We start from the raw sequence: 273,270 nt of genomic DNA, 5'->3' as shown, positions 1-273,270 counted from the left end.
CATTCATTCATCCACCCATCCACTCATCTTGTTTCTCCTGTCTCTCTGACACTCACGTCCGCCCCAATAGAGCAGGGACTTAGTTCATGTCTGTGTCCCCAGGGCCCAGTGCTGGGTGCTCAATGTGTGTATAATTTATTAATTAATACATGCCATAAATATTTGCTAATTAATTTATTCTTTCGTTCAGTGACAAGAACTATGAGTTACACTCTCAGCAGGAAAAACGTAGCTGCCTTTTTTTTTTTTTTGGTGGGCCAAGTGGGGTCTTAGTTCCCTGACCAGGAATCGAACCCATTCCCCCTGCAGTGGAAGCACAGAGGTTTAACCACTGGGCCGCCAGGGAATTCCCCAAGTAGTTTTTTTTGTTTGTTTTTTTGTTTTTTTCCCAAGTAGTTTTTATTGTTATTCCTAATGTTATTCTTTCAAAACTTTTTTTAAACTTTAAAATTTTTATACAGTTTCTAAAGGTCACACTCCCTGGTTGCTCAGACGGTAAAGAATCTGCCTGCAGTGTGTGAGACCTGGGTTCAATCCCTGAGTCGGGAAGATCCGCTGGAGAAGGGAGTGACAACCCACTCCAGTATCTTGCCTGGAGGATCCCATGGACAGGGGAACCTGGTGGGCTACAGTCCATAGGGTCACAAAGAGTCAGACAGGACTGAGCAACTAACACTTTCACTCCATTTACAGTTATTGCAAAATATTGGCTATATTTCCTGTGTTGTACAATACATCCTTGTGACTTATGTTACACCTAATGGTGGCTCCCCTTTCACCCTATGTTGCCCCTTTTCTCCCCACTGGTAACCACTAGTTTGTTCTCTATATCTGTGAGTCTGCTTCTTTTTTTGTTGTACTCATTAGTTTGTTGTATTTTTCAGATTATACATATAAGTGATATTATACAGTATTTGTCTTTCTCTGTCTGACTTCTTTCACTTAGCATAATGCCCTTCAAGTCCATACATGTTGCTGCAAATGGCAACATTTCATTCTTTTTTTTACTGCTAAATAGTATTCCATTTTGTATATATCACATCGTCTGTATTCATTCATCTGTTGATGGACACTCTAATATTATCTTTTTTTAATATTTGTTTTTATTTATTTCTTTGACTGTGTTGGGTCTTAGTTGCAGCATGTGGGATCTACTTCCCTGACCAGGGATCAAACCCCGGGCCCCCTGCATTGGGAACATGGAGCTTTAGCCACTGGACCACCAGGGAAGTCCCTCTAATATTATTTTTTAAAAATTTTTATTTATTTATTTTGGCTGTGTTGCAAAGCATGTGGGATCTTAGTTCCCTAATCAAGGATTGAACTCTCAGCCCCTGCATTGGAAGTGCAGAGTCATAACCACTGGACTGCCAGGGAAGTCCCTAATGTTTTTCTTTCTAAAAATTTTTATTTTATTGAAATATAGTTGATTACAACTTTGTGTTAATTTCTGCTGTAGAGCAAAGTGATTCAGTTTTATATGTTATATATATATATTCAGACTATATATATTCTTTTTCATATACTTTCTATGATGGTTTATCATAGGATATTGAATATAGCCCTCTGTGCTACACAGTAGGAGCTTGTTTATCCATTCTAAATATAACAGTTCGCTTCTGGTAATCCCTAACTCCCATTACTTCCTCTCCCTCCCCTTCTTCCCCTTTGCAACCGCAACACCATTCTCTATGTGAGTCTGTTTCTGTTTCATGTTTATTTATGTCGTATTTTAGCTTCCACATATAAGTGATATCGTATGCCATTTGTCTTTCACTATCTGACTTACTTCATTTAATATGATAATCTCTAGGTCAATCCATGTTGCCGCAAATGGCATTATTTCATACTTTTTTATGGGTGAGTAGTATTCCATTGCGGAGAAGGCAATGGCACCCCGCTCCAGTACTCTTGCCTGGAAAATCCCATGGATGGAGGAGCCTGGTAGGCTGCAGTCCATGGGGTCGCGAAGAGTCGGACACGACTGAGCTACTTCACTTTCACTTTTCACTTTCATGCATTGGAGAAGGAAATAGCAACCCACTCCAGTATTCTTGCCTGGAGAATCCCAGAGACAGGGGAGCCTGGTGGGCTGCCGTCTATGGGGTCGCACAGAGTCGGACACGACTGAAGTGACTTAGCTGCAGCAGTATTCCATTTTACATATGGACCACATCTTTTCTATCCCCTATTGTTACTCTTATTCATTCCAAAATATTTATAAGCTCCTACTATGTGACATTAAGATACTGATAGCAAAAAAAAAAAAAAAAGATACTGATAGCATGCTGCAGTCCATAGGGTCACAAAGAGTCAGACTTGACTAAGTGCCTGTAACAACAGCAAAATGTTGAAAAGATAAATGGTCATTATTAGTATGACTATAATTGTTATATTATTCACTCAACCAACATTTATTGAGCACTTACTATGTGCTGGACTGGACATATGGAAGCTGCTTTCATTATGGTGATAATGGTTCACTCAGTGAGTGACTATTTATGGAGTGGAGAATTCCATGGACTGGCCATGGGCTGCAAAGAGTCAGACACAACTGAGCGACTTTCACTTCACCTGTGGCACTAGGTGAGCAGACAAAGCCTCTCCACTGCTCTCTATCTAGGAAAAGCAAGAGCTACACAACTTGAAAAAAAAAACAAAACAGGTGATCCCTGGGACTTCCCTGGTGGTTCACTGGTTAAGACTTTGTGCTTTATTGCCAAAGGCCTAGGTTTGATCCCTGGTCAGGGAACTAGGATCCCACAAGCTGCATGATGCAGCCAAAAAAAAGTGATTCCTGATGAGAATGGGTACCCTTAAAGTGAGGAGTTGGCATGTGTTTGTGTGTGTTGGAGAATGGATGGGGGGCTGTGTGGTGGGGAGATCAGAGAAGGAGCTGACGTTTGAGAAAGGTCTGAGGGTCTGAGGGTAAATGGTGACATGAAAAGATCACATTACTGGCAGCAACTATTTGCCGAGCAGTTAAGTGTGTTAAGGGTTTCATGGGCTCCCCATCCCTAAATTTCCAGAATGATCTTAAGAGCAGGGGGAACCCAAGAGGAAGTCCCATTGAAGAGCCTGGCACAAAGCTAGTGCTAATATTGTTTCTGTTGGTGGTGGTGCTGTGTGTGCATGTGAGGGCATGGGCTCTGGAGCCTGCCACTTGGGCTCTCCTGCTGGGTATGCAAGCAGCCAGCTGGGTGGCCTCAGGCACCTGGCTTCCCCTCCCTGGATCTCGGTTTACACGTCTGTGAAATGTGGTTAAAGCTGTACTTTCCACAGGAACCTACTGGATAACACAGGGAACTTTATTCAATATTTTGTAGTAATCGACAAGGGGAAAGAATCTGAAATTATATATATATATAAAATGACTGAATCACTGTGCTATACACCTGAAACTAACATGATATTGGAAATCAACTATACTTCTATCAACACACACACAAATACATAAAAAAAGAGAAAAAAATAGGGAGGGATAAATCAGGAACTTGGGATTAACATACACACACTACTATATATAAAATAGAAAACCAACAATCAGTTCTACTGATTAACACAGGAAACTTTACTCAATATTCTGTGATAACCTACATGAGAAATAAATCTGAAAAAAAAATTGAATATATATATATGAACAACTGAATCACTTCGTTGTATACCTGAAACTAACACAGTATTGTAAGTCAACTATACACCAATAAAATTTTTAAAAGTCTTGAAAAGAAGAGGACCAAAAGAAAAAATAAAACACAATGAAAAAACCACAGTAGAAAAAAAATGCTTTTTACTAATAAGATTAGAGTTAGCCTCGACTGAGTGATGGCATGCAATGTGATGCTTGGAACTGTGCCTAGGATACAGCCAACGCTCAATCATGTTATTATCATCTATTATTTGCTGTTATTACTGTTTACTGTATGGCAGGTAAGGGTACAGGGGCTGGGTTTGTATCCTGACTCTGCCGTTGGCTGTAAGGCATTGGGCTAGTAATGGCACCTCTTGTGTCTCAGTCTCCCCTTCTTTTAAACGGGTATAAAAGCCATAGTGCGGCTTCCTCAGGCGGCACAGGACGGAGTTTCAGGGCATAACTCCACGCCTGGCACACCACCTATGCTACCCCCGCTCATCAGCTATTGCAGACCCTGGGTTCCACCCCAAGATGGTTGGTAGGGAAGGTGAGGCTGGGGGTGAGGAGGAGAAGGAAAATAAATCTCAGGCTGGCTGGAGTGATCTTGCTCTACAGAGAGTCCCTTGGACAGCAAGGAGATCAAACCAGTCCATCCTAAAGGAAATCAACCTGAATATTCTTTGGAAGGACTGATCCTGAGGCTGAAGCTCCAATACTTTGGCCACCTGATGTGAAGAGCTGACTCATGAGAAAAACCCTGATGCTGGGAAAGATTGAGGGCAGGAGGAGAAGGGGGCGACAGATGATGAGGTGGTTGGATGGCATCACCGGCTCAACGGACATGAGACTGAGCAAACTCTGGGAGATAGAGAAGGACAGGGAAGCCTGGTGCGCTGCCGTCCAGGGGGTGGCAAAGAGTAGGACGCGGCTGAGCAGCTGAACCACCACAGAGGGAAGGAGAGTCCTGCAAGGCCACAAGGGGGCGACATTCAGCTCTCCCAGGCGTAATGCTTCCTTCGCCAAACCCAGCCCCTGGGCTTTGTGAGCCCCTGAGGGTGGGATGAGGGCCTTGAGGAAGGGAGGAGAGAGGACAGCCGCCGTCAGAGCCATCCACTGCTTCTGGCGTCATTCGCGGAGCACTGATCTTCATGTCCCCTCACAGAGAAAGAAGCAGAGGCACAGAGAGTTGAAGCCACTCGCCCAAGGCCACACACGAGTTGAGCCAGAATTTGAACCTGAGTTGTGGAGCTGGAGAGCTGAGTCCCAGTCCTCATCCAGTGGCTCTGTGATGTGTGACAGACACAAGCATTACTGTTACTAACAATAGCTAACCCCTATGTGGCGCTCACTTTACCCAGGGGCTGATTTCCTCTCTGACTCAGTCAGTAAAGAATCTGCCTGCAATGCAGGAGGCATGGGAGTGCAGGTTGATCCCTGGGTGGGGAAGATTTCCCTGGAGGAGGAAATAGCAACTCACTCCAGTATTCATGCCTGGGAGATCACAGGGACAGAGGAGCCTGGTGGGCTACAGCCCATGGGGTCGCAGAGAGTCCGACACACCTGAGAGGCTAAGCACACGGGCATGCACAGCCAGGGGCTCCCCTAAAAGTCTCCCGAGTGGGAGGTCATGTTTTGAGTTCAGGAACCTGGTGTCGCCATTTGACAGATAAGAAACCCGAGGCTCAGGAAGAGTGAATGATTTGTACAAAAGTCACCCCAGCAAGCAGAGACAGAACTGGAAGTTCTGCCCTTGCAAAGGCCCAAGGTTTTATGTCACCTCTGCTCAAAGGAAAGGTGTCCTTTCTGTACCTGATAGGGCCAGAGAAAAGAGACAAAGTGCATGCATGCTTTGTCACTCAATCTTCCCGACCTGGGGCTTGAACCAGCATCTCTTGAGTCTCCTACATTGGCGGGCAGGTTCTCTACCACCAGCACCACCTGGGAAGCCAAAGGGACAAAGTAGATGATTAAATAGTTAATCCCACTGGAGGATTATAAACAGAAAAATATGGGAGACTCCTGTAAATTAATGATTACTCAAAAAATCAGGTTTGCTTAACCACCAAGTCAAGTGGGCTTGCTTAGCGACAAAACCCGCTTATGCAACAGAAGGACGAGACATGTCCACAAACAATAAAACAATGGTGGCCTGAGCCCCACATCCTGCCCAGTGAGCTCAGTAAGTTAGTGATCCCTCAGACACGCTCTCTGCACAAATAAACAAAAATTTGTGGGCCTAGCTTGACCCTGTCTTTGTGTGCATGCTCAGTCATCAGTCATGTCCAACTCTTCGGGACCCATGGACTGTAGCCAGCCAGGATCCTCTGTCCATGGGATTCTCCAGTCAACAATACTGGGATGGGTAGCCATTCCTCCTCCAGGGGATCTTCCCAACCCAGAGATTGAACCTCTTATATCTCCTGCACTGGCAGGAGGATTCTTTACCACTGAGCCACCTGGGAAGCCCGACTTGACCGTGTAGGGACAAAAAAACCCCCAAGCTCAACCTGAAGGAGGAACTGATGATAGAAGCATGACATTTACTCAAGAAAGACAAAGAAATTCTTCTCCATGTCCCCACTTTTCCTTTGATTATAAAACGGTAGCCCAGTAAGTTCTCAGGGCATGGCACCCCCTCACCCACCTTGCTTGTAAACCTCACAAGTATCCTATTCTAATAAATCCCTAATCTATCACTTTGCCACTCGCTGAATTCTTTCTGTGCTGAGACATAAAGGACCATGGTACCAGAGCTCTTCGGAGTCCCCCCTACCCCAAAACGACACCAATCGGTTTCACTCCTACCAGCCCTTTGCTCCAGTGTTCTTGCCAGGGAAATCCCATGGACAGAGAAGCCTGGAGAGACACAGTCCATGGGGTCACAAAGAGTCGGACATGACTGAACCAACAGAGCACACAGCCCCTTGCTCAGAAGGTGACCTCGGTAGGTTGAGGACTTGTCAGGCCCTCACCCCAGCCCAGGCATCATTGAACCTTGCAGGGCCCTTCTCCTAGGGCCCTCAGATGTTTTCAAGCAATAAACAGAACCCGGAAGCCTGAGCCCAGTGCCCTGGAATCTGAAACTCAAGGTCTGTTTGGCTGAAAAATTCATGAGCCCAAAAGCCTCAGTGGAGTCAGAGAACAGAGCAGCTCTGTTTCCCGAACCAGCCTGCAGCAGCTGCAACCTCCGCTGTCCCCAGAGCCTGGGGCCCTGCCCCAGTTCCTTCTAAAAGCCTACAGGGATCCTGCCTCTTTGTTGTTCAGTCACTAATTTGTGTCTGACTCTTTGTGACCCCATGGATAGCAGCACGCTAGGCTCCTCTGTCCTCCACTATCTCCTGGAGTTTGCTCAGTCTCATGTCCATTGAGTCTGTGATGCCATCCATCCATCTCATCCTCTGTCACCCCCTTCTCCTGCCCTCAATCTTTCCCAGCATCAGGATCTTTCCAATGATCGGCTTTTCACATGAGGTGGCCAAAGTATTGGAGCTTCAGCTTCAGGATCACTCCTTCCAATGAATATTCAGGGTTGATTTCCTTTAGGATTGACTGGTTTAATCTCCTTGCTGTCCAAGGGACTCTCTAGAGTCTTCTCCAGCACCGCAGTTTAAAAGCATCAATTTTTCGGTGCTCAACTTTCTTTATGGTCCAACTCTCACATCCATAAATGACTACTGGAAAAACCATAGCTTTAGCTACGCGGATCTTTGTCAGCATAGTGACGTCTCTCATTTTTAGGTCTGTCGTAACATTATCCAGTCACCCCCTTAACTCCTTATCCACCGCACTAACGGGATCTCCCTGATACTCACAGCTTCTTTGGCCCTCCCTCACCCTCGCATCAGCCATGGCTCCCCATTGCCCTCAAGCTGGCCTGTGTGGCAAGATTTGACCCCTGTTGACCTCTCCCACAAAGCATGCTTGAACTCACAGTCTCAGACACACTGACGTCCTTAATTTCATTTCCCCTCTTTCTCTTCCTCTAGCCCATGACAGCTTAATGCATGATGCCTACCCATCTTGCTTTCTCCACTTGGTTCTCACTCAGCTCTTAGGTCTTCTCTTCAGAAGCCCTTCCTGACCTTCTCCCCCAACCCCATCTAGGTCAGGTTCCTCCCTTGCACTTTTCTAAGTCTCCCATGACTCTCCCAGCATAGCCGTGTCACACTGTATTCTTTTTTTTTTTTTAATTTTATTTTATTTATTTATTTTTTTCACACTGTATTCTTAAAAATCTGTTTAAAAACTTTTATTGTGGGGCGTCCCTGGTGGCTCGGTGGTAAAGAATCCACCTCCCAATGCAGGAGACGTGGGTTCCATCCCTGATTCAGGAAGACCTCACATGCGACGAGCAACTAAGCCAGCGTGCCAGGGCTATTGAGCCTGTTCTCCAGTGTCCAGAGCTGTAAGAACCCACACAATGAATGAGAAGCCCCATGTGCGAAACAAGAGCAAACCCCCGCTCACCACAAGCCCACACAGCCAAAATAAATAAGTAAATAAATGAAATTATAAAACAAAAAAAACTTCTATGGTGGTTTTATATATATATATCTCACATAAAATCTCATACCTTCTGATTCCACCTACAGGCTGTCCCAAGAGGAGTCAAATTCCTAGAGACAGAATGTAGAATGGTGAGTGCCAGGGATGGCTGAAGGGGGTGGGGAATTATTGCTTATGGGGTCAGGTGGGGCGGGGTAGAGTTTCCATTTCAAAAAAGGAAAAAAGTTCAGGAAATGGACGGCGGTGATGTTGTTGCAACAGGTGAATATACTTAATCCCACTGGACTGGACACTTCAAATGATAGATCAGGAAAAAATCCCTTTTGCCTCCTCCTTCCCATCCTGATCCTTCTGATAACCTCTATCTTGTTAAAATTTCTTTCTGTTATTACCTGCACGTGTATCTGTTTGAGGTATCTCTATTTCTTTCTCCACATACCATATAGCATACTAAAACTCACATACCATATTAAAATCCACATACCATACTAAAAACAACTTGGTATTTATGCTCTCTGATAGGACCTGAAACCCTCCCGAATACTCTGCAGGGTTACAGTTGAGGGGTGTGGAGTGTGTGGACTGAAATTCTTGTTCAGCTCAGGGCTCACTAACTTTGTGTCTGTGGGAAAATCACTTACCCTCTCTGTGTCATTTTCTGCAACTGGAAAATGATTGCAAGGAGTAACAAAACACTTCATAAACAGATTAACCTCTCTCTGTCACTTTCCCCTGTCACTTTTCCATCAGGCTTCCCTGATGGCTTAGATGGTAAGGCATCCACCTGCCACGCGGGAGACCCGGGTTTGACCCCTGAGTTGGGAAGATCCCCTGAAGAAGGAAATGGCAACCCACTCCAGTACTCTTACCTGTAAAATCCCATGGACAGAGGAGCCTGGTAGGTTACAGTCCATGGGATTGCAAAGAGTCAGACCTGACTGAACGACTTCACATGGTCACTTTCCCCAACTGGAAAAAGGTGATAAAGATTTCATGCAATACCATGCCTGATACTGACTAAGTGCCACTCTTGTACTAATCTGCAGGGCCACCTCCTTCTTTCTTAAACTGCTGAGATATTTTCCACTTTTAAAATGTGACATCTATTAAGAAAGGGCAAACGTCAAGTAACTGTGAAGAACTGAACCCACCTGGTAAACCGCAGTCCTGTTTCTGACTCCCCAGGAAGTCACCCTTTGACCCTTTCTGCCAGTCACTAACAACCACGAAGGCCACCTCTGGTCCATGTTCTGTAGCCATAGGTCGATTAGCTGTGCCTGTTCTAGGACTTCATAGCAAAGTCTCTGGCCTTTTTCACTGGGGCATAATAGTTTTATATATGTGTGTGCATGTATTATGTACACATACAATTTTATTCATCTATTTATTTTTGGTTGTTCCGGGTCTTCTTTGCTGTGCAGACTTTTCTCTAGTTGTGGCAAGCAGGAGCCACTCCCCAGTTGTGGTGCATGGGCTTCTCACTGTGGTGGCTTCTCTTGTTGTGGAACACAGGCTCTAGGGGCACAGGCTGCAGTAGTTGGGGCACATGGGCTCATGTGGCTCCCCAGCTCTAGAACACAGGCTCAGTAGTTGAGGCGCACAGGCTTTGTTGCTTCACAGCTTGTGGGATATTCCCTGGCCAGAGATTGAACCTGTGTCTCTTGCATTGGCAGGCAAATTCTTTACCACTGAGCCACCAGGAAAGCCCCTCTCCCCTGCCCTTTTTAAAAAATTTATCCTTGCTATTGCACTTTCCAATAATAATTCATTCCTTTTTCTTGCTGAGGAGTCTTCTGTGGTATGGACCATTGGGTTGCTTTAAGCTAGGGGCCATTATGAATAAAGCTGTTACAGAGCTGCGGTGAACATTTGCATACACAGTTTTGCAGGTCTAGTCTTTCTTATGTTAGTGGTTTCAGTTTTATTTTTCTTGGGTAAATACTTAGGAGTAGAATGTGTGGATCATACTGTAGGTGCTCATTTATAAGAAACCACCAGGTCTCTTCCCAAGTGGTTGTGCCATTTTATGCCCCCACCAGTAGTGTAGGAGAGCCACCATTTGCTTCAGATACTCACCAACACTTGGTACCTACCGTCTGTCTTTTGAGTTTTAGCTATTCTGGTGGGTGTGTAGTTGTGTATTATCAAGTTTTAATTTGCATTTCCCTGATGACCTCTTCCCTTTTTTTTTTTTTTTGCTGCTTTTTTTTTTTTTTTAGATCTGTTTATTTATTTTTGACTGTGCTGGTTAGTTGCTGCTGCATGCAGCCGTTCTCTAGTTGCCCCACACAGGCTTCACATGAGGTGGATTCTCTTGTTGCAGAGCATGGGCTCTAGATGCTCAGGCTTCAGCAGTTGCAGCGTGTGGGCTCAGTATAGTTGTGGTTCCAGGGCTCTAGAGCACTGGCTCAGTAGTTGTGCACGGGATTAGCTGCTCCACAACATGTGGGACCTTCCAGGACCAGGGATTGAACTGGGTGTCCCTTGCATTGCAAGGTGGATTCTTAACCACTTGAGCCACCAGGGAAGCCCAACTGCATTGTTTTTATCCGTTTAATGCTGTCCACTTCTGTGAGTGCACCATGGGGTTGCATGCTCTGCTCTACTGGTGGACATACACATTCTCCCCCATTTTATACAAGAACTTTCAAAGCTGCAGGTGATACCTTCTGGCATTAACTGCCTGTGCACATACATTCTATGGTTTGTCTAGGGTCAGTGACAGAGAGGAATTGTACAGGGTGAGCACAGTCGGGATTTAATCTTTTTGCTAGGGAACATTCAGACCCACAGCATCAGATCACCTTCCTTGATGTTGTCTCTCAGCCATGTCTGACTCTTTTCAACCCCATGGATGCCAGGCTTCCCTGTCCTTCACGATCCCTGGGAGCTTGCTCAAACTCATGTCCATTGAGTCTGTGAGATGCTTTCCAACCATCTTGTCCTCTTCTCCTCCTGCCCTCAATCTTTCCCAGCATCAGGGTCTTTTCCAACGAGTCGGCTCTTCGCATCAGGTGGCCAAAGTATTGGAGCTTCAGCTTCAGCATCAGTCCTTCCGATGAATAGTCAGTGTTGATTTCCTTTAGGATGGACTGGTTGGATCTCCTTGCAGTCCAAGGGACTCTCAAGAGTCTTCTCCAACACCACAGTTCAAAAGCATCAATTCTTTGGCTCTCGGCCTTCTTGATGGTCCAACTCTCAACATCCATACATGACTACTGGAAAAAGCATGGCTTTGACTATTCACTTGATGTTGTCAAACTCTAAAGTTCTTGCCAATCTGATGGATGAAAAACATGCATCTTTTCGTCTGTTCACTGGCACACAGCTGATGCTCGGTATCTATTTGGCGACTGAATGGTTGGATAGGTGATTGCATGAATGACATCTACCCCTGGCCCACTAAAGGGACCAAGAGGGTCTCGCAGGATCCCAGATGGAAAACAAAGGTTGGGGCCCCACCCCTTCTCGATCCCGCCCCCGCCCCGCCCCGGGTCCCGCCCCCTCCCGCTCGGTGCTCCCATTGGTGGGAGTGAGAGGGGCTGACCGACGGGAGGGGCGGGGCCGGGCCCGGGGCGGGGAGCTGCAGCCCGCGGAGCCTCCCGCCGGGCCGGGCTGGGGTCGCGCTGGCCCGGACACCCCTCCCCGCCCGCCGCGGCCATGGTGGACGAGCGGAAGGACGGATCCTATGGTAGGAGTTGCCTCTGGCCCGCGTCCGCTTCTGATGAGTTGGGGGGCCTTGGGAAAGGGACATCCGAGATCTTAAACACCCGCGCTGCAGCTAAGGGCCTCCTCCTGCTTCCCGGCCTTGCATGCAGCTCTGCGCCGAGCCCACACCCTCTGCTCCCGCCTGGTCGCCCCGCGTCCCCTCTCGGGAGCCCCTGCTACCCCTCCGGGTGATCGGCGGGGAGGCATGGCGCATGCTCCGTCCGGGGAGGTCCCGTTATCTGGGCGGCTCGGATGCAGGGCGGGGGAGGGGAGGCACGGCGATCGGGGCTCAGAAAATGACCAGGCCCCCAGCCTCCCCCCAGATCCTCCTCCTCTTCCAATTCCCTTCCTCCACTTCTTCCTCCGGCTCATACGCCCTTAGAAGTAGCCGTCTTGGGCTTTCGGTCAGATGGGGAAACTGAGGCAGGGCTCGGCGGACCCAATCCTGGGATGGGAACATATCGGGTCTCGCCCGCCGTCTGGGAAGGGCGGAAACAGGGGCGCCACCGGCGAAGGGGCAGGAAGGAAGCAGGAAACAATTGAGAAACTTTCCCCGCCCTGTGCCAGCGGCCGGGGGGGTCTTGCTTGCCTTTGGAGGGGGTCCCCGAGACAAGTACCCGCTCCCGTCAACCTCTGAGAGCGGCCTTAGCCTCTGGGTCCGTGGGATGGGGTAATGATGAGGCTTCCTCCCCACCTACGCCCTGTGGTGCTTCCCTTCCCCGGTTTCCCACGGAGGGGTGGGTAGTCCTCAGTTTCTCTTTTCTCTTCTCCATTTTTGGGTCCCCAGGGCCCAGCTGGTCACACGCCCCACGTGGCACTGCCCTGGGGTAAAGGGGCCCTGCCACCTCTCGTGTGACTGAAACTTCCTGGAAACTGTGAGACCCAAGGGCCTTGGGGAGGGGGCCGGAAACCACTCAAAAATAATCAAGAAAAACAAGCAGAATAGAGCTGTGCCTCCCTCCCCTCAGGGACTGTGGCCTCCAGAGGCTGCAAAGACAGACAGATAGAAGAGGCTCTCCCTGCCTAGCCCAGCCAAGAGCCTGGCAGCTGCCCAGCCCCTCCCTCCCCTGCTTGAAGCTGGCAGCCCCGACCTCCTGAGGGGCCCCCTCACTCTTGGTTTTGGCCCAAGCCCCAGACCCCATGGCTGCCCAGTGCTGTGCGTCCCTTGGGTGTGGCTGGCGTTTTCTGATCTGGAATTCTCCACCTGGGGTCCTGCCTGACTGTGGGCAGCACCTTTGGTATCTTTGGTCTCTGGGAGGCGAGCCTGGGGACAGAGGGGACAATAATGTGATTCACTCGGTATTTGGCCAAAGGGAGCCAGCCATAGACCTGCCAGGACCACACTGGAGACAGGGGACTTATGTGTCCAGCAGACCTTGTGCTGGGCATTAGAAGCACATTCCATTGACAAGTATGTATTGAGCATCCTTTTTTCAGGCAGTGTCTAGACACATAATACAGCAGTGAACAGAGTGGAAAAATTCTTGAATAAATAAGTAATTTTAGGTTGTTGTATGCGTTGTGAGGCAATGAACGGATATTGTGTGTGTGTGTCTATCTTGGTGTGTACGTCTGTGTGTGTGTGTCTGTGTGTATTGGGGGCAGAATCACCTGGGATTATTTTAGGTGACCAACGGCTGGAGATTGAGCCAGCCATGGGAAGATTTAAGCAAAGTGTGGTCCAGGCAGAGGGAACAGCAAACTAACCACACAGTTGCTTCATGATTTCTCTCTATGAGGTCCAGGAAAGTATGAGATGGAGACTTCAGAATGAGAGACAGGTCTTGCAGCCAGGCCTGCACCTCCTCCAGAGGGGCCACAGGGTTTGACTCCTTGAAGTGGCTGCGAAGGGTGGGGGTGATGATGGGGATATCTTGCTTAGTTTGTAAGTAGTTCATTCTCATCAGAACCAAAAATCTAGGGTCCTCGCACTGCCCTGTGAAGTCCCTGCCAGAAAACAGGGAGATTTATTTCCCTTGGGAAAGTGTGCTTTGGAAAGAGCGGGTCCCCTATACTTCCCTTGTACTCTGACGTCTTCCTATCAGTCACTGTGAATTTAGGGGGTGATGTCAGACCGACGGAGGCTCCAATCCTGGTTGGTTCTAATACATACAAGCTGTGGGGCTGTAGGTGAGTTGGTGACCTCTCTGAGACTAGGTATTTTCATCAGTAGGGCTGGGCAGACTGTACCGGCAGGTGAAAAGCGCTTTTCACAGTGGCTGGTTATCTGGAGAAACTCAGGAGGCCTCTGGGACTGGTGATCCTGAGGACGTGGATTTTCTACGAGCTGATGTGGAAGCAACCCTCTTTGTCAGGATATATACTTGGATAAGACTGGGCAGGACAGAAAACTTCCTCTCTATTACACATCATATCTAGAGGAAGGCAGCATCTCTGAGGAAGCCAGGAAATGGCTCCTGGCCCTGACGGATGTCAGCAAGGCTCACTGCCATCCTTTCCAACTCACTCTTGGCATGAGCAGCCTGGAAAAATATTCTAGAACCTAAAACAATAGACTCTGATGGGGGTGCGGGACTGAGAAAGAAGTCACAGGGCTTGTTTTTTTGTTTGTTTGTTTTGTTTGGCCACGCCGCAAGGCAGGTGGGATTTTAGTTCCCTGACCAAGGATTGAACCTATGCCCCCTGCATTAGAAGCACAGAATTTTGACCACTGAACTGCCAAGGAAGGCTGCCCATGGTATTTGTTTTAAAAGCAGATTCCAAGGCCCCATTCGCTAGAGAGTTCAACTCAGCCAGCAGCAGGGCTCTGGCATCTGAACTTTTAAAAATATTGTTGGGAGAGGTTATTGTTAATTACAACTTTTTTGGAGGAAGTGATAATACATTCACATGGTTCAAAAGACAAAAGATGCAAGCTTTATTAAGAAAAATATTCCTCTTCTCCATTCCCCCCATATCACACTTCCTTCATGCATCCGTGTTACAAAATCTTGTGTTTTCTTCCAGACAGAGTCTAGGCTTAGGACTTCACATGCGGTTATATACAAATTCTTTAATTAGTGTTTTTTTTAATCCCTTTTTACAGAAATGTCAGCTAGCTTCATGAGTCAGGAAGACATGTCTGTTTGATTTGAAAGTATCCACGGTGTCTGGCACATAGCACATACTAGGTGCTCAACAAATATTTGTTGAATGAAAGGTGTTTTACATTGTGTTCCTGTTCTACATTGTGTTCCTAGAAATCCTGCTTAATTGTTGTTGATGGTGGCAACAAGTTGTGTATTTGTGGGTGGACCCCTTATATTGAACAAATCAAGGGGATTATTTTAAACTCTTTTTTTTAAGATGAAATTTTATTTTTATTTATTTATATTTGGGCCATGTCTACAGCTTGCAGGATCTCAGTTCCCAGACCATGGACTGAACTCGGGCCGTGGCACTGTCAGCACTGAATCTTAACCACTAGGACATCAGGGCACTCCCTAAAATTTTATTGAGGTTGAAAATCCATACCTAATAGGGTACAGATCCTAAATGTATGAGGCTCCAGGAGTCTTCACAGGTAACCAGCACCCAGATCAGGTGAAAAATATGATCATCTCCCAGAATCTCCTCATGCCCAAGGAAGGCTTATCATCATTAATTTAAAAAAACTTTTTAGTAAAATACATAGCATGAAATTTACAATCAAAACCATTTTTAAGGGTTCAGCTCAGTAGTGTTAAGTATTGTTATTTATATTGTTGACTGTGACCTGTTTATGTAAAGCGAATGGACTAAGAGTGGTGGTGGTTTAGTCTCTAAGTCGTGTCCAGTGCTTGCAACCCCATAGACTATAGCCAGCCAGGCTCTTCTGTCCATGGGATTCTCCAGGCAAGAGTACTGGAGTGGGGACCTTCCTGGTGGTCCAGAGGCTCAGACTCCATGTTCCCAGTTTAGGAGGCCTGTGTTCAATCCCTGGTCAGGGAACTAGATCCCACATGCTGCAACTAAGAGTTCATAAGCCCCAACTAAAGATCTTGCCTGCTGCAATGAAGATCAAAGATCTTGCAACTAAGAGCCAGCACAACCAAATAAATAAATATTTAAAAAATAATAAAAGAATACTGGAGTGGATTGCCATTTCCTCCTCCAAGGTATCTTCCCAACCAGGAATCAAACCCTGCCTTGCTGGCAGATTCTTTACAAACTGAGCTACAAGGGAAGCCTAAGGACTAAGAATGGCTCTTACATTTTGAAATGGTTCTTCAAAGAAGAAGAATATGTTAGAGAGGTGATATACAAACCAAAAAGACTAAAATCTTTAAAACCTTGCCTTAGGAAAAAATGTGCAGATCTCTGATAAGAACCTTCTTTCAAAAAAAAAAAAAAGAAGAAGAACCTTTCCTGAGAAGGAAGTTTTCTCCTGCCCCTTCCCAGTCAGTCCCCAATGGGAGAATTTTCATTATTTTGACCACACCAGGTGGCCTGTGGGATCTTAGTTCCCTGACCAGGGAATAGAACCTAGGGCCCTGCAGTGAAAATGCCAAGTCCTAACCACTGGACTGCCAGGAAACTCCCAAGGAAGATTATTTAAAAATAGGATTTAAAAGTCATATAACAAAATTAATGTATTCTCTCTACTGGGGTGGGGAGGGCTGAAAATTTAAAATAAGCCCTTAACCACACAGAATATTTTAGGTTTCTAAGTGAAAGAACTCTTCATATCCTCTCAGCTCACTGTCCTTGCCCGGGAGGCAAGGCAGCCAGAAAGACTTTCCAGAGCTTAGACTGTTTATTTCTGTGTGTATGTGTGGCATCTGTATCTTTTTAAAGCTCCTCAGGCTGGTTTCATGAGAAAAGGCACCCTTCCTAGGATGGGCTACTATGTTGCCTGGTAAGATGAAGTAGGTCTAACCTTGCTGATGGGGTAACAATGTCTAAATATGTTAGGTTGTGAAACAGCAAAGTGGGGAAGGGGGTGTGTAAGGAAACAAGGGGAGTGAAGAATAAGGGATAAATATAGCTAGAAATCTGCTTGGGTATGTGGCCTGTGGACAGTGTCCAGAAGGGAAGCCAGTGAGAGGAACTGCCCTCTGTCCCCCCCAGAGAGGAAGTAATGGCTCTAGGCCAGGGATAAGAGGGAGAGTGGTTTTCCGTTTTTTTTTTTTTCCTTTTTTTTTTTTTTTAATGATTTATTTATTAAAAAAAAAATTGTGCTGGGTCTTTATCGCTGCACACTGGCTTTCTTGAGTTGTAGCAAATGGGCACTACTCTTCGTGGTGGTGCATGGCCTTCTCAGTGCGGCGGCTTCTCGTGCTACGGGGCTCAGGCTGTAGTGTAGAGGCTTCAGGAGTTGCAGCACGTGGGCTCGGTAGTCAGGCATGTGGGATCTTCCTGGACCAGGGATCGAACCTGTGTCTCCTGCATTGGGAGGCGGGTTCTAATCCACTGTACCACCCGGGAAGTCCAAGAGTGATTTTTCTTAGTCTAAAGGCTCCCTGAAGTTTTTTTTTTTAATCTTGATAAACATACAGGTTCGAAACTTCCTTCAGCAAACATGTATTGTGCAGGGACCGTGGGCCAGGTTTTGTCCTAGACTCTGGAGACCCAGCCCTTGTCCAGCTGACCTTGTCAAGGTACCCGCAGATACAACACTAAGACAATGGAGAAAATTCTCCATTCAGAGAAGGGCTCTGGAGAAAAGTTTATCAGGAAGGAGGGAGGGCAGTGATCTATTGGGCCTGGAGGCAGGGTTTAAAATTTCAAAAAGAAACAGGTCATTCTTCAGAGGTCACCAGAGGCATAAGAAAGGGAGCCCTGTAGAATTTCTCAGGCCATCTCAGGCCATAGGCAAGGCTTATGCAAAGGCCCTAGGGCTGGTCTCATGTGTCTAGAAGGAGCAATCAAGAGGGCCTGTGGCTGGAGTGAACAGATAAAAGGGTAGCATAGGAAAAGGTGAAGGAAGAGAGGGAGTGGGCCGAGTGTATAGGGCTTTGTGGACCATGGGGGGAGTTGGGCCTCTGTTTCCATTTGTTTGTATTTATTTATTTATTTTTGGCTGTGCTGGGTCTTTGTTGCTGTGCGGGCTTTTCTCTAGTTGCTGTCGTTGCAGGACAGGGGCTTCTCACTGCAAAGGCTTCTCTTGTTGCAGAACACGGGCTCTAGGGCTCAGATTTCAGTAGTTGTGGCGTACGGGCTCACTAGTTGCCGTTTCTGGGCTGTAAAGCACAGGCTCGGTAGTTGCGGCTCTGAGGCTCAGTTGCTCTGTGACATGTGGGATCCTCCTGGATCAGGGATTGAACCCAGCCGCCAGGGAAGCCCTGTTTGTTTCTGCTGTTACTGTTGTTTTTGGCTGCACGGCGTAGCTTGAGGGCTTCCCTGGTAGCTCAGTGGTAAAGAATCCACCTGCCAATGCAAAAAGACCTTCTTTCAAGGTCTTTCAGGTTCAATCCCTGGGTTGGGAAGATCCCCTGGAGAAGGAAATGGTAGCCCACCCCAGTATTCTTGCCTGGGAAATCCCATGGACAGAGGAGCCTGGCGGGCTACAGTCCACGGGGTCACAAAGAGTCAGACATGACTTAGCCGACTAAACCATATATGTACAACTGAATCACTCTTCTGTACACCTAAAAATAACACAGCATTGTAAATCAACTATATGCCAATATAAAATAAAAATTGAGGGAATTGCTTGGTACTATTGTTGTGAATGGAGCACAGGCTCTAAGCGCACAGGCTTCAGTAGTTACAGCACATAGGCTCAATAGTTAGGACTCCACATTTTCATTGCCAAGGGCCTGGTTTCCATTCCCTGGTCAGGGAACTAAGATCCCACCAGCCTCAAGGTGCGACAAAAAGAAAAAAAAAAATTGAAAAAGGTTTAAAGGAAAAGAAAGAAGAGCATGGTATCAGGAGCGGAGCTCAAAATTTCAGTTCTTGCTGGCTCTGTGTCCCTTGGACAAGTCAGGAAGCATCATTGTGTCTGCTTCATTGTACAGTATGCCCTCGGGTCAGGAAGATCCCCTGGAGGAAGGCACGGCAAACCTTTCCAGTAGTCTTGCCTGGAGAATCCCATGATCAGAGGAGCCTGACCGGCTACAGTCCATGGGATCGCAAAACAGAGACAATTGAGCAACTAAGACCAGCATTGCACATGCCCTCAGAGCCTTGCTATAAGGATTTCTTTTTTTTTTTTGACCACAAGGCATGTGGGATCCTAGTTTCCCTACCAGGAATCAAACCCACACCCCCTGCAGTGGAAGCACAGAGTCTCAACCAATGAGCCACCAGGAAAGTCCTTCATCATAAGGATTAAATGAGTTCCTAAGGCTTCGCTGCTGGCTCACTGGTAAAGAATTCACCTGTCAATGCAGGAGACACAGGTTCAATCCCTGATCCGGGAGGACCCCACGTACTGAGGACCAACTCAACCCATGTGTCACAACTGTTGAGCCTGTGCTCTCGTCCCCGGGAGCCACAACTATCGTGAAGCTTGTGCTCCACCAGAGAAGCCACTGCAATGAGAAGCCCATAGCACAGCAACTAGAGAGTAGCTCTCACTCACTGCAACTAGAGAAAAGCCCGTGCAGCAACGAAGACCCAGCATAGCTAAAAATAAATAAATAAAATATTAAAGTGAGTTCCTAGAAGGAAATTTCTGTTTTGATGCCTAGCACACAGTAGGTGCTCAGTCTTTTGCTCCTAGCATTGTGGTCAGTAGAATCACTTCTAGTTTTCCTACCCAGCTGCTGTCTTGAAATATTTGTCATGGGGACTTGTCTGGGCAGCTGGGATGTCCATTACCCAGGCGGAGGTTTCTGGGAAGGCAGGGGAGGGCTGGCCTGGCTGTGTGGGTGAGGCCTTGGGGACTTGGCTTGTCTCCAGAAGCTACAAGGGCTGGGTGGCACTTGATGTCCTGGCACTAGAATTGTGGCTGGGCAGTCTGTTCCCTTATCTCCTACACCCACTGAACTGGGTGGGTTGGCCCTTATGCCCAGCAAGGGAGGGACCCAACAGCCGCTTCTCCTCCCGGAGCCTGATCTAACGGTTTGACTTTCCCATGCCTTCTCCCCCACCACAGTCGCATTTTTAGCTCTGCCTCTCCCAGTACCTGCCCCCAAAAGGCCTGGGTTGGAGCCAGAGGAGCCTTGGTTTGATTCCGAGTCCTGTTCCTCATCAGCTATGCAGTCTGAGCACATGGCCTCTGTTTGCCCCCTCTGTCAAATAGTACCACGTTCCTGGTTAGCAACTTTTTGGGGGCCATGTGGCATGTGGGATCTTAGTTCCCTGACCAGAGATCGAATCTGTGCCCCCCTGCAGTGGAAGCTCAGAATCTTAACCACTGGGCCACCAGGCAAGTCCCTAGTTAGCATTTCTTTTCTTTTTTTTAATATGAATTTTTAAAGTTATTTTTGGCTGTCCTGGGTCCTCATTGCTGAGTGGGCCTTCTCTAGTTGCGGTGAGCGGGGGCCACTGTGCTGTGGTGCTGCGACTTCTTTTGCAGTGACTTTTCTTGCTGCAGAACACAGACCTGTAGGCAGGAGGACTTCAGTAGGTGCAGTGCACGGGCTTAGTTGCTCTGCAACATGTGGGATCCTCCTGGATCAGAGATCGAACCCGTGTCTCCTGCACTGGCAGGTAGATTCTTTACCACTGAGCCACCAGGGAAGCCCCTGCTAAGTGCTTTTTGACCATCATGCCCTGGCCACACCTACCAGCAAATGCACGTATGAGCCCCATTCTCTACACAGGAAAACAGCAGACTGCAAAGGGAAAGGGCTTGTCAATTTCCCCACCTGTATTGCCGGGGAATGAATGATGTGCCTTTACCACTGTCTACCATTATAAGCAGAGCACACACAACACATGTTGGACCTAGAGTTCAGGGGGCAGTGAACTTCTGTAAAGGTCCAGAGAGTGAATGTTTTCACATGCAGTCTATGACTGCTACTCTAGTCTGCCATAGATAGCAGACAACATGAAGGCAAGCAGCCACTGGCCATATGAAAATGAAAGAGAATGGCCGTGTGCCAAGCAAACTTGATTTGTAGTTGGTGACATTTTAATTTTTAAAAATTTTCTTTCTTTCTTTACTTTTGGTTGTGCTGGGTCCTTATAGCTGCCCTCGGGCTTTCTCTAATTGTGGCCACTGGGGGCTACTCTTCTGTGTGGTGTTTGGGCTTCTCATTGTGATAGCTCCTCTTGTTTTGGAGTCAGGGCTTTAGAGCTGGGGGCCTTCAGCAGTTGTGGCTCCCAGACTCTAGAGCACAGGCTCAGTAGTTATGGAGCTCAGGCTTAGGTGCTCTGAGGCATGTGAGATCTTCCCTGACCAGGGATTGCACTTGTGTCCCCTGCATTGGCAGATGGATTCTTCTCCACCGTACCACCAGGAAAATCTGCTGATTTTCAAATTTAATGTGACAAAGTAGTCTCCTTGTGATGTTTGTCAGCCACTTGAAAACAAAAAGACCATTCCTAGCCCTGAACCATAGGAAAACACGGTGAACTGATTTGCCCAATGAGGGACGGATGGTTTGACAATTCCTGCCCTAAACGGTTAAGACATGAGGACTTCCCTGGCAGTCCAGTGGTCAAGACTCCACGCTTCCACTACAGGGGGCTTGGGTTCCATCGCTGGTTGGGGAACGCAGATCCCGCATGCAGCATGTGTGACAAAAAGATAGTAAATATTATTCTTTTTAAAGTGTGAAAAAAATCGCTTCTCGGCCTTTTGGCTAAAAAATAAAGTGTGAAAAAAAAATAAAATAAAGTGTGAAAAAAATGGTTAAGATGCCATAGTAGACAGAATAATAGCTCCCCACTACCCCGAAGATGTCCATGGGCTTCCTAGGTGGCGCTAGTGGTAAAGAACCTGCCTGCCAATGCCAGAACCCTGAATCGACAAGATCCCTAGGTTGGGAAGATCCCCAGGTGGGGAAGATCCCCTGGAAAATGAAATGACAACCCTCTCTAGTATTCTTGCCTGGAGGATCCCATGAACAGTGGAGTCTGGTGGGCTATAGTCCATGGAGTCACAAAGGGTTGGATATGTCTGAAGCAACCTAGCACACATGCAAAGATGTCCATGTCCTAATTCCTGGAACCCTGTGGGCTTCCCTTGTGGCTCAGTGGTAAAGAATCTGCTTGCCAATGCAGGAGACTCGGGTTTGATCCCTGGGCCAGGAAGAACCCCCTTGAGAAGGGAATGGCAACCTGAAGAATCCCATGCCCAGAGCAGTCTGGGCAGGCTACAGTACGTAGGGTCACAAAGAATCTGACATGACTGAGCAGCTAAACAACATGAATGTGTTACCTTTCACAGCAAAAGGGACTTTGCAGATGGGATTAAGTTTAGGATCTTGAGATGGGGAGATTATTCTCAGTTATCCAAATGGGCCCAAGGACAACAGTCCTCATAAAGAAAAGATGGAGGCAGGGGAGTCAGGGGAGGAGCTGCAGCAATGGAAATAGATGTAGGCTTGATGGGAATGCTGGCTTTGAGGATGGAGGAGGAGGACATGAGCCAAAAAGCTGGAAAGAAGTGAGGAAACAGATTCTGAGGAACTGCAGAAGGAACATAGCCTGGCCAACACCCTGATTTTAGCTTAGTGAGATGCACTTTGAACATCTGATCTCTAGAACTGTGATAATAAATTTGTGTGTGTTTTGTTTCCAAAACAAATCAAACAAATGATCCAAATGATCCAAATAATGAAGAAACAAACAAATGATCCAAAAAATGTGGATCATTTTTAAAGTCTTTATTAAATTTGTTACAATATTGCTTCTGTTTTATGTTTTGGTTTTTTTGACTGTGAAGCCTGCCGGGTCCTAGCTCCCCAACCAGGGATCAAACCTGCACTCGCTGCTCTGGAAGGTGAAGTCTTAACCAATAGACCACCAGGAAAGTCCCATAAATTTGTGTCTTGAGCCACCAAGTTGGTGGTAATTGCTTACAGCATCCAAAGGAAACACTAACTCAGTAGCTGGGTGGCCCAGCTCTGTTGCTCATCGTTTTTGTGGCCACTGACATGTTGTTTTTCTCTGGGCCTCGGTTTCTGCATCTGTCAAATGGGAGTAGTGATGGAATCAACCTCACAGAATTGTTATAAGGGTGAACCGAGGTAAACCGTGTAACATTTTAGAAGACTGCCTGGCACACAGTAATATGGAGGCACTGGGGCATTCTACTGTTCTTATTATCTTGCATCATCCTTGCAAAGATTCAGCAAGTTTCTGTCCTGCAGTGTTTGAATCAGGCTCAATTATCAAACCATTAGTATTCGCCTTGCCCCTCCCTCCACCCCACTTGGCTAATGTTAAAACAAGAGCTAATGGAACAGATCAGACGACAATACCAATTGTGCGTGCTCAGTCGCTTAGTTATGTCTGACTCTTTGTGACCTCGTGGTCTGTGGCCCACCAGGCTCCTCTGTCCATGGAATTTTTCAGGCGAGAATACTGGAGTGGGTTGCCATTTCCTTCTCCAGAGGATCTTCCTGATCCAAGGACTGAACCCATGTCTCCTCCATTTCCTGCCTTGTAGGTGGCTTCTTTACTGCTGAGCCATTGGGGAAGCCCCACTGTACCCATGTTCCCTCTTTTATTTCCTGAGCTGCCCACAAGGCAAGGCCCTGAGCCAAGGCCAAACCAGGTGCCTCTCTCTGCATCTTTAATTCCATCTTGTGGAAGGATAACTCAAGTTGACACTGCAAGGCCATAGCCCACCTGTCCCATCCATGGCTACCGATTTCCCTGAGAGCTGAGACTTGCCCGCCTGTGCATGTTCCCCTCCCTAGCTTGGCCTCATAATGCTCCTGCTCAAACACCCTCAGTGGCTCCCACTCGCCCCTCAAAACTGGAGTAGGAACTGACCACCTGCTTCCCCTGCATAAAGTGGGTTATGGGTGGCACTAGTGGTAAAGAATCAACCTGTCAATGAAAGAGATGCAAGAAATGTGGGTTCCATCCCTAAGTCAGGAAGATCCCATGGAGTAGGAAATGGCAACCTGATCTAGTATTTTTGCTTGGAAAATTTTATGGACAGAGGAACCTGGCAGGCTACCGTCCATGGGGCCACAGACAGTCGGACATGACTGAGCGACTGAACAGCAACATATATATCTGTTGCTTCAGGTCTTAGTTGCAGCATGCAGGATCTTCTTTGTATCATGCTGGATATATTCCTTGTAACTCATGGACTCTCTGGTTGTGGCTCTCTGACTTAGTTGGTGTACATCATGTGGGATCTTAGTTCCCTGACCAGGGATGGAACCCACATCCTTTGCATTGCAAGGCAGATTCTTAGCCACTGGACCACCAGGGAAGTCATACATATATATATATATATTTTTTTTTTTTTTTTTTGGCTGTACCAGGTGGCTTGTGGGATCTTAGTTCCCTGACCAGGAATTGAACCTGTGCCCCCTGCAGTGGAAGTATGCAATCTTAGCCACTGGACTGCCAGGGAAGTCCCAGTACCAGCTGTTCTTATCTCACTGTTTCCACTCTGCCGATCAGGCTGCCATTTGGCTGACTTGAGAAAGCTCCAGTGCTCCTTTCTCTCTCCCCCACCCACCTTACCAGTTTCACCTGCTCTCAGATGGTAGAAATATGCTCTTTCATCTTCCCATCACACTTGTTGAAGTTTTGAGTTTTATATATTTGTATGCATGATTAATCTATGTGGAATTTGTTTTGCTGTGTGGTGGGAGTGGAATTTATTTTCTCCCTAACGCCTAGTCAAGGCAACTGACTGATTCATCCTTTCCCTGCCCATTGGATATTTATCATGTATTCAGTTCTATGTGTAAAATCAGTGAAAATTAATTTTTAAAAATGTATGCATCTGGAAAACTCTAAGCTGTATTTTTTATTCTCAGTCTTAGCTATATGTATGTGAATAATATATTGCGGTTATTCATTGAACAAATCCTGAGTGCGTGTTCCATGCCAGGTGCAATACTGAGTCCTGGGGACAGTGTTATGAAGAAAACAGAAATCCTTGCCCTTGTGCAGCCAGCAGACATGGAGAGAGACAGGACACTGTCAATGTGTAAATACGTGATGTGGCAGGCGGTAAGACACAAAATAAAATAGGGTAACAGGAGCGGGCGAAAGGATGCTGTCTTAGATAGGATCATCAGAGAAAGCCTCTCTAAGGAGGTGATGTTTGAGGTTGAAAGAGGTGGAGTAGGACTTTCCCTGTGGTCCAGTGGCTAAGACTCCACACTCCCAATGTGGGGGTCCTGGGTTTGAGCCCTGGTCAAGGAACTAGATCCCACATGCTGCAACTAAGAGTTCACATGCCTCAATCACGACCTGGCACAGCCAAGTAAATAAATATAAAAAAAAGAAATGTGGGGCCAAGTGGCTTTCTCAGGGAGGAGATCTCCAGGGAGAAGGAACAGCCTGTGCAAAGGCCCTGATGTAAGAACCATGCCCTGTGTTTATAATATAACAGGGGGACGAGGGCTCATGGTGGCCTGGTGTGGGCAAGTCCACCATCCTTGGCAGTAGATACCCAGGCCAACTTCCCTTGGTTTTTCTTGTTGTTGTTTTGCTGGAATATTTTGGGGGTTGAAATTCAAAAAGGAAACAAATATCTATACATGTCAATCTTTTCTCAAAAAATTTTAACTTTCCATATAAAAGCAATTGCTGTACTAGTGTCTGTTCCTATTTAGAAATAGACAGTTCAATAGCAAATAGAGTTTTGTGACATTTTATGAATCCCTCGTGGTCACAACCTTTGATAAAAGTGAAAAAGTTTTAAAAAAAAAGACAGTGTATATTATAGTGTCAGGCTTAGTTACTCAGTCACGTCCAACTTGCAGTCCTGTAGACTGTAGCCCACCAGCCTCCTCTGTTCATGGGATTTTCCAGAATATTGGAGTGGACTGCCATCTGCCATTTCCTCCTCCAGGGGATCTTCCTGACCCAGGAATCGAACCTGGGTCTCTGCATTGGCAGGCGGCTGAGCCACCTGGGATGCTGTAACCAGTGTAACCCACAGTATAACCAGGAGGCCAGTGAATGGAATGGAGAAGGAAAGGGGGGAGTGGGAGGGGCTGAGGGCAGGGAGGGGAGCGCAGAGTGGGCACAGCCTCGTGGGCCACGGGGAGGACTTGGGCTTTGGCTCAGAGTGAGGTGGGAGCCATAGAGGGTTCAGGGCAGAGGAGGGACATACCCTGAATCGGGTGATCACTGCCTCCACTGGGCCCTACCAGGGAATGGGGGCGGGGACAAGTGTGAGAGCTCAGAAACCAGGGTGGAGACACCTGCACTCTTCAGGCAGGAAATGACAGCCATGTGACAGGGTGGGGGGCCGAGGAGTGGGTGAGAAGCTTTTGGATCCTGGAAGCCAAGTGCGAGGTTTCCGGCCTGAGCACCAGGAGGGCAGGGCAGCCTGGGGGACCATGGTGGTTTGATATAGCTGTGCTCAATGGGAGGCACGCCATGAGGCCCCTGTGTGGGGTGCTGAGGGGGGCACGTGTCACAGGGCCGTGCCCACATTTGAGCATCATCAGGGTGGAGCTGGAGTCTGCAGGAGTGTCCCCAGGGGACCTAGCACATCTGAAAGAGAAGAAGCTTCAGCCTGGGCACCGCTTGCCCTGGGCAGGGTGGGACCAGTTTGCCTTTGATTTGGCAGGGACCACGGGAACCACAGGGCTCCTTTGAGAGGCCTGGTCACCCAAGGGCATGGCTTGGCGCCTTGGGCCTCGCCTGTTTGCTGAAGCTTGTGGGCCGGGGGGCAAGTCGGGCCTTGACAGCTAGAAGCCACTGGGGAGGAGGTGACATTTCTTTTTTGTTTGTTTGTTTATTTTTGGCTCCACTGGGTCTTTGTTACTGTGTAGGCTCTTCTCTAGTTGTGGCAGGCAGGGGCTACTCTCTGACTGCAGTGTGCCGGCTTCTCATTGTGGTGACTTCTCTTGTTCTAGAGCATGGGCTCTAGGGTGCACGGGCTTTGGTAGTTGTGGCTCCTGGGCTCTGGAGCACAGGTGCAGAAGTTGTGGTGCTCAGCTTACTTGCTTCGAGGGGTGATCTTCCCAGCCCAGGGATCGAACCTGCATCTCCCTCATTGGCAGGTGGATTATGTTTCTCTAGGGACAAGCTGAGTTGGTGACCAGACTCCCCCCAGGGGGTACCTGACTTGGAGCAACAATTATTGAACACCAATTGTATATGACCACATTGATAACCCCATGCTGACTGTGTGCCCCACACTGGATATCTCTTCCTGTTGCCTACACTCCCATACCAATTGTACCAGGCCATGTCACCTGTAGAGTTGATTGTAGTGTGACGTTTGCAACTGGCCTTAAGGGCTGTTGGGAGAAGCAGTGTGAACAGGAACATGATCAAAGGAGCATACTGCGGATGTGGGGGTGGATGGTTGGGGCAGGGGGGTGTACCCTACCAGCTTTACAACTCCACCCTGGCCCTATACCCCACAATGATTAGATACCCTGATTGTATAGCTCTTGATGGGCTATGTACTCCGTACCACCAGTACCCCATACCTACTGTATACCTCCACATCAGTTGGATACCCCTACACTGGCAATACAGTACATCTATGCCAACTGTATACTTGGTATCTATCCCATGCCTGGTCTTCGGCTGGTTTTTGTTTTATTTATTTATTTGGCTGTATAGAGTTTTAGTTTCAGCACTCAGAATCTTTCATCAGGGCACACAGACTCTCTAGCTGTGGCTCCAGAGTTCAGTAGTTGCAGCCAGTGGGCTTAGTTGCCCCGAGGCATGTGAGATCTTAGTTCTCTGACCAGGGATCAAACCCATGTCCCTTGCATTGCAAGGCAGATTCTTAACATCTGGACTACCAGGGAAGTCCCCATTGTGGCTGGTTTTGGTTTTATTAGTCCCATTTCACAGATGAGGAAGTTGAGGCTCAGAGAATGCAAGGCACTGACCTGAGTATCCTCTGGCTCAGATGGGGCAGGATCATTTGAGTCCAGGGTTACCCTGTATGTGTCAGCTCCCCAAGACTGGGTTACACAAATGCCACTGTACCCAGGAGGTGCTCAATAAATGCATGTTCTTCAAAGCAAATGCTTCAGGATTATCAGCTGTAAGAGGGTGCAGGGATCGCTGAGGTGTGTAGCCTTGGGGGCCACAAAGGAACCAGCAGGGAGCAGTACCAGACAGGGATGTGGCATGCAGAAGGCGAAGGGGCTGTCATTTCTAATTTGGGAGTTCTCAGAAGACATGGGTGTGGATTTCTATATGGACTGTCTCAATATTTAACTGTTGGCACTTACTCTTTAAAAAAATGCACCCACAGGTTGGAGAGCATTCAGCCCAAATACTCTATAATTGGTTGTTTGGATTCAGCCGTCTGCCTGTTTTAGGGTGCTTGGCCAGACACTGATGCCTCAGTTTCCGTATCTGCAGAATGGGACAATTATTAGGTGCCTTCCAGGGTTGAGAGATGTTTTAGGGCTGTGTCGCCTCGTTGGGGGGGGCGGAGGCTAGCCCAGGCTACTGGGTGAAGCCAGAGTTCCCTGGGGGGCGGGGGGTGGTGGTGGAGAGGGCTAAATCGGGCGGCGGTGAGTGGCAGGAGCAGCTGCCGCCCCGCCCCGCTCTCTCCTCCCTCTCTCCCTCCCTCCCTCCGTTTCTGGGTCCAGTCGGTCCGAGGCAGCCGCTCGGCTAGGGCCGGTCTGACCGGTTTGGGCCGTCCCGCCTGGCTCTTTGCTGGGAGGAGCCGCCGCCAGTCGGTCCCTCGGTGCCTCCCCTGGGGACGCCCGCGCGTCCGGACCGGAGGGCAGAGGGGGAGCGGCAGCGGGAGCAGGCGGGCGCCGTCGGGCCGGGCGCCCGCAGGGATGGGGAAGGAGCAGCAGCTTTATTACGGGAAGCACGGTAGGCAGCGCCCCCCTTGGAGGGGCAGCGGGAAGACCCAGGGTAGGGGGGATGAGGGGAGCGCGGAAGGGCAGATCTCAGCCTGTACCTGCCCCGCCTCCGCATCACCTGCCAGCACCCCTCACCCCCGAGGCCCACCCGGAGGTCCCTCCAAAACTCCCGCATCCCAGAGGTCTGTCCTCGTAGCCTCCTTCTCCAGATCCCATTTTTGGATCCTCCCCCTTCCACCGGACTCCCGGGCAGCCCCTTTTTAGCTCCCCTCCCAGTCCTCCCAGTGAGTGGTCGCCAGGTGATAAATCGGACAGTTCACGGAAAATCCACAGTTATCTCTGAATCTTACTCCTCCGTGGCTAGAGACATCTCTGAGGACATCTTGGGAAAGGGTGGTCTGCCAGCTTCATCTTGGACTACTCGGCTCAATCTTTCTGATTTTCAGGAACACCGCAGAAGTATGACCCCGCCTTCAGAGGACCCATTTACAACAGGTAAGGGGTCTGGGTTCCTGGGAGGGGAGGGGTGTCAGCTAACATTGTTTCCGCCCCTGTTTCTTTACACCCACACCCACGTCTGTTCTCCAACAAACTGGTGATAAGTACTTGCAACTTAGAGATAAAAGAGTGGTAAAAGAATGATAAAGGAATTTTCTTCACCTATAGAGAGTCTTTACAAATGCATTTTTTTCAATTCAGGCAAAAGACTGGAACAGACCATTTAATAGAACCAGAAACACCATAGACAGTGGAGTTATGGAGAAATGCTCAAACTCACTGGAAAGTAAAGGAATGTAATGTAAAACAGGAACCAAATAGAGTCCCCCCCCTCACAGGTTAGCAGAGGTTAAAAATAGACACACTAGGGTATGCACAAGTAGGAATATAATATTGTACACATGAAAATTACATAATGTTTTAAAGCAATGTTACTTCAATTAAAAAAAAAAGATTGACACATATTCTGCTCTGAAACTAATTGATACAGTCTTTTTTGGAGGGAATTAGGAAATATGACATTTAAAAAAAATGTACAGCTCTTCATTCCAGAAATTAAAATGATGTGAAAAAATTTCTCTCCGTAAACCTTGCCTATGCTATGCTGTGCTTAGTCGCTCAGTCGTGTCGGACTCTTTTCCACCCCATGGACTGTAGCCCGCCCGGCTCCTCTATCCATGGGGATTCTCCAGGCGGGAAGACTGGAGTGGGTTGCCATGCCCTCCTCCAGGGGATCTTTAGAACCCAGGGATCAAACCCAGGTCTTCCGAATTGCAGGCAGATTCTTTACCAGCTGAGCTACCAGGGAAGCCCAAACCTTACCTGTGTGTGTTAGTTGCTCAGTAGTGTCCGACTTTTTGCGACCCCTTGGACTGGGTCTCACCAGGCTCTTCTGTCCATGGGATTCTCCAGGTAAGAATCCTGGAGTGAGTTGCCATTTCCTTCTCCACAAACCTTGTCTAGATGGGCAAAAACCAGCAATCTGAGTTGCATCTCTGGGAACTAGTTAGATACATTACAGTGCATCCTTAGGTTATTTTATTATATAGCTGCTAAAATGTACAAGAGCCTTTCTGAGTCCTCACATGGATCCCTCTCAATATGATAGTGAAAAAAGCAAGACACAAACTGTGGGTGTATCATAATCATATCTGGGTTAAGCAAAAAAACTTTTTTTGGAAAACATTCGTACCAGTAAATAAAAAACTCACAAGAAATCATTAACAGAGGTTTCTCATGGAGAGGAGGATTATGTGGGAGGTAGTTCTTAATTAACTACATCCCTGTATGGTTTACATTTTATCATGTTCATATTTAATCTTATGATATTAAAAAATAGTTTAAGGTCTACTCTCAACAATTTTCATAATTTATCATGCGACATTATATTTACCATGTTGTACATTATATCACTAGTAGTTATTTATCTTACAAATGGAAGCTTGTACCTTTTGAATGCCTTCATCCAATGCCCCCTTCCACTTCCCAAACCCTACTTCTGGTAACCACATGTCTGATCTCTCTTTCTATGCATTAGTTTCTTTATTTTTGAAGTATAACTGACCTACATCACTTAATTAATTCTGGGTGCATAACATAGTGATTCAGTATTTCTGTAATTGCAAACTGATCACCACAAAATAGCTTAAACTTTAAAAAACATTAATCCATAATGCTGGTAAGGATGTAGCAAAATGGACACTTAATCAAAAGAGAGCTAAACAATGATGCAACCTGCTTTGAGGATAGTGTAGCATTAGGTATTAAAATTATTTTTTATTTTTTGTTTTTTAAAATTGAGTTATAATTAATAGATAATATTATATTAATTTCAGGTGAACAATGTAGTAATTTGATATTTTTATATGTTATGAAATGATCACTGCAATAAGACCAGTTACTATCCATTACCATACAGTGTTGTTAGAATGTTTTTTACTTCATTCCCTATGTGTATTACATTCCCATGACATTTATTTTGTAGTTGGAAGTTTGTACCTTTTCAGAAGTTTGTAACTTTTAATCCCCTTTACCTGTTTTGTCCATTTCCCCCACCCACCTCCACTCTCGAAAACCGCCGGTTTGTGCTCTGCATCTGTGAGTCTGTTTCTGTTTTGTTTTGTTTCTTCATTTGTTTTGTTTTGTAGATTTTACATATAAGTGAAAGCATACATTATTTGTTTTTCTCTGTCTGACTTATTTCACTTAGCAGAATATCCTCCAGGTCTGTTGCATGTTGTGCAAGTGGCAAGATTTCATTCTTTATGGAGGGCTGAGTAATATTCCAGGGCTACCAGATGGCTCAGCAGTAAAGAATGCACCTACAAAAATAACAGATATTAAAAAAAAGATAAGATTTTAAAGAAGAGAGAAAGTATCCACCTACAATGTAGGAGATGTGGGTTCAATCCCTGGGTTGGGAAGATCCCCTACAGAAGGGAATGGCAAGCCTCTCCAGTATTCTTGCCTGGAAAATTCCATGGGCAGAGGAGCCTGGCGGGCTACAATCCATAGGGTCTCCAAGTGTTAGACACAACTGAGCGACTGAATGAGCACACACACAGACATGCACACATGAGTAATAATCCATTGTATACGTATATGCCACATCTTTATCCACTCAGCTACAGATGGGCACTTAGGTTGCTTCCATATCTTGGCTATTGTCAATAGTGCTGCAATGAAAGGTGTTAATAGTTAAAATTCACAGCATTGGTACCACTCAGGAACATGTGTCCCAATAACACATGGATGTGGTACATTTACAAGGCAGGACAGGGCTTCCCAGGTGGCTCAGAGGTAAAGAATCCAGCTGCCAATGCAGGAGACTCGGGTTCAGTCCCTGGGTTGGGCAGATCCCCTGGAGGAAGAAACAGCAAACTATACCAGTATTTTTGCCTGAAAAATCCCATGGACAGAGGAGCCTGGCAGGCTACAGTCCGCAGGGTCCCAAGGGGTCGGACACGACTGATGCCTGAGCATGGACGCGGGCACAAGGCAGGCTGGGTCCATGATATCCAGGGCACCAGTACTCCCACGCTGATCGGTCTCTTCCTCCACAGAGGCTGCACAGATATCATTTGCTGTGTCTTCCTCTTCCTGGCTATTGTGGGTTATGTAGCTGTGGGCATCATAGGTAAGTGAAGGAGGCGATGGGATGGCGGTTCCCGGGTGGGCGGGCAGGCCACAGCCTCTGGGGCAGAAGTGCAGCTGGTGGTGGAGCCCCTTCACCTCAACATTCCTGGATCCCTCCACAGCTTGGACCCATGGAGACCCTCGAAAGGTGATCTACCCCACTGACAGCCGAGGCCAATTCTGCGGGCAGAAGGGCACGAAAAATGAGTGAGTGTGGCTCCTTGGGGGCCTACTGGGTCTGGAGAGAGCTTCCTCAGTACTGGGGAGAAGGTTCTAGGCTTCCCTCACCTCCATCCGTCCACCAGTCCAGTCAACAAGTATTTATAAAACTCCCGCCATCCCCAACCTCTGTTCTAGGCCTCGGGGACAGGGCTCTAATTGAGACATTCAAAGTCTTATCCTCTGGTGGCCCATATATTAGGGGGCAGACAGAAGAGACAGTCCTGGATCTGATGTCAGGTGAGGTAAATGGGCAGGTTCAAAATGAGCTGTGCCATTCCCTGGCTGTGTGACCTATGGCAAGTGTCTCAACCTCTCTGGGCCTCATCTCTGAAATGGGGATCCTGACAGTCCCACTCTCATGGGACTCTTCTGATGGTTAGATGAGCCAGTACATGTCCAGTGCTTATACAGCACCTGGCATGAAGTTATTATGGTTGTTGTTTCTATTTTCATTAAGATATTCTATATAGGCTGATGGAGAAGTCTTGACAGTTTCCGTCTCCCTTCCCCAACCCCAGGAACAAACCCTTCCTGTTTTATTTCAACATTGTGAAGTGTGCTAGCCCCCTGGTCCTGCTGGAATTCCAGTGTCCCACCCCCCAGGTAACTTCTCCCCTCCCCTCCTGTTTCCTGTCCCCCACTTACATCAATCAGGTCCTTTTTTCCTCCTCTAGTAGTAGCTTCTCTCCCAGCCCTTTTTCTCTTCTTGATGAATAAGGGGGAGGAGGGTGGGACCTCTGTCCTAAGAGGGCATCAGGTGTCTGTTCTGACCCCACCCAACCCCTGCCTCCTGTCCTTCCCAAGATTTGTGTGGAGAAATGTCCCAGCCGTTACCTCACCTACCTGAATGCTCATGCGTCTGAGGACTTTGAGTACTACAAGCAGTACTGTTTACCTGGCTTCCAGAAAAACAAGGTGAGTGGATAACTGCCCTGGGAGCCTGGGCAAGGATCCTGGCCTGCAGGATCGACCGCTTGCTCTCTCCTGGCAGGGTGTGGCTGAAGTCCTTCGAGATGGAGACTGCCCCGCTGTCCTCATTCCCAGCAAACCCTGTGAGTCTGGGGTCCCTTGAGCTCCGGAGGGGCCTGAGGAGGTTTCAGGGGTCCACCTGACTGATCCCATCTCCAACTCTGTATAGTTGCCCAGCGATGTTTCCCTGCTGTCCACGCCCACAAGGGGGTCCTCATGGTGGGCAACGAGACGACCTACGAGGATGGGCTTGGCTCTCGGAAAAATGTCACGGAGCTGGTGGAAGGCGCCAAGTGAGGACCTCAACCCACCACGCCAGCACTGTGCTTTCCTGGGGTGGGGTGGGGGTGGGGTAGGGAACAGGGCATCCCCTGGGGCTGGCCCAATCATGGATTGGGGTCCTACCTAAGCCTTGTCTGCCCTCCCCCAGGAAGGCCAATGGAGTCCTGGAGGCCCGGCAGCTGGCCATGAGGATATTTGAAGATTACACAGTCTCCTGGTACTGGATTGTCATGTAAGTTGAGAGGGAAGGTAGGCTACCCTGTCTGAGACTGGTGAGGGGATCAGGATCCACTATGTCCCCGTTTTCTCCCGCAGAGGCCTGATTATCGCCATGGTGTTGAGCCTCCTGTTCATCATCCTGCTCCGATTCTTGGCTGGCATTATGGTCTGGGTGATGATCGTCATGGTGATCCTGGTCCTAGGCTACGGTAAGTCACTCCTTCCCTGTGTCCTCCCCTCCCCACTGTCTGCAAAGTGCCTGTGCCCTTGGAGCTCTCATTGACCCATCAAAAATCTTCTCTTGGGACTTCCCTGGTGGTCCAGTGGTTAAGACCTTATGCATCCAATGCAGGGGGCGTGGGTTCAATCCCTGGTTGGGGAACTAAGATCCCACATGCAGTGCTCAGTTGCTTCTGTTGTGTCCAGCTCTTTGTGACCCTATGGACCATAGCCCACCAGGCTCCTCTGTCCATGGGATTCTCCAAGCAAGAATACTAGAGTGGGTTGCCGGGCCCTCCTTCAAGGGATCTTCCCGACCCAGGGATCGAACCCGCATCTCTTATGTCTCCTGCATTGGCAGGCAGGTTCTTTACCACTAGTGCTACTTGGGAAGCCCAAGATTCCACATATCCCACAGCCAAAAAAAAAAAGAGAATCTTCTCCTGAGGAAATTCCCTGGTGGTCCAGTGGCTAGGACTTGATGCTTTCACTGCTGAGCCCTGGGTTCAATCCCTGATCAGAGAACTAAGATTCTGAAGGCTGCAAGGCGTGACTGGAAAAAAAAAAAAATTCTCCTGAGCCATCAGACATTCTCTATGTCTTTCATTGGGAATATTTGTAAAGATGTTCATCTCGACATTGTTTATGAGAGCAGACACTTGGAAACAACCTCCGTGCTCATTTATGTCTGATGGATTAGATCATAATGTTCCCAAACAGGGCTGGATCTGTATTTTGTTGACAGCAAAGTCATCGTCAAGTAGACCATCTAGCACAGTGGTTAAGGCCACATGCTCTGGCACCAGAAAGCCCAGGGTCTGAATTCAGCCTCTTCCAGTTCCTTGCTCTATGACCTTGGGCAAGTGACTCAACCTCCCCATGCCTCAATGTCCTCCTCCATAAAATGGGGATAATTCGTATTTACCGGTTCAGAGATTTGCTGAGAAGAAGATAGGGTGTGAATGAGATGGGGAAGGGCCCTGTGACTCTGTGACCTGTGGAACTCAGAACACAGTGCTTCATGTTCTGTTTATTCATTTAAACTTTGCCGGATATGCAACCTAAACTGGGGACACAGATATTAAAATGTTCTTTTTTTTTTTTAAATTTTGGCTGCACCGCGCAGCATGCAAGATCTTAGTTCCCCAACCAGAGATCAAACCCATGCCCCCTGAAGTGGAAGCTCAAAGTCTTAACCACTGGGCTGCCAGGGAATTTCCAAAATATCCATGTTAATGAATGGTTTCTAGCTGGGTGCTGGCAGTTTAGGTGGCTAGCTTTTTGTTTTTTAAATAGTTATTTTTATTTCCTTTGTTACTTGGTGACTCCACGGTAAAGAATCCACCTGCAATGCAGGAGACCTGAATTCCATCCCTGGGTTGGGAAGATTCCCCTGGAGAAGGAAATGGCTACCCATTCCAGCATTCTTGTCTGCGAAATCCCATGGACGGAGGAGCCTGGTGGTTGCAAGAGTTGAACACAACTTAGTGACTAAATCACCACCATTACCATTTTGTTACTACCCTTGGCTGTGTTGGGTCTTAGTTGTGGCACAAGGGATGTTTTAGTTGTGGCATGTGGGATCTAGTTTTCCTGACCAGGAACTGAACTTGATCCCCCTGTACTCGGAGCTTGGAATCTTAACCATTGGACCACCAGGGAAATCCCTGGTGACGAGCTTTTTGTACGTTATCTGTACTTTATAATTTTCTTCTACAGAGAGCTAAAGAGAATGCTGAAAATCCCTAATGCTACCCCACTGGATGTTAGCACCCATGTCCTCCCTCCCCACCCATGAATCATCATTACAGGGTGACACAGGGGTCAGGCTGGGGAAGGAAATGGCAACCTACTCCAGTATTCTTGCCTGGAGAATCCCATGGATAGAGGAACCTCAGGGGCTCCAGTCCCTAGGGTCTCAAAGAACTGAAGCAACTGAGCATGCAGAGGGGTCAGGAGAGCTGCAGGTCACACAGCACCCTGATACCTGCTCGCTCATTCATTCATCCATCTTGTATTGAATGACTACGTCCTGGGCAGTCTTCTATGTCCTGGGCTTACAGCAATGAATACACCAGGACAAATCTTACTCTTGTGGAGCTTATATTCCAGGGGCGTATGGGCAAGACGGACAAGAAACAAACTAGATAACCTCTGAGATGTCAAAACAGTGAAGGTGGATAAGAATTTGGAGTGTAAGAGGGTATTATTCTAAAGAGGGGAAGGGATCCTAGAAGGTCGCACGAGAAGGTGACTTTAGAGCAGAGACTAGAGGATGTAAGGGATCCAGTTGGGGAGAGACTGAACCAGGCAGCAGTAACAGTCAGTGCAAAGGCCCTGAGGCAACAGCAGCCCCCTCTCAGCCTTGGTTTTTGTTTTCTGTTAAATGGGCATGATTGTACCTGCTTTGCGGCATTGGGGGAGCGGTGGTTGGGCTGAGGTCAGTGGTAGCACAGTGGTTCCCCCGTGCAGGAATACTGCATTGCTACATGGAATATGCTCGGCTGCGTGGTGAGGCTGGCTCTGACATCTCCCTGGTGGACCTTGGCTTCCAGACGGACTTCCGTGTGTACCTGCACTTGCGGCAGACCTGGGTGGCCTTCAGTGAGTCCCAGCTCCCCACTCGATGAGGCCTGGGTGGGAGTGGGAAGCCCAGGCAGGTGGCAGACTTGAATTCACCCTCTGCCCCCTGCAGTGATCATTCTGAGCATCATCGAGGTTATCATCATCTTGCTACTCATCTTTCTACGGAAGAGAATTCTCATCGCCATCGCGCTCATCAAAGAAGCCAGCAGGTGGGTGCTGGGGTGCCAGAGGGTCAGGCTGGGGCAGTTGCAGGGGCTGCTCGGGCTTTGATGTCTGTGTCTCTGCTCCTTCCAGGGCTGTGGGATACGTGATGTGCTCCTTGCTGTACCCACTGGTCACCTTCTTCCTGCTGTGCCTTTGCATCGCCTACTGGGCTAGCACTGCTATGTATCCACCGGCAGACCCTGGTCTCTGGCCCCGGGGATGGCTCAAAGTGCCCAACTTGCCTGGAGGTGACCCGCAGCCTGGGGGCAAGGCCAGAACCTGGTGTGGGAATGGATTCTTTTTCCATGTGCCCCTGTGGTCCCTAAACCCTGAACTTAGGTTCCTTAACAAGCTTCTAGCTTCCTGTCCACTTCCAACGAAGCTGTCTATAAGATCTTCAATGACACCAGCTGCCCAGTTGCTGGGAAAACCTGCAACCCTGAGGTGAGTGTCCCCAAATAGAGGGGTGTGGCTGTTTCTCTGATAGCCCACAGATGATCTGAAATCTCTTGTTCCCACTTGGGGACCATTGAGCAAACATTTGACGCCTGCTGTATGTCCTGTGCCAGATGCAGGGGGCATGGGGGGGAGGGTGGAGATCCAGCCTGCCCCTCACTCCCCCCTACTCCCTAAATGCTGATCCACTCAACTTCCCCCCACCCTTGACTTCGTCTCCTGCTACTACACCCCTCTCTTCACCCAGTGGTGGTCAGTTCTTGCTTCCAGAATCCTGTCCTTGGTTTTCACAAGCCCCTCACCTGCCCTCTGTGGTCTTCTTAATGATCTCTGCTGCTTGTGATCTGTCCACATGGCCACTCCATTGATCCTCATGATAGTTTCTCCTGTCTCCCTGATGTCCATTGAGACAACCATCTCTGAGCCTGCTTTTAGAACCCCTTTTGCAAGCCCTTCTTGTAAATTCCCAGTTTCTTGACTTAACTCAGTTCCTCATGACTCCTGTCCCACCCCATGGTCCACCTGACCTGGACCTGATGCCCAGAGCCCACTCTGAACCCCAAGGCCCTATGATATGACCAGGCTCTGCATCCCTCCCACAGACCTTCCCCTCCTCCAATGAATCCCGCCTGTGTCCTGGAGCCCACTGCCAGTTCGCCTTCTATGGTGGTGAATCGACCTACCACCGGGCCCTGCTGGGCCTGCAGATCTTCAACGTCTTCATGTTCTTCTGGCTGGCCAACTTCGTGCTGGCACTGGGCCAGGTCACACTAGCCGGGGCATTCGCCTCCTACTACTGGGCCATGAACAAGCCGGATGATCTGCCTGCCTTCCCGCTCTTCTCTGCCTTTGGCCGGGCGCTCAGGTGGGGACCCAGGTGGGCTGGGGGTGGGGGGTGAGATGGAGTGGAAGAAGTTTGACCCGGCTACTGACCACATCCTCGGCTCAAAGGTATCACACAGGCTCCCTGGCCTTTGGCTCCCTCATTCTGGCCATCGTGCAGGTCATCCGAGTGATGCTGGAGTACTTGGATCAGCGCTTGAAAGGTATGGCCCACAGGTGGTTGACATGATTCCCCGGGGGGGCGGGGCTAAGGGGGTAGATTGGGATTGATTCTTGGAGGGAGGTGGGGCTAAATTGCTGGGGCAGGGATTGGTTGCTGCCTGTGGGGCTTTCGTGATTCGTTCCTGTGATGAGGAATGACTGAAAGAGCCCATTGAAAGGAGTTCTTTCCATTGAAGGGGCGGGAACAAGAGGTGGAGCCAAGGAGGGCTCAAGGATTGGCTTCTGCCTGGGAGGCAGGGTCCGGGTAGCCGTGTGGGTTGTCGCTTATTCCTGTCTTAGAGGCTGGGCTGAATTCCTGTTTTGGGGGGACTGGGCTGAGAGTCACTGTTGGTTCCTACCAGCGTGCGGGGCAGGACCCCGAGGGTCCTGAATCAAGTCTCCCTCTCCTTGTCTATTCAAGAAGGGGGCTCTAAAAGTCCTGGACGCTGGCAAGTGTGTGAAAACAAGGAAGTAGGGGCTCCTACCAGGCTGGGTGGGGTTTCCTCTCACCTCTGCATCTCTCTCATCTACCAGCGGCAGAGAACAAGTTTGCCAAGTTCCTCATGAGCTGTCTCAAATGCTGCTTCTGGTGTCTGGAGAAGTTCATCAAATTCCTCAACAGAAATGCCTACATCATGGTGAGTAGGCCCGGGACCATGAACTAACCCACCAGCTGCTGCTAGCTGGAGGAGCCCTCATTCCCCGGCACGGTGGGGCTGATCCATCCCTCCCACCTCCCTCCAGATTGCCATCTACGGCACCAACTTCTGCACCTCAGCCAGAAATGCCTTCTTCCTGCTCATGAGAAACATCATCAGGTCAGGGAAAAACACCCTTCTCTGGCCACCTCCCTCCTCCCCCAGGCCCTGAGCCAGCATTCACGCCTGCTTCTTATGTCCCCTGTAGGGTGGCTGTCCTGGATAAAGTCACCGACTTCCTCTTCCTGTTGGGCAAACTTCTGATAGTCGGTAGCGTGGGTGAGTGCTGTTTGGCTGCAGAGAGACTGTCGGAGGCCCTTTGTGAGCTGCTGTCGGCCCCCCATGCCTTCTATGATAACTGTCTTCTCTGGGGTCTCCTTGGTGCGGGAGGGGGGGTGCATTTCCTTTATCCAGAACCCTCAACCATCTCCATTTCCTTCTGCTTTCCAGGGATCCTGGCTTTCTTCTTCTTCACTCACCGAATCAGGATCGTGCAGGACACAGCACCACCCCTCAATTATTACTGGGTCCCTATAGCGGTATGAACCTTCGGGGGGTGGGCAGGGGTTGGGGAGAAGGAGATGTCGGGACTCACCTGGCCTCCTCTGACTGGACAGAATGGAAGCAGAGTGGGGGAATGGTTGATTAACTCAGGCCACAAACGTTTATTAAGTCCCAGCCATGGTCCGGGGCTTCCCTGGTGACTCAGCAGTAAAGAATCCACCTGCTGCGCAGGAGTCAAAGGAGATGCAGTTTCGATACCTGGGTCAGGAAGATGCCCTGGTGGAAAGTGTTGGCCGCTCAGTCGTGCCCGACTCTGGGGTCCCATGGCCTACAGTCCACCAGGCTCCTCTGTCCATGGCATTTTCCAGGCAACAATACTGAAGTGGTTTGCCATTTCCTTCTCCAGGGGACCTTTCCAACACAGGGATCGAACTCAGGTCTCTTGCACTGCAGGCAGATTGTTTACCAACTGAGCCAGCATGGAGGCCCCACCCTGGAGGAGGGCATGGCAGCCCACTCCAGTCTTCTTGCCTGGAGAATCCCATGGACAGAGGAGTCTGGTGGGCTACAGTCCATGGGGTCACAAAAAGAGTCAGACATGACTGAAATGGCTTAGCACAACCATGTTCCAGGCATGACCTGGGAGGGCTTCCCTTCAAAGGCCTTACAGTTTAGGAGTAAACAGACATGGGACCTCCCTGGTGGCCCCGCGGAGTGGTTAAGACTCCATGCTACCAATGCAGGAGGCGTGGGTTCGATTCCTGCTCAGGGAAGTAAGATCCCACATATTCCACATGCCCATGATGATGCAAATTGGATGTATGCTTGCAAAGTTGTACGTGCCAGAAGAAGAATTACAGGGAACCAAGTTTCAGAGCTTGCATAGAGGATGTGGGCAGGTGTGGGAGTCTAGAGGGCTTCCCCATGGAAGTGATGTCATGTCTAAGATCTGAAAGAGATGCAGGCAATATTGTGGCAGAGGGGACAAACACCTGAGGCCCTGAGGCAGGTCTGTGCCAGAACAATGAGCAAATGAGTGTGGTTGGTGTGGAGGGAGTGAAGTGATGAGGAGGTGGAGATCGGGCAGGCAGACGATGGGCCGTGGTTAGGGATTTAGGTCAACGCCCTAAGAGCAGTACAGTATCTGAGTGTAGGACTTGGAGCCCAGTGACCTCGATTTTTATCTTAGTTCTTTGTTTGCTAGTTCTGAGTGACTCTGGGCAAGTTATTTAATCTGCTCACTTTAGTCAATCAGTGTTTATCAAGTACCTACCAAGGCCCTCTGAGTTTCCAGGTTGCTGGAGGATATAATGGGACAGACACAGTCTAGTAGGGGTGTGGGCATTAAAGCTGTCATGCACTAGGGACTTCCCTGGAGGTCCAGAGGTTAAGACTCTGTGCTTCCAATTTAGGGGGCATGAGTTCGATCCTTGCTCAGGAACTAAGATCCCACACCCCTTGTAGTGCGGCCAAAAAAATTAAAAAGAAAAAAGAATACTGGCAAAACCTATCATTCCCTAAAAAATGCATAAAATTGCAGCCAAAGGCCTTACGTGAGGGGCTAGCTTATCAGCAGGGAAATGGCATGCTGCTAGCTGGGAAGGGATGAGGTGGTGGGTAGAGGTTGCCCTGGGCAGAAGGGTGGAAACAGCTTGTCTGTCCTTTGCCCAGACGGTGGTCATCGGCTCCTACCTGATTGCCCATGGCTTCTTCAGTGTCTATGGCATGTGTGTGGACACACTTTTCCTCTGTTTCTGTGAGTAACCCCTCACCCCCGACCCTTGCTGGGCCCTGACTCCCTTCTCCCCTCTGGGCAGAACATCTCCCTGCGATGGGGCTACACATCTGCCCACCCGGTGCCCGCGGCCTCCCCAGAGCCTGGCTATCCCTAGGACCCCAGGCTACCCCACCTCCCACCCCCCACAGCTTCTCCCCAGCGTTCAGAGCTGCTGCACCCTCTTGTCCCTTGGTCAGGCTGCAGCTGGGACACTGTCCCTTAGGCCCTCGGCTTTAGAGTTTCTGGCTTTTTGGGGGACATCTGTGGCTGCCACTAACTCTGGTCTCTCCGTCTATTTTTTGGTTTTTTGTTTTCTCTTTTCTCTTCCTCTCCTCCATGCCTGCTGGCTTCCCTGAACCCCCCCGCCTCCCTCATCCCCTCCCTGCCTGACCACCCCGTTTTCCCCCTTGCTGGTTCCTGGGGGAGCCCAGGTGAGGACCTGGAAAGAAATGACGGCTCTCAGGAGCGACCCTACTTCATGTCGCCCGAGCTGAGAGACATCCTGTTGAAGGGGAGTGCGGAGGAGGGGAAGCGGGCGGAAGTCGAGGAGTAGAGAGGGAGGCTGGCTTGTAGATCAGGGCGGGTGCATGCGGGGCTTTCGGGCCTGGGAGTGGGGATCAGCGTGTGTGTGTCCCCCGCCCTGTTCCCACCCCGCTCCAGTCCCCCTCCCTCCAGTCCCAGCACCTCTTGCTTCTTAACCCTCTGAGGCTTCTCTGTGGCCCACCCCCTCCCCATCCACCCACCCAATCCCCCGGGGCCCCGCCCGGGGGCTCCCCTCATGCCGCCTGCCCTGGGGCCTCTCTCCGCAGTGGAGGACCTGGAGAGGAATGACGGGACGCCTGAGAGGCCTTACTTCATGTCTCTCACCCTCAAGAAGATCTTGAACAAGACGAACAAGAGGCAGGAGGAGGCCTAGAGTCCCCGCCCCCACCCTCCCTGGAAGTTTCGTGATGGGTGCTGGGCAGCTGGGTCAGAACCCCCAGCCCATCGGGCTGACCTGAAGTCCTGTCACTGCCGCCCCCTTCCTGCCCCACCCATCATCCAGTTACCACCAGGGAACCTGCAGGATTTGGGGCATCGCCTCCCTATGCCAAGGGCCAGTCGGGAGTTTTCTCGGCACCTCCCCCCTCACTACTTTGCACCCCACCAGCCGGGATGAGAGGCCAGGTGGGGCTTCTTAGTATCCGACATGTGAGGGGCCTCTGTGGGCTGCCTTGCGGTTCCTGTCCCCCTCTTATGACAGGACAGTATTTGTGTCTGCAACAGCGGTGGCTGCAACAAGGCCACTGTAACCTGCGTCTGCTCTGGCCAGGATGCCAGAACCCTTTCTCCAGGTTGAACAACTGGCTACTGGCCACTGCAGGCACTTTTTTTTTTTTTAAACCTGGACATGCATTAAAGGGTCTGTTAGCTTTTTCTCTGTCTTCACGGCTGAGATGGGGCCGCTAAAGAATGCTTTCTGATGTCCCCTCCTCAGGTGTTGCTATGTGTCCCCAAGTAGGGGTGTCTCCTGGCCAGGGAGGCAGTAGCTGGGGTGTTGATGGGGTGGAGAAGAGGGAGGTAGGTTGTGGGGGCAGGGAGGCTGGGGGTGGGCTGGTGGGGAGCAGGGAGGAGGTTGGTAATAGCGGCTTAATGGAAACTGGCTGGCTGGCTGAGTCGGGCTGAATTTCCCCTTTTCTCTGCCACTTATTGACACACCTCTCTTTGTAAGAGAGAAAAGAAACTGAATCCACTCAAGGGATGATTTCGAAGAAAGGGGGGATGGGGGGTAGATGCCTTGGGCAAATGGGCACCCCCCACCCCCAGTCTCCTCGCTTTGAGGATCCTTTTGCCAAATGTGTTGAATTCAGGGGAACTGGTGTGCCCGGTCTCCCTTTGCCATATCTCAAGGCCCCCCGATCCGGGATCTGGAGAAACCCCAGCCTGGGGTTTCTGTCTCCTGTGCCTGCCTGCCCCCTTCCCCCATTCTGTCCGCACACCCCTATGTGTAACTGCATTCCAACCACTAATAAAGTGCCTATTGTACAGCGCCTGGGCCTGGAGTGTTTGTGGGGGAGAGTGGGAGGCTGGTGGGGGGAAACCCCAGCTTCAGCCGCCCTGAGATCCTCTGAGCTGGGGCAACTCTCCAGGGGGAAGGAGGGAGGGCAGGAAGCCCGCTGTCTGCTGGCCTCTGACTGAATTCTACCATGTGGCCGTTCAGGTTTCTCCTGAACAAATACCCCTTACTAGGCTCTGACCCCCAGACGCCAGAAGGCGGCAGTGACCTGCCTAACTCCTCGGCACACTGCCCGGACACGTGCCCCCAGGCAGGCTTTGTCCTGGGCCCAGCACTTGGGCACCACCATCTAGTTTAAGTGGCTTCAGACCTGCCAAGCCGCCCCACCCTGCTTGCTGCTGCCCCCTGGTGCCAGCTGTTACTGTCACCTCTGGGCCAACTGCTCCACCTTGCTAATTTTCTCACCCCAGCGCTGCCTTTTTTGTAAATAGCTACCATTTTTGGAGTACTCCTTATCTGCACACATAGTCCCCACTCATTAAGGCAGGGAAGTTGGGCAACGTCTCTGAAGGTTGCCCAGCAGGAAAGGGGCTGAGAAGTTTGTCTCATTGCCTCAAAGCCCTCAGCTTCTATCCTGTACAGACACTCTCTAGGTTTGCTTGTTCACTTCAATCTTTTGGGTTTATTCCTTTCTTACCGCCATCTCGTTAACCCCGCCTCCAAAATAGCTCCTAAACCTGCTTGTGTGTTAACTTGCTTCAGTCATGTTTGATTGAGACCCCATGCCTGCCAGATTCCTCAGTCCATGGAATTCTCCAAGCAAGAATACTGGAGTGGATTGTCATGCCCTTCTCCAGGGGATCTTCCCAACCCAGGGATTGAACCTGAGTCTTATGTCTCCTGCATTGGCAGGCAGGTTCCTTACCACTAGTGCCACCTGGAAAGCCCAAACCACCTTACATCTCTCCATATTTTCAGTTCCCAGCCCTCATTATCAACTCATCTGCCCCCATTCCTTCAGTTTCCCCCACAGGCCCAGAAGGGCGCCTGCACACATCTGAGTTCACACCCTTTCTCTGCTCAAGAACCCTCCACGGATCCCTTTTACTGAGTGAAAGCCAAAGCAACCCACAGGGCCCTGCCGCATCTGCCCCCTTAATGCGCTCAGGCTGCCCTCATCCAGCCACCCTGGCCCCAGGGCTTACGCCAGAAACACACACCACCTGGCTCTTTTCACAGCTAGCTCCTTATCCTCCTGCTTTCAGCTTGGGGGTCGCCTCCAGGAAGTTTCCCTGCTCACTGAAAGCTGTCTTAGCAAACTTGCGGATACCAAGGAGGGAAGTGGGCTAGGATGAATTGGGAGATTGGGACTGACAGTGTTACACTTTATTCAGTTTAGTTCAGTCCAGTCCCTCTGTCGTGTTCGACTCTGCGACCCCAAGGTCTGCTACACACCGGGCTTCCTTGTCCATCACCAACTCCCAGAGCTTGCTCAAACTCATGCCCATCCAGTCGGTGATGCCATCCAACCATCTCATCCTCTGTCGTCCCTTTCTCCTGCCTTCAATCTTTCCCAGCATCAGGGTCTTTTCCAATGAGTCAGTTCTTTGCATCAGGTGGTCAAAGTATTGGAGCTTCAGTTTCAGTCCTTCCAATGAATATTCAGGATTTATTTCCTTTAGGATTGACTGGTTTGATCTTGCAGTCCAAGGGACTCTCAAGAGTCTTCTCCAACACCACAGTTCAAAAGCATCAATTCTTTGGCACTCAGCTTTCTGTATGGTCCAACTCTCACATCCATACATGACTACTGGAAAAACCATAGCTTTGACTATACAGACCTTTGTTGGCAAAGTGATGTCTCTGCTTTTTAATATGCTGTCTAGGTTGGTCATAGCTTTTCTTTCAAGGAGCAAGCATCTTTTAATTTCATGGTTGCAGTCACCATCTGCAGTGATTCTGGAGCCCAGAGAAATAAAGTCTGTCACTGTTTACATTTTTTCCCTATCTATGTGCCATGAAGTGATAGGACCGGATGCCATGATCTTAGTTTTCCGAATGCTGAGTTTAAAGCCAACTTTTTCACTCTCCCCTTTCACTTTCATCAAGAGGCTTTTTAGTTCTTCTTCACTTTCTGCCATAAGGGTGGTGTCATCTGCTTATGAGGTTATTGATATTTTTCCCAGCAATCTTGATTCCAGCTTGTGATTCATCCAGCACTGCATTTTGCATGATGTACTGTCCGTACAAGTTAAATAAGCAGGGTGACAATATACAGCCTTGACATACTCCTTTTCCAATTTGGAACCAGTCTGTTGTTCCATGTCTGGTTCTAACTGTTGGTTCTTGACCTGCATACAGATTCCTCAGGAGGCAGGTCAGGTGGCCTGGTATTTCCATCTCTTGAAGAATTTTCCAGTTTGTTGTGACCCACATAGCCAAAGGCTTTGGCGTAGTAAATAAAGCAGTAGATGTTTTTCTGGCACTCTCGTGCTTTTTTGATGATCCCTGTTTAGCACAGGGAACTCTGCTCTATGCTCTGTGGTGACTTAAATGGGAAGGAAATCTAAACAAGATATATATATATACTTATATACGTACATAACCTCAGATACACAGATAACACTACCCTAGTGGCAGAAATCAAGAGGAACTAAAGAGCCTCTTGATGAAGGTGAAAGAGGAGAGTGAAACAGCTGGCTTAAAACTCAACATTCAAAAAAAAAAAAAAACACTCAACATTCAAAAAACTAAGATCATGGCGTCTGGTCCCATTACTTGATGGCAAATGGTGGGAAAAAATGGAAACAGGTACAAACTTTATTTTCTTGGGCTCCAAAATCACTGCAGATGGTGACTTTAGCCATGAAATTAAAAGATGCTTGCTCCCTGGCAGAAAAGCTATGACAAACCCAGATATCCTATTAAAAAGCAGAGACATCACTTTGCCGACAAGGTCTATATAGTCAAAGCTATGGTTTTTCCAGTAGTCGTGTACCTGAGAGTTGGACCATAAAGGTTGAGTGCTCAAGAACTGATGCTCTCAAACTGTGGTTACAGAGATTCTTGAAAGCCACTTGGAATGCAAGATCAAACCAGTCAATGCTAAAGGAAACCAACCCTGAAGATTCATTGGAGGTATTGACGCTGAAGTTCCAATACTTTGACCACCTGATGCGAAGAACTGACTCATTGGAAAAGACCCTAACGCTGGGAAAGATTGAAGGCGGGAGAAAAGGACGACAGAGGATGAGATGGTTGGATGGCATCACCGACTCGATGGGCATGAGTTTGAGCAAGCTCTGGGAGACAGTGAAGGACAGGGAAGCCTGGTGTGATGCAGTTGATGGGGTTGCAAAGAGTCGGACACGACCAAGTGACTGAACAATACATATGTATGCACATATCACCCTACTGTACAGCAGAAAGTAACACAACACTGTAAAGCAACTGCCGCTGCTTAGTCTCTAAGTTGTGTCTGACTCCTCTGTCCACGGGATTTCCCAGGCAAGAATACTGGAGTGGGTTGCCATTTTCCTTCTCCAGATCTTCCCCACCCAGGTACCGAATCTAAGTCTCCTGCACTGACAGGTGGATTATTCACCACTGAGCCAGCAGGGAAGCCTAGTCATGATCTGATCTGCCCCTATATCAAAGAGATTTAATAGGGGCTGCTTTAGAAGAATGAGATACTCAAAAGCCAGTTTTTCAGAAATGTAATCTTGGGAATACCCTGCCTCGCATGAGTAGTTAGGATTCAGTGCTTTCATTGATGGGGGTCCGGGTTCGATCCCTAGTGAGGGAACTAAAACCCTGCAAGCTGAGTGACTTGGCCAAAAAAGAAAATGTAACCTAGGGATCCTTCCAAGAGAGGTCTAAGGACTTGAGAGTCAGAAAACTAGAACTCTTCCTCGTTCTGCCACTTGGTAGCGCTGTTAGCTTGGTCAAGTTGCCCTACTTCTCTGCATCTTCCCTCAAGTGTCATACAGACGCATAGCTGATCTCTAACTTCTGGCTAAAGCCAAGTTAACAGCTCTATTGTTATGGTGCTCAGGAACAATCTAAGCTTATTTTAGCTAATTATGTATGAACACATGCCCCATTAATTTAACCAAAGCTTTCTTCAACCTTAAGCTTTATTTAAAAAAGATCTCCAAGTTGGGGTGAGGTGGGGAAGGCAAAATGCTGAATGCCTATCGTTTATGTGAAAAACGCTAATAAAAATAAATAAAACATCTCTGTTAAATACACCAATAAACTTTAGTGGTTGCCAAGGAGTGTGTCAGGAAGAGGTAAACGACTCCGTTTTCTTACATTCTTTTGCACATTTGACATTTTGTATCATGTGAATTGGTTTAAGACCTAAGTGTAAATAACAATGAAAAGTAATGGGTACAGCATGCACTCATTCTGTAATCATATTTTTACACCTTACATTTTTAACAATAACTATCATTTTGGGGCATTTGTTCTGCGCAAATAATTGTACCAGGTGCTTCTAAGAAAAATCATCACCATTTTGAAGATAACCATACGAAGGTCCAGGGACGTGTACTATTCTTGGTCACACCCGGAGACTCGAACTTCGGGCTACCCTGGATCTTGCCTTCTGAATAAACTAGCTGCTCCATCCTTACGTTTTTGTAAGGACGATCCAAAATTAGGGCATTAAGTCTTAAACGACTTCTCGCCTTCTCCAGGAAATTTTTTGAACCACTCCTTGTTCCAAATATCAGCAGTGTCTGAAGCAGGGCCTCGCACAAATCAACCTCAATTAACTACGCCTGTTGAGCGCTAGATTGACCCCGACACTGAAGGGAAGCGGGGTTTAGCTTAGGTACATTGTACAACACGGATCTCACAAAGCGCTCGGGAGAAGTCAACGACACCAGGCTTGTAAAGAAAAGGCGCTGGGTCCCGGATAACTTTACTTATGAGGCCCAAGATGTGGTTGGCCGAGCAACCGTTGCAGCCCCTGCTCTCCCACTAAAGACCGGGAAGCCTCCAGTCCGGTCTTTTTCTGGACAGGGCGTCAGTTTGTCCATCTGCGAACAGGGGACTGGAAGATCCCGACCGACTCGGCTTTGCTCTTCGGAGGCTCGACAATCCGGCTGGGCGCTACATAGGATAAAGTTTTAACACCAAAGACCCGAGGTGTTCGCTGGGACCAGTCTAGGGACAGCAACGAGGAGGTCGGGCCGGCCGTTGCTCGCACACGCACCTCGAGTCTGCTCGGCCTCTCGTGAAGATGCGGACAGTGTGGAGAAAGTTTCGCCGGAACGCCTCGGTTGGAAACCATGAAACTGCTACCGAGACTCAGCCACTACGAGGATGCTGACGCGCCTGCCTCTAAGGGTCGTTTCCGCCAACGTACTTCGAGTGTAAGATGGCGTCCGCGCAGGCGCGTAAACTAGCAGCGGCAGGAGGCTCCGCCCCTCAACCTGCATCACCTGGTAATGGCTTATCAAAAACCGCCATTGAAAAAAGAGCGCCGATATTGTCACATGACTCAGGTCTACCAATAAGACCAGGGAAAGGACCAAAAGTTCTTGTCACGTGGCCAAGGAGAACTCAGAATTTGCCACTGTCACATGATCAACCAGAGGCGTGGAAAGGGACGGGGAACCGTTCCGGCTGCACGTAACAGCTACGTTTCTGACACGTGACTAGGGCCCGCCTCCATATCTCTCTTTGTCCCTCCTTCCCTTTCCGGCTGGGCCTGCGTCGAGCGGCAACGCAGCGGCGAAGGGGCGGGGCTCCGGCCGGTCACGTGCTCCCGCACCTCCCCGGCGCGCGCCCGCCCGCTCGCCCCCGGCCCCGGCTCCTCCTCCTCCTCTTCTCGCCATTGCAGTTGGACTCAGCAGCCCGGTGCGCACCGCGTGGCTTTTGGGGGGAGACCCCGGTGGGCTCTGGCAGGAGGGCGGCGGCCGCGGTCGGAGAACGGGACGCGGACGAGGTAAGCGTCAATGTGGCGGCGGCCGGGCCCGCTCCCGCCTCTCCTCCTACCCCCCGTCAGTCCTCTCACTCAGCGCGGGCTCCGCTAAGGAGTAGCCGTGGCATGGCCTGAGGCGCCCCGCACTCCCCGCCTCCGCCGGGTCCTTTCGTCCCGTTGCCTGGCTCATTCCTCCCTTGTCAGCCTCGCTCCCGCGTTCGGCCGTTACTCTCCCCCATTGTGCCGAGGAAACAAAATGGCGGCGGCGGCGGCGAGGGCCCGGTGCGCGCGCATCCGCCCCCCCTCGCGGCCCCTCGGCCGTCGGCGGCGCCTCTCGCGGGGGGTGCGCGCGCACCGGGCCCCCGGCCGCCGCCTCCCCCGGGCCGGGCTTTGTCTGTTGCGGCGCACGCGCGCACGTGCCTGGAGCACACACCCCCTCCGGCCCGGAGCATCCTGACCCGCGATGCAGGGACGACCCCCCTTCCACCTCTCCTTCTCTTTGTCCCAGTCCCGCCCCGAGTTCCAGGAGGGTCCCAGGTTCCCGAGGCGGGAAACATGTCCTCCTTTGTCCTTACGTGGGGCAGAGAGGCAAACCCCTTCCCTGGAACCCCATACTTAGGTGGATTGCAGGGAAAGCTGCTTGGGGTCCTCAAATCTCTGGCTAGCCAGCCCTCCCCTAGATTAGGAACCAAATCTAGCGGAGGATTTACGCTTTCTCTCTCCAGGCGATTCGTTGATGTTGGCCTTTTTTTTCCCAAACTGTTTAGGACGTGCATTCTCTCCCAAAACTGATCTGGTGCGAAATTTGAGTGTCCTGTGATCTGTAAAGTTGGGACCGAAGCATGAGAGCTTGAAACCCGTTTCTGTCTTATTTTCTGAAGTAGTTGAGGGACAGACTCCTGGGGTTGCTCTTGAGTTTCTGTCCTGTAATACTGCACTTGGGGGGGATTATTCGGGGTGTGCAGTCATCTGCATGCTCTCCCCCAGTTATTGTCTAAAAGAGTAAGCCATCTCTTAACATTTCCAGAACTGCTTGAAAGTTGCTTGGGATTCTGCCTAGGGGACTTGATTGATCAGCAAGGAAGCATCAATTAACTTTTAATGGACTCAGGTATTCCAGGGATTCTGACTCTTTTGTTATTGCTTAGGATTGTGATCTCTAAAATGAGTGGTTTGGTGGCATATTTGGAATCCGTGGGAGAACACAAGGTGCTACCTAAGTTGGTTCTCAAAATTTAGGACTTACTCTTTCCCTCAAGTATCTGTGGTTGGGAATCTCCTCAGGTTGCTCCCAGCAGCTGCCACTACGCTTTGTGTGTGGTCTCGTGGGATGTGGCTACAGCAGCCGCTCAGACTGTGAATGAACTGTGGGAACCAGCAGCTCATTCACAGCTGGAATAGCGGTGGAAAAGCCCCAGGGCACGGGCAAGTGCTTCTGTTCAGACAGTAGTCCTGAGTTGTTTCTTGGCCATGTGGACAGCTCTTGGTCCCTGGCTTTGTGAATAGAATCTCTGCAGACCTTAGCGCTGTCTGAGTTGATTGGAGGCTGGCAATTACTGCCAGAGGTGGCCTTGCCAACACTGAACACTGATTTATCAGAGGCTCCCTACCCTGCTGGAACTTGGGCCAGCCTGGGAATCGCCCTCTCTCTGGAGTGGAGTGGTACCTAACCCTTTGCAGTTTTTGTTTCCTTTTCCTGATTGGACTTGTCTAGTGCCTGTAGGGGAAAATTCCTTTATCTTCTTCCAGGGTACTTGAGGAGATGCCCATATTATTGGGAGTGAGAAATCTAAGACTGTCTTTTGTTTTTCTTAAATTTTTCTTATTAAAAAAACTAACATTGGCAAGAGTGGCTGGTAATATTAATATTTTGATGTCACAAATATGGTGTCATGCTCCCCTGGGTAAGTTCACCAGGTAGGGACAAGTGGGGTGAGTCACTGATGAAGAAAGAGCCGTCTCCAAGTCACATAAGCCTCTTCTCTTTGAGTAAATATAGGCAGCATCTTGTCTGTCTTTGGGCTTTAGCAGGATGTGAGAGTTGGAAATGTTCTTGCTTTTGAGAAAGGCTTTAGAAGTTTTCTTTGGGCAGAGGCAGCTCCTTCTTAACTTTTCTCATCTTTCTCCCCAGTTCCTCCAGATTTCACCTTTTACATCTTAGAAGAATGATTCTTTTCCCCCAGAAACTTGGGTTTTTATGTCCTTGGACTTGCCCACGTGCTACATTTTGTCATCAAGTTGCTTTTAACTGTGTGCAGTTCTGAAAGATGTGTAAAATGTCACCTATCTAGTATTAGCAGATGTGGCCCACAAAACGGTGATAATTTTATTTGAATATTGCTTTCATTGAATCTTCTGAAGAATTAGATTTTCTAAGCTTTGTATATTGGCATCTTTTTATTTTAGCAAAGACCTGGGCAAGAAAGATTTGATTTCTGCTTCCAACAGAAGGATTTAGAATTAAAGACAGTTGGTGATATGACGGAGTTTTACTGATGTCTCAGCAGTAAGAATCCACCTGCAGTGCAGGAGACGCGGGTCGGATCCCTGGGTGGGAAAGATACTCTGAAGGAGGAAATGGCAGCCCACTCTGGTGTTCTTGCCTGGAGAATCCCATGAATAGAGGAGCATGGCGGGTTACAGTCTATGGGGTACAAAGAGTCAGGACTTAGCAACTAAATAACAAGTGACTCTACAGGAGTCTGCACACTGTTGGTTAGTGAAATGGGCTCAGGGTCCTAAAAGAGACAAGGCTGGCTTTAGTGTCTTGCCCAGCATTTGACAGTTTTTGGCTGAAACAAGCAGCTCCCCTCTTTGTCACTTAGGGCAGTTTGGTGCTGCCTCCATAGTGCTAGCACCACAGAAATAATAGTGAATGCAGGGTGGCGTGTGTTTGTTGTGGAGCCTTGTGAGTGTGCTGACTTTTTAAAATGAGTTGGTTCTTGCCACCTTATGTTCTGCTAAATCCCTGTGAGATTTTTCCTGGACATCACTTGATAGGTGATCCTGTTACAAATTACAATGGGAAATTCAGCCAGACTTTTCATTAGCTGTTTTCAGATGTTTTGTGAAATAGTGTCTAGTTGAAATTTAATTTTTTTTCTTACCTCACTGAATGTCTGTAGTGAAGAAATTGAAAATGTAGCTACTAGTTTTAATGGGGAAATGAGTTTACTGACCAATGACTTTTTTTGTCTGTATATGATCACAAAGGATCATTTAGTTACAAAGTTGAATGTGTGTCCCTTAGTTGAGTGTGTAAATTTGCTCCAGATTTTTTTTTTTTTTAGTAATCTTAGATGATTCATGAGAAATGGTGTTATTGGCAGTTTGAGGGTCAGGGTAATTTTCCTTGAAAACAGCCATTCATATTATTTCCATTAGGATTGTAGTTCATGCTCAAGGATAAGGTCTTATTGGAATAATATTCCAGGCCACTTGGCTTTTTTGCTGCTTTCTTTTGAACTGATTTCTTCCTCTTATCAGAGTGTACATGAGGTATGTGTATGTCTAAAAGATGAATGTTGCAAGTTGGGCTTGCTTTTCCATGATACATGTAGAGTTTTTGCAGGTTAATAATCGTTACTATGTATTCATAATTCCAAAAGAAACTTTAAATTTCCCTAATAACGGAAATGGCCAGCCTGGCTCCATGGCTTATAGTGGCACTTAATGTTTATAATAACCAAGAATTGGAACCCACCCAGTTGCCCTTTTGTGGGTGAATGGTTCCTTATCATGGAATACTATGTGGCAGTAAAAAAGAACAAGCTGTCAGTACACACACAACTTGGATGAATCTTGAGGCAGTCATTGCATGAGATAAGTCCATCCTAAAAGGCCGTAAGCTCTACAATTCCATTTATATAACATTTTTGGAATGCCAAGATTACAGAAACCTTCAGTGGATTAGTGGTTGCTAGGGGTTAAGCATGGGTGGGGGGCGGTTGGCCATACACAGTGTGTTCACTGTTACACAGTGAGCGTGACTAAACATGGTCAACAGGAGTGGTCCTCGTGACAGCGGCAGTCTGTGACTTATGTCAGCATCAGTGTTACGATTGTGATAGTGCTCCAGCTCTGGCAAGATGCTGCCATCGGGGGAAACTGAGTGGAGAACATGGGAGATGGTTCTGTTCTTAGAGCTGCATAAGAAGCTACAAAATGAAAAGTTTTGTTTAAAAAAGAAACTCTTGGGACTTCCTTGATGGTCCAGTGGTTGGGACTGTGCTTCCACTGCAGGGGGCACAGATTCGATCCCTGTTCAGAGAACTAGCTCTCACATGCCACAGCTAAGACCCTGGGGCAGCCAAATAAAATATTTTAAAAAAGAAACCCTTACCCATTAAAATAATTCACAGTCTGCATGTTATGTTGATATTTAACATCCTTTGAGACGCAGTTATTTTTTTATTTTTCCTCTATTAGAAACTAGTTTTAAAAAATCTGAGACTTTCCCCATGGGGACACGTGGGAAAGTTGTCTCTGTTTTCCCCCTCAGATTTCTAACATGACTGACTTTGCTGCCTGAAGGGCATGTTGCAAAGAAAGTTTGATAATCCCCACTTAGAATCCTGTTAAACCTTTTTGCTGTGACATTATGTCTTCTCATAGGCAGATTTTAAAAAATATTTCTATTGGTTCATCCAAGAGTAGCTGAAATAACTCCTTCAGCATCTTGCATTTGTAGTTTTAGAGCTGAAGGGCTTCCCAGGTGGCACTGGTGGTAAAGAGTCCACCTGTCAACGCAGGAGAGAAGAGTTAGATCACTGGGTTGGAAAGATCCCCTGGAGGAGGAAATGGATACCCGCTACAGTCCATGGGGTGGCAGAGTCAGAATTGACTAAGCAACTGACGGAATTGACAACAACTGGTAGGGCATTTTCCCACCTAGCCTCCTGTAATCCTGTTGTTTGAGAATGGGAGGTGTAGGTGGTGTTTCAATCTCATTTTTGACCCAATTCTGAAAAGATAAAGGGATTTGTTGAAGATTCCACAGTGGCCAGATTGGAAAACCCAAGTGGGCACAAACCTGGGCTTGTGTTTTTAAGACCTTCGGGTGTTCCACAGTGTCACTGGGCCTGGAGGCCTAGGTCTTACAGACCAGTTAAGAGTTCCAGAAACATTTTGGGAAACAACCTGCATCTGCCAGTTAAAACCTTTTTTAATCACTTACGCATTGCCATCACCACCATTTTATAAGCAAAAGGGATGTTTTAACACTGAACATATAGAAAGAAAATAAGATTAAAGGACATGCCTTTAAATGGAAAATGTTTGTGAGATTTCTTTGCCAGTCTAGTGGTTAAGACTCCCAGTCCATTGCAAGGGGCATGGGTTCAGTCCCTGGTTGGGGAACTAAGATCCTGAATGCCATGTTACACTGCCAAAGAGAGAAAATGTTTGAGAAAAATATTTACTCCTGATTTCATACTCCCTCCTGCGCTGTGCTCAGTCATGGCCAACTCTGCGACCCCATGGACTGTAGCCTGCCTGCTAGGCTTCTCTGTCCATGGAATTTTCCAGGCAAGAATCCTGGAGTGGATTGTTATTTCCTACTCCATTATACCTCCCTGTGGACCAGCAAAAACACGTTGCAGACAGAGCTGGAACCATCGCACTGGATTCAAGGTTTGTGTTGAATTTAAAAATTCTCAGAGTGGCATCTGTAATCAGATTTTAGATTGGCCTCTTCTGGCCGGGTTGCTTTGTTCAATAAGTTATTTTCCGTATGTCCCTGTAATAGTTTTTTAAGGAGTCACTGAAAAGTTGCATGTGTATATTATTTCACTTCCAGTGTAGGATTATATCTCCAGAGGTCCGGGAACCAGCAGTTGAGTTGGGTCCTGTGTCTTTCAAAACCTAATTAGGTCTCTTTAAGAGGAGTATCTAGAGAAGGAAATGGCAACCCAATCCACTACTCTTGCCTGGAGAATTCCATGGACAGAGGAGCGGGACAGGCTGTAGTTCATGGAATCACAAAGAGTAGGACACAACTGTGCAACTAACTTAACTTTCAAGAGGAGTATCTAGTTCCAGACCACTCCCCAGAGTGACCAGGACTCTAGTTTTGTGAAATACCCTGGATGGCGGTGAGGGGGTGCGGTTTACTCTGCAAGATAGGTGGGGGCCATACCTGTTAGGGTGTTGTCACCACACCTGTTCATTCAGTTCTACAAATGTTTGTTGATTCACACATGCTGACTTGGGCACATTTCTTTCCCAACTGCCAGCATCATCATTGGGATATCCCAACTAGTGAGAGGTCAGAAAGATGGTCATCTCACTGCAGGTTGTGGTTTAAACCTCTATAACTCTGCATGCTGTTGGGTGGGCTGCTTTTGAGAACAAAAAAAAGAAACCTGATCGCTGTGTGTTAGAACATCCCAAACCACACAGGTAGTTTAAGATCCTGATTCTTCGCTCTTTGCTCATTCCTTTCCTGGATTTCTTTTCAGAGAACCTGGGGGCTGGTAAAAATCAGGCTTCACTTGGACCCGGTTTGAATTCTGACTGAAGTGGCAAGAGCAGTTCAAAGCCTGTCTTTAAATTTAGATTGTCAGGGGGCAGTGGAGTGTTGCTTATGGGTGGGTGTTGTGGTCTTCTTGACAGCACAATTTTGAAAAGGAGAGATGGATTCTCTGGTATTCAGGACCAGAGCAGCTGGCTTCCGATAGGCTGATTTGGATGACAGATCTGGGTTCACACAGAGACAAGTGAGGCCCGTTTTGTTGTTCAGCAAAAAAGCATTGACTCCAGTTTTTTTTTATTTCTATTTATTTAAATATTTTTGCCTACGCCTTGTGGTTTATGGGATCTTGGTTCCCCGACCAGGCCTTGAACCCAGGCCCTCAGTGGTAAAAGCACAGAGTCCTCATCACTGGACCACCAGGGAATTCCCGCCTCCAGTTTTTAAATGTAGTCCAGAATAGGTAGTCTTAGTCGCTTTGTCCCCCTGAATCAGGAGGTATTGCCACTAAGCTGTGGCCTAGAGGGGGAGGCCCGGGGATGAAAGGATCACAGATGGTCCAAGAGTGGCGATCACAGCTGGCCTCAACCCAGTGAGTCTCTTTATGGGTCCTTTCTTGGGCTTACCTCGCAAGGAACGCAGCTACTGGAGCAGAGGCACAGACATGCTCTGAGTTTGAGCGGTGAAGACAGTGGATGGAAACCTCCCTGCAGTATGTTTGCTGAATACAGGAGCATTCAGGGTTGGCCAGATGTCCTTGGGGGCTGATGTTCTACACAGTGACTGTCTTGTTCTCCAGTGGTCCAAGGGTGGTTTTCTCTCCGGGCTGTCTCGATTCATCAGGTAGCATTTTTCGAAGAGATCCCCTGAATCAACTCGGGTGAACCTTGGTCCCTTCGGATGAGGGAGTTGGGCTGTGGATGTCTCCAGTGGTGTCAAATAAGTATCATTGTGGACTCACGTGTACTGTTCCCATGCTGAATCTGTTTTAGTCATATACTTGTAACATTTTCTTAGAAGATTCAAACATACAGAAAAAGGTGACACTACTTTACAGTCAGCGCTTGCCTGTTTGTACGCCCGAGTTCTCCTTTGACTTCAGCTGTGTTTCACGCTTCTCTCCTTCTCTATTCTCGTCTTTCAGCCACTTTATTTTCATTGAAATAGAGCTGATGTGTGTGAGCACATTTGCTCAGTCCTGCCCAACTCTTTGTGACCCTGTGGACTATAGCCCGCCAGACTCCTCTGTCCGTGGGATTTCCAGGCAAAGATACTAGAGTGGGTTGCCATCAAGTGGGGATCTTCCCAACTGAGGGATCTTCCCAACTGAGGGATCAACTCTGTGTCTTCTGCATTGGCAGGTGGATGCTTTACTACTGCGCTACTTGGGAAGCCCTAGAGTTAACAGTATCTATTTTTATGATACTTTTCAAGGTAGCAGAAAGTTGTAGTCTTTCCTCTAGATATTAACTGGAGTCCAGTATTTATTTAGTTTTTTGGTTTTTTTTTCTTTTGAGGTAAATGCACAGATCTTGCATATACCATTCAGTGGATTTTGGTCAGTGCATATCCCCCACAATATTATCAAGGTGCAGACAGTGACCACCACCCCAGAAAGCTCCTGGCACCCTTTCCAGGTGTCCCTGCCACCATCCCATGGAGGCGATTGCAGATTAGTTTGGTTTTTCTGCTGCATTGGAGGACTTCATACAGGCCTTTTTTTGTTTTTGGTACTCGGTTGCCTCAAATATAGCTAGGGGGAGCCCTCACAAGTCAGCTCCTTTGTCCTTTGGACGTGCCAGCAGTAATCACTGAGCACTTCCTTCTCTTTATTTTCTTTTTTTTTCCCAACTCTTATTTTTTGACCATGCGACACAGCATGTGGGATGTTAGTTCCCCTACCAGGGATCAAACCTGCGCCTCCTGCTTTGAAAGCGCAGTCTTAACCACTGGACCACCAGGAAAGTCTCTTCCTGGCTTTCTGATACTGCATTTTGACCCAGGCTCACCCACCGTGGTTCTGCATCAGGTGCTGAATCAACTACTACTTCTGGGAGCTCCTTTTAGAAGATCTTAGACATATCAGTCCTACAAACCCCTTAATAAAAAGGTCTTTGGCCCCTGGACTCTTGGTTTAAACCCTCTGTTACTTTTAAGCCTCTGTATCTGATATCTCTGGTGGAGGAAGACTAAGATGAAGAAGTGGTAAGTATAGAGAGGTGATGCATTGGCTTCTGGCACCATGTTGGATTTGGAGGGAAGGCATTTGTCCTTTAGAGTGGCCAGGTCCACAGGAACGGGGGACTTGCCTACTGTGTTCATCACTGTCCCAGCCTCTGGCTCAGGGCCTGGTCCAGGGGAGGTGCACACAGAATTCTTCTGACTAAGTCAGTGCAGTTGTAAACATCATCCTTCTTTATCAAGTTGATGAAGTTTCAGTGTAGATTTGGCCAGGACTGGTGACTGTTTACTGTGGGCTCCTCATCAGTCAGCTGTCATTTCCGACGGCCTGCTTCTTGTTGGTTTATATTTTCTGAGATTTGGTTTACATTTTAGATTACCTGCCATGGCTGCACTTTTGTAAGAATTCTTCAGTTTGCTATGCACTTAAAAAAGAACTATTAAGGAAATTTTCAGACACGCACAGTGATCCCCATTTTGCCCATCTCCATCTTCAAAAGGTATTAATGTTTTCCAGTGTTGGTTTGTCCTGTTCCCTTCTCCACTCCCCACCTCACCCCTAAATTTTATTTTATTTTTTTTAATATTTATTTCTATTTGACTGCTCCGGGTCTCAGTTGCAGCGTGCGAACTCTTAGTTGTGGCATGTGGGATCTAGATCCCTGACCAGCGATTGAACCCAGGCCCCTTGCATTGGGAGTGCAGGGTTTTACCTCCTGGATCACCAGGGAAGTCCCTCACTGAAGTATTTTAAAACAAGCAAAAACCAGGCGTGTAGTTTAAGCCATAAATTTATCTTTAATGTGTATGTGAGGTAAAGAAGTTCTTTTCAGACACAGCCATAGTGTCATTCATTCCTTATGCAGGATGTGCTTTTGCATGTGCTTATTATTAGCCCCCACAACAACCTGATGAGGTACTTCTTGTCTGTAGTAGTAGTCAGTTCTTTTTTTTTTTTTTTTTTTTTTTGAGGGTTTGTGGGATTTGTGCTCCATGCTTTCCACAGGCCAACTCATCTAATTTTCACATTCCCCTTGAAGAGGTAGAGGGGTAGGTTCCATGTTGCAGGTTGAAGGAAGCTCCAAGAAACTTGAAGGCCACACAGGTAGTGGCAAAAGCTCCCCCTTGGTGACTACTGAGTGGCTTACCAAGGGCTCAGGCACAGCCAGGGCTGAGCCCAGGGACTTGTGGTCCTCTTCCTTCCCTCCCTCCCCTGTCAGGAAGCATTGGACCCCATATGTCCTTTTGCCTGACTCTGCAGGAGTATCACTTCTCATTCTACCTTTAGATTTTCAGGTTTTAGTTGGCAGCCCCTAAGTTTTCAATGACATAGTTAGCTAGTCCTAAAGCATTATGGGAAATTCTCTTTGGGGCTAGTCCTGTCAGAGTTTATCCTTGAAGTGAGTGCCTTTCTGAGATGAACCTGCTGCGCTGGCTGGTAACAACCGGTGTGGATGGAAGGGGCTAGCTGTTATGTGGTTGGAGGGAATGGGTGGAGTCAATCTGTTGCCTACTCTGCTGATGGGGCTTTTTGGGTTGTTTACTCATTTGGAAGATTTCAGTGTGGACCAGACTGTTTGCACAGAGTGGGAATTGAGTAGGTTGTAGTCAGCATGTTATTTAGAGTCGAAAATTGTAATTATAGCTACGTTTGTCTTGGAGACTTGTGTTGTCCTTTTCAGTTGTCTCAACCACTCCAGAGCTGCACGCTGGGGGTGGCCACGTCCCCCCTGGTGCTTCAGAAGGTTCTTGCCGCACCAGTTCACAGCAGCCATCTGGGGCCCTCTGTTTCCTGCTCTTGTTCCATGTCTTCATGACCCTCAAGGGTCAGAGCTCACTCCTTCCTTCCTTCTCTTTTCCTTCTCCAAACATCAAGATTTTGCTGAACATTTTAACCCATACCACTTGGGGGAGGCTTGGTAATAGGTTTATTTGTAAAACTTGGCATACTTCGTATGGAGAAATGTTGAAAGGAGATTTTTTAAAAAGTAAAAATCATCTTGAATGTGGGCCTGAAGTCAAACATGGCTTCTAGAAACCAGCTGTTTTCATTTTTGGGGAGTTTTATAATTAGTTGTTTGTACCTTGGGTTAGTGATTACTTGGAAATAGAGATGTGTCCTGCTGTGTTAACAGAGTCCTTCCTGAGGCAGCACCGCTTTCCACCTGCGAGATTATCTGACTGCTCAGACTCCTCCGCCGATGAAATACATGAAACTAAAAAAGATTTTCTGATCTTATAGATAGTTGAAGTATTGATAACACCAAGGAAATCTGTCACAATTTGAAAAGATAAGCAAAAATTTGATTTCCAGACACTACAGATAAAGAGAAGTAAAAATGGTAAGAAATTTATTTTGTTAATCATAGATACTGTTTCTTCATTCACTTACAAAAATATTTGTGGTGTTGCCCCAAAGCATTTGATTCTTTTTTTTTTCCTGAAGTATAGCTGACTTACAGTATATTAGTTTTAGGTGTACAAGAGTCATTTCATATTTGTGTATGTTATATTCCATATAAAGTTATCATAGAATATTGGCTACATTCCCTATTGTCCTTTTAATTTATTTTATATGTGGTAATTTGTACCTCTCAATCGCCTTCACCTGTCTTGCCTCCCCAAAGCATTTGGTTTTATAATCATTTTTCATTAGACTCTTTGAAGTAGTGTAACAGGTCTAGTAATAGAGAAATGTATAATGTGCCCCCTTCTTCCCGTGGCCTAGAGAAAGCACGACTGTTATGTTTGGTTCTCCTTCTCAGATCTTCAGGTGTGTTCATATAGTCTTCCTTTCATGTGCGTAATTGTGAGCTGTACAACTGAACAGATAAGTGTCAAGCTGCTTGGTCTCTTTACATAGTTTTTAACTAAGTTTTCACATTTCCAGCGTCCAGTGCGAATTTTTGTGAATGATGATCGCCATGTGATGGCAAAGCACTCTTCCGTTTACCCAACACAAGAGGAGCTGGAGGCAGTCCAGAACATGGTGTCCCACACAGAGCGGGCTCTCAAAGCTGTGTCGGACTGGATCGATGAGCAGGAGAAAGGCAGCAGCGATCATGCCGAGTCTGAGAATGTGGATGTGCCTGCGGAAGACGAGGGAAAAGAAGGGGCTGGGTAGGTTGGCTTTGTAGGGTTTTTTCTTATTTCTAGGGAGACTGGCCAGTGCAGGGTTGAGCCTCTCCTTTTTCTAAGAAACTCCAGCCTTTCCGGGGCCCCTGGGTTCTGGCCAGCCTGCACCTCACTGGGCCTGTGTTGCGCTGTTCTCAGGGAGCAGAAGACAGAGCACATGACCAGAACCCTGAGGGGAGTGATGCGTGTTGGCCTCGTGGCAAAGGGCCTTCTGCTCAAGGGGGACTTGGACTTGGAGCTGGTGCTGCTGTGTAAGGAGAAGCCCACAACCGCCCTCCTGGACAAGGTGGCTGACAACCTGGCCATCCAGCTCACTGTGAGTGTGCCCGCTTCCACTGGGGACGCAGGGTGGTCGGGGGCAGACATGGCCAACTGCACTGTGCGCCGGGAGGCGTGTGCACACCCGGCCTGGCCCCTGCTGTTCCCACGTTTCTGTAGCTGCCCGGCAGCCAGGCCAGGCTGGGGGCCCACTGTGTACCAGGTGGCATTGGGCATGACCGTCACATCCAGACTCCAGCAATGGATGGATGGGCGGGTGGCTGCAAAGGATATTCCTCCTTAATGCAAACCTGGACTTCAAAAAAGTTGTTTTTAGCCGATTTATTTACCTCACTACAGAAGTACTATATAGATAGTAACTTCTGGCATTTCTTGAGCATTGACTGAACCAGGCCCTAGGCCAAACAAGCTCTGCACACATATCATTTCATCATGACTGAGGTGGGGCTTGATCATCTTAAGTACTCTAGTAGATTTGACTGATGCGGGGAGCTCAGTAACTGACCCCATGTCCCTGGCTGGTGAGGTGTCTGGGCTTTGGAATGTCTGTGTGTCGCTGCCCCTCGGTGCCTCCTGGGGACACTACCCTGGATTCAGCCACAGGTTAAGAAAAGAAGAAAGTAGAAATTCTCATCCTGTAGATACACTGTTCATTTTCCCATGTAAATCTTGTTCTGTCACGTGTGACTGATCCCTCAGGATTCAGGACAGAGGTCAGAATTGAAATGAGCAGCTAATGCAGTGTGGAAAGGCTTCGGGGGACTGTTGAAAGGGAAGGCAGCCCTGAACTTTTGTTTTAGTGGTAATTTTTTAAGTTGGTTTCCATCTTTGTCTGTTAAAAAGTATATTAAGTGTAGGAAATTAAGTTGACGTAAATGTTTCTAAAGGAAAGACCATTTTCATAGAGTGTTTATAGAGAGATATAAAGAAAGGTGTTTGTTTTTTTTACCCCCGTTTTTCTCTTTTGGCCATACCACACGGCAGGCAGGATCTTAGTCCCCCTACCAAGGATCGAGCCTGTGCCCCCTGCATTGAAAGTGTGGAGTCTCTACTACCAGGGAAGTCCCAGGAAAGTATATTTTTATCATGTAGATGAGTGATTTTTGACTGGGGTACATTTTGAACCCCGGGGGACATGGAGTGAGTTTAGAGGTAGTTTAAGTTATCTTAGCAGAGTAGGTGTGGCGCTATTGGCATCTGTAGGTAGAGGCTGGAGAGGCTTTCCGAGGTCCTCCAGTGCACAGGACGGCCCCGCCACTGTGAGTGATCTGGCTGGCGCGTCTAATAATGCTGAGGTGGAGAAAAGTCAGCTTGGGTCCTCTACAATGCCTTTATTCTCCCCAAAACTTTTTATTTCTTTGACAAAAATCATAAATACTCAAGTTTTCTTGATCAGGGCGTATAGACTGGTATAAAGAAGAAAGCAGAAGTTACAGTCATGAATGTCGTTTTATAGACGCATGTAGCATGCATTTGCAGCAAGTACGTGCTTCCATAGTCGCCTCATGAAGCTGTTTCACCACGCAGTTTTCGTCCCGTGCCCTGTGACAGCGGCTCATCCGTGTGTGGAAGCGGCGGTGGCGGCTGCCCATGCTGTGCTGGGTCCTATGCTTTCCGTGCCGTGTCCTGTTCAGTTCCTTTGCTGCCTTGGGTGTCGGTCGTGTCCCTAAGTCCATTTTACAAATCAGAAATCATAATCTTGATGAAATAGAGTAATCTGTCGAAAGTCATGTGACTCCCGAGTGACACAGTGAGGATTTCACACCACCATCTCCTCCCAGACCCTAAACTCTTAATGTTGTATTACAAAACTTCCTCTCCCTGCTAAGTAGTCATCTCCTCCTCGGAGTACCTGGAAGATGGCCAAAGGCCTGTCCAGTAAGAGGGCGTTCTGACCCCTCGTGGAAGGCGCTGCTGTCAGTCACAACCCAAGAAGTTGGCCTGCAGTCGTAATCAGGAGCTCAAGAGAACTGTTGCTGGTCTTGGGAAGCACGTGTTTGACAGTTGCGTTTTCTTTTATAGGCGGTCACAGATGACAAGTATGAAATACTCCAGTCTGTTGATGACGCTGCGATTGTGATAAAAAACACAAAAGAGCCTCCATTGTCCCTGACCATCCACCTGACCTCCCCTGTTGTCAGAGAAGAAATGGAGAAAGTATTAGCTGGAGGTAGGGAGGCTGAGAAAGGCCAGCAGGGCGTTGGCACTGTGGTATCCCCTCACTGTTAAAATGTGCTATGAAGTTTTAGATTGCTCTGATAAAAGGCTAGCGGTATAGCTTTGACCACCTTTACTTGAGCTCACATCTCCCACTGGGTTTCGGTCCTGGGAGGTTGACAAAACAGTTGCACTAAAAGTGAGTAGTACTTTTCCGAGAGGATTGCACCATCTTTGTCTGTCTTAATCCTTGGATGTTCTCATCGGTATTAAAGGTGTTTTTTCAGTTGAGCCAGTCTCTGGCCTTGGAAAAGCGTGTCCCCAGTGACTGTAGGCTTTAAAGTATGGAAGACAACCAGATGGTTTCTGCATGAGTATCACATTGGACTTGGTGCAGACAGCTTGTGTTGCAGTAGAACCAGGGCCTCTTTGTTTGTCTTCGTCCACTGGCTGCTGTTACCTGTGGCCATGATCGAGAAGCAGAGAGCTGGGGCAGAGTTTTGGATAAAGTTTTTTTTAACAGTGGAGCGATTTTCAGACCAAATCCTGGAACCTCGGACAGTGCTAATGCTCTCACGATTCCGAGTCCGCCCAGGGCCCCTTGTGTATCTCTGGGTGGATGGTTTTCAGTCATGACTGAAAGTCAGGGTGACCGGCCTTATCCAAACCCCTGACGCACAGATGGTGGCAACGACAAACGCCCCGGTTTTGCTGCAGCACAGGCTTACGCACGCCCTTGTTGAGGTTCCTCGGTGCCCTTTGGTTCCGATACCTGGTTCACCACCAGAGCCCTTCTAGTTTATCAATTCAGGGACGCTGGACCTTTGACCAACAGGACTGACTCTGTCAAGGGCTGGGGCTGGGGCAGTCCCGCCTGGTGGGCGGAGGTGGTCCCCTTTGCCGTAGTTGCCTCAGGGGATGACCTGTGGGAGGCAGAGAGGGAGTGCATTTCTACTCCCCCCACCTTCTTTTTTTTTTTTTTTTTTTTCCGGTTTTGGTTTTTGTTTTTTCTTTTTGCTAATGAATTTTTTAGCATAGCTCATTTATTGGGAGATCCTGGGGAGAGGAAGCAAGGTAACCATCTACTAGAAGATAGGGTCCACCTATCTGTCCCCCTCCCCATGGGATTGTTCCTTTTAGAGTACCTTCCCACTTTGTTTTTGTTTTTCTTTTTGTTTTCTTTTTTTCTTTTTTTTTTTTGGAGGGGGCCTCTGATTTTTACAATCTCCTCTCGGGGCTGAGTTCAATGTGCTCGAGCATCTCCCTCCCTGGTCAAGGGTGGAGAGGACTTGAGATTCTGGGAGCCTCAGCTGCCCTTTAGGAAGCTGCCACATCCCCTTTCCACCTGACAGAAACCCCTTGGTCAAACTGTACCTTGTCTTCTTATTCCATCCATGAATAGAAACGCTATCAGTCAACGACCCCCCGGACGTTCTGGACAGGCAGAAATGCCTTGCTGCCTTGGCGTCCCTCCGACACGCCAAGTGGTTCCAGGTTTGCATTTTGTTCTTCTATTTGTCTTTCGGTAGAGAATTCCTAAGTTTTAACTTGGCTAACTTTCACCATAAAGTTGTGGTAACATTGAAGAGCGCCGTGCTGAACTTAGCACCTGCTGGCGTGCGGATGCTAAAGGAGCACGCATAGACAAATTTGACACCCCCCCCCCCCCCAAGGAGGTTTGTGACTGAGTAGGTGGGGAGCTGCTGCTTTGTGCCAAGAGTAATAACGTTATTACCATCCACTCGGTGGAATCGCTGCCGACTGCACACTTGGTGGTCATGCACGCTCACCTTCGTTTACCCTTGACAAAGCAGCGCCCTGAGACTTGTGTGTTTCATGTCTGCCTTGCGTGCAGGGAGCTGCCACGGTGTAAAGAGCCTGTGCTTTATTCCTCTAGGCCAGAGCCAACGGGCTGAAGTCATGTGTCATTGTCATCCGGGTCCTGAGGGACCTGTGCACCCGAGTGCCCACCTGGGGTCCCCTCAGAGGATGGGTAAGGCACCTTGGGTCATGTGTGCAGAGACTTCCCAGATCCCGGGACTGTGTTGCCAATCAGTGGGCTGGAGTGGCCCGTTGGGGTGTGGCCGATGCATCCCGTCACAGCTGCTTGTTGAGCTGCTGAGTGCCACACCCTGGGTGGGGCTAAGAGCCAGACCAGGAACCCAGAGGAGGGTGCACAGCTCAGCTCAGCCGAGGGGGGACCAGCGGCGCACTTACTGGGACAGCTTCTCTGTGTAGAAGCTTTTGTAGCTGCTCTGAGACAAGGGTCAGCAGACTGAGGCCCACAGGCTTGTTTTGGCCAGTTGCCTCTGTCTATAGTCTGTTGTGAAGAATGGCTTTTTTTTTTTTTAACTATTTTTTAACTGGAGGATACTTGCTTTACAGTGTTGCGTGAGCTTCTGCTGTACGCAGCATGAATCAGCTCTAAGTATACACATACCCCCTCCTGGTTTTTATCTTTCTAAATGCTTCACTTTAAGTACCTAAGCACACAGCTTCCGTTCTTGGCCCCTACAGCCTAAGAGGCCAGTCCCTGTCCAGAAAAGTTGGTGGAGCCCCATTCTCGGTGTGCTGTCTTTGGCTTGTGAACTTGGAGGGCCTTGACTCTGATACACACACACACAGGGTGACACTGCCTAGAGTCAGCCTGCTCCCTCCTGGACTTGGTGACTAACTGTCCCTCTTCCCTTTCAGCCCCTCGAGCTTCTCTGTGAGAAGTCCATCGGCACAGCCAACAGACCCATGGGTGCCGGCGAGGCCCTGCGGAGGGTGCTGGAGTGCCTGGCTTCGGGCATCGTCATGCCAGGTTGGGGCCTTGTGCTTTGCAGGTGGTAGGGAAAGGAAAGGACAGGGACTGAGGCCCCGAGGCCACTTCCCGGCGGGTCCCCTGAGTGGGTTAGGGTAGCAGCAGCCCGTGTCCCTCCAGGGGTGAAGCATGTGACTACCCTCTTGCACCATCATATCCAGCCCTGTGCCGGCTCCGCAGCTGTGACTCCGGGCGGATCCGGGGCAGTAGTGACCCACTCCCACGCGAGCTCCTTGCTCTGAGACACAAGTGGCTTATTTCTCTCACGGGCTGGTCGCCGAGTGGGTCACTGAGCCCGGCGTGTTTTCCAGAGCTGGGTGTGGATGGGGCGCGGGGGGTAATGCACTTGGTTCCCTCAGCCCAGCACCACGCTTCCGAGATGCTAAAAGATAATCCTCTGCATATCTTCCTTGTTTCCTGCCTTCAGATGGTTCTGGCATTTATGACCCTTGTGAAAAAGAAGCCACTGATGCTATTGGGCATCTAGACAGACAGCAACGGGAAGATATCACACAGAGTGCGCAGGTATAGTCGTCGCCATTGCCACGTGAGCCCTTACCCAGTCTGTAATCACTGGCTTCCAGTTCCGTTACTGGGTATTCTCAGGGTAGGCTCAGCTTGGGGCCCGAAGGTCAGGGGCTCGGGCCTGATACAGGGAGCCCCAACCTGGGCTGCTTCTTTCCCCTGGCGCCACGCGAGGTTGTCATCTGCCCCCCCCTTGGCCTGCTCGAGTGCCGTTTTCAGACACCCGAGTTCAGCGGGGAGATGTATTTGCTATGTGGACTGCTCAGGGGTCCTTCCCTTGCAGGCCCACCCCGTGGCTCCGTGTGGCAACCAGTCCCCAGGTTGGGGTCTCCTGTATTCTTTTGAGGGGGGTGGTCACAGGCTGGCCTTCCCCCACAGCAAGGCTGGGCCCTGGCAATCAGGCCGTCCCCTGGCTGGCGGAGGACCCCTTGCTGTCATAGGGGAGACCATTAGCAACCCCCTCAGCTCCCACCCCTTCCAGGAGGCATTAGTGAGCGCACACATGAGGGCTGGGAGTGCAGGGCGGCTCAGTCAGATTCCTCTTCCCCTTCTCCAGCACGCGCTGCGACTAGCTGCGTTCGGCCAGCTCCATAAAGTACTTGGTATGGACCCTCTGCCATCTAAGATGCCCAAGAAACCAAAGAATGAAAACCCAGTGGACTATACGGGTAAGGAGGCCGTGGGGCCTGGGCCCAGGCGGCGAAGTCATCATGGGCTCCCGGCAGAGGACAGGCTAGAGTCTCAGCTGCTGCCGTCCTCGTCTTGTTTCAGTTCAAATACCCCCCAGCACCACCTACGCCATTACGCCCATGAAACGCCCGATGGAGGAAGATGGAGAGGAAAAGTCTCCTAGCAAAAAGAAGAAGAAGATTCAGAAAAAAGGTACAAGCATTCACACATACTCCTTGTTTTAAGCCGCCATCTGGCTTCATTGAAGGTTTAGCCCACAGTGGTGACATACCTGCTTTTATTCTATTTTTCTTGGATGTGATGTGGAAGTGCTTTTAAGAATGATTGGTTATGGGGTTCTCACAGCAGGAATACTGGAGTGGTTTGCCAGTCTCTCCACCAGTGGAACACATTTTGTCAGAACTCCAGTATGACCCATCAATCTTGGGTGGCCCTGCATGGCATGGCTCATAGCTTCATTGAGCTATGCAAGCTCCTTCGCCACGACAAGGCTGTGATCCATGAAGGGGATTGATTAAACTTAGCATGGGCATGGAACACAATTAAGATGGATGCACCTCAGCTGGTGACCACAGTCAGGGTATGTGTCTGGATAGCAGGGCAGGCAGGCCCTCAGCACATGTGGCCACCTGGCCTCCTGCCCAGTCCACAACGTGGTGTGTTGCGGGCGGGCAGTCAGGAGAGTGTCCCTGTCGGGGTCAGAATTGACTGGCATTGTAGAGCAGCATTGCTGTGTTCTCTCTAGAGGAGAAGGCAGAGCCTCCACAAGCGATGAATGCCCTGATGAGACTGAACCAGCTCAAACCAGGGCTGCAGTACAAACTGATTTCCCAGACCGGTCCCGTGCACGCCCCCATTTTCACCATGTCAGTGGAGGTGGACGGCAGCTCCTTCGAGGCCTCTGGGCCCTCCAAAAAGACTGCCAAGCTGCACGTGGCTGTGAAGGTGAGTGTGGCCAGCGGTGTGGTGGAATGGTGACGTGCCTCCCTCAGCTTTGTGCCCATTAGGAGCCACTGCCCCCTGTTTAAGCACGAGGCTGAGGGAGGGAATGGGAACACTGAAACAGAGGCCTGACCAGTGGCCGAGTCACACATGGCCAGAATGCCGTCATTGATGGGTGCAGGGCCTCCAAATGTGGGTGGGCATTTGGTGGTCTTGGGAGCTTCAGAAAAGTGCCTCCAGTTGGCTGGATGCTCCCTAAGAGCTGCTGATTCAGGATGCTGGATGTGGGAGAGTGCTTGTCTGGGTGAGGCCTTCCTCACTGGGGACACGGGGTCTCCCCCGCTGCAGGTGTTACAGGACATGGGCTTGCCCACGGGTGCTGAAGGCAGAGACTCCAGCAAGGGGGAGGACTCAGCTGAGGAGGCAGAGGCGAAGCCCGCCGTGGTGGCCCCTCCACCTGTGGTGGAGGCCGTCTCCACCCCCAGTGCCGCCTTCCCCTCGGACCCCACCACCGAGGTGAGCACAGGGTGGGTGCTGTGAGGCCCTGCAGGAGTGACTCAGGGTCCCCTGAACAAGGACAGGCACTGGTCCTCGTTCTCTTCCTCCAGAAGCGTAACAGCCTTCCAGTCCAGGGCCCTGTGGAGGGAGTGGAAGTGTGCGCTGTCGAGGCCTGTGCTGGTGTTGACCCAACGTCGGGGGCGGCGCCTGGGAGGCCTGTAGTCGAGGCTAGGCTGTTTCCCTGAGAGAGACGGTGTGGGTGGAGGTGGTCCCATTGCTGGCAAGCCCACAGGTGATTTCCAGCGGGGCGGGCAGCAGAGAGTGGAGCGGAGGGCCTCAGACCGTTAACGCAGGGGCGGCTGCCGCCTGTGGGAAAGACCTCAGCTGAGTTTGTCGGTGCTCTTTTCTGTTTTCCCTGAGAACGTAAAACAGCAGGGGCCGATCCTGACCAAACATGGCAAGAACCCCGTCATGGAGCTCAACGAGAAGAGGCGCGGCCTCAAGTACGAGCTCATCTCAGAGACGGGCGGCAGCCACGACAAACGCTTCGTCATGGAGGCGAGTGGTCCCGGGCTGCTTCCCGTGGGGGCCTGGGGTCTTAGGAGACGCCCCCACCCCAAAGGCAGTGTTGGGTCACCCCTGACACACATCTGTTCTCCCCAGGTCGAGGTGGATGGGCAGAAGTTTCAGGGTGCTGGCTCAAACAAAAAGGTGGCCAAAGCATATGCCGCCTTGGCTGCACTAGAAAAGCTGTTCCCTGACGCCCCTCTCTCCCTGGAGGCCAACAAGAAGAAGAGAGCCCCTGTGCCTGTGAGAGGTGGCCCAAAGTTTGCTGCTAAGGTGAGTGTTCAGCCCTGAGCTCTCGGGTGCGCTCTCCTTGGTGGGTGCTCTCGGATCGTTTGAATGGGAGAGAAATGTAAGTGGTCTGTCTTCTCTCCCATCCAGCCACATAACCCTGGGTTCGGCATGGGGGGCCCCATGCACAATGAAGTGCCCCCACCCCCCAACCTCCGAGGACGGGGAAGAGGAGGGAACATCCGCGGTCGAGGGAGAGGGAGAGGATTCGGTGGTGCCAACCATGGAGGCTACATGAATGCTGGTGAGGACCCTGTCCTGCACTGTCCCCAGGGGCCTGGCCTGCTCCCTGCAGTGGGTGGGGACCCCCCACCCCCACCCCGCCCCAGGGACTCACTGAGATGCAGAAAGAGGCAGGGGTGGGGCAGACCCATTTCCTATCCTGGTGACCCTGTCCATTCCCTTCCAGGTGCCGGGTATGGCAGCTACGGGTATGGAGGCAACTCAGCGACTGCTGGCTACAGTAAGTGCGTGTTTCTCTTTGTCTGAGCTTGGGAAGAAGCTGCAGTTTAGCTCCCGTGCCCTGAGTTAGAGCAGGGTGGCCCAGCAGCATTAGCAGCAGCAGTCTCCCTGAGATTCATGGGCGGCTGGCACCTGTGTTTGGTGTTAGGGCAAGTGGTCCTCCAGCGCCCCCATGCTGCAGAAGCGTAATTTACTCTCTAAGTGTTAAGGCTCACATTTGTGTAACTGGCAAATTCGTTAAAAGTCAAAATTTTAAATTTCTCTGCTTTAAGCCATGCGAAGCACCAAACCTGTGAATACGCTTTTCCTGACAGTGCACAGCTCTTGTCTTGAGAAGGAGCCTTCATTGGGGGGTTACAGGAGCAGAGAAATCTAAAACATGAATTTCAAATGTGGCGCTCTGTGCCCTTTTTCAAAAGAATTCTAATTTTTTTTCTCTGCTCTGTCTCCCCCTTTTGTAGGTGACTTTTTCACAGACTGCTACGGCTATCATGATTTTGGGTCTTCCTAGAGCATCTAAAAGTATTGCACACAAAATCAACTTTTTACTCCAATTTTCTCGAACTCCAAAACCCAAAGTGTCCGTGCTGTGCCCTGTGCTTCACTGGGTTTCTCAACCGTGGCTTGTCACCGCAGCTTGTCTGAAACTCTTAGCCTGCAGAATTTAAGACAATGGCAGTTTTTATCGTGATTTGCCTTTGAACTTGGTCCTATTGAAGTTCACAATAAGTGGAAAACAATTTTTCAGAGAATGCGTTTTTGTGCAGAACTGCACAGAATTCTAGAGCCAGCGTTGGTCAGCATCAAGGCAAAAGCCCACCTTTGCTTTTTATGGAAAGCATTACTTTATTTAAGAGACAGATAATAATGCATTTTAATCTACCTTTGTCTTAATTTACAGCAGGTTTTGTATGAATTTTTAACCTTTTAACAAATCCCCAAATCTCTTTGATGCCTTTGACAGTAACAGTTTCACCACATCCGAATCCAGAGCAATCTGCTTTTTTTTCCATAAGCATGTGAAACATTGAGAACATTGGGGAATTGTACATTGTGCTAAGTTAACCTCTTCCATATTTTGTAACTGCTCTGGTGGGTTCTTGTTCCGGAGTGCGATATTCTGTGGCTGCTTTAGCTAGAGGTGAACTCTCAAAGGTATCAAAACTGTGCTTCCACTCTTAGTGCAAGAAACAGACAGGCTTTAAGGAAATGAGAACGTAGAATTTTGCAAGTCCTAATCATTGCTGCAAATGCATGGGATTCTTAAGGATTTTTCTTTTTTTCCCTTTTTCTTTTAAATGGGGCTTTAAAAATATCCAAGTAGAAAGAGCCTAATACATAGCGCCTAATTCTCCTGTGAGGAGCCAAGCCCCCAGCAGGCCCTGTGCTGCCAGCCTGCTCCCACGACAGGTTCCAGAAGGCCTGGAAAGCTACTGCCCTCTCCTCTGAAGCTGCAGTCTTGAGCTGGGGGCATCTCCCTGCAAGTAGAGGTGCACCGAGGCGTTCTGGCTCTTGAATGAGACCCTCGTTTCCTGGCGGGAGTCCTTCTTGGGAACCAGTGTAGTTTTGGCTCTGATCAACAGTTCTTGCAGCAAAGCCTGCCTCCACATTGACTTGCAAGATTTTGCGTTTATTCAGGCAAAAAACTGGTCAAAACGGTTACTCCATAGTTTGTTCCCAGGGGTTTGAAACATTCAGTGAAACTTTGATTGCATGATGTATTTTTTTTTTTAGAACGTTATTGTTTGAGAATAATGTCTTTTTATACCAGGAAATAGTTATCCTGAAATGACGTTGAAAACTTTCCCTCCCCTTTATTATTTTTTTTTTAATCAATACATGTTAAAGTAACAAGCCCTCAGTCCTTGGCGTCTTCATTCATCCCCACGCTGGCGGAGGGGTGAGGAGGCGCTCAGTGCAGACCGTGGGCAGCTGAGGTGGTGGGCTTCTGAGAGGAGGGGGGCGTCTCAAGGGGGTACCGCCCCTCCTCCAGGAACCTTCGCGTGTTTTCTCTCTTGCATCAGGGACACAGCCTTCTCCCTGGTGTTTCTGCCTTCTGGTGGGCTGAGTGGAGGGGTCTTAAGGAAATTAACTTACGTGGCAGATTAGCTCTATCCAAATTATTGTCCGAACCACCCAAGACACAGTGGTACGAGGTGTATATCTGCAGTGGGTGGAAGGTCCTTGAGAACTCCCAGATTCACCTCATTCAAAAGACTGGAGACCATTGCTGCTAAATACGGGAAGGAAGGACTGGGTGTGTGGGAACATTCCCTCCTCCGCCTCCCCTATCCCGGGCACACACAATGGCTGGCTGTGTCAGGGGCAGCAGCCAACCAGAAGTAGTGTGCCCGGGTCTGCCTGCCCCAGGGACTCCGCTGCCCCTGCATGAATGTCGGGGATTGCCCGGCTGGGTCGGGGAGCCACCCACATGACCTGACCTCCGCTTTCCATCCCCCATGGGTCCATCTGAGTGTTGGGGTCTGTTAACAAACCAGGGTCTATACCGAGCGACCAGCTTGGGGAGGCGGGTATCCATCGTGACATTCTCTGCTTCAGGGCTTGAGAATGTGGTGGCCTCGCTGCACACTTGTTAGTCCTGCCACTGGGTCCCGCCTGTGCCCGGCAGCTGTGCTGGGAATGAGGGGTGTGCCCTGTGGGAGGCCTCACCTGGGCGTCGGGAACCCAACTCTGGTGTTTCATTTCCCCTCGAGGCTGTGGAAGTCACACCCGGGAGACATCCCAGGTCATTGTTCAGACCAGCTAGTCTTCCATGAATGGCTTTGGCTTTAGGGGCGTCATTACAGAATATCTCCTGAGGTCACCCAGGGCTTGGACTGCAGAGCCTCTTCCCAGCACAGCGGGGAGTTGGGGGGCGAGGGGAGGAGGACAAGGTGGGAGCTGGCTGCTTCTGTGGGGCTTTGCTTTTCCTGTCACTGTTGGGGACATCTGGGTAGCAGCAAGCTAGTCGTGAATGTCATCCCGCGCTTGGAGCCCATCTCACTATAATGTTGACATCTGCCGCAAAAGCTGCTGTCGGCCTGCTGTCGTGCCGCTGCTTGGCAAAGATCCATTGTTGTCATCAGCTGATGGGTGAGTGGAGCTGAAGGCTGGGGCCAGCCCCAACCAGGCTGTCTGATGGACCGGAGCCACCACTCCTCGCTGTCCTGCCTCCGTCCCTCTGTCCCGGCCTGGGCCATGGGCTTGTGGGTCAGCCTTCAGGGCCCACAGCTGCGACCGCCCCCCTCCTGCCCTTCCCCGTCTCCCCCTCCTCCGCCTGACCTGCTGCCTTCCTGTTTAGGTCAGTTCTACAGCAACGGAGGGCACTCGGGGAATGCCGGTGGTGGCGGCGGCGGGGGCGGTGGTGGCTCTTCTGGCTACGGTTCCTACTACCAAGGTGACAACTACAGCTCCCCAGTGCCCCCAAAACACGCCGGGAAGAAGCAGCCGCACGGGGGCCAGCAGAAGCCCTCATATGGCTCAGGCTACCAGCCCCACCAAGGCCAGCAGCAGTCCTACAGCCAGAGCCAGTACAGCAACTACGGGCCCCCGCAGGGCAAGCAGAAAGGCTACAATCATGGACAAGGCAACTATTCCTCATACTCCAACTCGTACGGCTCCCCTGGAGGCGGAGGCGGATCCGACTACAGCTACGAGAGCAAATTCAGTGAGTTGGCTGGCAGAGCACATCCCCAGGCATGGTGGAGAGCTGAGCGATGCTGGCTACAGGGCAGGCATCAGGAAGACCCTGGAAACGAATCTCCCAGTCTGAGTCTTTGCTGTCCCCTCCCTGTTGCCTTCTCCACGGTTCCAGAGGCTGGGTCACCAGAATAGATAAAGCCTGTGAGGCCAGGCCAGCTGCTATGAGCTCGCCTCCAGGGCTAGGCTCTGGAGACAGCCCCCAGCAGATCCTCAGATGAAGAAGATTGCCCCCCTTCTTCATCTCCTGTGCAGACAGCACGACAAGACTCGGGGCATCCTTGGGCTGTCCATAAGGAAGCCGTGCTGTCTGTGAGTGGGCCTGGCAGGGGTCGCTGGGTGCCAAGTGGGAGAAGGGAGGAGGCGTGGAGCAGGCAGGATGGAATTGGGCTTCAGAATGTGGTGACATTTCAGAACTCCAGTGACCCCTGGCACTTCATTGTTGGACTGGTTGCCAGGTTTAAACAGTTAAGACAGGGATTCCTGAGAAGGCCTAGGTTCTCAACCAACGGTCTGCCACTGCCAGGGCCACAGCACAAAGAACCTAGAGTGCCCCAGCCACGTCGTGGCCACAGCCCCTTAACCACACTGTCTTCTCTCCCCCAGATTACAGTGGTAGTGGAGGCAGAAGCGGCGGGAACAGCTACGGCTCAGGCGGATCGTCCTACAACCCAGGGTCACATGGGGGCTACGGAGGCTCTGGGGGTGGCTCCTCATACCAAGGCAAACAAGGTGGGCCTGAGGAAGCAGGTGGTGCAGAGGGGCGAGGGGAGGCTTAAACTCAGAGCCAGCGGGGCCCATGGGGGCCCCATGAGGAGTGGCGTGGCCTGGCGTGTGCGGGGAGCAGCACACATGGGGCTGTGGTGGCAGGTGCCACGTGGCTTCCGTGTGGGGTGAAAACCAGGCATGGGGGTCACCGGCTCTCACACGGGGCTTCTGAGAACCTAGGCTTGGGCACACCTCAAGCATTGGCTTCCAGAGCCAGACAGTTTTGAGACCCAATTTTATTTTACTTCTTAAAACTTATTGGCCACATAGCATGTGGGATCTTAGCTCCCCTACCAGCGATGAAACCTGAGCCCCCTGCCCCCCTCTAGGGAAGTCCAGAAATTGCCCTACTTGTAAATGTTGGCACCAGCAGGGGAAAATGCTGAGAACAGTGAGGGCCAAACAGCCTGCTGTGTGAACTCTGGTTGGGGGTGGTGAGTTCAGCCTTGGCTCAGGCAGCCCCCCATTACAGCTCCCATGGCTAATGCATGTGTGACGGCAGATCCCTACCCCTTGTAAGCCCGGCTTGATGGCCCCACCTCTCAGGGCTCATGTGAGAACCAGACCCATTGACCCTGGAAAGACACTTAACAAAGTGGCGTTTCCAGGGCTTCTCTGCTGCTGTATCTCGTGGACAGACACAGCTCTGTCTAGTGTTGGCTGACGCCTGAGCACTGACCGTGGGGTGGGCCTTGTGCCCCTCACTTCTGACCCATTCCTCTCTCCCTTAGGAGGCTACTCATCACAGTCGAACTACAACTCCCCAGGGTCCGGCCAGAATTACAGCGGTCCTCCCAGCTCCTACCAGTCATCACAAGGGGGCTATGGCAGAAACGCAGACCACAGCATGAACTATCAATACAGATAAAGCCCCCAAGGGGGTGAAGATTTGTACCTTCTGCACTTACCCTCCCATTGTAAGATTCAGTTTTATGCATCACAGTTAACATGTCAGCCGGCCTTTCCAGGCCCCTCCGCCCTCCCCTGTCCACGTTGCCGTGTCGTGAGGTGCAGCTGGTCACCCCCGTGACCCGTCCTGTGACCCATATTTAGCCGTGTTTGGGACTCCGTGTCTTCAATGGTTTGTTAGTTGCCATTACAACTTTGTCTGAGTAGAGTTTTTTGAGTTCTTGCAGTTAAGTATCCCTCTGTCTATTTACGATTGGTGTTAGTGTTAACTCAGTTTGTCTTTAAATAGTCACGGAAGGGATACGTCATCTGTTAATGCTTTTGTGAAGTGAGTTAAACGAGCTTTCTGTATTTTAATGCTTTAGTGTTTCAGTTTTATAAGTGAAGATTTTATTTTAAAAACAAGTGGGAAAGAGTGGGGTTTCTTTTTTTTTTTTTTTGGTATGTCTGCATCATTCAGGCAGTACATCTGAATTGAGCTGAATGTAGACAAATAAAGAAAAAACAAAACTCTGCGCCCGTCGTAGCCCTGGGTGTCTGGCCCACCCGCAGCAGGATGGGCAGGGTGCCGCCACCCTCTTCCCAGCGCAGGAAGGCAGTGTGTGGGGGCAGGGCAGCTCCTGGTCACCAGAGAGGTCCAGGGCCAGTGACCCAGTGTCCTGGGAGCTTGGAGACCCGGTGCTGCAACGGCTCCGTAACCTCCGTTCTCCCGACGGCCTGCAGGGCAGCTTCCGGAGGCCCACACTGCTGTTTAGGTTTTGCTCACACATAATTGGGCAGGGTTTATTTTCTACTCCATGAATTCTAATAGAGTTTTTAAGTGCAATTTCAAATTCACCGTGGAGTAAGGTGATTCCCGTACTTTGGTACACATAGCTGACTTTGAAGAAGCCCAGCTGAATCTGGCTGAAGGTTCCCAAGATCTGGGGAATGCTGCCCCAGAACCATCCCTGCAAGCAGGGCACTTCGTGTCTCCAGCAGCCCCTGCCTGGGGTCTGTTCCACTGAGTACACTTTTGGGATGCCTTTCCATCTTGGGCATTTGCACGGTGTTTGGGAGACATTTGTCACCTAGGGGTTATCAATGTGCAGATGGAGGAGCGGCCACCCCCCTCCCCAAGCAGCCCTTCTCAACTCCGGCCCTGCCCCAGGGAGAGAGTGGTGGTACCTGCCTGTCTGGACGGAGCCCCTCGGTGAGGCCTGGGACTGCCTGTCTGCAGAAACCCATCTAGTCTTGCCTTTCCACTCTTAGACCGTGTACTGTGCAAGTTCTGAGCCCCAGGTGGCAGCCTGGCCTCCCACGCTTGGTTAACCTTGGCCATTGGAAGAAGTGTGAACCATTCTTGACGCAGAATCACTCAACTGAGGCAGAAACCATCCAGCATGCCTTCAGAGGATAAAGATTTGCCTCCTTGGGGAGGTGAAGGAAAGGTGATTGCACTAAATAAAAAAACATCATAAGAATTTTGTCAGCTGCCAGAGCAGAAGAGGCTCTGGATATCAAATGGTCCAGCTTGGGGAATGGGGCCTGAAGTGCCCTGGTATCCCTTCAGCACATGTGCTAGTGGAGATCGATTCAGGGGCTCCACCGAGAGAGACCCACACGAGACCCCTGGGATCCTGTGCTTGAGATGATAAAGATGTGGGCAGAAGCTGTGTCACTCAGAAGTCCGTGGCGAGGAACACTCCTGTACCGCCTGCCACATGACTTTAGCTCTGGACCTGCATTCTCCACACAGGTTTCACCGTGGGTTTCCCAACAGCATCCGCCGCCACCGTTCACGTTTCTGGATGCTGACACCACAAGGGACACCATCTCAAGATCAAAGAAGGCAGCGGAGGAAGATGTCCCTGTGGTGACACATCTTCAGGGACTTGGGACTTGCTGCCATGGCCCTCTCGGGGGAAGGCTGGGGCCCAGGTGGCTTATCTTTGATGGAGGCCTGACCGAGTCCCTCCCACAGTCAGGACAAGTTTATTGGGAAGAAGCAGGATTGCCGTCTTGCCGCCTCCAGCTCCTGGTTGCTCCAGGCATCCCTTGGCTTGTGACAGCATCATGCCAGTCTCCGCCTGTGTCTTCACATGAACTTTTCCTGTGAGTCTTTGCGTAAGGACACCAGTCACTGGATTTGGGCGCACCCTGGTCTAGGATGCATTCTTGCCATGATCCTTTTTGAAAAAAAACCTAAAAAGATGTGTTCCCAGGTAAAGTTAGGTTCACAGGTATTGGTGATTAGGAATTGGACAGACCTATTTGGGGAAACACTTCAACCCAGTACAAGGCTGGGTAAAGGTTCTACCCTCCATTGGTGCCACAGCCCTGGAAGCTCTTCAGCCACAGTTAGGATTACTGTAGTCAGGTGTGGGCAGCACAGAGCATCTTTTCAGCAAGGTGAGTACCTGTCTGAGGAGCCCACTTGTGATCACAGATCCCTCATCACCCTGACTCTGCTCAGGGACCTTGGTGGCGGTGATGCAGCTGACCATGGACAGTATCCCAGCCCTTGGGACCTACCACCGCAGGAAGCTGGATTCAGCAAGCTGTGGCTACACCTTAGCATGGAAAAGGCCTTGCTGCTCACACCTCACCTCTTCAGAGCTGATCCAGGCTTTCCCAGGCCTGTTGCCCTCTAAGCCTTGGAGGCCAGTGTGGAGGAGGTGGTCTCCAGCTCCTCCTCAGCCATGGCCATGGTGGGCAACAGCTGGCTTATGGAGAGACACATTGGCCCACGTCTCGCTGGAGGGTGGTGTCGTGTCCTTGAGCCACCAGCAGACAGCACCAGGAGCCTCAGCACAAGGACCGATCGGTGGCCCACACCCTTAGCGAGTTGATCAGGACAGGGTGCTTGGTGGATAGGCCATGGGGGTCAGTGACCTGGGACCGGACACCACCCTGAAGGGTGCTTTTGGAGGGAAGGTAGGAAGGGAGAAAGTATTATGACTTAGCGCCTCATGGTGGAAAGAGATGATGTCACAGGGAACGACAGGGCCTTGCCAGGAATTTGAACTGGTCACAGGGTGTAAGTACTGGGGACTAGTGACCTCTGACGAAAGAGGGCCTTTAGTAGCAATGGTGGAGACAAAAATCAGGGACATACACCTCTCTAGATTTGCAGTCACCGGGGCCCTGGATGTGCCTAGGTGCAGTCTGAGCTGCCCAACTACCCTCTACCCTAACAGGGAAACATTCATTTGTTCTGTCTGACCATTAGCCCGTTCTGGTGTAGTCAGCTGAGTTGTCCAGCCTCAGGATTCAGTGTCCAGGTGTGAGCCTTATGGGGCTCTTCCTTCTCTTCACAGGCCTATTCTAAAACCTCTGGACACAATTTTGGGCAGCAATGCAGCACGCATTTTTGGCTGAAATGCTCATTCTAACCCACTCCAGAATAAATGAAAATTTACTGTGCTCATTTGTTTCATTCACATAACGTATTTTTTGGGTATTGCGTATGTTTCAGCCGTGTACTCAGCGCTGGGAATATGGCAGTGAACCTGGTCCTAGCCCTCAAGGAGCTTCCAGGCACCAAGAGGGCCCCTCCCAGCTTGGGTGGAGTGTTAGGGGAAGGCATTCTATGTCTCGAGTGAGACAATATGGTTGAGTGGGACCAAAAGGTGTGTTGAGGATTAGCCAAGGGACTGACATGCTCAGAAAATTCTGGCAGGTGTGAATGTAATTCAAGGAGCTATACTCGGATGAGTGAGCATTGTGTTCATGAAAAGGGAGAAGTGTGACTTGATGTAAGCCTGGAGCCATCCAGTGCAGGGGCTTGACTGGCAAGCAGAGGAGTTCTCAACTTCATCCTGAGGACGACGGAGAGCCGTGGAAAGATTCTGAGCTAGAAAGAACGTGCTCCAGAGCAATTCTTTCGGATACTGGGCAAAGAACCTGTGGTAGAGGTGAAAACAGAGACTGAGAGACTGACAAAAAGGTCCGTTCTGCAACAACTGAGCTGAGGTTCTGTGGCAAAAGTCCGCTGGACTTTGCGAGGGACCACCTTCCAGACCCAAGAGGGGTTAAAACTGCATATCCTAAACAGCTGACTGGGACAAAGAGTGATGCATTATCTTGGGCCAAGATAAGGAGACGGGTCCAGGCTCACTATTCTGTTCTACTGTGGGGGAGACAGGCTGGAATGTTTAGGCAGTGGCCATAGAGGTCATTCCACACAGGTCAGAAGTCCTAGTCCATGGCCTTTCTGGTGTTTCCCAAAAAGCTGGCCTGGCACCCAGGCTGTGGGGGCTGAGACTAGTACACAAGGACTGCTCCCAACCCTGTCTGAATGAATCAGAGAAAACATCGTCCGGGCTCCTGGGACAATCAACCCGATCCCAAGGCTGCAAGGACTTCTATTACAACGTCAGAGGTACCCCTAACTCCGCTCCAGAGCAAACCCAACTCCTGCCGTTCTGCATCTGAGAACCGTAGTAGCTACCCCGTAAGGAGAACCCCCTACTTCCAGTTTTTGGGGCTCTTCTGCACAGTTGCGTCGACCCCATGGAGGGAAGGGTTGGGAGATTCACTGAGACTTTCAACCTGGGAAAGTACACTGGCTTCACTTGGGTGCAGAAACCATCCAAGGATCGGTTTTTCCAAATTACCCTTTCGAAAATGACCTCTTTCAAGCTCTTGAGCAATGACCGCCTCTTGAGCAAGTCCAACAGGGCCAATCAACAATCCCCGCTCCGCCTAGAGGCTTTCCACAGGCTCTGCCTCTCAACGTCGTTCGGTGCGTCATCGCTCCGACGCTCCCAATTGGACAGTTCCTCAAGCTCCTACCTATTGTGTGAGCCCTTTGTGCGCGGCGCGCGGCTTTTAATAGGCCGCTTCTTCAGGCTCCGCCCCCAGGTCTGCAGCTTCCCTGGCCTCCGGGGGTGGGGGGAGAGGGGGGGGGTGGGGGGAGGAGTGCGTGGCGCTGTCCAGAGTGCTGAAGTCGCGCACCCTGCGCCGGACGGCCTTGTGGCGCCCCCACCAGGCCTCCCTGCTGAACAGCGCTGAAATCTGAAAGCAGGTGCCACTGAGCCTCGGCTGCAACCTACCTCCAGCCCCCGATTTTACCTCTGGGGATAGGAAAACCTCTCTAAACGCTCCGTTAAGAAACCGCCACGCTCCTATCTAGCTCAGAGGAATCCCAAAGTCCCCGCTGCTAACCAGGGGTCTCGCGTGATCTCCACCTTCTGCGCCTTCCCTCACTCCCTGCAGCCACATTGCTCTCCCCGCTGCACCGCAAGTGATCCAGGTACATTCCTACCTCAGCAGAGAATTTGCTCTCATGGTTCCCACTGCCTAAAATGATCTCTCAGATCTCATTTGAGTTCCTCTTCATTTCCTTCAGGCCTTGACTCAAAGCTCACCTTATTGAGGAGGATCTAGACCACTCTACTTAAAATAGTCACCTCCCAACTCCTCTCCTGCCCTCATTATTCCCCCAACACTCTTCACTACCTGAGACTGATATGTTCTACAAATTTTTCTTGTTCATACTTCCAGGGCATGGATTTTTGTCTGCTTGTTTGCTGCTATGTTACCAGCAGTGAGAACAGTGCCTGACACAGAGTTGGTGCTCCCTAATATCCATTGCATGTATATTCACGTGTGTGATTTGGCATTTACTGTTTACCTTCATCATGATCCTCTGCCCCATTTTAAAGATGAAGAAACTGAGGTAGAGTGCCCATGATTTGACCAAAGTCACCTGGTTTCTGAGGGGCAGAGCCTGAATCCCCTTTTCTGGTTCTTCTGGCTGTAACCCTTTTGTCTCTGCCCTTTGCTAAAATCCCTAATACTGCCTTATTCAGGAAAAGAAGATGTATAAGAGGGTGGCTTCATGGGGCTCAGCCAGAGCTAGATTTCCTTCTTTTGAAAAAACTTTCCTTATTTGACTGTGCTGGGTCTTCACTGCTGCTTGGGGTTTTCTCTGGGGCTACTCTCTAGTTGTGGTGTTTGGGCTTTTCACTACAGTGGCTTCTATTGTTGCAGAGCTTGGACTCTCGGACACACAGCTTCAGTAGTTGCAGTTCCTGGGCTCTAGAGCACAGGCTCAGTAGTTGTGGCACATGGGCTTAGTTGCTCCGCAGCACGTGGGATCTTCCCAGATCAGGGATCAAACCCATGTCTCCCGTATTGGCAGGTGGATTCCTTGCCACCAGGGTAGCCCCAAAACTAGATTTCAATTCCTGTTCCTTGATTACTACTCATGTGACCAGGAGTGAGTTAGAAAATATCTCTGCCTCAGTGACTTTATTCATAAAATGGAGATAATAGTACCTGCCTTGTTATACTGTGAGAGTCAAATGAGGCAATGACAGCATATGGCTTAGCAGACACCTGACACACACTGGCACTTGCTCTGTTAGTGCTGGCAATGTTGGTTCTTAAACATCACCATCATATTATTATCTGGCAGAATTAAAAATAAATACTAAAAACTAGGAGATTGAGGCTAGAAAGTCTATAGGAAGACTGTTTCAAGAAGGTGGGAGTGAAGAATAGATGCCAAACCTCACTGGGAATAAGACAAATGCACATTAAAAATGGCACGGAGTTACCAGAGTTCTCCTTTTGATGAAGCAGGTGAGGAGAGAGGTTGGAGAGATTGTGCTTCTGTTCTGTCAGTATAGTTGCCACAAACCCAATAGAGGGCATTTGCTAGGATCTCATTATAGTCTTTGACCTAGTCATCCAGCTGCTAGAAAATTTTCCTGAAGATATACTTGTTGCCCTGTGAAATGGTTTAAGTACAAGATTATTCATTGCAGCCTTGTTTGTAGAAGCAAAAAATTTTACTCACAACCCAAGTGAAAAACAACCTGATAAGCAAGAGGTGGACTATCCATACTCTGGGATACTGGGCAACTTTTAAAAAAATGTAAGAATGGAAATTCCCAGTCAGTCCAATGGTTAGGACTCCGTGCTTTCACTCTGAGGGCCCGGGTTCAATCTCTGGCCAGGAAACTAACATCCCCTCCAAATTTTTGCTCAGTTCAGTTCAGTTGCTCAGTTGTGTCCAACTCTGTGACCCCCATGGACTGGAGCACGCCAGGTCTCCCTGTCCGTCACCAACTCCCGGAGTTTACTCAAACTCATGTCCATTGAGTCGGTGATGCCATCCAACCATCTCATCCTCTGTCATCCCCTTCTCCTCCTGCCTTCAGTCTTTCCCAGCATCAGGGTCTTTTCAAATGAGTCAGCTCTTCGCATCAGGTGGCCAAAGTATCGGAGTTTTTACCCCTTATACAGAGTGAAGTAAGCCAGAAAGATAAAGAACATTACAGCATACTAACACATATATATGGAATTTAGAAAGATGGTAACGATAACCCTATATGCAAAACAGAAAAAGAGACACAGAAATACAGAAAAGACTTTTGAACTCTGTGGGAGAAGGTGAGGGTGGGATGTTTTGAAAGAACAGCATGTATATTATCTACGGTGAAACAGATCACCAGCCCAGGTGGGATGCATGAGACAAGTGCTCCGGCCTGGTGCACTGGGAAGACCCAGAGGAATCGGGTGGAGAGGGAGATGGGAGGGGGGATCGGGATGGGGAATAAGTGTAAATCTATGGCTGATTCATATCAATGTATGACAAAACCCACTGAAATGTTGTGAAGCAATTAGCCTCCAACTAATAAAAAAATAAAAAGAAAAAAAAAAAAGAAAAAGGAGCTTCCCGGCTCCCTTCATACTCCATTTCATATTACTTCTCTAAGTGAGATAAAGAGATATGAGTCAGGTATGTGCTTAAGAGAACTAAAATAAAACATGCTTTAAAAAAAAAAAAAAAAGAACAAGGAGACTATGTACTGACATGAAATAGCCTCCAAGGTGTTCACAAAAAGTGAAGTGCACTCCCTACAGTAACTAGCAAGCCTGCTTTTGTGAACAAAGGGATATATGTAAATAAGTATGTAATAATATTTGTTTCTCTTTGCATGAAAAAAAAACCAAACACTAGAAGGACAAAATAATCTGATAAAACATGTTACTAGGAAAGGCTGAACTGGAAAGTGGGTGGATGTGTTGGAAAGTCTGTGGGGGATGAGGTGGGACTGAGTTTCTTCACCTTTTGTTTTTTGAGTTTTTTAATACACTTGGATATGTGGAATATTAAAAATGCAGAAGTATATAAAATACAAAAGTGCAGTTCAATGAATACTCTTGTATTTACAATCTCCAAAGATCACTATTTTGTATTTTTGTTCCATATGGAGATTTTATATATAAGTGCTCAGCTCAGCTGTGTTGAATCTGCTACCAAATTATCTGAGTAATGAAAGATGTCAAGACCAATACAGTATACTAATGCATATATATGGAATTTAGAAAGATGGTAACGATAACCCTATATGCAAAACAGAAAAAGAGACACAGATGTACAGAGCAGACTTTTGGACTCTGTGGGAGAAGGCGAGGGTGGGATGTTTTGAGAGAACAGCATCGAAACATGTATATTATCAAGGGTGAAACAGATCACCAGCCCAGGTTGGATGCATGAGACAAGTGCTCAGGGCTGGTGCACTGGGAAGACCCAGAGGGATGGGATGGGGAGGGAGGGGGGAGGGGGGATCGGGATGGGGAACACATGTAAATCCATGGCTGATTCATGTCAATGTAGGGCAAAAACCACTACAATATTGTAAAGTAATTAGCCTCCAACTAATAAAAATAAATGGAAAATAATAATAAAAAAAGAAAGATGTCAGTAAATGTCTTAAACATCTGAAAAGGCATTCAACCTCAGTAGCAATCATGGAATGTAAATAAAAGCCAATGGAGAGACCATTTCACAGGCACCTTATTGCAAAATTGAACAGTTCTATAAACATGGTTGGCAATTTGATCTCTGGTTCTTTGCCTTTTCTAAAACCATCTTGAACATCTGGAAGCTCACGGTTCATGTATTGTTGAAGCCTGGCTTGGAGAATTTTGAGCATTACTTTACTAGCATGTGAGATAAGTGCAATTGTGTGGTAGTTTGAGCATTCTTTGGCATGGCATTTCTTTGGGACTGGAATGAAAACTGACCTTTTCCGGTCCTGTGGCCGCTGCTGAATTTTCCAAATTTGCTGGAATATTGAGTGCAGCACTTTCACAGCATCATCTTTTATGATTTGAAATAGCCCAACTGGAATTCCATCACCTCCACTAGTTTTGTTCATAGTTATGCTTCCTAAGGCCCACCTGACTTCACATTCCAGGATGTCTGGCTCTAGATGAGTGATCAAACCATCGTGATTATCTGAGTCATGAAGATATTTTTTCTACAGTTCTTCTGTGTATTCTTGCCACCTCTTCTTAATATCTTCTGCTTCTGTCACGTCCAAACAATTTCTGTCCTTTATTGAGCCCATCTTTGCATGAAATATTCCCTTGGTATCTCTAGTTTTATTGAAGAGATCTCTAGTCTTTCCCATTCTATTGTTTTCCTCTATTTCTTTGCACTGATCACTGAGGAAGGCTTTCTTATCTCTCCTTGCTATTCTTTGGAACTCTGCATTCAAATGGGTATATCTTTCCTTTTCTCCTTTGCTTTTCACTTCTCTTCTTTTCACAGCTATTTGTAAAGCCTTCTCAGGCAGCCATTTTGCTATTTTGCATTTCTTTTTCTTAGGGATGGTCTTGATTCCTGTCTCCTGTACAATGTCATGAACCTCCGTCCATAGTTCATCAGGCATTCTATCAGATTTAGTCCCTTAAATCTATTTCTCACTTCCACTGTATAATTGTAAGGGATTTGAACTTCCAGATGTTCAAGCTGGTTTGAGAAAAAGCAGAGGAACCAGAGATCAAATTGCCAACATCTGCTGGATCATCGAAAAAGCAAGAGAGTTCCAGAAAAACATCTATTTCTGCTTTATTGACTACGCCAAAGCCTTCGACTGTGTGGATCACAATAAACTGTGGAAAATTCTGAAAAACATGGGAATAAACAGACCACCTAACCTGCCTCTTGAGAAACCTGTATGCAGGTCAGGAAGCAACAGTTAGAACTGGACATGGAACAACAGACTGGTTCTAAATAGGGAAAGGAGTACGTGAAGGCTGTATATTGTCACCCTGCTTATTTAACTTATATGCAGAGTACATCATGAGAAATGCTGGGCTGGATGAAGCACAAGCCGGAATCAAGATTGCCAGGAGAAATATCAATAACCTCAGATATGCAGATGACACCACCCTTATGGCAGAGAGTGAAGAGGAACTAAAGAGCCTCTTGACAAAAGTGAAAGAGGAGAGTGAAAAAGTTGGCTTAAAGCTCAACATTCAGAAAACTAAGATCATGGCATCTGGTCCCATCACTTCATGGCAAATAGATGGGGAAACACTGGCAGATTTTATTTTTTGGGGCTCCAAAATCACTGCAGATGGTGACTGCAGCCATGAAATTAAAAGACGCTTACTCCTTGGAAGGAAAGTTATGACCAACCTAGATAACATTGAAAAGCAGAGACATTACTTTGCCAACAAAGGTCCGTCTAGTCAAGGCTATGGTTTTTCCAGTGGTCATGTATGGATGTGAGAGTTGGACTATAAAGAAAGCTGAGTGCCGAAGAATTGATGCTTTTTGAACTGTGCTGTTGGAGAAGACTCTTGAAAGTCCCTTGGACTGCAAGGAGATCCAACTAGTCCATCCTAAAGGAGATCAGTCCTGGGCGTTCATTGGAAGGACTGATGCTGAAGCTGAAACTCCAATACTTTGGCCACCTGATGTGAAGAGCTGACTCATTTGAAAAGATCCTGATGCTGGGAAAGATTGAAGGCAGGAGGAGAAGGGGACAACAAATGTAGTATAATATGATTTTATTAGTAGAATAGACAGTAGAATTTCTCCCAGACCTCCTTGGTGCTACTGAGTTCTGGAAAAACTATTATGAAACTTATACTGGAGTGAGTTGTTAAGAGTTTTGAAATATTAGACAATTCCATGGGTCAGTGATCCATGACTAGTGGAAAAGGATAATTCAGAAACATCATCAGTCTAGTATGAAAGATTCCAGAAGATTAAAAAAAAATTATTAGTATACTGAGATGAAATCAACTCCAAACAAAACAACTGCAGAAATAAAGTACATATTTTATTTTATCATGCTGTAAAATATGTCTGTAAGTATACATAAGAATGAATACTAAACATCACTTAATATTAAGAGGTTAAAAAACATTAAGAGGTTAGCACTATTACATGGGACAGGCATGGGAAAGATAATTCACAGTATACATTTTATCCATATTTTTTGAATTATGTATTATCTATTTTAAACACTTAAATAAAAAAACTTAAATAAATCTACTTTAAATAAAATGGAATCATAAGTCAAGTTTATTAAATTCTCGGCTCATTGGAAAAGACCCTGATGCTGGGAAAGATTGAGAACAGGAGGAGAAGGGGAGAACAAAGGATGAGATGGTTGGATGGGGAAGGAAGTAGATTCCATGTAACACAACTAAGAATTTGTATGCCATAACTTAGGCTCCTGCATGCTGCAACAAAGACTGAAGACCCTGCATGCTGCAACTAAGTCGCAGTGTAGCGAAATAAATAGATCAATGTTTGAAAAAAAAAAAAGTGGGCATTGTCAATGTACTGCTGCTGCTGCTGCTAAGTCAAGTCAGTCGTGTCCGACTCTGTGCGACCCCATAGACGGCAGCCCACCAGGCTCCCCCATCCCTGGGATTCTCCAGGCAAGAACACTGGAGTGGGTTGCCATTTCCTTCTCCAATACATGAAAGGAAAAGAGAAAGTGAAGTCACTCAGTCGTGTCCGACTCTTAGCAATCCCACGGACTGCAGCCTACCAGGCTCCTCCATCCATGGGATTTTCCAGGCGAGAGTACTAGAGTGGGTTGCCTTTGGTACAGAAGTCTTTAAACGCATTATATGACTTACAGGCTATGTGATATACACTCATGGGTGATGGAAGGTTCTTTTTAAATTTTTTTTTTTGCTTATCTAGCTGTGGGTTCTTAGTAGCAGCAGGTGGGATCTTTTTAATTGAGGCTTGCTGGTTCTAGTTCCCTGACCAAGGATGGAACCCACGCCTCCTGCATTGGGAGTCTGGAAGTCTTAACCACTGGACCACCGCAGAAGTCCCTGGAAGGTTCTTAAGATTGGGGAAGTCATCCCTGGGGGCTCAGTGGTAAAGAATCTTCCTGTTAATGCAGGAGATACCGGTTTGATCCCTGATCCAGGAGGATCCCACATGCCACGGAGCAAAAAAGCCCATGGGCCACAACTATTGAACCTGTGCTCTAGAGCCCTAAAGCTGCAACTACTAAAGTTTGTGCACCCTAGAGCCTGTGCTCTGCAAGAGAAGCCACCCCCATGAGAAGCCAGCACACCACAACTAGAGAGTGGCCTGAGCAGCAGTGAAAACCCAGGGCAGCCATAAATAAATAAAATTATTTTTTAAAAAGATTGGGGGATTTCCCTGGTGGTACACTGGATAAGAACCTGCCAACGCAGGGGACACGGGCCCAATCCAAAGTCCAGGAAGATTCCACATGCCGCGGAACAACTATGCCCATGTGCCACAATTACTGAAGCCCAAGCACCTAGAGCCCCATGCTCTGCAACAAGAAAAGCCACCAAATGAGAAGCCTGAGCACCAGAATGAAGGGCAGCCCCTGCTTGTTGAAACTAGAGAAAGCCCGAGCACAGCAACGAAAACCCGGTGCAGCCACAAATAAAAATTAGAAAAGAAATTATTAAAAAAAGATTGGGAAGGTCAAGAGGAATGGGGCAGTGAGAATATAACCCAGTCATGGGTGTATCAGATGAATGTTGCTGACAATGGCGATAGCAAATGCAAAGGCCCTAAGGTGGGCTTTATTGGTGGATGTTTTCCAGACGTAGCCTAAGTGAGGACTCCACCACACTGCGAAACCCGAAGCATTAACCCAAGGCTTCTAGATCAGCGTCTTGCTGAGGTGAGTCCAGTTTAGGCCAGTGGTCCTGAAAGGAAGGCTTCTAGGGCAAACGCGCCCTCTGCTGGCAAGAATAGATATCAGCTCCATTTCCAATCCTAAGATTAATAAAATATATATGAGAGTTGGATAGGACTGAGCCACAAACACTTATTGGACTTCCCTGGCTCAGCCAGTAAACAATCTGCTTGCAACGCAGGAGACCCAGGTTTGATTCCTGGGTTGGGCAGATTCACTGGAAAAAGGAATGGCTACCCACTCCAGTATTCTTGCCTGGAGAATTCCATGGACAGAGGAACCTGGTGGGCCACAGTCCACGGGAGATCGCAGAGTTAGACAGCACTGAACGACTAACACTTTCACTTTCACATTGCTGTTATTATTAGTGAAACACAGCCAGTGCTTAATAAATTCGTGACCCATCCTCTCTCACCCATGTGCGACATGGAGGCTGGCACTAGTGGGGATGTATCTATAGATACAAGCTGAATGAATGGTCGAACAGTCTCCCCATCTGTAAATCTGTCTTCTTTCATTGCATAAACTGATGCTTATTGAGTATGTACTACGTGCTATGTCCTGTTCTAAGCCCTTGGAGCAAGGCAATAATCAAGATAGACAAAACAGAGAATCCCCTGGTTGTCCAGTGGTTAGGACTCTGACCAGGATTGAGTCCTGGTTGGGGAACTAGGATCCCGCAAACTGTGAGGCGCGACCAGAAAAAGACAAAAGACTACGTAAGGCACGGTGTAAAAATCTATAAACTTAGATCTTGTCATTCAACATTCAAGACATCCTTATGTCTAGGTAACAGAATTCGTGCCATTTGATGAAGGATACAATCAGACCGTAGAGAGGCTCTGACCGCGAGGAAGTGGCAGGAATGGGCCTCCAAGCCAAGAAAATTTTAACACTTTGCGGCAGTGCGCCGCCTGTGGGAACAAACTGGGTATCCAGCGGAGAGAAGCGGGACGGCGTCCGTTTCCATGGTTCATCTGACGCTGTCCCCAAGCTTCCGCCCTCATCGCGCGTCACGTGACCTCAGCCAACATGGCGCCGCCCAGGATGTTCCACTGCTCACGTGGTTAAGGCAGGCAAGATGGCGGCAGCCGCCAGCCAGACTTCCCTGGAGTCGGCCCCGCGGATCATGCGATTGGTGGCCGAGTGTAGCCGCTCCAGGGCCCGAGCCGGGGAGCTGCGGCTGCCACACGGACCGGTGGCTACTCCGGTGTTCATGCCAGTGGGCACGCAGGCCACTATGAAGGGCATCACGGCCGAGCAACTGGACGCGCTGGGCTGCCGCATCTGCCTGGGCAACACCTACCATCTGGGTCTGAGGCCGGTGGGTGGGCTACGCCCCAGCGGGGCGGCGGCGGCAGAGCGTGGAGGAGTCCAGGAGATTCCCTAGACCTGAGCACGCCTCCCAAAGTCTATCGACAAACGCGTATCGAGGGTCCCGGGTGGCCCAGGCCTTGTGCTGGGCGTGAGGGACCAGCGAGGATGGAAGCTGGCCAACCTTGTCGCCCCTAACATTTGAACCCAGGGTTGCACTCACCCCTAATCTGACCCTTTCTTCCGCCAAACCAGGGCCCAGAGCTGATCCAGAAGGCCCAAGGTCTCCACGGCTTTATGAATTGGCCCCACAATCTGCTGACGGTAAGGTGGGGTCGAGGCTGGGGTTCTACAGCATTCCTTGAGGGTAGATATTCCCCATCCAGTACCTGACAGCCCTGCGGTGGGATCTCCCTCAGGACAGCGGCGGCTTCCAGATGGTGTCCCTGGTGTCCCTGTCCGAAGTGACGGAGGAGGGCGTCCGCTTCCGTTCCCCTTATGACGGTGATGAGACCCTTCTGAGCCCAGAGAGGTCCGTGGAGATCCAGAACGCGCTAGGTGAGTGGATCCTGGGGAGTCTCTCCTTCCCCTGGTGGAGGTGAAATGGGCCTGCCCCTTTGGTGATGCTGGCTTTGGGCAAGTCGCTCACCCTCAGTTTAATCATCCTGAATGGGGATCGTTTACAAAGATAATGATGTAATTTCGGTAACTCTCTTACCACAGTGCCTGACTTATAGTAGCTTTTAGTGTTACCTTTATTGCTGTTGTTTCTCTTTGTTATTGTTGTTCACTTGCTCAGTCGTTTGCAACTGTGCAACCTCATGGACTGCAACACACCAGGCTTCCCTCTCCTTCACTATCTCCCAGAGTTTGCTCAAACCCAAGTCCACTGAGTTGATGCCATCCAACAGTCTCATCCTCTGTCACCCTCTCCTCCTCCTGCTTTCAATCTTTCCCAGCATAAGGGTTTTTTCCAGTGAGTCAACTGTTCCCATCAGGTGGCCAAAGTATTGGAGCTCCAGCTTCAGCATTGGTCCTTCCAGTGAACAACATCCAGGGTTGATTTCCTTTAGGATTGAGTGATTTGATCTCCTTGCAGTCTGAGGGACTCTCAAGAGTCTTCTCCAGCACCACAGTTTGAAGGCATCAATTCTTCGGCACTCAGCCTTCTTTATGATCCAACTCTCAATATCCATACTTGACTACTGGAAAAACCATAGCTTTGACTATGTGGGACTTTGTCGGTTGTTTCTCTCAGATAGTAAATTAGCTGGGCAAAGATATGTTGAAATAATGGGGGTGACAAGGAGTGTATCTGGGAGGCTTTAGACCCCTACCATTGCCATCAATAACCTACATTTTTTGATATAGACAATTAGCATTTCTCAATCTAAAGTGCTATGAAAACAGGTTCAAAACATTCCATCTTCCAAGCAGATTGATGCTTTTAGACCCCCCTCTATCCAGATATTCCATGGTTTCTGCTCATAGCTATGGGCCTGGGTTCTGGTACCATACTATCTATGGAACTTGCAGTCCAAAAAGGAGACAAGGAATGATGAAAATGTCTTTTTTTTTTTTAATGTCTTAATTAGAAAGACAGAGGGCCTTTCAATCTTTGTTTGGGCATATGCGATCTTTTTTTTTTTTTTTTTTCAGTTGTGACATCCGTAATATTTAGTTATGGCGGGTGAACTCTTAGTTGCAGCATGTGGGATCTAGTTCCCTGATCAGGGATGAAACTCTTGCCCCCTGTATTAGGAGCATGGTGTCCTAGCCACTGGGCCACCAAGGGAAGTCCCTCTTTCTTCATTTATTAGCCAGATTACTTCTGTAAAGAGAAAAGTTTCTCACCTACTCCTGGGAGACCACATATGAATAATTTCAGTCATGTAGGAAGAGTAGGATTCATTCTTTCCCCTCTTACTAGTTTTCATGGGTTGATTACTTAGCATCCTCTCTTGATGACAAACTAATGTTTAGTTTTTAAGGATTGCCCTGAACTCATGCTTTTAAATGTATTTGATACATCTCACTGCACTGCAGTTAAAATCCTTGTTGCTTCTCTCATCGCCCCATCTTTGGCTAGCATGGTTCACTGTGCTTTTTTCCTATAGTGACACATTGTAGCAGTATTTCTTTGAGCTTTTCTGATCTATAAATCCACAGTTTCTAATCTGAAATTCTTGGGGCCAGATAGGTATCAGAATTCCTACATTTTAGAGAGATAATAGAGGGTATATACCATTCATTACATAGTACCTCAGTGAGGCCTGGGGCAGTACCCTGTGGTACATTACACTTCATTTTTTTTTTCTAATTAAAAAATTGTAATAAAATGCACATAACATAAATTTACCATCTTTACCCTTCAGTGTCCAGTTCATTGGTGTTAAGTACATTCACCTTGTTGTCTAACCATCCCCACCATCCATCTTCAGAACTTTTTCATCTTCCCACAGTGAAACTCTTGTCCCCATGGAATACTCACTCCCCATTCTCCTTCCTCCAGTCCCTGGTACCTACCATTCCACTATATGAATTTGACTCCTCTAGGAGCCTTGTATAAATGGAAATATACAGTATTTGTCTTTTTGTGATTGGCTTATTTCACTTGGCATGATGTCCTCAAGGTTCATCCATATTACATCGTGTGGCAGAATTTCCCTTTTAGGGCTCCGTAATATTCCATGGGAGTGTCTCTGTGCCATTTTGTTCATCTGTTCAACTGTTGATGGACACTTGGGTTGCTTTCAGCCTTTAACTCGGGTGAATATTGCTATTGTGAACCTGGCTGTGCAAATATTTCTGAGACCCTGCTTTCAGTCCTTTTGGGTATATACCCAGGAGTGGAATTGCTTGATCATATGGTATATACGCTTTACATTTATTGCATTAACGCTTACGAATCTTCATGGTAAATTGGGTTGTTTAAAAGATGACAACTAAAAAAAAAAAAAATTACAAAAAAAAAAAGATGACAACTGTGTCAAGTTTTGCTACCACATGGGTATCCCATTAACACAAGAAAAATCCTTTGATTTTTGAGACGTTTCTGGGTTTTGGAATTGTGGGAAAGAACCTTAATTTGACCCCTATTGAAGGACGCTTAGACTCCCGACACACTAGGAGGAATTACTTGGTACACACATCGTTTTATTCTTTTTTTTTTTTTTCCTGTAATTTATTTTCTTTATTTTTGGCTATGTTGGGTCTTCGTTGCTGCAAAGGCTTTTCTCTAGTTATTGGGAGCAGAGGGCCCTCCCTAATTGCGGTTCACTAGCTTCTCATTGCAGTGGCTTCTTTTGTTGCGGACAGTGGCCTCCAGAGTGCAGGCTTCAGTAGTTGCAGCACATGGGAGCAGCAGTTGCGACTTTCTGGCTCTGAAAGCCAGAAGCACAGGCTCAGTAGTTGTGGTACATGGGCTTAGTTGCTCCCCAGCATGTAGAATCTTCCCAGACCAGGGATCGAACTTCTATCTCCTGCATTGGCAGGCGGATTCTTTACCCCTGAGCCACCTGGGAAGCTTCTTTTGTTTTTAAAGGATAAATTTGCAGAGGTGGGAATTTTTTTTTTTGTTTTTTGTTTTTGGCCACACCGTGGGGCTTGTGAGATCTAAATTCCCCGACTAGGAATCAAACCTGAGGCCATGGCAGTGAAAGCACGGAGTTCTAACCCTGGACCACCAGGGAATTCCCCAGTTGGGATTTTATTCTGTATCCAGGGCAGGGTTTTAGTTGACAGGTGGCAAAATCAGATGTGGATTTTGTTTTTAAAATTTTATTTATTTGGCTACGTCAAGTCTTAGTTTTAGCAGGCACAGTCTTTGTTGCATCATGTGGGACTTTGCATTGTGGTTCACTAAGTCTCTAGTTGTGGAGCATGGGCTTAGTTGCCCCAAGGCATATGGGATCTTAGTTCCCTGACCAGGGATCAAACCCTCATTCCCTGCTTTGCAAGGCCGATTCTTAACCACTGGACCACCAGGGAAGTTCCCAGGTGTGCATTTGTTTTTTTAACATTTTTGTTTATTTTATTTTTGGCTGCACTGGGTCTTCATCACTGGGCAGGTTTTTCATCTGTGAGCTGGCTTTTCACCGCGGTGGCTTCTCTTGTTGCGGAGCACAGGCTCTGGGGTTCTTAGGCTCCAGGGCAAGGGCTCAGCAGTTGTGACACATGGGCTTACTTGCTCCATGGCATGTGTGGTCTTCCCGGACCAGGGATTGAACCCATGTCTCCTGCATTGGCTTGGCAGGCGGATTCTTCATCACTGAGCCATCAAGGAAGCACCTCCCGTACCCCCCACCCCAGATGTGCATTTCTTTGGCTGCTATATAAACAGATTGGGGTGGTTAAGTGGGAGTCAGCAAGACCTGGAGAGGGACTTGTGGGGTCCTGCTCGTCCTCAGCGTGGGGGCTTTCCCAGTAACTGTGGTCCTATCTCTCCAGGCTCGGACATCATTATGCAGCTGGATGATGTGGTCAGCAGTACTGTGACGGGGCCCCGTGTGGAAGAGGCCATGTACAGGTATGTGTGTGTACAGGGGTGTGTATGTGGGTGTGTTTGGAGGGGGAGGGCCTCCTGGTCCTGCAGCCTATTCTCCCTGCCCCTCACCAGGTCTCTAGGGTTCACGACCAGGGTCCTCTTGCAGATCAATCCGCTGGCTGGACCGTTGCATAGCAGCCCACCGGCGTCCAGACAAGCAGAACCTCTTTGCCATCATCCAGGGGGGGCTGGACGCGGATCTCCGAGCCACTTGCCTTGAAGGTAAAGCCATGTGCCAACAGGACCAGGGCTTTCCTATCACAGAGAGCCCCACATGGGCCTGGCATGCTTAGAGAGTGTTGTTTTTGTTTTTGTTTTAATTTTGATTGCACCCCGGGACTTGTGGGATCTTAGTTCCCTGACCAGGGATCGAACCCTGGCCCTTGGCAGTGAGAGCTCAGAGTCCTAAGCACTGGACTGCCAGGAAATTCCCGAGAGTGGTTGTTACTAGGCGAAAGAGCGTTCTAGGTACAAGGAATGGCTGAAGCAAAGGCCTGAACATCATGTAATAGAGAGTGTTAGGAGAATAATAATCATTAAAAAAAAAAAAAATCATTTCAATAGCTATCAATCTCCCAGGTGGCACAGTGGTAAAGAACTCACCTGCTAATGCAGGAGACATGAGAGACACAGATTCAATCCCTGCATTGGGAGGATCCCCTGGAGGAGTCCATGGCAACCCACTCCAGTATTCTTTCCTGGAGAATCCCATGGACAGAGAAGCCTGGTGGGCTACAGTCCATAGGGTCGCACGGATTCAGACACGACTGAAGCGACTTAGCACACAGAACACATCAGTTTCCAGGTGTTCACCAGGCGTTCTGCCAAATGCTCTTCATGGATTGTTCGGTGGAGTTTTCATAAAGATCCTGTAATGTGGGAACTTGAAGATTCCCAAGGTTACAGAAGGAGAAACTGAGGCACAGAGCTGTTAGGTTCCCGTACTCTCAGCCACACAGCTTGGACGTTTCAGAGCTGGGGTTTGTGCCCAGACTTGGGGCTCTGCAACCTACAGCATTAACTCATACATTGTGCTGCTCCGGCCCTGGGCAGTAGGTCAGGGGCAAAGGGTTGGGCCCGAGGCACTGTGCTGACAGTAGGGGCCTGGGACACCACGCTGAGGTGCTGGGGAGCCGTGGAGGGCTGTTGAGTTGGGAGAAAAACCCCAGTGGGGTGGGAAGCATAAGGTCCAAGGGGAAGCTGGAGTAGTTGCCAGGGGGGCGGGGTGGGCGACAGAGGGCTTGACTAAGGCTGTGGCCATGGAGACGAAGGGGAGGCAGAGATGGGGGCCAGAGGCAGTGAGGTGTCATAGGCAGGACTCTACATTCCGGAGTCCACGGAACTGGATCCAACCCCTTGATCTGTTGCCTCATGACTATGTACCCTTGGGCTAGTGGCTTGACCTCTCTGAGCCTCACTTTCTTCCTCTGTAAAAATGGAAACCCATTCCCAATGGCAAGGGGTCAAAGTAAGGAATAAAGGGGAAATTTTGTTCAAGGTGTCCCGCCTGTACCTGGCATCACTGTGTACTCTTATGAAGATTGTATTTTTTTTTTTTTTAATTTAATTTTTTGGCTGCGCCATGTGGTATGTGGGATCTTAGTTCCCCAACCAGGGATCAAACCTGTGCTCCCTGCATAGGAAGCACAGAGTCTTAACCACTGGACCTCCAAGGAAGTCCCAGTTTGCCCACCTCTCATATCCAAAACCTGCAGGGATTTGCAATTCATTTGGTGGCAAGACCAGACCTCTTGACCCCAGTTATTAGGAGTCTGTACACATTTTGCTGTCGAAACATTACAGCATTCGATGAAAGGCAGTTATTCCTCATGTAGGATGTGCACGGTTGTAAAATCTGGAAAACTCTGAAACATATCTGGCTTCATCTTGGGTTTTGGCTGGGGCAGCGTGGGCCCTGGGCCTCTCCTGAGGAGAGACTGAGATGTCGCAGGCATTCTGTAGACAGTAGCTGACATCACCAGCAGCCCCAGGACACACAGACACATGCACACACCCCTACTCTTTCCTGGGGGTGAAGAGGAGGAGGCTGAGGCCTGATCACCCCTGCTTCTTTCTGCCTGATCACCCCTGCCCTTGCTCCTCCACCTCCAGAGATGACCAAGCGAGATGTGCCAGGCTTCGCCATCGGGGGCCTGAGCGGGGGTGAGAGCAAGGGCGAGTTCTGGAGGATGGTGGCGCTGAGCACGTCGCGGCTGCCTAAGGACAAGCCCCGCTACCTGATGGGCGTCGGGTACGTGGAGGAGAGGGGAGATGCCGCCCCCCGACCCGCCTGTGGGGAGTGAATTCCTGGGAACCCCTGCCCCTGGGTGTCGGGGACCGGGGAAGGACACAGCCCTGTCTGGGAGGGAACTTCGCCCTCTGCTGGGGGTGAGGGTGCCCATGTTGGCGGGGGGGGGGGGGGGTCCCTGGGTGTGTGATCAGGGCTTGAGGTTCTCTGCTACCCACCCCACCCCCCAGCTATGCCACCGATCTGGTGGTCTGCGTGGCTCTCGGATGCGATATGTTTGACTGTGTCTTCCCTACACGGACAGCGGTGAGGCCCTGGGCAGAAATGGGGAGGGATTCGGGGGCGGGGCGGAGGTAGAGGTGAGGCCAGGCAGAGGCAAACCTGATTGACCCCCCTCCCCCTCTCCCTCCCGCCCCTGCCCCCAGCGCTTCGGTTCTGCCCTAGTGCCCACGGGGAACCTGCAACTGAAGAAGAAGCAGTATGAGAAGGACTTCCGCCCCATAGACCCAGAGTGTGACTGTCCCACCTGCCAGAAGTAGGAGAGGATGGAGGATGGAGCCGGGGGAGGCGGGGGCGGGGGCAGGGGCAGGCGTGGGGGCGGGGCGGGGGCGGGGCAGGGGCAGGTGTGGGGGCGGGGCGGGGCGGGGGCAGGCGTGGGGGCGGGGCGGGGGTGGGTAGGACCTGGCCCCACTGAGCGCTCCCTGCCGGCCACCTCCTGTCCGCAGGCACAGCCGGGCCTTCCTGCACTCCCTGCTCCATAGTGACAACACCGCGGCCCTGCATCACCTCACTGTTCACAACATCGCCTATCAGGTGGGCCTGTGGCTGGGAGGAGCAAGACCAGGGGCATTGGGTCGGGGCGGGCGGTCTCCTGGTGGCTGGTGGCTGATGGCTGACCTGCCTCCCGCCTTGCTCCCACCCTGCAGCTGCGGCTGATGAGCGCCGTGCGAGCCAGCATTGTGGAGAAACGCTTTCCGGACTTCGTGAGGGACTTCATGAGCACTATGTATGGGGACCCCACCCTCTGTCCCACCTGGGCCACTGAAGCCCTGGCCTCTGTGGGGATCACACTGGGTTGACCCTGCTTGGGGGTAGGGAGGGGAAAGGAGGGGATGGAATATATTGAAGGACTTTTCCTTTTTTTTTTTTAAATTATAACATAGAATATGTCTGTGTCTTCTTGGGGAAGTGGCCTGTCTAAGTCTCCTTTCTGGTCTGAGTGTCACTGGGGCCCGTCAACTAAAAAAAAGATGCAAAAGGTGAGAGTTGCGAGTTAACCTTTCTTTGGGTCAAAATGAGGACTGCAGCCCAGGAGACAGAACCTCAGATAGCGCTGCGAGACTGCTCCAAAGAGGCAGTGTAGGGGGAGGTCAGTATATGTGATTTTGGTGAAGGAGGAGTTCAAGGCATTCAGGCACTGATTTTACGAAAGGTTTTCTGCAAAATGAGGAGCTGATGTCACCATGAAGGGATTTAGTGCTTTTCCAGATCTGAAGAGGTGCAAGGATTGGCATCATGAAATCAGTTCCTGAAAATATCTGACTAGCCAAAGACCTGTTCCGTGTTTCCCTGGAGCACAGAGTGCCTCATTCTCCGCCCTGAAGGGAGTTCAGGGCAGGTCAAAGGTCAGCAGCTGCAACAGCACAGGATCAGTCTCCACAGAGGCAGATGGCAGATGTCCTTGGCAAGTGACAGTTACAGGGCCCCATCATGGTAACAGATTCGACCATACTTGGGGAGGCACTTCATGACCATTTCGTCCCACACTACTAGGAATGCTCTCTGGAGAAGATTTTATTGATGAGCCACTCAGCATGCCATTACTGGACTAGGTCCTAATAGTCAAAGATCTCTGTATAGCTGTCTTCTAGTTATGGTCCAGGAACATATTCCTTCTTACTGCATCTTCCCATAACTAGAGTTACACTATTCTAATAGTTGATCGTGTACAGAACTGTATGTTTCATCAACTGCTGCAAGTCATCTAGTCGTCATTATTTTCATTGGAGGCTCAGTTACATATTTGATCATTGTAAGAAACAACAATTTTGTAAAACTGGCAGATACAAATAACAAAGCCGGCAGCATTGGGCTTCCCTGGTGGCTCAGTGGGTAAAGAATCCGCCTGCAATGTGGGAAACCTGGGTTTGATCCCTGGGTTGGGAAGATCCCCTTCTGGAGGGCATGGCAAGCCACTCCAATATTCTTGCTGGAGAATTCCATGGACAGAGGAGCCTGGCAGGCTGCAGTCCAGGGGGTCACAAAGAGTCACGACTGAGCTACTAAGCATAGCTAGCAGTATTATCAAAGTCATGAGAGAATTAAGGGCCTGACTTCCTGCACACCCTGAACTTCCATTAGGTGCAACCCAGTATATTCTTGGGCTTTTCCAATGGCTCAGCGGGTAAAGAATACACCTGCAGTGCAAGAGACAGAAGAGACCCAGGTTCGATCCCTAGGTCAGGAAGATCCGCTGGAGAAGGAAATGGCAAGCCACTCCAGTATTTCTGCCTGAAAAATCCCGCGGACAGAAGAGTCTGGTGGTTTATATCCATGGAGTCACAGAGTCAGACACAACTGAGCAACGAAGCACAGTATATTCTTAGGTCATTTTACTTAGTCTGTTCTGTACCCATCTTTATTATTTCTAGGTAAATGACATATTTGCACCGTCCTTAAGATTCTCGGCCCAATTTCCTAGTGTTGCTAGGCTGATTAGTCTGAATTTAAGAATATAATTTACTTGTTCCTAAGATAAAGGGAGACCTTAATACTTAAATGACCCCAGCCTGGTGTTAATGATATAGATCCATCCCATTATGGGAGTTTTCCTGTAAAGATGAGATGTTACAGTTTTTGATTGAGACTCAGGTTTTCATTCTGATAGAGTTTGAGTGTGCCTAAAAGAAAATTTAAATCTATGGCCAGAGCAAGCATTATTAATTGACCAGGTGAGAGGATCCCATCTAGTAGTAATACCATGAGTAGAAAGAACAGGACTGAACTCTCCTGAAATAAATTTCCTAAGGTCTATCTATTCAGAGGCTTGGAGGGGAGAAATCCACTAAGGTAATCCAGAAATACTAGACACAGGTAATTGGCCACAAACCCAACAATTCGATTGATTTTTAAAACTAGCACAGGATCCTATTCATGAGAAAAAACATTTGATTTATATGCAAAAGTCCAAGAAGTCAAGAAAACACTATAAATGAGCATACAAATCAGGTCTAGCATCTTGGGCAAGGTGTCTGCTTCTGATGTTGCCTTCTCATCCTGGTGGAGTGGACCAAAGGACCTTTTTATCCTCTGATAAAAGGTCCTTCCACTCACGTTGGAGACAGTCCCTTAAGTGATGTCTTTTTCCAGTCTTGGTTGCAGGTCATGAGGCATCTGATCTTCATCCAAAGATTACTGAAATCAGCTTCAGAAACAAACTTAGAGTGTCCTTTAATAATTCAATTATTTTACATTAATACAGCATAACACAAAGAACTATCCAGGAGATGAGTCTTAGTAGATACAGGCCTCCAGTAACAAAACTAGGATTTAACATTCATTGAACCATCTTTTTCTCCCTAAGAATACCCTCATTTTTACCAAATATAACCAAATTAAGACTAGTTTGTGAAAAAAGTCTGATTTCAATAAACTTTTCCTGATGATTTATATAAACATAATTAATGATAGACTTTTTTGTTTTTTCCTTGCTGAAACTTATAAAATGAGTCTTGGGCTGAACTTTATTTATTTATTTATTTTTTCAGTCTTGGGCTGAACTTTTAAAAAAACCTCTCAGGGCTAGGAAAGTCAAGCCAAAGGCTTGTCACAGATTTCACCTAACAGGTTTAGGGGATTTCCTCCCTTCTCAAAGTCTCCAAAATTCCTTGAGATTTCTATACTTGTTAGTGATGTAGCTATTCTAACTTACCTGATAAAGCTAACTGGAAACCTAAGAGTTTCCAATCTCTGGAGGGGTCAGATAGAAAGGTAAATGTTTCAATTTTGCTTACATAAGTCATAATTAGTTTGAGGGGGAGATTTTCCTTACACCTGGAAAACAGATTCAAACCAGTCATTTTTCAGATAGACACTATAAAAGTTACAAGCATATTCATGAGCTCATTCAGTCCTTTTGTTAATCTTTGTGAAGCCATCAGGTTTCCCATTAGAATCCTTTAATTTCTTACCCAGTTCAGCATTATGGTTTGAAAGTCAGAAACTTGTATTTATCCAAAGAGGATGCAGTTTTGCAAAAAACATCAGAATAAAACCGTAACTGTCAAAAAGAAAAAAAAAAAACCGTAACTGTCTATAATGGTGAAAGACTTAATAAGGCATGCTTAAAATCTACAATGAAGTTGACAAAGAAACTTGGTTATGGCTGTGACCAACACTTCAAGATAGTAACTAGAATCATGACTGATAACATTCTACCGGGACATATCAGAATTTTACGCACTCCATATAATTTATAAGTTATCTATAACAGTAGCATTTACCATACTATATAACCTGAGGAGATTGATTACTCAATTGATTACTTCCCATGCACTTCAACATACCAGATAAGCCTAATTAGTTTAATACCTCCCTTTGGAATGTTTCAGGGGGCTCTCTGAAGCATGCCAAAGTTACCTAGAAATTAAAATAATTTTAATTAAAATTTGATATATTTGGGAAGCTAGTCAAAAAGTTTTAAAACACTTGGTTAAATGTCACCATGAGACAATACTTATTCCTTAACCAAAGTAACCGGAGATCTCGAAAGCAAATAAAAATCACTTGAAGGCAAAGAAATTCATAAACTCTGTTATCAAAAATGTCACTTCAAGAAAACTTTTCTCTGAACAGAAAGAAAAATTTAAATCCAAGTCTTTAGTATACTCCCAATAAGAGTCATTTTCCCAACTAAATTCAATCTAGTCTTAGGAAATCCTGATCATGTATAACTCTTCAGTATTTTTTTATTCCTCACACCTTCATTTACTGAAAACAAATATCTTAGTTTCCTTAAAGTTTTTTTTCCACTTTGAGTTACTTTTCTTGTGGGCAAATTTGTAACAGGTAGAATAAGGTATTATTTGACCTCCAGTAAACCTAGGTACAACAGGAATATTATACTTAACACTGATAACTCTAGACATGTCTATATTAATCAAAGCAACAAACTTAAGCCATCTTCAGTAGCAAATATCAACTCAGTACTTGATGATTTCCCAGATCATGGATCCTAAAATTTATCTTGTTCAATTTTCTGTAGATTTAATTTGTAAGTACTTACTTTCAAGTCAGTTAAAATGGTTCATTTACAAGTGAACTTTTACATAAAGACAACCAAAAATCTAAGTCTTTTCTTCTTGAATTCAAAAGGCTTTTCCCCTGCTCCCCACTTTCTTTTTTTTCCTTCCCTGAGGGCCTGGGCAAAGGGGAGAGAAATACCATTGCTTTTATTTATTTACTTTTGGCTCTGCTGGGCCTTCACTGCTATGTGAGGGCTTTCTCTAGTTGCAGCAAGTAGGGGCTACTCTTCACTGCAGTACACTGGCTTCTTGTGTTGGCTTCTCTTGTGGAGCAGAGGGGTTTTCATTCCAATCTCAAAGAAAGGCAGTGCCAAAGAATGTTCAAACTACTGTACAATTGCACTCATTTCACGTGCTAGCAAGGTAATGTTCAAAATCCTTCAAGCTAGTCTTCAGAAGTATATGATCTGAGATCTTTCAGTTGTATAAGCTGGATTCAGAAAAGGCAGAGGAACCAGAGATCAAATTGCAAACATCCATTTGATCATAGAAAAAGCAAGGGAATTCCAGAAAATCTACTTTTGCTTCATTGACTATGTTAAAGCCTTTGACTGTGTGGATCACAACGAACTGGAAAACTCTTAAAGAGATGGGAATACCAGACCACCTTACTTGTCTCCTGAGAAACCTGTTTGCAGGTCAAGAAGCCACAGTTAGAACCAGACATGGAACAATGTGAAAGTGAAAAGTGAAGTCGCTCAGTCGTGTCTGACTCTTTGCGACCCCATGGACTGTAGCCCCTCAGGCTCCTCGGTTCATGGGATTTTCCAGGCATGAATACTGGAGTGGGTTGCCATTTCCTTCTCCAGGGGATCTTCCCAACCCAGGGATCAAATCCAGGTCTCCCGCATTATAGGCAGACGCTTTACCGTCTGAGCTACCAGGGAAGCCCAATGGACTGGTTCAAATTTGGGAAAGGAGTACATCAAGGATGTATATTGTCACCATGCTTATTTAACTTATATGCAGAGTACATCATGAGAAATGCTGGCCTGGATGAAGCACAAGCTGGAATCAAGATTGCCAGGAGAAATAGCAACAACCTCAGATATACAAATGATACCACTCTAATGGCAGAAAGTGAAGAGGAGCTAAAGAGCCTCTTGATGAGGGTAAAAGAGGAGAGTGAAAAAGCTGGCTTAAAACTCAACTTGCAAAAATCTAAGATCATGACATCCAGTCCCATCACTTCATGGCAAATCAGTCAGTTCAGTCGCTTAGTCATGTCCAACTCTTTGGCACCCAATGGACTGCAGCACACCAGGCTTCCCTGTCCATCACCAATTCCCAGAGCTTGTTCAAACTCATGTCCATCAAGTCGGTGATGCCATCCAACCATCTCATCATCTGTCATTCCCTTCTCTTCCTGCCTTCAATCTTTCCCAGCATCAGGGTCTTTTCCAATGCGTCAGTTCTTTGTATCAGGTAGCCTGATAAAACTACTAGAAAAATAGATGGGGAAAAAGTGGAAATAGTGACAGATTTTATTTTCTTGGGCTCTAAGATCACTATACACGGTGACCGCAGCCATGAAATTGAAAGACAGTTACTCCCTGGAAGAAAAGCTATGGCAAACCTAGACAGTGTATTAAAAAGCAGAGAGCTAATACCTTTGTATTAGCTGCAAAGGTCTATCTAGACAAAGTTATGTTTTTCCTAGTAATCATGTATGGATGTGAGAGTTGGACCATACAGAAAGCTGAGTGCTGAAGAATTGATGCTTTTGAACTGTGGTGTTGGAGAAGACTCTTGAGTCCCTTGGACTGCAAGGAGATCAAACCAATCAATCCTAAAGGAAATCAGTCCTGAATATTCATTGGAAGGACTGATGCTGAACTGAAGCTTCAATAATTTGGCCACCTGATACGAAGAGCCAGCTCACTGGAAAAGACCCTGATGCTGGGAAAGATTGAGGGCAGGAGGAGAACAGGGCGACAGAGGATGAGATGGTTGGATGGCATCACCAACTCAATGGACGTGGGTTTGAGGAGACTCCGGGAGATGGTGAAGGACAGGGAAGCCTGGTGTGCTGCAGTCCATGAGATCACAAAGGGTCAGCCATAACTTAGCGACTGAACAATAACAACCTAAAGACCTGTTTCACCAGTTTCCCTGGTGCATGAAGGGCCTCATTCTGTACCCTGGATTCCCTTCAGGGCAGATTGAAGGTCAACAGCTGCAGCAGCAAAGATTCAATCTCTGCAGAGGCAGATGATCAATGCCCTTGGCAAAGGCCAGTTTGTAGTTGACAGGCACATGGTCCCCACCCCTACCCCCACTGACAATAATAAGTAACCATAGCAGCACTGGTGTCTGGGAACCCAGCTTGTAGGTAATGCCTAGAGTGGGAGCTGCATCCCTTTCCTGTGACTCAGAACCCCAAGCCATCCTGGCGGGTAGGTGGCATGAGGACTCTTGTCCTCCCCTTTTTATAGATGAGGAAACAAGTCTAGAGAGGCGAAAATCACTTGCCCAAGGTCACCATTAAGGAAGTAGCAGCTTGGCTCCAGAGGTCTGGCTCTTAGCCTTAACTCTTCAGACTTGTGGCTTAATTTCATTGTCAGTAAACACAGTGATGATAATACATGTGATCCAGAAGGTGCTTACAGGGCTTCCTAGGTGGCTCAGTGGTAAATAATCTGCCTGCCAATGCAGGAGACATGGGTTTGATCCCTGGGTCAGGAAGATCCCTGAGGAAGATCTCCAGGAGAGGGAAATGAAAACCCACTACAGTATTCTTTTTTTTTTTTTTAATTTTTTCAGTGGGTTTTGTCATACATTGACATGAATCAGCAATAGATTTACACGTGTTCCCCATCCCGATCCCCCCTCCCACCTCCCTCTCCACCTGATTCCTCTGGGTCTTCCCAGTGCACCAGGCCCGAGCACTTGTCTCATGCATCCCACCTGGGCTGGTGACCTGTTTCACCATAGATAATATACATGCTGTTCTTTCGCAACATCCCACCCTCACCTTCTCCCACAGAGTTCAAAAGTCTGTTCTGTACTTCTGTGTCTCTTTTTCTGTTTTGCATAAAGGGTTGTCGTTACCATCTTTCTAAATTCCATATATATGTGTTAGTATGCTGTAATGTTCTTTATCTTTCTGGCTTACTTCACTCTGTATAATGGGCTCCAGTTTCATCCATCTCATTAGAACTGGTTCAAATGAATTCTTTTTAATGGCTGAGTAATATTCCATGGTGTATATGTACCACAGCTTCCTTATCCATTCATCTGCTGATGGGCATCTAGGTTGCTTCCATGTCCTGGCTATTCCACTACAGTATTCTTGCCTGGAGAATGCCATGGACAGAGGAGCCTAGCAGGCTACAGTCCGTAGGGTCGCAAAAGTCAGATACGACTTGGCCAGTAAACCACCACCACAGTATTCTTGCCTGGGAAACCCCATAGACAGAGGAGGCTGGCAGGTTACAATCCATGGGATCGTGAAAGAGTTGGACATGACTTAGCTGACTAAACAACAACAAAGAAGGTGCTTACACCGTGCCTGGCACTGTTCTAAACAGTTGTCAAATGTATTTAACTTTTGCAACCTTATGGTTTCCCATTTTACAGATAAGGAAACTGAGAAATGAAGTCACTTGGTCATTATCACCCATCAAAGAAACAGACCCAGGATCTAATCCAGATATGGCCAGTTATAGAGCTGGTACTCTGAGCTACAGTGTTTTTAAATTGAAAAGTAACATGTGTAGAAGGATGTACAAATACCATAAAAATGCAACACTTTTTCTCAATTTGTGTATTCTATAAATTTTCCATGTGTACTTTTTTTTTTATGAATGTCAGCATCTTTTACATGCTTTCTGTACCTTGCTTTTTTTTTTTTTTTTTTTGGCCAGTTAACAACTTAGTCTTTTATTTGCCCAAGGTCAGCTGTTACAAGCACTGAGGCCCCAAGACTTCCAGAAGGGATGGGGTGGGGGGAGCCATCCTGCCTCCCAGGTGCTGTCTGCCCCATCCTGCTTCCTGCAGGAGATGGGAGAGTAGATAAAGTGTACCCTGCGCCATCAAGTATCTCCTCAATTTTGTGTGTCAGTCGCTCAGTCATGTCTGACTCTGCGACCCCATGGACTGCGACCCCAAGGACCCCAGGCTCCTCTGTCCAAGGGATTCTCCAGGCAAGAGTACTGGAGTGGGTTGCCATTTCCTTCTTTAACCCCCCTTTCTCTTAGTATACTGTATCTCAAATTATTTACACTTTAGTACATGAAAATTTACTCAATTTTGTTTATGGCTGCTACAACAGTATTTATTTAATGAGCTCCATGGATGAGCAGTTAGTGTATTTCAAGTTTCTGCCACCGTGGTCAAGGCTGCAGTGCCAAACACTGTCAGTCTTTTTGCTTGTCTCTGAGACCTGCAGTTTGGGGTCATGAAGCGGGCAATACCACCCTTGTCATTCTTTTACCCCTTGTTTCTCCATTCCCCTGTTACTGCCTGGCCCAGTCAGACTACTTCCCCACCTCCTTTGCTCCTAACTCCTTACTGAGCTACTTCTCTTTGGCTTGTCTATGCCCAGAATCATCAAATCACTTGTCTTAAAGTTCGGTCCACCTATTATTCCTGGCCTCTCTTCCAGATGATCAAGAGTCCCAGTTCTCAGAACCCTCCATTTTGCCTGCAAAATAACGTGTCTTTTCCTAGGGAGAGGATCCCTTGAGTTTCACTGGGTACTCAAAAAGATCCAAGGTGAGCCAAGGTTGAAGAGGTAGGGGAACAACGTTGGAGCATTAGCCGCATCAAGAAAGGCCTGAGCAGAAGGTATTCCAAGAAGAGAGCACGGCGTTTGCAAGGGCATGGAGACGTGACTTAACAGGAATGAAAGTGGGAGCCACCGTGGCCTCGCTAGACTACCTCTCCGTAGGAACCACTAACCGCTTGACTTTCAAAGTATATTGGGACCTTCAAAATATGTTGGGACCCCGCGCAGGCAGCTGATTTGCAAGCTCGCGGCTGAGATGCATTCTGAGACTTGTAGTTTTCTTTAGAGCCCAGGAACACAAGTGACTGTCAGCACTGAGTCCTACCACGAGGCGGCGCGCGTTGCCGCGTACTGTGGACCTATCCTCTGCTCCAGAAGACCGTACTTGACATACAGCATTCACAAGCAAGAACGGGAGGAGGTTCTTTGATGGACAGATACAGCTTTCAATCAGAGTCAAGATTTGGAAGTTAAATCCCACCCTCTTTGACTTGTGGGGTGATGGAAAGGAGTGATATTTATATAAACCAATGGGAAATTTTTAGGGAACTAGATAGCGTCAAGTGAAGAACCGATCCTTAGTATCATTGGCCAGCCTTGTTGACTGGTGGGTCTGCCTGCCAATAAGACTGGCGGATGTTCCTTCTATCCGGGAACACCCCCTAGTAGGCGGGGCCAGCATGCCTTTTCCCGAAACACCGCCTCCCGGCCGAGGCAACTCGCTTGCCGCTGCTATTGGCTCTTGCACAATAGCGACAGTTCTTGCGCCCAATGAGTCAGAGAATAGGCCCCAGGGGGCGGGCTCATTCAGCCATAGGCCCGTGCCTCACTTTCATTGGCTTGTGTGCAGGAGTGACAGTCAAGACGGCCAATCGGAGTTGGTGCGAGGGTTTTTGGCGCAGCCCCAGGGCTCCGGCGGGAGGTCGGTCGGGTCGGGTGTCGCTTGAGAACCGGATGAGGCGGCGACCGTGAGGCCGAGCCGGGAGCGGGCGTCGCGCCGAGGCCCGGGCGGGCGGGGAGCAACGGCCGCGGACGCCGCGGGGCCGCGTCGTTGAGGGACAGGGGCGGGCGAGGAGCGCGGGGCGCTCGGGCCGGGGCCACCGGCGCCATGGGCAACCGCGGGATGGAAGAGCTGATCCCGCTGGTCAACAAGCTGCAGGATGCCTTCAGTTCCATCGGCCAGAGCTGCCACCTGGACCTGCCGCAGATCGCCGTGGTGGGCGGCCAGAGCGCCGGCAAGAGCTCTGTGCTCGAGAACTTCGTGGGCCGGTGAGCGAGCTCGGTGGCGACGGCGGGCGGGCGGCGGCCTACGGCGCGGAGGGCAGACTGGGAATGGCGCGCCCTGCGCCGCCGGCGTAACTGCGGCGCTTGCGTGCCCGCGACCGGGACGGGGACAGGGGGGCGGGCCCTGTGGGACGCCCTGGGTGGAGGGCTCCCTGCAGGGGCTGGGGAGCTGGCCCAGACCTAAGGGGCGTCCCACGCGCTGGGGGGCGTGGGCCAGGAAGTGCAGTGCAAGACCTCTGACTCTCTGGCCCCCAGCTCTAGTGGGTGAATTCTACCATCTGGTTGTCTGTCTGTCCTGAACCTGTCTCCTAGATATTTACTGGGCCGATCCCCGTGGTCTGGCCGGCTGTTCATTGATTTGGAGCAGTTCCTGTCGTCTGGCTTGCTGTCTCTCTGTCCTAGATAGGCTTCTCCGCCACCACCATTTGGCTGTCCATCTGTCCAGGACCGCAGGGCAGCCCCCTGCTGCCTGGCTAGCTAGCCAGAAGGCTCTGTCCTGTCTGGTTGCCCATCCGTGCCCCTCACAGACTTAGCTCTTCCTCTGTTGGGTTACCCAGCTGGCCTGTGCTGTCTGACTGGCTGGCCGGACCCTCAGAGACCCTGTTGTCTGGCTCTCCTGGGCTGCCTCTTCAACTTGGTGCCTGGCGATCGCTGGCTCTTCACTTCCAAGTGGATCCTTTTGTCTTTGTGTCCTGGTGTCAGTCCTTTTCGTCTCCTTGACCCCACCTCTGGACAGGGGATGAGAAGAGCTTACAGAAGAGTAGGGTGCTGAAGGGTGAGACTTGAACTCCTCTTCTCTGAATTGGAAGTAGCACCCTGGGGGGCAGACTTACTCCAGGAGTCTTTTCTTGGCCCATGTCAGGGTGCCTGCAGGGCCCTGGAACATAGAGATCAGCCCCCAAACCAAAGCCTGCATGGTGGGGGTCCTCCTTGGATCCTGGGAAGGAACTTCTGGCCTGATCAGGCTGCAGTGGCAAGAGCTGGGATATAGCCTTCCCTGGGAAGCCCCGAGAAGTTTCAGTTTGCCCATCTGTCCAGTGGACAAATTCCACTCTGGGCTGTTTCCAGGATTCACAAAGCTAATGGAGGAGAATGGGCCCTGTGGCCACTGAGGCTGGTTACCTCTCCCCTCTCCTCCCCCCACCTCTTTTCCTTCTGCCTCCCAGATGGAGGGCCACTTCTCCATTCTGGGAAGGACTCCATTTGCGACTGTGGCTGCCAGATGATAACGTCATGGCGGTTGGTGGTTTACTTGTGAAGTCGTGTGTCTGACTCTTTGCGACCCCATGGACTGTAGTCCACCAGACCTCCTGGTCCATGGTATTTCCCAAGCAAGAATACTGCAGTGGGTTGCCATTTCCTCCTCCAGGGGATCATCCCGACCCAGGGATCGAACACATGTCTCCTGCATTGCTGGCAGATTCTTTACCGCTCAGCCACCAGGGAAGCCTTGATAACATCATAGTCATCATCATGTTCATGTTGTTATCAGTGTTAAAGAGGTTCATCCAGCAGCTCCCAAGCTGACTTCTCTCTTGGTTCAGCTCAGAAAAGACTTGCTGTTTGCCCAAGGCCACCAGGCTGGCGCTCAGTGAAGCCCAGCCCCGCCCTGCCTTCCCAGTGGCCTGGGGTTTTGCTCCCAGCGGCATGAATTTCCTCCTTTGCTGCTGTGTCTCTGGCGAAATGCCCTCTTTCTGCTGTGGCGGAAAGGTGTGGACTTGGGATCAGCCCAGCGTGGGTCCCCTGCTTGGCCATCTTCCTGCCTCCTCAGGCTCTGGTGGGTGTCTGCAAAGCTCTGTCCATTTCATCTGCCTTGTGACCTTGTACAGGTTGTTTGACCTCTCTGAGCCTCAGAGAAAAAGGGCTGATGGATCCTTAACAGCACTTGCAAGGATGCAGTGACACAGTGTGTTAAAAGTGCTTACTTAGCATAGTGCCTGGCACCTAGTGGGTCTCCTTGGATGGGGCTGTTGCTCACTAGGCTGATTCCGTTCATGGGTGTTTATATGCTTAGTTGCTCAGTCATGTCAACTGTTCGTGAGTCTACGGACTGTAGCCCTCAGGCTTCTCTGTCGATGGGATTTCCCAGGCGAGAATACTGGAGTGGGTTGCTATTTCCTTCTCCAGGGGATCTTCCCAACCCAGGGGTCATACCCAGGTCTCCTGCCTTGGAGGTGGATTCTTTTTTTTTTTTTTTAGGCGGATTCTTTACTGGCTGAGCCACCAGGGAAGCCCCAGTTCCTTTCATATCAATAACCAAAGCTAGTCAGAATTCAAGTGCTCTGAAGTTACACACTGGACTTCACTGAAGCCTCATGAGGCTGGCACCGCTACGATCCCATTTTCCAGAGCAGAAAACTGAGGCCCAAAGAGCTGAGCATTCTAGCAAGAGGTTGTTCAGTGAAGGATCAAGGTCTTTGGGTTGGGGAAACCCAGGGTCTCTCTCCGATCCCCACCTCTCCTTGATCCCTCTGTCCTTCATCATTCCCTCCCAGCCACCCTGGAACCTGGCGACTGCCAGCTGCTACTGAGCTGGCTCCTGTGGCAACCTCCTCCTGAGCCTGCAGCGTGGCATCGGTCATTACGGGCATTGACTCAGGGCTCGAGAACCAAAGCTGTGAAAAGGCCTCTCTTTGGATAGGGGGTTCTCAAATGAAGCCAACTTCTTTTTACTTATGGGGCGTGGGTAAGGCTTCTCGGCTACAAAGCCCTGACACCGCGGGATGGCAAGCAGACCTCGCTTTAAATCCCCCTGCCTGCTTCTTTCTGTGACTGTGGCTGAACTGTGCTGCAGCCAGGGACCCCTTTCCTCCTGTGTACGTTAGACCCGCACAGAACGTCTCCCGGCTGGTTTCAAGGGACAGACAGGAGAGCATGTCTTCAGGCTCTCTGTGCCTGGGGCTAGGATGTCTGCTCCATTTCCTTGCCTTCTCAGTGGATTTTTTAAGATCGAGGTCTGAGTGAGAATAGACCTCTAAGCTCAGCTTGGGAGACAAGCAGGAGAGGGAGGCAGAGGTCTAGTCCTCCAGCTCAGAGTCCCCCAGACTTGGACTCGATCCTGTGAGTCTTTGCTTCTGAGCCTCAGTCTTCCCAGCTGGGCAGTGGGGCTGTAAACAGTGTCTACTCATGGGCCCCATGCAGGCCACCAGGCTGGGTGTGCTTCACCTCTTAGGGTATTGAGGGCGGAGTGAGGATTTAAAATCTCTTAACAAAATTTTTTTTTCGTTAATTTAAAATTTTGCTTGTTTATTTTTGGTTGTCCTGGGTCTTCATTGCTGTGTGTGGACTTTCTCTAGTTGTGGCGAGCTGGGGCTGCTCTTCATTGTGGTGCACAGACTTCTTTTTGCAGTGGCTTCTCTTATTGTTGAGCATAGGCTCAGTAGTTGTGTGGGCTCTGTTGCCCCCTGTAGGCAACTGTGTAGAATCCTCCCAGACCAGAGATCGAACCTGTGTCCCCTGCATTGGCAGACAGATTCTCAGCCACTGAACCACCAGGAAAGTCTGAATTTACAGTTTTAAATGGAGAGTCAGGGAAGGCCTACACGGGAAGGTGACATTTGAGCAGAGACTTCAGGGGGTAAGGGAGGACTCATCAGCATAATCTGCAGGAAGAGCATCCAGGCTGTGGGAACGACTGCTGCAAAGGCTCTGAGGTGGGAGAGTGCTGAGCACAGTGGGAGAGGAGAGGAGATGAGTTTAGTGGGATACTGGGCGGGTGGTGAGGTGCACACCACAGGGAGCCCTGGGGCCAGGGATTGCTCTGGGGAGAGGGGGTGCCGCCGGTCATGCTGCTCGGACACTCCTGGACCTGGCCCTGGACCAGCTGTGGGCCCTCACCTTTGATTTCCAGCAGTATCTTGACAGTGTAGTGCCTGTAAGCACATCCGGACCTGGTGCCATTTTTCGTTTAACAAGGAGTAGCTGCCCACAGGTGCAGCCGTTTCCAGCTGCATTTCCATTCGGTCTTGGGTGATGGGTCCCTGCAGGGAGACATAACTGTACCAAGAGGCCATCCCCGGACACACAGTGGGGGCCAGGTGAATGCATGTCGGATGAATGTTGGTTCACTTTCCTGCCAGACTGAGGGGTGGGTGCATGGTTTGCCCTTTGGGCTGGTTTGTCCCTTAACAGATCTTGGGGGTTCAGAGATGCTTGAAAATGACAGCTGCTGTTTCCAAGGCCTTTCCTGTTGGGCAAAGCCAAAGTGCTTTTGCCTGTGTGGTCTATAGTACCCAGGCCAGCCGGATCATGGAGAGTCCCAAGGTGCCTGTGGGAAGGTGGCCGTCCATCAGCTGAATGACCTCGCTTCTTGGCCTCAGTTTCATTGTCTGGAAAATGGGGGTCGTGTGGTCCCTCTCTCCTGGGAGCAGGCTTGAGATTTCAAATGAGCTAATCCTTGTGAAAATATTAGACTGGTGCCATTTGTACAGTTCTGGGTCAGGACTCTTAAAGGTCAGTTGTTAATTTCTCTTTTCTGAAAGAAAAGGAATTTGTGGTTATGTTGTTAATGCAAGTAACGCCTCTTTTTAGCACAGCCACTTATTAAGCCTCTATCAATGTAGTTTGAGCTGTGGGGATGAGTTAGAACCAGCTGGCGAACCAGGTCCTGAAATGCTAGTGGGAGCCTGTTCCTGCTGTTTCTAAGTGGGAATGGTGACTGTGAACAAGTACTTGGCCATGAGAGTTTCTTAACGTTTGTTCAGTGTGTGATGGTGGGAAGTCGGGAGCAGAAAGGCCCAACAGCAGCCAGTTGACTCCTAGCCAATGTGTCCAGACAACCCACTGCAAAACAGCTACTCAGAGCGATCTAGAAGATTTAATGACCCAGAAGAAAAGAGTGAGGGGAGAAGGGGGCGGCAGAGGATGAGATGGTTGGATGGCATCACCGACTCAATGGACGTGAATTTGAGGAAACTTCAGGAGATAGTGGAGGACAGGGAAACCTGGCAGGCTACAGTCCGTGGGGTCGCAAAGAGTTGGGCATGACTTATTCAACAACAAAATGTGTATGAGACCGATTAGGGTCCAGACCAAGTGGACGAGTGACCCCATCTTATTCCAGACACTTGTATTTTCATAGTGAAAAGCCTGGGAAAATGTACAGCTCCAAACCCTACCTGTGGGTTGTCTCCCCACGTGATTGTTGGTTCTTTTTTGTTCTTTGGGGGTTATGTGTATCACCAGGAAGACGGATTTCTCCAGAACTCAGCTGTGGGCTGCTCAGTTGCTTTTCAGAGTTATTTATCTGGGATAATGGCCCTCGTTAGGTACATGGATTGAAATCCCCTGGTGATAAGTCCGGTTGATTGTGAGTGAGGGCAGAGGACGGCCTCACGGACGGTTCTAGATTTGGAGTTTTCAAAGGTAGGGTGAGTGGAAGGGGCTGGGCGCAGCATGGAACCCTGGGACTCTCTGGTGTGTGCATTTGGCTCAGAGACCCATCTGCCAAGCTTTTGCCCAATTTGAATGAAAATGCCTGAAATTACAGGCCCCTCCACTGCAGGAAAAAAATGGGGACATCAGCTAACCCTTAATTTACTGGGGTTGCCAACCGCATGCTGTAATTAAGCCCTTATTGTGTGAAAGCTTCGGAAAAACGCAAGCCGATAATGAGATATTTATAGGCCATTAGCAACGATCTGAATAAAGAAAAAAATCGCCCTGCCTCTGAAGCAAAATGGCAGTAGGGAGAAAAGACTCCTACTTCCCGGTGTGTTTGTGGTTTCTGTTAGTATTGGCAGTGAGGTGCCTGCTTGATGCTGGCGAGTTTTCCTTTTGCAGTCACCCTCACCTTGAACAGGGAGCAGAGTGGCCCTTTTGGTTTCACCTGCTGCTGGATGTTCATGACCCAGGAAGGGCTGGTGTTGGTGAAGAATCACTTGGTGCTGGGGCCCAGGGACTTATGTCTACAGTCTGACTGCGTGGTCTCAGCAGTCCTGGGGGGCAGATACTGCTCTTCGCATCCCTGCTTTACAAGTGGGGAAACTGAGGCCTGAGAAGGGAATCGGCTTGAAGTCACACAGGGAGGAGGCAGAAGTGGGGCCTGAGGCAGGCCTGCCTCCTTCAGAGCCCACTGGCCAGTGGGGTTGGCAAGGTGTGGTCGTGGCTTTTGACAGTCAGGTCATTAGTGGATGCTACGATGCTTGTATCAGGGTCAGGCTGGGTTGTTGAATGGAATGACTTCTGGTTTTTGGGATCTCTGGAGGCTATTAGCCATGTGTCCAACAGCTTGTGGGGTGCTGGGGACCCAATGGAGACTGAGATGGACAGAGCCCTGCAGAATGGTTAAATTAGCAGCCACATTCTAAAGATAGAGAAATACAAGGAAAATGATGGCGAGGAGTGAGAGAGTGGCTGAGGGGGGCTGTTTCAGATGAGGAGGTTGGGATAGGCCCTGCCATGGAGCCAGCCCCTGAAGACGCCAGGGAAGGGTGTCCCAGGCAGAGGACTCTGCAGGTGCCTTCCTCAGATGTGGAAAGGGAACTGAGTCGAAGGCAAGACCACTGCTGCTGCTGCTAAGTCACTTCAGTCGTGTCCGACTCTGTGCGACCCCATAGATGGCAGCCTACCATGCTCCCCCGTCCCTGGGATTCTCCAGGCAAGAACACTGGAGAGGGTCGCCGTTTCCTTCTCCAACTGGGCACATGAGGGTCAGGAAACTGCATGTCAGATGTCCGCTTTTCCTGAATTTTAATTGTAAAAATAGAACACTGAATACCACATTCTCAGAAAAAGGGAAACCCGGACACAGGAGGAAGAATACTGCCCACTCTGCCCCTCCCTTCCAGCTCCACATGGGAACACCATTGTCAGCTTGGCGTATATCCTGCCAGACCCCTCTCTTGTTTACATACCAATGGACATGCTGGTACTTAGACAAAATACACAGCACTGTTTGGGGTCGCTTCTTTTTCAGGCACATCTTCTTTCCAGAACTGGGACTGCCCTGTTTATATCTTTCAGTAGCTGGTTTTTCCATCGCTCAACGCATCCTAGAGGTCCTTCCCTGTTGGAGTGTTTGCAACTCTGCTTAGAGCTTTCTGACCTTCCTAGAAGGGTGAGGATGAAGGCGGGGGGCCAGCGGGAGTCACTGCAGCCGTCCCGATGAGAGAGGACAGCGCTGCCACGAGTGCTGTTTGTCACAATCCAGGCGGGGACCTGGGCACAGTCACCTCACCCGCTTCGAGGCCAAGGCTTGATCTCTGTTTCCTGGTGGGGAAACTGAGTCACCAAGGTTTGCCCCAGTGGCCAGAGCCCAGAGGCTCGAGCTTCATGCGAGTCCCCTTCCCCCAAGGCCTTCTGGCCCGTATCTAGAGCCGCATCCTTACCCCTGGCTTTGTTGGACTCTCCAAGCCCCCCTTCTCCCCTTGGTTTGATCTGTAGAAGGTCCAGTTTCCACTCCTGCACGGCATTTATACTTGACAATGGCCTCAGAAGTTTCTGGTACGAGGCCAAGTTTCGAGGAATAATCCGAGCCCTCGCGGGGTCCCTGCAGTGCCCACTGGGGTGTCTGGTGCCCGGGCTCAGCTGCCCGAGTTGCCTCCCCTGGTGGCAGTCAGAGCAGGGCTCTGTTTTTCCGCTTGCACTGAGTGGACTTCCTGTGCCCTTGACGCACTCAGCGTGGGCCAGGCACTGGGTACTGTTGGCACATCACCTCAGCTTGGCCCCATTTTACAGATGAGGCAGTTGAAGGTGGAAATGGGGCAGGCCAAGGAAGGACACTTGTTCACTCTGCCCATATCTGTCCTCACTGGAGAGTGGTGTCCCCATGATGAGCGGCAGAGTCTGGGTTTGAATGGGGACGTCACAGTGAGTGAGGCCCGAGGGGTCCTTCTGTCTGGAGGCACTGCTCAGTGAGAAGTGAGTGGAGGCAGAGGCCCCTTAGGGAGCCTTGGCATTGGAATGGTGGTCAGGGAATACTTCTTAGAGGAGGCAGTAGGTCTCTCTGCCTAGACAGGTAAACAGAGACCTTTGTGCCCATCCTGCCTGGCTTGGGCCCTGGCTCAAAGCTCAGGGCCTGTTTTCCACAGGGCACTCTTATCTTTTTCACGGCTGCGTAATACTCCACAGTAAGAAGACGCCTTTAGTTTATTCACCAGCCTCTTGGTGATGGGTGCTCAGGCTGCTTTTCTTCACCCACTCCCAGGGTTTGCACGTGGACTTGGGGCACCTGTGTAGGACACGGGAGAGGAGCATGTGGGGAGACTGGTGGCCAGGCCTGGGTATGGAGGCCAGGATGCCTCCCAGCAGCTGCTTCCCCTGGGCTGCATGAGTGGACTTGGGATTGACCAGAGAGTCCTGCCTGGTGCCCCCGTATCGGTGTGTCTTCACCGCTCCCACCCCCTTCCACAGCCCGGACTGCTGCATTGCCTCTGCCCTGGTCCCCTGGCGCCTGACCCCCCGCCACAGCATCCAAACAGTACCTGTGAACACCCGAGTCTGGGCATGGCCCTCTTCTTCCTGCCACCCTCTGTGGCTCCCATCTCACTTGGGGTAAATGTCCAAGTCCTCCACTTGCCCCCAACACCTCCCCACCCCCACTGCTCCTCCTTTCCCCCCGAGCTCATCTACCAGCCACATGGCCTCTTGGCCGCCCCTCAACCTCACCCCCAACCCAGGGTTACGCCTACCCAGGGCCTTTCCCTTCCTTCCTCCACGTCTCCTCTTTCTCCATGTTCTCCATGTCCTGCTCCTCTCTTCTTGGGTGGATCCTTGCTCAAACCTCAGCTCTCCGAGAGGCTGGCCCTGACCTACCCCAGTCACTCGGCTGCCTGCCTCAACATGGTTTCTTCAGAGCTCTTACTGGGGCCTGCAGCGGTTTTGTGTTTTTGTCTCCTCACGTTGCAGACGGCAGGTCCCCCGGGGCAGGGATCTCTGACTGGCATAGAGTAGGAGCACGAATATTTGTTGCATGAATGTCCCTCCAAACCAGAATTGAATTGGCTTCACTGCACAGATGTTTACTGAGAAGGGACCCAAGGACAGCCCTGGGACTTGCCTGTGGGGGCCCATAGCCTGCCCATGATATGTGGGACCAAGAACAGAAGAGGGGCTTGGGGTGCCCCAGGGGGGACAGAAGCACATGTATCCCCTTATAAGGAGGGCTGTGGTTTGCAGAGTAATAACAGGGCTAAGGCCGCAGGGCCAGCCAGGCATGACTCTCTCTGGACTGACTTCCTAGCTATGAGATGGGGCCAAGCTATCCCCTGTCCCCAACCCAGGGATGTGGGAGCTAAGACCCTGCAGTTTCCAGTGAGCCGCCCCCTCCGACTCTTGCTTCCTGCTCGGGTGCCTGGCGGCCCTGGCAGGAGCGGGTCCCCCTTGGTCCAGGCGCTGGCATCTTCTCACAGCAGGGCCCCAAGGTTTGAAGGGGGTTTCCCCTGGCTCAGATGGTAAGGAATCTGCCTGCAGTGCAGGAGACCCGAGTTCAGTCCTTGGGTCTGGAAAATCCCCTGGAGAAGGGAATGGCTACTCACTCCGGTATTCTTGCCTGGAGAATTCCAAGGACAGAGTAGCCTGTGGGCTATAGTCCATGGGGTCCCAAAAGGGTTGTACACAACTGAACGCCCAACACTTTCCCCACCCCCACGTCCGTCCCCCTGCCCGTTCTTGATCCAAGTGCCTGCTTGGATCAAGAACCGAGGGAAAGAAGCCGCTGGAGTCTGGCAGCCCCATGAGTGTCTGTGCCAGATGCCCAGTGCCAGACCCCTCCCGACACCCACTGAAAACTCCCAGGGGGATTCCAGTCACGTGCTGGAGCACAGTGGAGAACCGTTGCTGTTTGTCACTGGAGACCTTCTCTGGCTCAGCTTGAACCTGCTCAGACCACAGACCCAGAGGTTGTGGCCAAGTGACCATCAGACCTATCCAGGGCCCCAATGACACCCTCACACCCATGGAAGAGGTGGAGGCACCCTGAAGACTCTGCCCCATGACACATTTTCCCAGCGATAAGAGTCTTTAGGGACTTGCAGGCCGGCAGGCGAGTCCGCAGAGCAGGCAAGAACAGTCCCAGCTGGGGTCACGCCCGCCTGCCGGATGATACGGCCTGGCACGGCTGGCCAGCCCTGGAGGAAGCCCCACGCTGGGTGTGTGACAAGCCTCTTCTGTCCTAGCCATGGGGCCTCTGTCTTCCGTGCTGATGGCCAGGACCCTTCTGGAGGGTCACAGTCCCCCCTTGCCTAGAAAGCCCCCAGCAGGCCCTGCAGCCAATGGCTTGGAGGATGATACCCTCAGAGTGGTTCTTTTCTGGATGGTGGGGCAGTGAAGACCCAGGGATCTATGAATCAAGATCGGGGGCTGTGAACCGCAGACTGAGCTCGGGGGAGGCTGCCAGTGGTTTGGGCTGACACGTCTCTTGTCTTGCAACACTTACTTCCCGTCGTCTCGGCGGAAGCCCTTTAGACGGAAGTGGGCTGCAGCGGCCTCTGTCCTGTGGCACTGCCTGGCACAGGTCACCAGGGAGCTCAGAGCGGGCCACTTTCTGGGTGGGGAGGCCTCACCTGGAATTCCCTCGGCAAAAGGATGTCCTGGCTTGATTTTTAATTACGAGCATTCTTGGACTGTTTACTTGTGAAATACAATTCTCTCCTATAGGAAGAATAAGGCAGGGGCTCCTGTTGCCCTTCGCTTGGAACCACCTTCATCAGCTTGTGGCTCTTGCCAGATCCTTTTTCATTATTTTTATGTGTGAGTGTCCCCGATTCCCTCCCCCCCCCCCCCCCAATACCACAGTTAAGTCTATCTTGGTTTTCTTTCTTTCTTTGTGTTTTCTTTTTTTTTTTGGTGCCTGGTCCTGGGGCTTGCAGGATCTTAGTTTCTGACCAGGGATTGAACCCAGGCCCCCGCACAGAGAGTGCTGTCCTAACCACTGGGCCACCAGGGGATTCCCAGGTCTGTCTCTGATAGTCCAAAATCTCACCAGAATGTATCCCCCCTCATCCCAAGCTCTTTGCTCCTCAGTGTCTCAAGAGGTTTTTGCCTTGGTTTTGTTTTTAAAGGAATTTTTCATTTTGGAATAATTTTAGATTTACAGAAAATAAGCTTTAAATTTACAGAAATTGTGAGGCTAGTACAGAGAGCTTCCGTATACTCTTCACCCATCTTTCCCTAACGTTAACCTCCTGCCTTGAATGTGATAACATTTCTCACAACTAAGAAGGTAACCTTGGGACTTCCCTGGTGGTCCAGTGGTTAAGAATCCGCCTTCTGATGCAGGGGACACAAGTTCAATCCCTGGTCAGGGAGCTTAATCTCACATGCCTCATGGTCAGAAAACCAGAACATAAAACAAACACTCTTAAAAAAAAAAAAAAAACCACTCTTGCAACACTCAATAAAAGACTTTAAAAATTGTTAAAAAAAAAAAAAAATAGTGCACCATGCAGCTGATTCAGAGTTGTGCAGTGATCACTATTATCTAATTTCAGAACATTTTCTTACCCCCCCCCCCCAAAAAAAAAACAAAACAGAAGAAAAACTGTGTGCTTATTAAGTGGTCATTCTCCACTCCCAGTTCTTGGCAACCGCTCCTCTACTTTCTGTGAATTTGCCTGTTTGGACATTTCTGTCGATGAATCATGCACTCTGTAGCTGTTTGTGGCTGGCTTCTTTTACTTTGCATTAATATGTTCAGAGTTCATCCTTATTGTAGCATCTATCAGAACTCCATTCCTTTTTAATGGCTGCTTAATATTCCACTCTGTGGTTACACCACTTTGTATTTATCCAGTCCTCAGTTGATGGACATTTGGGTCGTTTCCACCTTTTGGCTAATAGGAATTGTGCTCTACTAAACCTTTTTGTACAGATTTTTTGGGGGCACATATGCGTTCCTTCCTTCTTGGTTTGTACCTAGGAGTGGAAGTGCTGAGTCATATGGTAATCTTGAGAAACCCCTAGACAGTTTTCCACGGTGCCTGCATCACTTTGCATTCTTACCAGCACTGTAGGAGGGTTCTGGTTTCTCCACAACACCGTCAGCACTTGGTATTATCAGCTTCCTAGTGGGTGTGAAGTGGTTTTTTGCTCATAGGTGTTTTTTTTCTCATTTGCCTGATGAGCTTCTCATGTGCTTATTGGCCATTTGTATATCTTCTTTGGAGATATCTTTATTCAGATCCTTTGTCACACTTTTAGGTTGGGTTATTTGTCTCTTTATTATTGATGTGTAAAAATTCTTTATACCTGGTGTCAAAATGAGACCTTCTGACATAAATGATTTGCAGATATTTTCTCCCATTATGCGGGTTGCTTTTGCACTGTCTTGTGCCCTTTGAAGCAGAAAAGTTTTAAATTTTGATGAAATCCTGTCCTTTTTTTCCTTTTATGTATTTATTTGACTGGGTTGGGTCTTAATCGCATCCCGTGGGCTCAGCAGTTGCGGCTGCTGGGCTCCAGAGTGTGCAGGCTTGGTTGCCCTGTGGCAGGTGGGATCTTAATTCCCCAACCAGGCATGGAGCCTACGTCCCCTGCATTGGATGGTGGCTTCCTAACCACTGAGCCACCAAGGAAGTCCCCTATCTTTTTTTTTTCTTTTGTCACTTATGCTTTTGGTATCATAGCCAAGAAGCCATTGACTGGTCCTTGAAGATTTAGTCCCATATTTTCTTTTAAATATTTTGTAGTTGTAGTGCTTCCATTTAGATATCTGATCCATTTTGAGTTAACTTTTGTATATGGTGTAGGGTAGAAGTCCGATATTCTTTTGCTTGTAGCTATTAATAGTTGTCCCAGCACCAGTTGTTGAAAAGAACATTCTTTACTCATTGAATATTTTTGGCACCTTGGGTTCAAAATCGTTTGGCCATTAGGAGTTCCCTGGTGGTCTAGTGGTTAGGACCTGGGGCTTTCTCCACTGTGGCCCTGGGTTCAATCCCTAGTCAGGGAACTAAGATCCCCTAAGCTGCACAGTGCACAGCCAAAAAAAAGAGAAAGCTCAGTTGACCATAAATGCAGAGAGTCCAGAGTATATTTCTGGACTCTCAAATCTATTCTGTTGATGTCTCTGTCTCCCCTACTGCCAGCACTACACAGTCTTCATTTCTGGACCTTTGCAGTAAGTTTTGAAATTGGCAAGTGTAAGTCTGGTAGCTTTGTTCTTTTTTCAAGGTTGTTTTGGCTAGTCTTGTGTCCCTTGCATTTCCGTGTGAATTTTAGGATCAGCGTATTCATTATTGCAAAAAATGCTGTTGAGATTTTGAGAATTTTGTTAAATCTCTAGGTCAATCCAGGGAGTATTGCCATCTTAACAATATTAAGTCTTCCACTGGGGAGGGATAAATTAGGAGACTGGGATCAGCATATACACACTACTGTATTTAAAATGAAAGGTGAAAGGAGAAAGGGTTAGTTGCTCAATCATGTCCGACTCTTTGCAACCCCATGGACTGCAGCCCACCAGGCTTCACTGTCCGTGGAATTCTTTAGGCAAGAATACTGGAGTGGGTAGCCACTTCTTTCTTCAGGGGATCTTCCCGACCTAGGGATCGAACTAGGGTCTCCTGTATTGGAGGCAGATAAAATAGATAACTAATAAAGACCTACTGTATAGCACAGGGATGTCTACTCAGTATTCTGTAGTAACCTATATGGGAAAAGGATCTAGAAAAGAATGAATATATGTATAACCGATGCATTTTGCTACACATTTGAAACTAACACAACATTGTAAATCAACTATACTCCAATTAAAAACAAAAAAAGTCTTCCAGTCTGTGAACACAAGCTGTGTTTCCACTTATTTAGGACTTTAATTTCTTTCAACAATATATTTTACTTTTCAGTGTAGAAGTTTCATGCTTCTTTTGTTAAATTTATCCCTAAGTACTTAATTTTTTCATGCTTTTAAATGGAATTTCCCCCTTAATTTCATTTTCAGATTGTTCACTGCTGGTGTGTAATAATAGGACTGATTTTTGTATATTGATCTTGCATCCTGCAACCTTGTTGAACTCATTTACCTTTTTTTTTTTTGGTAAGTTTTAAGATTCCTCAACATATTCTGTAGACATGATCATATCATCTGTGAATGGTTTTCCTTCTTCCTTTGGATGCCTTCTTTTTCAGCCTGACTGCTTCGGCTGGACCCCTCCATTATAGTGTTGAACAGAAGTGAGAGTGGGCATCTTTGCCTTGTTCCTGATCTTTGTGGGAAAGCTTTCAGTCTTTCACCGTTAAGTATGACATTAGCTGTGGGTTTCGTGTAGATACATATGTCCTTTATTAAGATGAGAAGAAGAAGAAAGTTGCTCAGTCGTGTCCGACTCTTTGCAACCCCATGGACTATACAGTCCATGTAATTCTCCAGGCTGGAATACTGGAGTGGGTAGCCTTTCCCTTCTCCAGGGAATCTTCCCAACCCAGGGATCGAACCCAGGTCTCCCGCCTTGCAGGCAGATTCTTGACCAGCTGAGCCACCAGGGAAGCCCATTAAGATGAGGAAGTTCCCTTCTATTCCTAGTTTGTTGAGTGTCTTTTTCATTAAAGGGTGTTGAATTTTGCGAAATGCTTTTTCTGCATCTATTGAGATAATCATACAGTTTTGTCATTTATTCTGTTAATATGGTGTAATTAAAAAAATAATATTTCTTTACTTATTTTTGGCTGAGCTGGGTTTTCGTTGCTGTGCAGGCTTTTTTCTAGTTGCAGCGAGTGGGACATGGGGAGGGCTACCCTCTAGATGCGGTGCTTGGGCTTCTCATTGTGGTGTCTTTTTTTTTTTAATATTTTATTTATATTTGTTTTTATTTTACTGTGCTAGATCTTAGTTGCAGCATGTGGTATCTAGCGCCCCAACCAGGGATAAATTAGGAGCACAGAGGCTTAACCAGTGGACCACTAGGGAAGTCCTTCATGGCGGTGTCTTCTCTTGTGAAACCCAGGCTCTGGGGCTCAGGTTTCAGCAGTTCCAGCTCCCGGGCTCTAGAGCGCAGGCTCAGTAGCTGTGGCACGTGCGCTGAGTTGCTCCGAGGCACGTGGAGTCTTCCTGGACCAGGCACTGAACCCATGTTTCCTTCGTTGGCAGGTGGATTCTTTACCACTGAGCCATCAGGGAATCCAGTATGGTGTATTATATTGATTCATTTTTCCCTTTGGACCAACACTGCATTCCTGGAATAAATCTCACTTGACTATGGCATATTGTTTTATGTTACCGGATTTAGTTTACTAGTATTTTGTTGTGGATTTTCTTGGGTGTCTTTATTCATAAGAGATACTGGTTTGTGGTTTTCTTGTGATATTTTTGTCTAGCTTTGGTATCAGGGTAATGTTGCCCTCACAGAATGAGCTAGGAGGTGTTTCTATTTGGGGGAAGAGTCTGTAAAAGATTGGTATTAATTCTTTACATGTTTGTGAGAGTTGACCAGTGAAGCTGTTTGAGTCAGGCCTTTCTTTGTGGGTAAATTTTTGCTTTACTTGCTATGGGTCTATTCAGATTTCTTTCTTTTTTTTTTTTTTTTGGCTGCAGTGTGGGGCATGTGGGATCTTAGTTCCACAAACCAGGGATTGAAACCATGCTCCTTGCTGTGGAAGCATGGAGTCAACCACTGGCCTTCCAGGGAAGCCCCAGTGGAAGATCAATTTTTTTTTTTTGGAAGATCAATTTTAAATTAAAAATCTTTCTTCTTTCTAAAAACAAATTTAAAAATGGTTTTTAATCAGAAAAAAATTGCTAAAGCTTTGTTGAGGTGTAATTGCCGTGTACAAAATTGCAATCTTCTCCTGTAACGTCAGTACTTCCATCCATACATTCCCTCTGTGTACTGCTTTAGCTGTGGCCTACAAGATTTCTGATGTTGTGCTTTCATTTTCATTCATCTCAACGTAAGTATTTTCTAAATCCGTTTGTGATTTCTTCTTTGACTCACTGGCTATTTAGGAATGTACCCTTTAGTTTCCACATATTTGTGAATTTCCCACACTTTCCTGCTGTTACTTTTTTCAAACTTGCTACAGTGTGGTCACAAAACATACTTTGTATGATTTCATTCAGGCCTTTCACAGTTACTCAGTATCGTTTTATGACCTCAAATGTGGCCTATCCCAGAAGACCTGTTCCAGGTGCCCTTGATAAGAATGTGGATTCTGCTCTTGTGGGCGGAGTGCTCTATACATGCCTTGAGGTCTTGTTGGTTTATGGTGGTGGTGGTTGGTTTATGGTGGTGGAGTTTACATTTTCTTATTTCCTCAGCCATCTTTTGTCCAGTGATTTTTTTCTATTTTTTTGTTTTGGCCTCATCTCTTAGTTTCCTAGCATATTAGTTTCCCAACTGGGGATGGAACCCGTGCCCTCCGCAGTGAAAGCCCGGAGTCCTAACCACTGGACCACCAGCAAAAATGAAAGTGGTAGTCACTCAGTCATGTCCTACTCACTGCCACCTCATGGACTGTAACCCCTGTTCACGGAATTCTCCACACAAGAATACTGGAGTGGATAGCCATTCCCTTCTCCAGGGGGATCTTCCTGGCCCAGGGGTTGAACCCGGGTCTGCCACTCTGCAGGCAGATTCTTCACCATCTGCGCCACCAGGGAAGTCCCTGCTACTGCAGGTGGGGTGTTGACGTCTCCAGCTACTATCATTGACTCGGCTGTATTTCCCTTGCTCTGTGCTGTCTTTACAGCTGTGTCGTATTCCTCGGTCTCACTAAATCCAGTCACTCTCATGCATGAGGTTTTTTTCCTCCCTGAATTGAAATATAGTTGATTTACAACGTGTTAATTTCAGGTTTATGACATAGTGATTCAGTTATACACACAGAATATAGAAAAAGAATATGTTGTTCTTTTTTAGATTCTTTTCCATGAAAGGTTATTATAAGATCTTGAAAATAGTTCTGTGTTCTATGCAGTAGGTCCGTGTTGTTTATTTTATATATAGTAGTGTGGATATGTTAATCCCAACCTCCTAATTATCTTCCCCCTCCCATCCTCTGTCCTCCTTGGTAATCATGAGTGTGTTTCTGCACGTGCTTTTAGGTGTTTCTTGTTTTCTCCACCTTGGAGGTCGGCAGATTTGTGTGTCTGCTAGGCTAAGGGCTGATCCCTGGAAGGGGGCTGCTGTGCTGAAAAGGGGGCAGACTCAGAATCTTCTTGCCAGAGACCTTCTGGGAGTGCCAGGGGGTGACATCCCCCGCCATCCCCATCCCCTTGTGAATGATCCTGCGGTTCAGGGCCCCACGTGTGCCAGGCACTGGGCTTCATGTGACTCTTCCTTCTCGTCCTGCCTGCCAACAACCTGATGGGGCAGGCACTGTTTTTTAGGCTCATTTTATTGTTTCGTTGCTAAATCATGTCCAACTCTTTTGCGATCCCGTAGACTGTAGCCTGCCAGGCTCCTCTGTCCATGGGATTCTCCAGGCAAGGATGCTGGTGCAGGCAGGGCCTGTGGGCTGTGAGGAGGACCACACTGGTTGTGTCCCAGCTGTGCAGGAATCTACAGACACATTTTTGTTTGTTTTACTCTGGCTGTGCTGATTAAGTTGCAGCACGAGGGGTCTTTAATTGTGGCATGTAGGATCTGGTTCCCTGACCAGGGATCGGACCCGGGCCCCCCTGTGTTGGGAGGGTGGAGCCTTAGCCGCTGAACCACCAGGGAAGTCCCTTGATACGGGTTTTAAGCGTGTGCAGCATGATCTGGCCTGCAGTTTGAAAAACCCTCTTTGCCTGCTGCCTGAGAACATCAGGGATGGCCCGGGGAGACAGGGGCACGGGGGTGTGACTGTGACCTCGGGGACTTAGTCTAAGGATGTTGGGACTGAGCAGAGAGAAGGGGGCGCATCTGTGTATGTTGAAGTCAGGATTCGCTGAGACATGGGCTCTAGGGAGTGGGAAAGAGACCACCTGGGGAAGGGCGGGAAGGCCTTCCTGTTTTGTGTGATACTGTGCCCTGCTTTGCCTGGGCCAGTTCCTCTGTGTGGCACCCCATCACGCTGGGAGATGAGGAGATGTACTCATCCCCAGAGGCCAATCGTCTGCCCTCTTGCTCTTTTATTTTGTTGTTAAATAATTTTATTTATTTATTTGGCTATAATTAAATTATTTGGCTATATTAATTGGCTATAATATTTATTTATTTATAAAATAAATTTTATTTCTTTATGCTGTGTCTTCGATGCTGCATGGGCTTCTCTCTAGTTGTGGTCAGCGGGGGGTTACTTTCTAGTTGGGGTGTGCAGGCTTCTCATGGCGATGAGAAGCTTCTCATGGCTTCTGCTGTTGCAGAGCACAGGCTCTAGGGCTCAGTAGTTGTGGCACATGGGCTAAGTTGCTCTGCAGCGTGTGGGATCTTCTTGGATAAGAGATCGAACCCGTGTCCCCTGCATCGGGAGGCAGATTCTCCACCACTGAGCCACCAGGGAAGCCCCAGCTTCTTGCTTGAAGGAAGCCTGCAAAGAGGATAGTTCTGGAATGCCAGGAGTGGGGTGGGGCACTGCCTTGCCTTCCATTCCATGTGTTTACCAACACCCTGCCCCTGGGGTCAGTTGGGCCCCCCTGGGTGGTAGACCTCTGCAGAGCTAGAAATCCCATGTGGCTGACCCCCGCCCAGGGGCTGTAGTTTCTCAGCGAGCACCCAGTACCTCCATGGCACCTGCGCTGTCTCTTCCCACCCCCACCACATCCCATTTTAGAGATGACACAAGGCCTAGGAAGTGAGTGACCTTGCTGCCAAGGTCATACAGGTCAGGCCCCTGCTGCAGTGTAGAGCAGCCAGGAGGCGGACTTGAGAGCTCAGTTTTCCAGTTCCCTGTGGTTTCCTCATCACCCTTAAAAATGCAGCTTGGCTGACCAGTGGCTTTGGAGCCTCACTACAACTGAAAAGTTACAAATTAGAATTCTCTGGCCATCCAGCGGTTAGAACTTGGCACGTTTACTGCTGTGGCCCAGGTTCAGTGCATGGTTGGGGAACTAAGATTCTGCAAGCCTCATGGTGTGGCCAAAAAAGAACTTACAAATTCGTATTTGCTTGTTATAATGTTGTCGTTCGTTGTTCAGTCACTAAGTTGTGTCCCGCTCTTTGCAACCCCGTGGACCGCAGCACACCAGGCTCCCCTGTCCTTCACTATCTCCTGGAGATGCCATCCAGCCGTCTCATCTTCTGTTGCCCCCTTCTCCTCCTGCCTTCAGTATTTACCAGCATCGGGATCTTTTCCAGTGAGTCAGCTCTTCGCATCAGATGGCCAAAGTATTGGAGCTTTAGCATCAGTCCTTCCAATGAATATTCAGGACTGATTTCCTTTAGGATTGACTGGTTGGATCTCCTTGCAGTTCAAGGGACTCTAAAGAGTCTTCTCCAGCACCAGCACAATTCAAAAAATTATAAAATGGGATTTCCTGGTGATTCAGTGGTTAAGACTCCATGCTGCCAATGCAGGTGGCACAGGTTCAATTCTTGGTTGGGGGACTAAGATCCTCATATGTGTATGCCTTATAGCACAGCCAAAAAGAAAAAGTTATAAAACACCAAAATCCAAATGGCATTGGAGATTATAAAATAGATGGTTTCCCATTCTCACGCCGTCAGCGACCTCCATTAAGGGCTCAGGGTGTCACCTTCATGCTTACTGTCCATACACAGGCAGAAAGAAAAAATTGGAGCACATAAACTGTTCTGCCCATAGCACTTTGCTTTTAGTGATGTGGCCTGGATTGCTCCCTGGGACAGTTCCAAGGCTGATTTAGCCAATTCCCTGCTGATGGACCTCTAGGTGGTTGATGGGCTTCACTCCAGAAAGCGCTGCCGCAGGGAGTAGCCGTTCTTGCAAACCCGCTCAGGGAAACCCGAGGGCCAGGACAGGGGCTGTCAGAAGAGGACAGTCAGGCCTCTCAGGGAGGTGACATCTGAGTTGAGTCCTGAGTGACCAGAGGAAGCCAGGATTCTGGAAAAACTGGGTAGGGGGAGTTGGAAGTCATTCCAGGTGGAGAATGAGCCTGTGCAAAGGTCCTGAGGCAGGAATTGCTTTGGTCTGCTTGCTCTACCTTTATCACCAGTGTGGCCAGAAGGAGTGAGCGAGGGGAAGGTGGGGGTGAGGGCAGGGAAGTGATGGGATGATTGCTCAGGGCTTGGAGGCTACTGAGGGGAGGCGGGGTGCTTTGAGCACAGGTGGATGTGATCTGACTCATACTGTGTTGAGTTTTTCTTTTTTGTTTTTGATGTTCAGTCGCCAAGTTGTGTCCAACTCTTTGAGACCTTGTGGATTGCAGCACACCAGGCTTCCCTGTCCTTCCCTATCTCCTAGAGTTTGCTCAAACTCATGTCCATTGAGTTGGTGATGCCATCCAACTATCTTGTCTTCTGTTGCCCTCCTTCTCCTCCTGCCTTCAGTCTTTCCCAGCATCAGGGTCTTTTCCAATGAGTAGGCTCTTCGAATCAGATGGCCAGAGTATTGGAGCTTCAGCTTCAGCATCTGTCCTTCCAATGAATGTTCAGAATTGATTTCCTAGTAAGAACTCTTGCAGACCTTTCCATCTACCTTACCGCACTTGACAGATGAAGAAACTGAGGTACGCAGGTATGACCTGACCTGCACAGGTTGTCCGGAGTGGAAGTGGCCCCATCTAGATGCTACCTGGGGTCTGAGAGGCGCAGAGTCAGGGCGGCTCGGACCCGTGGGCCGCTTCCTGCCTTTGCTCCTGGCCTGGCCATGAGGGCACAGAGCAGGTGACCCGATGGCTGAGTGCCAGGGGCGGGGCCGGCCCTAGAACCTGCAGGATTCCTGAACAGGGAGGAGCCTGCTGGGAATCTTGTGAAGGGTGGCACCTGGGAGTGGGATTGTGAAAGCCAGGGAGGGTGCCCACGACCTGTCCGTCGTCCCGTTGCCCTCTGCGCCTCAGCCTCCTTACCTGTACGATGGCATGCTGCGAACATCGGTCCCCTGCCTCCTGCTGGGCTCCGTGCCTGGGAACTGGGGAGAGACGAGGGAGTGTGCCAGATGGAGGACCTTTGCCCCACGAAGCTGCCGCTCTTCTGAAGGGCAGTGGGTGGGAAAGGACAGACCACAACCATGTGAGCAAGTCAACAAGCTGGAAGGAGGCAGTTATGAGTAGAAATAAGAATTGAGCAGGATGGTGGGTAATGGACGGGGAGCTGCTTCATACTGGTGGTGGAGCAGGGAGGAGAGAGGCCAGGAGTTGCCCGCTGACCGTGTGAAGGCTGCAGGGAGAGGATTCCAGGTCCACGGAGCGGCCAGTGCAAAGGCCCTGAGGCACACTGTGAACATGGAGGAGGCCAGTGTGGCAGGAACTAAGTGAGCGAGGGGATGACAGGAGGAGGTGAGGCAACAAGGTGACGGGGAAGATGATGCCGGGAAAGTCACATGGGCTGTAAGAAGGACTTGGACTTTTTCCCCCCCTTGGCCATGGTCTGCGGCATGCGGGGTCTTCATTTCCCAACCAGGGATCAAACCCGTGCTTCCTGCAGTGGAAGCATGGAGTCTTAATCACTGGACCATTAGGGAAGTCCCCAGGACCTGGACTTTTAACCTGAGTGAGGTAGGAGTCCTGGGAGGGCTCTGAACAGAGGGGGGTCATGCCTAATTTGGTGTCCACAGGTGGCCTGTGGATGCTCTGGGAAGAACAGAGTGTAGGGGTGAGGGTGGGCAGGTGAGGGGCAGCCACTGGTGGGCCAGGCAGAAGGCCTCGGATATGGAGGGAAGGGGGCCCATTCAGGCTCCATTCGGAGGTGGAGCCAACAGGACTTGCCTCTGGACGGGGTGGGAGACAAGAGGCAGGAGGGGTCCTGTGGTCTGAGTCAGGGGTGTAACCACACTGCCTGCCCCGTGGGTTGACCAGAACACACAGTGGCACCTGCCTTGGGCCACTGAGGGCAGGCCGGTGACCGATGGTTACTGTTGGCTGGTATCCAGAGGGGACATGGACGAGGCAGGGAGCAGGGCTGGGACCAACGGGGTGTGCGCAGACTGGATGCTATAGTCTTGGAGACTGAGTTGTGATGACCTCTATTGTAGTAATACCACAAAGAGGCCCCTGGGTGGGTGACGGGGGCAACTAGGGGCTCTGCTTCATTGGTGTCCCACCCAGGCTCCCCTCCTAATTCTGCTGCTTCCTTGCTGAGTGACCTGGGCAGGTCCTGAAACAGAGCCCTAGTCTACCTACCTGTGAAATGGGAGCATCGGCTCTGACATCATTCCTTTGGCATTGCTAGAGGGTTTGTTGTTGTTTAGTCGCTCAGTTGTGTCTGACTCTTTGCACCCCGTGGACTGTAACCCTCCAGGCCCTTCTGTCCATGGGATTTCCCAGGCAAGAATACTGGAGTGGGTTGCCATTTCCTCCTCCAGGGAATCTTCCCGACCCAGGGATTAAACCCATGTCTCCTGCATTGCAGGCAGATTCTTCCTGTCTGAGCCACCAGGAAAGCCCAGAGGGTTTACGGAGATGTTACTCAGAATGGATTAGAGCTGGGCTGGGCGGGCAGCCCAGGGTTCCCTGTGTGAGAGCCTGAGAGAGGGGGTCGGTATTACTCTGGCGCGTGGGACTCCTGGCCAGGAACTCTTCCTGTGTCTGGCATTGGGCTGATGTCTCCCAGCCACACTGAGGCTTAGGGTGACCCCATGAGGATTTTTTTTTTGGCTGTACCTTGCAGCATGCAGAACTTCTTAGACCAGGGATCAGACCCACGCCCCCTGCAGTGGAAGCGTGGAGTCTTAACACCTGGACCAGTAGGGAAATTCAGCCTGGTGAGGATTTGATTATGAGGGAGGGATGGGTCCCAGTCTGGGCCCTTGCCTGGGCCCTCACAGGCCCTGCATTCGGGCTGGTTCATCTGCTGCTAACTTCTCTGTTTTCCCTCTCTGGGGGTCTTCTTGGTTTCTGTTGCCCCACCCTCCTGGGGGTGGGGAGAGGGGTGGAAGTCAAAGGGCTGCCCGAGAGGCCTTGTGTTCCCTTCAGAAGTAAATAAACAACCTGGGCTTCTGAGTGGCCCACGGTCCCTCCTGCTGCTGTGCCTTTCCCTCTCTGCCCCCACTGCCTTTCCAAGAGCCCGCAGCACCTTCTGGGGAGAGGCGGCCCCATTCAGAGCCTCCAAGAGGGTGTTGTGACTCGTGCCAGGTCATGCATCCTGATGATGTGTGGTGTCCTTCATCCCATAGACAGCAGGACCAGTGCCCAGAGAGGACAGAGACTTGCCCAGGGTGGGAGCGGATCTGGGCGTTGAACCCAGGTTGTCTGGCTCCAGAGTCCATTCAGCATTGAATGAGCACTTGCTTTATGACAGGGCTTCCCAGGTGGCTCCATGGTAAAGAATCCACCTGTCAAACAGGAGATGCTGGTTTGATTCCTGCATCGGGAAGATCCCCTGGAGAAGGAAATGGCAACCCATTCCAGTATTCTTGCCTGGAGAATCCCATTGACAGAGGAGCCTGGCGGGGCTACAGTCCATGGGGTTGGGAAGAGTCGGACACGACCGAGTGACTGAACGACGACAGCTGTGTGACAGGCGCTGTTCTGGGTGCTGTGGATCCAGTGGTGGCCAGTCTAGGTGAAGTCTTGTCCCAACACAGTCCTGGCCCTTCACTGGAGGCCCTGTTGGTGGGAGTGGGAAGGGGAGGGTGTGCATTTGGGAGGGAGAGGTGCAATCCACTGTACCTGCAGAGCCTGAGCGGAAGGGTTTCCTGGCAGAGGGAACAGCTTTTGCAAAGGCTTGGAGGCCAGAAACACAGGGGAGAATCCAACGGCTGAGGGGAGAGGGGCTCAGCTAAAAGGGGGCGGTCCTGGGGGGATGGGCAGGTGAGGGACCCTGTCAAAGCTGGGATCAGTCATGTGACCTCTGCAGGAGGAAGGCTTGGAGGCCCAGGCCTCTGTTTCAGGAGGATAACCACCTATTAACCTGGGAGGAGTAGGGGTCAGACGCCTGGGGCCAGGGCTGGACCCAGTGGATTAGATGACAGGGATGGTGCTGAAACTATCAGAGTTAACATTTATTGGAGGGTTTCCCTGGTGGCTCAGTGGTAAAGAATCCCCCTGCAATGCAGGTGATGCAGGTTTAATCCCTAAAACAGGAAGATTCCCCTGGAGAAGGAAATGGCAACCCACTCCAGTATTCTTACTTGGAGGATCCCATGGACAGAGGAGCCTGGTGGGTTACTGTCCATGGGGTCGCCAAAGAGTAGGACATGGCTGAGCAACTGAACAACACTTATTGAGCACCTTCTGTGTACCAGAATAAAGTCCAGATCATGTTCTGGGGAGCTGACATGGGGAAGCAGACAGGAAGCAGATAAGTGGCATGTAGAGTGTTAGTGCTTTGGAAGAAGGTTGGGGGGCAGTGGTGGGGCTTGGACCTGTGAACAAGAATGGGAGAAATCTCCCCAGGGAGGTAACATTTGAGCCAGAGCTGTGGAGTCATGGGCGGAGGAGGAGCCTGTTTGTCTGGTACCCAGCTGCCCTCTGAGATAAGTGGAATTTTCCCATTGTGCACGCATGCCCAGCCACTGAGTCGTGTCCAACTCTTTTGCGACCCCACGGACTATAGCCCACCAGGCTCCTCTGTTCATGGGATTTTCCAGGGAAGAATACTGGAGCAGGTTGTCATTTCCTTCTCCAGGGAATCTTCCTGACCCAGGGAAGGAACCTGCATCTCCTAACGTCTCCTGGATTGGCAGGACATTCTTTCCCCATTACTGTAACTAGGAAACCCAAATCAGAGAGGTCGGGAAGCACGCCCAAGGTCACACAGTAGGAAGGGCAGCCTGGGGGCACAGTGGCCCTTGTAGCAAGAGAAGAGGAGGAGGGGCAGGAACACTTTGAATCAGGGGGAGGGACTTGGTGTGACCAGCGGAATGTGGGTGGGGCCTGGGAGGAGGAAGCCGAAGACAGACTTGAAAGTCGCCTGTTGAGAAGTGGACAGTCGGTGTTGCAGCAGAGGGGCCTGAGGGGGTGGGGGTGTGTGTGGCTTCCTTCCACCACCCGGACCAGGAAGGCCCCAAGAATGCCGCTGCTGCTGGGTGTCTGGAAACCCTGTGGGTGGGCCTTAGGGCCAGCTGAACCTTAGGCCTCTCACTGAGCCCCTCGGAGATTGGGGGGGGGGGGGGGCTGCTTTTTTTTTTTTTTTTTGGCTGTTGCCAGGTCTTAGTTGCAGCACTCAGTTGCATGGCATGTGGGATCTAGTTCCCTGACAAGGGATCAGACCCAGGCCCCCTGCAATGTGAGCTCAGAGTCTTAGCCATTGGACCACGGGAAAGTCCCTTTTATGAAGTTTTTGTTTTGAATTGGGGTATAGCTGACTAACGAACATTGTTGTGATAGTTTCAAGTGAACAGCGAGGGGACTCAGCCATACGTATCCATGTATCCATCCTCTCTGGGGACTGCTTTTCAGGGATTGTTGAGACCAAGGGTGCCTGGTGCTGTCTGAGGCTTCTAGATGCACAATCAGGTGGATCCCAGGGCTCCTGAAACTCCCGGCCTGATGTGCGAGGCCCCCCGCCCACCCAGCCTCGCCCCTCAGCCTTCTCCCCTTCAGCCTCTGTCTCCTCTGGCCTCTACTCATCCCTCCCACTTGCCACCAAGTCCCAGCCCCAGAAAGCCGTCTTTGCCCGGCGAGGGCCAGGAGCACCCATCACACTGGCTCTCGTGTTCCTCTGAGGCGCTCATTGTGCACAGTCTGTGGTGTCATCATTGTGCTCACGATGCCCGGGCCCCCGGACGCACCCAGAGTGGTCACAGGACAGCATGTGCCAACAGCAGGATCGAAAGCCTAGTCATGGCCGGGGAGATGCCTGCAGCTTCCACAGCAGACGTGCAGGCCCAGAGGCTGGGGGCCCGGCGGTCAGAGGCTCAGACCCCACGGACTTCAGTCCACACTCCTGGGTGCCGAGTGACCTCAGTGCCCAGCCTCTGGGCCTAGTGACTTCCATAAAATGAGCTCACAGGCCCACCTCGTTGGACGTTGTCATGGTTAAGTAGCCCAGAGGAGCCCTCGACAAATGTGAGCTACTCTAAAATAATGTTTTGGAGTCAGTAGTCCATGTGGATGATGCAGAATTCAAAGATGCTTCAGAACCTGCCGTGACTCTCCCTCCCAACAGGCCCTTGGCCAACCTGGGCTCTGGTTTAAGGCTTTTTATTTACTTAGAAAACACAGACTCTCTTCCGTACCTTTTGTTTTCTTTACTTGATACACCCAGAAGGAAGTTCCATGTCAGGAGATAAAAAGCTCTTTTTTGTTGTTATTCTTGGAGTATGTATTTGTGGATGTGTGTGTGACTGCAAAGTGACATGAATGGGTCATCATTTATTTAATTAGCCTCTTCCATGGGCTTTAAAGTTCTTTCTGCTGTTGTTTATTCACTAAGTTGAGTCCGACTCTGAGGCCCCATGAACCATTGCCCTCTAAGCTCCTCTGTCCGTGGGATTTCCCAGGCAAGAATACTGGAGTGGGTTGCCATTTCCTCCTCCAGGGGATCTTCCCAACCCCGGGATCGAACCCACCTGTCCTGCATTGCAAGCAGATTCTTTACCACTGAGCCACCAGGGAAGCCCTTTAAAGTTCTTTAGAACTGAGCTATTCCCTCCTGGGAAACTAAAAAGATGATAATGTATCCGTGGACAGATTTTAATGGAGTGCTTTCTCTGTGCTTGAGTGTCTGAATCTTTGGGAGCGCATCTTCCTGGACCTCCTTGTACTCATGGCCTTCCCGAGACTGAACTCAGATGTGGTACGTTGTCCTAATTGTAGATGTACACCTTCATTGTTTTCTTTTTTGAAATAAATGCATGCACTGGTCAGATCAAGATAGAGGACGTTATCATCATCTCCAAAAGTCTCCTCCTGCCCCTTCTAGTCAGTTCCCCACCCCGCCCCTGCTCTGATTTCTATCAGCGGAGACTCGTTTTGCCTGTTCAAGGTCAGGTCTGCCCTATGACTCAGCAAGAGAAATGAGGCATTTGTCAACAAAAGGCACAGGTGAGAACATTCAGAGTGGCTTTATTTGTAATGGCCCCGAGCTGGAAGAAGACCCCCAAAAGCCACATCAGCTAGTGAGTGGATGATCAGACTGTTGTCCACTCCTGCAGGGGCTTCCCAGGTGGCTCAGTGGTAAAGAATCCGCCTGCCAAGCAGGAGACAATGGGTCTGATCCCTGGATGGGGAAGATCCCCTGGAGAAGGAGATGGCATTCCAGTCCAGTATTCTTGTCTGGAGAATTGCATGGACAGAGGAGCCTGACAGGCTACAGTCCTTGGGGTCGCCAAGAGTCGGACACAGCTGAGTGACTATAACGACAACAACAAATCTGCATCAGTTAGTTAATGGACCAGTCCATCCGTGCAGTGGCGCACCAGTCAGCGAGGAACAGGAGCCAGCTGCAGTCACACACAGCAGCGTGGGCGAGCCCGCCCGTGGGACTTGGGGACTCCATTCACACGTTGCTCCTGACTCATTTGCTCACTGACCGAAGCCCTCCTACCCCCATGGTGTGTCTTCTTTGTCCCCAGCACCCCCACTGTTGGGTTGGTGTGAGTAATACTTGAGTGAACAAGCTGGTGACCTTGGCCAGGTTGCAAATCCTCACTGAGCCTCATTCTCCTTATCTGCTAAATGGGAGGATGGGAGTCACATTCAGACAGTTACATACACTGCATGAAGCGGGCGTGACGTGCTCTGAGCGGGGCAGGGGTGGCCCACAGATTCTTTGTCCTCCGGAGCGTGGCTCCGTGGGTAGCGTGCAAGAATCCCAGGGACAGAGGAGTCTAGTGGGCTGCCGTCTATGGGGTTGCACAGAGTCGGACACGACTGAAGCGACTTAGCAGCAGCAGGGTCTTTTCCAGTGAGTCAGCTCTTTGCATCAGGTGGCCAGAGTACTGGAGCTTCAGTTTCAGCATCAGTCCTTCTAATGAATATTCAGGATTGATTTCCTTTAGGATTGACTGGTTTGCCCTCCTTGCTGTACAAGGGACTCTCAAGAGTCTTCTCCAGCACCACAGTTCAGAAGCATCAATTCTTTCTTTATAGAAATGGCCAGAGGGGTCTTTTATTTTATTGTATTTTTTTTCAGAGGGGTCTTTTAAAGTCACACACCTTTAAAAGCAAATGAGGTAGGGAATTCCCTGGCAGCCCAGTGGTTAAGACTCCGAGCTCCCACTGCAGGGGTTGTGGGGTTCAATTCCTAGTTGGGGAACTAAGATTCTGCATGCTGTGTGCTGTGGCCAAAAAAAGAAAAAATCTCTGACTGTCCCTAAACCCCATCAGGTAGCTTTGCTTTAAGAATGATGACCTCTCATTGTGACCTCCAGCGTCACCTCACCCACCCCTCTCTGGGCCTGTCCATTCATCCTTCTCCAGCTCCCTACTCTGCTGCTTGCCAGTAGTACCCCCGTAGGACCTCCAGAGCCAGCCTGCCTCTGCAGGGTCCCTCATCTCGAAGGCCCACCTGCCGTGCGGTCACTGAAGCTCCTGTGTCCAGCCAGAGGAGGCCCTGCCTGAGTGTGGTGGGACCACCCACAGTCCGATGGGGCTCAGACCTCACAGTGCATGGCGTGTGGCAAGGGAACGCTTCCTCCCTTATTCCACCCACTGGGTGAACAGGTTCTCAGCCTGTGCTGAGAACCAATGCCCTCCTCTGGGGCTCTGTGGGTGTTCCCAGTTGGACAGAGGTGCTGGGGTGCTTCTGAGACACCGTCTGTCACAGTACTGGGGAGCCGGATGGCACCAAGGGTGTTTGCCTAGTGTTTTGCACCAATTTCAGATAATCCAAATGTTTACCTGGATGCAAACTTGTTTAAAATTCCCTGAGCCTAGAGCCTTTCTCCATTTTACACGAAATAGAATCTTTTGCATGCCCCTAGTGACCTCTGAAAATATTGCTTCTGCTCCTTTGCCCACCTGGATCCCCTGCTCTTTCCATTGCCTTTATTTAAAAAATACATATATATATTTATTTGGCTATGCTGGGTCTTAGTTGTAACACGCAGGCTCTTTAGTTGTGGTGTTCACTGTCTCGCTTGCCGCATGCGGGATCTAGTTCCCTGCCCAGGGATCAAACCCAGGCCCCTTGCACTGGGAGCATGGAGTCTTAGCCACTGGGCCACCAGGGAAGTCTCAGTTGCCTTTCTTAATGGTCCAGGGTGGTTTCCAGTTTTCCCACCCTATGTGAAACCAGGTGTAAGTCAGTGCAGGTAATGCCTGAATTTTCCCATAGTAAATCCATAGCATTTTTTTTTAAATAAATTACTTTATTGAGGGATCATTTACATGATAGGAGATTCACCCATTTCAAATGCAGTGATTTTTTAAGAAACTTATAGTAAGTATTAGTAAACAGTACCACAGTCCAGTTTTAGAACATTTCCATCCCCCAGAAAGCTCGCCACTCTGCTTGTCATCCCCAAGACAACCAGTGATCCACTTCCCACCTCTTTCAATTTGTGTTTTGGGGACATGAAACACATTGTAATTCTTTTTAAGTCTGGTTTTTTTCTTTTAATTTGTTAAAACATTCTGGTGTTTTAAAAAGTTTTTTGTTGGAGTGTAGTTGATTGCAGTGTTGTGTTAGTTTCAGATGTACAGCAAAGAACATATTCTGTTTTATGTTTCGGTTTTTTGGCCGTGAGGCAGGTGGAGATCTTAGCTGACCGACCAGGGATCAAACTCACACCTCCTGTGTTGGAATGCAAGGTCTTAACCCCTGGATCACCAGGGAAGTCCCGAAACACGTTGTATTTTGTCATTAAATAACTTTCCTTTTATTTTAGTCTTTATTTCGTATGTATGGCATTATATTACTTTAAAACATGTAGGTCAGAAATGTACTGATCTCTGTTGATATATGGCTGAAACTAACACAATATTGTAATTATCCTTCAATTATAAATAAAAAAGCTGCAAAAAAAAAAAAAATACTGATCTCTTTTGAGTCTGGGGGAGATGGTCCAGGCATTTGTCAGGACAAGGGGTCTCTGAGTGTGCTGCGGCTGGCACATAGCCAGCTGAAGGGAAAGGGTTCCCTTTGTCACCAGCCTTCAGTCCAGTCCCTCCCCTGTCCCTCTGTGGCCTCAGGACCCTCCAGGGCCAGAGCATTCCCTGGTGCCCTGCTGGGGTGGATGTCTTTGCTGAACTCACCCAGATTGCAAGAGGGGATTGCTCCACCGCGTGTGGTCACACTTCCTGCCTCCTGCTAGCCGGCCTTGTGAGTAATTTCTGTCCATTTCCCCTCCCACAGGGACTTCCTTCCCCGAGGTTCAGGAATCGTCACTCGGCGGCCTCTCATCCTGCAGCTCATCTTCTCAAAAACAGGTACGCTGGGGCGGCTGGCAGCCCACACAGGAAACAAGCGTGGTGGCTGTGCCCAGTGGGAGCCAGGGGGCTTCCGAGGCGTCTCGGGCCCTGGGGGGCCGTTTGGGTCTGCATTCCCTTTTTCCTGGTGGGCAAGGAAGTTGAAGCACGGTTCATGCAACGCCTCCACCCGCCCCGAGCATCAGCTATGACTAGGCCGCCAGGTGCCAAATTTTTTGCTCTATCGTAGATGACACGTTCTTGCTGGACACTTTCAAAATCAATAGCAGACATTGACACGTCAGCCCGAAAGGCTTTGGTGCACTCCCTTTGCAATAAGGACACCCTCTTGCACTCACAGAACCACACCCAAGAAAAGTCATCATTTCTGCATGTTCCCTTACCCCAGTCCATACTCGGGTTGTCAGTTGTACTCCAGATATCTTCCCTGGCTGGTTCCACAACTGCTGGGATCAATACCATGCTGCCTTTCATTGTCATGTCTACTCTTTTCATGAGAGCAGTATTCTTACCTCTTCTTGTTTTTAATCTTGTTTTTCCACTCCTTCTTTCTGAATTACAGCACTGACTTTAGGGAGAGACCTGACCTGTTGCATGTAGAATGGCCCACATGTAGACTTTTTTCCTATCCCCCCCTCTGTGGCCTCTGTTCTTCCTACACAAGTCTGATATGACACGGGCATGTCTCCCAGCATGAAACCCACCTAGCTTCCTTGTAAAAGCATCTCAGGTCAGAGGCTGGAAGGGGTGAAAAGGGCCATTGGAGGTGGGACCTCTCTTCTCTCCAGAGCCCCCAGGAGTCTTCCCTGCTGACCTGGAATGTCACCCACAGCTGGTTCAGCACTTGGGGTGCCAGTGTCAGTGTCACCACAGGCTGTGTTAAACACCCCCACTCTAGGGAGGCAGCTGACATATTCCCATTTTACAGATGGGGAAACTGAGGTTTAACCACCTGCCTTTCTGGTGGGCGCCAGACCTGGGATGGGCACCCAGGCAGGGCCAGACCTCAGACTCCACAGCTCAGCTGACCATAGTCCCGCCCTCTCATCTTCATTCACCCAGTCCGCCTGCAGGAGGGTGTGACACTAGTGAGAGACGGCAGCAGATTGGTCCAGTGACAAGCCAATCGGCTGCCTCCTCTGGGTTCAAGTGTCCAATCAGCTGTGCCAAGAAGGCCAGTGGCAGAGCCTGGATTGTGAGATGCCAGTAGGATCCGAGTCACATAGGGGTTGGCACATTGGTTTTCTGTTGCACATTCACTGGGTTGGTGGACGAGGGTGGTGAGAATCTGCATTTTCAATGAGTTTCCAGGTCATGCTGATGCTTTTGGCCTCTGCCTACACTGGGAAAGCCCTCTGCCCTGGTTTGTGGGGGCTGAGAGCTAATACTGCCCAGGTTCAAACCCTGGCGCTATAGCTTACTGGCTGGCTGGCCCCTGGGGAGGGAGTGCCGCTCACAGCTGTGCTTCCTGTCTGGACAGTGAAGATAATAATAGTACTGCGTTTGTCAGTTGCTGTGAAGACCATGTTATTCAATACATATACAGCCCGTGGAGCAGTGCCTGGCACGCTGCAGGCCCTTGCCATGTGGTGCCATCCCAATGGCTTCGGCACAGCTTGTTGGGAGAGCAGGTTGGCTGGCTTCCTGCGCTGGAAGGTCGCAGGCTTCGTCATGGCAGGAGGGCTCCCCCATCAACTCACCAGTGACTGTCACCCAGCAGTGGTCCAGGGAGCACTGGGCTGCCTGCCACAAGCTGGTCTCAGGCTGGGGCACAGTGGTGAGTAGGACCAGGGCTGCTGCCACCACCTGTCGCCTTTCCTCTGTTTTTTAATGTAATTAAATTAATTATTTGTTTTTGGCTGTGCTGAGTCTTTACTGCTGCGAGAGCTTTTCTCTAGTTGCAGCAAGCAGGGGCTGCTCTCTAGTTGGGGTGCCCCGGCTTCTCATTGTGGCCTGTCTTGTGTAGCACGGGCTCTATGGGGTGCGGGCTTCAGTAGTTGCCTCGTTCAGGCTTCGGTAGTTGTGACTTGCAGTTTCTGGAGCACAGGCTCAATAGTTGTGGTACACAGGCTTAGCTGCCCCGCAGCACGTGAGATCTTCCTGGACCAGGGATCGAACCCGTGTCCCCTGCAATGGCAGGTGAGTCCTTCACCACTGAGCCACCAGGAAAGCCCTGTCACCTTCCCTCTTGATGCCTGTTAGTGCTGGCAGTCAATGCGGGGGACCCTTGGGTGGGGACCAAGAGGGAGACACATAGGCGTGGCCCTCCCCAGATGGAAGTGCGCGTGGTGGTGGTGGAGTCTCGCACGACTTCTCTGAGGAAGTGATGTGTGAGCTGAGGCTGACAGGTGCTTGGGGGTGTGTTGGGGAATGGGAACTCTCCTTCACAGCAGAGAGGGGTTGCTTGTGAAGACCCTGAGGCAGCGATGCCCATTGTGGCCGGCTGGAGGAACTGAAAATTCCTTCTAGTGGCGGGGAGGAACGAGAAGCATGTGACAAGTGACAGTCCCGGGAGAGCACACATCTGCTCACAGCCTGACCCGGCATGATGTTGAAATCAGCATTCCTGTCGTCCCACTTCACAGAGGAGCGAGCTGAGGCCACTTGCCTGAGGATACGCAGGGAGGCCGTCCTAAAAGCCCAGTCGTGAACTCATTCTTAGGGGTGGTTTGACCAGATCCTGTGGCCACAGGTGGAGAAGAGGCCACAGGGACCACCAGCTCTGGGGCAGGGGTCCCAGGAAGGGATGGGGTGGGAGCCAGGGCGATGAAGACACTGGTGGATCCTGTTGGACTCGGGGAGAGAGGTCCGGGGTGTCCCACATGGACATGCTCCTTTCTGGGTCCCAGCTTGCATATTCCACCGCCACCCCCATCTGACCGTGGCATTCAAAGTCCCTTAATGCAGATGTGAGCTCGGCCTCGGCCGGATGCCAGGGAGGCAGTGTGAGCTCTCCGAGGGGCCCGGCCGACCCTGGGCTCAGCCTGTTGGGTACGACAGACATGGTGTTGCTGTGGCCAGGCTGAGGGGAGAGCGCAGGGGATTGTGGGAGGGTATATCAGGCGTTGGGCTTCCTTGGTGGCTCAGAATCCATTTGTCAACGCAGGAGACCCGAGTTCCATCCCTGGGTTGGGAAGATCCCCTGGAGAAGGAGATGGCAACCCACGCCAGTATTCTTGCCTGAGAAATCCTGTGGACAGGAGCCTGGTGGGCTACAGTCCGGGGGGTCACAAAGAGTCGGACACGACTGAGCGACTAAACAACCACCACAGTATCAGGCACTGGGTCTGCTTTGAGCCAGGGCTTGGGGAGAACTTTGCAGCCGGGGCAGCAGCTGTGCTGTGAGGCTGTGAGATGAGGCTGCGGAGGGGCCGGGAGGCAGGTGTGATGAGGGACCCAGACACTGGGAACCTGAGTGGTGTTCCGGGTGTGGAGATACTGGCTTAGCCCACTGGCTGACTTGTGGAGGAGGGCCAAGCAGAGGCAGGAGGGCGGGTGGAGAGCCTGGGGGTGGGGGGCGGTGAGCCAGGTGCCAAGGGAGAGGTGTTGGGGCCCGGGCCAGGGTGGTGCTGTGTGGGCAAGGGCAGAGTCTAGAGTGACCTCGAGGTGGGGAGCCCAGGTCCCTGGACTTGGGGAGACACCTTACCCCTAGGGAGCAGGCTGAGCGCAGTGTGGGACGTGGTTGTGGCTGGGGCTTTTAGAGATTCCTGGCGGCCACACAGGGCTGCATGGCTCCCCGAGATGAAAGTTTTGTTCAGCTGGCCCTCAGAGACAGGACTCCAGAGCCAGACTGCCACCCCTTGCTGTCTGGGCCCTCAGTCAAGCAGCTTCCCTCTCTGTGTCTCAGTCTTCTTACCTGAGGTAAGAAGGTAAAATGGGGGTGATAGTGGTGACTGCCTCGGGGCCCTGGCGCCCCATGAGACTGGTGTGGCCATCGCCTCTTACGGGGTCTAAAGTTCCTGGTACTATAAGGTTCTAATCCTCTGACTCCTGGGACTCCCCTGGTGATCCAGTGGTTAAGACTCCCATGTTTCCGGGCCTTTTGGCTAAGATCAGATGAAGACTCCTTGCTTCCACTGCAGGGGGCACAGGTTCGGTCCCTAGTCTGGAAACTGAGGTTCCACATGCCACGCAGCATGGCCAAAAATAAAACGAAAAACGAATTCTCTGACTCTTGAGCACACAGAGGCGCCCTACTTCTCCTGGTCCACACCGGTCTCAGTGAGCCATTATTTTAATGGGCTTAGTTTAAAAATTACCTCAGACCGCAGCCACCAGGAAGTTCAGTGGCTCGTAGGTGAACCCTGCTCCTCCTTGCGAACCGCCCCTGGACCTCGTAAGCCCTGAGTGCTGGGGACTGTTCTCGTGTGGAATGTGCCCGATCAGGGCCTCCAGAACCTTCCGTCCCAGCTCTGACCTTGGCCGCTGCTCACTGGAGCCAGAGAGATCTCAGGGCTTGGCTCTTGGCCTCCTTCTTGAGGCTTCGTGGCCCCCATGGGACCAGGCTGGCCTCTGAAACCTCACTTCCTCCTGATGCCACAGCCTTGCTCCTCTTCCCCTAGACCAGCTCAATTGTTTCCGCCTCTGGACCTTCCCCCTCATTGCCAGCCCTGCCTGGAGCACCCTGCCTCCTCCCCCCTCCTCCTCGGGGTGAGCCTCACCCCCAGGCCCCACCCCAGTCACTGCTGCCTTGGTTATTGTGCAGCGTATGTTGTCAGGCAGCATCCTGTTCTCCTGGTTTCTTTTTTGTTGTGGTTTTAAAAGGTTTGTTTATTTATTTGTTTTATTTGTTATTTTTTGGCTGTGCTGTGTGCGGGCTTTCTCTTGCTGCTGAGCACGGGCTCTGGAGCGCGCAGGCTCAGTAGTTGCGGCACCCAGGCTTACTTGTCCCGTGGTATGTGAAATCTTCCCGGACCAGGGATCGAACCCGTGTTCCCTGCATTGACACGCAGATTCTTAACCCCTAGACCACCAGGGAAGTCCTCGTATTTTGTTGATGGTCTGTCTCTCCGCCGCAACATCAGTTCTGCCAGGGCATCCATCACTCTTCTCCCCGCCCAGCATAGGTTCTGGCACCCGGGAGGTGCTCCATCAGCCCGGGGCTGGTGCCCCACCATGCCCTAAGGGCCGCTGCCATGCCCTTTCCCCTGTGGGAGCGCAGCCATAACTGTGTGTGCAGCACCTTTCCCCACCTGCCCTGGCCGCAGCAGGGCCCTCTCTGTAAAGCCTGTAGACCCTGCAGCAGCCAGGGCATGACCTTGTGTCTTCACGTGGAAAACAAGCTGGGAGCTGACGAGGGTCAGGTTGGTAGCCTGGGGCTGTCACCTTCTGCTGCTGCTAAGCTGCTCCAGTGTCCAGCTCTTTGTGACCCCATGGACGGGAGCCCGCCAGGCTCCTCTGTCCATGGGATTCTCCAGGCACAAATACTGGAGTGGGTTGCCCTGTCCTTCTCTAGAGGATCTTCCCGACTGAGGGACCGAACTCAGGTCTCCCATGTCTCCTGCATTGGCAGGCGGGTTCTTTCCCACTAGGTCCACCCAGGAAGCTCCAAGGGCTTCTCCAGGTGTGTTTGTTTATTTTCCCCACATCAACAAGCAGTTCTCCAGTTCTTCGTAGACTCTTATCAGGTGCCCTCCAGTTTAACTCAGTTCTTTTTTTCTTTTCTTTTTTAAATCTGTATTGAATTTGTTACAGCATTGCTTCTGTTTTATGTTTTGTGTTTTTTGATGGGAGGCATGTAGGATCTTGGCTCCCTGAACCCATCCCCTGCCCCCGGCATTGGAAGGTGAAATCTTATCCACTGGACCTTCAGGGAAATCCGCAATTTAACTCAGTTCTGACACTCCCTCCCTGCAAGTAGCATCACATCCCACAGGTTAAGGGCTCAGTCCCACCAGACTGTCCCCTCATCCCCGCTTCTAATGCCAACCCCAAGTCCAGGCTGTCACCTGTGTTTCTGACCCACTGACTATAGATCAGATGTTCCAGCGTGCCCCTCCTTGGGTTTGATCAGTTTCCTGCAGAACTCAAAACATTTCACTCCCAGAAGGGACAGAGGGAACTGCTGCATGAGGCAAGGTGTGGGGAAGGGGCAGGGATTCCTCACCCTGTGTGAGCTCACACACTCTCCCCCTGCACCTGCTCCCCAACCTGGAAGCTCTCTGAATGCTATCCTTTTGGGGTTTTATGGAAGACATCAGAATGGTTGATGAAATCAGTCCCATTAGTGCTTCAACCTCCAGGCCCCATCTTCTTCCCAGAGGTCAAAGGATGGGACTAAAGATTCCAACCTTGTTTTTTTTTTACTCTTTGTTTATTTATTGACTGTCCCACGTGGCTCGTAGGATCTTAGTTCCCTGACCAGAGCTCGAACCCTTGCCCCTGCGTTGGAAATTTGGACTCCTAACTCCTGGGCCACCCCCCACCTTGTGTCACTGTGGGGACCGTGAGACGCTCTCCACCTGGCTCTGGTCTTCCTGTCACTTCCCCAAGTTTGTGATGATGCCTGACTCGCCCTGTCCAGGCCTGAGGGGCTGTGGCTGTTTTGTTTGTTTTTTGAATGTTTTATGAAGTTTTAGCATACTAAATTCTTAAAGATATACAGTAAATTCTTTTTTCTTGTCATACATCATACATCCTAAATTTTTCTCCTTTCGTTTTCTTTCTATACCCTTGATTTTTTTTTTTTCGGCTACACCACTCGGCTTGTGAGATCTTAGTTCCCAGACCAGGGATCAAACCCACGTCCCCGGCAGGGGAAGCTCAGAGTCTTAACCAGTGGACCACCAGGGAAGCCCCTGTCCTGTTTCACTGTGGGAAAATTGTGGTGTTAAATTAACTTTTGAAATATTTTATCAAACTTTAGCATCCCATAGTCTTAAAGACATACACTAAATGCTTTTTTCTTTATCACACATCTCTCCTGTCTTTTTCATCTTCTCTATACCCTTGATCTTCCCATACCACCTGGCTTGTGGGATCTTAGTTCCCAGACCAGGGATCAAACCCAAGCCCCCTGCAATAGAAGCTCAGAGTCTTAACTGCTGGACCACCAGGGAAGCCCCTACTTCATGATTCTTAAGCAATGCCAATCCCTCGAGGGCCCATCTTGAGGAGTGTGCCTGGGGGATGCCCGAGGCGGGAGATTGGCTGATGAACCCAGTGGGGACCCACGTGGGAGTCACGGAGCAGGGAATGCTCTCTTAGGCTCTGGCACCTAATGCTTTGCAGCAGGCCGCTCAGTAATTAAGTTTTAAGCCGTTACTATGCACTGGGTGCCAGGGAGAGCAGAGACGGGACCGAGTGGCCCGCAGTCCCCCTTGCAGCTCAGCCCCCTCCCGCAGCTCTGGCTTTAGGCGGGGACGCAGAGCAAGTGCTCTGTCCACATGAGGAGCACCTTGAAGGGCTGGGTGGTCCACGTGGGCCTCCCCGAGCAGCTTGACCTGAAGGAGACAGCAAACAAGTCCTGGGCAGAGGGCTGGACCTCCTCCTAGGAGAAGAACTGCAAGTGCATTCACAGACCCCACAGGACGCAGGAGCTGGCCCCTCGGAGTTCGCAGCTCGACGGCCGGATGAGGGCTCTTCCTGCTGTATTCCAGGCCCGGGACCGGATCCCACACGCCTGGCCCTCCTGCCAGGGAAGCGCTGCAGGGCTGCGGTGGATGGGTGGCCGTTGGGGCAGGGCCAGGGACCCAAGGGACTGGCAGTGTCATCTGGGCACGAGGAAGCGAAGGTTTGAAAAGGCTGCAGCCGCTGTGGGGACGGAGAGACCACCTCTGTGGGAAGGCCCGGGGATCAATGCAGGCGGAGCCCTGGTGGTGGCCAGGGTGGCAAAAATTTTCTCCAGCATCCAAGCATTTACAGAGCTGTGGAGCTGCAGGCTGAGCGCTCTGCCTGTTTGTCTTTTTTTTTTTTTTTTTTAAATTTTGTTGGCATTTTTTAAAAAATTGTTTGGCCGCACCACTCTGCATGTAGGACCTCAGTTCCCCGGACAAGGATTGAACCTGTGTCCCCTGCATTGGAAGTGCGGCGTCTTAACTACTGGGCTGCCAGGGACATCCCTACCTGCATCATATCTTAACTTTCTTCATGGGGAAACTGAGGCACAGAGGGGTAGCCTGGCCACTGGGGACACCCCTGTGCTTTATCTCCCTTAGACCCCTCTGGGTCCGGAGCCTCCTCAGGGCATGGGGGAAGGTCTTCATTTCAGAGAGATGAGGTGGACACCATCTCTGCCCACCCCCTCTAGGAGGCCCCTCCTGGTTCCTGGTATGTTGGGGCTCTTGGCTGAGCTCCCCAAGCACCTGCTATGACTTGCTCATGCCAAGCCTATCTCCCCCATCAGGCCAGGCTCCTGGCTCTGGGTTGGGCCTGTGTTGACAAGAAGTGCATTGGGAAGACGGCAGGTGACCCCACCAGACCCTGTTCCTGTCCAGCCTCCTGGGTGTCCCACTTGGTGACCGTGGGGGTGCTGGGCCACCTCCCAGAAGCTGAAGCAGGGGCCATGTTACACTCCCAGCAGCATTTTGGTTGTGCATGTGGTTGCAGAGCGCCTACTGTGTGCTCAGAGCCCTGTGCCCCGGGACACAGAACAGTACAGATTCAGATCCCTGCCCTGTAGGTTGACCTTCTCCTGGGGATCAGAGGAAATACACAAGCTGACAAGGTCCACCATATTAGAAGGTGGTGGGTACTTGGAGGACCCTAAGGAAGGGAGAGGGGAAAGCAACTGAGGAGGTTTGTTGTCTTGGGAGTTGGAGAAGATGAACACTGGAGAGAAACCTGAAGGAGGAGAGGAAGGGACCCATGTGGGTGTCCGCAGGCAGAGAGAAGAGCCAGTGCAAAGGCCCTGAAGCAGGAATTCAGGGGCTTGGAGTGAGAAACCAAATAAGCCCGTGTGGCTGGCGGGGCGTGAGCTGAGATCAGAAGTGGGGAGAGGAAGCTTAGTAAGGCTCTGTGGTGTTGGTAAAGACTAGGTCTTATTGGGGTGAGGTGGGAGCTCTGGAAGATTTCACAGAGAGGTGGCCGGGCTCTGGCTTTAAGAGGGTCAGTGCTCGGGGGTGGTGGGAAAGCATGATTGTAGGAGCTTTCTTACCTTGGTCTGATGCTGGAGTCTGGCACATGGTCCTCAAGTGATGAGGAACCCGGGGAGAGAAGGCAGGTAGTGAGGGATGAGCCTGGCTGACTCCTGGACCTTCCGCTTGGGCACAGAGTGTATGATTTCTGCTGTCCACTGACCTTGTGGGGAAGATGTCATGGCTTTCCAGTACATCTCCTGCTCATCTTTGACTCGCACAAAGGGGCTGGCAGAAGGGGAGGCTGCCAGCACCTGCTGGGTCCCCTAAACAGAAGCTGGCTTTGACCGGAGAGGAGGTCCAAAATGCAGGATGGCGTGCCTGGTGATGTGGAGTCTGGAAAGGCTCCCTGGAAGAGGCAGCAGGCAGGCAGACCCTGGAGGAGGAGAAAGTGAGCTGCAGCAGGCCTGGCAGGGCAGAGGTTTTGCAAGGGACAGCGCCCATGTCCTGTTCCCCAACCCTGTTCCCGTCTTCCATCCCCCTGCACTCCTGAAAGGGGGAGGGGTCTCTTGCGATTGCTGAGCCCTTGGCCTTGAGCCGGAAGAGAACTGAGGTTTGCTGTGGGGGTTGGAGGACTGTTCCATTTTTGCAGGTGGCTGCAGGAAGAGCAGCCGAGAGTAGCGGAGGATTTCCTCCTGTTCCCGTGGAGGGCTGGAGCCTGACCGTCCTTGGGAACTGGGTCAGCTGATGGGGGTGGGGTGGTTGATGCCGCACCCTCCAACCACTCTCCTCAGTGCCCTGCTTCACGGTGACCAGTGTCTGTATTGATCTGAGCCCACAGAATCCCCCGACGCCTGCAACGGAGGTTAGAGAGGGACAGAGTCTGCCTGTGGCCTCACGAAGCCCATGTGACTTGAGAGCCACTACCTGAAGACAGATTATCCGAGCTCCAAATCCCAGCTCCACTGGTGAACTTGAGCCAGCTTGCTTCACCCCCCTCTGGCCTCAGTTTTCCCATCTGTGATATGGACATTGTGGAGATGCCTACCTGCTATGCTGCTGATTTGTGAAGAGCAAATGGGACAACAGACAGGGCCTGGCCAGAGGAAGCAAGCATTTTTAGGTGACAAATGGAATGACAGACCTCCTTGCACTCATGGCTTTCTGCTGTGTTATGCCTCTGGGCAGAGATTCTCAACCTGCCTGGCCTTTCTCTGTTGCAGGGCTCTTTCTCCATCCTTTGTTCTGATGCAGCTGTAGCTATGTCTGTGCTGAGATTTGTGTAGCCAGGTCTCCTCCTGGTGGACATGAAGGCTGTTTCCAGTTTTTTATGCTGAGAAGCAGTGCACATCTTCACATCTCTGTCATGAACTAGCTCTTTAGGCTGTTTGCCAGCCAAACTTACTTCCCTCTTTGTAGCATCACTTGCAGGAGCCATGATCTCTGGGCCTAGAAAGTTCCCCCCACTCCAACATTTACTATGAAATTCAGATACATGGAAAAGGCAGGAATTGTACAGTGAACACCCGTCAACTCAGCACCTGTGTCCTGCGGTAAAAGTTTTTTTTTCTTCCTCCTTTACCCACATCTCTGCTTTGGATTTCTCTACCTTGATGACAGGACCAGCACTATCATTAGTCAGTTTTTGTTTTTGTTTTTTTTAATATATATTGATTTTATTTATTTATTTGGCTGCACCAGGTCTTAGCTGCAGCACGTGGGATCTTCATTTGGGGCGTGTGGGCTCAGTTGCCCCGAGTCATGTGGGGATCTTGGTTCCCCAACCAGGGATTGTACCCATGTCCCCTGCACTGGAAGGCGGGTTCTTAACCACTGGACCACCAAAGAAACTCGTCTAGTTACTTCTTTATTTCCCTTCATCTCAGTGTCAGTAATGGCTATCAGACACCTCAGGCTTAGAAGGCCTGAAGAGGCCAGAAAGCATTTCTTCTGAGGGGGTCATGTCTAAGGGCCCCATGAACAGCCAGGAGGGAAGGAAGGACAGCGAGAAGGGCTTTGGTGAGGCCAGCCGTGGTGGGGGTGCCTTGGGGAAGGAGAATGGTGAGTCCCAGGGACATGCACCGGGGATCTTGCTACCCTGGAGGGCGCTGGCGGCTTAGCATCCCACCAGGACAGCAGCTTTAGACTGTGACCCACACGAGGGAGGTTCTGTGTCACCATCCAGGACTATCTCATGTATAACACCAGAGCAAAAGCTTCATCAGCCATCCATCCCAGCGCTCCATGGGATGCAGGTTGATAAAGAAAAGAGTAATTGCTGGTCACACCCAGCTGTTGGATGCTGGTTTTTGTGGGGCTTTTTATTTTTGTTTTGCTTGTAATGTGTCATGACTTAAACTATGTAGTTCTGCAAAATGCTTCGTGAGAATGTGCATTCCACAGAGTCAGCTTTTTTGCCACTTTTTCACCTTGTGGAGTAGCCGAGGTCTGGAAGGGAGTGCGATCTGTAGGGAAGGCCCCCCTCAAATACCTGTCAGAGAATGAATCCATTGCTACCCAGTTTCCTGGACGGCCTGTGACTGAGTCTTCACTTTCTCTACTTGACAAAGCTCTTTTCCCAGGAGGCCATCTGGTCCCCCCCCACCCTCCACAGCGAGACTGCTTCTCTTTCTCACTTGGAGCATCTTTCTTCCCTTTTCAGAATATGCCGAGTTTTTGCACTGCAAGTCCAGAAAGTTTACAGACTTTGAGGAAGTCCGACAGGAGATCGAAGCGGAGACTGACAGGGTCACGGGGACCAACAAAGGCATCTCCCCAGTGCCCATTAACCTGCGGGTCTACTCGCCACACGGTAGGAAGCAAAGACCCCTCACTTGGGCCAGGGGAAAGCTGACAGTGGGTCAGTCACGGGTTGGGGCGGCCTCACTCTCATGAAGAATACGCCTCCTCCCGGTTTTCCTCACACATACACAGAGCCCTCTTGATCCACATCTGATAGGAACGTGGTACGGAGAAATCGACCTCGGCTCCAATAAAAACAGCACGCCAGGGAGACTGTCGGGAGTGGTGGGGCGTGGGGCGAATTAATTGGAGCACGTATATTCATTTTAAGGGAGTAACCACAGCTTGGCTCCCCGGTAAATCTAGTCCACCCAGTGAAGCCAGCCCAAGGCAGCCAGGTCTTCTGGTTCCTCGAGAGGAGGCAGAAAGCCAGGTTTTTCTGCATAAGGTCCAGATTTTAAAACTGCATCGTGTAAACAGAATAGGCAGCCTGTAGCCAGACACAGCCTCTGACTCAGCAGCATGGACTTCTGACTTAAATGGCGTTTGATGAATATTCTAGCCGACTTCTAACACCTCAGTATGGGTTCTTTGTGGTTTTTATTTATTTTTTTTTGTATATGAACTTTTATTTATCTTATTTAAAAATTTTTGGCCACACCCCACAGTGTGTGGGACCTTAGTTTCCCAACCAGGGATCGAACCCGTGCCCCCTGCATTGGTGGGGTGGAGTCTTAACCACTGGATCCCCAGGGAAGTCCCTGTGATGAGTTTTTTAATATATTTATTTTCAAATAAATGATTCCTGTGCATGATGCATATTCAGAAGTTATAAAAAAAGTATATCCAGCAAAAATCTACCTTACTTTCAAAATTACAGATATAGTTCGTGTTCTTCAAATGATATACAGTGCATATGTAGGCAGTTATGAATATGTGTGTACATCACATATGTGTGTTTTGCTACTTTTACTCAAATCGTAGCCTGATAGAAAAGTCATTGATGTCTCTTTTCTTGTATGAGTGCATCTCAGAATGGGTTTTTATTTTTTTGGCCGTACCACATACTATGTGGGCATATGGCATCTTAATCACCTACCAGGGATCGAACCCATACCCCCTTCATTGGGAGCACAGAGTCTTAACCACTGAGACACCAGGATAGTCCCTCAGAGTGTGTTTCTTACCAGAGAATCTTCTTTTTTGCTTTTAATTGATATTGACTGAATCAACATGCTGAAAGTTATTTAACCTTTGAGAGCAGTTCCAATCTACACATGCAAGTATCCAGATTTAAAATGGTATCACTGAGAATAATTATAAATGGAACATAACCTTTAAAGATTGTGAATCACTGTATTATATGCCTGAAACTCATACAGTATTGTACTTTAGCAATAGTTCAATAAGAAAAAAATAATAGAGTGACTTCACTAAAAAACAAACAAACTGGAACTTCTCTGATGGTCCAGTGGCTAAGATTCCGAGCTCCCAGTGCAGGGGTTCCAGGTTCAATCCCTGGTCGGGGAACTAGATCCCACATGCTGCAACTAAGACCCAATGCACTCAAATAAACATTTAAAAAGAAAACAAAACTGTCTCACTGAAATAGAGTACAGAGAGAGTGTCCATAAGATGGGACCCTAGGAGGGAGTTATTGAGTCAAGAGGTGGGATCCAGTTGAAACACAGGAATAATCCTGAGGCCTGATGCCCAGCACTGGGGGAAGCAGGCCAGGTCTCTTCAGGGCTGTGCATGCCTCCCCTGCTCCCAGCTCTTGACGGCCTCTCTCTCTGATTTCCCCCATAGTGTTGAACCTGACCCTCATTGACCTCCCAGGCATCACCAAGGTGCCCGTGGGGGACCAGCCCCAGGATATCGAGTACCAGATCAAGGACATGATCTTGCAGTTCATCAGCCGGGAGAGCAGCCTCATTCTTGCCGTCACCCCCGCCAACATGGACCTGGCCAACTCGGACGCCCTCAAGCTGGCCAAGGAGGTCGATCCTCAAGGTACCCGCCAAGCCCAATGGCAGCAGCTCCCTCTTCCTCACACTTCTTAGCATCTTGACTTGCCCCACATTCTCAACTCTGCATTACTGGCAATCTCTTTGACTCACAGTTTCCCCTAGAAAAGGCCTGGGACACCGCATTTCCCATGAGGGCCAGCTGTTCTAGGAGGGTGTCCACTGGGAGGCCAGTGTGTGGCGGGCGGCATTCCCCCTTGGCAAGCTGGTCCCTGCTTTGCCTGCGCAGAGAGCTAGTGTGGGGAGTTGGGTGTAGGAAGAATGCAGGCCTCTTTGGGCACAGATGGGAGTCCAGATCCCACTTCGAGAAGTTATTCTTCCCCCTTGAGGCTTTGTCCCTCCTGTTGAAATAAGAACTGCAGTCCTGATTTAGAGAGCTGCCAAGAGGACCGAGGGTCTCTGCATCAGTGCTCAGGGGCCAGCGGAAAGGTGAAAGGATGATGAGGTAGTGAGGCCAGTGGGGCAGCAGGGAGTGGTGGAGACTTGGGCATCTCTGGGTCATCTCTGGCTCTGGGCATTCATTCAGTAAATGTCAATTAAGCCCTGGCTGTGTGCCGGGATCTGTTACGGCCTTGGGGACCCTGCAGGGGACAGAGTTGACAGGGAGCCCTGCCACCAGTGGGAGCAACAGACTCCAACGAGGAAATATGCACGTGGGATAACTTCAGGTAGTGGTAAGCACTAGGAGAAAATGGAGCCCATTGAGAGAGCCTGGGGTGGAAGGGGGCGGCCTGAGGCCTCTGAAGATGGGGGTTTTAGGCAGGACCAGAAGTATGAAAAGAGGCAAAGTCCAGGAATACAGACAGTGGATGCTGAAGAGGCTGGGGTGCCCGGGACACAGTGGGAAGGCTGGTGTGGCCGGAGCAGAGTGAGCTAAAGGACAAGATGGGGAGGCTGCTGGGAGCGGCTGGGCCAGTCTTTGGGCCTTGGGTCTTTGGGCTGCGGTGGGGAGTTGGGTGTATTTTGACAGTGGTGGGGGGTTAGCAGAGTCTGACACACACACACATTTTCCGAATTGTCTGCCGACTGCTTGAATCCCACAGCATTCTGGAAGCAGTTAGGGACCAGTGAGGAGCTGAGGGAGACAGGCTCTGTGGCTCACACTGCCCAGTTCACAGGCCTGGGAGACGGTCAGTGAAGGTGGCTCCTTTCTTGCCTTGGACCACAAGCTTCTCGAAGCTCAGGGCTCTGCCAGCTCCACCCCCAAGGTCATCCAGGTTCACTTTCCTGGGAGGGCACCCCCTGCCCATAGCCCCCCACGCCCTCCTTGTCCCCCATGTCTAGTACCAGGACATGGATGTGACTATGACTGAAGAGGCTGACCAGGCAGCGAGGAAGTAGGGATGAAAATGGTTAAGCATCGTTGGTGAACTTGTTGCTGACCTTCTTCCTGAAAAAAAGTAGCTGTCTAACTTTGACAGTATTCATGATGGTTACCCCTAAATGTCACCGTTGTCACATCAGACCCTAAACTGACAGCTCCTCTCCCCCTGCAGAGGCTGGTGGCCCCACTTGGCGAGCATTCTTTCAGAGTTTGTTCTTCCATGTCAAAGTGTTAGTCATTCAGTCGTGTCCAACTCTTGGCCACCCCATGGACTGTAGCCCGCCAGGGTCCTCTGTCCTTGGGATTCTCCAGGCAAGAATACTGGATTCGGTTGCCATTCCCTTCTCCTGGTTAGGGGGTCTTCCCTAACCAGGAATCGAAGCTGGGTCTCCTGCATGGCAGGCGGATTCTTTACCATCTGAGTCACTGGGGAAGCCCCATAAGCTCACGTGTTAAAAAATGGGATGAAAAGAAAATGGGATGACCTTCCTTTGTTTTCCTGTTGTGTGAGTGTGTTTTCCTGTTGCCTGTGGGGACATAGGTCGGTAGCCATCCATTGGACAGCCTACTGCTTCCTTTCTTTTGTTCTTGAACATTTGGGTTCTTTCTGATCTTTGACCTCCCCTCCCCCAATCACATCACATCCCTCCACCTCGGGCTGCGTCTCCCCTCCCCACCCCGCACAAGCTTTGTGGGTGTTTGCAGTGGTGATTCCTTTGACCTCCGAAAAAGTGATGCCAGCTCATGATCTCACAGCAGAATGTGGGCAGGTGGGCACACCGGGGAGGGCACGATTGGCACCTGCTTAATGCCCACTTTAGCACCCCACCCCCCCCAAAGATCTCCCTGGGCTTCCCTCTGTCCCCTGCATGCGTCTCACACACACACACACACGGCTAACACAGAGGGGGCCCTCAGGCACCAGTGGGGGACAGTTGATTGGCAGGGTTCCCTCGATTCAGGGCAGTTTGGGACAATTTGGGATGAGCAGGAATTCCACAGGATGGTGTCCACAGTGTCATTCTGGCCATTCATATGAGCGATAACCCTGGAAACAGTTGTCTCAGGTTGGCTTGTTACGTTGGAACTCTGCGTGCCACTCAGAAAGTACAGCATGGAGATACTGACCTGGGTTCATGTTTGGTAAGGTTGCCCCCCGATTCTGCAGCAGCAGGACTGGTCGTACGCATGACCGACGATGGCCAGCATTGTGATTGAACATGCGCCCTGTACCAGGTTTATTGTCATGGACATACCCCTGAGATGGGTGTGCTACTGCCTTCATTTGACAAGAGGGAAACTAGTGGCTAAGCAGGTGACGTCATGGCTTCTCAGGTCACATGATCTGGAAGTGGGGACCCAGCTGGACTCTAGGTGGCCTAGGGTTCCATGGCCAAGCTCAAGGCTTCCATGAGCTCCTTCCTCATGGTGCCCTCTGACCTCTGTGCTCTTTCAGGCCTGCGGACCATCGGCGTCATCACCAAACTCGACCTGATGGATGAAGGCACGGATGCCAGGGACGTCCTGGAGAACAAGCTACTCCCCTTGAGAAGAGGTATGGCCCAGGGGGTCTAGGGGTCATGAGGTGGGGGCAGGGGGCTGATCAAGATGGGTGGACTTGAGCCACAGGAGAGCTGGGGCACCTCTGCTTTTGGAAAACGACTTGTTTGGTTGTTGTTTTGCCTGAAGCCTCAGCAAATGCTCACAAATTCATTTACCACCCCACTTCCCCACTGCCCAGAAGAAACTGCTTCTCAATCCCATTGTAGACCCTTCTTTTTCTCTGCCCAGGTGAACGCACGTAGCTTTTTCTTTTTTTAAAAATAAAAGATTTTATTTTTTGGCCGTGCTGGGTCTTCACTGCTGCATGTGGACTTTCTCTAATTGTAGCGACAAGCAGGGGCTCCTCTTGCAGTGCGCAGGCTTCTCCTTGCAGTGGCTTTTCTTGTTCCGGAGCACAGGCTCTGGGGTGCACAGGCTTCAGTAGTTGTGTGACATGGGCTTAGTTGCTCCGTCGCATGTGCAATCTTCCTGGACCAGGGGGTCGAGCCCTTGTCACCTGCATTGGCAGGCGGATTCTTAACCACTGGACCACCAGGGAAGCCCTAGCTTTTTCTTCTGATGCGTGTACATTCTTTTTTTGGTTATATGGTGAACAGCTACTCATTTGGGGAACAAAAAGAAGTGTCCAGGAGAAGAAAACCAAAATCACTCATCACTGAGTTTCTCCCCATAGTTACTGCTCTGGCTCTCCTTCCTCAGAGTTCCCGAGGATTTATAACTTTTCTTTTTTTAGATTTTTTTTTGACAGGGACCATTTTTTAAGTCTTTACTGAATTTGTTAACAATATTTCTTCTTCCTCTTCTTTTTTTTTCTGTTTTGGGATTTTGGCCACGAGGCATGTGGAATCTTAGCTCCCCGACCAGGGATCAAACCTACATCCCCTGTGTTGGAAGGCAGAATCTTAACCACTGGACGCCGGAGAAGTCCCTGTGCCTTTTAGTGTTCAGTACTTGCTATTAAGCATTTTCTCACGTGGAGAGAAAAATGTGAGGTGTTCCTCCCAGACCAGCCTCGTTGCTCATCACACACAGCTAATCATCACTATCCTGAATATCCTCTCCTGTTGTTCTTCCCTTCCTGGGGGATTATGAAGCAAATCCAGGCACCCTGTCATTTGACACATAAACACCTGTGTTTCTATTCCAACGACTTCCCCCTCCGGCCACTTGATCTGTGTGCCTCACTCGGGATCTGGCCAATTATAGTTCCTTGTAAACCAGTAATTAGATCTAGACAGAGGCTGGTCAGTCTCGTGTTTAGTGGAGCTTCAGATTTTTAAAGAATTTTTATTATTTTTTTTTTTTTAAGAATTTTTATTTATTCATTCTGTTTTATTTATTTTGGGCTGTGCTGGGTCTTCCTTGCTGCACGGGCTTTTCTCTGGTTGAGGTGAGCGGGGCCTACTCTCCAGTTGTGATGCTCAGCCTTCTCATTGCTTCTCAGTGGCTTCTCTTGTTACGGAGGACAGGCTGCAGACGCGCAGACTTCGGGAGTCGTGGCCTAGTGGCCCCAAGGCATGTGGAATCCTCCCGGGCCAGGGGTCGAACCCGTGTCCCCTGCATTGCAAGCTGGCTTCTTAACCACTAGACCACCAGGGAAGTCCCTGGATCCTTCTTTCTTAAGTTAACAAAAGGAACCACAAAACAAGCCAGACACCATCTCTGCCCCTTGCTCTTTGCCCTTCGCACTAATCTGGCTTCGCACCTTGCTGCCACTGATCCTCCATGTGACCATGTGGGCAAGGGGCCGCTCCTTGGCCTACCTCGCTTCCCTCATCTGTAAGATGGACTTGATGATAGATCCAGAGAGGACAAAAAACCGTCAGGTCTGCACGAGACTCGGCAGGATAGTTGGCTAGTGCTGCGCCCCTCCTCTCCAAAGAGGAGGTCCTCACTAAGAGAAGTGGGTACAGATATGTGTGTCTATCCCTCTGCCCTTTCGCCCTAGGCCCAGTTGACCTTTCCACCTTTCATCATGTGGACAACAATAAGCACATCTGTTGACTGAGCACCTCCCAGGTGTTGGCCACCAGGCTAAGTTTTCTGCTGCCCACGATACCCATTCATGCACCCATGCGGCGGGATGCTTTGTGTCCACACTCGGGGCTCCTGGCTGTTTGAATCCCTCTTCCCTCATCCTCTTCCAACTCCTTTATGTCCAAATATTGTAGATCCTCTTTTCAAAGTAGTTTTCTTATGCTAAAAATGGTTTTTTGTGTTTAAAGAAAATTCCCGAATGGTACCTTAAACTGTCATTTCGGAACCTGGCTCCCAACTCCCTCCTGTATAAGCCCCACTTCTCTTACACTTACAATTAATTGTTGCTTATGTTCTGTTCAGACAGTTTTAATATAAATACAGTAATGTTGAAAAAATCACCCATTCAAGTACTTCCAGTTATGTTTTATGTGGAAATCTATGAATCCCTAGAGAGTTCACTTTGGTGGCCACCAGACTTTGTTTCTTTGCCAACCGTTGTTGTTGTTCAGTCACTAAGTTGTATTTGACTCTTCGGGACCCCATGGACTGTAGCACGCCAGGCTCCCCTGTTCTCCACTGTTTCCCAGAGCTTGCTCAGATTCATGTCCATCAAGTCGGTGATGCCATCCAACCATCTCATCATCTGTCACCCCGTTCTCCTCCTGCCCTCAGTCTTTCCCAGCATCAGGGTCTTTTCCAATGAGTCAGCTCCTCGCATCAGGTGGCCAAAGTATTGGAGCTTCAACTTCAGCATTAGTCCCTTCTAATGAATATTCAGGGTTGATTTCCTTTGGGATTGACTGTTTGATATCCTTGTGGATCTTAGTTCCCTGACCAGGAGTCAAACCTGTGCCCTCTACATTGGAAGTGCAGGGTCTTAACCACTGGACCGCCAGTGAAGTCCCCAGATATAATAGCTTTAGAATAAGTACTAATATCTGGAACGATCAGCTTTTCCCATTGGCCTTCTTTTTCATATACTGTTTTCTGTCTTTAAAACTCAGATTATGGATTTCATCTCCTCCCGAGCTTTTCTCTCTCCAGCCCCTCTCACCAGGCTGAATGTAATCTCTCCTTCCTCCGAGCACTTATGTTGCTCTGTGTTTGCATTCTCAGTGTTGCCTCTGAGTAATTCATAAGGCTTGTCACCTCGTCTGTGAGTGACTTGTAGGGCGGGATCCATGTCTACACCTGCATGTTGCCCAGCCCCATGGCTGGCCTGTAGTGGGCATCTGGGTTCCTGGGCTTTCCAGGCACTGCCATGACCTGACCCTCTCTCTTCACAGGCTACATTGGAGTGGTCAACCGCAGCCAGAAGGATATTGAGGGCAAGAAGGACATCCGCACAGCGCTGGCGGCTGAGAGGAAGTTCTTCCTCTCCCACCCAGCCTACCGGCACATAGCTGACCGCATGGGAACCCCGCACCTGCAGAAGACTCTGAATCAGGTACGGTGAGGATTTTGTGCAGTTGCTCAAGCTGTGCATTCCACAGTGGTGCTGGCGTTAGTCTAGAGCAGCACTCATTTTAGCAAAGTTGGGTTCAGTGAACATTTGAATCAGTGCCTGGAGAAGAGTCAGTATTGGTATTATTATTACCATCACTACTGTTGTTACCGTTTTTTAATTTTTATTGAAGTATAGTTGGTTTACAATGTTATGTTTCTTCTGTGCAGCAAAGCAACTCAGTTATACATACGTGTATTCCTTTTATTTATTTTTTTAAGTAGCTTATTTATTTAATTTATTTTTGGCTGCACTGGGTCCTTGTTGCTGTGCGGCCTTTTCTCTTATGGTGCTGAGCAGGGGTCTACTCTCTGGTTGTCGTGCACGGGCTTCTCACTGCAGTGAGTTCTCTGCTGCGGACCATGGGCTCTAGAACACTGAGCCCGTACTTGTGGCTCACGGACTCAGTTGCTATGCGACATGTGGTATCTTCCCATACTGGGGATTGAACCTCTGTCTCCTGCGTTAGCAGGCGGATTCAAAAGGATACAGTGAAGCGCCGTGTGCCCCCTACCTCTCACCCACCACTTAACACTGCCTGAGTTTCTCTCTGCCCATGAGCGCAGGAAGGACTTCTGAGAAGCACATTTCCCCCTTTATCCACAGTCATGGATGCCCCCCATTTCCTTTTCTTTTTTTTAACTCAACAGTATCTCCTGGAGTCCTGTCCCTATAGAAACCTTCTTCACTCTTTTTCGTGGCCCTGTAGAAGCCTCTGAACAGATGGACCCTTGTCTGTTTAGCCAGGCTCTTTTGGAGAGCCTCGTGGCTGGTTTCTGAGGCTCCCAGTCAATAAAGGGCTAATGTTTACACTTGATCTTAGCCAAAGGGCGAGAAGCTATTGGGCTGCCGTTTAATAGCATTGTTTTGCATGTGTGCCAGGTTCTCCGAGAGTAAAATCCCCGGTGTGGGGTTATGTAGCTGTGGTGTAGCAGGCAGTGTGGTCCTCCGTGGCCGTGGGGTTATGGGTTATCCCCCCTTGGTGCTATACAGTAGCACCTCGGGCCTCAGGGTAACAGTGTACAAGTTCTTCCCGCCTGCAGTGGGACACCATGCCAGCAGGGAGCTGGGCCCTATCCTGGGGAAAAGGCATATTTCTCTCTTTTTTTTTTTTTTTGGCCACGCCACATGGCATGTGGGATCTTAGTTACCTGACCAAGGATCGAACCTGTGCCCTTGCAGTGGAAGCACAGAATCTTAACCTCTGGACCACCAGGGAAGTGCCAGGGGAAGGCATATTTCTGATTGGGGGCACTAACTCAGGATAAATCCCCAGATAAAGGCTAGAAACACTTCAAGTCTTAGGAAGTGATGAGGCCTGGCAGAGGGTGGAAAGGCAGAGCATGCCTCTCAGGAGAACAAACAGGGAAGTGAGTGTCTGGTGGGAGGGGCCCTGCAGGAAAGGAAGCGGGGGTCTGTCTGGGCAGAGGGGCGGGAGGAGGGGAAGGGAAGGGAAGGGAAACTGCCCGCAGGTGCCCGGGGCCTCGTCTGAGAGCCCAGCTGGCCTCCTGGGAGCCTGGGCCCACATCCTGGTGCTTCCCAGAATGGGGTCCCCCTGGCCCTCTATTGCCCCATGACCCTGTTTAGGATCATGCCCCAGAAAGGCGACAGGGACCAGAGTGGACTGCCACCCTTGGGGACCTACAGGTCCCCCAGGAAGGGGCGCCCGGTCACAGAGGTTTATGGGGTGACTGTCAGATTCATGCCACGATGCATGAGGCTCCTTCACACCTTTTTCCTACGTCAATAGATAGTTTGTCTTTTTTTTTTTTTTGTCTTGTAGGACAGATGGCCACACAACGGTGCATTTCCATTTGGGTGGTTTGAGTTGATTTTATGGCTTTTATTTATTTTTTTCATTCCTTCTCTCTTTCTCTTTTGAAAGAGTATTTTTAAAAAGACAGTCCGGATACAATGAGTGTTCCACTTCCTCCCATGCCGTGACAGGCCCCCCCCCGCTACCACCCCCAGGCGGCCCGTGTCGCCACTTCCTGGGCTGCTTTCTCAAGACTATAAACATGGAGGGGCTGATGTGCCTGGACTGCTGGCCTCCCTCCTGCCTGCTCATCCCGCATGCCCCGCCTCCTCTCTTTTCCTCTTCTGTCCTTTCTGTCTTCCTTCTTGCCACAGTTAATATATTTACCCGCTGCTCTGTAGCTGACTTTTTTGTTTTGGCCATGCCATGTGGCATGCCTGATTTTGGTTCCCTGATCAGGGATGGAACCCATGCCCATTGCAGTGGAAGCGAGGAGTTCTAACCACTGGACCATCAGGGAAGTTCTCTGCCTAGGTTTTTCTTGAACAGCTAATCTCAAGGCTCACTACCTAATCTTTTCTGCACTGCTGCCTCCTTTTAAAGTTTGTGAATAACGAACAAGTCCCCATGGTTAAAAACCAAACAGTAGAGGGGGGTCTGCGGTAAGGGTCCTCATGACCCTCATGAACCGTCCTGCACTCTGTGCAGATGAAAATGTGTTCTCGCTTTCTCCCCATCTTTTCAGAAGGGATCACATCCTACATGTGTCCTGGGTCTTTTTCAGTGAGCTGTTTCTGTCATAGTTTGTAGGGCCCATTCCTGTGGTCTGTCCATACACCATGGCCTCTTTGTCAGTCCTCCCATGCCTGGGTCCTGCAGTGGCTTCATAGCCTTTAAAACTGCATTTATTTATTTATTTATTTGGCTGCATCAGGTCTTAGTTGTGGCACGCAGGCTTTGTTGCCTCACAACCTGTGGAATCTTAGTTCCCCGACCCCTGCAGTGGAAGGTAGATTTTTAACCACTGGACCACCAGGGAAGTCCCTCCTAGGCTCTGTTTTGTTTTCCAGTGAGGGACACTGGCTGTTCACGGCCAGCACTTGGGCCCTGCTCTCTTGACCCATGGTGTGCACGGCCCGGTTGATCTGCCCTCTCCCAGGTCCCCGTGGGCTGTCTGCAGCCTTGCACTGCTGTGGGCCAGGCTGTGTCATCTTCTTGGCTGCTCGGAGTTTCCATTGGTCCCCTGAGGCTGGGGATGGAGCAGGGCTGCCCCTTCTCAGCATCCTGCCTATGCTGACCTCTGACCTCTCTCCCACAGCAACTGACCAACCACATCCGGGAATCGCTGCCGGCCCTGCGCAGCAAGCTGCAGAGCCAGCTGCTGTCCCTGGAGAAGGAGGTGGAGGAGTACAAGAACTTCCGGCCCGATGACCCCACACGCAAGACCAAAGCTCTGCTGCAGTACGTGCCCCTCCCCCAGCCTGGCGCTCAAGGGCCTCCTCCCAGCCACAGGCTCCCCACCCATCCATCCATCCATCTGTTCAGCAAACCCTTCACCAGAGCCTCCTGTGTTCTGGGCTCTGTTCTGAACACCAGGGTTGCTCCAGTGTGTGGGGCCGACTCCCCATGTGCTCAGAAAGAGGAGGGGAGAGGGATGAGACAAGAATAAGTAAACAGGAACATGTGAATAATCTGTGAAATGGCAGAATGTCAAAGTGGGGAAGGGGCTGGAGAGTGCCAGGGTAGGCTTGGGGTGCTGTTTAAAATCAAGTGGTCAGTGAAGAGTCAGGCAGAGACCTGAAGAGGTGAGGAAGGGGCTGTGCAGTCCTGGGGTGGGGGCCTGGCCAGTGCAAAGGCCCTGAGGCAGGATTGCATCCAGTATGTTGAAGAAGGCCCACGTGGCTGGAGTGGAGTGAATGAGGGGAGAGTAGGAAGAAATGAGGCCCAGGAGGGGACAGGGTAGGGCCTGCAGGGCCTCGTAGACCACGGGGAGGACTTAGTTTTTGCTCTGAGTTAAGGTGGGAGCCGTGGAGTGTTCTGAGCCCTGGTAGGACCTGGCCTGACTCAGGTGTTCACGGGCGCCCCCTGGAGGCTGCAGGGAGAACAGACGTGGGGGGAGGGCGCCGTGCCTCATGCCAGCTCCTCCTGCTTCAGTTCAGTTCAGTTCAGTCGCTCAGTCGTGTCTGACTCTTTGCGACCCCATGGACTGCAGCACACCAGGCCTCCCTGTCCATCACCAACTCCTGGAGTTTACTCAAACTCATGTCCATTGAGTCGGTGATGCCATCCAGCCATCTCATCCTGTCGTCCCCTTCTTCTCCCGCCTTCAGTCTTTCCCAGCATCAGGGTCTTTTCAAATGAGTCAGCTCTTCGCATCAGGTGGCCTAAATGTTGGAGTTTCAGCTTCAACATCAGGCCTTCCAATGAACACCCAGGACTGATCTCCTTTAGGATGGACTGGTTGGTTCTCCTTGCAGTTCAAGGGACTCTCAAGAGTCTTCTCCACCATCACAGTTCCAAGAGCATCAGTTCTTTGGCGCTCAACTTTCTTCACAGTCCAACTCTCACATCCATACATGACCACTGGAAAAACCATAGCCTTGACTAGACGGACCTTTGTTGGCAAAGTAATGTCTCTGCTTTTTAATATGCTGTCTAGGTTGGTCATAACTTTCCTTCCAAGGAGTAAGCGTCTTTTAATTTCATGGCTGCAGTCAGCACCTGCAGTGATTTTGGAGCCCCCAAAAATAAAGTCACCCACTGTTTTCACTGTTTCCCCATCTATTTGCCATGAACTGATGGGACTGGATGACATGATCTTAGTTTTCTGAATATTGAGTTTTAAGCCAACTTTTTCACTGTCAACTTTAACTGTCATCAAGAGGCTCATTAATTCTTCACTTTCTGACATAAGGGTGGTGCCATCTGCATATCTGAGGTTATTGATGTTTTTCCTGGCAATCTTGATTCCAGCTTGTGCTTCCTCCAACCCAGCGTTTCTCATGATGTACTCTGCATATAAGTTAAATAAGCAGGGTGACAATATACAGCCTTAACGTATTCCTAGGACAGTGCAGAGGACTGGGGGAAAACAGTTAGAAATGCTAAAGACAACCATAACACTAATAAATATCCTAGTTCTTTACCACTCACTTCGTCACAGCCCTAATCAGCAATACTCTTGAGACACTTTTTAAGGGCTGGGCTACATTCTAAGGGGCCAGGCATGGTTTTACCACATTTCATGAATTATGTGTGCACTAAAAAAATCTTCACTTCTCTGAAAGCAGGTTTCAGGTGGATTACTATTCATTGACAGCATGTTTCTTTTTTTGTGGGGTGTCCAGGCTAATAGTGCATTTTGAGATTGATGCCTTTTTTGAGTTGATAAAATCTTGAAACTCCTTAAATATCCTTACAGAGATGGAGAAACTGAGGCTTAGAGGGCAAACCCACCTGTCCAAGGCCTCATAGCCCATCAGTGGTGGAGTCTGCCCCAAACAGACTGGGAGGTGGTAGGTACTGGAGGAAGCCACCCAAGTGGTATGGAGTTGCTCCGTTTATATTATCACAGTCCTGCTGGATCAGGCCAAACCTCAGAGCAGAGGTTGCTGAGCTGTGATCTCCACCTCCACCACACCTCACTCTTTTGCAAAAGGGAGTGATAACTGCCCCTCACGTCCCCAGTTCAATGAATGAATGATCATACTAGGCCTATGGAAGGGGCCTGGCATGTAGCGAGTGCTTGCCCTCGACAGTGCCTGGATTTTGTCTGTTTTTTTGACCCACACATACATTTTGTTCCCAAAAAAATGAAAGGAGGAAAGTAAGCCATGACTTGACTTGGGACATAATTCCAGAGCTGTGTCAGTATCTCTGCTTTGACGTTCAGATTTTCTCTTTCCTCATAGGATGGTCCAGCAGTTTGGGGTGGACTTTGAGAAGAGGATCGAGGGCTCTGGAGACCAAGTGGACACACTGGAGCTCTCCGGGGGCGCCCGGATTAATCGAATCTTCCACGAGCGGTTTCCCTTCGAGTTGGTGAAGGTAGTGCTGCGCGGGCCGGGCCCTCTGCTCAACCTTGACCCACCTGCTCATTTGACCTTGAACCTGGCTTCCTCCCAGGCTGTGAGGTCTTGAGCTTCCACCTGCAAACCCCATGGGCCTCCTCTGAGCTTAGTGATTTCCAGCAGAGTCATATGAAAAACTCCATCATTTTCCTCTGAATACATGCTCTTTGCAAAATACATAGAACATACAGGTAAATTCTCCTGGGAAAATGTCCCCATTGAAAGGGGAAAAGACTATGGAGACAGCCTGGGCACCAGAACATAACAGTTGTTATAAATAATATCCTTCATATGAAATCATACACGCCCAGTGAGATGGGTGTCTTTACGGAGACAGATCTGCAAGGATGTTCACGAAATGTCAGCTCTGGGTGCTGGAATTAAGAGGTTTTTCTTTTTGTTTTAATTGCTGGAAGTTGTACAGGTTTTACAGTGAGCACATAACATCTTTGTAAAAACCAGTGACGTTATTTTCAGAAGAAGAGCAAAAGCTGAAAGGAGAAAAGAACAAATTATGCTTCTTTATATGCTTTTTTCACATAATTGCCATCATTCCAAATTAGTATATACATTTCATGCACCGTCAATGGCAAAACACCATCTTCTTTTTTAACTAGTCTCCCATTTGGGGGCATTTAAGTGCATTGCACATTTTTTTTAGCACTTACAGATTGTTTTGGGAATGTAGCTAATTCTTAATTCATTGCTCAAGAAGAATTCCCAGAGCACTTAAAACTACTTGGTGGTAGTAGAAGTATGTTTTTAGAGGTTTTTAATTTGTCCTGCCATATAGCCCAGAAGAGTGTGTGTATAAGTCGATTTTTCTTCCAACAGAGCAAGAGTGTTAGTTTCAGAGCATCCTTGCTGAAACTGAGTTTTAACATTTTTAAACATTTTTGACCAATCAAATATCCTATCATGTGACTGCAAATGGTACACAGGAGGTAACATTCCCCAGATACAGACCTGAATTGGGGGGTCCCCTAGGTCCCTCCTTGCATGTGTTTGGTTTGTCTTTTCTCAGATGGAGTTCGATGAGAAAGACTTAAGACGGGAGATCAGCTATGCCATTAAAAATATCCACGGAGTCAGGCAAGTTCCACGGGGAGAGGCGCCATGTTCCCTCCATCTCCATGGTGCCACCCTAGAGCCAGTCAGTCCCCCTGAACCTCTGGGTACCCCAAATGTGAGGACTGAAGGTGGGGGGGTTGCAGTAGCTGTAAGTCTTTCCCTCTGGGTCTCCAAGGGTACTCGAGGTGGATGTGCTTAGTTCTGTTTATCTATTGAAGGCCCCGGGGCTGTCCACTGCCCAATGTTCAGCATTGGTTCAAGGGCCCAGTCACCAGCCAAGGCAGAAACCTCACTGCACATTTGCCCTGGGGGGGGTGGGGGGGAGTCAGAGCTGCGGCACTGGGTTATAGGAACCCAGCATTTATTTGTCCCTGTCACGGGGGCCCTGTGAACCTCCTGGGTCCCCACTGTTTTGCAACAAAAATCACGGCTCCCTTGCTCCAGTCTCGCATGGCCGTGGGGTCCTCGGATCGCCCTGGGTGGGGGGTTCCGGGTAGCGGACACAGGCCTCCGCCCCCCTGACCTGCCGTGACCTGGGCTGTCCCGGGAACCCGGCCCGTGCCTGTGAGATGCTGACCGTGCTCTGTTTCTCTCCGACTTATCTCCCCTGCCCCCGGGTTCTGATGCTTTCAGGACCGGGCTCTTCACCCCGGACTTGGCATTCGAGGCCATTGTGAAAAAGCAGGTCGTCAAGCTGAAAGAGCCCTGTCTGAAATGTGTCGACCTGGTTATCCAGGAGCTAATCAATACAGTTAGGCAGTGTACCAGTAAGGTATTGGACCCTTGGCAGGGTGACTCCTGGCCTTGTGAAAACGGGGCTATGGGTGCTTGGTATCAGGCTCCCAGTGCTGCTCAGCCTTTGCCCCGCTGGTCTCCCCCACCCCCCACCCCCTTACCAGATTGCCTTGGTTTCCAAGAATGTGGCCTTTTCCCAGAGGCTGGGGCGGGAGTGTTTCGGCCTGGGTGCAGCTCGGGGGGGCCAGGCCTCCAGTCTCCACAGACTGGTGGGCAGGGCTCCCTGGGACCCTGATACCAAGCTTAGCATGTGTCTGATGGGGGTTCCGTTGGGCTGTTGCTTTGCTGTCTTCTGGGGAGCAGAGAGGGACCTTGAGTCACCTGCTGGAGGCCAGGCTCCCTGAACCTCCCTGCCCCTCACTCCTTGACAAATGCCTGGTGGGTGCCCTCAGGCTTTCCCGGAGCCAGGCAAGAAAGGCCCGAACACCACCCATATAAGGAGTGCCCAGGTTTGGGCTTGGTCCCTGCTGGCTTCTGCCAGCTTCCCCACCCCTCCCCAGGAGCGGGGCTGTTCCCCCAGGCCCCCAGTCCTCAGATCCCCTAGGTCACCTGCACTTGTGTGCCGGCGTTCACGGGCCGCTGCCCCCACTCGAGCAGGACACATTGGCGCCCCCGCCAGCCTGGTTCCCCAGGCCGCACGCTTTGGCCAAACAGCTGAAGCGCTTCCTGGTGGGTGATTTGTGCTTGCACGTCCACCATGGCCGAGGAGCTCTGGGTCGGCCTTCCACGGCAGGAGTTTCTGCTTGATCCTTCTGTTCTCAGTCTGGAAAAGCCCACATTTGCTTCCTAAGCTTCTTCGATTGAAACAGGGAGGGGGAAGACACCCCAGTGGTTCAGAGATGTTCACACATACAAAAATTCAAGGCCTCTGCACCCTCTTAGCTGTTCGGATGTTGGCTCTGACCCATAGCACCTTTATATAATCAAACCCTGCCCACCCCTCGGACCCAGGACGCCTCCTGATCCGAAGCAGCTTCCGGGGCAAATGCGGGCACAGGCTTCTCCGTGCATGTCACTAACCAGCTGACTCTTGTTTCTTCTCTCTCTGTCTCCCGTCCTGCGTGTGTGGCCTGCACTGCCCCCGGGTGTCTTTCTACCTCGTCCTGCCCTCCGCATGACCCAGGACGGGGCTCTTCACCCCCGACATGGCCTTTGAAGCCATTGTGAAAAAACAGATTGTAAAACTCAAAGAGCCGAGTTTGAAGTGTGTTGACCTCGTGGTCTCAGAACTGGCCACGGTCATTAAAAAGTGTGCCGAGAAGGTAACAGAAGGTTTCGTTTTTCTCACATACGCATCTGTTCCCCATCTTCCCCTTCCTATCATTGAGCGTTCACCCAAGCAGCTAGGTAAATGCCTTGGCAGGACCCCCCTTCCAAGGGCCAGTGGCCGCTTGGCGACATCTCGGCTTTGCCTTGACTGACCCAGGGGGGTGGTCCAAGCACATGTGGGATCCACCTTTGCAGTTTGGGCCTCCCCCGGGGCTGGAAGGCCTTCGGTGTTGCCAGATGCGCTTACTCACCCGCAGCAGGGATCAGAGTCCGGGCTCAACACTGGACTGCTTTGGGAAAGGGGGTTTTCAAACCAACACTGAGGCAGTAAAACACCTTGCTGGTGTACTGATCTGCATGTTCTTATATCACTGGCATTTAAGGAATTTTCAGAATTCCTTGGTGGTGCAGTGGTTAGGACTGTGATTCTGTTGCAGGGGACTCGTGTTTGATTCCTGATTGGGAAACTAAAATCCCACAAGCTATGTGGTGTGACCAAAAAAAAAAAACAAAAAACGTTTTTCCCCTGACTCATGGACTTTGCCCCAACTGTGAAAGGTGGGCTTCTGTGCATTGGTTTGGTTGCCACTGCAAAGGCCAGGGGGTGGCGGAGGACTGGATCCCTAAGGCAAGGTGCTTGGGCATGGTGTTCTGCCAAGGGAGTGCCTCTGAGGTAGATGGCCCAGATGCTGCCCCTCACCCTGGTGACCCAGCGGCTTTGATTACACTGTGTCCTCGCTCTTACCCAGCACTTCAAGGCAGATGGATGGCTGTCTCTCGCTTTCTCTGCCACTTGCCACCTCAGAATCGCATTCTCTGAAAAGCATCTCTGCTTGTGCGTGGGCATCCACTCGGGCTCTCTGGCCCACCGTTCCCCCACCGCCCCTTCTTGTCTCATAGCTGCAGCCGCTCTGAGATAGGAGCAGGGTGGGGTCTCGGTGGGTCCGCCCCATGTCAGCCCCCCACCCATGTTCTCCATTTGGCTCACATTATGTGCCCCCTGCGAGGACCCCGCCAACATCACCACTCTGCTTTCCCCCAGCTCAGCTCCTACCCCCGATTGCGAGAGGAAACAGAGCGAATCGTCACCACTTACATCCGGGAACGGGAGGGGAGGACCAAGGACCAGGTACTGGCTCTTGTTTGAAACATTTGTAATTTATGTGCAGCAGATCTTGGTGGTGCAGTTACCTGAGTTTTGACAAATGCACACAGCAAGGTGGTCTGCCCGGTGACTCAGTGGTGAAGAACTCACCTGGCAATGCAGGAGACATGGGTTCGATCCCTGGGTCGGGAAGATCCGCTGGAGAAGGAAATGGCAACTCACTGGAGTATTCTTGTCTGAGAAATCCCACGGGCAGAGGAGCCTGGCGGACTACAGTCCATGGGGTCACACAGAGTCGGACACAACTGATGGACTAAACAGCAACATACAGCATGGTCACCCCCACTTCACTCCGCACGCAGAATGGATCTGTCACCGCCCCCTGAGTTCCCATCGCTGAGCCGCTTGGTCGGTCCCTCTCCAGCCCCCAGGCCCTGGTGACCACCAGGCTGCTTGCTCCCTCTGGTTGCCTTTTCCCGGGTGTCATGTGAACAGACTCCCGCTGTCGTAGCCTCTTGATTCTGTCTCCCCTCACTCGGCACCATGCTCTCGAGGTTCATCCTTGATGTTTGTAGTGTTGCCAGAGTGTCTCCTTGGACAGCCGAGTGGTGTTTCATGGCAGGGGTGGACCACAGCCTGCTTGTCAGCAGTAACCCAGCGGAACACCTTTGGGTGTTTTATCGGTTTTCACATTGTCTTGAGAATACCATGCAAGCACACCTGAAGGTAGAGAGTAGGACATCCCCACACAACCACAGTCCCAGTCTCACCTGTCACCTGCTCAGCCCGGGGCTGCCAGCCTGCCTTCATGTGGCCCAGCATGTGATCTGGGTCATTTACCCCACCTGCCACCTCTTCCCAGTCTGCGGTTATCTCTTTCTTTCTCTGTCTCTCTCTTTTTTTTCTTTAGATTTGCCACGTTTTTAAAAATTGAAGTGTTGTTGGTTTACAACATTGTTGCAGTCTCTGCTATAGAGCAGACTGACTCAGTTACACATATGTACATCCTTTGGCTCCGGTGGTTAAGAACCTGCATGCAGCGCAGGAGACTCGGGGCCCATCCCCGGGTCGGGAAGATTCCCTGAAGTAGGAAGTGGCAGCCCACTCCAGTATTACTGTCTGGAGAATCCCATGGACAAAGGAGCCTGGCAGGGGCTACAGTCCATGGGGTCACAAAGAGTCAGACACAACTGAGCGTCTAATACTTCCACTTTCCTGCGTTCTTTTATGTATGTATGTTTATTCACACACACATATATATATTCTTTTCCATGATGGTTTATCCCAGGAGTTTGGCAGCTGTTTGTTTACTCAAACTGGAACTGAAATAAATCCGTCTGTTGTATCTGGTTGTGGGAGCACCTTATTGAGAACAGTCCTTCTCCCCTTGACATTGGTGGAGAAGAAACTGGCTCATTTGTCCCCAAAATCTGCATGCCTGGACCTCATTATCCCTGAGGGTTTAGAGGCACAGTGGAGTGACAGAAAGGGCCGGGACTGTTTGAGAGCTGGTGCCTTGTCTGAGATGATGTCCCAGCTGGCTGGTGTGTGTCTGTGTGTTTCATGTTAATGTCCTTACCTGACCAAATTACCATTGCTGTTTGTTTTTAATTTTAAAGAAGTGTAGTTGATTTACAATCTTGTGGTAATTTCTACCAAGCAGCAAAATGATTCAGTTATACATGTAGATCATTTTCCAAATTCTTTCCCATGACAGTTTATCACAGGATTTTGACTATAGTTCTCTCTTCTGCTGTTTTAATGAGGCACTTAAGCCAAAGAAGTGAAAGTGTTAGTTGCTCAGTCGTGTCTGACCCTTTGCAACCCCATGGGCTGTAGCCCACCAGGCTCCTCTGTCCGTGGGATTCTCCAGGCAAGAATCCTGGAGTGGGTCGCCATTCCCTTCTCCGGGAGAGCTTCCCAACCGGCGCTACTCTAAATGTGACGACATAGTGTGACTTGTTTAAGCCTTTGCCATGGGGCCTTATTGCCTCACTCCACGCCTTCGAGGCCGCCCTTATGACCACCACATTGCTCTGTTGGCCCAGTGTGAGGCCTTGGGGTCTGGAAGCATCCACGCCCCATTTTCCATCCCCGTGGTCCCCAGGCTACGGGAAGGGGTGGGTGCCCTGCCTGGAAATGGTGCAGTTCCAGCTCCCCCTGCTGGTGGGTATGGGAATTGCTCTGACAGCAGCCCCTCTCTGTACTCACAGCAACCCCCCACCACCTTTCCCTCCAGATTCTTCTTCTGATTGATATCGAGCAGTCTTACATCAACACCAACCATGAGGACTTCATTGGATTTGCCAAGTATGTATTTTTCAAGACAGCAGCTGGTGGGGCGGCACCAGTGTCCCCCGTCAGAGTCAGGCCCTGAGAGAGGCAATTGAATGGGATTCCCCCAGTGGGCCAAGGCCCGAGGGTCTCTCTGTCAGGGGTCCCTGGGTGAAGCGAGGGGCCATTGGAGAACATCTGGACGCTTTCCTAGGCTAACAGCAACCTCCAGTCTTGTCCCCAGTGCACCTCTGGTGGAACACCCCCATGGTTAGTTTAAGGAGGAAAGGATAGCTCTGTGACCAGACCCTTCAGAAAAGGGCAAGACTGACCAGTGTTCAGTGCTTCCCTTGCTGCAGGACTTCTCAGAGCCTTTGATCAACTCACACGCAGCTTTCCCAGACTCCCCCATGCTCACTGGGTCCTTTTCCTTAGCATCTCAGGGGCTCAGGGCTTCAGAGGCCGCCCTTCAGGAAATGCTGCCAGGTTTGCATGGCTTCTGTCCACACGCTGTAGATTGAAAACCAGAACCTTCCAGGGCACCCAGACAAGGGCCCAGAGCAGGGAGCTCTGATTTCTGCAGAACGGAAGACTAAATGCTGGTGGCCTCTGGGCCCTTGCCTCAGCAAGCTGGAGTGTCACACAGGTTGTTCTGATGGCTCACAACGGTCTTTCCAGAGCCTAATAGAATAACAGGTGGCTGGTAGCCAGCCTCCTTGTATTTGTTTAGCAAATACTGCTGGTGTACTTTCTCTATGCCAGGCCCTGTGCTACAGCAGGGAACAAGCACGGACCCAGGTCCCCACCCTTAAAGGAAGGTCCTGTGCCAGAGATAGACGTGCACCCAGGCAGTTAAGATATGGTGTGGTCAGGCCAGGGTGGTGGCTGGGCATGGCCCGTGGGAATCCAGAGGGTAGCCTTGTGGCCTGGCCTTAGAGATACAGGGAGGCTTCTTAGGGAGTCAGGCCCCAGAGCCCAGTCTTGGGCCAGCAGGCTGGGTCCGAGGGTCTTCCCGTCCAGGTGTCTGCTGGGTAGGCATTTATCAGCGCACTCAGCTGTTCCCTTGTGGGCACGTGGTCGGTGGTAGGATGAATGAATGAACGAGTGGATGAGTGAACTGGGGGCATTATCAGAAGGTGGTCCCCCAGCCCAGATGAGCTGAGGGTCCCCCGCTGCGCTGTGCCTGCTGGGGGAGAACTGGGGGCCCTGGCTGGGGGCTGCCCCTCAGGCGGGGCTGAAAATGCCGGTCCCCCTCTTCGGGTTGCTGCTGTCCTCACCTTGACGTCTCTGCTTCTCACACTTCATCTGCAGTTCCTTCTCACAATCTCTCGTGTTTTTCCTTTGACCACTCCACTCTTTCCTCTGGATTCCTGGGCCTTCCCACCTCCCCCAGCTGTTACTATACTGAGCAGTTGGTGACCGGGTGGGTATTGCCTGCTGTGTGCCTTTTCCCTGGTGTGTGAACGGGGGCCGACCTGCTGGGGTGGGGCCCGGGGTGCCAGGCTCCTCCCGGCCCAGGCCCCAGCCCTGGGTGGGACGTCTCAGGGGCTCCGGGAATAGCCATGGAGCGCTGTGCGGGCCTTTGGACTCGGACAGTGAACAAGCCAGACTTGGGCCCTGCCCTTTCAGAGTCCACACTGTTGATCCAGTTATCATAGGAGGATGAGATGTGGAAAGGAGGGCAAGTGGAGGGGCTGTGGGAGAGGAGACCGTCCCAAAGAAGTCATGACAGCCAGGTGATGGGGATGGAGGGGGGCAGAGAGCAGTAAAGATGGGGAAGGATGGCTGAGAAGTGTAAGAACGGGGAGCCCAAGGCCTCATTGCCAGGAGGGCCTGCAGGCCAAGGGGAAGACTTTGGACTTGCCCCGTGACACTCCTGTGCACACATGCGTGCATGCACACACACTGAGGCAGTGGCAAATCTCTGACTGGGTGAAGGCAATTGAGAAAGGCAGCCAAGGGGCCTGCCAGGCATGGGTGAGACCCAGGAATCCCTCAGGAAGTAGCATCTCTGGGACTTCAGCAGCACGCAGACCCTGAATGGCTTAGCTTTGTGTCTTCAGACACCATTGATCAACCTTCCTGTGCTTAGAAGTTCTGGGGTGCTTTCTCAGTGCCCTCTAAACACTTAAAATAGGGCCCAGAGAAAAAGTCATTATATCAGTAGTAAATATATTGAGTCATAGTCTGATCTCCTAGGCTGGGTGGCCCTGTGCTAGAGCTTTTCATGACCTGGTGCTGGGTCAGAAATAGGAGGAGAAAGCAGGAAGAAGCCTCAAGTTTGACCCCCAAACATTGAAAGTATTTTGAAGCCAGCATGGCTACCTCCCAGCCACCCGGGAATCCAGCCTCCCATAGCCCCTCTTGGAGGCTCCAGGACCCAGTGACTTTTAGAAATAGCTGGCACTCTCAAGAGTGGCCAAGGTCAGGGCTGAGAAGTCATGGTTTAACTGGCTGCATGTTCTTGTTCATTCCACAAGCCTGCACTCTTTCCTTGGGCAGCCCTTTGTACGCAGGGGGTTTCTTTCTGCCTCTGTCCAGAGCTTGTCCCTTGGCCTCCTTTAGGGAGAGAACCCTACCGGGGCCACAAGGGCCTTTTGCCTCTTGTCCCTCTTGCTCCTCATCCCTCTGGGCGTCCTGCCGCGTAAACCCTCTCTGTTGTTTTGATTTCAGCGCCCAGCAGAGGAGCACACAGCTGAATAAGAAGAGAGCCGTCCCCAATCAGGTAGCCTACCCCACTGTGGCCTGCAGCTCCTCCCTTGAGGGCGGGAGGGCACTAAATGACAACCAAGCCCAGCGATGGCGCCTGGCTCAGAGCCTGTCCCGCCAGAACCCCCCACCCCACCACACCCCACTCCCAGCCTCTCAAGTCCACTTAGGTTTTGGTAATTTGGGAAATGGATCTTTGAGTGCAGCTCTGGCAGGGTCTGGGGGCAAACTGCTCACATGCATAAGGCCCTATCTGCCATCCAAGGCCATGGCTAGAACTTGACACTAAGGAGAGAGGCCACCCAGTCCCCCTGGTGTACGCAGGAAAATTGGGTTCCTGCCCCAGCCCCAGAGACTTGGAGGCCATGGGAGAGGGCCAGGAGTGGGCAGGGAAGCTGGTGTGATCAGCAGTTCTGGAGCACCTGGAGGTGCTTTCAGCCTCGTATCTGGGGGAACCCAGAACTGTTTAAGAGATTCTCTACCTTGATGTCATACTCCAACCAGAGGCCTTGTGAAACAAGGACAGCTTTATATATGCCAGTATTAGATGGCCTCCCCCCTTTTTTTCCCCCTGCTTAAGAAAACACATCATCTTTGCAAAAATTTCTGCCAATGTCCCCTGCCTTCTCCACACCGGGTGGGGGTGGGGGTGTGGGTGCTGCTGTTCATCGCACAAGATGACGGAGCCCCCTGGAAAGAAAGAAGGGATGTAACCACTGCATGATTTTTTTTGCGCTTGCTGTAGGTAATTCATATGTTGTTGCTTTTTCGTTTCGGGAGATGATAATGAATTAAATATTAACACCATGAATATAATTAATAGCATGTAATTTTTTTTCTTTTGCTGTTTTCTCTCCCCTTGCTCTTCTCTCTCCTCGTTTTTGTGCTTTTCCTGCTTTTTCTCCATCCCCTCACGTCCCTTATGTCTCTTTTCTTCCACCTGCTCTTCTTTGATTTACCCACAACCCTAACTTTGCATTTTCAAAGGGGGAGATCTTGGTAAGTACTCACTTAGTGTGGTAGCAAATGTTAGAGAACCTGGTAGTGGTGGAGATGCTGCCACCCCATAATATTCCGCCCCCCCCCCCCGCCCCCCAAATAACAGAACCACTAAAAATCCAGCTAACCTAAAAAAAAAAAAATCCCCTGCCATGGCCACTGCATGCCAGACTTTGTGTTGCCCTGGGCGTGAGCTGACTCACACAGACACTAACCTGCCCACTGCCTGCCTCCAGCACCCACCCCTCCAGCCCATTCTGGACACATTTTCCTCATTTCCTGTAGGTCAGGGATGGCAGATACTCAGCTAACACCCCAGGCCTTCCTCCCATCATACCTCTGGCCAGGGAAGATTTTGTTCAAGCCCTGCTAGAGAGCCTGTTCTTGCCACTGCCACTGCTCTGTTTCCAGACAATATCCTGCGGAAATGTCCCCCTCCTGCACTCAAGGCAGACATTACTAACCAGTCCGGCACTCTTTCCCTCCTGCCTCTCCCCTCTAATGTGCCCCTGGCAGACATCACTAATCAATCCTGGCCTTTTTTTTTTTTTTGCAAAGCATGTGACTGATGTGTCGAACTAGTTAAGGAATTTTTTCTTTCTCCATGTGATAGCTTTGCACATGACACCCCTCCCGTCCCCATGACAGACATGGCTAATCGGTTGGGGGACTCTCTCCTGGATGCTGCCAATCTCCTCCCACTTCCATAGCAGATATGATAACTGACTAGGCTGTTCCTCTTGCCCCCATCTCTTTGCTGATAGTAGACATCACTAATTGATCCTAGTATCCTTTCCCCCTGTGCCCAAGGTGCCACCCATAGATTGGTGAGTGGCATTTGCCATCCCTGTTTTAGGTATCACCTCCTGTCTGTGTGTGGCCCAGCCCCGACCAGCAGTGAGCAGGCACTGCTCACATCTGAGAGCTGAGCTCTTTTCAAGGTGCCTGCTCTTTGGGCAGCTCTCCATCCTGGAGATCATGGCTTGGGCCAACAGCCCCCACCGAGCCTTCCTTTTCCCGGCTACTCTCCCACCACACTGAGCAGGCCCTATGACTGCCCTGCTGGTGATCCCAGGGTCTTTCAAGCAGCTGAGCTAACCCTGTACCAGGGTCTGGAAGATCCAGAAAGACCCCAAAGCTTGGCATGGCTGGTGCGGCCACAGGAGGAATGGATCATCCTTGGACCCTTGGTTCCTGCTTTTCCCGTGTGTCACATCCCCCCCTGTCCCAGTCCCCCTTGAACTTGAATGATTTCCTCCCTCCAGACAGACCAGGGCCATGTTTCTCCCCACACCCACACCCTGAGAGGTTTAGTCATTCTTTTCCCGCTGGACCCCACACCCCTGGCCATGAAGCCCAGCTCTGCCCTGTGCCTGGCTGTGGCACCTGGATCTCCCAGCCACGATTCTCATCCCTGCCCAGACCTCTAACCCGGGAGGAGGTGGGCTCCGCTGCCCTGCTTGCCTGCTGCCCATGCCCCCCCGGCAGTCTTTCCTCCTGCCCCTAGCATGCCTGCGCCCTGGAGCATGGGAAGCCCGCCTGCCTCTCTGTCTCCCCAGCTGACCCTAGTCCTGCCCCCCTCCTTTTTCTGAGCCCAGTCCCTTCAGCACACATCACTTGGTTGAGAAGGCCTGATCGCCCCCTCTTGCTCTAGACTCAGCGCTTATGTCTGCCACCAGCAGCTTGCTCCTCCCCATGGGGTAGAGTTTTTGTCTCTGAGTCCTCTTGGGCTCCTGCATGAGCAGCCCTCAGGGTGGCTTGAGGGCAGAGGGACTTGGGGGTGCAGTGCTTCTCCAGACCGCGAGGCTCTCGATATGCCATTCCCAACATGGCCACACCCCTTGCCACATGCCCCGGAGCTGGTCAAGGGCCCCATCTGCCGACTCTGACCTCAGCTGACCGAGGGTGGAGGCAGGCAAGCCAGACCACAGAGGGAGAGGGGCCCATCTGCCCCCTTGGGGACAAGGCTGGGCCTGGGAGTGCAGGGGTCTCACCATGTGAGGGTATCTCCTCTGGGGAGCACCCAGCAAGCACGGCCTCTGCCCTTGTCTCCCCCCCACCTATCAGTCAGTGGGTGAAGTTTAGAAGCACCCACTCTGGGCCTGGGCTAAGACAAGACAGGCCTTACACTCCCCCTGGGGAGAGAGGGTTGTCGTGGACAGACCCCCTCATAACTCTGGAGCTGGGTGTGGTTGCCAGATGCAGGGGTTCCTTCCTGGGTCCTATGTGGGATCGCCTTGTCTGGAGGCCTGAGTCTGGAGACCTGCTGTCCCACTTTGCCTGGGACTGAGGGCGTCCCTGGGACTGTTAGTGCTCAGCCTAGGGGCCTCCTGGGCAAACCAGGGTGAGTCTGTCAGCTTGTTGCCAGGAAGGAAACCGTGACCTTGTTGGGGCTGACAGTCTCTGCCTGCTCCCTGGCAGCCACAAGCCTCCTAGGTGCTGTCTCGTTATCCTAGGGAGAGAATAGTCTATATCCTGGGCCTTAGCAAGGGCTTCCAGGTGGCATCTCATGGGTCACAGCCTAGGCAGGGATATCTCTGCGGTGCAGGAGTCCCTGGGTGCTCTGCGGCCGCCTCTGCCTTCATGGCCCCTGAGGCTCAGAGCTCACTTCCAGGTGGCCCTGTGACAATGTGGTGGGCCTGGGAACAGGGCAGAGTAGACAGGGTGAAGGCCCTCTTGAGATCCATCCACTGGGGAGGCATGGGAGCCCCAGAGACAGCCTCACCCCACCCTGGGGGGCCCAGTGCTCACTCGTCCCAGCCAGCCCCAGCCACTCGCAGCGCACCTCCTGCAGCTTAGCTGTTTGTCGCTGCCTTGGCCTCAGGCCTCCCCGCCCACCCCTGCTCATGCTTCCCACTGCCACAGGGTCCCCAGTCCAGAGTGGTGGGGGGGCTTCAGCCCACAAGTGCCTCCATGGCCCAGAGAACATGAGAGTGTGCCCCCCCACACACCCCAGGCTAGCCGCCTGCCTTTAGCTGTCAGGTGAGTCCCTCACATGGGCCTGGTTTCTGCCCCCTGCTCAGGTGACAGCTGCAGCCAGAGGGGAGCCCCACAGGGGGTTCTTCCAGCCCAGGACCTGAATGTCCCAGTCAGAGAAAAGTGGGACCACATGGCTTGAAGCAGAGTGTAAGGCATGGTCCCTGGCAGGTCCCCTGGGCTCAAGCCCTCTGGGTGGAGGCATTCCTTCATCCTGGTGTTCTGGAAAGAGCCTCTGGGGAGGAGAGCCCTGGGGCAGGAGCTGGCCTGACCTCCTGGTCAGAGCAGGACCCTGTGCCCGCTGAGTGCCTGGGTGAGCTGGGCAGCGGCATTCAGCCTCTGCCAGTTGGCCCCTAAAAGGAGAGAGAGAACCGTTCCATTGCCCAGCAGTCCTTGCAGCTCTCCATCAACGGCTGCCTTCCAGGGGATGTGAGGGGCAGGGCCCAAGGGTGTCCCTAGCACCCATGTCTCACCAAGGCAAGTCTGATTCCTTCAGTGTCACATCTCATCCTACGCGTGACACAGCCCACCCATAAGCCTGGGTTCCCCCTCTCCTAGGCCCCTTCTAGCTGAGCGTACCTCTTGCCACCTGTGCTAGTTTAATCTAACCCCAAGGGCAGAGGGGTTCCCCAGGGACCCAGCTCCCCAGCAGCCCAGGGCCTGTGAGTCAGTCCACGTCTGTCCATCGAGGGCCCCGCCTTGGTTTCCAGTGGGTAGCACTTGGGGCAAGGCAGAGTGGAATTGGGTTGCCTGGCTCTGGGCTGGAGGTTTCTCTGCCGTGGTGGCCTGGTTTTTCTGCCTTGCTGGGGGCAGGGGGCAGGCCGGGCTGGGTGGTGGCCGTGGTCTGCTGCTGAGCCTGGCTGGCCCTCCGTCCTCCCCAGGTGATCCGCAGGGGCTGGCTAACCATCAACAACATCAGCCTGATGAAGGGCGGCTCCAAGGAGTACTGGTTCGTGCTGACGGCCGAGTCACTGTCCTGGTACAAGGACGAGGAGGTGAGTGGCAGCTGGGTGGGGCGGTCAACGGGTGCTGTCCACACAGCCTGCCTCTGGGTGGCGCTCTCTCAACTTACTGTGGATTTGGAAAAGGCGGCCTGAGTGCCCCTGTGATTAGGATGGTATCGGCCAGGTCTGAAGGGTGTGCAAAAGGCTCCGTGCCTCCTATCCCAGCCCCTCACAACCCACTGTGGGGTCAGGCCTGATGGGGGCTGTGCTCCCTGAGGGAAAAAGGGACATGGGGGAGGGGGAGCTACCCACAGGCTCCAAACTGATCCCCCCCTCCAGCAGCACGGCAAGGGGGGCTCTCAGATGGGGCACAGACTGGGGCCAGGGGCTCAGATTCACGACCAGGCCCTTAGCTTCTCTGGGCCTCAGTTTTCCCATCTGTGAAGTGGGGCAGAATGGTCTTTGCATCTGTGAGGTGCTTGGTCCCATGTCTGTCTTGAGATTATTCCACATGGGCTCATCCTCCTCAGAAGGATGAGGGAGGCCCCTGGGAACAGCAGCAGGACTAATAAGCACCAGGAGTGGGTAGCACACTGCCTGTGGGCCTGTGGACGGGGCTGTGAGTGAGTCCAGCTCCTGCTGACACAGGCTCTGTGGCCTGGGCCACCGTGTTTCTCTCCTGTCGCTGGAGAGGCGCAGAGGCGCTCCTTGTTGTCAAGGTGATGTTAAGTGGCTATCATTTGGGGTCTGTGACAGAGGCCCCAGATGAAGGCACTTACAGAGACGGTGTGTTTCTTTTCCACATCCTTGTGAGCCCTGCATCCCCATGCTGTGAGGCTGCCCGGGGCCCAGGCTCCACCTCACCCATTGCCACCGTAATACATAGCTCCTCCCTGTGGCCCAAGACGGCTGCCTCATGCCCATCACCATACGGCCCTGATATCGCTCTGCTCACATGCCCGTGAATCTTGTCATACAAATGCTGTTTGTTCAGCTCACGTTGGATGGCACAGCCTCCAAGGTGCCTTTGGAGGAGAGGCCGGGCATCTCTGATCAGCCCGGGAGATGCCCCACCTGGCTATACCCTCTTGGGGGTTTTGGGATGACCCCCCAGGCCTGGACCTCACTGGCAGCCGGTTGACCCCACCCCAACTGGGTGTATTTCCACCCAGGCTCAGAGAGAAGGCAGGTAGAACTTGAGCTCTCCCGGGCCCGTGGGGGAGCCCTCTCTTGTTCATGAAGCCCTTGCCCCATGCCAGGTTCACTGGCTAGGGGAGCCCACCATGGTCACCCGGGGAAGGCATTCTCTTCCTTCCCTTCCTCCTCAGTCAATACTCACACTCCTTTTGTCAGGTAAGGAAACTGCAGCTCTGAGCAGTGACCTGCCCCGTGTCACAGCATGGGGAAGGGTCCCTGACCCTCAGCCCCTCAGCCCCACACCTAGACGGTTCCCCACCGCCCAGACCGGAAGCAGTTCGGACAAGAGGCGGGTGTTTGAGGGAAGAACGTCATCACCCCACTCCCCTTGAGGCCTGAGACTGCTGGAATGTTGCGAAGCCTTGGGAGGCCCGAGTCCCTGAGGGGACCCTGTCTGGGTGGCTGTTTCTACACTCCTGGGGTGGGGGAGATATGGTGTCTGGGCAGCCTTCCAGGGTTGCGCTGTGGAGGGAGGGTGGGACCGGGCGGTCCTCAAGGAACCTGCGTGGCCACATCTGCTCCTCAAGATGGCCGGGGTGAAGTGGGGGTGGGGGGCGGTGCGTACACATTCCTTCCCTCTCTTTCCGCCCCCGGAGTCTGAAACCCTGTCATCAGCTGTCAGCTGGCTTGCGCCTTTGGGTTTCGGGGGGTCCCCAGGGCAGGAGTGACAGACCTCGGGCAGTTGGAGAGGGGCGTCCGGGCTGAGACCTCAGCCTGGCAGTTTGCCTCAGGGCACCGTCACGAGCCCGGTGTTTAACTTCAGGAGGAGCCCTTCGTTCCTCCTTCATCTCGGGGTTGAAAGTGGGAGCCCCAGACCCTCCCACGGGGGCCCCAGAGCAGAGGCTAGGGCTGTGTTGGGAGGAGGGTCGTGCGTCCGCCGGCGGTAATGAGAACCAGCAGTCCCGTGAATGAGGCCTGTGTGCGCCCCAGACACAAAGCGGGCTGAGACGGGGCGGGGCGGGCGCAAAGTCCCTTCCGTCTGTCTGTCCCCTGCCCTCTCCCCCTCCCCGCAGTTAGGATCCCCAGCAAGGACCCTGAGAATCCCACCCCACCGGAGTGGCCACTCCCGGGGTCAGGCCACCTTCGTAGAGAAGCCTCAGAGAGAGGCAAAACACCAGGATTACTTTATTTAAAGAATAAACAAGAGATGGTGGTTCCAGGAGGGTAGGCACAGGGGACCGATTCCGCCAGAGCCCCTAGCCCCCCAGCCAGTGTCGGGGTGCCTTTGGCCTTTTCCTGGCACCTCTCCCCCCACCCCCGCCCAAGCCCTTCTTCTTTATTCCAGAATCTTCTGTCCAGATCTCCGCCTCTGTGGGGAACAGGGCAGTGGGCGATGACACTCACCTCCGGTGTGCCTCACTGTGGGGGTGGCAGCGAGTTTGGAGGGGGCCCATCCCGACGCGCCGCTTGCCCGAGCCCAGCCTAACCAATGTGCAGACTACTGTACACATTGAGAGCCCCCTGAACAGGTAGTCTGAACACTGGGTTGGCGGGGCCGGCTGTCCATCCATCCCGCGGGCCCCCTGGGCAGCGGCAGGGCCACCGCGCCTCTGGCACCTCCGAGGAAGCCACCCCTCTACCCGCCCGCGACCGTCTGCTCGTCTCTTCTGACGTGGCACGGCTGGGGCCAGCGCGCATCTGGAGAAAGTTGTGGGTTTTCAGGAAATCCTAGGGAGGCGGTGGGGGAGGCAGGGGTGGGGGTGGGGGCCGGGAGGGAGGGTCTGGGACCAGGGCCTCTGCCAGCAGGAGAAGGTCTCTGGGGGTGGGGGCGGGGTGCACACGCGCCTCCGTGTCTGTGTGATGTGTGTGTGTGTCGTGTGTGAGTGTGTGTGTGTGTGTGTGTGCCCGCAGCATCAGGAAGGCGGCCGCCCTGCTCTGGGCGGAATCACACTATAAACAATTCCAGATGTGGCGTCTTGCTCAGGGCCTGAAAGGACTGTGACTCAGTGACTTGGCCTGGCCGGCCGACTGAAAGCTTCCTGCCTCATGACGACACGATAGGGTGGGGGCAAGCAGAGGTTCTTCCACAGATTTCTGGGCCAGGAACTCGGACCCCACCCACTTGTGGAGCCCCCAGAACTCTTCCCCGAGAGGTCAGAGGGCCTGCCCACACCCCTTGCGGCATGGATGGGGGGCGCTCACCTCCTTGGCCGCCGGGCTTCTCTTCCTGCCTCTCAACTGTGGCTTGGCCTGGAGGAGCGCTGCCCTGCTTCCTCCTTGATGGAGCCCCGTGGCCTGACTGGCCCTGGAGCACAGAGGGACAGACAGACAGACGGAAACCCCTGGTGCCTTGTAAGCGCTGACTCCACGGTAGGCATGTGCTCACTTTTCAGTGTCCTCCCTCACCCTGGACCAGGAGGCCAAGGCTCCTATCCACCTTTTTAATTTTAGTTATTTGTTAATAATTTTTTTTACCATGCCACAGGGCATGTGGGATCTTAGTTACCTGACTAGGGATCGAAGCCATGCTCCCTGCATTGGAAGCATGGAGTCTTAACCCCTGGACTGCCAGGGAAGCCCTTCCGACCCACCTTGGACAGCTGAAGAAACTGAGGCAGAGGAGGGACAGTGAGTGGGGCGGGGCCCGGCCCATCTGGTCTCCTAACACCCCAGCCAGGACTGAGCCCCGCACCAAGCCTGACTCTTCAGTAGTCCTGAAACTCCAGGCGGCCCTCCACCCACCGGGGAGCCCCCAGCTCCCTTTCCCACCACCACTGTGTCCGCTTGAGTTCGGAAGCAGCCATCATTGTGGGGCTTTGTTCTGATACCTTCTGGAGTTCAGGGGTAGGACGGCTGTGGTGTGAGGGAGCTGGTCTCTATTCTCCAAAGATGTCCAAGAGGTCAAAGGCCAGGAGGGCAGTGGGGAGAACCTGGTTTCTGAAGTCCCATGTGGCCCACTCCACTGCTGTGTGCCCTTGGGCGACCAGCAGCCCTCTCTGATCATGCTGCTTCCCAGGCAGGGGCATGTGAGAGGGTTCCATGAGCTGTTGGACACAGCAAGTCTCCTCAGCCCTTGAGAGCTGCTGTGAGTTGGGAGTGGGGGGAGAGCTGGGGAGACCCCGACACTATGCTTTGGTTTTCTGATGTAGAAAGCCCAGTTAATATGCTGCCACCTCCACCCCCGAACGAAGACTAATAATGATGCATTTGCAGGGGCATATGGTAGGTACCTAGCTGACATCACTGGGGCTCCGGAGTGTGACTCCCAGCCCTGAGACTCACCAGGCCCAGAACTTTGTCCAGGAGACACGCCCTTTCTGAGCTCTTTGCTCGGTAGCCGGCAGGACCACCGTGCCTGGCAGTCGGTGGGCACCTTCTGAACAAGGCCAGCCAGGCTTTGGAACTCAGGCCTCAGCTCGAGGGGCCTCCCTTCCCAGCTCTGCCCAACCCCTGCCCCCACTGCCTGCCCTTCTGTGCCTCAGTCTGTCTCTCTTGAAAATGGGGTCATAGTGGTAACTCACTTGCAGGCTTGTTGTGAAACTGTAGGCGAGTTAACAGTTCCATTCACTTAGTGGTTGGGATCCGGGGAGAGTCAGAGCTGGCCGGTTTTCAGCATCCCCTGTGTGTCAGCAGTGAACTAGACAGGAGTCCCCACCCTTGAGGATTCAGCGGTCCCAGGTCAATAAGCAAGATGTGTGGTGTGCTGTGTTATGTGAGGAGAAGCACCAGGGTGAAAATTAGAGGGAGAGTTTGGGGTGGGGTTGGAGCAGGCCTTGCCCTCTGCACAAAGGTGTCAAGGACGGAACCATGCAGACATTGAGGGTGCAGGGCAGCATTCCACGTGCAAAGGCCCTGGGGTAGGAGCCCACTTGAGGTGTTCAGAGAGAGTCAGAGGCCAGCGTGGCTGGGTCGGGTGAGTGAGGGGGAGATGGGATAGGTAAGTTCATCTGAGGAGAGTGAGCCACATGAGAGGCCTTGGATGTTGGCCATGGGCCTTGTGGTAGAATCCAGCCAAGGCTGACCCCTCCCCTTCCTCCCTCAGGAGAAGGAGAAGAAGTACATGCTGCCTCTGGACAACCTCAAAATCCGTGACGTGGAGAAGGGCTTCATGTCCAACAAGCACGTCTTCGCCATCTTCAACACAGAGCAGAGGTGAGCCCGCCCGGAACCCAGGTCCCGGGAGACCAGTGGCCCCCATTCGGTCCTTCTGCAGCATCCGCAGGACGCTTGCTGTGAACAGTCCCTACCTGGGGTCTCAACGGTCCAGAAAGGGAGTCAGTCAAGAAACAGAAACGTGCTTCTGTGGGGCAGTCAGGGAAGGCCCTTCTCGGGAGAGGTGAGAATGAAGTGAGCAGGGCCATGGCGGGTTCTAAGCAGACAAGGGATTGGACCTGGGGCTGGTACTCACGGGCGCCCCCTAGTGGTCATGAGGGGAACAGGCTGAGGAGGCGAGGGTGAGGGTGGGAGACCAGGGAGGAGACACTGTCAGTGGCCCCAGTGGGCAGTGGACCCGAGCGGGGCTGAGGACGTACAGGAGGAAGGGATGGATTCCAGCAGAGGGACCAAACTCCTAGCAGCTGTGGGTGTGAGAACAAGAAGGCATTGCCCAGGGATGGAGCTGCTGTTGGCTGACATGGGGCAAGCAGAGGCAGAAAAGGCTTGGGGCCAGTCAGAGGCTGGGTTTGGGCGATGCAGAGGGAGGGGGGCCCGTGAGACACCACGTGGAGTGTGAGGGAGGCAGCTGGGAAGGTACAAGAGACTGGTGTTCAGGACTGTGCTCTGGGCAGGAATATGAACTGGGGATTCACTGCTTTGTGGTGGTGTTTCAGGTCTAGAGGGGGCAAGATCCCTGTGCCAGTGTAACAGAGAAGAGAACAGCCCAGGAAACTCTCAGTAAACCCATCCCCAGGGGTGCTGATGGGAGACTTCAGCAAAAGCCAAGTCACTTCTCTCAACTCGGGAGAAGACCCAGTTGGCAGGGGGTCTGAGAGCAGGAGGAACAGCTGAGCGTGGACCCAGGAGGGCCCCTGCTCAGATTCACACCATCACGCAGGGACCCCCTCAAGCCAGGGGTCAGCCAGAGCCTGGTGGTTCTTCATGACTGGCCAGCAGGCATTGGCTTCCTCTCTGCTGGCCCCTGGACCACCTTCCCCACTGCCCATTCACACCCACTAGTTCCACCTGGCCCACCTGGCTTGTGCAAGAACAGCTCTGTCCTGCTCCTTTCTGGGCTGGCCTAAAGCTCTGAGATGTCTTTGACCATCAGCTGCCTCCAAAGTCTTTTATAGCCCTTTTAGGCATATTCCTCCCACTCCCCACCTCCCATGCCTAAGAAGCCCTAGAATATGTGGGAGAACCTGGGCTCTGCAGTGAGACAGGCCTGCTGGGAAGCTGTTCCTGGTTGCAAGATGCCAGGCATCCAATACACTTCCCTGGTCCTGTGATCTTCCATGCAGTAGGGTGAAGACATTGCATAATATATTATTGAGGCGTGAGTTCAGGAAACAAAGAATGATAATAGCAGAAACAAGATAGAAGTTTGGTGTTTTTTTTAATATAAATCAAGTTCAGACTTTACCATCAAGGGCAGGTGGGACAAGCCCACAGGCATCCAGACCCAGGCCCTCCTTCTTATTTCTCAGCTTTCCTTCTCTTTGTCCAAGATGGCTGCCTAATCTCCAGCCATCGTGATGATGCTCCAGGCAGCAGGAAGGAGGAGGAGGAGCAACACAGAAATGCCCTGGAAATCTCAGGGCAGCCACTCACTGACTGCCGGTTGGCCTAAGGACTGTCGTGAGGCCATGTGTGCCTAATCTCAAACCCAAACCTCACTGGAAGACTTTGGGACAGCTTGGCCATCTCAGCCACACCTGCTGTGTGGGACAGGGTGACATGCATGTAGCATGGATCCTGGCCCTTATATAGAGAGAACACTGTCCTTAAATGCTGGTTAGTGCCCGTCTGTTTTCCCTTATCTCCCAGCCTGTGGCTCTGCACCTTCTGCTCACAGACCCACATGTGCCCAGCAATTCACAAGCGTTCACTGGGAGTCTTGGTCCTGTCCTTGGCCAGCTCTACCTCCCTTCTAAGAATCTGGGCACATGCTAGACCCTCTGTGTCCAATGCAGTAGCCACTGCATTTAAATATAAATCAATGGAAAAAAATCTTAAGATCCTTCCCTTGGTCACCCTGGCCCCATTTCTTGTGCTCAGAAAGAAACTACCTGTAACTCATGGCTACTGTGTCAGGCAGCACAGGCAGAAAACATTTCCACTATCACAGAACTTTCTTTTGGACAATGCTATATAGTCTTTCTACCAGGCTTCCCTGGTGGCTCAGAAGGTAAAGAATCCACCTGCAATGCAGGAGACCCAGGTACAATCCCTGTGTTGGGAAGATCCCCTGGAGAAGAGAATGGCAACCCACTTCAGTATTTTTGCCCAGAGAATTCCATGGACACGACTGAGTGACTGACACACGCTGAGTCACCTCTCTAGAAACACTTTGTTGGGAGCTCCGCAACTGGCAGAGAGTTATGGGGTCCCTACCCACTTCTAGTCACTGCCCCCCCCCAGGAGAGCATACAGGAGGGGAGTAGCTGAGCTCACAAACAGAGCACCATGGATGCCGCTAGATGCAGGCTCTTATGGAGCACACACCCTACTCTCGTCATGGTTTTGGGTGTCACAGGCATAAACTCATGAAGCCTCCATCAGGCCAATGTGGTATAGAGGCCGCTGCCATCCTGGGGCCTCTGGTCGTGAGCGCCTGGGTCAGGGGTGAATCCCTGTCAGTCAGGCCAACCCCAGAGCCTGCACGCCAGCTCCTTGTACCTGCTGGGCCCTGGGCAGGGTTAGCCACGGACCTTTCCCTCCCTCCCTCGCCCCGCAGGAATGTCTACAAGGACCTGCGGCAGATCGAGCTGGCCTGTGACTCCCAGGAGGACGTGGACAGTTGGAAGGCCTCATTCCTCCGAGCCGGGGTCTACCCGGAGAAGGACCAGGTGAGACCACCCTGAGCTGACCCCTCCCTCCCGAGAGAAGAAGGGGAGCCAGCATCTCACAGGCTGGGTCGTTTCAGGCTGTTTGCCAGAACTCTCTGAAGGCATGTGGCCCATACTCCCTCACTCTCTGTTTTTTAATTTTTTATTTATTTATTTGGCTGTGCCAAGTCTTAGTTGCAGCACATGGAATCTAGTTCCCTGACCAGGGAGTGAATCCGAACCCCCTGTATTAGAAGCATAGAATCTTGGCCCCTGGACCACCAGGGAAGACTTCCCATGCTCTCTTGAACAAACAAAGCAGAAAGGGGCTGGGGGGGATCCTGTCATCAGCACCTAGAAGATTCTCCATCTGAAGTCAAAGACAGGGATGCGCGTGGGCCGGGACCCTGTCTGCTTTATTCTCTCTCCTCTTCCTGTACTGAGGCAGAGTGAACATGGCCCCACATTCGCGTGGTGTCCCATTCCCAAGCTGAGCGTCTCTAGCCCACCTTGGGCCGCAGTCACCCCAGGTCCAAGCAGCTCAGGCCAGGGGCAGGCAGGGCCGCACTGTGCCAATGCAGCCATCAGGGGCCCGCTCCAGGGAGTCATTTGCGGGTGGTAGAGGGCAAGCAATTCCCAGAGGAGCGGGGAGCTCCCCAGGCTCGCCTCAGACCACGGTCACTACCTCACCACCTCTCCTCCCTCCTTGCAGGCAGAAAACGAGGACGGAGCCCAGGAGAACACCTTCTCCATGGACCCGCAGTTGGAGCGGCAGGTGGAAACCATTCGCAACCTGGTGGATTCGTACGTGGCCATAATCAACAAGTCCATCCGTGACCTCATGCCAAAGACCATCATGCACCTCATGATCAACAACGTGAGTGCCCGCCCCTCTGGGGCCCGCCCCACCCTGCAGCCAGATGTGGCCTGAGCACACTCTGTACCAAATTAAAAGTCAGGGACTTCCCTGGCAGTCCAGTGATCAGGACTCCGTGCTTCCACTGCAGTGGCACAGGTTCGATTCCTGGTTGGGGAACTAGGATCTCGCATGTTTCATGGCCAAAATAAAGGCAAAGATAAAAATTAAGCGTCTCACCACCTGATTCAAACATCACAATTAGGACCCCCAGCCTATCTTGGGAAATGGGAAGGTACAGGCCACCTGGCCTACACCCCCGCTCAGTTGGGTCATTGAAGCTACCACCACATGTGTGCACATTCTCTGAAGTTTTTTAGCTTTATAGTAACCCTAGGAGAAGGGACTGCTGTCATCCCCATTTTAGAGGCAGGAAAACAAGAGGCCCAGAGAGGTTAAGAAACCTGTTCCAAGTCACTCAGAAGAGTGAGAGGTGGGATTCAAACCCCGGCTGAGTCTGTCCCCACTGTGGCCTCTAATGGCCTGTGCCCTGCCTGCCTTCAGCCTAGGGCGTTACCTGCTACCCCAGGGCTCCCGAGCCTCTCAGGGCATCCGGCGTCTCCTGAGTGAAATATAGCTACGCTGATGTCTCCTGCTGCAGGCCTGCTGGGACGGCTCAGGCCCTGGGCTCAGCACTGGGCACTTAGCTGTGTGTGGCCCAGGTTCATTTTGTCTTGTGACTGTAAGAGCTCATAGCAGGACAGTGCCTAAAGCAAAAATCTCGTGTCCCTTCCCTTTCACTCTGTTCTTCCCAGTCTCCTCCTCATGGGTGTCCTGGTCCATTCTTACATATGGATGGGATTGGCAATATATAGGGTGCTGCAGCTATGCAATTTAAATGCATGTATGCTTTGATCCAGCAGTTCCACTTGCAGGAATTTCTCCCCACAGAGACATTTGCCAGCAGGCAAATTGAGCACATGCATGGTTATTCTTTTCAGCATGTTTTATAGTAGCCAAGAAGTAGAAATCTCTATCCATTTCTTAGAATTCGTTAAGTAAATATCCATTTTATTGCAAAAAAAACCCAAAAACAAAAGGATGAAAACTTTTTCCAGGTCTGTACTAACTTTATTAAAGTGGAAAAGGAATAGAGCATAACAGAATGATCAAGAAGGCTCTATTTGTGTAAAAACAGACAGGAAATCTTCTGTATATATAATATGGAATATTATAAGAATCTGGAAGTTTGTACAGGAACCTAGTGACCCTGGAAGGGGAACTCAAGGGACCTAGAGAGACCAGAGTGGACAAAGGAGATTTTTCACTGTATTTTTAAGTGATACTTTTTTCCCTTTACTTGTTTTTCAAAATTTAAATGTTTGAATAGTTAATGCATTTGCATGGTTTGCAAATGCAAAACTATCCATCACTGTCAACTTTGCGTGTGTTGAAAGTTCATTTGAGAAAATCCATCTAGATACATATTCTTTTTCATGTTCTTTCCCATTATAGTTTATTATAGGATATTGAATATAGTTCCCTGTGGTATTTACAGTAGAGCAGTGTTGTTTATCTGTTTTATATATAGTAGTTTGTGTTGGCTAATCCCAAACTCCTAATTTATCTACCACCACAACCACCAGTGTCTGTTTGGTAACCATAAGCCTGTTTCTGTTTTGTAAATGAGCCCATTTATATCATATTTTAGATTCCACATGTAAGTGTCTTACTCTCTGTCTTACTTAATATGATGACATCTAAGTCCATCCATGTTGCTGCAAATGGCATTATATCATTCTTTTTTTAATCATGGAGTAATATTCTACTCTGTGTGTGTGTGTGTACCACATCATTATTCATTCATCTGTTGATGGACATTTAGGTTGCTTCCATGTCTTAGCTATTGTAAATAGTGCTTCAGTGGACATTGGGGGTGCATGTATCTTTTCGAATTATAGTTTTCTCTGGATATATGCCCAGGAGTGGGATTGCTGGATCATACGGTAGTTCTGTTTTTAGTTTTTAAAAGAACCTCCATACTGTTTTCCATAGTGGCTGCACCAATTTACATTCCCACCAACAATATAGGAGGATTTGTTTTTTACACACCCTCTCCAGCATTTATTATTTGTACACGTTTTGATGGTGACCATTCTGACTGGTGTGAGTGTACTTCATTGTAATTTTGATTTGCAATTCTCTAATAATTAGTGGTGGACATCTATTCTTAACAAGACGATTGTAGAAGGAGACTTTGGTTACAAGATCTCATATATCCGTCGAATCAATATTTCTGTCTCAAAGCCACTCTTGCCCTTAATGGGGAAGCTCTGGAAGCATCCCTTCCAAAATCAACAAGTTGGCCATTTCCATTTTTATTTAACCTTCTTGTAGAGTTACTAGCCAATGCATTTAGACAAGAAAAATAATTTAAAGGTGTGAATGTTGAAAAAGAATGGGAAAAATTGTCCCTATATAAACATGAACTTGTGTACCTAGAAACTCCAAGAAAAGTAACTGAAAAACTACATCTTGTAGGAGGATTCAGGAAGGAACAAAGTATAAAGTTAATGAACAGAAACTAGCAGTTTTTAAACAAAAGTCAGTTTCAAGAGACAATGGAAGAAAAGATAGCTATTAAAGATAAGATTCTAGGAATAAGTTTCACAAGAACTTCATGACTGAAAGAACACTGGCAAGCACCCCTGAGAGACCCAGGAGACAACTGAGTAGAAAGCTCACCTCCTTGTAAATATTGCCCATGTTCCGTAGTAAAGCTAAAGACTTTAAAGAAGAGCATGGTGACTGCTCTTCCAAGCCCATCACAGCAGCTGGCTGAGCTCTTGGCTGGTGTGGTGGGAACCTCTGACCTCTCCAACCCTTGCCCCCAGACGAAGGCCTTCATCCACCATGAGCTGCTGGCCTACCTATACTCGTCGGCGGACCAGAGCAGTCTCATGGAAGAGTCGGCCGACCAGGCCCAGCGGCGGGACGACATGCTGCGCATGTACCACGCGCTCAAGGAGGCGCTGAACATCATTGGGGACATCAGCACCAGCACCGTGTCCACGCCCGTGCCCCCGCCCGTTGACGACACCTGGATCCAGAACACCAGCAGCCACAGGTCCGTGAGGCTGGACTGCCCGCCGGCTGCAGAGGGTGGGGCCTGTGGTTCCCAGCTCTGCCCGCCCCCCCACCCCCATGTGTCCATCAGGGCACAGCCAGGGCTGGCCAGGGTGCGGGGGCCCTGACCACAGATGGTACAGCACCCAGGGCTGGCCGTAGTGTGGGTCTGCGCCCCTGCCTGGGCCTGAAGGGACAGGGAGAGAAAAGGGTTAGTGGCCTGCCCGTCTCCTGATGCCTTCTGCTGGTTAAGGCCAAACAGAAACCAGAGAGGGCAAGGGGCCTGGGCAACCGTGGCCATACAGGTGAGCCTCCTAAAGCACAGAGCACAGCTGAGAACGGCTGGTGGGAGAGGACCTAGAGGGACACGTGGAGGGCGAAACCAGCATCCCCGGCCCTGACCACCTAGAGCGGAGGTGCAATGAGGCCCTGACATGGGCACGTCAGAGCCTCGGCAGGCACACCTGACCAGTAACAGGGCAGGTGGTGGGAGGAGAGAGGATGGCCCAGAGAAGTCTCAGAAGGTGCCGGGCTTTCCAAGCCCTCAGGGAGCCATGAGGTTCCTTGGAGAGCAGACCCAGCCTCCAGCCTGAGATGCAGCACCCAGAGGGGAGCCTGTGGGACGTGTGGGACAGGGGCCTTACAACCTCTGGAGGCATGCTGGGCTCTGGAAGGATTTTTGGCTTCAAAGGGTGGACTGGGGTCAGTGGGGAGGCTGGAGTGGGGCCAGTGAGAGGGAGATGCCGGAAGGAGTGAGACCAGAGGGAAGCAGGAACGCTTGTTGACCAAGGACAGGTGCTGGGCCCTGGCTCAGGTCCTGGGGGTGGACAGAGGGGCCCAGAGCATCTGTGCTGGCCTGCCCAGGACCAGCTACTCACTGCATCTGGCTGGGTGGTAGCTGGTGCCAGCCTGTGTTACAGAGGAGGCCACCCTGGCCAGTGCCCTGGCCCCTCCTTGGGCTTCTGCACCCACACCCATGTGGCCAGCGCACCCACCCACCAGCTTCACCTCACACCTCTCCTCCCTCCACAGCCCTACTCCGCAGCGTCGGCCCGTATCCAGTGTGCACCCCCCAGGCCGGCCCCCAGCAGTGAGGGGTCCCACCCCGGGGCCACCCCTGATTCCTGTGCCGGTGGGGGCAGCTTCCTTCTCAGCGCCCCCGATCCCGTCCCGGCCCGGCCCCCACCCCGGCGTGTTTGCCAACAACGACCCCTTCTCGGCCCCACCTCAGATCCCGTCTCGGCCGGCTCGGATTCCACCCGGCATTCCCCCTGGAGTGCCCAGGTAAGGCTAGACCCCCTTGCCACCCGCCACCTAGAGCCACCCGCCTGCGCCCTGCAGGGAGCAAAGGAGTCACCAGCATCCTTGCGGGGCTCACGGGGAAACTGAGGCCCCGAGAGGCCTAATTCACAGAGCAACAGAGTCCAGGCGACTCCCAAGCTCCCTCGCCCGTCTACATGAGCAAGTGGGCACCCTTGTAGCTCAGGGCCCCTCCCATGGGACCCCTTCTTCTGGTTTTGATCAGTTTCCTTTCTGAGGACACGCATATCAGGCGCTGCCCATCCCCTGCCCTGCCTTGCCCCTCCCTGCCTGCCAGGCTCTTTCTTCCCCTTTTCTCCCATGAGCAACCTGTGGTCCAGAGTGGGCGCAGGTGCTGATGCCCTGGTTTGGCTCATTCCTTCCCAGCACCAAAGCCGCCATCACGTAGCACCCAAGTGGGAGCTGGCCTACCTGTGCTCATCGACAGGGCTTCCCACCACACCAGCCAAGAACTCAGCCAGCTGTTGTGACGGGCTTGGAAGAGCATTCACCATGCTCTTCTTTAAAGTCTTTAACTTTACTACAGAACACGGGCATTGTTTACCAGGGGTGGGGGAGGTGGGGCCTGGGTCCTCGGCCTTGCCCGGCTTCCGGCCTCACTGCCCTCTTCCCCTCCTGTCTTTATTCTCTTTGCAGCAGAAGACCCCCTGCTGCACCCAGCCGGCCCACCATTATCCGCCCAGCCGAGCCATCTCTGCTCGACTAGGCTGCAGGGGTTGGGGGGCATGTTCTTGCGAGTCCTCGAGCAGGACCCTTGGTGCAGGAGCTTCGGTGGTCTAAGCCCACCTGCCGCCCCTGGCCCTCCCGTCCCCAGGTGGGACCAGGCTCCCTGCGGGCAGCCCCTGGTTCTTCCCTAACCATGGCCCCCATCCCTGGCTGGACACAGCACTGAAAGGAGGGCCCCTGGAGCCCCAGGATGAGGGGTGCTGGGGTGTTGCACTTTGGGAGATGGGGTCTCAGGTACCAGAGGAGACAGTTGCATCCTGAGTGCCATCTTGAACGAAGGAGCCAGGCTGGCGTGGGGGGCGGGGTTCACCCGGGGGTTCTCTGGCCAGGAAAGCCTGAGTGGACCAGGCCTAAGAATCGGCACCGAGGTGTCCCTGCCCCCGAGGCCTCGCTCTGCTTCTCAGCAACTGGGGCTCCCAGTGGCAAGCCAGGCCCCGCGGGCCCAGCACTACCTGCCCGCCTGCCCAAGTTGTACATATTCCTTCCTCGGCTGCCGGAGGTGCCTTTGCCAGGTCCGGAACCCTCGGCCCCGGCTGACCTCTCTCATCCCTGGGCACCCCCCTTCTCTTCCTGGGTTCCCAGGGCAGCCTGGGTTCAGGGCTGAATGGGATAAGGAAGCTTGGGGGGCCCTCTGGGTTCCCACCCAGGCCTCCCCCACGGGTCAGGCTCCGGGCGGCCTCTCCGTGAGCAAACCTTCTCGCTCGCTCGGTTTGACCACTGTAAGTGCCTGCACTCTGTATCCTATTAATAAACTAAAATAAAGGGAAGACGCTTCTGGTGGCTCGTGTGTGGGCCTTTTGTGTTGCCATTCAGGCTGAGGGGGTGGGTGGCTGGCCTTCTCTCTGCCCCTCCCACCACGGGCCCCCCGCCCCCATACCTCACTCAGGGCCGCTGCTCTCAGGTGGGAGGGTTCACTTCTAGAGGGGAGAGCTTTTACTTTCCTAAACACCTCAGGAGCAGAAGCAAATATCCGCCCCCCCCATCCCCACGTGCTTCCCAAGTGGCACTGGTGGTAAAGACCGCCTGCTAATGCCAGAGACATAAGAGAGACCGGTTCAATCCCTGGGTCAGGAAGATCCCCTGGAGGAGGGCATGGCAACCCACTCCAGTATTCCTGCCTGGAGAATCCCATGGACAGAGGAGGCTTGCAGGCTACCGTCCATAGGGTTGCAAAGAATCAGACATGACTGAAGCGACTTACATGCATACACACACTCCATCCCCACACACAGACACTTGGCTGGAGCCCCTGACACAGTGCTGATAACAGGCCAGGATGGGGAATTGGGACAGGTGTGTGAGTTACGGAAGGGAGAGAGTATCCTGGCCGTCCACCTTATACTGTGCAGCAGTCAGGCTCCTCCTCACCCCCACAGTCCTGAGGGCTTCCCCCTTCACCTTCTTGGGGGCACAGGCCTTCCAGCCCAGCCCTGGTCACAGTTAAACTTTGCTTTCTGATTTTTTCTCTTGTGCCCAGGCGACCACCTCCATCGGCTCCTGCCCGGCCTTTCTTCTGAGCTTCGTGGGAGACCCCTCCCGCCTGCCCGGCTGCCCTTGGGGGCAGGACTGTCCTGGCTGGTGTCCCTGAGCCCCAGTCACCAGGCACTGTGATTTTTTTCTGACCATAATTTATTGACTCTGGTGCCCAGACCACCCTTTGTTCCAGGAGGCTCCCGTGCAGGCTTGAACTGGGCCATTCCTTGGCCCCGTCTGGGGCCCCTGCAGGGAGAGCAGGAGGGCTGGGTGGTCTTGCAGACTCCACTCCCCGAGTTCTGTAACCAAACCTCACACCCAGCCCACTCCCCGCTGGGCCAAGGGGCCAGGCCCCTTCCTGTCAATAAAAGTGACTGTTCTGGCAAGAACACTGCAGCCACGTCTTGTTCCCCCTGGCCCCTGGCACAGCAGGCCACCACAGTAGCAGCACAGGCCTCGGGTGGAGCCACCAGGAGAAGGCAGGCAGGCATAGGATCCCGCAGCAGTCAGCCCCCTCCTACCGGGACCTGACTTGGAAGGCCAGCAGGAAGAGAACGGGGAGTTTGCTTCCTGGGCCCGGTCTAGCACTGCACAGGGCTGGCGCAGACTGGAAGACTGGCTAAGGCACATTACAGTAGGGGACAGAGGCAGGGCCAGAAAACCCCAGGTTGCCTTCGAACCCTGCAGTGCCCCCCATGCACCGTATCTAGGAAAACAGGTGCAGCCACTGAGCCATCCCTCCTGGAGGGACCCACACCTGCAAGCCAGCCGGTGCTCCCCGCCCAGGCCTGAAAGGGTGGAGACATGGCAGGTGCCCCACCTCAGGGCTGGAACTACACAGCCTCCCCTTGGGTAGGAAACTGAGTTGGGGAAGGGACGCCTCTAAGTCTCACATGCATGCGCCCTGCTGCCCCTCCTCTCCCCTGTTCTTCCACAGCAGCAGGCTACGTAGGCACAGGCCGCTTGTCCTGAAAGAAGCGCTTGAGCGTGCAGACTTGCAGCACGGCCACAAGCAGCAGCACGGCCACGTTCACGGCCGACCAGAAGTTGACCCGCTCCAGGTTGCCTTCTTGCAGGTTACGGTCACGTGCCTCAAAGGCTCGCAGCAGAGTCAGCACTTGGATGCTGCGCTCCAGCCGGGTCCTCATGGTCTCGATGGACTCCTGTGGCAGAGAGGGGGAAGGCAAGGCTTTGTCCTGCAGGATGGAGTGAGGGTTCATTTGTGGGGGAGAGAGGGAGAGAGCTGAAAGCACAGATTCAGTGGCCAGGCTGCCTGAGCCTCAAGCCCGCTGCCATTCACTGGCTGTGTTACCATGAGCAAGTAAACCACCTCTCTGGGCCTCAGTTTCCTCCTCCGAATTAAACCTCAGGGTTGTAAGAAATGAATGCCCAATTAGGCATAAAGAGCATACTAATTAGTAATTAATAAAAAGCAGTAGGTGAAGCCAGACTGCTTGGGTTCAAATACTGGCTCTGTTGCTGGCTGTGTGGCCTTAAGAGAATTACTTAGCCATCCTGTTCATCCGTTTCCCCAACTGTAAAATGGGAGATAATTAGAGCACACTCCCTATATATAGGGGGCTTCCCTGGTGGCTCAGATGGTAAAGAATCTGCTTGCAATGTGGGAGAACTGGGTTCGATCCCTGGTCTGGAAGATCCCCTGGGAAGGGAATGGCTACCTAATCCAGTATTCTTCCCTACATATACAGTGGTTATGGAGACTTCATGAGTTATTTAAGCCCTTAGACCTTAGAACAAGGTTTATACCTAGAAATGTTCTACTGTTATTAGGTTGGGGGCACCAGTATGTAGGGGGCTTCCCAGGTGAGGCTAGTGGTAAAGAACCTGCCTGCCAGTGCAGGAGACATAAGAGAAGTGGGTTCTCTTCCCTGGGTTGGGAAGATCCCCTGGAGAAGGGCACAGTAACCCACTCCAGTATTTTTGCCTGGAGAGTCCCATGGACAGAGGAGCCTGGTGGGCTACAGTCCACAGGGTCACAAAGAGTTGGATGATAGGACTGAAGCAATTTAGCATGCAGGCACCAATATGTAGGAAAAGCGGGGTCAGGCCCAGGCAGACCCCAGCCAAGGTGAGAGGGCAGGGAGCAATGCCAGAGATCTGGAAGGAGTGGCCCCAGCTCTCCTGGGCGCACCTTGATGTCCTCCATCTTGACATCCAGAATCTCCTCGGGCTCCACAGCCTCTGCCCAGCCCTCGACCTCCTCCTCATCCTGCAGGCTGTCAAAGATGAGTTCAAAGAACACCAGCTTCTCCGAGATGGTGCTGAAGGAGTTGTCAAAGCACAGCTTGTAGTCCCCGGCCTCGGTGGGCTCCACCCTGGGCACACAGACACACATGACCCTGAGTGGCCGACCAGCAGGCGGGGCGGTAACCCGAGGCCGCCGGCGAGGGGCAGGGCTGTAACTGAACCCGGCCAGCCAGCGGGACCTAACTCACGTGTGCACACCGTCTGCCTTGCGGGACTCGCTGACCAGCAGCACTCCCTGAGGGCTCTCGAGACTGAAATCCACGTCCAGCCCAGCACCTCCGATCACCTGGGGGGCAGGTAAGAGCAGGATAGAGGGCTAGGACTAAGCCAAAGGCACCTGCCAGAGAAGGTCAGGGCTAGACCGACCCGCATAGACCCATACCGACCACCACCCAGAGGTCTACCTGAGTTCTGACACCTACACCTTCAAGCCAGTCTAGCCCCACTCCCGTCCCTCTGGCGCGCCCCTTGCCTTGGCTCCGCCCCCACTGAGTTGATGCCCTCTTTTATCTGGCCACGGCCCCCCATAGAGGTCACGTCCCGACTTGGCCATACCCCAAATGAGATGACGGAGCCCTGCCTTCTTTCCTTAGCCCAACCTCCGAGAAATTATCAGGTTGACCACACCTTTTTTTGTACAGCATCCTGGTCTTCCCTCCCAACTCCCTCAAACGACCCAATCGTTTTGACCACGCCCACTCGCGACGGTCCTGCCTTCCGACGGGCTCCCTCGTTCTCCCGATGGCCCCGCCTCCCCGCTGCCCCACTCTAGCCCCGCCTCCTATTCCCACCCCTTCCGCTCCCACGCGCTGTCCCCGCCCCCCGCCTCGCGCTCTCTGGCTCCGCCCCCGAGCGCCTACGCTAAGGCTCCTCCTCCTTCCCTCTTCAACGCATACAAAGCATGCTCTGGTTTGGCCACGCCCCGCCTCCCTGCCTCCGCTCGCTCCCCAACCCGGGACCCTGTACCTGGTACTCAGTCTCAAGGCTTGCGTTGGCCGGCGCGGACTGATAGAAACACTGCTTCCGCCCCGCAGGCAGCAGGAACGTGAACTCGCCGTCCTGGATCGGCGGGGGCCCTGCTCCTCCCACGCCCACTGGCGGCAATAGTAGCCACAGGGCCAAGCCTAAGGCCGCGCCGGCCGCCATCATCCGGGTCACTCTCTGGTCTGCTAACCGGTTGCGGTTCCTTTAAGGAATAGCCCTGTCCCCTATGCTGTTCGGCGGAGTTCATTGGCAGCCGCTTCTGTCCGTTATCCGAGGCCCGCGGAACCAGGAGTGAAGGACCCCGGAGAGCCTAGCTGCCCGAATGAATGCCTGATGCGCCTGAAAACACTCGATCTTTTACAGATTTTTTTCTTTTTAAAGCCTCCTTTCTAACCTCAAACACTGTGGGGAAAATTACAAAAATAAGACCACGATGGTACATTCTCCTCAGGCAAAAGTTAAGACAACTGTGGTGGAGGCAGCTAGGTCCTGCGGTTTTCCCAAAGTACCCCGCGCGCGACGACTGTTGTTCGAATCAGTCTGGGTGTAATGTGTCGAAAATAGAAGCAGGGAGTGTGCCTGCACGCGACCCGTAGGGCTCGTGTGTAAAAAAGCTCAGCTAGGGTGGGTGGAGACTTTTCTATTAACGTGGGTTCTTGCCGGTCTCAGGTCCTTGAGCTTGGCCCCAGGTCCGATGCCTAATCCTTCATTCCTTGGCGCCTTAGAACCGTCGCTTTATCGGTCTTCTTGTTTCTAAATCGGAGGTGATGAGAACTGAGATGAGGCCTGGCCCATAGTGAGCCCTCTGCATTTGTTACGTATTGTTTGCTCCGGGGCCTGGCCTAACCCTGCACGCGAAAGGTCTCAAACTCGACTGCCCAGGTGCTTAGCCTCAGCAGAGAAAAGCAGAGAGTGTGGGCTTTCAAGGCAGATTGCCTAGTTCAAACCATGCCCCATGCGTTACTTGAGGCATCACACTGCTGGGCCTCACGGGATGATACTAGTCCTTGACTGGGCTGTTGTGAAGATGAAGTAAAGTGTTGTTTATTTAGTGCTTGGTGCGTCCATAGGCCCTCAGTAAATATTAATTTATATTCCAAGTTTATCGCTTTGCTTTGGGCATGACGCCAATTAATCTCTCATTCTGGTTTAGAGAATTCTGAGGCAACCTAAGCAAACAGATAAGAAAGATGTCATTGGAGAATCAGACTGTGGAGATCCCATCTAAACATAAGAAAAAATGTTCAGACGACAGTGTTGAGTTGTTCAAGATAGGCCCGAAAGAGGTTGGCAGGTGGTGACAATTATGCTTTGAATACAGCTGGTGGCTGTCAACTACACATTTGGAGAGCTTGGGGAAATAGCACTTTGCAATGTCAAAGTTATGTATGGTCATGCTTTGCGGGAGGAGGGCAGGGGTACACCACAAGGTATGTGGGTGTTCCTTACTGTCCCAAGTTTTCCTGTCATTCAGAGTTAGTAGTTGAACATTTTGAAGTAGTTGTGGAAAATGGGTGATAAATTTTTGTTAAGGATTCTTTTTTAACAAGGGGAAATTCACATTAAAAAGAATCATTTTAAGTAAACAACTCTGGCATTTAGTTCATTCACAATATTGTGCAACCAAACTACTTCTATTCACTTCCAAAACATTTTCATCAGGAAGGAATCCCTGTACCCATTCATCAATTATTCCTCATTCTTTCCTCACCCCAGTCTGGTGATCAGTCTGCCTCCATGGATTTGCTAATTCTGGATATTTCATGTAAATGGGTGTCTGCCTTGTTTTTCTTAGCATAATGTTTTTAAGGTTAATCATCATATCACTATTTAATTCTTTTACAGCTGAGTAGTATTCCATTGTGTGGATATCTATTGGATGCTTGGGTTGTTTCCAATTTTGGCTATTGTGAATAGGACCTCTATGAACCTGTTTGTATATGTATTTGTTTGAGTATCTGCCTTCAGTTCTTTGGGGGTATATACCTGGGAGTGAAGCTGCTGGGTCATATGGTGATTCTGTGCTTAACTGTTTGAGAAACTGCCAAACTTTCCCACAGTAAAGTTGCACAATTTTACATTCCCACCAACCATGTACAAGGGTCCCATCCTAATTTTCCTACATCCTCGTCAACATTTGTTATATTCCATTTTAATTTTAGTATATTCCTTCTAATGTATATGAAGTGTTCATAGTAGCTTGTTTGTTTGTTTCCTTTTTGAGGATGAGCCCATTTTATTGAGGGGCATCAAGGGAGGGTCTTAGGACTGGGAGGACAATGAGATCTAACATCCTTCTCCTAACTGGGATCTCCTCAATTTTACAGTCACTGAAAGCTCAGTGGGTAGGTTTGTTTGTTTCGTTTTGTTTTGTCATGCCACATGGCTTGCAGGATCTCAGTTCCCTGACCAGGAACTCAACCGTGGCCACAACAGGGAAAGCCCAGAATCCTAACCACTAGGTCATCAGGGAGCTTCTAAAAGCTCATAGTGGTTTTGATTTGTATTTTCTTAATGATACTGAGCATCCTTTCATGTGCTTATTGGTCACTTGTATATCTTCTTTGGAAAAATATCTGTTCATGTCTTTTGTCCATTTAAAACTTGGATGTTGTTACTGTTGAGTTATAATATTCATATATTATGGAATGAAAAAGGAAGAAAAAAAATCTCTCCTGCTCTTTGCCAAACTCTGCTGGAGCACATCAATACTCCATCTGGGTATTTATAACTCTGCCTTAGCCTTCTCTTCCTATTTGCATCAAGCCTAGAAATTGACCAGAGATGAAAGAGTAAGGTCTTAGTAAGTCTTTCCTGATCATCTGTTCTGCTCTGGGTATGCACTTTGCTCTCTAATTTCCCCAGTATATATGGGTGCTTTTGAATGCCTTAATTATCCAAAGAAACACCCCAGCTTTTCCTCCCAGCTTTTGCCATGTATGTTACTGTCATCCATTGTAATCATGTATACCAGAGAGCTGTGAGTTGTTCCTTTACCTTACAGTGTTTTCTAGGAATACGTTCTGAGTTAAAGCACATTGAGTCAGTCCCTCGGGTTACCCCCAGACATGCTAGAAAACACACACACAATACTGTGAGAATGAGGGCTGTTCTGCTCCCTCCGAAACTGGAAACCAGGGCCCCATGCTGAGGACACAGGCGGCTATCTCCAGATCCTCCATTGTGCTGGGCAAGGAGATGAGGAAGGGTATGGAAAACACCACAAAGCTTTCCTGCCACGTTCAAGTTGCCTCTTCTTGATTTGCATTTCCTTGGTTGACATAAATGTTTAGCTGTTTTCCCGAGTTCAGATAAAATTGATTTTTACCATTTTTGCTCAATTTGTTGACGTTTTGGATGAGATACAGGCCTTTAGAGCTACCAACCCCACCTTTTTCACTGTTATCTGGGGTGAATGGGTGATTCTTGTTTTCCCTCGATTAAGTAAAATCCTCCCTCTTCCCCAGGATTCAACAAAATGTATTGAGTAGACACTATCAGTGTCTTGGGAGCTATCATCTCAGTGCTGCTCCACTAAATGATTTCAGACCCTCAGAGGTGCTCAGAAGTCAATGCTAGGGGGGTAGGTAAGGTGACTTATTTCACCAAGGTGGAGTCGGGGAGAGCTTCCCCAAGGAGGTGGCATTGAAGTTCAGATTTGAAGTAGTCGGGAGAAGAAGAAAGCAGAAAAAAACAGTTCTCTGACATCAAAGGCACTGAGAGAGTTCAAGGGGCAGAAGGGGGATGAAGGTGGGGTAGGTGGGAGGAGTAGCCAGAGAAGAGATGGGACTCTTGGGCAGACAGCCCGTCATACAAGGCCCCTCTTCCCTTTGTAATGGTGGCCCAGAATCTTAGCCGGGGGTTCTTATGACCGTGGGGAGTTGGCCGACTGGCTTCTGGAGGTCAGAGATTCCCCTGAAGTTATAATCAAAAGATTACAAGAGCGTGTGCTAGGCAGTGTGTTTTCCCCACCAGAACTATTCTCTACCATACTCTGTACTGCTTCACAGTAGGGGTGGAGGGGCGAGGGGGGCTGATAATCTCCACACTGGATCAATGTGGCTGCCTTTTCCTCTGCTTTCCAGTTGAGTATGGCCCTGGTAGGATATCTAAAGGCTGCAGGAAAGGAAGGTCTAGGTATCTATTCCCTGGCTCCTGCCTTTTTAGTCTGCATCTTTCGACAAAAGCCTGTAACTCTAAATCTTTCCAAGTTCCAGGACCACTCCCCCTCCAGCAACTTCAGGCCTGGCTGCTAACATTGACCGTAGGAAGTCACCGTCCCTCATTGCTCCCCTTTCACCCTGCTCATGACTCCTCAGCTCTGTCTCTTAAGGGCATGATCTGTGTGACAGCTGACCAATACAGGTATGTGTATCTATGTTACTGAATGTGTATCTATGTTAAAAATTCCAGGTTATAGATCCCTGCATCACATTAGATGCTCCCAGGATGAAGTCTTTACTTACATCCAAGACCCTGTCCCCCTCTACCTACAATGCCCTCCTTCCATCTCCTTCTCAGGCTTTCCGAGTCAGATGTCACCTCCTCCCAGAAACCTTCCTTGAACTTCCTGAAGCTGAGTGAAGAACCTTCCTCAGCGACAAACTCTTAACATAGCACTTTACCAACCGGACTGTCACTGTCTGTTTGTCTGACTCACTGAGCTCTGGGCTCCCAAGTGCAGGAGCTGTTTCATGGCATCCCTGGTACCCAGCACGTTTCTAAGCCCTGGTGGCATAAATAAACCAAGTATCTCTCCCAACTCTTGTCTCATACACACCCAGAAAAAGCCACAAAAATAGACTGAGGGAATGTGTTTTGGCTTTCAAGTCAGACAAGCCCAAAATATTTATTGTTCACTGTGTGCCAAGCACTGATGTAGGCATTGGGAAACTGCAAGAGATACCACAGGCTCCGTCTCTGTACTCTGGAGGAAGATATCTGGATGAATCCAGTAAATTCAAGCATGTTCTATGAACCATGCTGACCTAATCTAATTGATATTTACAGAATATTACACCAAGCAACGGAGAAGGCAGTGGCAACCCACTCCAGTACTCTTGCCTGGAAAGTCCCATGGACGGAGGAGCCTGGTAGGCTGCAGTCCATGGGTCGCGAAGAGTCGGACATGACCGAGCGACTTCACTTTCACTTTTCACTTTCATGCATTGGAGAAGGAAATGGCAACCCACTCCAGTGTCTTTGCCTGGAGAATCCCAGGGACGGTGGAGCCTGGTGGGCTGCCGTCTATCAGGTCACACACAGTCGGACACGACTGAAGCGACTCAGCAGCAGCACTAGTAGCACACCAAGCGACTGCAAAGTGCATTTTCATTTTTTGTGCACATTGTATGTAGACATATACTGGGCCACTGAAAAAAGTATCAGACTTCCCTGGTGGTACAGTGGATAAGAATACACCTGTCAATGCAGGGGACACCAGTTCAATCCCTGACCTGGGAAGATTCCACATGCCTCGGAGCAACTAAGCCCATGTGCCGCAACTACTGAGCCCACCCACCTAGATCCCATGCTCTGCAACAAGAGAAGCCACCACAGTGAGAAGCCCTCGCACTGCAACCAAGAGTAGCCCCCCGATCGCCACAAGTAGAGGAAGCTGGCAAGCAGCAAAACTCAGCACAACCAAAAATAAATAAATGAAGTGCCAGTTAAACATATGGTAACTGGAAGAAAGAACAAAATAAAGATAAGACCATGAAGCAATGAAATAGAAAACTGAAAATAGAGAAAAACAACAAAGTCAAAAGTTGGTACTTGGAAAAAGATTAAGAAAACTGAATAACCCCCAGCAAGACTAATCAAGAAAAAAAAGAGAGAAAGCACAAATTACTATTATTAGGGATGAAAGAGGAGACACCACTACAAACCCTACAGACAATAAAAGCAAGCAAGGAAATATGAACAGGCTTATAGCAATGAGTTTGATAATGTAGATGAAATGGACAAACATGAAAATACACGCATGCTAGTTGAAATCAAAGAAAATTACAAGGTACTATCCTGGAATTCAGAAAGGGGATTTTCCTAAGTTCAGAGGGATCTGGAAAGATTTCCTAAAAAAATTAGAATTTAAACAGAGACATAGACTTCCCTGGTGGTCCAGTGGTTAAGAAACTACCTGCCAATAGAAGGGGCATGGGTTCAATCCCTGGTCCAGGAAGATCCCACATGCCATGGAGCAATTAAGCCCATGCACCACAACTACTGAAACCTGAATGCCCTAGAACCCATGCTCCACAACAAGAGAAACCCCCATAGGAAGAAGCTTGCACACCAGAACTAGAGAGTAGCTCTCACTCACTGCAACTAGAGAAAGTCTGTGCAACAACAAAGACCTAGCACAGCCAGAAAAAAAAAAACAAAAAAACAAAACCCTAAGACCTGAAGGAGAACTGGGATTTGACCAGGTCGATAGAATTGTGTTCCATGCAGGGATGATGGCATACATGCAAAGGTCCTGAGGTTGAAATCAGCTTTGTGTATCCAAAGAAAAAAAGCCCACTCTAATGATCCTTTTTAATGTTGGCAACTACACACTTGCATCCTTCCTGGGTGTAAACCACCAGGTGGGCCTGGTAGACTTGACCAGAAATGTTTAGAGACCAAGGTTGGTAAGACAGACCTTTGGAAATTTCCTGGCTATCAACAGGAGGCAATTTATGCTGCAAACGATGTCATTTCCTCCATTCTGGAGCTGATGTTGCCTTTCACCTGACTGGCGAAGCTCCTGAGACACAGGAGCTGGTGTGGCCTCACCCTATGAACACTCACACTCCACGAACCAATATACTTTGTCCCACAAATTCTTCGGAGCTAGTGTCCGCTACTCAGCCCCATTCTTCCAGGCGGGAAGCAGAGGACTTGCTAGGAAGCCCAGGAAGGACTGTGCCTTGCTTGTGGTCACAGAGGCCAAGCCCTAATCATCATGCCCTACCAACTTCCACTGCACACGTTTCAACTTTTTGGCACATGTTGGGCCACCTTTTGTGACTTGGGGCTGGGTTTCCCATACGACCCACGTTCCCTGTGCCCACGTTCCTCATGCCCAGTTAGGGAAAAATAAACACACACACACACACTGGACCATCTCATCCACCTTTTCCTCCCATCTGCTGAACCTGGGCCCCCAAGGAGCAGTGAGGTGCCAGGCTCTGATGTGTGTCTGTGGAAGGGGTGGGGAGGGGAGAGAGTCCCTTTCGGTGCCCACTGCGTGTGTGTGCAATTTCCTGCCAGTGAGGAAACACTCAGCTCAAATCAGCCCTGGTTCTCCTTTCCCTGCTCTGGCCTCCCAGGAGGAGCTGGCAGCGAGCCGTGGGCCACCCGAGCCTCCGCCAGATTTCCTGACCAAACGCGGGAAGAGAGATGCCCTGGATTGTCCTGCTGCTTGCAGCTGGTGAGCTGATGTCCCTGTGCCACCCCTTGCCCTGTTCTGCTCCCTCCATCCACCACCTTGTCTCTGCTAGGGGGCGGCGGGGAGGGGTGCTTGCACACACACCAGAAGCTGGAGAGGCTGAGCCCTGACAGATTTGCCCCAGAGTCTTGGAAATGGCCCCGGAGCATGGACGTCTCTTGTGGGGTCTCAGTACCTCCACATCACAGGTATTAGAAATGCCACCCCACTGGAGACAGCAGTGCCCACACCCCATGACTCAGCCCTGCTTGGCCTCTGCAGGTTTCTACCTCCAGGACTGGGGCAGCAGAAGGATCTACCGGTGGGTCAGAGAGGGTGGGAGGGAAGCTGGATAAGAAAAGGCTTCTGTCGACTTCACCTGAGCCAGACGCTCCACGCGGGAACCTGGGGTAGCCGGAGAGACACTGGTCCCTCCTGCAGGAAGCCCTGCCCTGAAATCGTATCCCTCATCACAGCCTGGGAAATGAGATAGAGTCACTCTCCCCTCGATCACCCCCACCTCCTGCCACTTGGACTCCTTGAGCACCCCACACCCCTTCCAGCCTCCAGCCTTTGCCTGAGATGCCTAGAATGCTCGCTCCCAGCTTTTCCGTGCTGTGTCTTCAGGGAAGCCCTCTCTGGCTACCCCATCACCCTCATCTCCTTGAGAATGTCAGCTCCCCAGGGCAGGCATGTCTTGTCTGTTCATCTGTCTGTCTATCTCATCCACTGCTCTGTCCCCAGAGCCTAAACAGGGCCTGGCATGTGGTCAGTGCTGTTGATAGAAGTAATATGTAACTGTGATGCTGTGTAACATCCACGGCTGTTATAATAAAATGACTCCAACAACATGACCTCTCACCACGTGCTGGGCACTTGATCCTCCCAACACAGCAGTAGGGTAGGGACAACTAGGGGCTTCCCAGGTGGCGCTAGTGGTAAAGAACCTGCCTGCCAATGCAGGAGACACAGGTTCGATCCCTGGGTCAGGAAGATCCCCTTGAGCAGGGCATGACAACCCACCCCAGTATTCTTGCCTAGAGAATTCCATGGAGAGAGAAGTCTGGCAGGCTACGGTCCATAGGGTCACAAAGAGTCAGACATGACTGAAGTGACAGTGTGCACACAGAAGGACAACTAGTTGTACATAAAAACCAAGGCCCAGAGAGGGTGAGCCATTTGCCCAAGGCTACACAGCCAGGCTGGCCTCTGCTCTAACCACCCACCCACCTAACCTCCCCATCTTGCTTCGCAGGCTCCTTGGCTATCCCGGCGCCATCCATCATGCTGGTGCCCCCACACCCCAGCAGTCAAGAGGACCCCATCCACATCTTGTGCATGGCCCCCAGGGGTTTCCCAGGGGCGAATTTCACGCTGTACCAAGGTGGGGAGGTGGTGGAGCTCCTGAAAGCCCCCAAGGACCAGCTCAGGGTCATCTTCAACCTGAGCGGCGGCAGCAGGGAGGCTGGATGGGGACCGTTCTGCTGCCAGTACAGTGTGCTTGGCGAGAACAGGCAACCCCAGCTGTCGAACCTCAGCGAGCCTGTGCACATCTCCTTCCCAGGTAAGTCCCTCCCATCAGCCCTCACTGCCCAGGCTCCATCTTCTCATGGCCAAGCCTTTGTAGGCACTCTTCTCTCTGCCGGGGAGTCATCACTCTTCCAACTTGCCAGGACTTTCTTTTCCTTGTTTAATCCTCAGTCACCATATGCCATGGAGAAGGCAATGGCAACCCACTCCAGTACTCTTGCTTGGAAAATCCTGTGGATGGAGGAGCCTGGTAGGCTACAGTTCACAGGGTCGCAAAGAGTCGGACACGACTGAGCGCCTTCACTTTCACTTTCACCATATGCAATGGGTACAGTCATTCTTCTCATTTTCCAGATAAGGAAACTGAGGCCCAAGAGCTGAAGAGGCTGGCCCGGGTCACTCAGCCAGCAGGCAGCAGAGCTGGAGTTCCACTGGCCTCTGAAGTCCAGACGTTAAACCTCCACCCTCAGCTGCAACCTTTCCTTACTGGCCACAATATTTATGAGCACTTGCTATGCACCAGGCACTGTCCTTGGAATTGCAGGCTCAGCAGTGGATGAAACAAAAGTCCCTGCCCTCTCGCACATTATGAGGGGGTGGCAATGGACATCAGATGATAAATAAGGAGTGTTGTAAATATTCAGTCAGCTAGTGGGGGACAAGGGAAGTGACAGGGATGAAATACAGCCTGGTGAAGGGCATCTTTTTTTTTTTTTTTGTGCCACATGGCTTGCAGGATCTTAATTCCCCAACCAGATAGGGAACCCAGACCCTAGCAGTGAAAGTGCTAGAGTCCTAAGCACTGGACCACCAGGGAATTCCCAAGGGTGTCACTTTAAATAGAGAGGAGAGTGATCAGGGAAGTCTTTCTGAGGAGGTGATGTTTGAGCCTGAAGGATGAGGAGCCAGCCACATAGCTGTCTGGGGCAGGAGAGAGCTGGCTGTGCAAAGGCCCTGAGGCTGGAGTGTGTCTGGTGTGTTTGAGGGATGTGGAGGCACCCCATATGGCTGAAGCATAGCGAGCAAGGGGAAAGTTTGGGGGAGATGAGGGCCGGGGGAGGTAAGGAGGATCATGCAGAGCCTTGTGACTGCAGCAAGGACTCGGGCTTTTTGTCTGAGTGCGACTGAAGCCCTGGGAGCGAAGATGTCTTCCTCTGGTCTTTCCAGGCGTGGGGGCTGGGTCTGGTCTTTGGATCAAGGAGCGGGAGGGAGGGAGGAAGGGAGGAAGGGAGGAGCCTCAGGGTAGACTCCCTGCGTCACCAACAGTCAGAACTTTCCTGCTGCAAAGAGAAGGTTGTAGCCAGCAGAGGCCCACCGGCTGTGATGACAGAGCACTCTCTGTGTCCTTCCCTGGCCTCAAGTTCCACTGTCAAAGGCCCCTTCTCTCACCTTGGACCTGTGGTCTCAGGGTAGGGCGGTAACAGCGCTCCTGCCCCAGATGAAAGAATGAACAAGGGCTAACACTGAGAACACCCAAGTGAGCACCTCGCCTCCCCTCCTGGCTAGTTCCTGACCTCCACTGGTGTCCAGGCATCTCCTCCTGGCTCCCCTGAGAGATTCTTTGCCTCTCTCCAGGGAGGGGCAGCCAGATCTCTCGCAGAGACATAAACTCTGGAGCCAGGGCTTCATGCTTCTGTGGCTACCTCTGTGTGGGCCTCAGAGTCCACCGTGTGGCTGGGGATGGGTGTCGTCTGACCCCGTTCCCCAGCCAGCAAGTCTCTTCAGACCACAAGTAACTGAAAACTGGACTCAAATTGGCTTCAGCAACAAAAGGGGATTTGTTGGTTTACTGAACTGAAATTTGTTCATGGCACTGATTTCCGGCATGGCTGGATCCATGTTTTCAACGATGTCAGGAATCACGTGCCACTTCTCAGCTCTGCTTTCTTCTGTGTCTTATTCTTAGACAGGCCCTCCCTCTCATGATGTCAGAATTGTATACCTTGGAGCTCCAGATGTATATTCTACCAGCTTTGCAATGCTGGCCGGAGGAGTAAGCCTCTTTCCAGAAATCTAGCCAAAGTCCAGAAATTAGTTTCATTGGCTCAACTTGGGCAATGTGCCACTCCCTGAACCAATTAGGTTAGCCAGGGGTAGGGAATATGCTAATTGGCCAGACAGATTTGCTAGATCCCCAAGGTCTAGCTGTACCTAAACCAAATGTTTCTGGGGCATAGGGGTAGGGCTGACTCTCTAAAGGTAGCCCGGATGTATGCCAGGAGTCCCACTTTCTCCCTGCACCCCCACAATTCCATGGCCTACCCAATCTCTCTTTTCCCCATCTTCCTCTAGTGCCCACCTGGATCCTGGCACTGTCCTTGAGCCTGGCTGGAGCCGCTCTCCTCCTCGCTGGACTGGTGACCATTGCCCTGATCATCAGGAAAGGTAACAGCAGGCAGAGAAAGCGTGGCTCACCAGAACTTGCAAATACACTAAAATGCACTCCAACTCACACCCATTTTTAGGAACACAGAGGCATACAATTGGGAGTTCTTACTCCAAAAAGTTAGCAGTGAAGAACCTTTCAGAATTTCGATGATGGTGGTGGGCAGGGGAAATTCAAATATATATATATATATATAATAAATTTTACATCGTGTGTGTGTATATATATATACACACATGATGTAAAATTTGCCATTTAACTCTTTTAAAATTTATTTTTTATTATTTATTTTTAATATTTTTGGCCATGCCGTGGGGCTCGTGGGATCTTAGCTCCCCAACCAGGGGTCAAACCTGAGCACCTGGCAATGAAAGTGAACCGCTGGGGAATTCCTTTTTTTAAAAAAATTTTTTAGTTTTTAAATTTTAACCTCTACTGCTCTACAACCATCACCACCATCCATCTCTTCATCTTCCTAAACTGTAACTCTGTCCCCATTAAATACGGAACCCCGTTACCCCTCCCCCAGCCTCTGGCACCCACTGAAATCAGTATTTTAAAAGATTTTTTTTTTTTTACATTTTTGTACCTTGCTTGAAGGTTTTACTAACATATATCACTCATGTAATTGGGAGGGAAAAGTGTCTTCAGTAGCTCCCCTGTTGAGAGGGAAATTTGCCAGGGGAGAAGGCAAGGCTGGGTGGCAAATGTACAAGATGCCTTGTTGGTTTCTTCGCTTTTTGTAACCAGGACCAAAATCTAACAAATGCTTTTTGTTTGTTTGTTCCCAGTTAAAGTAAAAAACTTGCAGAAGAGACGGTGAGAACATCCCTGGAGACCCTCAGAGGGTAGTTTTTTGGGGAAAAATTTCAGTCCCAAGGCAGGAGTTTCTGATTGGCCTTGAAGAGCTGGCCGGGTTCTGGGGCAGAAGGGTACTTCCAGGGCTCCATCTCAAACAGCGCCCTCTGGTGGATGGGCGGGTTAATAAAAAACAGGTGCTATTTAGGAAGCGCTTCCGGTGTGCTCTGCGCTGTGTGCTGGGGGACTCTGGACCTTGAGTTCACATTATCCTCGCATCAGCCCTGGAAGTAGGCTCTATGAATGACCCCTTTTAACAGATTAGGAGACGGAGCCTTCCTTGCATTCCTTTATCGCCAGTTGCCAAAATTTGCTGAGTAATCATTCTAGAAATCCACAGTGAGGGAGAGGCAAGTGGGTGTCCCCTGGCATTGTGCAGTCCCCAATGTGTAGCCTGTAGACAATGGCCCTGGTTCTTGGGTGTCAGAATCTATCCGCTGGCCCCAGCCTCGGTTTCTCCCCTCGTAGAGAGTAGCAGAGGGGAGAGTAGCCCCACTGGTGGCAGAGTAGCCCCAGTGATCAAATCCTGACTTCACCTGGCTGTGGGGCTCCTGCAAGAGAATTTCCATCTGAGGGGTTTCGGTGGGGCGGGAGGAGATGGGTGGGGAGGAAGGATCAAATTTGGGGCCAGCGCTACCCGGAAGGAGCCTCCATGTCATCACTTTCTCCCAAATCCCTCTGCAGAGAGCGAGAGTCCTGCTGGGTTAACATCGCCACCACAGGTGTGTGCTTCCCTGATGCTGTCCCTTGCCCGGGCAGAGTCACTGCAAAAGGCCATCGGGCCTCTCTACTCACTGCTGAACCCCTTCTACAGCTGTTCACTTCCCTTAGAACCCAGAACACACGTTCCTCCTCTTTCCCTTCCTCCTCCCCCCTCATGTCCCTCCCAGTCTTCACCTCTCTCTCTTTTCTTTTTGGTGCAAACAGCTTTCACCTCTTACCTTTCCCTGCCCTATCCTCAAGCCGTTCACTCATCCCCCGCTCTGCCTAGAATATTTTTCCTCCCTGTGTGGCCTCCATCTAAAGGTCACCTCCTCTAGGAAGCCTTCCCTGACTCCCTAGGCAGGATCTATTCTTTCTTACATTCCCTTAGCACCCTGTCATTCTTCTTAGCCCTCAGTAGACACACAACTAAGTAATCATTGGATGCTTGGGTGTATGATACGTACCTCCAGTACTGGACCATCAGCTCCAAGAGGGTGGGGAGCTGAAGCTATCTTGTCCACCACGGGGGCACCCAACTTTCCCGGTGTCTAGCACAGCACTTAATGGAGCCCCAATTGTGGTCCAGAATGTGCTGTTCTGGCGGCTTCCACCAGGGGGGGCAGAGAGAAAGTCTGCCTGTGAGGTGGGATGCCCAGGAAGGGGCCCTAAGCAGAGAAAACCCCACTCTCTGTACCTCTTTCATTGTTTCCCGTATTGAGCATGTGCTAAATGAGCATGTGCCTCTATGTGCTAAAGCCTGAGGGCTCCCGAGATAACCAAGACAGAGGTGATTTCTGTCCACAAGCCTATACTCCAGTGGGGAAACAGCCCATGACAAGTTGGGCCCTGTCTGGGCTGGGAGGGCGGTCTCCAGAGGAAGTAGTGTTTAAATCAGAGAACTACAGGGGGGAACAGGGAGTAGCTGGGTGAAGGGCGGGCAATGAGTGGAGAGCCCAGGATAGGGGGAAATGAGAAGTATTCTGGAAAGCAGGAGTTGAGATGAGGCACCCATTTTCCGGAGAGCAGCTAGAGGTCACCTAGGGAAGAGTTCTGAGCAGAAGAGGGACACAGTTCAATTTGCAGCTGTTCACCCTGCAGAATGGGCTGGCGGGCGGACAAAGAGATTGCTGGGTGATGGACCTCATGCCCTTCCTCAGGGTGGATTTAGGGCCTGTGGGCTTGTGGGGAGGGCCTGGGAAATGGGGGGTGAGCAAGAAAGCTGAACTGGCCCCCACCCTGGTCTTCTTCTCTTCCTGTTCCAGACATGTCCTTCGACAACTCCCTGTTTACCATCATGGTAAGTCTTCCCGTTTCTCGGATCCAGTCTTCTGCTTACTGTTCTGACCATCGGAAGATGGGGGCTACCAGCGGGGCTGGGCTGACCTGTTGTCCCTGGGCTTCTAGGGCCTGGGAAAAGCCCAGAATCACTAAGCGGGGCTTGTTTTTAAGCTGAGCGTTGGTTCTGGAAAATTCCAGAGGATTGGAGGTAGCCACGCTGTCCAGGGCTTTGTGGGGCAGTGGGCAGGCCCCTGGTTGTCAGCACTGCCTTTGCACTCACAATGGTAACAAAAGACGACCTGGGGGCTTCTTTGGAGTCATGGAGCCTTATGACAGTCTGGTATAAAGAAAAGACTACTTTCATGTTCAGTGTCAGGAATTTCAGCTTAGTTGTCCCAGATGTGTATTCCCTTTTCGGGGAGGAGGGTCTCAACCTTCACACCCACCCCTGCTCCTCACCTCGTGTTTAGCAAGGCATTGCTCTCCCAGATCACATAGCATCCTGGCTAGCATTTGAAACCTGGTCTATGGCTCTCCTCTGCACAGTTGCATTTTGTGGTGGCCTTGGGGTAATTATTATTCAGTAAATTAAAGATATCTGACCCAGGGACACCATGGATGAAGACGATGTCCAGCTAGGGGAATACCCTGGCGGTCCAGTGGTTAGGACCCTGCACTTCCACTGCAGGAGCCACGGGTTCTATTCCTGGTTGGGAAACAAGATCCTGCAAGCTGCGGTGTGGCCAAACACAGAAACAAAAAAAATGTCCAGCTAGCTTCTCTTCATGCAGAGATGGGTACAGGTCTGGGGTGCAGGTGGTCCCACTTGAGGTGGCCTCAGGAGTCCTATTTGTATAAATGGATACTTTGGGACCGTAATGAGGGAGCCTGGGGTGGAGTCAGTTGGCTTGGGGCACCACTATAGGAAATAGGGGCGGGGGGAGGCCTGGATGGGTTTGACATAGCCTTCCTGGGCATCTGGACAAGAACAAGATGAGACCCTTCATCCCCTGAGCTTCTTAATTCCACAGGGGGGAGACAGACGATAGCACATCGGGTAGGGGGTGCCCAGGAAGCTAACACATTCAGATGGGAGATCTGGGAGGTCTAAGAGATAAGTGACAAGCAGGAGATAGCTGTGGAGGATTGATCCAGGCTCAGGGCACGTTCCCCACATGGCCCAGTAGAACTGGGGTGCAGAGGCGTGAGGAGTAGAGGGGGTTCCTGCGCAGAACTTAGACTTTTATCCCAAGTCAAGTGAGAGCCCTGGAAGGTTTGGAACAGAGACGTGACCCCACTCTACGTGCCCACGGGCGCCCTCTGGTGGCTGCAGCGAGCACAAGCTGTGGGGGCCGTGGGCTGACAAGAACCCGGGGACCAGGCGCAGACAGCTCAGATGGTTCAGGCGCCAGACGTAGTGGGTAGTTTGGTCCAGCGTGCTGGCAGCGGAGGTGGGAGGCGCGAACAGATGCAGGTCAGATTCAGAGGATGGGAAACACGGCACTGATTTCAGAGTAGATGAGTGGGCGGAGGGAGGAGGCGGCGTGGCGGAGTCCTTGAGAGACAAGAGAGGGGCCACCGCACCCAGTGATGCTCCAGAGCAGATGGAGACTGGCCTCCGTCACTGGTATACAGATGGTGGGAAGGAAGGGGCTTGGCACCGACCTGTCCAGCTCTCTGAGGTCTCAGTTCAGGGAACAAGCTGTTAAGAAAAACCTGGAGGGTAGGGCACGTTCTAAAACCTTCCCTGAGAAGCCACACTGCTCAAGGCACTAGCCTGGTGATTTCTGCTTCCCTCTCCCCACTTTTAAAAGGCATTTAAAACGAAACAATGGGAAGACAGGAAAAAAAAAAAAAACAAGGAAAAAATAACTTATTTCTCAGTATCCTAGTCCTGGAGACTTTAAATATATACGTATATAGACTATGAAATACAACCAAATGTAAAAATTATCTGTAATCTATATTCATAAAGTTCTCTGCTATTTCTTAATCCCTCTGCACCCACTGGCCTGCACTCTGCACACACACATGCAGGTAAACGACCATTGGGAACTTCTTGCACATACAAGCAAGTAAAGGCAAAAATAGCAAGCCTGTATCCTCACTCTTTTTAACACAAATGACAGCATGCTAACCACACTGTTATGCACTGATGGTTCTTTTCTTTAACAGTAAGTTCTAGTGATCTTTTCTAGTTTTTTTTTATAATCACTGTAAAATAGAAATGAAATTTACCATTTTAGTTCATTTTTAAGTGTACAGTTCTGTGGCATTAAGTATATTCCTATTGTTGTACAAATGTTACCACCATCATTCTCAGAACTGTATCTTGGAAAACAAACCCTGTCAAGGAATTCCTTGGTGGTCCAGTGGTTAAGACTCACCATTCTACTGCATGGGGCGCAGGTTTAATCCCTGGATGGGGAACTAAAATCCCACAAACTGCGAGGTGCAGCCAAAATAAAACAAAACACAACAAAATTCTTTGCCTATTAAACAACTCCCCCACCTCAGACCCTGGCACTCACCATTCTGCTTTCTGTCACTTTGGTGGATTTGCCTGTTCTGGATTTTTATAGAGAAATGATGCCATACAGTGTTCATCTTTATGAGTCATAGCCACCCCAGGATGAAGGGTACTGCCACTCTCCCCCATTGTACAAAAGGGGGAACTGAGACATAAAGAGGTCAATCACACCACTAGGAAGAGGTGTAGCTGGGATTTGAAACCAGGCTGTCTGGTTCCTTTTTCAGTAGACATCAAGACAGGACCAATGGCAGGATCAGGGGCCTGCATCTGTGTTTGTGTGCAGATGTGTCTGTGTGTGTGTGTGGCGGGGGGGGCAGTGAGGTGAGACCTGATGGATTGTGGGAGTCTCAGCCTCAGAAAATGGAGCAACCCAAGATCCAGAAACCCCAAATCACTTCATTCTCTATTTTTCCCTCTACGGACAAAGAAAATGACTTCAGAAGAAGATGCAGCCAACCTGGATGCTCCCTCAGGCTCCACTGAGACACCTGGACCTCGGAAGAGGCCCACTTCCACATCATCCTCACCTGAGCCCCCTGAATTCAGCACATTCCGGGCCTGTTAGGGGAGCCCTTCTCTCTGTCTGCATGCCCTCTGTTCAGCCCTCCCCCTGGAGCTGGCCAGGCTGTGTAGGGCCTCCAGCTACTTCGGGGACTTCTGGCTGCTGCTTTCTCAGGGAAATGAACAGAAGAGACAAAGGAGATTCCTGCCCTTGGGACCTTCATCGCAGAGAAGCAGAGTGGGAGAGGGGGTGAAAGCATCGACCTGGAGGCTGGACGGAAAGCAGGAAGCATCTCAGGATTTCCAGCTTCTCAACCCACCAGGGGAGGAGATGCTAGGATCCCTTCTGGCCTTTAGCTGGGCTGTTGTGAATCTGAGCCTCGCACACCCCTCTGGTTTCCTCCTTCCCATCACACCTGACGTGGCCAACCTGACTGGGTTTTTGGAGCATAGGGTACCCTGGGTGGGGTATATTCTGTGTGCCCTGCTGGCATGCCTAAGTTATTAATTATAATGTTTTCAGCTGTTCCCAAAGGTCTCTATGGAGTGTAGTCCTTTAAGCCCAGGACCTCTGCTGTCTAATCACTGATTGCTGGGGGATGGGGAGAAGTTCCCCTCAAGTGCATGCAGTCAGCGTGGTGTCTGGGGAGGGCCATGGGGGTGTCGGGAGAGGCGGTCTACATGAGGCAAGGGGCCTCAAGCTCCTTTGGAAACCCTGAAAGAGAATGGGGCCCTGGAGTAGTGGATTCACTGGCCAGTCATCAATGGGGGAAGGAAGAGTGAATGAGGGGGCCAGGGGGTAAGGGGGGGGTCCAACAACTTTTTGTGGGTAGAAGACAGTGAAGGGCCAAGAATGGAGGAAGAGGGCACTGGGGGAAGGGGAAAAGAGAAGGAGACGTTGAGTGCCGGAGAGGGGTTAAAGATGGGGTTCAGAGGCCAAGTCCTGGCTCGAACTGCTCTTCAAGCAGGCCTGCTGGGGGTGGGGCCACAGGCTGGGGCATGGTCCTACGTTCTGTCCCCACTCCAGCCCTTCTCAAGAAACCAGAGCCTCACAAAGCAAGGCCGGGTGTCGGGGGAGCTGGACCGGTATAGGGGCGGGGCCTCTTCGAAGTTGGGCCCCGCCCCTCTGCGTGCCGCTTCACAAAGCCGGGCGGGACCGGGGGCGGAGCCAAGCCTCAGGCGTCAGACCCGCCCCCGCCGTTTCCCAGGCAAGAAAGCCACCTCACACAGCGCGGCCGCCGGCGTGGGGCGGGGCCTGAGGGCGTGTCCGCAGGGCCGAGCACCGCCCCCTGGCGCGAGCTCCGGGCCCCGCCCTTCGTGGGCCTCCGCCGCCGCACGGTCTTACAAAGCGCGGCCGTTCGGGCCACGCCGAGCTGGGGGCGGGGTCCTAAGCCTAGGGGCGTGCCCGCGCGGCCGAGCATCACCCCTGACGTACGCTTCCACCCTGCAGTTCCTGGGCCACGGAGTCACTTCACAAAGCAGCGTCCATTCGCGCGGGGCGGGACGGGGTGAGGGGGTCCGGCCCCGCCCCCTAGCGTGCGCCCGCCCAGCGCCCAGAGCCGCCTGCAGGGGGCGCTGCGCCACGGTGGCCGGGCCGCAGCGGCGGTGGCGGCGAGGCGGCGCGTGGCCGGCAGGCGGCGCTGCCCGGCTCGGCCTCGGCCTCGGCCTGCTCGGTGGCGGCGGCAGCGGCGGCGGCCTGGGCCCGGGCGCGGCGGCGGCGGCGGTGGCGGGGCCTGGAGCCGGATCTAAGATGGCAGCACCGGCGGCGGCGGCGGGGCCGGGCGTGGGCGGCGCGGGGGCGGCCGGCACGGGTGTCACGGGGCCCTGCGGGGCCGTGTCCGTGTTCCCCGGCGCCCGCCTCCTCACCATCGGCGACGCGAACGGCGAGATCCAGCGGCACGCGGAGCAGCAGGCGCTGCGCCTCGAGGTGCGCGCCGGCCCGGACGCGGCGGGCATCGCCCTCTACAGCCGTGAGTGCGGGGCCCCGGGGCCGGGCTGCGCGCGGGGGCTGCGCACGAGGCCGGCCGCGGCGGGGGGGACCCTGGCCGGGAGGGACGCGGTGAGGTGCCTGGGGTTCTCAGGGTAAGGAGCCCTGGTCCGTGGGGGCCTGATGTAGGGTCTGTGGGGCCGAACCGAGGGAGCTGGGTGTGGGGGCGGCCCCGAGTGAGGGGCGTGGAGGAACGGTGTCAAGGGGCAGAAAGAGAAAAGAGGGCGTGCGTGGTGGCCAGAGGTGAGGTGCCCCGAGTACGGAGGGAAGCGGGAAGTGGGGGAGTAGTGAGGGCCCTGAGATTGGGAGAGGGTGGGCAGGAAGTGGGGGGCCAAGAGTGGAAGGTAAGAATTCTGAAGAAGCCGGGGTTGTGGGGGCTGGGTGGGAGTGAAGGGGGCCTGGGCGTGGGAGAGATGGGAGTCTGGGGGCGGGTGTGGCCGCCGTGGCGGGGAGGAGGGAGGGGTGTGGACAGCCTTGGGCCATCCAGGGGACCCTCTGGACTGCCAAACGGTTGGAAAGTGGTGCCCAGTCTGGGGCGGCCTGGAGGACCCTGTTCCACTCATCTGGAGGGCCTGGCATTCCCGACCCCCAAGTGGGAAACTTCTAGATCTGGGGAGAGGGTCCCTGCGAGGGTGGTGCGAGCCGCTGGGTGTGCGCCTCGTGGAAACGTGGACGTCTGGGGCCCCTTCTTGATGCCCGGCTCCGAAGTAAGATGTAACACTGTCTCCTCCCTCGCCACGGTTCCCCGATCTTCCTTTTTGGGGATGTGAAAAACTGATTACATTTTCAGAAGCTAGTTTCATTTCACTGACATTTTGGTGTGGTGGGGAGAGAGATCTCAAATGTGTTTGCCAAGACCCCGCGTCTTTGTAGTTCATCCTTTTTCTTTCTCTTGTTACTCTTTCTTATCTGTTCTCTCTTGTTCTTATCTGTTCTCTTCTCATTCACATTTTGTTATTCTGTTACACTCAGCTTGGTCTCTCCCAGTTTCTTGCTCTGATGTTCTCCGGGTGTCACTGAGAAGGCTTTTCCTGGCGTTGGTTTGTGTGAGCTTTTTGCCACTTTGGGCACGGGGTTTTCCGAAGGGAAGTGTGTGGAGCAGTTGGTTCCCACACAGAATTCCTCACACCCAGCATCACACCTCTTTTTGCTTGGGCAGAGCTGGGTCTTCTTGGAGCAGATGAGGGGAGAACAGAGTATGCCAGATGGGTATCGGCGCTCAGGACAGACACTTAAGCTCGGAAGGGCCCCCCAGATCCTAAGCACTGCCATTCATTCTACATACATGAATGGGCACAGCACCAAGTAAGGCATCATTTCTCAAACTAGGGTCTCAGGGCTGATCCTCAAAGGAGTTCCAGGGGAGTTGGTTTTTCTTTGGTAAATAAACTTCTTTTGATTTTAGGACAGGCTTAGATGTATAGAATTTATAGAATTACTAGGAAGATTGTACAGAACGTTCTCATATACTCTCTTCACATCTTTCTCCAGGAGAGGTTTTATTATTTAAATTTTTTAATGTGGTTTTTAATTTATTTTTGGCTGTGCTAGGTCTTCATTGCTGCGTGGGCTTTTTCTCTAGTAGTGGTGAGCGGGGGCTGTTCTCTAGTTGCGGTGCTCGGCTGGTTGCAGAGCATGTGCTCTCGAGCACCTGGGCTTCAGCAGTTGCAGCACATGGGCTCAGTAGTTGTGATGCAGGGGCTTAGCTTCAAGGCATGCGGGATCTTCCCGAACCAGGGATCAAACCCATGTCTCCTGCATTGGCAGGCAGATCCTTTATCACTGAGCCAGCCAGCAGGAAAGCCCCTCCAGGAGAGTTTTTACTTTCCTGTTTTTGTTTTGTGGATACACTTGGAATTGTTACCAGTTATAATAAGGGAACACTTCTGTTTGGGGAGGTCATTCATAACTGAAGTGATCATCAAGAGGAGAAAGTCTGCATTTCTCACACTAAGAGTCTCAGTCTGGAATGACAAAGTCTCAGGGATCTGAGATAATTCCTGTCCCCTTTATGCTCAAGTCACCCTAGCATGGAGTTGAGAGCATGGTCTCTGGTCTTGGCTGAGCCTGGTTGTATTGGTTTCCCAGGACTGCTGTAACAAACGGAGTGGCTTAAACCAACAGGAATGTATTGTCTCATAGCTCATGGGCAGAAGTCCAAAGGCAAGGTGTTGGCTGGGCCACACGCGCTCCAGAGGCTCTAGAGGAGAATCCTTTCTTGCCTCTTCCAGTGTCCAGTGGCTCCAGGCATTGCTTGGCTGGAGGCCACAGAAATCCAGTCTCTGCCTCCATCTCCACATGGCTGCTCCCCTGTGTCTGTCTTTCCCTCTAAGGTTACCTGTCACTGGATTTAGGGGCTTCCCAGGTGTCTCAGTGATAAAGAACTCATCTGCCAATGCAGGAGACACAGGAGATGCCAGTTCAATCCGTGGGTTGGGAAGATCCCCTGGAGAAGGAAATGGCAACCCACTTCGGTATTCTTGCCTGAAGAATCCCATAAACTGAGGAGCCTGGCGGGCTACAGTCCATGGGGTGGCAAAGAGTGGGACATGACTGAGCGACTGAACACACACACATGAATCTGGAATCTAAATCCAGGATGATCATTCAGTCAGTCATGGGCGCTAAGTCATGTCTGACTCTTGCGACCCCATGGACTGTAGCCTGCTAGGCTCTTCTGTCCGTGGGATTCTTCAGGCAGGAGTACTGGGGTGGGTTGCCATTTCCTCCTCCACGGGATCTTCCACCCAGGAATTGGGCCCACGTCTCCTGCATTGGTAGGTGGGGACTTTACCACTGAGCTACCTGGGAAGGCCAGGATGATCTTAGATCCTTAATTATGTCTGTAAGGATCCCTTTACCACGTGAAAGTCATATCCACAGATTCTGGGGGTTAGGGCTTGGGCATATGTTGGGGGTCATCCACTGTGTGGGCTGGACTGGTGCCTGGCAGGTAGTTGGGGGCCTCTGTGCCTCGGTCTCCTGGGTGGCAGGATTGAGGTGATGACCGGACTTGGTGGCACAGCATGTTTGCTCAGGGAACGAACTCTTCTTCCTTGGAGGCAGCCTCTGTTCCTCAGCCTCTGAGGCTGATGAGGGCCTCAGAGTTGGCAGCCTCAGGGCGAGACAGTGCTGCTTCCCGGTTGCTCTGAAGTCTGCCTGGGGAGTGCAGAGTCTCGGATGGGCGAGCAGGCTGAGCCTGCTGCACGTGGACGGCTGGCCACAGTCCCCTGGGAGAAGGCAGAGGTGGTCTTGCCTCTGGGGGGACTTAGGGGCAAACCGCGTTGTTGGGAGCCTCAGGCCTTCTCTGGAATGAACTTCCGTCCTTGGACTCAGCGTTTCCCAACCTGGACCCTTCTGGGACCTGGGTGCTTTGGCCAGGTGAGAAGGCTTCAGGAACCCTGTTCTGCTCACCTGTCCCTCATGAGGCGGGGTCCTGTGAGCCACTGGTGGTCCCCAGATACCTGACATCCGATCGTGTGTGGGGGGTCAGGGGTGGGGCGTGGGCCAAGACATCCACATGAATCTCCCTGTGCCTCACATCTGGGAGGTGAGTCTTGAGCATGAAATCTGACTGGTGTGAATCACCAGCTACTCAGCCTTGAACTCGCCATTTCACCTGTCGCGATACCTGTTTCCTTACCGATAGTGACAGGTACCCGCACACGACCTCAGTTTCCTGCACTGCAGAGAAAATAGTGTGACTGGGGGCCCAGGAATATGGGGGAAGTGGAGCAGGGAGTCCGGCCATAAAGGGTAGGTTGATCTACAGATGTTATCGCCGGTGATGCTATTGGTGTGGAATGGTGAAGAGCTGGCTTTTCTAGTACAAAGTCCTGTATGCTGTGGGGCTGCCCAGCTGCTTCCCACCCGCAGCAGATGGGAGAGGGGACCCCCCGCCCAGGGCTGCCACCTCTGCCTCAGGTGGCAGGGCTGGGAGATGGGCTTCCCTGATGGCTCAGTGGTAAAGAATTCACCTGCCAATGCAGGAGACCTCACAGGTTCAATCCCTGGGTCAGGAAGATCCCCTGGAGGAGGAAATTGCAACCCACTCCAGTGTTCTTGCCTGGGAAATCCCATGGACAGAGGAGCCTGGAGGGCTACAGTCCATGCGGTCGCAGAGAGTCAGACATGACTTACGACTGAACAACAGCAGCAACGAGGACATACAGAGTACATAGAGCTGTATTCCTTGATGTTTGCATCCTCCGTGTGGGAAAGAGCACAGTTGCGGAAGGCTCTGGCTCAGTCACCCTGCGGTGAATGGTGACCCTTCCCCACCCCACTCCCTTTTTCTGGCTTTGTGACATCTTAGTTTCACAACCAGGGATCGAACCCCTGCCCCCAGCAGTGAAAGCGCAGAGTCCTCTAACCGCTGGACCTCCAGGGAATTCCCTCCCCACCCCTTCTTGCCACTTGATGTCACCCTGGCTCACGTCCATGGCATTGGCTAAGTGGCAGCTCCCATAACCGGACCACTTTCCCCGGGCAGAGGTGTGTCTTCCTGGGCCTTGAGGAAGCTTTGGCATGGCCCCTGGAGTTCCTGGATGCAGGCTGCCCGCCCTGCACTCTGCCCATGCCCAACTTGCCGGGAGGCAGCTCCTTGAGAAACCCATTGTGGGGTGGCTGGGGCCGTGAGCAGAACAGACGCAGTTCCTGAGCCCCGTGGCGGCCTTCCTGGAGATGACAGGGCTGCTTTTCCTCTTGGTTCTCTGGCCTCTCCCAGCCCCATTGGCTAGGGAGGGGCATACAGCAGGGCCGGCTCTGACAGGCTGGATTTCAGTTTGTGGGGGGATCTGCCAGGGGCTGGAAACCCCAGAGAAAACCCCTCTGTGAAAACAAACTGTAGGTTCCAGAATCAGGAACCCTGTGACTTCCTTCAGTCACGCTCCTGGTAGCCCCCACCCCCGACAGCTGGGGGCATTTGGGGTGGTGAGATCGTGGAAAAGTTGGTCCTGTGCGCAGCCTTTAGGACATGCAGTGTCCAGCTTAGGGGCCAAAGGTAGTCGCATCAGAAGGCATTTACGTTTTCATGGTGCCTGCCAGTTGCTACTGGGCACTGTCACTTATGCCGCACTTTCTGTGTGCCAGGCGCGGATAGACCCCCGTGCTTTGACTTTGGAGGCACTGGGGAAAGGATGGTAGTATAAGGCAGGGCCTGTGGGCCAGTGGCCAGCTTTTTAAGCAGTCAGAGCTAAGGGAGGTTTGTACATTTTTGAAGTGTTGATTAAAAGGAGAAAACCCAAGGAAAAATATTTAACGAAGACTGTAGAGTCCTGCAAAAAACCTGAGATATTTACTTACCAGTCCTTCACAGGAAAAGCTTGCAGACCCCAGGGATAAGTGAATGAAACAGGCAGGAGGAGGGATAACTTGGGAACTCAGCCCCAACCAGGGTCGGTAGATCTTCCGTAGCTTAAGAGAAGCCAAAAAGCTCTTCTCTGTGTAGGTCTGTTTGTTTTGATTGTGAAGTGTCCTGATTGATTGATCAGGCCGTATAGAGTATGCTTTCTGGACCATGTGGGCCCGTGTGGGCCAGTTAGCCTGACAGGTATGGCCCTTCTGTCTGTTACCACTGGGCCTCAGAATAGTTCTGGGAGGTCAGGTATGCGCCTCCCGTTCTGTTGTTGGAAAAGCAGGGGTGAAAGGGTTATCATGGCTGGCAGACAGCAGAGCTGGCTGTTGGATGCTTTGCTCCCTGCAAAGTGGTTCAGTGGAACTGGGTGGTCAGGATTCAGTTTATCCATGCGTTAATGGAGACCCAGAGTAGAAGTGGCTTAGCCAGGATGGCAATTCATTTCTCGTGCTCTGGTCCTGGAGACCAGGGCTGGTGTGGAAGCTGTGCTCGAGGAAGTCCTCAGACCCAGGTCCTTCCAGCTAACCCTGTTCCCACATTCCCAGGGTCGAGTCTTGTCATCATGGATCAATATGGCAGCAGGAGTCCAGCTGTTACACCTGGTTTCCAGATAGCAGGATCAAGGAAGGGGCAAAGGGTTCCAAGAGCATTGCCAGGCATCTGTTAGGGAAGGTTCCCAAAAGCTGGCCCTGGTTCTTCTGCTTGCACCCCATTGGCTAGAATGCAGTCACATGGCCACTGCTAGCTGCAAGGGCGCCTGGGAAATGTAGTCTTTAGTTAGAGGATCCCTGTTCTCAGCTCATTTCAGGGTTTCTCTTTCAGTGGGAGAAAGGGAGAACAGATACTGGGAGATAGTCAATCTTGGCCATAGTAGATAGGATGTGGATGTAGCCACCATCATTGGGCAGAATGCTCCTGGTTTATGGAAAGATGCTTGGTGAGGTGGGAACAGCAGCCTGGTATGAGCAGAATGGAGGGACTAAAGGATGGGTAACAAGGTTGGGCCCAGGTCACGTCTCCCAAATGACAGGGCCTTCTCCTATATGTGGTCAGGAGTGCACTGCCATTTTTCATGGGGGCCTAACATGGTAAGGATGGTATTTCTGAAGACTTTTCTGGCAGCAGGTTACGGTGTAGACGGGAACAAGGAGAGAAGCTGCGGAAGCTTGTAGAGAATGCAACAGAAATGTAATCAAATAGTTTCACCTTAGTCTGCCCCTGAAGCGCATTAGAGGCCCAGAATCCTATTATGGTACAAAAGATGAGTTCCGCCCCTAGGGCAGAGGGCAGATAGTCAAGGCCTTGACCCTTGGCCAGGGGTCATGAGTGACCTAGCTGAAGGGTTTGCTCCACTCTGTGGTTAAAATAAAAGATTCCTGATATTTTTAAAAACTCAGGTGATTTCCCGTCAAAATCTGGCTTGTACTTCTGAAAAATCAGTAGGGCTGCAACCCTAGGCCCTCACATCCCGAGGCTGAGTTGGATGGCAGTGCTGCCTTCAGAAGGGGCCTGTGCCCCACATGGCCAGAGCGCCTTCCCTGCTGGTGGCCACCCCATCACAGGCCCGCACCAGTAACCATTTGCCTTCCCACTTATAGTGTATTGTTTCTTTTGGGTGTCCATCAGGTGTGGGAAAATGTCTCTTAGCCTTAGCCCTCACCCTTCCTCAGCCCCCCACCCCTCCCTCTAGACGCTGTTACCCCAGTTCAAGCTGACCTGGCTTCTAGTCCCAGGTCCCGCCCGCTGACTCCCCCCCAAGCCCCTCCCCTCCCTCACCTCTACCTGCACCTGGGTAGGCCCACAGGCCCTTGTTGGCAATTTGGAAATATAAGGTCCGAAAACCTGACCTCCTGCTCATTTGGCAGCAAGAGCTAACCTGACCCAAACTCGGGCAAAACCCCAGCCCTGAGTTGCCACTTGGAGCTTTTTTAATCTCTGGGTATCCAGTAGAGAATGACCATTCTCACTTAGGGCTTCCCAGGGGCACAGTAGTAAAGAATCCGCCTGCCAAGCAGGAGACACAGGTTTGATCACCAGGTAGGGAAGCTCCCCGGGAGAAGGAAATGGCAACCCACTCCAGTATTCTTGCCTGGGAAGTCCCATGGACAGAGGAGCCTGGCGGGTCCATGGGGTCACAGAGAGTCAAGCACAACTGAGCGCCACACTTTCCCATGTTTGGCTGCAAAACGGTGCTTGGTTACAGATGTTGCCTGTACTCCGCTAGGGATAATTCATGCTGTCTGTACCTTGTTACCTTTTTTCAAATGTGAGGAGTTGGTAATCTGAAACTCACTGGACCCCATGTGTTTCAGGCAGGGTCTAAGGGCCTGGCGCGGCACATCCGTTGGGGTGGTTGGGCCCATACGTGAGATCATGGGTGGAAAGTGGTCCACGCCATGAGCAGCACCTGGCGAGCAGGCGCAGGCCTTAGGTGTGGGGTCCGGATGAGGTGGGTGTGCAGGGCCTTTTGGCACAAGGAGGAGTGTGGTGTGAACTTCAGATTCTGCGGTGCATTCTGAACTGGTTAGATCTAGCAGAAGGAGGGAGGCAAGATAACTGGGCGGCAGGCGAGGCTTCTTTGCAGGGGAGCCTGGGGAGACAGGCACCACCTGAGGAGGTGGTGAGTTTGCCAGGATGTCGGGAGAAATACCCATCCCAGATGGGGGAGTGGGAGGACTAGACTTGGGCCAGACTTGGCTGCACCTGTGGAGAGTGGAGGCTGGCAGGGGCTTCAGGCAGCTCAGAGCCGAGACTCTTTTTTTTTTTTTTTTTTTAAGAGCGGAGACTCTTAACCTGAAATCCTTGGATGGTCCTACTGGGTCGGTGGGTGTCCCATGATCTTACAACCCTTTGAAGTTACATGCGGTTTGCACAAGGGTAGATGGACTAGAGTCGGCGGCTAGGACCTCGGAGGAGCCTCCTCAATTCTAGGAAAGGGGTGACAGCACCTCTCTGGAGGGGACACTTGTAAAGCGCTTATTAGCTCCGTGTGCGTCCGGTGAACTGGGGCCATGGTGCGGCTCTTGGTTCTCTGCGCTTCTTTCGAGGGAGAGGCTGCCTTGCTTTTGATCCCCCTCAGAGGGATCTGTGACCCAAGAAAGGCTGGTGGCCACTGAGGACAGCAGCAGATTGTGTAGTGAAGTAATCAGTGGGGGCCACGTGTATCTGTGTCCTCTCCAGGAGAATGACTGTGAATGGCAGGAGTGCCAAGGGGAGATGACTGGATTTCTGAGCAGGAGGGGCAGCCCACTTTGGGTGCTGGAGTTGGGTAGGGGACCCAGCAGTTGGCAAGTCTGGGGAGGGCCTGGTAGTGGAAGCTGCGGGGGAGAGTGGGGGAGGGACCTTATCTGGGATGGCAGAGCCCACCAACAGTTCTCTGAAAATAGGGAGACTCAAATTTTCATACTTTGAATCAGAAGCATGCATTCAGAGTGACCTTGCTGTCTCTTTATTATAGTCATTACCATTTGTTTACCACTTTATTTACTAATTTTAAATATTATTTCTCCCACCAAACTTCTGATAACAATTGCAGTGTGTTAGCTATTTATCATGTAACAAAAACTTGTTAATGAGTTATTTACTGGCTGCACTGGGTCTTCGTTGCCATGCACACACCTCTAGTTGCAGTAAGGTGGGGGACTAGTCCCTAGTTGCGATGCTCAGGCTTCTTCTTGTGGTGGCTTCTCTTGTTGCAGAGCATGCATGGACTCGGGCATTCAGGCTCGGTAGTAGTGGTGAAGGATCAGTTGCCCTGTGGCATTTGGGATCTTACTTCCCAGACCAGGGATAGAACTCGTGTCCCCTGCATTGGCAGGCAGATTCTTAACCATTGGACCACTAGGGAAGTTCTTAACTTTAAACAGCAAAAGTTTACTGAGCATCCATTGTGTGCCAGGTACTGTTTGAGGAGCTGGGATTAAGCACAAGTCCACACTTGTGAGTCTTGTGGGGTGGGAGTATGTGTGACAAGCTCTGTCTCAGCAGTCTCCCACAGTGGTCAGGGCCTTGAAGGTAAACCGGGCTGAGGCTTGAGAATGCTGGGGAAGGGGCTGCTCGAAGTGGGGGTGAGTGGGAGGTACGGGTTGGTCAGGGATGGTCACCACTCTGAATGGGGCTTTAAAGCTGCTAGGAGAAGTGCATCGAAATGACCCAGACTCTATGCCTCAGTTTCTTCAGCTGTGAAATGGGGATCTTGGTAGCATCTACCTTGGAGAGTTGTGAGTTGTGAGCTGATAGAAGTCAGGTGCTTGAAGTAGTGTCTGCCACACAGGCAGGCAGACCTGGGAGTGAGCCTGTGGGCCTGCATGGCCAAGAGCAGCCCACGGCCACTGTGGCTGGAGCAGGGTGAGTATGGGGAGGGGTGGGTCCCAGCAGGGGCCTTGGTGTTTATCCCCAGAGTGTTGGGGAGGGAAGTGACACCCGTGGTGGTGTCTGGGTTCAAGCCCTCCCCCACCCCATCGTTCCCTCCCCCATCCTTTCCTAGCAGAGCGATCCTGGGTGAATGACTCAGCCTCCCGGATCTCAGCTTCCTTGTCGGTGAGGGGGGTTTCACTGAGGGGTTTGGCTGGTGGTGGGTGGTCACCTGTGCCCGGACTGCAGGCCCTGTACACATCAGACGCCATCCATGCCCCCGACTCAATTCTGGTCTTGGGGAGCAGAGAGAAGGCGGATGAGGAACCCCTTCTCCCTGCTTGGGGAGGGGCCGGAGCGTGGCCCCGGAACTAACCTGAAGAGATGGGGGCAGGAGGCTGCCAGCCTGACAGAGTTGAGGTGGGAAGGAGGGGATCTGGGCGCAGGAGCCACGGGCACAGCTGGGCTGGGGCCGGCTCTGGCAGCCGGGGTCTGTATCTCTGGGCCAGTCCTGCGCTCCTGGTCGGCCAGGCCAAGGGGCAGGCCTGCTTTGCATTCCTGGGCAGGAATGCTCACCCTTCCCCCTCCCAGTCAGCAGCAGCTCTCACGGGTCAGAGGCATCTGGAGGTCATGATTAGCATGGGCTGCAGAGTCTCATCTGACTTGACCTCATAACCCCAGGCAAGTGACCCTCCTTCACAGTCCTAGAGTGGAGAGTGGTTTTGGGGGCTGGCGCACACACAGATTCGCCCCACATATATAGCAGGTGAGTAACACGGTGTAAGAGATCACTGGTCTCCTAAACCTGCCGTGTGGTCTGGAGATGTGTCCCCGGTAGAGATGATCATGGAACCCCCGGATGGGTATGGGGCAGCTGGGAAGGCCTTGGAGATCCTGCCCCAGCCCTTCCTGGTCCCACACGGCTCTCTTCGTGTGTTCACCCTCCTGTCTGCTCACGTCCGGGACTTGCTGGGAAAGCGTCAGGATTCAGGGTCCCAGGAACACAGCAGGGCAGGGCTGCTGGCACCCTTTCTGTCTGCTCCGGGAAGCCATGGCACCTTTTGGTTTAAGATCCCCGAGTCCCTGACTTCCCCCACACCCACCTCTTTTGTTCTCTGAAAGCCAGTTATTGAAGGAAATTGAGACCAGGCTTCACCCAGGCCTGCAGGAGTTAGATATGAAGGCCCTGGGGCCCTCAGGCGTCTCCTGTGGGGGTTATGCTTTAGATCACTGGCTTTAATTGTTTAATCAACAAGCACAGACGCCCAGGCCTAAGGTGCACTTGGCATGGTGGGCACCCCAGTAACTGCCACCCAAAGTCAGACCTAGAGCTTGGCCTGCAGCCTCTGGATGGGTTTGGTTTGATGAAGTGGGTCTGTCCCCTGATGTCAGGCAGGGTATTCTTTTTTTTTTTTTTTTCAGGGTATTCTTGAAAACTGGTCGAGACGGGTGTGTGTGTTCGGGGGGTACTCTGTCTCTTCCCCTCCTCCACTCCTCACAGAATAAGGGGAGAAACTCTTTCACTCCCTCTTTTTGTCTGTCTCTTTCGGTTGATTCATCACCCACAGCTTTGGTGAGAGCGGGTCTGAGCTGTTTTCTTTAAGACTGTTGGGCGGATTTGCTCCCCCGCTAATTGTGTTCCCGTGGCTGGCGTTCGTCTTGGCTGCATGTGATACTCACGTAACGGTTTTGTGTATAGAAACCTGCCTGACAACACAGGAGCTGGGGAGAGTCCAGCTGCAGGGACCCCGGCAGATCTGAGCTCTAATGAAAAAGGAATGCTCCGTCATCCCTCCCACAGGGGGCAGTGAATAAATGATCAAAGGCAGATTGGGGGGCCTCTTGCAGATCCAAAAGGGGCATTCCAGAGAGCTAGCCACATTCTTCCCTGAGCTGGAGGGGAGGGCGAAGGCAGGCTGGGGCTTCTAGCCTTCTGTCATGTGTCCCAGAGGCCCCTCTGCAGAGCCTGTCTGGTCTGCACCGAATGTGTGACTGGAGGTTGGCATCCCTATTGTTGCGTGAGTCTCGGGTTGGAGATGCAGACCGGTTGCCTGGCCTCGATACCCCTCCACCCCCACCCCAGTGCCCTGCTTATCGCTGCTTTGAGGCCCTACCACGGCCGTTTGGGCTGAGCAGCTGGTGGGCGCCGTGCCAGGCTCTTTACGTTCATTGACTTGCCTGGTCGTCAGAACAGCCCCGTGGGGAGCCACCCGCTTCCTAAGAGGGGAAACTGAGGTACTTGGTGGTGGCTGGCTGTTGGGTGCCAACCCAGCTTCAGCCCTGACGTCTCCCTGGGGGTGCTGGTGAAAGTCAGTGCCCTAGAGGACAGGCAGACCTGGCCCTTGGGGTGTGTGTCAGGGAAGTGGCCCTGGTGGATTCTTCTGGAGCCCCAAACCAGTCTTTCCTCATTCCTGCCTCGTTGCCGATTCCATCATGGGACGGGCAGGCTCTGTCGCCACCCGCCTGGGCCACATCTGGAGTCACATCTGGCGAGGCAGCTGCTGGCAGGCCGGTGGGAAGGGGCCCTCCCTCCGGAATCACACATCCGGTTCTCCGAGCCCAGAGGCAGGGCCAGGGGGGCTCCTGGAGCCCCAGGGGCCTGGCGGAGGCCCTTCCGGCAGCCCCGTGGCCCCAGGACATCCTGTGTTACCTCTGGGCCAGTGGTCAAAGTGTTTTCTTTGTCGACGAGCCCTCCGCCGGGACTGCAAGTGGGCCTCAGCCCCCCAGCTGGTTTCCTGCATCTCTCCTCCACCGAGGCTCCTCTGCCCTGTCCTCCAGCCTTTTCCGTTTGGCCTCCCTGAAGTCACCCTGGGCTGAGGGCCGAGGTCCCTCAGCTGGCTGGAGGAGGAACACGTTAGCACTCCCCAGACACTGACTGGCTTGGCTTCCTGTGCTGAGCGCACAGTCCCCGGCAGCCGTGGGAACCAGTGTGTGGGGTGTCCCAGCCGCTCTGAGGGTGGGTCCCCCTGCTGCCCTTGACACACTTCCCCTGTGTGCTTCTGTCCTCATGAAGCACTGCCCGCCCAGTTCCTGCGGTCACAGGTGGTGGAGACCTTCATGACCCCTCTCAGCCCTTGGAGTCTGGCTCTGTTGCGAGCCTGTAGTGGGGACTCTGGGGGATGGTGCCTGCCAGCCATGGTCAACCAGCCGGGCCTGGCTCTGCGAGGCCCAGGGCCCACATTCTTCCCTGGACCCTGAGCGTGGTCCCCACAGCCTCCCAGGCCCAACTCGCCTCCCAGAGACTGGGATGGGGTTCACCTGTCTTTCATGAGCAGCCAGGTCCCCAGGCTGGGCCACTTCAAGCATGTCAGTTCTCTGGGCCTCAGTTTCCCCTCTTGAACTTGAGCTCAGTGAGGAAGGTGGTGGTCGGGAGCATTAGGTGAGGCCCTGACTGCATTAGGTGTCTGCCTGGTTCAAAGTCCCGGCCAAAGAAGAGAGGCTCGGCGCTAGAGGCCGACAGCACAGCCCCTGGAGTGAGGGGCTGGGGCTAATGGGTCTGCTGCCTCCCCCCACCCCTAATTATCCTCTAAGCCCCCCTGCTTTCAGGGGCCAAGGAACCAAGCACAGCTGCTGTTCCTTTTGTGGCTCACAAAGCCCGGGCTGCCGGCTGATTAGCATGGATGGGGAGATATTTGCATGTAATGGCTCCCGCCCAGTTGGAGCCCCGGAGTAGTCTTTTCAGAAAAGCCAAGCCCTTTCTTTGTCTGGTGCTTCTTCTCGTAGAGTTGCCCTTCCACACACTCGGCAGTTAGACTCGTTTTTGAGGTTCCTCCAGACCAGACCTACAGGACCACAAGCCTCCAGTCCCTACAGGCAAATACCACCCGCCACCCACCCCCAGCTCCCATGAACCAGCCCTTTGAAGGGGGTCCCCACTGATGCCCAGAAGCCAGCGCCGACTTAGGAGGTTTGGGGGACTCTAATCAGCCTCTTCTTCAGCCTGTGGTCAGCCCCATCATGGCAGGGGGAAGGCGGGTGGCAAGGGGTGGACCAGCAATGGTGGTTGGCTATTGTTATTGTGAAATATTGTCACAGGGATGAAGGCTAATACAGCAGACACCAGGAACTGCCCACCCCCACCTGAAGAGAGAAACAAGCGTTGCCTGTAGAGCCCAGGGCGCCTGTCTTGTCTCCTCCCAGCGAGATGACCTCGTGGTCAGCCAACTCTGGTGGTCAGCCTTCATAAGGGGCCCCTCTGATGTGGCCGAAGGTCCCACACCTAAAGTCAGGACCTTCCCAAGCATAGCATGAAGCCGGCACCTCTCAGCCTCAGCCGATGGCTGCTTCAGGTCAGAGCGGCCTGCGCGGAGCCTGGTCTGGGTACCCGGTAGGGTTGATTCAGTGGCCAGGTGCCTGGTCCGGGTCCAGCATGGCCTTGTGTCACAAGATTCTGGGAGTCCTTCTTTCCCATCTTTGCCTCTGGCCAGAGGGCCTTGGGGATGTAGGGCCCCAGATGGATGTTGTGTGCTGCTGTGTGCTGTGGTCTTGGGCTGGGCGCAGGGTGTTAGTCCTTGTGACAGTGCTGATCGCTGCGTTATTTTTCAAGCCCTGAAAGCTTGGAGGGCTGGAGGGTGGGGTCCAGGTGGCAGAACCCAGGTTCGAACGTGGGTCTGGAGTTCTGGGGTTTGCACTGCTGCGTGGCCGCCTCAGCAGGTGGAGAGGGACTTGCCCTGGGCTTCCAGGTCTCACGAGGCCTCCTGTACCCTGGCCTGGCCCAGCCCACTGCCCCTCCTCCGTCACACCCACTCCGGGGAGGGGAGAGCGGGGTGCTGGCCCAGGCTGGGAGAGGCAGTCACCGGCTGAGAAGCCGGTGTCCTCTATCCCAGTGGGACACTGGGGTCACAGGACCTGAGGCTGCGGCAGGTGTGTGTGTGTGTCTGTGTGTGTGTGTGTGTCTGTGTGTGTGTCTCAAGGCCTGTTTCCTCTCCCCTCCCCCACTGTCACTATTGCCTTTGTGTGCTTGTCTTTCCGGAACGTGGTGGAAATTCAGACTGCTCGGGAGAGTGTAACCTGAAGAGCCCATGCCCTCCTCCCTGCCTACCCTGGCTGCTGCTCATCTCCTGTCGTGACTTCCCCACGCGGGTTTCAGGCACACGGGCTTGTGTGCATACATCTCCCCAGGAACACGCCGGCTCAAGGTTGTTCACAGTTAAACCATGAGGGGGGGTGCCTGTTGAAAAGTACACCTCCCTTCCAGAGACAGCCCCTGAAGTCATTTTGTGGTGTTTCTTTCTAGACAGGCCTTCCCCTCGCCAGGTCCCCCTGCTCGTTTTTACACCCATGGCGCGTGTATTTGACACTGTGTATCCCTAACAGCGTGGCTTGGTCATCTTAACATGACGGCATTTACAGATTGAAATCTGTGTCTTTTCCTAGGCCCTCCTTCCCTTCACTCGTTCTATAGGTACGTCGGTTTTCTGCTGTTTTCAACAGTCCTGTATTTGGGTACATCTTCACAGACATTTAGAAGTAGAGCTATAGGATAAGGTCCTGCAAGGGAACTTGTAGGTTAGAAGTCTTTGGTCACGTGTGCTGGGAAGAGAGGCCCAGACAGGGGCTACCCTGGGGCGCTGGGGGCTCTGGGTCCCTGCAGGGCAGGGCTGGGATTCACCCAGGCCAAGGTCAGGCCCAGGAGCCCAGGATGACCTCATGCTCCTCAAATACCCTGGGGCTGGGCAGTGTACCCCGGCAGCTGCTCCAAGTGTCTCTGAGGACAGCGCTGGAGCCGCCGGCTTAGGTTACAGCCAGAGAGGGAGGCCAGGCCGGGCTAGGATTCCCAGAACCATGGTGGCTCCTGGTCATGAAGTGCTTAGTACACTCATAGTGCCCTGCCCTCTGTTACCTCGCTCGGGGAATCCTCACAGCAGAGAGGGTTTTTTTTTAATTAGTTTGTTTTTGGTTGCACTGGGTCTTAGTTGCTGTGTGCGGGTCTTCTCTAATCGTGGCGAGTGAGGCTTCTCCACATACTGGCTTCTCTTGTTGCGGAGCACGGGCTCTAGGCACACCGGCTTTAGTATTTGCAGCTCATGGGCTCTAGAGCGCGGACTCGGTAGTTGTGGTGCATGAGCTTAGCTGCTCTGCGGCATGTGGGATCTTCCCGGACCAGGGATCGAACCTGTGTCTCCTGCACTGGCAGGCCAATTCCCATCCACTGTACCATCAGGGAAGTCCTAGGAAGGGTTTTATCTTGACTTTGTCCCCATTGCACCTCCATTGCACAGATGGGGCTCCTGAGGTTGAGGGTGAAGGCAGGTGGTGGGGCTGTCTGCCAGGCCCTCCCCGTGGGCTGTGCCATGATCCCCATGGACAGATGAGGAGAATGAGGCCCGAGGTCACATCTGAGGGCGGCCCATTAGGCCCTGAACTTAGTTCTTCCTGGATGTCCGTTTATGTATTTGGCTCCATGGGGTCTTGCTTGTGGCACGTGGAATCTTCTGTCTTCATTGTGGAATGTGAACTCTTAGTTGCAGTGCGTGGGATCTAGTGCCCTGACCAGGGATTGAACCCTGGTCCCCTGCACTGGGAGCTGGTGTCTTAGCCATTGGACCACCAGGGAAGCGCCTCGATGCCCCCATTTAAACCACTGTCCTCTTAGCCTTGCCCACTGGAGAGGTGGGGCAGAGGGGCCTGGTTCCTGTGGGAGATGGGAGACCCTTGGAGGACGAGCCCTGCGCCCCCATGCAGTCTGGCTTGGCTTGGATGTTGCTGCTGCCCCGAGGCAGCCCATGATCCGTGCTGCACAGGGCATCATGGGTATCAGCCCCCCGAGTTCCCTTCAGCCCCTCTTACCCTGCCGTCTCCCCGGTGCTGCCTGCCTCCCTGTGGTGCCCAGGAGTGCGGGAAGGCAGGGCCCGGCTGGCTTGTTCACCGCCGTGCCCCTGTGCCCACAGTTGGCATTGAGCAGGCTACAGGCTAAGCTGCCCAGCCTGCCAGCCGATGGCCCTGAGCAGAGGGGCAGGCCGCCGGGTGAGCCTAGGAGAGCGCTGATCGCTGTGCCGCACCCTCCTCTTCACCCGACTCCTCTCTCCTGTGCACTGTTTTCCCCTGGAAGGTGAACAGCCTGTGTTTTATTTGGCAGTAGGAGGCGATTTCATAAAAGACCTCACATTCGGACAGGCATCTCCCCCCTCTCCCAAGTCTGCCAAGATAAATAGCTTTAATTATTCTTCGCTTGTGGCTGTAATAGTTTTCCCGCTAGAGAGGCAGGGATTTGAAATGTGGCCCTTTTGTGTGTGGGTTGCTCCCTTCCACCAGCTGGCGGCTGCTTTTCCGTCTCGCTTTTCTGTTCCCCAGGAGGCAGAGAGCGCCCCTCATTCTCACACCAGGACAGACGGTTCTGTGGGAGGAGAGAGCTTGGCTCCCGGCATTTATTCCCTTTCTGCTGGGCCCCTCTGACACAAGTCTGTCCAGCATGAAGGGGCCTTGGGCCCAAGGCCCCCATGCTTGTTCCAAAGCAGAGGGGAAGAGGGACAAGGACAGGGGTTACCAGAGGGCTGCCCAGTGCCCAGCGCCTTCCCCAGGCCACACACGCCCTTGGCCTGGGCAGCTGGACCCCCAGTTCTGGCTGCCTCCTGCACATAGGAAAGTGGCCACGCCTCCCTGACCCCAGGCCCTGGGGCGGCTGTGCAGGTCAGCGTTCTCAGATGCTGGGCGGGGTGCTTGGCCAGCCACATGCAGAGCCCTGGGTTTAGCTTGTCCAGGAAGTGCTGGAGAACCTTCCTGGTCCTCTGGAAGAAGTGACAGGGACGCCGGGAAAGAGAGGCAAGGTGTCTGGGAAGAGTCAAGGGGCCACGAAGGCTGGGGAGAAGGCCTTCTGCTTGTGCTCTGGGAGGTGGTAAAGTCAGCATGGCCCTGCAGGGAGACGGAGGGGTGTGCCAAGCCGTCCATGTTAGCAGGGCCTGGCAAGCCCCATAAGGAGTTTGACTTTGTTCCAGAAAGTTCTGGGGAACCACGGAGGAGTGTGGGCAAGAGAGAGACCACAGCAAGCCTGCTGCATTGGACACTGTGACATGCCTGGAGGCTCAGCACGTCCCGGTCATCTGGTCAGTGTCCTTGAGGCCACCAGCTTCTTTGAGGCTTGTCTGAGTGCCAGGCCCCGGATTAGGCCCAGGAGTGAGGGTGGGGAGTGGGGCGTTTCCTTCAGGCCCGGGGCCAGGGAGCCCCTGTGCCTCAGTGTCCCCGCCCCCCGGCCCGATTCGGCTGCTCCAGGTTCCATGGTGCTGTCCAAGGAGCCACCAAGAGGGGCCTCAGGGTGGTGCTGTCCTGGGCGGGAGCAGGCAGCATGTCCCCAAGAGTTGCTCGCTTCCCAGCCTCCGTCTTCTCCTGCCTGGCCGGCAGCTGCCCCTCCAGCCCTGGCCTCCCCTGGCACTGGGCCCCTTTGGGTGGTGCCCAGGGCTGTGGATTCACCGGGGCCTCTCTCAGCTCCTCCACAGCCTCCCTACAAAATGCTCGTCTTGCCTGGGAACCCCTGCAGCTTCCCTGGGCTGTAGCCAGGATTCCCAGTCACCTCCAGTTCTCCCGCTGGGCCCCTGCAAGGGAGAACTCCACGCCCGCGTGTGTCCCCTGCTCTCAATACTCACTCAGCACTTGCGATCACCGCCAGGCAGCTCTCCGACACCAGCTGGGCCTCCTGCAGTTCAGCTCCATCCTGACTCTGCCTCCCTGGAGGTGGTGTCAGTCACGCAAGTTGAGGGCTCAGTGCCACCAGACCGTGCACCCCACCTGAGACGCCAGGCACAACCTCAGTTTGGGTCACCGGTGCTTCCGATCAGCTTGCTGTATAAACGGAGGTCCCTAGGATCTTGTCCTCAAGTTCGGTTCACTTGCTGCAGCAACTCAGGGAGAGACTGCGCTTACTAGACGACCGGCTGACATGAAGGGATGCAGCTCAGGAATCCAGATGGAGAGCCAAGCGGCGCGAGGCGGGGGCAGGGGGTGCCTGCCTGCGGGGCCCTCTGGGGTGGAGCGCCAACCTCCTGGCACGCCACATGCTCGCCAACCCAGAAGCTCTCCTGTACCCTGTCCTTTTGGGGTTTTATGGAGGCTTCGTTGTACAGGCACGATTGATTTAATCATCGGCCTTTGGACGCTGAGGAGGGCGGACTGAAAGTTCCAGCTGTCTCATTGCTAAGCTGGTCCTGACATGGCTTTCTAGTCATATACCCCAGGGCGCTTGAAAGGGGCATCATGTGACTCACAGAAGACCCTTTATTGCTCTTTTATTTATTTAAACTTTTTGTAAAAAATCATTTTTGTCTATTTATTTTTGGCTGTGCTGGGTCTTCATTGCTGTGTGGGCTTTCCTTTGGTTGCTGCAAGTGGGGGCTACTCTCGAGTTGGTTGCGGCGCACGGGCTTCTCCCTTGCAGTGGCTTCTCTCGTTGCAGAGCGGAGGCTCACAGGAGGCTCTCAGGTGCGTGGGCTTCAGTAGTCGTGGTTCCCAGGCTCGAGAGCACAGCCTCAGTAGTTGCAGTGCCCGGGTTTAGTTGCTCTGCCGCATGTGGAATCTTCCTGGACCAGGAATTGAACCTGTGTCTCCTGCATTGGCAGGCAGATTCTTGACCACTGAGCCACCAGGAAAGCCCACCGTTATTGCTCTTAATCACTTGAGAAATTGCAAGTTTTAGGAGCTCAGTGCCAGGAAAGGCAACTAAATACATGTTTATTGTTAATCAGCATATCATAACTCCCTTTCCTCTGTTTTCCCACGTGCCGTTTCCTCTCGCTGAAGAATCTGTTCCAGTCTCTTTCCCTGGCTGAGTCAGGCGCCATCTCTACCCTCCCACAATACCCCTGCGTCCTGGCCTCAGTCCCAGGGGGACCCTCAGCTGGGACCCTCGTCGCTGGCCACCCGGCTCCCCGCACCCTCAAAGGAATGGGGAGGGCGTCTCCTTGCAGTCCATTGTCAGCTTTGTGATGGTTTTGTTGGCACGTAGCCACACTCCTCTGCCCCTTTACATCGTGTCTGCGGTGGAGTTGAGGCACTGTATGTGCGTGTGTGCTCAGTTGCTCGGTCGGATCCGACTCTGACACTTTGGACTGCAGCTCGCCAGGCCCCTCTGTGGGGTTTTTCAGGCAGGAACATGAGTGGATTGCCATTTCCTCCTCCAGGGGGTCTTCCTGACCCAGGAATTCAACCTGTGTCTCCTGCATCTCCTGCATTGCAGGCGGATTCTTTACCTACTGAGCCCTCAGGGAAGCCCCTGAGTTACAGTAGCAGAGATTAAATGGCCTGAAAAATGTTGGGTCCTTTACAGATAAAGTTGTGGCCACAACTCCCTAGTGCTGGCTCAAGGAAGCTCAGAGAGGTGGTGTGCACCCCACCTAGGGGCCCAGACCCTGGAGCCAGTAGGCTCAGCCGCTCGCCGTGGGACCTTGAGCAAGAAACCTAACCTGTCTGAGCGAGCGCCTTTTCTCCTCTGAGCCTTCGGGGCGATACAGGGATTTTGTGAAGAGTCCATGGAAAGTGCAGGAGCAGAGCCTGTCACCTGGGATATGTTAGCTATGTTAGGCCCACCTCATGTCAGCAGGGTATGGGTGGGTGCTGGCCCTCGCAGCTTGTGGAAACTTGGCCTCTGTGACTTGGATACTCGGGGGCCTTGCCAGCAAGACTGGTAGGGTGTTTTTCCAGGTCCCTCCCCACACCCCCAGAGCATTGCATTCCCTGTAGAGTTGTCCCTGGTGATTCCGGCCCCTCGACCCCTGGCCCCGGAGCCTCAACGCAACAGACTTCTCAGTGTAGTGGGTGGGAAGCCAGCCCAGGGTGTCAGGCCGGGTCTAGGAGCAGGGCAGGCATGCTTGTGGTGGCTGTGGCCTGACTAATACTCCTTGATCTGAGTTCGTTTCCCAGTTGAGAGCCCGTCTTGGTGAGCTGCCTCGGAGCCTTCATTTCTCAGCCCACCCGTCCCATCACTGCAGGGAGGAGGGACCCGGGCCCTGCTCAACTTGACTGGGAGGGTATCCTGCACACCCTCCCAGCCTGCAGCCCCCTTCGTAGTCCCTCCCAGGTAGATCGACAGCCTGCCAGCCCTCCTTTCTGCTCTGTGCCAGCCAAGGTGATGAAGCTGGTGCGTTCTGGGTCGGTTTCTGAAAGCAGAGCCCAGAGACCAGTTCTGCCTCTTCCACAGCTCACCCGCGGGTGGGTCCAGGCCCGGTGGGCTCCAGGCCCCTTTCCTGGGGGAAGAAGCCCCCTCCTGGGAACCCCTCCCCCTGGGGGGCCAGGAGGCAGACTGTGCCTGAGCCCCAGTCCCAGGGAGGTGTGTGGAGAGGGGAACCATTGGCCCAGCGCGGCCAGCTCTGTCCATTGTCCTGAGGGCCCCTCCCAGTGAGGCGGGGCAAGGGGAAGTACAAGTGCAGAGGTCGGAGCCCTGCCCACCGTGGGCACTGGGGCGCGAGTGTGGCCTTGGGAAGGGGCTGGGAGGGGAGGTCCTTGATGGCCAGTCCAAGAGCTCTGACTTCTGAGGCTTTTAAAAAAGATAGGAGCTTGATTCAGCTTTCTTTTTCTTGTTTCTTTTCGTTTTTCAAATATTTACCGACCATCCTGTGTACCAGGGACTGACCTGTGGTTGTATAGCTATGATGTAGACAAAATGTTGGTCCCGTGGGCTTTGGGGCCCACCCATGATGAGACAGCTCAGGCTGTCCTTCACCCTGGCTTCCCTGTCCCGGGCCTCTAGATGCAGCCAAGCTTCCCTTGGCCACAGGTCCTTGTGGTCGCCTGCCTGGCGCCAGGCCGCCGGGCAGCTGGTTGGGTTGCCAGGCTGTTCTGGTCTGGCAAAAAGGGAGACAGGCCTTCCCTGTCTGTTTGCCGCCACGCGGGAGTAGCTGACAGATTGGCTTTATTTTCTGACCCAGGAGCAGGCGTGGGTACCGCGTCAAGGTTTTGGGTCCATTCCTGAAACCCGTTTACAGCTAGACTCAGGAGCACCTTGTCTTGGGCCCCCTGTGGGTGCAGCCTGGCCGTGACCCTGGGGCTGCCCCCGCCCAGTCCCCTCTTCCCTCTTGCCCGCTGTCAGGAGGCTACACATGCCCTGCTCCCCTTTCTCACCCCCAGGAGGGGGCACCTGGCTCCTGAGGTGTGAGGTGGTCTGGTGGAAACCCAGGTTGTGGCCTCAGGAGCCTCTTCCAGGCTGTGGACCAGGCTTAGGGCTGAGACCAAACTAGGGGTGAGTAGGGGGCCCAACAAACACCCGTTGGCCCTTCATATCCAGACTCACGCATTGGGAACGTTTTGCTTTTACTATTGAGATAAAATTTACATAACAAAAAACAGTTCAGTGGCTTTTAGTGTACTCACAGTATCTGGTAACCTCCACCTCCATTTCCAAAATATTTTCATCGTCCAAAAAGAAAACCTTGTTGCCATTAGGCAGTTATTCCCCATTCTCCGACCCTCAGCCACCAGTTTGCTGTCTGTCTCTGAATTTACTAATTCTGGATGTTCCAGATAAATGGGATCGTACACCTGTGACCTTTTGTGTCTGGCCTCTTTCACTCGGCATCATGTTTCTGAAGCTCATCCATGGGGTAGCAGGTGTCAGGACTTCATTTCTTTCTATGGCTGAGTAATATTCTATTCTGTGGATGGACCACATTTTCTTTATCCAGTCATCAGTGGACAGACATCTGAGCTGTTTTGAATAGTGACACTTTGAATATTTGCATACAGGTATTCATTTGAATACCAGCTTTCAGTTCTTTGGGGTTTATACCGAGGAGTGGGATTGCTGAGTCAAATGGTAATTCTGTGCGGCTGTCCCATTCTGAGTTCCCACCAGCAGGGTCTGAGAGTTTCAATTTCTCACCAGCATGTGTCGTTTCCCACGTTTTGTTTAAAATTGTAGCCATCCTGCGGGTGAGCAGTGACCTCTGATTACGGTTTGAGTTGCAGGTGCGTAATGAATAATGCTGTGCATCCTTTCACATGCTGGGCATTTGTATATCTCGGGGGAAACATTTCTTCAAGACTTCTGCCCATTTTTTGAGTTGGGTTATCTTTTAGTTGTTGAGTTCTTTATATATTCTGGACAACAGATTCTTATCAGATATATGATTTGTAAATATCTTCTCCCATTCTGTAGGTTGTTTTTTCACTTTTTTGATACTGTCCTTTGATGCAAAAAGCTTACGTGTGTGTGTGTGTTATTCTTTTTTTGGCCACAGCACATGGCTTGTGGGATCTTAGTTCCCTGACCTGGACCCATGGCAGTGAAAGCATAGAGTCTTAACCTCTGGACTGCCAGGGAATTCTTCCAAAAGTTTGTAATTTTGATGAAGTCCCATTTATGTAGTTTTCCTTTTGAAACTCTTTGCTTTTGGCATCATCTTGAGGAATCCATTGAAAAAATCCCAGGTCTCAGAGCTTGACCCCTGTCTTCTCCTAAGAGTTTTACAGTTTCCACCCTTACGTTTGTTTAGGTCATTGATTCTTTTGAGCTGGGTTTTTTAAATATATGGCGTGAGGTAGGGGTCCAGCTTCATTCTCTTGTACAGGGAGACCCAGTTGTCCCAGCACCATTTGTTGAAGAGACTATATTCTACCCCCCTGAATGTTCTCAGGACCTTTGATAAAAATCAAATGACTATAAGCAGAGGGTTTATTCTGGAGTCTCATTCTGCTGACATGACAGTCCATGCCTCTCCATTTGCCAGTGCTATTCTATTTTGATTATTGTACCTTTGTAATGTGTTTTGAAATCTGAGCCTGAGTCTTACCACTTTATTTCCAGATTGTTTTGGCTGTTATGGGGGTGATTGGGAACACTTTGCCACAGTTGTACTCATGCCTTTCTCTATAAATATATTTTGTTGTTGTCACTGTGGATTTGACGAGCCACTTGAAAGCAAGCTGTAGACGTCACAAGAAACTTCACTGTATTTCTATATGTATCTTTCAATAAAAGGGGCATTCCTTTACAGAAATAATGCTCTTGTCACATCTAGATCTTTTAAAGTTACAGCACCCGGGGATGCCCCTGCTGGTCCAGGGGTTGGGATTCTGAGCATCCAGTGCAGGGGATGCAGCTGTGATCCCGGGTTGGGGAGCTAGGATCGTACGTGCCGAATGGTGCAGCCTCCCACCTCACCGCCCCCACCAATAAAAAAGCACCTGTAGTCCACACATTTCCCCAGTAGAGCTTAATCGCTGTTGAAAGGTTTTCATTAGGCTGCATTTCAGGACCACACCTGGCGTTTGCTGGTCACGTCCCTTTAGTCTGGGGCTTCCCTGGTAGCTCAGTTGGTAAAGAATCTGCCTGCAGTGCAGGAGACCCTGGTTTGTTTCCTGAGTTGGGAGTCTCCTTCACTCCAGTATACACGTGTGTTCAGTTGTATCCGACTCTTTGTGACCCCACAAACTGTAAGCCCACCAAGCTCCTCTGTCCATGGGGTTATCCCAGCAGGAATACCGGAGTGGGTAGCCATTCCCTTCTCCAGGGGATCTTCCCGACCCAGGGATCGAACCCATGTCTCTGCTGGTTCCTGCCCTGGCAGGTGGCTTCTGCACCAGTGAGCCGTCAGCGAAGCCCTCCCTCCAGCTCCCCGCAGCTTGTGTCTCTCGTCCTCTTCGGCTGTGTTGAGGCGGCCAGGAGGCTGTCCTGCAGACTGCCATGTGAGCTGGCACTGTGATGGGACCAGGGCTCTGTCCCGCTGCCCCACACCCGGGCCACAGCATTGGGTCATTTTGTTTCCTGGTGACGCGGTGTCTCACTGTTTGGCTGCGGTGGGGCACCCATGCTTTTTGAGTGAATGACCAGTAACAGTGACAGTGGCGGGTACGGGGATGCAGCGCTTCCTGTCTGTGAGTTGGGTCTGACCCCTGCCCACCGTTAGTTCTGCTTGACAGGTGAGAAAACCGAGGACTCAGATCTGCCCGGTGACACCTCAGTGGCGTAGGCGGGGCGTGAATGCAGGCTCTCCGGCTCCCGTGGCCACACTCCCCATACGTGCACGAGAGGGACTTCCCTGGTGGGGGTCCAGTGGTTAGGACTTGGCATTTTCACTGCTGTGTCCCTGGGGTCAATCCCTGGTTGGAGGACTAAGATCCCACAGTGCTAAAAAAAAAAAAAAGTCAAGAAGGAACGGGCTCAGCTGGAGGAAGCAGAGGCACCACGGGGATTCTTGACTCCCACCCACCCCTGCTCAGCTCTGAAGATGCCCCCACGTGACGCAGAGGGGCTGATGAAGGAAGGCCCAAGCCCCTCATCTGGACCCAGGGCACCCTGCTGTGTTCCCGTGACCCTCTGACCCTGCCAGATTGCCTTTTGCTCCCCTGTGTCTTCCCACCTTGGGGCGATGTGGGGTCTGGCGCCAGGAGGTGCTCCGGGAGGGAACATCCCGGCAGAGGTGCATGCCCCCCTGGGCCCCATCAGTGCCTACGCATCTCCCCCCCCACCCCCCAGTCCTGGTCGCCCTGTGGACCACTGTCTTTTCCCGCTGGACAGAGTGCGTCCTGGGTCCCTGCCAGGGACGCTTACAGGCCACTGCCTCATCCTCAGTGTGGGCCGGGCAGGCAGGGCACATGGAGCACTTGGCGGGGAGAGGTTGTGGCACCCTGGGGGAATCTGGGGGGCCGCGAGGACGTGGGAAGGGTGGCCCTGGGACCTGCCAGCTCACGCCCGCCTCCCTCCCCTCGCAGATGAAGACGTGTGTGTGTTCAAGTGCTCAGTGTCCCGGGAGACGGAGTGCAGCCGAGTGGGCAAGCAGTCGTTCATCATCACCCTGGGCTGCAATAGTGTCCTCCTCCAGTTCGCCACACCCAGCGGTACGTGTCCCTTCTGCCCCGTGGCTCATGGGGTGTCCAGAGCTGGGGAGCCTAGGCTGCCAGCATGGCTGGGGGGCACCTGGAGCTTGGGTGAGTCAGAACCGGGTCATCTGACCCAGCGAATGACCCATCCACATCAGAAGTATTCCCCAGTAGAAATATGTCCACAGTAAGTACGTTCTTGCTGCCTGGATACTGCCCCAGACCTCGCCGGCTCCTTTGGGTCCTTCTGGGCTCGGGTCCTATGTCCCCTCCTCTCGGAGGCCTGTCCTGACCTCCCCGCCACCCCCCAGGCCTCTGGGATGGGCCCATCAGGTGGGGGTCAGGGGCCCAGCGTTCCTGCAGCAGTGGATGGGGTGGGGCGAGGTCCGGAGGTCCAAATACAGAGGAGATGCTGGAGGGATCCAGCAGACCCATCTGGGGGACACGCAAGGTTACTGCTGGACTTGAGGAGCCCCAGGCGAGCGGTGCTGGTGGCCCCAGGCTGGAGAACCTTGGAAGGTCCAGAGGCTGGTCTTGGTCCCTGCAGAGCTGTTATCAGTGAGCCTGATGGTCGGCACAGGGGCTGGGGTGGGAGAGCCCAGAATGGGGAAGCCATCTGCCCACAGCCACCCTCTGCGATCCCAGAACCCCCTTACCTGTCTCAGTGCCTCTGATGGAGTGGGGAGACGTCCCCGGCCCAGACCCTCAGTGTGGCCCGGCTTCAGAGCTGGGAGCTGGCCAGGTGGGGAGAAGGCAGCCAGGTGACTGACCACCTCCCACCAGAAGGATTCTTAGGCTCCACCCCAGTTCCTTCTTTATGCAAAACCAATCCCAGTTCACTGTTTAAAAAAATAAATTACAGAAACACCACCCAGGTTATCAGTAGAAGTTCATGTTATAAATCCCCATTGTCTTTTTTTCTGTTCTATGGATAGTTGCATACTAATTTTTTGCCCTTACATCCTGTCAGTTTCTTAAATCGTGGTCAAGGATACATAACCATTTTACCATGTTAACCCTTTCTGAGCGTACATTTCAGCAGCAGAGTGCGTTCCGTCACCACTGTCCAGCTCCAGATCTTTCTATATCTCCCCACACTGTGTATTTTAAAGATACCGTCTTCTAGTTCACTTTGTTAAAATACACAAAAAATTTACCAGCAACCACGTTCAAGTGTCTGGACTCCAGAGCTGTTACAGCACGTTCACACTGTGGTGCGCCCATCCCCCCCATCCATTGCCAGGACTCTTTCTTCTTCCTAAACTGAAATTCCATACCTAGTAAACTCTCACTCCCCCTTCCTTCTCCCCCAGCCTTCACAGTACCACCTGTCTTCATGATTTGATTTTGTTTCTTTTTCTTGATATAGTTTTGTGGTTGGTATTTCATGTTGATAAACACAGTTCACTTGCATAATATCTGGCTCTGCCGACCGCTGGTGACTGGTCCCCTGACATGCTGCTCAGTGTCCCCTGGGGTTCCTCCAGTCCCCTCTGGACACTGGGGTGGTGTCCCTGTGTCCATTTGCCACCCATAGACACTGCCGGGTGCTGTGGGTGGACCTGTGCTTCTTTACTGGGGTAAATCCTAGAGATCTGATGCCCGGGTTACTCTTTGAAAGCTTTGGCCAAGCTGCCCTTTGGCAAATCTGCGCCTGGGCCCACTCCCACCAGCCTCAAGGAGCACAGTCGCCCTTGACACCTGCCTTCTCCCATGCCAGCCGCCACATGGCCCATGTGGCTATCCTTTTTCGTTTCCTTAGATTTTAACATTTCGGGGGGTGGGGATTTTCACATCACTCAGGCTCAAGGTAGAAAAGTCAGGTGCACACCTAAACCAAACCCCCTACCCCTGAGTGGGCCACGCATGACCTGGCTTCCCCCTTCCAGATTTCTGCTCCTTCTATAACATCCTGAAAACCTGCCGAGGCCACACCCTGGAGCGGTCGGTGTTCAGCGAGCGCACGGAGGAGTCTTCTGCTGTGCAGTATTTCCAGGTGGGTACGCGGCGCTCGGGCCGGCCTGCCGCCCTTGGTGGTCCCCGGAGGCTGCGGGCACCTGGGTTCCTATCCTGGCTCTGCCGCTTGCTCAATGAGTAACCGTAGACGAGTGTCCTGTGCTTGCTTGGGCCTCAGTTTCCTCATCTGTGAAACAGAGATGCCAGTGCCTGCCTAGAAGGGTTGTTGGAAGGACTTGAGTGCAGACGAAGCTCAGGTTCACAGGCCTTCTGAGTAACGATAGCACAGTTACTGTGTCCTGAGCACGGAGGGCATGCCAGGCACTGGCTCCAGCGCTTTGATGCGTACGGAAGCACTTGAAACCCTCCCAGTAGCTCTAGGAGGTAAGTACTATTGTTGTCCCCATTTTACAGATGAGAAAACTGAGGCTCAGAGAGGTTAAGTGACTTGCTCCAAGTCACACAGCTATTATGCAACAGAGCCAAGATGGGAAGCCAGGTCTGCCTGCTGCCCCGGCCCAGGTGCCACGCTGCCTCCCGACCGCCTGGTTGTCTTACAGAGAGACCCCACAGCACCTCACCTGCCTGGCGCTCTGAGCCCTAGGGTCCTGTTTGATCTGCTCCTCCGCTTCTTTGGGTCCCCTGAGATGGGGCAGGTGGCCCTCGATCGCAGAACCCCGCCTGTGGCGTGTCTGAGTTCTGGGTGGCTTCTGGGGCCCAGGTGCCATCCAGCCGCATCCTTTGGCCGCAGTGACAGCGGTGGTGCCCCCCTCACAACGGGGGCCGCCTCCAGCTTCCCGCTCCCCTGGAGCAGCTGGCTGCGGAGAGGGATGCGGCCCCCCAGGTTGATCTCTGCCCAAAGCCGACCTGTGGCGGGGTCAGCCGGGGCCTCGGCTGTCTGCCAGCCGCGTGCCCTGTGCCATTGGCATGTCTCTGTTCCAGTTTTATGGCTACCTGTCCCAGCAGCAGAACATGATGCAGGATTACGTGCGGACGGGCACCTACCAGCGCGCCATCCTGCAGAACCACACAGACTTCAAGGACAAGGTGAGCCGGGTCGTCTGCGCCCCTCCCCGTGCCCTCAGGCTGCGCACCGGCCTCCGCCTCAGGGGCCTCTTCTCTTTTTCCTTGCGCATTGTTTTGTTTTTTCTTTCCTCGGACTGTAGGAGCAGAATCTACTTTTTGTAGAAGCCTGGTGTGTATCAGATGGGCACGAAAGGCCTCTGTCATTTCCCTCTAAAACAGCCACTGCCAACAGTAAAACCCTCTTCCAGATGTTTTCCCCTTGTGTATATCTATATCAGCATATATATATATATTTTAGGGTTGTAATCTTTTTTTAAAAAATTTTTCTTTACTTATTTGACTGGGCCCGGTCTTACTGAGACACACAGGCTTTTTGGTTTAGCATGTGGGAACTGTGTTTTTTTTAGGTTCTTGCATGTGGGATCTAGTTCCCTGAGCAGGGACCGAACCCAGGCGCCCTGCACTGGGAGCACGGAGTCGTAGCCACTGGACCACCAGGGAGGTCCCTCGGGTTATTTTTTGGGGGGTTTTTTCTTTTTAGTTTATTTTTTTTTATTGAGGGATAATTGCTTCACAAAATTTTCTTGTTTTCTGTCAAACCTCAACATGAATCAGCCATAGGTATACATATAACCCCTCCCTTTTGAAACTCCCTCCCATCTCCCGCCCTGGGTTATAATCTTTTAAAAATATATATATACAAAATACGGAGAAGGAAATGGCAACCCACTCCAGTATTCTTGCCTGGAGAATCCTGGAGAATGGATAGAGGAGCCTGGCAGGCTATAGTCCATGGGGTCGAAAGAGTCGGACACGACTTAGCAACTAGACTACACACAAAATAGGATTGTATTCCACATTCACTTCCTACAAAATACTTTCCCCACCTAATGTTGTGTCTTGGCATGTACTATTAAGTTACATGGACGAAATGGAATCTAGTCACTTCCCTAGTTCCTTTTAAAATGTTTTTACTGTTACTCATTGGTAGTTGACCCTGGAACAGCACAAGCTTGATCTGCACTGGTCCACTTATCCACAGACTGTTTTTGATGGATATGAACAACCACGGTACACATGGTCCGCAGTTGGTTGAATCCACAGATGTAGAGCCATGGACGTGGAGGGCCCACTGTCTGGTTATACCCAGATTTTCTACTGGGAGGGAGTGTTGCGTCCCAGATTCCTGTGTTGTTCAAGAGTCAGCTATGCGTTCATGATTAAAAAGAGACCAGATTGTATATATTCAGAGGGGAGAGTTGATTCCTTTCTCTTCCTGTGGCTTAGAGTTTGTTTTCCCTTTTTTTTTTTTAATTTATTTTTGACTGTGCGAGGTCTTAGTTGCAGCATGTGGGACCCAGTTCCCTGACCAGGGATTGAACCAGGCCCTGCATTGGGAGCAGGGACTCTTGGCCACTGGACCACCAGGAAAGCCCTCTGCAGTTTATTTTCCCTTGCCACATGGAAGTTTGTGGTTTTCTCCACACATCTAGGGGGTTCTCTCCACGTGATTCACCTGGATCCACCTTCTTCAGTTCCAGGGTCATGCCCCCCCACCCACCGTTGCTGAGAATACCCTCCCATCACTGAGCATCCCCACCCCTGGCCCAGGGCCTGAGCCCCCACAGCCTGGGGAGGAGTCGTCCTCCACATGGTGGCCATCTCTGTGCCCTGGCATGGGCCACACTGGGGCAGCGCTCATGGCCCGGGAAGCCCATGTTCCTTCAGCGAAGCCCCTTCCAGCTCCTCCAGCACGCAGATCCATTTCCTTGTTCATCTAGAGCTCTGAGAGGCACTCAAGGTCCACCCCCCCCCCACCCCCCAACAGCACCAACATCTCTATCAGGCACTCAACCGATGCTACCCCACGCCCAGAGCAGGTCTCCTTTAGCGCATGCGCGTCACCAGGAGACCCGTTTATCCCAGCTTTCTGCTCACGTGGTGGCAGTCAGACGAATCCAGAATACGGGGTAGCCCACCATGCTGTGGCCTGGACTCCGAGAGCCTGTGCTGTGGGGCCCAGCAGCCCTGCAGAGGGCACCCAAGTGGGAACCGTTCCCAGGTCTCCTCCCAGGCTGTGGGGATACCCTGGAGAGCCTGGGGTCGGGGGCTGCCACTTTCTGCCGGCTGTGTGGTCCGGGCCAGTCGGCCCTGTGTCCGAGTGATCCTGCTGCCTGCAGGGCTCAGAGGTGTCCTGACCTAGCGAGCCCTCACTCCCACATGCCCCAGAGATGGCCCAGGCCATGCCTTCTTGAATTGGATCTCAGAGAGGGTACTGGTCCTGACATCCCCGCTGTGCTCAGAAGCAGAAGCTCCCCTTCTGCCACCTCTGGATCCAGCCTGCAGACTCCCGCTGGGAGCAGGCTTACGGGGCAGCTGGCCATGTGGAGGGACAGCAGGCTGCAGGGCGGGAGCAGGCTCAGCGGGTGGGTCTGCAGGGAGCGACGCCCCCATCCTTACTGTCATACCACTTCACCGCTAGCTTGTCCTCACCGCCCCCTCCTCCCCCAGATCGTTCTCGACGTTGGCTGTGGCTCTGGGATCCTGTCGTTTTTTGCCGCCCAGGCTGGAGCGAGAAAGATCTACGCAGTGGAGGCCAGCACCATGGCCCAGCACGCCGAGGTCAGTGCCCGCTGGGACCCCAGCCTGTCCTCGTCCCCCCATTCTGGGCCTGTTTCAGCCTGGGGAAGCCAGCCCGGTTGGGAACCCAGAAGACCTGACCCCTGGATCCAGGGAAGCCTGGGGATGTCACTCTCTACTTGGGTCTCTTGTCCCCCAAACTGAGTGGTTTCAGGGGCAGGGACTCGCTGGGCCTCAGAGAGCCTCTCTTCCGTGATGAGTGGTTGCCCACCAGCTTCAGGGGTGGTTCAGGTCTTCAGGGACAGGACTGTGCAGTCACATAGACCAGGGTGGGACCTTGGCCCCTGGCAAGCCACCCGTCTCTCTGAGCCCCCCCTTGAAAGATGGACAACAAGAGTTCATTTTGTTGGTTTATGTTGTTTGGCACCGAAGCCTTCGTTCAGAGTTTAACACCTAAAAACTACAGACAAACAGTGGGGATGGCTCCGTCTCCCACCTCCAGCTCCCAACCACCTAGACCTCCCGGCAGAGGGAGCGATACGAATGCAGAAGCCCCATGAGCCTGTGGGCTCTCCACCCGCCCCTCCCACATGAACATCCACACCAGCGTCTGGCTCCTGTCTTTGCTCTCCTTATGGTGCATCTGGGTTGTATCTGTCGTGTGAAGAGCTGCGTCACTCTCTCTAGTGGCTGCCGAGCATCCCTTTGCCTGGCTGGACTGCTGTGTGTAGGCTGTAGTTGACACTGGGGCTGATTCTCGGTCTACAGCACAAACCAGTGCCGCCCCGAGGCTTTGTACCCGCCTCCCCCTCGCGGTGAGGTTACGTCTGTAGTGCACACCTCCCAGCACTCGGATCGCTGGGTCAGAAGGTGTGTCCACGCTGACCTTTGGTGGCCTTAGCCAGGCCTGCTTGTCCTCGTACCCGAGGTGACAGTAGGGGTTGGGAAGCTGCAGGAGGGCCGGCTCGAGAGGGGTGGGGCCGCGGTGACCTCCTGACGGGCCAAGGCTGCTCACAGCTACAGTCAGCATGCTTACCAGGGAGGCGGCGGGGGATCTGGTGGCCGAGTGTGGACTGAGGCCCTCCCCAAGAGGACCCCCATGACCCCTGTGGCCTGCCCACCCTCAGGTCTTGGTGAAAAGTAACAACCTCACCGACCGCATCGTGGTCATCCCTGGGAAGGTGGAGGAGGTCTCGCTGCCCGAGCAAGTGGACATCATCATTTCAGAGCCCATGGGCTACATGCTCTTCAATGAGCGCATGCTTGAGAGCTACCTCCACGCCAAGAAGTACCTGCGGCCTGGCGGTGAGTATCCCTGCTGGCATGGGCCGTTTCCCGGGTCGGAGGCCCCGGGCCTCTGCGGGGGAGCCCCTGGCTGTCGCTCGGTCAGTGCAGGTGTGCTGCAGGCCCCAATGGGCCTGCACTGGCGGCCTGCGTGCCAAGGGCATCAGGGCCTTCACGCCCAGTCTCTGCCCTGACCCAGCCCCAGCTGACTGGGCCCCAAATGAGGCCACTCGTTGGGCTGCCTGGGCGTCTCGTGCCCTCAGGAGCAGTGTCCAGTGGGCTGTGGTCGGAGCCAGAGTTGTTTTCTGCTGGCACCTTCCTGAGGAGCCACCGTGGATCTTTGTCCCTAGCCTTATAGACTTGCCCTTGGCCTCATAGAGCCCTTCGCTCCTCAGGGCCAAGAGGCAGTGGGGTTGTGTGTGGGGGGGGTGTGTGAGTGGGGTGGGGGTTCTTGGCACTGGGGCGCAGCTGTGTGACCCTGTGTCTCTGTACCAGCCCGTCTGTGCTCTGGGGTCTCTGGGTCCCTGTTGACCCCTGTGTCAGTGGGGTCGGGTCTGCACCTGCCCCGCACATCTGCCACTGTGTCCATTCTCTGCTCGCCTCTGGCACGTGTCTCCGTCTGCGTGTTTTTGCACAGGAAAGGGGTTGTGTGTGTGCACTTGCGGCACAGGGTGACCGTGGCCGGGGCAGAGCGTGGAGGCTGGTGCGCCTGCGGGCCCTGTGGGGCCAGAGCCAGGCTGTGGGGAGCGGGGAGGTGGCCGCCGTTCCCCACAGCTCTGTCCTGCTCTCCAGGCTGCCCCGAGGCTTGTCCTCCACCTGCTCTTCTCACGCTTGGCCCTGGTGGTGGGCCGAACTGGCCGTGGTAGGAGGGCTTGGGGGGAGTGGAGTCGGGTTGATGGGCAGCGGTGACTCTAGCAGAGCGTGGTCTCCTCCTCCTGGGATGTCGGGCTCTGGGGTGCGGTGGGCAGCTACACACTCACCCCACTGGTCAGGCAGCCTGCCCGGCCCCCTCCCTCTCAGCCTGCGTTAGTGTGGCTTGGTTCCATCTCAGGGAGCTCTTTGAGGGCATTAAAGGGAACTCCCACCCCCCCAACCCCCACAGTTACGCTTGAGCTACCTGCAGGCAAGGGGGGCAAGAGCACCTCGCCTTCCCCGCCCCACGGCTGCAGTTGAAGGAAGGCAGATTCCTGGTGCCTCAGGAGCTCCTCCCTCGGACAAAAGGAGGGAGGGAGGGAGGCCCACATCTGGAGGCCAGGTGACTGGGGGCCCCAGACCCGGAAGTAGCCAAGAGCTCCTGAGCCCTGACTCTCCCCTCACTGGCTCTGACTCACCCGTCTGTTCCTCGAGTCATGCAGATGGAGGCCCCACCCCACCCCACCCCATTTCAGGCCATGCATGTGGCCCACCTTGCCTAGCAGAGGCCTGTGCAGGGGGATTCTGCTGAAGCCGTGATGGCGTAGCCTGGGGCTCACCCGCACCCTGTCCAGAGCACTTGCCTTTGTTTTCCCCACCGCACACTGGTCCCAGAGACACCATCCAGCTGATGGAGCAGGACCCCTGAGGCCCTGGCAGGTGCCATCCTGTCTCCCAGCCCTCGGAAGGCTCGGCCTTCCTGCCTCCCTGGCCAGCTGTCCAGGTGCAGTGAGGAGGTGGATGTCAAGTATTCTGTGGCTGCTGGCAGAGCAGGGCAGTGCCTCTGGACTGCATGGATGCGTGAGCGAGTGAGTGAGCGAGTGAGTGAGTGAGGAGCTGGGAAGGCCCAGAGTTGGGGTCCTGGGGCCCTCTGAGGCTCTGCCAGGCCCTGCTGATGTCCCACCCTGATGCCAGCACCCCTCCCTGCCCCCACTCCCAGGAAACATGTTCCCCACCATTGGTGACGTCCACCTGGCACCCTTCACTGACGAGCAGCTCTACATGGAGCAATTCACCAAGGCCAACTTCTGGTGAGTGTGCCCCTCGGTGCCCTGCCTTCCCGGGACGGCCCCAGCTCTCTCATTCCTTATCCTTCACAGGACCTAAAAGATTTGGGCTGGGTGAGGGCCAGCTGGGAGAGAAGGCAGTCTGCCCGCCTGTCTCCTGCTGCTGGTGACCTTGCCATGGGGGTGGGCGCTTTCTGCAGGTACCAGCCATCCTTCCACGGAGTGGACCTGTCAGCCCTCCGAGGTGCTGCAGTGGACGAGTATTTCCGGCAGCCTGTGGTGGTGAGTGAGGGCACTCCTGGAGTTAGCGCTGGACATGGCCCTCATCTGGGGTGACAGGAGGGAAGCTTTCTTGTCAGGCCTGTGTGGTGCGAGGGAAGCCACTGAAGCTCTTGAGTTTCTGCCCCTGCAGGGAGCTCTCACACGGGGATGTTGGGAATAAAGTAGCAAGGCACGTAGAGTACTTAGCTCACAGCATGCAGTACTTGTTATCAGATGCATTGATCCTTGAGGAACTGATTCTGTTCGATTGACTTTCTTGAGATTTTTGAACTTACGTATAGATCCATGGTTCAAAAATCAAAAAAATACGAAAGTGGAAAGCCTCCTGCTTCTGTACTCTAACACAGTTCTCTTTCTTATAGGCAAACAGTCTTTGTTGTATATCTTTTAGGAGTCTTATACATTAACCAGCATTTACAAATATATATTTTTTTTCAACCTTTTTTCCTCTCAAAGTATAGCATAATCAATGTGTTGTTCTTTCTTAGTTTTTCTGTGTTCAGAGAACATACACTGTATGATTTCAGTCCTTTGAAATTTGTTCAGAGTTGCTTTATGCCCAGTATGTGTTCTCTCTTAGTCTAATGTTCCCTGTGTACTTCCTTGAGAAAATGTGTACCAATCACTTGTTGAGTACATTGTTACATTAATATCAATTCAGTCGCATTTGTTAATCATGTTGGTCAAGTCTTCTCTGTCTCTCCTGATTTTTTATTTGCCTTTCCTGTCTGTTACTGATCATAGATTTATTTTTCCGTGTAGTTCTGATAGTTTTTGCCTGATTTTTTTTTTTTTTTTACATTACTGTTATTAGGTGCATATAGGTTTAGGATTATTTTTGTATGTTCCTGTTGGACTGATCCTTTTGTAACTATAAAAAGTGTCTTTATTTTAAAAATGTCTAGTAGTACTGTTGCCTTAAAATCTGTTTTTTTCTGATAATAGTTTCGTTACTCAGACTTTCTTTGGTTAATCTTTATATGATACATATTTTTCCATCCTTATACTTTCAACCCTTTTATAACCTTATTAAGGTTTATCTCATGTAAATAGCATGTATTTGAGTTTTGTTCTTTAACCAGGTTGATGTTTTTTGTCTTTTAATTAGAATGTTTAGGTTATTTATATTTAATATAATTACTGGTCTTTATGGCTATAAATCTGTCATCGTACTATTTTTTTTAATTTATCCTGACTCTTCTTTCTTTTTAACTCTTTTCTTACTTTCTTTTGTCTTAATAAGGTATATATTATCCCCCCACCCACCCCCGATTGTTTTTCACTAGTTTTGCAAGACTCTAGGACAGCATCACTTTAAACATTGCCTCTGCCCCATGTTTCTTCTCTTGGTTCTCTATGTGTATATGAGACCTTCTCACCATGTCTCAGGTGATTCTTATACTCTTTTTTCTGTATTTTTCCATCTTTTTTCTCCCAATTAATTGCATAATTTTTACATTTTCTCCTTATTCGTCTCCCAGTTTCAATCTTCTTGACACTATATCTAATCTGAATATCTTAAAACTACAAATTGGTAGTTCCTTTTCATTGCCCATCCAACATTCCCTCCCCGATTTTGTAAAATTTCAGTGCTAGAGTTTCATGTTGCTTATTTTTTATTTCAGTTCTCTGAAATTTGTTCCCTCTTTTTCCTTGAACATGTTAAATGTAAGTCTGATCACTTTCAGTATCTGGAGGATAAGTGGTAAATGTATTTCTGCTCTTTCTTCTCTTGGTTTTTGGTTCTTTGTTCTATCTCTTGGTGTGCCTGGTCCTTAAGTGTCAGAACGAAAAATTATAGATGCTCTGGAGGATAATTTTCTTTCCAAGGATTTGTTTTTCTTCAGGCAGGTAGCCATAAGGACGTAGCACCTTGGTCCTGTGAAGCATTTAAGATATTTGGAGGCTGCTCTTTAACTCGACTTTGTTGCCATAGTGCCTGGCTTCCCTGTAAGGCAGCAGTTCTCAAACATTTTCAACCCGGGACCCTTTTATATTCATAAAAATGTAGGATCTCAAAGAACTTTTGTAAATGTGTGTTACATATACATATATATATAAAATTTTGTTTCTTTAATTCTTGGCTGTGCTGGGTCTTCATTGCTGTGGCCTGTCTTTGGCTGTGGAGAGCACGGGGCACTCCAGCTGCGGTGCGTGGGCTTCTCGTTGCAGTGGCCTCTCTTGTTGCGGGGCACTGGCTCTAGGTCACTTGGGCTTCAGGAGTGGCGCACAGGCTTTAGTTGCCCCACAGCATGTGGAATCTTCCCAGACCAGGGATCAAACCTGTGTCCCTGCATTGGCAGGTGGATTCTTAGCCACTGGACCACTAGGAAAGTCCTAAATATGTGTTGTATTGACTGATATACTGCCAATATCTATTGGTGTTAAAAACTAAACTCAAAAGAAACTTAAGAATGTACATTAAAGGATGACAGTAAAACCCATTAAATGTTAATATAAATGGCATTTTTTGAAAAGAAAACTATTTTCTAAAACTTTCCAGCAAGAATTAGTGTCATTTGAAATTTTCCAGTCTCTTTAGTGTCTGGCTTAGCAGAAGACAGTTCTGCTTCTTTTGTTGTTGTTACTGGATTCTGCTTCTGCATTCAATCTGTTATGGTATCATAGGTGAGTGAATGAATGAAAAGGACAGAAAACACCATAGAGTTATCATGAATGTCGTTTTGACCTTGAGGGAGCTCTGGAAGGGACCATTTTGGAGAACTACTGTTTCAGGGCAGTCTTCATGGTCTTAGTGAGCCTGGTGGTTCATAGGGCCCCTGTCCTAGCCTCCCAGTTCCAATATGGTGCTGAACTATATTTACATAAAAAAATTAAAAATCGTATTAAAAAAAAGATAGCTTCATTTAAAAAAGAAATCTTATTTCTATTTTAATGGGGCAGTAAATACATTTGTTCAATCAGCCATCTTTAGTCAGTATTTTTTTTAAAGAAGTCTGCTTATTTAATGTAATTATTTGGCTGAGTGGCATGGTCTGAGGGATCTTGGTTCCCTGACCAGGGATTGAACCTGTGAGCTCTGCAGTGAAAATGTGGAGTCTAAACCACTGGACCTGCGGAGAAGTCCCTTTGCTTTAGCTTTTTAATCTCATAGAAGCATCTTTCTGCTTGGTTCCCTGCCTCCATCCCACACATAGCTCAAGAACTGGCAAATGCCAAGAACTAAAATCACATGTGCAGTGTCCACCTCGAATCTCCACATTTCCCTTTTATTTAGCATCTTGGCCCCTTGAGTCCTAGCTGCCTCAGTAATCCCAAGTTCCCATTTGGCTTTCCCCACACAGGGAGGCCTCTGAAGGGCCCCACCCAAGGGGAAGGGCACATGTCGAAAAGCACCTCTCCTCTCTCTAAGGTCTTGGCCCCAAAGCTATGGCTGCTGTGGTTGCTCTCCAGTGATTTCAGACACTGTTTTTTTTTTCATTCAGTTCATATAGTTCTTGGCAGTCTGACATGCAGTCTCCGTCATAGCTGTGAGTGGATGTCAGCATAGTTCCCACTTGATTTTTGTGAACTTGCTTAACAATTTATCTTGGAGATCTTTCCCCATCTATTCTTTTCATCCTTTTTCACATGTGTGATCTTTTACTGTTGGGCCATCACTAGTTTAACTTTCAGGGTGTTTCTACTCTTGGCAATTTGTAATTATGGGTAGAAGTTTTGTACTTGTGCACATAGATTTGTAGGTTACAATCCCTGAAGTGGAACTGCCAAGTCTTTCATGCAGATGAATAGTTGTCATTTTGAGAGCTGTCACCTAATTGCCCTCCATTGTGTTAGACCAGTTCCTCCTCCCCCCAGCAAGGCTGAGAAGGGCAAACTGCAAACTGGTTTGAGCCAAATGGCCTAGAGGCTGCAGCCAGACTCAGGAAGAGGGGCGGGCGTCCCCCTCTCCTCACAGCCCCTGTGCCTGAAGCCAGGTCACTCCTCTGCTCTCTCCCAGGACACATTTGACATCCGGATCCTGATGGCCAAGTCTGTCAAGTACACGGTGAACTTCTTAGAAGCCAAAGAAGGAGATTTGCACAGGTACCGGCAGCCCTCCACCCCTGGCACCCCGTCCTCCTGGGCTCAACTCCTTCTGGAGGTCAGGGTCACTGCCGGCTCCCTTGGGCAGAACCCTGCTTCCCAGGCCCAGTGGGCCGGGGCCCCCACACCCAACACCCACACACCCCTCTCCTGTCCCAGAAGCCCTGGTTCAGCTTCCCCAGAAATCACTGCCCTTTGCCTTACAGGATAGAAATCCCATTCAAGTTCCACATGCTGCATTCTGGGCTGGTTCACGGTCTGGCTTTCTGGTTTGATGTCGCTTTCATCGGCTCTATGTGAGTGCAACCGAGCAGAGCAGGGGGCCCCCCCACTCCAGCCCCAGGTGGTGACTCCAGGCCTGGCTGGCTCACATGATGCCCTGGGGGCTGGGAGGGCCTGACTCAACTCCGCTGGATGCTACTGCTCCTTGCAGAAGGCGGTGGGCTCTGGCCTTTGAGCAATAGACTATTGGCTGGGGGCGGGGGGGGGGGGGGTAATACCCTGTTCAAAGTGACTGTTCTTCGGGGGACCTGATTGTGTTTCTTGGCGTGTATGTCAGGGCGAGTGGGCGTAGGTAGAACTTCCTGGACAGCCAGCCTGTCTGCACTCCAGGGGACCCCTGGATGGCAGGGGCCGGGGTAGGGGGTAGGTGCCTGGGGAGAGCTCATAGTGCACAAGGTGGGGGTCTAGCCCAGTCAAGGACATGCCTGTCCCTGCTTGGCAGAATGACCGTGTGGCTGTCTACGGCCCCGACGGAGCCCCTGACCCACTGGTACCAAGTCCGGTGCCTGTTCCAGTCGCCACTGTTCGCCAAGGCCGGGGACACGCTCTCAGGGACATGTCTGCTTATTGCCAACAAAAGGTGGGAGCAGCCACCGGGGGCTGGGGGGCATCAGGGGCTCAGTCCCTCCAGGCAGCCAGCTCACGGCCACCCTCCCTGTCCCCGCAGACAGAGCTACGACATCAGTATTGTGGCCCAGGTAGACCAGACAGGCTCCAAGTCCAGCAACCTCCTGGACCTGAAAAACCCATTCTTCAGGTAGGACGGGCCCTCAGCCTGCATGGGGGGCGCCTTCCTCGCCCGCTGCCCCTCGCCCTGCCCACGGGCCGTCTCTGCCGCAGATACACAGGCACGACGCCCTCCCCCCCGCCTGGCTCCCACTACACTTCCCCCTCGGAGAACATGTGGAACGCCGGCAGCACCTACAACCTCAGCAGTGGGATGGCCGTGGCCGGTGAGCAGCCTGCTTGTGCGTGGGGTGGGGGTGGGGTCAGGGCCCTTCCCTGGCCCGCTGCCGGTGCTGGCCCCTCGAGCTCTCCTGCCCTGACCTCTCCGTCCCCGTGCAGGAATGCCGACCGCCTACGACCTGAGCAGTGTTATTGCCGGAGGCTCCAGTGTGGGCCACAACAACCTGATTCCTCTAGGTGAGCCCCCAGGACTTCGGGCCTTCTGCCTCACCACCTTTGCTTCTTCCCCGGGGGCTGAGCTCACCCCCCCAAACTGCCTCTCCACCTTGCTCTGCGGGCGCCACACCCACCCTCCCCACGAGTGTGAGCGCCCACCGCGCCGGGGACGTGGGCCAGGCAGGCTGGGGGCGGTGACGCCATCTCCTTTCCTTCCTTCCTTCTTCCTGCTGTGCAGCCAACACGGGGATTGTCAATCACACCCACTCCCGGATGGGCTCCATAATGAGCACGGGGATTGTCCAAGGTAACAGTGGGCGGGGGTCGCAGGGCCCCGCGGGTGTGCGTGTGCCCGGGCGCCCGCCTGCCCTCTGGCCTGTGCTCTTTCTCTCTGACTCTGCCATGGGCCCGGGTGGGCAAGGGGACAGAGGCGGCCCCTTAGTGCCCACCCCCTGCCCCACAGGGTCCTCCGGCGCCCAGGGCAGCAGTGGCGGCAGCTCCAGCGCCCACTATGCGGTCAACAGCCAGTTCACCATGGGCGGCCCCGCCATCTCCATGGCCTCACCCATGTCCATCCCGACCAACACCATGCACTACGGGAGCTAGGCCCCTGCGTGGAAGGACTGACAGCACCAGGAAACCAAATGAAGACCCCCCGGGCGGCTCTCACCCCTGTACTGGAGAAACCCACACCCGGCACAGCCCTCTTTGCTACGGGAACTTGAACACTTTTTTACACGACGTTGCCGCCGCCGCCCCCACCCCACTGCCCACCCACATCTTGGCCCCAAGCGCGTGTCGCTGCCATATTTTACACACGATCATGTCGTGGGAGCTCTGTGCCCCCCCCCCCCCCCCCCCCCCTACCCCGGCCCTCTCCACCCTGACCTGGGTTTGACATCTTCTGTAACAGGCGTGTCCGGGCCTGACAGCTGCAGGCCTGGCGGGGAGGGAGAGGGGCAGTGGCTGCCCCGCCTGGTCCCTTGGGCCGGTCCCCTGTCTGTCTCCAGCAGGGAAGGCAGTCCTGGCCCCTTCCTGGAGGGGCCTCCCCTTCAACTACCAGGCCTTGGTCACCACAGGCGTGACATGCTGCTTTTTTTAATTTTATTTTTTTATGAAAAGAACCAGTGTCAATCCACAGACCCTCTGAGAAATCAGGCCGGCCGGGCCGAGCCAGCAGCCCCTCTCCCCAGCTCAGAGTCTCAGTGGCGAGGGGCGGCCCTGCCGAGTCTTCAGGATGGGGTGGGGCCGGGCCTCCGGAGCCCAGGGAGCCCCTCGGCCCTCTCCCACCAAAGGGTTCACCTCACACTTGAATGTACAACCCAGCCGGCTGTCGGGAAGGCCCTCCGTCCTCAGCCCCTGCCTCTTGCTGCTGTCCTGTCCCTGAGCCCCTGCAGGCCCCGCCGCCACCTGCACCCAGAGCTAGAATGGGTGGCCTGGGGGCCCTGGGCCTGGAGGGAAGGGTCAGCGTCAGCCGCTTGGGGCAGACGCAGAAACCTCAAGGGTCTGTCGTGGAAGGCGTCCTTTTTCCTTGTAGCTAACGTTAGGCCTGTGTACCCCCTTCAGTATTTGTAGATGCTCCTCCTGTCCCTCCTACTCTGACGGCATTCTGGTCCCTCCCCAGCCTGGGAAGGGGCCTTGCAGGGACCTCTCCAAAAAAAAAAAAAAAGGAAAGAAAAGGAAAAAAATAAAAATAAAAAAACCCACGGAAATATATGTTTCAGCACAGGCAGTTTTCTTCTAATTGTGCCCCCCCGTTTCTAACAACCCCAGACTTGGATGTGGCGGAGCTCAGGCTCAGCTCAAGGCCCGCTCTCTGGGTGCCCCAGGAAGAGCAGGTGCGGCCCAGGCTGGGGAGGCCCCCGGGGGCGATGGCCGCCCTGGAAGCTCCCTGCTCTGTCCCTCTCCCGCCTTTATATAAATTCTCTGAATCACCTTTGCATAGAAAATAAAAGTGTTTGCTTTGTAAGAAAAGTCTGGAAAGTAGCGAAATGATCTCGAGGTTTCAGGGGAGCCTTTAGTCACCATCTCTTGGGCCTGAAAGAGAGAAAGTGAGAAGTGGCCCTGTGGCTTCTAACCTTGGTGGGGGTGGGGGGCAGTTGGAGCTGGAGACCCTGCCCCCAGCCACAGCTGGGGACAGTACCTCACCTGCGGGCTCAGCCTTCCTAGGCTGCCACGGACCTCGGTAGGGTGGGTGGCAACATTGTGGCTGGAGGCTGAGAGGTAGCTTGGTGGGGAGATGCCATGGGCTCTGGAGGCAGCGGCTGGAAGAAATAAAACTGATCCAAGAGCCCTGGGTCAGCATCAGAGCCGGCAAGCCAAGTCCCGCACCGAGCCCAGCCGGTGAGCACCCAGCCCAGTACCTTGCAGCCCATGGCCAGGAGGGCGTGGAGCAGCACCACCACCGAGAGCAGCACCCCAGCTGCCAAGCGGGTGTCCTCGCGGACAACGGGCCAGAGGGTAAACACCAGGCCGGCGGCTGACAGGGCTAGGGCCAGGGCCCCGAAGAGCCACTGCAGCCACGGGACAGGGATGAGCCACAGGACCTGCGGGTAACACAGGCAGCTGGCTAGCAGGTCGTCCCTGTGGCGCCCGGGCCCCACCCATCCCCGGGCCCCACTCACCACGGTGGGGATGAAGACGAAGAGGGAGTAGCCGTAGACGCACACGGTCTCCAGGAAGGTGTAAAGCCCCATGCGCTCCCGGACACCCTTGCGCCACCGCAGGAAGCCCCACAGCGCCAGCGGCACCAGCCACGCGTAGCAGTAGATGGTGATGCTGGCCACGGTCACTGCGGGACAATCAGGTTTTCACTCCCGGGCCCCATGGGACCCCCAGCCCTGCCAGCTTCCAGGCCTTGCCCATGTCACTTGCCTTTGTGGAACTGGGGGCTGTAGTGGATGGACGGGTCCCTCCTCTGGGCCAGCACCAGGGTCAGGTTGCCAGTGATGGCCAAGACGAAGGCCAGCGTGGCACAGATCCAGAAGGGGCCTGTAGGTGGAGCACGGTCAGGGCCCCAGGGTGGGCACCCCCAGGACTAGTGTCCTGCCCCATCTGGTCCCAGCCTCTTTCCAAGCTCCAGGCTGCCCCCACCCCCAACGCTCCCTTGATATGGTGTCACACTGGTGACAGACTAGCAGCTGAATCCAGCCTTCATCCCTCATCTCTCTTGGCCTTTCAATGGCCTTTGACATAGCTGATCCCCCTCCATCTGGAAACACGCTCCATGTGGTTCCCATGATTTTACGCTCTTGCTTTTGTCTCATCTCATCCTCAGCCTCTTTGACAGGGATCCCTGAGCTCTTTAACAATGAGGGGCCCACCTGAGCCAGTTCGCAAACCTCCTCTGTGTTCATTCACCCCCTTTGTGAGCTCGTCCAACCTCAGGGTCTTCTGTCATCTCTGTGCCCACAACCCCCAGTGTCCCAAGTCTGGGCCTCTGCCCTGAACCTGGGGCTTCTAGTCAATGTTCCATTCCACCTAGCATGCCCACTCTTTCCCTTAGAATCTTCTCACCTTTTCCCATTGATAAATGGAATTCCCTCTTTCTGGGGAAATTGTTAGTCACTCAGTCGTGTCCAAGTCTGTGACCCCATGGACTGTAGCTGTCCATGGAATTCTCCAGTGAGAATACTGGAGTGGGTTGTCATTCCCTTCTCCAGGGGATCTTCCCAACCCAGGGATTGAACCCTGGTTTCCTGCATTGCAGGCAGATTCTTTACCATCTGAGCCACCAGGGAAGTTCCCGCTTTCTCAGAGTCCAGGCAAAAGCGGGGGAGCATCCTTGTCACCTCTCCTTCCACCCCATGTCAAGTGGGTCAGCACACCCTGTTGGCTCCATCTTCCACATTTGCCAGGATCTAACCCCCACTCTCTACCCCACCAGGCCAGGCCCATGATCCCGCACGCGACTCCTCCCTGGTCCTCCAGCTTCTGCCCTTGCCCTCCACAGGGCCTGCAGCACCCAAGGGCACTTAGCTAAGATCTCTTCTCAGCAAAGCATAGGAGGCCCATGTGATCTGACCGGTCACCTCTGGGGCCTGCTGGCAGCTCATTCCAGTGCAATGACAGTGCTGCCCCGCAGTGCAAGCCTGTTTCCGCCACATGCCTCTTCTGTGATATTCTTTCCCTGGGTCTCACCACCCTCAACCCCGACACCAACAAGGCTCACTCCCTCACCCTCCTCAGAGGGGCCTTCCCTGAGCAACCCACACAACACAGCTGCTCCCACCCTCTAAACCCTCTGCTTCTCTTCCCAGCCCTGCAGCTCTCTGCAGCCTCGCTTGGCCCTGTCTGCATGAACAGAGCGTACATTTCAATTCTACCTGAGTGACTCTGCTTTTGTGCTTAGCTGTATACCGGGGCCTGGCCCTCTGTCAACATGTGTCGCATCAATAATTGAATGAACTCAACGCACGACCTCACTCACCATACAGGTCTGGCCGATTCCGCAGGCGGTGCCGTACAAAGTTGTGGCCGGGTCGGGGCAGCAGTGAGCCTTTGATCCGGTCCAGGACCTGGGGGGCAAGGCCAGGACCTAGGACAGAAGCCCATCTGGGGCTCCTCACTACCCACAAAGGAAAGAGGGTCACCCTCCTTAGGGGTTCCTTCCCTGCTGACCTCCCACCTCCTCTCTCCATGTTCTCATTTCTCTCCTGTGGTCTGGAGCCCCTCACCCTGGGCAGCCTCTACTCACTACCCCAGTGTCCCCCCACTCTGAAGGATGCTTAAGGGCCTGCCATCTTTTTCTTAGCTTCCCCCTCCTCTCTGCTTGACTGCCCTGGACTCCCCTGCTCTCCACCACCTCCTGCCGCCAATAAGAACGGTCAACAAGTCCTGGGTAATCTCCTTCCCCCATCTCTGCCAACATGTTCCCTACTCCACAACGCTGGTTTATTACCATCTCCCACCCTGGCCTCTAATTTCATGTTACTCAGTCCTTTCTTGCTCTGAACCCTTCCATGACTCCCCAGCACCTTTAGGAGAAAACCCACACCCCTTAGTATAGCTCATGAGACCCTTGGTGATCTGGCCTCTCTGCCTGGCCCCCGCCTCACTCTCCAGACTGAGAGGCAGCCTCCGCAGTGGTGGTTGCCTCCTCTCACCTCTCGTCCGCTGCCTATGCTGTTCCCCGTGCCTGGAACATACTTATGCTTCCCTCCACTCGAAGTCTACCTGCTTGTCTTAAGTTTCAGCAAATCTGTCGCCTTCTCCAGGGGGGCTTTCCTTGTCCACCATGTCACGTGCGTTCCCGTGTTCCCAAGAATCCCACTCAATCCTCATCCATGCAGTGCACACAGTCATGTCCACCAGCCTGGGTGGGAGCTGTTCTCCCATGTGCCTATTGCCAGCATGGCCCAGGGCCTGGTGCACAGTAAGTTCCCAGTGAAGAGTGGCTGGACCCCATCCCACCAGCTTCCCCGGTCTGACCTGTGAGGTGTCCACATCGAAGAAGCTCTGATAGTAGCCAAAGGTCCAGAAACCAGGCTGCGGCTTCTCCTCCTGTAGGAGCTGCACAGTGCAGATTTCAGTGCTGGGGGTGCGGGGGTGGGGGTGGGGGTGGGCGCGCCGGAGGGAGGGTAGGAGGGACAAGACAGAGGCAGGGCCCAGGGACTTCTGGGACTCACCTCAGTCTTGTCGCTCTCCTCTACCTCATCCTCAGCTCCATAACTGCTGCCTGAGTCCATGGCCACAGCCACGTGCCCCTTAGGGCCCAGCTGATCACTTCTGGCGGTGGTCTCATTCGGGGTCTGGGCCAGCAGATTAGTAGCTTCCTCGAACTCTGTCGAGAAGGAATATGGAACACAGGTGTATTTGGGAGTCGAGGCAACCTCGCTTCGCCCACAGCTCATCTGGGGAGACTGGCGTGCTGCAGTCCATGGGGTCGCAAAGAGTCAGGCATGACTTAGTGACTGAACGACATCTGGGAGCCAAGAGTAACCACCCCCTCCTCGGTATTCCCCCCAGCCCAGAGTTTCCTCAACTGTGGTGAGTGGGAAGGAGGCGTGTCCCCTCCTTCCTAACACAGGCCCACAATGAGGGCTGGCTCAGGGATGGCGCAGAGGCTCAGATTTGTGGTCCGAGTTTAAGGCGGGCGCGGTGCCGATGCAGGAGATGCAGGAGATCCGGGTTTGATACTTGGATTGGTAAGACTCCCTGGAGGAGGGCATGGCAACCCACTCCAGTATTCTTGCTGGGAGAATGCCATGGACAGAGGAACCTGGCCGGCTACAGTCCATGGGGTCGCAAAGAGTCAGACACGACTGAGCGACTACGCACGCACGGGTTAGGAGTTTAGGAATGGGTTTCATGTCTGTGGCTGTTCACAGCTGACTGGGGTTCGGGTTAGATCTGAGCTGCAACCTCGATGGGAGGTTTCGGCCAGTGGAGGAAACAGGATTCGGGCCGGGTCGCGGCTGCACTCACCGTGGAAGGCCAGCTCGTCAGCCGCTGCCATGGTCTCTCAGGGTCGTCTCCGCATCCCTCTGAGGATAGAGGCCAATCAGACTCGCTCTCGACACCAGTCAGCGCCCCTCCTGGACGCGAGCCTCAACCCCAAGCCTGGCCTGGCGGCTACAGCACCCACCGAAACGTGAACTCGCCTCTAATGCCCCACAGGTGTACCCACGCCCCCCTTACCTGAAGCGATCTCAACCGGCGGGTCACGGACTCTCTGCGCCTGCGCGACCCGCCTACCCGCCGCAGATGACCCACTCAGATCGGACAGCAACATCCGGCGTCGGTCCGTCTGCTATCCTTTTCCGATGGGGAACAACTTCCGGTAATGTTGACGCTTGCGCAGAAGAGATGCTCCGGGCCTTCTGTTTCGTGTGGTTGGTGTTTCTTTTCAGGGAGTGGACGCCCAGCCGGAAGACAATGGCGGCTGCCGCTCTGAAGAGATTTTGGTCCCGAAGCCGTAGAGAGGCGGGTGACGCTGCAGCCGCAAAGCCCGGCGTGTGGGGGCGGTTGGGTGAGTAGCGGCGGGAGGCGGCGGGGTGGGTGGCTTCAGCGGCCGGGCGGCTGTCAATGCTCTTTTCTCCCCTCAGGCGCTTGGGCCCGCTCGCTACTCCAAGATTACGCCGAGGCGTGCAAGGACGCGGCGGCGGCGGCGCGGGCCCGGCCCGGGAGGGCGGCCGTGTACTTGGGGCTGCTGGGTGGCGCGGCGGCCTGTTGCTCCCTGGCACCGAGCGAGGCAGCCTTCGAGGAGGCGCTGCTCGACGCGTCGGGGACCCTCCTGCTGCTGGCGCCCGCCACTCGCAACCGCGACTCGGAGGCGTTCGTGCAGCGGCTTCTCTGGCTGCGGGGTCGCGGCTGCCTGCGCCACGTGAGCCTGGGCCTCTGCTCGCTGGTGTACGAGGCACCCTTCGACGCCCAGGCCAGCCTCTACCAGGCTCGCTGTCGCTACCTGCAGCCCCGCTGGACCGACTTCCCGGACCGGATTCTGGATGTGGGCTTCGTAGGCCGCTGGTGGGTGCTGGGGGCCCGGATGCGCGACTGCGACATCAACGACGACGAGTTCCTGCACCTGCCGGCTCACCTGCGCATCGTCGGACCCCACCAGCTGCACTCGGAGGCCAATGAGCGGCTCTTCGAAGAGAAGTACAAGCCCGTGGTGCTCACCGACGACCAGGTGGACCAGGCGCTGTGGGAGGACCAGGTCTTGCAGAAGGAGAAGAAGGACCAGCTTGCCCTGAGCCAGGCTGACTCTCTGCTGTCGTCGGAGGTCGCGAGATGAAACTCAGACCCCCCTGGGTCCCGACCGGGCTCCCGGACCCCGCAGAATGCTGGCCCGGGAATGTGCACTTGGTGCGTGTGAGCCTCAAACGCAGAGTGATGGAAGTAAATTATTTGCAGCGTTCTCCCCCTGGGTTTTCACAAAATCGGGGGCCTACCTCTCACCTGTTGGCTGTGAGCAGACGGCTCATTGAGAGCTTCCCTGGTCTAGGAGTTGGGGAGAGCAGAGAGACGTGCCATGTCGTGTTTATCACTGCCAGAGTTGGTAAGGAACATTAGACGGAAATAAGCCTTTTTCACTGGGCTTCGCGGTTCTCCTGACTAGGGTAACTTGCAGCTTTTCGTCTTAAAATTTGAACTAAAAGGTTTATTCCATGAGTGACATATATTTTTAAATTCAGTTTTAAGTAATTGTAGTCTCAGAGGAAACTGGAGCAGTAATAGAGACGTTCTGTGTAAAGGTTCACCCGGCTTCCAGCAACTGGTAACATTTCACACTGTCCTTATTGTTCCGTTGCTACCTTGAGTGGGACTCTTTTGCAACTCCATGGACTGGAGCCCACAAGGCTCCTCTGTGGGATTTCTCAGGCAAGAATATTGGAGTGGGTTGCCATTTCCTTTCAACAACCTTGAAAATACAGAATTATTGGGAAAGGAATATGTTAGTGTCTATAGCTGGGTTGAAATCATACTTTTAAAACTAATGTTACAAGAGTGAGACTGCCTCTGTCACTGATGTGGCCTGTGACTAGTTAATAAACCAGGAGATGAAACACCCATCTTTGTTGTTACATTGTGTTTATCTGTTTTGCTGTTAAGTTTTGGTACTTGGACCTTCCCTTCATACTGTGGAATGCATTGGACACATGGTAATGTTTATATCCTTATTTGGGGGCAGAGGAGCATCTTTAAGCCAGCATGTCCATTTTACAAAGGAAAAATTTTGTTATTTTTCCAGAGCTGTGGCAGACTCATGATTGAAACTAACTCCTAACCCTGTGACTTAATCCTCAAACTCATGGTGTTATCTTTGACCCTAATAATATGCTACCAGAAACGAATGTATATTGTTATCACTAGCCATAAATAAAACCTAAATACAAAAATAAGTGAATATAAACAAAAAGCAATGAAAACAAAAGAGAAATGATATTATAAATTGTAATCCTATACCATTACCTGCTGAAGGCTCTGGACCTGAGTCCTGTTGTCTTTGTTCAAGAGAAATTAACCAACAGCAGGGAAAGTTTTGAGATACGCTGGTATCAAAATGAGACTTGCTCTTTACCATGATCATGAAGTATTTTAAAAAAAAGAGACTTTTCTGGTGGTCTAGTGCTCAAGACTCCCAAGTTTCCACTGCAGGGGGCACAGGTTCCATTCCTGGTCGGGGAACTAAGATCCTGTGTACCTCAAGGCATGGCCAAAATTATAAAAATTTTTAAAAAGTGTTAAGAGGATTGCACATCGTCATTGAGTGGGTTATTAAATGACACACAAAGCCAGGGAGTCCTACCATATTTGCTCCCTGCTCCGGTAGCTCTGGTGTCCTGAATTTGTTGTGAGGCATGTGGACTAGAGCAGTTAGATTTGACAGGAGCCTGAATGTTCTTCATGCTCAGCACCTTAGAGTATACAGAGACCTCCAGAGGATGGTCCAGGTCCCTTTGTTCACTGTTAAGCTTCCAGTATCCCTCAGTGCTCAGCCCAGTGTGGGCCCCAGCAAATGTTATACTAGACATGCCCATTATAGGTGGGAGTTGGTGTGATCCTACTAGGGAGGGGGAAGCAGACCGGGGACTTGGCTCCCCATCCTTTTCCCAGTCCAGAGTAAGAGACCTTCAGATCTCAACCCTGCCCAGGGCCTAAATAGCAAAGTGACATACTGTATCCATTTGCATAAGGGCAGTAGAATCTGAGGAAGAAGAAGTGGGTTTTGAGGGAATTCCTGTCGATCCAATGGTTAGGACTCAGCTTTCACTGCAGGGGTGTAGGTTCAGTCCCTGCTCAGGAAATTAAAATCTCACAAGCCACACAGTGCAGCAAAAAAAAAAAAAAAAAAAACCACCAAGGTTTGAATCTCAGCTTTTGCACTTAACCAGCTGTGCGATTGACTTGGGCCACAGCAATTAGGCAAGAAGTTAAAGGTATCGAAGTTGGAAACGAAGTATTTACAGGTGACAAGATGATGTATATAGAAAAACTACCAAAAAAATTGTTTGAATAAATTCATTAAAGTTGCAGGATATAAAGAAAGATGTGTCTTGGAGAAATTAAGAAAACCATCCCATTTATGATTGCAGCAGAAAGAATAAAATATCTAGGAATGCTTTCAACCAAGGAGGTGAAAGACCTGTATAAGACATTGAAGAAAGAAATTTTTTTTTTCTCTTTTTGGCTCTACTGGGTCTTTACTGTGGTTCGTGGGCTTCTCTAGTTGTGGGCTCCAGAGTGCATAGGCTCAAAAATTGCGGGTTGAGGGCTTAGTTGCCCCAGGCATGTGGAATCTTAGTTCCCTGATGAGGGATCCAATCTGCATTCCCTGCATTGGAAGACAGAGTCTTTCCCCCCCCCCCCAACAGAGTCTTTTTTAAAAAATTAATTTATTTTAAATAGAGGATAATTATGTTACAATACTGTGATGGTTTTTGCCATACAACAAGAATGTTCAGACTACCGCACAATTGCACTCATCTCACATGCTAGCAAAGTAATACTCAAAATTCTACAAGCCAAGTTTCAACAGTACATGAACTGTGAACTTCCAGATGTTCAAGCTGGATTTAGATAAGGCAGAGGAACCAGAGATCAAATTGCCAACATCTGTTGGATGATTGAAAAAGCAAGAGAGTTCCAGAAAAACATCTGCTTTATTGACTATGCAAAAGCCTTTGACTGGATCACAACAAACTGGAAAATTCTTAAAGAGATGGGAATACCAGACCACCTGACCTGCCTCCTGAGAAATCTGTATGCAGATCAAGAAGCAACAGTTAGAACTGGACATGGAACAACAGACTGGTTCCAAACTGGGAAAGGGAGTACATCAAGGCTGTATATTGTCACCCTGCTTATTTAACTTATATGCAGAGTACATCATGTGAAATGCTGGGCTGGATGAAGCACAAGCTGGAATCAAGATTGCCAGGAGAAATACCTCAGATATGCAGATGACACCACCCTTATGGCAGAAAGTGAAGATGAACTAAAGAGCCTGTAGATGAAGGGGAAAGAGGAGAGGGAAAAAGTTGGCTTAAAACTCAACATTGAGAAAACGAAGATCATGGCATATGGTCCCATCACTTCATGGCAAATAGACGGGGAAACAGTGGAAACAGAGACCATTTTTAGGGGCTCCAAAAATCGCTGCAGATGGTGACTGCAGCCATGAAATTAAAGAGACGCTTGCTCCTTGGAAGGAAAGCTATGACAAACCTAGACAGCATATTAAAAACAGAGACATTACTATGCTGACAAAGGTCCATCTAGTCAAAGCTATGGTTTTTCCAGTAGTCATGTATGGATGTGAGAGTTGGACTATAAAAAAAGCTGAGCGCCTTGATGCTTTCGAACTGTGGTGTTGGAGAAGAGTTTTGAGAGTCCCTTGGACTGCCAGGAGATCAAACCAGTCAATCCTAAAGGGAATCAGCCCTGAATATTCATTGGAAGCACTGATGTTGAAGCTGACACTCCAATACTTTGGCCATCTGATGTGAAGAACAGACTCATTGGAAAAGCCCCTGATGCTGGGAAAGATTGAAGGCGGGAGGAGAAGGGGACAACAGAGGATGAGATGGTTGGATGGCATCACTGACTCGATGGACATGAGTTTGAGTAAGCTCCTGGAGTTGGTGATGGACAGGGAGGCCTGGCGTGCTGCAGTCCATGGGGTTGCAAAGAGTCAGACACAACTGAGCGACTGAACTGAATATAACTTGGCCACAGATATACATGTGTCGCCTCCATCCTGAACCCTCCCTCCACCTCCCTCCCCACCCTGTCCCTCTAGGTTGTCACAGAGCATGGGTTTTGGGTGCCCGGCATCATATATCAAGCTTGCACTGGTTATCTGTTTTACATATGGTGATGTGTACGTTTCAGTGCTGTTCTCTCAAATTATCACTCTCTCCTCCCACTGAGTCCAAAAGTCTCTTCTTTACATGAAGATGGATTCTTAACCCGTGGGCCACCAGGGAAGTCCCGGAGGAAAGAAACTGAAGATACAAATAAATGGAAAGATAGTCCATGCTCATGGATTGGAAGTGTAACTGAGTAGATCCCTACAGGGCCTCCCTGGGACAGACCCCACCATGTCCTTTCCCTGCCTTGTCTGTAGAAAAACTTTCGCCTCCTTGGCTCTCCCCAAGTTTCAAAGAATAAATTCTATCAGAGAAATGAGAAAAGACAGAAACACAGGGAAAGAGTCAAGCAAGACAAAGTAATAGTTTCACCATTAAAGTCAAGGACCTTTAGTTCCTCCTCAAGGGCTATAGATGATATTCTGAGGCATGTCCTTTGAGCTGTTTTGCAGATACTGAAACGCCCACCAGGGGGAAGAAGTTAATGAGAAGGTTGATGATGTTAATCAGTCAGAAGAATGCTCAATACACCTGGTCTTTAAAAATCTTTCCCTGAAAGCCTTCTCGGTGTTCAGGCCTTCTAAACATTAGCTGCCTGGGGGAATCCCCTGGCGGTCTGGTGGTTAGGACTCCGGGCTTCCGTTGCAGGAGGACTGGGTTCAATCTCTAGTCTGGGAACTAAGATCCTGCAAGGGGCACAGCAGTATGGCCAAACAAATAAGTAAACAATAGAATAAGTTAAACATTTGGCTTCCTGAACTCCTTGCTTGGGACCCTGCAGTAATCACTGTACTTTCCTTCACCACAAAGGTGCATCAGTAGGTTGGCTTTACTCTGTGTGGGCGAGTGACGCTACATTTGGTGCAGCAACAGAAGAAGAAATATTGTTAAAACTGCAATCCCTACCAACATTTGAATGACATTTTTCACAGAACTAGAACAAAGAATCCTGAAATTTGTATGGAACCACATAAGATCCCAAATAGCTAAAGTAATTTCGAGAAAGAACAAAGCTGAATTTATCATACTGCGTGATTTAACCTGGATTTAATACTGCATACTACAAAGCTATTATAATCAAAACAGTACAGAAACAGATCAATGGAACAGAATACAGAGCCCAGAAATAAACCCACAGGTTTATTTACAAATGCTCCTTTGTGGTCAATTTACCACAAAGGAGCCAAGAGTATACAATAAGCAAAGGACAGTCTCTTCAATAAATTGTGTTGGGAAAACTGGACCACTATCTTACACCATCCACAAAAATTAAATCAAAATGGATTAAAGACTAAAACATAAGTCCTGAAACCAAAAAACTAGAACAGAACATAGGCAATAGCTAGCTTAACATCAGTCTTAGGGATATTTTTGAATTGACACCAAACAAAGGCAACAAAAATAAGTGGGACTATATCAAACTAAAAACTTGTGCTCAGCAAAGGAAAACATCAACAAAATGAAAAGACAATCTACAAAATGAGAGAAAATATTTGCAAATCATGTATCTGCTGAGGAATTAATGGTGGCTCAGATGGTAAAGACTCCACCTGCAATGCTAAGAGACCCAGGTTCAATCTCTGGGTCAGGAAGATCCCCTGGAGAAGGAAATGGCACCCTGCTCCAGTATTCTTGCTTGGAGAATACCATGGACGGAGGAACCTGGTGGGCTACAGTCCATGGGGTCACAGAGTTGGACACGACTGAGTGACTAACACTTTCACTTTAATATCTAAACTACATGAAGAACTCATATAACTCAACAGCAAAAAACGAATCCCATTAAAAAGTGTGCAGAAAATTTGAAAGTTTTTCTTTAGACATACAGTGCATGAAACAATAGGTACATACAGAATAATAAGTACATGAAAAGGTATATGCTAATCAGAGACATGGTTTTTAAACCCCAAGGAGATAACACCTTACGCCTATAGAATGGCTATGATCAAAAAGAAATAGGAGGTGTTGTCCAAAATGTGGAGAATAGGGAACTCTTAAGGCACTGTTGGTGGGAGTGTAAACTGGTGTGGTCACTAAGGAAAACAGTATGAAATTTCTTAAAAAAATTAGAACTACCATATGATCCAGCAATTCCACTTCTGGGTATTTACAGAAAGAAAAGGAAAACAATTGAAAAGGTATATGGGCCCTTATGTTCAAGGTAACATTATTTAAAATAGCCAAGATATGGAAGCAACCTAAGTGCCCATCCATAGAAGGATAAAGATGATATGCCATATATTACATTTTATATATATATATATATATGAATATTAGCCATTAAAAAAGGAAATCTTGTCATTTGCAACAGCATGGATGGACCTCGAAGGTATTATGCTAAGTGAAATGTCAGGAAAGAGGCAATATCTGATCTCACTTAAATGTGGAATCTTTAAAAATAAAGGAAAAAGTATCTAGCTCGTTGGTACAGAGAACAGGTTACTGGTTGCCAGGGGCAGGGGGTTGGGGGTTGCACAAACATGAGTGAAGTGGTCTAAACGGTACAACTTCATGTTATAAAAGCAGTCATGGGGGCTTCCCTGGTGGTCCAGTGGTTCAGAATCCACCTACAATGCAGGAAACACAGGAGATTTGGATTCCATCCCTGGGTCTGGAAGATCCCCTGGAGGAGGAAATGGCAACCCACTCCAGTATTCTTGCCTGAAAAATCCCAAGGACAGAGGAAGTCTGGTGGGAATTGTCCAAAGGGTCACAAAGAGTCAGACATAACTGAGTGACTAATCATGTATTGGGAAGATTCCACATGACCCGGGGCGATTAAGCTCATACACCACAACTACTGACCCGACATGCAGCACCGACTGAAGCCCACCCTAGGGCCAGTTCTCCACAACAAGAGAAACCAACCCCATGAGAAGCCTGTGCTCTGCAATTAGAGTAGCCCCTGCTTGCTACAAATAAAAGCCCTTGCAGTAGCAAGGACTCAGCACAGCTAAAAATAAATAAATTTTTAAAAGAACATTTTTTAAAGCTGTCATGGGAATGTAACGTACAGCATGGTGACTAATAATGAAGACGTATTTGAGTTTCAGCTTTTACACTCAGGGGATCTGGGACTGGCCTGAGATAGGTGAAGTGCCTTCTCCACCCCTCAGATTCTTTCTCTGTAAACAGGAGCACAACCTACTGGAGGTTGTTAGCAACATCAGGAAGCACTTGGTACCTAGCAGGCCATTACTGTGCACAGTGGGCTCAGTGTGGAGGAGGGGGCTCTGAACCCACCCTCTGCCTGCCCAGGCCAGGCAGAGACCACAGCTCCCAGTCTCACCTGCAGCCCACACACAGGGCTGCCCGGGGAGGTGCTTGGGTAGTGGAGGCCCACGGAGCCTGGGCTTCCCTGGTGGCTCAGAAGGTAAAGAATCTTCCTGCAGTGCAGGAGGCCCAGGTCCATCGCTGGGACGGAAAGATCCCCTGGAGGAGGGCATGGCAACCCACTAGTATTCTTGCCTGGAGAATCTCATGGACAGAGGAGCCTGGCCGGCTACAGTCTACAGGATCACAGAGAGCTGGACACGACTGAAGTGACTTGGCATGTACAGAGCCTGGAGCCTGTGTGTGCTTGTCTGTAGGAGCCAAAGAAACACTTGACTGATACAAGAACATTTTCCAGTCCTCTCTTTTCTTAAGATTTATTTATTAATTTTTAAAAAGTATTTTAAAATTTATTTATTTAGCTGCACTGGGTCGTGGTTGCGGCATTTGAACTCTTAGTGGTGGCATGTGGGATCTAGTTCCCTGACCAGGGATAGAACCCAGGAACTCTGCACTGGGAGCTTGGAGTTTCAGCCTGTGCACCACTAGGTGGTGTGTGTTCAATCGTGTTTGACTGCAACCACATGGTCTATAGCCCACCAGGCTCCTCTCTCCATGGAATTTTCCAGGCAAGAATACTGGAGTTGCCATTTCCTCCTCCAGGAGATCTTCCCAACCCAGGGATTGAACCTGTGTCTCTTATGTCTCCTGCATTGGCGGGGGGATTCTTTACCACTGTGCCACTTGGGAAACCCACAGACCACAAGGGAAGTCTCTTAAAATTTTTCTGGATGTGGGCCCTTGTAAAAGTCTTCATTGAATTTGTTACATTATTGCTTCTGTTTTTTTCCCTGGAGAGGCATGTGGACTCTTAGCTCCTCTACTAGGCGGGCACAAGGTGGCGCTGGTGAGCCGTAGGCGGCGGATACGCTGTGCCTCGCCTAGATCACCTCAAGGTTCCAGGTTCCCAGGTCCTGTCTTCTGGGGTCCCACACGTGCGCTGAGTGCCCCCAAATGCAGACCCCCGTGTGATCACGGTGATAGGCAGGATCTCCCGCACACCAGATCCCCAAGGATCCTTCCAAAGAGCTTGGACATCTGGTGGCCACCACACATACCAGGAGAACCTGGGGTTCAGAATGTCACTGCCCACTGTCCCCACAAGGCATCCCTTCTTGAAGCACCACAAATTGGCGACACCCCAGCGAGGGGCCTTTTCTTTCTCATCTATGCTCCGGCTCCCACAGAGTCTTTTCCTGTGATAAGTTTCTGCTTCCTGGAGCCCTGGCCCCCACCTGTCTGCCTCTGCACCTGCCTAATGTTCTCCAAAGTTCATCTGGCAATGGGGCCTCACCGGTTTCCCTTTATTTCTTCTACGTGGATTTTTTTTCCTTGGAGCTAGCCCAAGTCTGCCAGGGCAGGGGGTTCTTTCTGTCTGATGGTCACCCTGTGCCTGGAACAACCCCTGGCACGCAGTAGGTGTTCAGTGAACACTTTCCAAATGCACCAACATACCCAGGGGTGGGAGTGGGGGGGCCTGGAGCCAGTTGTCGGCTGTCAATCCTGTCCAGGCACACTGCTGTGCCCGCCACTGCGGCAAGACCTGTTCTCCGGAGTGTGCGAGTAATCTTGGGCCCACAGCGCCTCCAGTTTCAGTTCTTTGCC

The 273,270-nt window shown here is 51.4% G+C and overlaps 9 protein-coding genes across 37 annotated transcripts; 7 read left to right on the top strand and 2 right to left on the bottom strand.

Annotated features, from left to right (window-relative positions):
- The first annotated feature begins 11,686 nt into the window (after window positions 1–11,686).
- On the top strand, window positions 11,687–43,502 carry SLC44A2 (solute carrier family 44 member 2). 4 transcript variants are annotated; one of them, XM_043466656.1, is made up of 22 exons: window positions 11,687–11,831; window positions 29,106–29,154; window positions 32,220–32,293; window positions 32,415–32,499; window positions 33,033–33,117; window positions 33,319–33,429; window positions 33,506–33,566; window positions 33,653–33,776; window positions 33,914–33,997; window positions 34,081–34,193; window positions 36,676–36,807; window positions 36,899–36,998; window positions 37,084–37,176; window positions 37,353–37,437; window positions 38,052–38,314; window positions 38,401–38,495; window positions 39,028–39,131; window positions 39,238–39,311; window positions 39,400–39,470; window positions 39,642–39,730; window positions 41,367–41,451; window positions 42,282–43,502. In XM_043466656.1, the coding sequence occupies exons 1-22, from the start codon at window positions 11,801–11,803 to the stop codon at window positions 42,386–42,388; spliced, it is 2,115 nt and encodes a 704-aa protein (XP_043322591.1). In that variant the 5' UTR covers window positions 11,687–11,800; the 3' UTR covers window positions 42,389–43,502. The 4 variants fall into 4 exon arrangements, with proteins under 4 accessions (XP_043322591.1, XP_043322588.1, XP_043322587.1 ...); XM_043466653.1 differs by having other exon boundaries at window positions 41,904–43,502; XM_043466652.1 differs by lacking the exon at window positions 11,687–11,831 and adding an exon at window positions 28,421–28,669 and having other exon boundaries at window positions 41,904–43,502.
- A 5,739-nt stretch (window positions 43,503–49,241) lies between these two features.
- ILF3 (interleukin enhancer binding factor 3) lies at window positions 49,242–76,290 on the top strand. 6 transcript variants are annotated; one of them, XM_043466648.1, is made up of 20 exons: window positions 49,242–49,424; window positions 60,293–60,392; window positions 60,941–61,170; window positions 61,324–61,501; window positions 63,487–63,634; window positions 65,024–65,115; window positions 65,519–65,614; window positions 66,316–66,427; window positions 66,855–66,952; window positions 67,509–67,620; window positions 67,724–67,834; window positions 68,388–68,587; window positions 68,933–69,100; window positions 69,503–69,640; window positions 69,746–69,922; window positions 70,028–70,181; window positions 70,347–70,400; window positions 73,701–74,066; window positions 74,705–74,870; window positions 74,903–74,927. In XM_043466648.1, exons 2-20 carry the CDS (start codon window positions 60,390–60,392, stop codon window positions 74,910–74,912), a joined length of 2,613 nt encoding a protein of 870 aa, XP_043322583.1. In that variant the 5' UTR covers window positions 49,242–49,424; window positions 60,293–60,389; the 3' UTR covers window positions 74,913–74,927. The 6 variants fall into 6 exon arrangements, with proteins under 6 accessions (XP_043322583.1, XP_043322582.1, XP_043322580.1 ...); XM_043466647.1 differs by lacking the exon at window positions 74,903–74,927 and adding an exon at window positions 75,598–76,290 and having other exon boundaries at window positions 49,243–49,424; window positions 69,515–69,640; window positions 74,705–74,830; XM_043466645.1 differs by lacking the exon at window positions 74,903–74,927 and adding an exon at window positions 75,598–76,290 and having other exon boundaries at window positions 49,243–49,424; window positions 74,705–74,830.
- A 13,441-nt stretch (window positions 76,291–89,731) lies between these two features.
- On the top strand, window positions 89,732–98,087 carry QTRT1 (queuine tRNA-ribosyltransferase catalytic subunit 1). Its single transcript, XM_043466651.1, has 10 exons — window positions 89,732–90,040; window positions 90,286–90,354; window positions 90,450–90,588; window positions 94,480–94,558; window positions 94,683–94,798; window positions 96,689–96,827; window positions 97,055–97,130; window positions 97,250–97,359; window positions 97,550–97,637; window positions 97,751–98,087. The coding sequence occupies exons 1-10, from the start codon at window positions 89,798–89,800 to the stop codon at window positions 97,901–97,903; spliced, it is 1,212 nt and encodes a 403-aa protein (XP_043322586.1). The 5' UTR covers window positions 89,732–89,797; the 3' UTR covers window positions 97,904–98,087.
- A 9,690-nt stretch (window positions 98,088–107,777) lies between these two features.
- On the top strand, window positions 107,778–194,519 carry DNM2 (dynamin 2). Of its 13 annotated transcripts, none has more exons than XM_043466624.1 (22): window positions 107,778–108,125; window positions 138,314–138,387; window positions 150,064–150,213; window positions 151,953–152,156; window positions 154,951–155,049; window positions 158,324–158,484; window positions 161,616–161,758; window positions 164,209–164,344; window positions 165,392–165,459; window positions 167,357–167,495; window positions 168,545–168,631; window positions 170,847–170,917; window positions 172,275–172,304; window positions 173,555–173,606; window positions 174,578–174,589; window positions 178,447–178,560; window positions 183,689–183,798; window positions 186,539–186,650; window positions 187,342–187,506; window positions 190,380–190,612; window positions 191,644–191,895; window positions 192,568–193,438. In XM_043466624.1, the coding sequence occupies exons 1-22, from the start codon at window positions 107,965–107,967 to the stop codon at window positions 192,635–192,637; spliced, it is 2,643 nt and encodes an 880-aa protein (XP_043322559.1). In that variant the 5' UTR covers window positions 107,778–107,964; the 3' UTR covers window positions 192,638–193,438. The 13 variants fall into 13 exon arrangements, with proteins under 13 accessions (XP_043322559.1, XP_043322567.1, XP_043322570.1 ...); XM_043466630.1 differs by lacking the exons at window positions 167,357–167,495; window positions 192,568–193,438 and adding exons at window positions 166,072–166,210; window positions 194,135–194,519 and having other exon boundaries at window positions 107,779–108,125; XM_043466625.1 differs by lacking the exon at window positions 167,357–167,495 and adding an exon at window positions 166,072–166,210 and having other exon boundaries at window positions 107,779–108,125; window positions 192,571–193,438.
- On the bottom strand, window positions 194,505–197,831 carry TMED1 (transmembrane p24 trafficking protein 1). The gene is made up of 4 exons (XM_043466637.1): window positions 197,365–197,831; window positions 196,587–196,684; window positions 196,283–196,466; window positions 194,505–195,293 (listed from the first exon to the last, which is right to left on the bottom strand). Exons 1-4 carry the CDS (start codon window positions 197,545–197,547, stop codon window positions 195,075–195,077), a joined length of 684 nt encoding a protein of 227 aa, XP_043322572.1. The 5' UTR covers window positions 197,548–197,831; the 3' UTR covers window positions 194,505–195,074.
- A 3,340-nt stretch (window positions 197,832–201,171) lies between these two features.
- On the top strand, window positions 201,172–215,112 carry C4H19orf38 (chromosome 4 C19orf38 homolog). Of its 6 annotated transcripts, none has more exons than XM_043466638.1 (8): window positions 201,172–201,747; window positions 204,696–204,796; window positions 206,049–206,357; window positions 208,616–208,708; window positions 209,501–209,528; window positions 210,252–210,289; window positions 211,535–211,569; window positions 214,505–215,112. In XM_043466638.1, the coding sequence occupies exons 2-8, from the start codon at window positions 204,766–204,768 to the stop codon at window positions 214,646–214,648; spliced, it is 678 nt and encodes a 225-aa protein (XP_043322573.1). In that variant the 5' UTR covers window positions 201,172–201,747; window positions 204,696–204,765; the 3' UTR covers window positions 214,649–215,112. The 6 variants fall into 6 exon arrangements, with proteins under 6 accessions (XP_043322573.1, XP_043322574.1, XP_043322575.1 ...); XM_043466639.1 differs by lacking the exon at window positions 201,172–201,747 and adding an exon at window positions 202,892–203,395; XM_043466640.1 differs by lacking the exon at window positions 201,172–201,747 and adding an exon at window positions 203,589–204,544.
- A 1,147-nt stretch (window positions 215,113–216,259) lies between these two features.
- On the top strand, window positions 216,260–258,493 carry CARM1 (coactivator associated arginine methyltransferase 1). Of its 4 annotated transcripts, XM_043466617.1 has the most exons (16): window positions 216,270–216,554; window positions 241,914–242,039; window positions 243,911–244,017; window positions 244,920–245,024; window positions 247,515–247,625; window positions 248,711–248,888; window positions 250,720–250,810; window positions 250,987–251,068; window positions 255,030–255,115; window positions 255,322–255,411; window positions 255,840–255,977; window positions 256,065–256,154; window positions 256,238–256,350; window positions 256,463–256,540; window positions 256,758–256,826; window positions 256,983–258,493. In XM_043466617.1, exons 1-16 carry the CDS (start codon window positions 216,335–216,337, stop codon window positions 257,123–257,125), a joined length of 1,827 nt encoding a protein of 608 aa, XP_043322552.1. In that variant the 5' UTR covers window positions 216,270–216,334; the 3' UTR covers window positions 257,126–258,493. The 4 variants fall into 4 exon arrangements, with proteins under 4 accessions (XP_043322551.1, XP_043322554.1, XP_043322553.1 ...); XM_043466616.1 differs by having other exon boundaries at window positions 216,260–216,554; window positions 256,758–258,493; XM_043466619.1 differs by lacking the exon at window positions 255,840–255,977 and having other exon boundaries at window positions 216,262–216,554.
- Window positions 257,607–263,294, bottom strand: YIPF2 (Yip1 domain family member 2). Its single transcript, XM_043466622.1, has 10 exons — window positions 263,159–263,294; window positions 262,946–263,004; window positions 262,147–262,301; window positions 261,950–262,030; window positions 260,949–261,036; window positions 259,394–259,510; window positions 259,144–259,310; window positions 258,883–259,065; window positions 258,668–258,798; window positions 257,607–258,556 (listed from the first exon to the last, which is right to left on the bottom strand). The coding sequence occupies exons 2-9, from the start codon at window positions 262,974–262,976 to the stop codon at window positions 258,685–258,687; spliced, it is 936 nt and encodes a 311-aa protein (XP_043322557.1). The 5' UTR covers window positions 262,977–263,004; window positions 263,159–263,294; the 3' UTR covers window positions 257,607–258,556; window positions 258,668–258,684.
- A 12-nt stretch (window positions 263,295–263,306) lies between these two features.
- On the top strand, window positions 263,307–265,032 carry TIMM29 (translocase of inner mitochondrial membrane 29). Its single transcript, XM_043466621.1, has 2 exons — window positions 263,307–263,489; window positions 263,566–265,032. The coding sequence occupies exons 1-2, from the start codon at window positions 263,327–263,329 to the stop codon at window positions 264,252–264,254; spliced, it is 852 nt and encodes a 283-aa protein (XP_043322556.1). The 5' UTR covers window positions 263,307–263,326; the 3' UTR covers window positions 264,255–265,032.
- The last annotated feature ends 8,238 nt before the right edge of the window (window positions 265,033–273,270 follow it).

This window comes from Cervus canadensis, chromosome 4, assembly GCF_019320065.1.
Source record: "Cervus canadensis isolate Bull #8, Minnesota chromosome 4, ASM1932006v1, whole genome shotgun sequence".
Classification (NCBI taxonomy): domain Eukaryota; kingdom Metazoa; phylum Chordata; class Mammalia; order Artiodactyla; family Cervidae; genus Cervus; species Cervus canadensis.
Note: the sequence above shows the minus strand (reverse complement) of the source record. Positions and strands in the feature narration are given on the sequence as shown.

Bases quoted from the DNA above. Each gene is read 5' to 3' on its own strand.
- SLC44A2 (XM_043466652.1), top strand. From the start codon at position 28,633: ATGGGGAAGGAGCAGCAGCTTTATTACGGGAAGCACG. The intron at 36,808-36,898 runs GTGAGTCCCAGC...TGCCCCCTGCAG, and splicing joins GCAGACCTGGGTGGCCTTCA to TGATCATTCTGAGCATCATC. The intron at 39,471-39,641 runs GTGAGTGCTGTT...TCTGCTTTCCAG, and splicing joins TCTGATAGTCGGTAGCGTGG to GGATCCTGGCTTTCTTCTTC.
- ILF3 (XM_043466645.1), top strand. The intron at 65,116-65,518 runs GTTTGCATTTTG...TTATTCCTCTAG, and splicing joins GACACGCCAAGTGGTTCCAG to GCCAGAGCCAACGGGCTGAA. The intron at 74,067-74,704 runs GTGAGTTGGCTG...TCTCTCCCCCAG, and splicing joins CAGCTACGAGAGCAAATTCA to ATTACAGTGGTAGTGGAGGC.
- QTRT1 (XM_043466651.1), top strand. From the start codon at position 89,798: ATGGCGGCAGCCGCCAGCCAGACTTCCCTGGAGTCGGCCCCGCGGATC. The intron at 90,589-94,479 runs GTGAGTGGATCC...CTATCTCTCCAG, and splicing joins GGAGATCCAGAACGCGCTAG to GCTCGGACATCATTATGCAG. The intron at 94,559-94,682 runs GTATGTGTGTGT...GTCCTCTTGCAG, and splicing joins GTGGAAGAGGCCATGTACAG to ATCAATCCGCTGGCTGGACC.
- DNM2 (XM_043466624.1), top strand. From the start codon at position 107,965: ATGGGCAACCGCGGGATGGAAGAGCTGATCCCGCTGGTCAACAAGCTG. The intron at 108,126-138,313 runs GTGAGCGAGCTC...CCCCTCCCACAG, and splicing joins CTCGAGAACTTCGTGGGCCG to GGACTTCCTTCCCCGAGGTT. The intron at 167,496-168,544 runs GTAACAGAAGGT...GCTTTCCCCCAG, and splicing joins TTAAAAAGTGTGCCGAGAAG to CTCAGCTCCTACCCCCGATT.
- TMED1 (XM_043466637.1), bottom strand. From the start codon at position 197,547: ATGATGGCGGCCGGCGCGGCCTTAGGCTTGGCCCTGTGGCTACTATTG. The intron at 196,685-197,364 runs GTACAGGGTCCC...CCTGCCCCCCAG, and splicing joins GCCTTGAGACTGAGTACCAG to GTGATCGGAGGTGCTGGGCT. The intron at 196,467-196,586 runs GTGAGTTAGGTC...CTGTGTGCCCAG, and splicing joins AAGGCAGACGGTGTGCACAC to GGTGGAGCCCACCGAGGCCG.
- C4H19orf38 (XM_043466638.1), top strand. From the start codon at position 204,766: ATGCCCTGGATTGTCCTGCTGCTTGCAGCTG. The intron at 209,529-210,251 runs GTGAGAACATCC...ATCCCTCTGCAG, and splicing joins AAAAACTTGCAGAAGAGACG to AGAGCGAGAGTCCTGCTGGG. The intron at 210,290-211,534 runs GTGTGTGCTTCC...TTCCTGTTCCAG, and splicing joins GGTTAACATCGCCACCACAG to ACATGTCCTTCGACAACTCC.
- CARM1 (XM_043466616.1), top strand. From the start codon at position 216,335: ATGGCAGCACCGGCGGCGGCGGCGGGGCCGGGCGTGGGCGGCGCGGGG. The intron at 216,555-241,913 runs GTGAGTGCGGGG...CTCCCCTCGCAG, and splicing joins GGGCATCGCCCTCTACAGCC to ATGAAGACGTGTGTGTGTTC. The intron at 255,412-255,839 runs GTGAGTGCAACC...CCTGCTTGGCAG, and splicing joins GTCGCTTTCATCGGCTCTAT to AATGACCGTGTGGCTGTCTA.
- YIPF2 (XM_043466622.1), bottom strand. From the start codon at position 262,976: ATGGCAGCGGCTGACGAGCTGGCCTTCCACG. The intron at 262,302-262,945 runs GTGAGTGCAGCC...CCTTCTCGACAG, and splicing joins TGACGAGCTGGCCTTCCACG to AGTTCGAGGAAGCTACTAAT. The intron at 259,511-260,948 runs GTGAGTGAGGTC...CTCCACCTACAG, and splicing joins GAATCGGCCAGACCTGTATG to GCCCCTTCTGGATCTGTGCC.
- TIMM29 (XM_043466621.1), top strand. From the start codon at position 263,327: ATGCTCCGGGCCTTCTGTTTCGTGTGGTTGGTGTTTCTTTTCAGGGAG. The intron at 263,490-263,565 runs GTGAGTAGCGGC...TTCTCCCCTCAG, and splicing joins CGGCGTGTGGGGGCGGTTGG to GCGCTTGGGCCCGCTCGCTA.